This window comes from Amphibalanus amphitrite, unplaced genomic scaffold (genome assembly GCF_019059575.1).
Source record: "Amphibalanus amphitrite isolate SeventyFive unplaced genomic scaffold, NRLGWU_Aamphi_draft 000043F_arrow, whole genome shotgun sequence".
NCBI classification, from domain to species: Eukaryota; Metazoa; Arthropoda; class Thecostraca; order Balanomorpha; family Balanidae; genus Amphibalanus; species Amphibalanus amphitrite.
In genome coordinates this window covers 211,458-470,352 of record NW_024881539.1, presented here as the reverse complement: position 1 = coordinate 470,352, position 258,895 = coordinate 211,458, and the positions used below count along the sequence as shown (strand labels likewise).

At 48.4% G+C, this 258,895-nt stretch overlaps 13 protein-coding genes across 20 annotated transcripts; 7 read left to right on the top strand and 6 right to left on the bottom strand.

Moving 5' to 3' along the window:
* The first annotated feature begins 5,763 nt into the window (after nucleotides 1-5,763).
* LOC122377081 (ER membrane protein complex subunit 4-like) lies at nucleotides 5,764-8,104 on the top strand. The gene is made up of 2 exons (XM_043357035.1): nucleotides 5,764-6,133; nucleotides 7,218-8,104. The coding sequence occupies exons 1-2, from the start codon at nucleotides 5,942-5,944 to the stop codon at nucleotides 7,527-7,529; spliced, it is 504 nt and encodes a 167-aa protein (XP_043212970.1). The 5' UTR covers nucleotides 5,764-5,941; the 3' UTR covers nucleotides 7,530-8,104.
* A 1,293-nt stretch (nucleotides 8,105-9,397) lies between these two features.
* LOC122377048 (major facilitator superfamily domain-containing protein 9-like) lies at nucleotides 9,398-16,121 on the top strand. Of its 4 annotated transcripts, none has more exons than XM_043357020.1 (7): nucleotides 9,398-9,583; nucleotides 11,231-11,305; nucleotides 11,714-11,776; nucleotides 12,936-13,067; nucleotides 13,327-13,456; nucleotides 14,043-14,252; nucleotides 14,594-16,121. In XM_043357020.1, the coding sequence occupies exons 2-7, from the start codon at nucleotides 11,276-11,278 to the stop codon at nucleotides 15,262-15,264; spliced, it is 1,236 nt and encodes a 411-aa protein (XP_043212955.1). In that variant the 5' UTR covers nucleotides 9,398-9,583; nucleotides 11,231-11,275; the 3' UTR covers nucleotides 15,265-16,121. The 4 variants fall into 4 exon arrangements, with proteins under 4 accessions (XP_043212955.1, XP_043212961.1, XP_043212948.1 ...); XM_043357026.1 differs by having other exon boundaries at nucleotides 9,409-9,587; XM_043357013.1 differs by having other exon boundaries at nucleotides 9,447-9,630.
* A 21,245-nt stretch (nucleotides 16,122-37,366) lies between these two features.
* Nucleotides 37,367-54,053, bottom strand: LOC122377032. 2 transcript variants are annotated; one of them, XM_043357001.1, is made up of 8 exons: nucleotides 53,262-53,876; nucleotides 51,169-51,402; nucleotides 50,631-50,798; nucleotides 50,187-50,264; nucleotides 42,960-43,184; nucleotides 41,592-41,708; nucleotides 41,263-41,374; nucleotides 37,367-38,565 (listed from the first exon to the last, which is right to left on the bottom strand). In XM_043357001.1, exons 1-8 carry the CDS (start codon nucleotides 53,311-53,313, stop codon nucleotides 37,641-37,643), a joined length of 1,911 nt encoding a protein of 636 aa, XP_043212936.1. In that variant the 5' UTR covers nucleotides 53,314-53,876; the 3' UTR covers nucleotides 37,367-37,640. The 2 variants fall into 2 exon arrangements, with proteins under 2 accessions (XP_043212936.1, XP_043212943.1); XM_043357008.1 differs by lacking the exon at nucleotides 37,367-38,565 and adding an exon at nucleotides 38,881-39,602 and having other exon boundaries at nucleotides 53,262-54,053.
* Nucleotides 54,054-54,671: 618 nt separating this feature from the next.
* Nucleotides 54,672-63,495, top strand: LOC122377021 (protein SMG7-like). Its single transcript, XM_043356994.1, has 13 exons — nucleotides 54,672-54,807; nucleotides 56,480-56,564; nucleotides 57,052-57,268; nucleotides 57,517-57,641; nucleotides 58,107-58,268; nucleotides 58,658-58,840; nucleotides 59,162-59,345; nucleotides 59,779-59,989; nucleotides 60,252-60,392; nucleotides 60,723-60,999; nucleotides 61,349-61,490; nucleotides 61,699-62,385; nucleotides 62,638-63,495. The coding sequence occupies exons 2-13, from the start codon at nucleotides 56,515-56,517 to the stop codon at nucleotides 62,719-62,721; spliced, it is 2,463 nt and encodes an 820-aa protein (XP_043212929.1). The 5' UTR covers nucleotides 54,672-54,807; nucleotides 56,480-56,514; the 3' UTR covers nucleotides 62,722-63,495.
* A 334-nt stretch (nucleotides 63,496-63,829) lies between these two features.
* Nucleotides 63,830-127,547, top strand: LOC122377010 (anoctamin-8-like). Of its 2 annotated transcripts, XM_043356976.1 has the most exons (18): nucleotides 63,830-63,957; nucleotides 65,006-65,253; nucleotides 88,984-89,069; nucleotides 96,740-96,897; nucleotides 98,253-98,391; nucleotides 101,649-101,745; nucleotides 102,101-102,217; nucleotides 107,733-107,839; nucleotides 108,864-109,052; nucleotides 114,966-115,118; nucleotides 116,851-116,986; nucleotides 118,632-118,687; nucleotides 120,226-120,300; nucleotides 120,879-121,133; nucleotides 121,461-121,658; nucleotides 121,944-122,075; nucleotides 123,308-123,486; nucleotides 125,924-127,547. In XM_043356976.1, exons 2-18 carry the CDS (start codon nucleotides 65,142-65,144, stop codon nucleotides 126,786-126,788), a joined length of 3,054 nt encoding a protein of 1,017 aa, XP_043212911.1. In that variant the 5' UTR covers nucleotides 63,830-63,957; nucleotides 65,006-65,141; the 3' UTR covers nucleotides 126,789-127,547. The 2 variants fall into 2 exon arrangements, with proteins under 2 accessions (XP_043212911.1, XP_043212920.1); XM_043356985.1 differs by lacking the exons at nucleotides 63,830-63,957; nucleotides 65,006-65,253 and adding an exon at nucleotides 74,922-75,015.
* An 815-nt stretch (nucleotides 127,548-128,362) lies between these two features.
* Nucleotides 128,363-141,013, bottom strand: LOC122376857 (protein single-minded-like). The gene is made up of 9 exons (XM_043356829.1): nucleotides 140,839-141,013; nucleotides 138,351-138,424; nucleotides 137,963-138,052; nucleotides 133,529-133,658; nucleotides 133,244-133,329; nucleotides 132,915-133,102; nucleotides 131,539-131,645; nucleotides 131,161-131,308; nucleotides 128,363-130,388 (listed from the first exon to the last, which is right to left on the bottom strand). The coding sequence occupies exons 1-9, from the start codon at nucleotides 141,011-141,013 to the stop codon at nucleotides 129,182-129,184; spliced, it is 2,205 nt and encodes a 734-aa protein (XP_043212764.1). The 3' UTR covers nucleotides 128,363-129,181.
* Nucleotides 133,865-209,691, top strand: LOC122376952 (prostaglandin reductase 1-like). Of its 2 annotated transcripts, none has more exons than XM_043356930.1 (2): nucleotides 133,865-134,118; nucleotides 208,513-209,691. In XM_043356930.1, exons 1-2 carry the CDS (start codon nucleotides 134,044-134,046, stop codon nucleotides 209,527-209,529), a joined length of 1,092 nt encoding a protein of 363 aa, XP_043212865.1. In that variant the 5' UTR covers nucleotides 133,865-134,043; the 3' UTR covers nucleotides 209,530-209,691. The 2 variants fall into 2 exon arrangements, with proteins under 2 accessions (XP_043212865.1, XP_043212873.1); XM_043356938.1 differs by lacking the exon at nucleotides 133,865-134,118 and adding an exon at nucleotides 204,938-205,140.
* Nucleotides 159,266-161,699, bottom strand: LOC122376927 (juvenile hormone esterase-like). Its single transcript, XM_043356916.1, has one exon. It carries the CDS (start codon nucleotides 161,527-161,529, stop codon nucleotides 159,721-159,723), a length of 1,809 nt encoding a protein of 602 aa, XP_043212851.1. The 5' UTR covers nucleotides 161,530-161,699; the 3' UTR covers nucleotides 159,266-159,720.
* Nucleotides 169,914-172,699, bottom strand: LOC122376846 (piggyBac transposable element-derived protein 4-like). The gene is made up of 2 exons (XM_043356819.1): nucleotides 170,943-172,699; nucleotides 169,914-170,091 (listed from the first exon to the last, which is right to left on the bottom strand). The coding sequence occupies exons 1-2, from the start codon at nucleotides 172,697-172,699 to the stop codon at nucleotides 169,914-169,916; spliced, it is 1,935 nt and encodes a 644-aa protein (XP_043212754.1).
* Nucleotides 183,298-185,383, top strand: LOC122376938 (juvenile hormone esterase-like). Its single transcript, XM_043356924.1, has one exon. It carries the CDS (start codon nucleotides 183,410-183,412, stop codon nucleotides 185,198-185,200), a length of 1,791 nt encoding a protein of 596 aa, XP_043212859.1. The 5' UTR covers nucleotides 183,298-183,409; the 3' UTR covers nucleotides 185,201-185,383.
* On the top strand, nucleotides 190,668-193,471 carry LOC122376991 (prostaglandin reductase 1-like). The gene is made up of 2 exons (XM_043356954.1): nucleotides 190,668-190,955; nucleotides 192,299-193,471. Exon 2 carries the CDS (start codon nucleotides 192,305-192,307, stop codon nucleotides 193,313-193,315), a length of 1,011 nt encoding a protein of 336 aa, XP_043212889.1. The 5' UTR covers nucleotides 190,668-190,955; nucleotides 192,299-192,304; the 3' UTR covers nucleotides 193,316-193,471.
* Nucleotides 209,692-223,125: 13,434 nt separating the features above from the next.
* LOC122376971 (prostaglandin reductase 1-like) lies at nucleotides 223,126-228,193 on the bottom strand. Of its 2 annotated transcripts, none has more exons than XM_043356946.1 (2): nucleotides 227,972-228,193; nucleotides 223,126-224,389 (listed from the first exon to the last, which is right to left on the bottom strand). In XM_043356946.1, exon 2 carries the CDS (start codon nucleotides 224,381-224,383, stop codon nucleotides 223,373-223,375), a length of 1,011 nt encoding a protein of 336 aa, XP_043212881.1. In that variant the 5' UTR covers nucleotides 224,384-224,389; nucleotides 227,972-228,193; the 3' UTR covers nucleotides 223,126-223,372. The 2 variants fall into 2 exon arrangements, with proteins under 2 accessions (XP_043212881.1, XP_043212876.1); XM_043356941.1 differs by having other exon boundaries at nucleotides 228,086-228,190.
* Nucleotides 228,194-249,729: 21,536 nt separating this feature from the next.
* On the bottom strand, nucleotides 249,730-254,308 carry LOC122376837. Its single transcript, XM_043356809.1, has 3 exons — nucleotides 254,087-254,308; nucleotides 250,195-250,392; nucleotides 249,730-249,761 (listed from the first exon to the last, which is right to left on the bottom strand). The coding sequence occupies exons 1-3, from the start codon at nucleotides 254,265-254,267 to the stop codon at nucleotides 249,730-249,732; spliced, it is 411 nt and encodes a 136-aa protein (XP_043212744.1). The 5' UTR covers nucleotides 254,268-254,308.
* Between the last annotated feature and the right edge of the window lie 4,587 nt (nucleotides 254,309-258,895).

Genomic DNA, 258,895 nt, shown 5'->3' with positions numbered 1-258,895 from the left:
GATGGTGACATTCATTCTATCATATGTGTACGTGTTTGGCTCAAAAAGTTCAATTTCAGAAATTCATGTATCATGGTCACGAAAAATTGCCAAGATTCAGTTCAAGATTTTGGAAAATGCGGAACGATAATCAATAATTGAAGATAGCCATTTGATTGATCATGGTATTGGCAGTCTAATGGCGTTTACGGCATGTCTGTATGTCTATTCTGTGATTTTATATGATTTTTTGAACATATGCCATTTTTCGTCGAAAAATCAGAAATCATGACGTCACTAAAACCTCGATATCTCAAAAATTTTCCGACCGATTTTTTTGAAACTTTGTCCACGCCGACTCAGTGCGCACGCCGACTCAGTGCGCAGCAGATGCGTTCGCGCTCTGTCAACGCTGAAAGCGGCCTACAGCAGGGGAGTTGACTTGAGACGGATCAGTCATCTCTATCGCTCGCTTGTCCTCTCTCGAATCACCTACGGACTCGAGATCATCAATCCGCTGAAGACAACGATGGACAAGCTCGAGCGGATCCAGAACAGCGCTCTCCGACTCGCCACCGGGTGCCCCAGACAGACGCCGGTCACTGCGCTAAGGTACATGTTTGACCTGCCCTCCATCGTCGACCTACACGAAGTCCTACGAGCCAGAGCGGTGTGCATCGTCGCCTCCGACTGCGGCCATCCCTTGCACGACTTCGTCGACCAAGCCCTGGCACGCGCTCCACTGGCACGTCTGCAGCGCACGGGCTGGCTGCGCGATGGGACCAAAGCTCTGCGCGGTCTCTGCGGTCGGCACAAGATCCGCAGATCTCACCTGTGGTCTGCGACGCCTCCCGCCACCAGATGCCGATGGACCTTCAAGATCGACCTCTTCAGCCGCACCGACCGTGAGCTACCACCACACGTAGTGAACGCCATGTTTGAGGAGGTCCTGGCCGACACCAGCAGTGAGCTCCCACAGCCCCTCGTCGTCCTGGCCACTGACGGTTCTGTCACCACAAGCACCCCAAGATCGGGATGGGGGTGTGTGATGAGGGAGTCAGACGGCAGCCTGCAGACCCACCGTGGAGGCTGTAACCTTCGCCTCTCTAGCATGAGGGCTGAGCTGGAGGCCATCTTCCGCGGTCTGGATCTTGCCAGAAGCGCCCACCCTGATCTAGCCGCGTGCATCATCTGCACCGACTCTCAGTCTCTCCTGCGCAAACTAGAGAGCGGATCGGCTCCTCCGGAGTGGCACGACCTCCCTCAACAAGTCGTCTGGGTATACTGCCCAGGGCACGCCGGAGTCCAACTGAACGACAGAGCCGATCACCTGGCTGGCAGCGGTTCTGCTTCCGACTACCTGGAGCTCGGGACGCAGGACATCCAACTCATCATACGGGATCGACAGCTGAGCAGCCGCGACGACGGGTCGTGGGAGGAGAGGAGGATGAGCGAGAGAGGCCTGCAGCGGGGTTGGGCGGCGAAATCCACCTCCCGTGGCCGCGCTGCCCACACGATGTGCCAGCTGGCCACTGGTACTCTCTCCCGAGCGGCGCTGACCAGGGTGTTCCAGCTGGGAGGAGCAGAGGCTGCTTGGGGCCAACTATTGGGCCTCCGCCGGCTAACGACGCTGCCGCTCGACCAGTAAGACCAGTAAGTAAGTGTCATAATAAACTTCAATTAATTTTCTACAGGTACCCAAAATTTGGCGCGCCTGCGGCGCGCCGTTTTTATGCTATGGCCCGGCGAAAAAAGTGGGGCGTTTAACGCCCCCCCCCCCCCCCAGCAACTCGCGGGATATCGCTAGCTTTCGCGGCTTCACCGCTAAATGCTGCCTAATCAACATTCGTATACTCTGACGGTAGGGGTGGGGTGGGCTATTCTCGCCAAATTCTCGCGGCATTGCTACGTCATCGCGTTATTAGGTATTATTCCCGATTCCATCTCATTCGGTGAGCTAAGGCTTTGCAAAGCGGTCATGTTTTCAGGTTTTTCTCCACGAGAGCCAGTTTTTATTCAATATTCATGTATCAATATAAGTTCATATGTTTACATATAAAACGAATTTATGCAAATTTGATAAAGAGTCCGCGGTGCTTTGCATCTGAATAAAAATAGAGAATTCCCTTTACTTTTGTAGGTATTTCCTTCATTCAGATTTGGAAGCGATAGATGATGCTTTTATGGCGCAGATGGTTCATGGAGTGGCTTATTGCATTTTGCGGACATGCCTAAGAGCTGGACTTTTTGCACGCGTTCCCCGCCAGGGGGCGCCACTGAGGAAGCACCCTCTGACGTCACGATAAAACTGCGCGCACTGTGCGCACGGTTCTGTAAGCAAGTAATATAGTGGTGGTTTCATGGTGGAAATTGGAATAAGTATTTTGACGTTGTAAAATTTCAAGCCGTTTTTGTGAAATTATTTAGTAAATGCATTTCAAAAGCAAAGTGTGAAAGGAGAATGATTAGAAGAACATGGATATTTTTGTTCCAATAGCTTATTATGTGAGACATGATCGGTACTAACGGGTACTTCTAAGAAATAGTGAAGAAGTACCAAACAGCCTGCTCGGCCACGATCGTCAGCTGTCCTTTGGAGCTGGACTTCAACGCTGTAAAAAAAATGTGTGCTGAATTAATTTTTAGTTTCACCAAAATATAAGCAATGTATCATTTCCTTTTCACTTTTGTAATTTTTGTCGAGTGAAGAGACATGTTGCTAGTTCTGACAATATAAATTATTAATTAAAAAAACGAAATGCGACGGTAAGTATCTGCTACTAAATTATCACTTTTACCAAATACATGGAGAATCTTGCTACCATTGCTTATAAAACCTTCTTATCAATACACAAATGTTTTATTTTAGACAAGAAGGATTTATTTGCCTAAAGTCTTGCGTCATGTGCTACTGCTTTGATTCCAAAGACGCTCTCCGGGTCGGGGTAATTTAGTTCTTCATCGATCGATAAGAGATTTTGATTCCATTGATATCCAAATTGATAAGCTCGGCACCATGGAGTAAGGGCGTCCCCACAGGGGTGACGCAGGAAATATGAATGGCGTTTACACCGACAGTAGTTTCCCACAGCCGGCAATGGGAATCTCCTGTCGGTGTAAACGCCACTATAGTCCCATCCAACTCAAACACTGGGGAATATCCCCGCACTTTTGAGGACGGAAATCTATGGACCTGCTCGAAAAATAGTGGATAAAATACGGCGAGCTTTCAGTTTTATGGTTGGGTCTCCCTTCCGAGGCACATATTTACGGGGGATATTGGGTCATATTCCCCCGGCGTCCTGATGATCGGCGCCCAGCTCAACGTCGAAGGCGCCCTGATACGCGGCGCTGCTATCTGTGAAGGTGCCCAGGCTGTTGCCGCTCGAATTTTGGTCGCCTACTTAACAAAACCTCCGTTGGTGCCATCTCAGTTTCCTCGAGGTCAGGCAACCTTCACACGCCGTTGGCTACCTTGGCTGGCCGGCGACTCGTTCCCCTCGTGGCGACGCTCTTGACATCCAGTCAAAAGTTGGAGTGGATGGCGCCCCCAGTGGGGGCCGGGGAAGGGGCAGTGGGCCTCCACGTTGCTCTCTTCCCGAGCCTATGGTGACTTGGCTCAACTCTCCTCAATAGAATCTGGATTCTGCACGCTGTATTAACATGGGCGTAGACACCACTACGGACAATACGGACAGTGGGTGTGACAATCAGTAGTGCCATTCATATAGAGGGTGTCATATATGAGCGGAGAGGCAACAGTACAGCTGAGCGGAGAGACAACATTAAAACAACAGTACAGCTGGCGTTGCATGGAGCTGCAGGCAACCGGACAGCGGAGGCTTGCGAAAAATAAACAATTCGTCACTTCAACGTATAAACAATAGTAAAAGCAACATAAACACATATTCTCATGGTCGAACCCATGCACTAGCGGCTCACGGCGGGCACAGGCACGCAGTGCGGTAGCGGTACCGGATCACACGTCATGGGCGTTGTCTCAGCATAGGTTGTTATGAGCGGAGAGGCAACAGTACAGCTGAGCGGAGAGACAACATTAAAACAACAGTACAGCTGGCGTTGCATGGAGCTGCAGGCAACCGGACAGCGGAGGCTTGCGAAAAATAAACAATTCGTCACTTCAACGTATAAACAATAGTAAAAGCAACATAAACACATATTCTCATGGTCGAACCCATGCACTAGCGGCTCACGGCGGGCACAGGCACGCAGTGCGGTAGCGGTACCGGATCACACGTCATGGGCGTTGTCTCAGCATAGGTTGTTCGCAATCTAGTTGAAGCCTAAGAAGACGGCCAGTGGGGTCTCACTGCTGCTGAGGCGACCTCGGAGACGATGCGTCGCCCCTCCTGTCGGCGACCTGCGGTGAGCAGGACTCCAGATAGCTGGCTGGCACGTTGCCGACACTGCCAGACGCTGTCAGCAGGCCTCACTGCTGCAAGTGATGTGCAGATGGACGCCAGGTGACTTCGTCTGCAGGCGATTCCGGAGACCGCGGCCTCAGCAGGCAGTACCACCTGCATCGCCATGTCGGTGTTTCTAGAAATGGAAAAATAACAGTATTGGTGAAGGACAAGCAATACAATGCATTCTGTTTTCCTCTCTTGCAGGTATACGTAATCTACAATTATCATTGTTCCTATTTCATTCAACTGAACCTGAAAATTCCATATTGGCACATTGTTTGACTAAATTTGTGTAGTTGGGAACAGGGGCGACGCCACGTTGCGACGACTGGAGGGGACATTGACCATTTTGGAGGGGACGAGGACCATTTCAAGTCGATTCTTTCCATGCAACGCCATAGGCGTAATGCTAAAATTTTAAAAAGTGGAGGGGACGAGATCCCCTCCGTCCCCCCACCCTGTGGCGACGCCCTTGGTTGGGAAGCAGATTGTTTGAAATACATGTTTGGCTGAACAGTGCGGAAAACATTTCATTGATCACTATAGCTGCAATAAAAATACTGAGACAGAAAACATTTGCGCTTACCTGACTCCTTAGTCAGCCCCACACATCGGAAGTGGTACCATTTATCGCAGCCGTCGCATCCGACCATCGGTGCTGCACTGATGCTGCTGCACTCCCCACATTCCCAGTAGGTACCTTAGGAGCGTCTTGGCTGTGAAAAGATTACATGAGTCATGGCGCATACATGAATAGTAAGATGTTTTATATGTTTAACATCGCATAGCAAAGACACAACAGCTGGGAGTCAAGTGTAAGCCAAAGTGTAAGCCCTGCCATGTTTTGCAGACTGGATTTTAAGCAAGAAAAGCTTTGCTAAAAATGACGCTTGACGAAGCCTCATCCTACTGGGCTGTCTGACATGTCTCCCTGTAAAAAGCATGTGGCCCTTATATTGTATATATGATGAATATGTTAATAATGCAGAGAAAACACAGTATAAATTATACCCAACGTTTCATCTTAACCGACTTTGTCAAGGGTGTTTGAACAGCTTGAGATGAGTGAAGTGTAAGGGTACCTAGGTACATCTGAAAATAAACTGAATCTGCGTTCAATAAACATTGATTTTGATAATACATTTCACAAATCAACTGCTAATAACAATCATACTAAAATAGCACGACAGATAACTAACAATCGCATGAAGAACTTCTTGATTCGCCTTGACATTGTCGTCCGAACGAATTTGTCTGAAGTTACACATTTGTCTTTTCTGCGCAGCATTTGTGTTTGCCATTTACCGCACCAAATGTTCGCCAGCGGTGGTGACTTTTCCTTACCTGCTCACGAAACGTCACACACGACATGACGTCACCCGAAGACGTCATCAAAAAGTCCAGCTCTTAGGCGTGTCCCATTTTGCATGATACATTTCAATTTCGCAAGCAATTTTGGTCCCAATTTTGCACAATTTATAAGGAACAATTGCTAAAATTCATATTTAAGATATATTAATATTTGTTCATTTACGATGTCTAAGGCTGTGGCCAACAAAGGTTCTCGCTGGGCGCTGGATTTTACTGTAAAAGGAAGGAATTCAGATTTGCCAGCTCCTCCAGGCTACAGCCTGTCTGTGAACCAGTCATCAGAAGTGAACAAGGCAAATGATGCTAGTCTTGTGATAAAAAGAGCATGGGATCTTGCGCTCTCTCCTCTGAAACAGGTACAGAGCCCCGAGCCTGAACTTATTAACTTGCAAATTCTTTGTCAGCATTGATGTTGTGAGCTCTGCTCTTCGACATTCAGTGTCGGTGTCATTGGATAAGTACCTTGTTCCAATTTCCAGGCGGCTGTTAAGGAGCATTTACATCAGCACAATTGTGTTTTCCATTTTTTGAAACTACTTTGCTCATGATACTTGGCCTACCATTCTTGGGCATTACAGTCCTCGTACCTCAACTACAAATGTGGGCATTAGTAGAGCAGACATCACACAAAGGTTTTCCAACCAAGGAGAGGCGCTGTAGGTTGTAGGGTAGGTTTGTAGGTTTATAGGTTGTAGGTTGTAGGTTGTAGGCTGTAGGTTAGGCTAGGTCAGGTTAGGTTAGGTTTGTTTAGGTTTTGTTAGAAAGAAGTACCTCCAGGCATAGCGCCTCTCCTTGGTTGGACAACCTTCGTGTGACGTCTGCTCTACTAATACCCAAATGTGTATGCAATCCAGTCACCCTCATTGTCCTGGCTGCCCATGCCTTTGTGTTAACCATGTCAATTGTCGATATAGTGACAGTGGTTGCTGAGCAGCACTCATGTTTGATGTACACAGACTTAAAAATTTAGCATGCATATGTTTTAAGAGTCTTATAGTATGGATATGGCATCTATCAATGCAAAGCAGAGTTAGAAAAGGTGCTACCTGTCTGATGAAAGGACAGCTTTCAGTTACCTACCTTATTGATATCTCATTTACAATATCACTAAAATTACTAGTTTTCAAATGAGGCTTATATTTTTACCATTATGAAAGGATGGTGTAGATGAATTCATACCCATTTGATTTATTATTCACAAAGGGCATTTTGTCAAACATTGCTCAAAACATGAGCTGGATTGTATTATGTCATTCATCAACCTTGTAGATAGTGCAAATTAAGAGATTCAATGTTCTTGCATACAATTTTTATTTTTCTGCTGTATACCAGATCCTGTCGCGTACACGCAAAAGCAATTTTGTTTCAAATTGTTTGAGGTAGGTGCACCTACATTCCCACAATGTATTTCGGTGACGTCTGTCCATTTTTTTTCGGCAGATCCCGATGAACTTGTTCATCATGTACATGGCCGGCGACTCCATCTCCATCTTCCCGATCATGATGATCGGCATGATGCTGCTGCGCACCGTGAAGGCGCTCTTCTCGATCCAGCAGACATTCAAGATGATCGAGGGCGACCACGCCATTCTGCAGCGACTTGTCTACTTGATCGGCATCCTGGCCGGTATCGCGCTGGCGCTGTACAAGTGCCACTCGATGGGTCTGCTCCCCACCCACGCCTCCGACTGGCTGGCCTTTGTCGAGCCGCAGCAGCGCGTCGAATATGCCTTCGGAGGGGTGCGGATGTGAGACGGACGCGAGGAGTGAGGCGGGGTGTAAGAGTGTCGGGTGCGAAGTTGAATCTGGGGGGGGGGGGGTCAGGCTGGGTAACTATACTGAGGTCGTGACCAGTTTGGTGCATGTGATGTATGGTATGCATGGTATGTGACACGTGTAATTCGTTCGGGCACCAGTGCTGCCCATGGGATGGGATATTATTATTTACATAATGCGAAGAGTGTGCATTGTATCTCGTTTTGTCATTGTTTGTCGTTTCATGTGTTGTGTGGGATCATTGATCGTGGTAACTCTGTCTCTTACCAGATACCATCATGGGCACATTGAAAAAATTAGCGTCACCACAACCAAAGCACGTTCAGTGTGTATGCTTCGCATGAGGCAGTGGAGCAGGGCAATGAGGTGATGGAACTAGATGCCCTGCAATGAAGCCACGTTTGTCCAAGCGGCGTTCTGCCAATAAAAACTAAACGTATACCTACTAATCTTCGGAATCATAATGAATAGCGATTAGTGACGTCGACGCGATGCGACAGAGAACGTTCAAAAGAAAAGAATACAAACAAATGGAAAACTTGTGCGACGCACTCCATATCGTTTTGCCCAGCTGGCGCCAAGTGGATGAAGCTAGGTCACTAGGTCATCGGAGGCTGAAGTAAGCCCCACTTACATTCCCAGCAAACATGCCCACATGGGTCCCATATCGGGTGAACATGGGCCAGATGGGCCCACGTGGGACATGGGCTACAGATGGGCTACCCATATGGGCCCCATATGGGATAAAAATGGGCCAGGTGGGCCAAAGGCATGTGGGCTGGAGATGGGCATCCCATGTGGGTCCCATATGGATCACCCATGTTTGCCCCATTTAAGTTACTCCAAGTGCATAAAAGCAAAAAAGGTGGCTGTTGTTCATGTGTATTTTGGACTCCAAGTAGGTATATCAAAATTCAAATTCATACATGATGCCATATGGGGTCAATGTAGGCTGGCCCATATGGGTTCCATGTGGGTGCCGCGTGGGTCCCATATGGGGCCTACGTGGGCTGGCCCATATGGGTCCCACGTGTCACCCACTGCCATTCCCATGTGGGGCCCATATGGAAGACGTGGGGGGCCCATGTGGGCCCCATATGGGAACCATGTGGGCATGTTTGCTGGGTTGGGGCGCCAACTTGAAGCTCTCGGACAGGGTGAGGCCCTTTAGGCCGATAGGGAAGGAGCTCTCGAGCGTGTACTATTGTATGAAACACGGGTAATGCACGCGGCCCCCAGACCGGCTTGGACTCATGGGCGCGGGAACCGGGGGGGGGGGGGGCAGTGGGGGCAGCTTGCCCCCCCCCCCCCAACTCTAGGGCCGGTGCCCCCACAACTTTGAGACGGAATACCGCGCACTTTTTTTGCCAATGTTTTCTTTTTGGTTGAAAAAGCCAAAGGATGAAAAACAAGTGGCCTAAAACCGACGAGAGAACTAAATTTGGGGGTACCCTAGGTTGATCTCTCATGGTGTGCCTCCCAAGTCTTGAAGTAGTTCCCGCGCCCCTGTGGACTCTCCTCTCTCACATTAACCAGAAGAGTCAAATGATGAGGCGTGAGAACCGAGCAGTTGGTCTGCCATACGCAGTACGCACCAATGTTCCATCGTATCCATCGTGCCACAAATCACAATCAAAATAGACATCTGTCCAGCATGCGACTAAACTAATTCAGCATTTTTATCCGTTATCTGACTTGGTTATTGGCATTGCAAGAGTTCGAGCCGGTGTAAACAACATGTTTCCGTATAGCACTTGAAGTACCAAATGAATACATATTATTTTTAGCAGCTCTGTCCGTCGCACATCAAGATCTATTTTCGACATGTCTGACGCATTAAAGACAAACTATTTGTGATCACTTGCAGGAAAGGCTCGGAACCTTTCCGAAGCAGTCTCAAATACACCAATGAACGAGAAAATTTTGAAAGAAAACGTCATTTTCTATGGCTCATGTTGAATCACCCAAGGCCCTAAATACACCGAATCACCGAAGAGGTTTTTAACGTCAAGGAGTGTGAGCGCCAACTGGTAGGTATGAGAAACATTATTGCTGTGCAGGGTCGGCGGCCACTTAGGTAAATCCGTAATGCTTCAGCCCTATTATTTCTGAAAAGATATATGGTGAGAATCGCTGATCGTGTAATTTAGTCATAAAATGTCTAAATTACGGGTAGTTCAAACTTCAAGTTGTAAAGCAGGCGTCATGCTTGTTTTTTGCAACCAGGGAGAGGCGGTTGTACAACCACTCAACTTGAACTTAAAAAATATTTGATTTACCATTGCCTGCAATCTCCTAAAGCATTGCCTTCGGCACTGCGCTGCTTCACAACAAGCAATTTGACGTTACTTTCTTCACATGAATAGTATCTGAAATATGTATTCACTTGTTTTTGGAGTGCAGTCACGTAGTGCATGGTTGGTGCAATACACAGTCGGTGGAGGGGTATGGCGCTCAGCGGCGACAGCAAATATTATATTGGAGCATTTAGAGTTTAGACTTGTTTTTGGCATGAATAACTATCAGATATGAAATCAGAAATTGTGGGGTGATATGCTTTTTACTATAACATGAGGTTTGCTTGAAAAGGAAAGGCTGTCGGTCTTAAAGTAAATAAATACCTCTGGCCCTAGCACAGTTCAGTGTTATTTTTTATACATCTAATTATGCTACCAGTCTTCTGATATATGAAAATTCATTGCTTAAGTTTCTCGCCTTTTCCTTGGTGAACCACACACCAGGTACCTAAATTTGTTCAATCAGAGGCCAAAAACTCCAGCAAGCTGGCAGCCTGCTGAAAAAGTGGTGAATGGACAAAGCCTCTGACAAGTGACATGGAGCTGTAATTCAGCTACAGTGCAGAGAGAAGAGACAGCTCAATTCTTCCATGCAAAGACAAAAAGGATTACATTAGAAATGTCAAGGTCAGAGGCCATTATGTCAGGCCAGAGGTCATATATAATACTGAACGAGGCCGGTGTAAATAAATTTTCAAGACCGAGGTCCTTACTGAATTTTTGAACGAGGCCGAAGGCCGAGTTCAAAAATCAGTAAGGACTGAGGTCTTGAAAATTTATCACCGGCCGAGTTTGGTATGTATTTTACTGTATGCCAACAATAAATTTATTTTCTGCTGGACCGAAGCTCTTAGCCGACTTAGGAACGAGACCATCCCAAAATGTTGGCTTAAGTGCATTCTGGTAATGCATTTTTGACCGTGGTCAATTTGCTTACACCAGTTATTACCACACCCCTCTGGCTAATGTATTTGAATAGGCCAGGCATACAGTAATTCAAAAAATATCATTGTTGCCTTTGCATGACAGATTTGTGAAGCTCATGCACTTTGCCACCAGGCACCAGAATATTGTCATTTGGCTTATCCACATCCCCTGGTGGTAGCTTGATGAATATATCTTACAAAATCCAGCAGTATTGCATCTCCATTCCTTATTAACCTCTCAAAAGTAGTTAATCTTCACATGCAGTAGACCTGACTTAGAGTTGATAATCCTATTAAGCATGTGAAACTGCTGTGTAATTTTTCTCAAGTGTTCTTTCCCACCAAAGCATTAAAAGTCTCAATTCATACAACTGATATTGTGAAAATGACAATGTTTTGGTTTCAGCACTTGTTACTCACTTACTGACATTGGCTCTGTAACCACACTCTTCAGCAGGTGTATTGGAACTACTGCAGGCTGTCATAGAATCAAACAGACATGGCTGATTCATCAAAGACAAAAGAAAAGGTGAGTAACACACAAAGGTGAGTTACTTTGAAATAATTTATGAGCATAGGTAATGATTGGTATTGTTTACTTGTCAAGCAGCAAGTGGTGTAGGTTTCATAGCATAATATGTGTGTACAATCTAGATAAAGCAACAATACAAAAGTCTTGCTTATCACTTATCTTTGTGCTAGTGTTGTGTTGTATGACTGCTGGCATTGAACATTTGACTACTTTTGGTGGAAAGATTATGGCAATGATCATTGTTATAGCCAGCCATAGTATATAGCCAGGTAGTTGCAAAGGTATTTCCTGAGATGTTGGATAGGCAACTTACTTGTCTTCTTGTCATCTAAAGATTGAATGATCTTTCTCCCCTTCTGCTTATTATAGAGACATAGTTAATTGTAGCATGTGTCTGTTTTGCAGAAAGGAGACATCCCCATGCCACCAATGTCTTGCATTGTGTGCATCTACACTCTGGGCTTCATGGTAAGTAAAATATGTAGTGTGCTTGAATACCTAGATAGTACCTACTTATGTTACCCATAAGATGAACCACTGCCATGTGTGATCGTGAACTGTTTTGACTCATTTAGGTATGCGTTTGGAATGAAATTAACTAAAAAAGAATGGTTATTTGTTTGGAAAAGGTGAGGCAGATTATTTCCAGCTGGTATCTTTTGAATGGCTTACTCTGATGTAGAAATAATTTTTTCTTTATTCATAAGAAAATCATAGATACCTACAAAGACAGATTTATCTGTACCTACTAACTGCCTAGCCGGTACTGTATTGGCGTAGCGTTACCCAGGTGCCCCGATCGTAACACATCGAGACGGTAGCGGGGTGCATTGTCGCGTGCTCTGTAACGGGGTTCCTGAGCCGCGTAAGCGACAAGCGGTAAGCGACGTTCGAAGATCATACAACATAATTTAGGAAGCACAGAGTCTTGCTCAGGACAAATGTCGGGTACCCTGACACCATCGTACGTAAAATGTTACCGATTTGGACGTTTTCGTTGGGACGAATCGCCTCGTAGGTAAAACAAAGTGAGAGGCCGACCATATTGAGGAACAATCTTGAAATGCTCGTATAAGATGTTTCTGGAACAGGTTCTTAGCTTCTCAGATTTGACTTCAGGCCAACGGTTCGTATGTATTGATCCTCAGGACCACAGAGCAATGATACATGTTGATCGAATCGATATTGATTTCAGTGTGTCCATTCAGTGTGTCCAGTTGAAGGAAATGCGATGATGGTAAAAACGAGAATCATAGATAGAAAACGAGAAAACGAAAACGCTATAGTAAAAAGCGACACCTGCTAACTTCGACCTTTTAAGGTACTTTTCTTAGCCTATGTTGGTCAAACGGTTGATCTAGGTCCGATCTGTCAGTTACGTGAAAGCTAAAAAAAACTTCTTCCTTCTAGCCCCTTTAGTTCAAGAATACTGAATAGTGGAATGGTAAGTCGAATATTAGGCCTCAGTCGATAAGTCGCAGAAATCAACCTTTGGTTATCATTGGAAATATAAATTTTTACCTGGTAAAAAGTGGCTTAATTGATCTCAATTGGCCTTCTTTTATATTTGAAAATTGCACGTGGCAGATGTTCTTAACTTCCTAGCTGACAGCCCGCCGTCCCGCAGGACCTGTTTGCCATCAGTCTGATCCTGCCGCTGCTGCTCTCGCACGGGGAGCAGCTGGGCGCCTCGCCGATGATGAACGGCCTGGTGGGGTCCGTGTACGGTGGCCTGCAGCTCATCTCTAGTCCCATCTGCGTGAGTAACGGGAATTGAATATTGTGGAAGGGAATAACACGCTAACTATTTTGTTGAGCAATGATTGGATCGTCGGTAATTTGTTATGATCTTGGATGGCTTCTCATTCAGACATTTTTTCCTACTGACTATTATGTACTCGTACACCGACGTGTCGTGACCTCTTCTAGCTTGCAGTAGCACTGCTATGTTGTGTCGTCGACTGTCATGCCCCTATCGGGTGTTGCCTCTAACTGTCCCACTTCTCAACACACTGCAGGGAAGCTTCAGCGACCAGTATGGCCGGGCTCGTGTGCTCATCATCTCGCTGCTGGCGTGTACGGTCAGCTACCTGACGCTAGCCTTCTCTGAGACCATCCTGCTGCTGGTCATATCGCGGGTTTTAGCAGGTGAGACTGATACTGCCTCTGTCAGCGGTACCGTGGCTTTCTGAACTAAAGCGTTTGCCTATCGTACGGTTACTACTGGTGCCATCTAACGACTCCCCTACCATGGGTGCCGTTAATGTCTATGCTCACAAAAATTTACGATAGTCTCAGTTCGTTTTTGCCTAAATCGGCTGAAATAATTTCAGAAATACTCAGTGTCAGAAATGCTTGGTCCCTTCTATTTTTTTGCGGCTTTTTAGCTTATTTCACTTGTTTGTTTGCTGCTTTTTATAGAAAGCGACATTTATTGAAATTTATCGAGCAAACTGTCTCATTCAAACCGTTGATGAGGATAAGTCATAAAATAAACTATTAGAAGTTGATTGACCTGTTACGCCTGATTATAGATATCTGGACGTTTTTCTTCTTTATGTTTCTCCGACTATCGATTTACCCCCTCCCCCATCTCCCTATCAGGCTAGGTAAAACACAGGTAGACCATGTGTCAGCGTGTCTAACCTCCCCACCTTCCACTCAGGTTCGTTCAACCATACACAAACGCTATATCAGTGTAACCTCTCCTAACCATGTGCCACCTCCCGCCCAGGCTCGTTCAAGCACACGCAGACCATGTGTCGGATGCTGCTGGTCGATCTGGAGCCGCCCTCGGAGCGGCAGCGCGTCATCGGGTGGTTCAACGCCATCTCCAGCATGGGCTTCATCGTGGGCCCGCCGATCGGCGGCCACCTGGCCGGCATGGACGACGGCTTCAGGCTCGTCACCCTCATCTGCGCCGGACTGTTTGCAACCATGTTCGGTGAGCTACGGGAAGTGAGGTGTATGAGCTGTTTTAAGTAACTATGTTTAAGTGTTTTTGCGACGCATTTTCATGTCCTAGCGGTGTTGGTCAGCTTCCTAGGCGTCGCATCATTGGGCATTCGCCGCTCATTTTCATCTCACAGTATTCAAGCGTCCCATGTGCTTGATCTGGCCAGCCTTCGTTTTGTTTAGTCGTAATCTGCGCCTCTTTGTCTCCGTCTAGCCTCAGCAGATCTTGAAAGTCACTACCTGACCCACACCTGACGGCTGACCTTGCTTGACCCGCCCATGTGACCCGCTCAACCCCCTTGTGACGCCATCTGTCCTCTCCCCCGCCAGTGCTGTCGTGTCTGCTGGTACGTGATGGACCGCGCGCGCAGCACCACGCCGCCGCCGCCGCCGTCGGTGAGTCCCTCACCTCATTCACCGATGTCGACTGGCTGCGTATCGGCGACCTGATGGTGGTGCGCTTCTTCTACGCCTTCTCCGTGCTCCTGTTCCGCGCCAACATGCCTTCGACGGCCGCCCGGCTGTTCGGTATGACGCCCGTGCAGTTCGGCTACCTCATGTCGATGCAGGGAGTGGTGAGCGCCGGTGCCGGCTTCCTCACCGGTCCTATAGAGCGGTTCTGCGGGGACCGTCTGACGGAACTGGCGCTCACCTCGGCTGTGTTCACGGCGGCTCTGACTGCAGCCAGCCTGGCGCCGAGTATCACCTGGCTAGCCCTGGCGCTGATACCGCTCTGCGCCTGCACGTCCTCACTGCGCGCGTGCGGCACGGCTCTGACCCTGGACCGCACGCCGGCGGCGCACCATGGCCTGGTAATGGGCGCGGGTCAGAACATCGCCTCCGTGGCGCGGCTGGCGGCGCCGCTGGCCGCTGGTGCCGCGCAGCAGCTGGTCAGTGATCGAGGACCGGGCCTGGTGGCCGCCGCGTGCGCCGCCATCGCGCTGGGAGTGGCCGTCTACATCCGTCAGACAGCACAGTCCAAACGGGAGAAACAGGAGTAGCCGGCTGGATGCGGGTGGTCGCTCGACAAAGGTGAGCTGACTGCCCAATATCACCGTGAAGAGTGGATACTGTGAGAGACGTGATACGATCAAAGGCGGGTATCTTATGCCGTCTTTTTGTCGCTCAGTATTTGGCCAAAGTTGACGGTGAGTCACATCTGATCTCACTGTGTTCGGCTGTGTGGGATGGCTGGTGGCTCGTAGTATTGGAGTTCAGTGTGTGAGAGTGTCGTTAAATTACCTACAAGGAAAAACGCCTATCGGCTATTGGCGCTCGTTCACCTTTATTCGGTACAGGGTTACGGCAAATTGCATTTAACTGCATAGCGCACAACTCCCTTTCGAGGAATGTGAAGGTGGAGATGGTATATTTAGGTATATGTTTTATATCCCATCCAAGGTATCTTGGCCTAGTGTGTGCTATCATTATATTTTTTAACTACTTGCTAAAATTTATACAGGGTAATTTCAGTTGTTCTCCAATCACTCCCTAGGGTGTCTTTTGCCAATGCATCAAATCATTTAAGGTCACATTATGTGCTTGTTATGGCGCCAACGGTCATTAAAGTGATTGGTATATTCTGTTAATTGTTATGTATATCGTTATGCTTTATTCAATGATATAAGTCAAATATTCTGACAGGCGCATCAAGTCATATTTTCCAGCTAAATACCCGCTGACTTTCAAAACTAGCCAGCATCGGTATTGAATCGCGATCTTTGTGAATACGCCTTTGTGGAAGTTCATAGTGGAACCTGCTAGGTGAAAGGCCTGTGTCAGGAATGACAGTTGAAACACATGGGCAGATTTGTTGCTTGTTGGGGATGGGACCATGAATACATTCTATTGCAGTGCATTTATTGTTTGAAGTCCATAGGCGTCGCCAGAGATTTTCGGTTGGGGGGGCAAAATCAACTTTTGTGTCAAAACTTGCCTTTCCCCAGTCTTAAATCACTCGTTTTACATATCATTCGACGCGCAATGGTGCGAGGAATCCCATGGTGACAAAGGTTTCCTTCTAGCTATGACATGTAATTTTTTAAAGAAAAATTCGAAATTTTGAAATTTCATAACAAAACGACTGGTAGAATTATAGTGGCTGCGATTGCCGACGCACTGCAGAGGGCCCCTGTGCAGACGCTCGACGCTCATGATCATTACCTACCGATTTAGAGGTGAAAAACGCTCCATTTGATCGGATCACCCTGCTAAAACCTCCATTCACGCATGCATGCAGAGGTTTTACGTGAAATGCATAGGACTTATCCCAGCCGCCGATCGTAGCTAAGTTGGGCATTCGGCGGAGAGTGAATGTGTGAAGTGTGAATCGGAAGTAATTCATCTTTGCTCCAGTGAGAGGAAGTGTTTTGTTCACTCGAGTGTGAACAAAAGTTTCTCGTTTTTCGTGTGAAGGGAAGCGCTGCAAACGTGAACAAAAACTGTTAAACAGAACCAAAAGTTACGCACGGCATAGCGGCAAGGGATCCCTTAGAGATAGGTTTGTGACTTCCAGGCCATTTCAGGCCACTCAGGGTCGGTGCTGACTCTCAGAAGCCTGCTTAGGATCCCGGAGATCGACGTGGGTCACCTCAAATATTTACGCGTACGTGGTGCTTTAGGGCTTTCCGAGCCCAAGGTGGGGTCCTCAGAAGCCAGTGTGGGCGGCGGGCGCTAAAGACTAGGCCCAGGGTGAGCCTGGAGCCCTTGGATAGCAGTGCGAACCCTCAGGGTCTATGTCGAATCCCTAAGGACCCTACGTAGGGACATAATAAACATGTGTTGCGGACCTCAGAGGGACACGTGAGCTGTGACCCCGCAGATGCCGGCTTGGGGTTGGCAAAGTCTGTCGCCTCAAAAATTTGGCTGAACTATCAGAGGCCAGTTAAGGTTCTCAGAAATGTTCGAAGGCTCAAAGATCCCTGTATGGGCCCTCAGAGAACATGGACACCAGTGGGGCTTTCAGAGGCCGGTTTGGGCCCTCTAAAAGCTTCTTTAGGGCTCAGTGGAGCTCCTTAGGAGCCTTTGTTTAAAGCAAGCTCATGAGCCCTGCGACACTTGTACGGTACTTGAGCCTGTCGCAGACATTTGACGAGAGTTGAGAAAGGCCCCGAAGATTTCGTTTCACGCTTTGAACGAAAATTGTGTCAGCACTCCAAAACTTATGAAAATTAGCTGTAAAATGTAATAAAGAACGAACTAGGAACATGTAATGAATCACATCATTGACATTTCCGAGTCTGGACTTGGAGTCTTGAAGATTTTGGCGACTGCGAGTCAGACTCTGGTTTGAACTGCACGCTCCAACCGAGTCTGACCTCACAGGCATTCTCAGAAAGGTACCGCCATTTTTTCCCGACTCCAAAATCTCATCGGATCTGTATCGATCTCAGGGGGTGCCCGGTCCGAGGTTGGGGGGGGGGGGGGGGCAAGCTGCCCCGCTTGCCCCCCCGTGGCGACGCTAATGGTTGAACTGTGAGGGGGGCTTAGGCCGGTCCTGTAGGCCCTTCGTTACCTCCCCTCCGGATATCTACGTTACTCTACATGACAAGTGGTAGGCCGGGACGTCTCCCAGCCATTACTCCGACTGCCACCCGGGCCACTGTCATCTACACTAATTGTACTAACTATGCATCGTGGTTCAGGTGAATAACTCCGCCATTTTGGGGCACACGCGGTTGGAAGCGTACCCTCATGGGTTTGGAGCTAAGCTCCTGAGCCGTGATGACTAAACTACAGTACCGAATGAATCAGACTCCGCTCAACCTCCGTTCTCCTCCGACTCAACCCGTCTCCAAATGCATCTGGTCAATTCTAAACCCATTTATTGTAAAAGCCGATCGATATAAAGGACTGCGTGAGTCAATATTTGAGACGACGATTATTTCCGTTTCCGCAAGTTTCTACCCTATCACTACCCTAACGGTTACCGACGCGCGAAACTACCTACGAACCTCCACCCCGGTGCTCCTATCCTAACTATGGGATGTGCTTTGAGCCCAGCATCAATCCCTGCGTGACAGGAACCTACCTCGAGCCAGGTGAGCCAGTAGCAGAGAGCAGTCGGGGGCTCGATGTCCGTACCGGACGGCAGTCCGACACCAAGGGCCCCGATCTCCTCTCCCCTGCTTTCGTCTCGTCCCTGGCCCGAGTAGGCCACGCCCACATCAGCCGCCTCGAGGCTAAAGATGGCGGCCGATGTGCCCGTGCGGTTCCCGCCGCGCTTGCCTCCTTCCCGACCCCTGCCTAAATATCCCACGCGTTCAATTTCAACAAAACCAAGGTAGCTAAACTAAAACGAACAATAACTCAACATCTCTAAACCGATACGGACGCTCTCCCACTCCCCTACATATTACCCCCCTCTCCGGCAGGGGGGAAAAATTCCCTTACTTTCCGGGAGAGGGGCGTTTGTGTCCATTCTACCGCGGCTGTGTGCGCCCTCGAGGCGGCGCGCCTCCGGGGTGTCGCGCGTGCCTCCTCAGCATTGCGCGGTATTTCTCGGCGGCTACTTCCACTTCTACTTCTACTTCTCTTTTCTTCTCTTCTCTTCTCTTCTTTCTTTGACGGCGATAGGCGCGCCTTCGCGCGGTGCGTGCTTCGCGGCTACATGTGCGCCTCCGCGGCGTCGCACATGCCTCCGCGGCGTTCCGTGCGCCTCCGCGGCTTCGCACTTGCCTCCGCGGCTTTGCGTGCGCCTCCGCGGCGTTACACGTGCCTCCGCGGCTTGCGTGCGCCTCCGCGGCGTCGCACGTGCCTCCGCGGCTTGCGTCATGCGTGCGCCTCCGCGGCGTGGCACGTGCCTCCGCGGCTTGCGTGTGCCTCCGCGGCGTCACACGTGCCTCCGCGGCTTGCGTGCGCCTCCGCGGCGTGGCACGTGCCTCCGCGGCTTGCGTGTGCCTCCGCGGCGTTACACGTGCCTCCGCGGCTTGCGTGCGCCTCCGCGGCGTCGCACGTGCCTCCGCGGCTTGCGTCATGCGTGCGCCTCCGCGGCGTGGCACGTGCCTCCGCGGCTTGCGTGGGCCTCCGCAGCGTTACACGTGCCTCCGCGGCTTGCGTGCGCCTCCGCGGCGTCGCACGTGCCTCCGCGGCTTGCGTCATGCGTGCGCCTCCGCGGCGTGGCACGTGCCTCCGCGGCTTGCGTGCGCCTCCGCGGCGTCGCACGTGCCTCCGCGGCTTGCGTCATGCGTGCGCCTCCGCGGCGTGGCACGTGCCTCCGCGGCTTGCGTGCGCCTCCGCGGCGGCTACCTCTACTTCTTCTCTTCTCATTTCTCGTTCCCGCGGCGGCTACCTCTACTTCTTCTCCGCGGCGGCTCTGCCCGGCGGAACCTTGGCCCGGCAGTTTGGATGGGCCCCATTTGGTGTCCGACGCAGCGTCGCACGGCGCTCTTCCCCGGCGCGGCTGTGGCAGCGGTGTGGCGGCGGTGTGGTGGCAGTCGGCGGCTCGGCTTCTGGGGCCTTTGCTTGCGATTTGTTCCCGTGCGGCATCCGCCCCGGCAATGTGCTTCTGGCGCCTTCCCTGGGCTTTCAGTGGGACGAACCTGGGGTAAGGCGCTGGGGCCACGGCGGAGGTTCGGACCCCCGTGGGCAGCGTGTGACGGCGGCTCCGAGTCTGACGTCACGGCGTGTGACACAGGCACGAAGGGCCCACAGACCCGACCGGGTGTTGCGGCACACGCCGGCCCTCCGGTGCCGCGCCTCACTTCGTGTTCTTGCCGTAGAACTTGCTGTTGCCGGAGGTAGATGATCAGATTGACGTTGATCCTCACCCTGCCGAACATTGCCATGACGGAGACGCCGCCGTACTGCTGCTGCAGCAGCTCCTGTAGGCTGACCTCCTCCCGCTCCAGCTGCACGCCGAGCAGTTTGGCGTTCGCCTGGAACGAGCCCTCGGCTGCCTGCGGCGAGATCTCGAACTGCACCCCTTCAGCTCTGCCGGTTGCATGCCCTCGATGCCTAGCACGCCCTTCTCCTTGAGCCGGGCGGCCGAGTAGCGGCGCGGCGCGGCCGCCCGCTTGGTGCGCTGGCCGGCCGCCGTTGCCTGCTAACACGTGTTCAGGTACTGGCTGACGTAGGCCGCCCGCTCCTGGTAGAAGGCGCGCTCCTTCTCCACCGAGTAGGCTGTGCGGCGCAACTCGACCAGCTCGTGGCGGCGCTGCTGCCGGTGTCGGTGGTGCGTTGGTCGAAGTGACAGCGCCCGCGCCGGGACTCTCCAGTGTCAGAGCGCCCGCGGCGACCGTCGTGGGGCGAAGGGATGGCGTTGCCTACCGGTCTTGGCGCTTACCGGCTCAGATGGCGCGCCGGTTGATGTTGAACTCGCTAGCCTTTGAGCGGTCACCGCCGAAGTCGTCCAGCGCCGAAGCGCTGTCTCCACGCCGCAGGGGTTCCACGGCGGGCCCGTCATCTGTCTGTGAAGGCACGACCTCATCGGGTGGCCTCCGGCGCCTTATGCCATCGCACGCAGTAGCAGACGCCTGACGTGAATGTCTGTTGGGGCCACTGTGCCGCGGGTAACCGCCGCTCTGCCAGCACACTTAAACGCCCCATCAACATCTCTTCCCATACCCCGTTCCCAACACACAAACACATACATACACAAATACTCGTACATTACACGCAAACCCAAAACACTCCTGCCCATATACACACACATCAAACTACAAGTACCGCATCTAAGTATTTCTTTTGCAAGGTCGGCTGACCGCCGTTGAGGAGCCGGTCACATTCGTCCTGCCTGCCCAATGTCCAGACGAATGTACAATATCAGGCTCCGCATACATACACTCATGCATACACTTACACACACAAACACATCTCACGCCTCTCATTACCCACGGTACACATTACACTAAATATCGTTTCCAGGCATAGCTCCAGTGTAGTCGGCTGACCGCCGAAGAGGAGCCGATCATCCTCGTCATGCCTGCACACTGACATTCAATGGTAAGCAGACATCCAACATCGGGCGCACACATTTACAATCATACACACATACACATCACACACGTTACTGCATCGACATTTAGTCATGACATATCCCTGCATTGTTTGTGTTTCCTTTTCGTCAAAACATCAATCTAGGCCAATATCACATTCGCTTTAGCCTTTGATGCACTCGTGCGTCCCTTTTGATACATAATTGATTATAGCTTGGAGGCAAATGTAGGATAGATGTAAAGGTAAATCCCAATCAGCACCAGCCGTGATGCAAACAATGGGCAGCCTCTGGGTTGACGGGTGGCACTCTGGCATAAGTCAGCCGTACATGATGTATGACATGCCTTCACGGCTGGCGCGACCGATCTGAGCTCCCGAATAGCCATCCCAATTTAAACGTTTTGGCCGTGCCGAACTGTTTCACTTTTATCCCCCTTTGTCTGTTATTTTGAGCCAAAACGTATACTTGCCCGTCGGTTGTAATAGCTTTGGTTTTAGAGACTTGCTATTAGCTGTTTTCACGATGGTGGTACGCATTTGGTGCACATGTGGTGCAGATTAGGTGCGAATTTGCCTAAATCAGGCTCGATCGTTAGATGACCCGTCGTGGAGACAGCCATTACCCACCTGATTCATCATACTTGCCTCTCGGGTGAGTTGAAATAATTTGCAGTTCGCACAACGTCGTGGATTTGCGGTGACAGAGGAAAAGTGCGATAACTAATGTGAGCTGTGCACTAGGGCATGCCAGTGGAGGGTCTAGCGCGCCGCGGTCACGTTTGAGGAAATTTGCCACCGTTCGTGCCTAAGACGGATCGCCTCCGACGATTTACGGGCCGAGCGCCCGGGACGCCGGCCGCTGGGGTATCGGGTGACACGTCACGTGACTCGGGTCCAGCGGGTCCATGAAACATTGATCAGTCTCATCTTTTAAGCCTAATTGTCTGGGTTGATTGAAGGGAACGAAATCTTCGGGTCAAAACTGGCGCCTTTTTATGGGCCTTGATTCAAATGGTGACACTATGCAATTTCATTATACGATTTTGAAAAAATACCTTTTGTAGAATCACATTAATTATAGCTAATTTAGCTCCATGAAGATCAAAGCGGACAATGTTGATAATCGAGATCCAAAATGTTCAAAGGTCTCGTCTATATTACTATTTGAGGAGGGTGCGTCTGTCCGTTACCGAGGTCCCGACTTGGTGGTGCTTTGCGTGGACTGCAGGCCAGACCGTTGCACCTAGCCCGGTGAAATTTGCACAACTCATAGATCAAGGATGCGCGACGTGTCTTTGAGGGGTCTCAGCTCGATCGGGTCGATAGGGAGCGCGTGGTGCGTGCTCAAAAAGTGCAAATTCGCGTCATAGACTTTACATGTATAAATCGGCGTGCGAAATCGGGCGAAAATGGCTAATTTTGGCCGACACGGGTCCAGTTCCCGTGCAATATCTTGGTGACCAGGGATCCGACCGGCACGGGGAAAACAGCATCGTGTACAGAATTGAACGGGCTATTGAATGGTGTGCAATGCAGAGGATAGCACGCGCCACGTGCACCGGAGAGGGCACTTTTATTTGAAAAATTGCGGTTTTTGAGGGATTTTGGAATTAATTTTATTTTTAGGTGACCGTTAAATGGAGCGAGTTGAATCAACGCCTATTTGCAAGAGAAAGGTACCGCCTCTCATATAAAAATTTTGAAAAGCTGATTGATCCAAATCAAGGTGGTGCAAATCACAGGAGAAAATGGTGTTTGTCAATTTTGTGCCACTTTATTAATCACACGGGGTTTGCTGCATAACCTGATACCTTTGGCAATTGAATATGGTACCATTGGATAGAGCATTCAATTCTGTCCAATATTCACTCTTCATTTTTGCATAATTAGCAACAGTATCCTTAAAAATGTAAATGTTCCAAACCATTACATTGTCATTTTTAGCGAAATTCATCGATGGCTCTCAAAAGACTTCACGCCAGTTTTCGAATCATTCTAAAGTAGAACGCATGATAATACGACACGGGCACCTCGATGCGATGTATCTTTTTGTTTTCTTACAAAATGCTTGGCCGTCAAAAAGCAATCGAACGAAATGGATATTTACCAACCAAATCGACACAGACCAACCCACGGGTCAAAAAATCCCCCCTTAGCGTTGCGGAGCACGCGGGTAACCCTAGTAATAAACTATAAATTGGCATCTGGGCTTACCTCGTTGGCATCTTCCTAAATTTCAAGTTAATTTTCATCCAATTTGTCTAACTTTCGGAAATTTTACATCACGTTTAACATCAATGAAGTCGAGCGGCACCTTTTGACAACTCTGAGTCGTAGTTAATATTCAAAATTGGTTAAATTTGGTTTGAAAACTGCCAATCAAATAAAAGTTATTTTATACGTTTTATGCATTGTGCAAATGGAAATGGCACACGCTGCTGTTGTTAACCCGCGCCCTGCTGGGGGGGTGTTTGAACACCCCCCCTTGTGGTTTTTCGCGAATATCTCAAAAACGGCGGCGCGGAGCGCCGCCGTTTTTGGTACACCTTATCATACATCAATTCTACACATGTTGTGAAAATTTCAGACCAAGGTCATTCAAGGTCAGGTCACCAGGTCACTTGAAGTGACCTCACCTCATAAAAAGTTTCAATGTCTGTCATAGCTACACCGAGTGACCGATCGCTTTGAAACTTTCAGCGATTGCTAAGAGCAATAGCATGTACAAAATGTATATCTCAGAATTTTGATATCGATGACCTAAGGTCAGGTCAATTTTGCGACCTCCCCATTGTAAGTCAATGGGAGAAAATTGAAATGCGCCTCTTTTGGACGAAAGACATTATAAACACTCCCAAACACTGAATTACAAGTGGTCTAGACACGCTGAACATGAAAATGGTGTCCGTGACCCCTGTTTATGCCCTGAGGTCATCTTAGGTCACGAATGGTATCTAACAGTTTTTCGCAAATAACTTTTGATAGAGGCATGCTAGAGCGATGAAAACGCCTTAGATGTGTTCAGCTCGACGATACGGATCGACTGATATGCAACATGACCCTTTCCGGTCAGGTCATGACCTTGACCTGAGGTCAAATTTTCAAGTTGACCTTGCAAGGTCAAGTTATAGTTCATTCGATGCGTCTTGACGAGAGGAACACGATGCCGGTAAAAGTAAGCTCGTACAAGGCTTGGGTCAAAAGTTATTGCAGAAAAACTGTTTCCGAAAAAATCGGCTATTTTTGCAGTTTTTGCCCCCTGCAGGCAAAACCGTTGACGTTAGGTCAAATCTGAGAGAATTACTCAGAAAGGGCTTTAATAGGGCTATCGAATGCGCTTTTCCGCCAGGGCATATTTTAAGGATTTTTTACTGCGTCCCAAAGGTGGCATAGGGCACATGCTTCGATCGGAAAGGGCACATACCTTATCCACCTGCATCTCTGCATCTGCTTACTACTTATATCGACCAGTTACTGCAGCCGTTTTGGAGCGGCTCACGGCCGACAACACACCGGGCGTGCGCTAGCCGCCGGTGCTAAGCGCTAACCACTGAGTGCGCGTGGCCGACTGCCGCCCCGATGGCGCTGGCCCCCGACACCGGCGCGGCGCTGCTGACCCATGGAGGGGGGAGGGGGCTGATAATTAGTTGAGCCGGAATTGGGATAGAAGCCGGTATAGGATTGGGATAGAAGCTCAGCGAGACTAATGAATTGTGTGGTGCCTTCGGTGCGCCCCTCAAAATCACCCGTGTAGGGCCCTCAGGGCCGCCGGTTATGAAGCCTTTGGAGGCACTGATGTGGGCCCTCACAGATACCGGTGTGATGCTCTCAGAGGCATTGGTGCGGGCCCCCAGAGGTGCCGCTGTGGGCCCTCAGAGGCGCCGGTGAGGGTCCTCACAGTTGCCGTTGTGGGCCCTCAGAGAGTGGGCCCTCAGAGACACTGCAGTGTGGGGATGTCACAGTCCGGTGTGGGACCCTTAGAGCTGCTGGCTCGAACCCTTTACAGGCCGACAGGGGTTCTCAGAGACCGACAAGGGGCTCTCAAGAGGTCTGCGGTGCCTTCGGGAGCCCTGTGGAGTCCTTAGAGACCAGCAAGGTACACTCAGACGCCAGTGGGGCCCTCAGAGTCGTCGGTGTGGGGCCCTCAAAAGTCACCGGTGAGTGGCCGTCCGATGCGGCTCCGGCGTTGAGCCCCCAGAGCCGCCGATATATGGTCTTAAGAAGCACTGGTTTCGGGACCTCATTTAGGGGTGCCGGTTGCACTCAGAGGTGGCAGTGTTGGGCCCTCAGCTAGGCACCGGTGTGGGGCATTCACAGCCGCCGGTGAGGGCCCTCGCAGGCGCCGTTGTGGGGGCCTTCAACCACTGGTTTAGGGGGTCATCGCAGGCGTGTGTGGAACCCTTAGGCTGGGGGGATCCGTGCTATCGTAAGTTATATCGGACGTGGCTGCGAAACTTCTCTCGGTACGAAACTTCTCTTGATCGGAAGAAAATCGGAGGGATGAAAAAGAAAGAGCGGCAAATCGGAGCTACGTTGTACGTAAGTTGTTTCGCAGCGTTTAAATGCCAGTTTTACTACGATTTAAATGCCAAACAGATCAGCTGATCTCGTAGTACCATGTCGATAAGGTCGAATTCCCCATACGTCTATAGTGTAAAAGTGACACTTATTGCAAATAGGCTGTCAGGGACATCTCCTCCTCTGTAAATTTGGAGGGATCATGTGTCGGCATTCCCATGTTCGTTTCGGAGTCCATCTGTTCCATTTGGAGCCCGTCAGTTGGCGTCAAGAGTTGGCGCAGCGAGCGCCCCGAAGACTGCGTCTGCGCACGAGGCTTCGCGATGCAGGAGTATTTTGACGAAATCGCCCTCGCTGCAGAAGAAATAGAGGGACTTGTTGAGAAAGAGGAGGCCGCAGTGTGCCGACGACTTTAAACTGTACGCCAACGCCAAGACCAAGGCAATCAGGGGGCGCTCAGATGATCGGGAGGTTTCAATTGATCAGGGACCCACCAGGTGACCAGGGAACCCTCTGATAACCAGGGGTCCTTCCAGTAATCAGGGACTCCTTCAATAAACAGGGGCCCCTCAGTAAACGTGGGCCACTCAGGTTACTGCAAGACACAGGAGTCCCTTATAACCAGGGACCGGCAAGGTCTCTCAGGTCCGTTTTTGACAAAGCTGTTATTGACGTCATATGCGAGCCCTTTGCCACCAGCAGAGGGCCCTTTCAAGCCTTTTTAGGGCCGTTTAACGTCTCTTGAGTTTCCTTTGAGGCTAAGGGCCTCTTCAGCAGCCGAGGGGTCTTTGAGGCCTTTTTGAGGGCCTCTTAACGTCAGCTGAGGACCGTTGGACGCCATCTGAGGACCGTTTGGTGCCTTCTGATGGCCAGTAGATGCCAACTGAGGGCTCTCTGACACCAGCTGAGGGCACGCTGACACCAACTGGGGGCCTCCTGACACCAGCTAAGGGCGCTTTTATATTTGACACGAGCTCAGGGCCCTTTGACGCCCTTTGAGACCTTCTGAGGTCCGTTTGACGCCAGCAGAGGACCCTTTGGGGTCATATGAGGGCCCTTTGCTGCCTTCTAAGCGGCCTTTGAGGCTTTTTGAGGGCCGCTTGACGCCACCTGAGGACCGTTGCGGTTGGACTCCAGTTACGGACCGTTTGAGGCCTTCTGATGGCCATTTTGCGCCAACTGAGGACCCTCTAACACTAGCTGGGGGCCCTCTGACACCAGATAAGGGCCCTTTAAGGTCTTCTGAAGTCCGGTTAACGCTAGCGGAGGGCCTTTTGAGGCCAAATGAGGGCCCTTTGAGACCTTATAAGGGCTCCTTGAGACTTTTGAGGGCCGTGACGGCATCTGAGGACCGTTGTACTCCAGCTGACGACCGTTTGAGGCCTTCAGATGGACTTTTGGCGCCAGCTGAGGAGGGCTCACTGACACCAGCTGGGGGCCCTCTGACACAAGCTAAGGACTCTTTAAGGCCTTCGGAGGGTCGTTTGACGCGAGCTCAGGGCCCTCTGACGCAGGTTTAGGGCCCTTTGACGCCCTTTAAGGTCTTCTGAGGTAGGTTTAACGTTGGCTGAGAGCCCTTTGAACCCTTCTGAGGGCCCTTTGAGGCCATCTTGTGGCCCTTCATTTGGCCATCTGAGGGCCCTTTGACACCAGATGAGGGCCATTTGACGTTAACCGAGGGCCCTTCGAGACCATCTGAGGACCCGGTGACCCCATCTGTGGGCCCTTTGAGGTCTTTTGAGGGCCATTACAATTTCACCACAATACCCCTGGCTGCGCTACTGGGCATTTATGGACTCGTATGGGCCTGCTGGGGAACGAGATGGGCCCTCCCGATCTTTTCAATCATTATTTCAGTTCATTTTACATGGTCTTCGGCGGTCTAAAGATTAGGGGCCCCAACTCGAATGGGGGGAGGCCCGTGTGCCCTCTCCTGTGTGCGGCCTTGCCGACACTACACCGCTTCCCCTCCCTCCGCCATAAACGCACCGCTGCACTGTTAGGCGCCGACAAATACGGACCGGCGCCGCAACCGGCTCCCCCGCGGCCTGCCTCGCGTTGACATAGCCCTTCCCGAACACCAGTGTAACCCCCACGCGGCCTAGGTATCGCCGCGCCCACCTGTCCGCGGCGCGGCCTCTGATGGCGTATCGGATCATTGATGGTGCGATACATGTTTTGGTCAGATTTTCGCAATTAACGCGAAAAATTGCCCAAAACACTTTTTAAATTTCAAAATTGAAAAAAGTGATTACAAAAATGACGTGAAAGTGACCGTTTTCAACGTGTAAATTTAAAACGCTCTAGCGCAGCCATTTTTGAAGAAATCGACTTCAAATTTTGCACACGTGTTCATCAACCATATTTGTTTAACATATATTTCGGTTTTGTGAAAATTTTGAAAATTTCTTATATTTTTCTCTTGAGAAAGAGGTAAAGCTTCGCTACGATCGGCCTTCCGATCGACCGAGAAGATTCGTAAAGTTAGTTCGTATCTTCACCATTTGCGATACAACTTGCGTATCTACTTAGCCTACGATGTGATGGATCTACTTAGCCTACGATGTGATGGATCCCTCCGATATCTGTTCCGATTCAACTTACGTTTGATCGCAACTGCGAGGTGCCTTGCGATCACATGGATCCCCCCAGCCTTAGAGCTGCTGGTCCCTGATAGGACGGTAAGGGCCCTCAGAGGCCGGCAAGTAGCCCTCAGAGGTCGCCAATAGGCCCTGAGAAGCCGGCAAGGGGCACTCAAAGGCCGACAAGGGACACTAAAAAGCCGGTGTGGGGCTCTTATGGAGAGAAGTGTGGCTCTTCGGAGCACATAAGGTGTTCTTCCGAGCCCTGTGGGGCCCTTCTGAGTCGAAAGATGCCAGCGTGAACCCTCAGCCGCCAATTGGCGTCGCAAGGCCCCTCTGGCCCGAGAGGCCCCCTGATCCGATGGGGCACGTGCCCCCTGCTTCCCCTCCCCCGGGTGCAGATAGAGAATGCAATCGGCGGTGCGGAACACAACAATTGCAATCGTTCCTCCTCCCGTCGCGAGGTTGCCCATCCGACCCATATCCCATGATTGTCAACCCTGGGGCTCGGGTCGGCAATGTACCGGCAAGGAAATCAGCTTTAGGTGAGTAAAAAAGTTATTAAGAGCCATTAGTTGTCGTTACGTTCGTCGTTCAGTAATAGCAACTATACGGTGCCAAATGTACCCGACGTACAGCTTGGAGCTGGGCGCCGCCCGGTCTCCACCAGTGACGTCACGCTAATGCTTAGCGACCGGTCCATTGGAAATCGCGGGATGATTCTAGTTACCTCTCTTATACGGCCTTGGTTTGGTTTCAATGGCCGGGAATCCCCGGAAGGGCGGGCGCCGATTCCGCCCGGGTCAGCCTAACATCCAGGCTCGCACGTCCGCCTCGGCTCCGACAGGTCCAGCACGGCGACTACGCGAATCACGAATGTGAATCATGAATGGGTGGTGGGCGGCGGATGGTGCCACAGGGGAGGGGGAGCGGAGGGGATTAAAGGTGACACTTATGTTGCTTGTGATAACTCGCCTCGCCTCTCTGGGTTCCGCCCAGGTCCAGGGATGGATAATCTTCTCCAGCTTTAGCTAAAGTCTTACATTTGATTTTTTTATCAATATCAGTATTATTGGATCTGAGGGCAGGGCAAGGAACAGGACTAGATATGCACAATTTTCCCGAAATCCGGACCCAGCCCCGAACCGGCAGCAGCACCGAAGGGGTCCTTAAGACGGGAAGACAACAAGGTATCGGGTTTGAGGGCACTGGGCAGGGCAGAGAGGGTCACAGGGCCTGAATGCAGAGCAGGGCGCAAGGCCTGAAGGAAGGGCAGGACAAGGTACAAGACCTTTGGACAGGGCACTGGGCAGGTCACATATCCTAGGGGTATAGTAGGGCATGGGACATAACAAGGTGTACGACCCTAGGATAGGGCAGGGCACAAGGACTGGAGAGCGCATGTATGTGCTTAGGCCTTAGGTGCATAGTAAATCAGGGCACAAAGCAATCAGAAAGGCAACATCTATTGCATAGTAAAAGACCGAGGCATGCTAATTATTATTGCTTGCACTTTTCCTCTGAAATCGTGACATTTCAGTGTGGGACGCAGTGGTCCAAATTTCGCGAGTGCTACGTCCCAAAGGCAGGGGGCTGCGTCCCAAAATGGGACGCAGTCAGTATGTTAAAATATGCCCTGTTTTCCGCGGCGCTGTAGCTCTATTGGTTCCCGAGTTATGCGTTGGCTTCTTGGAAATTTTCGACATTCGACCTGGAAATCGGCGAAATTTTGCCTTCAATGACCTCTGGTGACCTGACCTTTGACCTGACCAAAAAATTGACCGAAGTAATTTCCTCATTATTTTTGACGCTCTTTCGAACGCCGCCTTCCGCGTATCGCTACGTGGCCCAGGAGCCGAGTTAGAAGGGGGGTGTTCAAACACCCCCCCCCCAGCAGGGCGTGGAAATCCAGGACCCCCAGCCGGGCGCGGGTTAAAGTGACTGGGCTTTAGCCGAAGTGTCGTTATTTTCTTTCATTTTGAATTCGTGTACCACAGACAAAGCCAAGCATCAAGTTCCCATGTGTTTGTAACATTGTGGCCGCCCGTTAGACTCTCGGGACCTTTTTTTTGTCGTTTAAATTTAGCCGACTGCGGACTACCTCCGCTGCCTTCACCGTCCTCCCTGCCTGATTTACGGGCCAGCTGTCTCCAGACCCTGGCTCGTCCGCTGCGGCAGGGGAGGTGGGGACGAGGCTCGCGACTCGAGTGGGGCTGGACGGCCGGCTGGATTTTTTTTTTATACCAACTCGGACGGACACACTTGGGAAAATTTCAACTTCAAGAGTCGCAATGTCTGATGTATGTACATTCGTCTCTCTCTCTCTCTCTCTCTCTCTCTCTCTCTCTCTCTCTCTCTCTCTCTCTCTCTCTCTCTCTCTCTCTCTCTCTCTCTCTCTCTCTCTCTCTCTCTCTCTCTCTCTTTCTTTCTTTCTCCCTCTCACTCTTTCTCTCTCTCCTTTCCCTCTTTCACTCACTCTCTCACTCATTCGCTCACTCATTCTCTCCTAACTTTCATTCTCACTCACTCACGAGATCACTCTCTCACTCTCACATTAGGTACATCGGCCACTGATTAGTTGTTCATCATCAAAACGTTTCGGCGCCTTTCGTCCACGTTGGCTGTAACTTTCATTGCTCCATAGGGTTGCAATCCGATACGATAATTTCAAAGCTATATGAATCTATCCGCCCAAGACATTGCGGCAGCTGGAGACACTCAATTAACGTGAACTTGTGTCCTTTCTAACTTTTATTTTGCTATGAGTTGATGTTCTGCTTTGCTTGGACGACCACTAAACGTAGCAATATCCTTCGGTCTGTAGCTAAAATGCAACGCGTGATCATGAATTTATCTCCTGTAACCTCATTCGTTCATGACTTTTTAACTTTCACGTGTTGCTGACTCCGGTGCTCTTGCAATCATTCCTCTAGAGAATGAGGCAAGAACTGTAGCTTCATCACCGCCTACACGGACTCTTTGGTGGCGTCCATATCTAACTATGTCCTCCACCAAACCCACCTCCTGTTTAAGGGTTTCCCAGGAGACGCGGGTGAGTCCGGCAGCGTGTATTGTTCTTGTGTTCTGGGAAATGACAAAATTTAGAGACACCACCGGTTCATTTAGACATGGCCAATTTTGTTACTTCGTATTGAATTCAGCAGCCTGCGGGTGATTTATGATTCTAAATGACTTGACTTCTGACTTTATACCCCATTGTTGTGGTTACGTGCTGTAGCATACATCACGTCAATTTCGAAACCCTCGCAGCATTGAACCGTATGTCCGTTGCCTCCTTAATCCAACCATTATCGGTATTTTACTTAGCACGCCGACAGCCTCATTTACCTGCACACCCACGCGTTCGAATTTTTTTGTTCTACCCGGCGTGAAAGGAAGTCTCCGGCACCCCGGCATGGGGCATGGGAATTCTTTAATTTACCATGCCAGTCGTTCCCCAGCCAATGCAAATGGATGGCCTCATTATTTACCCCCAAATGTCCTGACGGGATTTCTCCGAACCATTTGTAACTCACGCCTCGCCCTTAGAAATACCAACGTTTCCCGACAGCGTCCTGTGTGTCTGTCCTTGGCCGTTGGTCCCATTTTTCTTGCTCTGCGGCGGGGTGACTGCACCTGGTCCGACGGAATTTGCGGTGCGGGGGACCGACGCTCTCCAGCCGAGAGTCGGCACACAGGGTTTATAAAAAACGGGTCTGTCGCCCGGCGCCGCGGGAGAGACGGTCCCACGCGAGCACAGTGTTCGATGCTGGAATTGGTGGTTCACAGCGTATTCTAACGATATTCATTAATGCATTGATCTTAATTTAAATGGCCCTGGGCACAGGCATACAAAGTTTCAAGTTAATTTATATCGTTATTTAAATTCGCATCTATTTTTTCTTGGTGGTAATGTCAAACATACATCATTTCATAAGTTGGTTTAAATTTGCTAACCATTAATCACCGAAAATAATTACGGGTGGATCTGGTTGAGAGATTTCAGGGACAATCATTTAGTAATGCCAAATAACGGCGTCCCTGACAGTGCACAGACGCTTCTTCATAAAAATTTACGCATGATCCACAAATAATTCCAAATGTCGCTCAGCTGTTTTGGTTGAAAAAACACAAGTTAGCTTCTTACTTTGCATAAATGCTCGAATAGCCCAATCCATCGACATGGGAATGTCACACGCAGAACGACGTGCCATGAACACTTTGGAACGGATTTTAGATAAATGCCAGCTTTAGTAAAAGGTATACTTTTCAAAGTCTCAAGAGTGCATATCAGGTATTTTTACTTAAATGATAGCAATGATGGCAAATACTTCAACCCCCTTGCGGAACCTTTTTCAATGCGGAATTGCGTAGAATAGTAAGCGGTGCAGTCAGTGCAAAGTTTCACCTCAGCAAAGTAATCCTTGTTTTCTTATGGTTGACCACACAAGAACTTTCGTGTCAAAATTAATATCCTCCTCGACAATGACATCCACCTGACAACAAATTAACCCACAAATTTATCAACCGGAGTCGAAGAATATATGATGACTTTATAGTCCCATTTAAAGCTAGCTTTTCAAGATCATATGATGGTCAAACGTGCAAATGTCAGACGCACCTTTTGAGACGTGCACTTTTAACGGTTAGGTTTTACGTACGATCGCATCGATTCGTCGAATGGATAACAGCCACAGCTGTTATTGGTCCAAATCTTTCAGGGATAATAATGCAGTAATGCCGAACAACGGCAGTTGACGACCTCTCTTTTTTATACCAATCTACGCAGGCGATCAACAAATTAATTTGATTTGGTGGACCCCACCTAATCGACTACTCTATTTGTAAAATCCTTTCGAAAGGGCCCACTCCATTGACATTTGAATGTTTCAGTCGATGAGTTTTACAGTAGGAGTCATTTCGCCTGTGAAGTTCTATAATTTGGGGAAGACTTCATTCCCGTAATTGTGAACTTTATCGTATTTCACTGACGGCGCTAAATGCAACGTCAGCTGACCGTTTGACCTGAGCAGTAATTTCAGATATCACGATAAACAATATGATTTGCAATGCGTCGCAGTGAGCAGGCTAATTGAATATTACAATTTACGCATTACAATTGATTCAAACTCCAATGTTAAATGTTACAGACTGATTTTCGTCCAAAATAACGCGAGTTTATTAAAACTTTTATGTGACAAATTAGGGCGACCGAACTACACTCGAACTCCATTAAATATTTGATGTGAAAATTTACTAGCGACCGAAATGCACTCGAAATCCATTAATAGTTAGATATTATAATTTTACTTCCGAACGAAATGCGCACAAAAGGCATTAAACGTCTAATGACAATATTTACTCGCGACCGAAATACATCCCACTTTCATTAAATTCAACATGAATGCAATTGAGCTTACGAAATGTCGACTCTCGCGTCTGGGAGAATGTAAATCAGTGTTAAGCATTCAAGGAGTGTCGGGCTATTTAATTTGAACGCACAAATTAATTAGTCGATTTATTCTGATTTAGTGAAATGCTTTCAACTTTTGTGCAAATTAAATATTAGCATGTGAAGTTGTACGCAAAATTAATTGCAAGCAAAGGAACTCTCGCTCGAAGTGCAGCATATGTCAGAGTTCAGAAATGCCAAGAAGAGGCTCATTCTGCTAGCTAATTATTACAAATTTATTCGATCGAAGCCTAAAATATTCAATGCGAAATTTTATTCATTAAAGAGGTAGCAAGCGTTTAGTTTATAACGATCGGCACTTTGCAACATTTCAATCTTACATTCAAAAGATATAGCAAAAGGCGGTAATCTTTGGGTGATCGGCGTTCATGATAATAATCAGTGGCTAATGTCGTGAGCATCATCAACATCCAACAATGTACGACACACAATGTCATGCACCATCATTCATTCACAAACATTCTGCAACATCCAACAAGTTCATCTTTCACACATGCACACTCGCAACTCGCACACCAGTTTTCTTCTGTTTCTATTTTTATTGCAGTCATAGCAAGCTTTTGCCTAACAATTTTGGCTGCTGGCTTGGCTCGTTTGTTCCCAGAAGTTCGGATATTGAGCGGAGTAAATTAAATAAATTTAGAATGGCTCAATCGACCGTTCTTTCAAGTTCCATCCGGTTGGCGTGTCTAACAGCTTACAGCAGCCCGATTTACACAGTTTAAGATTTACAAAATCAGGTACCGAGCAAGCACACTGGTTTTACAGTAGACCGTCTCGCCGAATGCAGTTTAAGTCTTACGTCAACGTCGTACCTCATACCAGCAAAAATGAAAAACGTTTTTTAGGCTTACTGTTAGCCGTTTGTTTAGATTTACCAAACCCACGTACTAACATGCGATTCCGGCGACTTTACGGGCAGGGCGTTTCAATAGATAATGCAGTTTAAGACTTACGTACCTAAAGGCGTGCCTGACACCTACCGGGAGAAAAACGTTGTTCAGCCGAATTTCACTTGAAAGAACGTTCCCGGCCGAGATGCACCATTATGTGAGGGGGGCTTAGGCCGGTCCTGTAGGCCCTTCGTTACCTCCCCTCCGGATATCTACGTTACTCTACATGACAAGTGGTAGGCCGGGACGTCTCCCAGCCATTACTCCGACTGCCACCCGGGCCACTGTCATCTACACTAATTGTACTAACTATGCATCGTGGTTCAGGTGAATAACTCCGCCATTTTGGGGCACACGCGGTTGGAAGCGTACCCTCATGGGTTTGGAGCTAAGCTCCTGAGCCGTGATGACTAAACTACAGTACCGAATGAATCAGACTCCGCTCAACCTCCGTTCTCCTCCGACTCAACCCGTCTCCAAATGCATCTGGTCAATTCTAAACCCATTTATTGTAAAAGCCGATCGATATAAAGGACTGCGTGAGTCAATATTTGAGACGACGATTATTTCCGTTTCCGCAAGTTTCTACCCTATCACTACCCTAACGGTTACCGACGCGCGAAACTACCTACGAACCTCCACCCCGGTGCTCCTATCCTAACTATGGGATGTGCTTTGAGCCCAGCATCAATCCCTGCGTGACAGGAACCTACCTCGAGCCAGGTGAGCCAGTAGCAGAGAGCAGTCGGGGGCTCGATGTCCGTACCGGACGGCAGTCCGACACCAAGGGCCCCGATCTCCTCTCCCCTGCTTTCGTCTCGTCCCTGGCCCGAGTAGGCCACGCCCACATCAGCCGCCTCGAGGCTAAAGATGGCGGCCGATGTGCCCGTGCGGTTCCCGCCGCGCTTGCCTCCTTCCCGACCCCTGCCTAAATATCCCACGCGTTCAATTTCAACAAAACCAAGGTAGCTAAACTAAAACGAACAATAACTCAATATCTCTAAACCGATACGGACGCTCTCCCACTCCCCTACAGAACCTTAAGATAATTAGAAAATGCTTGGGAGTCGTTCAACTACATTGCTGATTATAATGATAACATATCGAGTCCGTGCAACTCGGTGCGTTTTAAAACTTTAACCCTCGCCGGCCGAGGGGGGGGGGGCGGGTGCCGCCCCCCCCATAGGGTTTTTTTTCGCGATAGCTCCGAACACGCTGGCGATAGAGAGCTGAAACTTGGCATACCTGACCTTTGATCCAAGCCGGATCTTTTGACACCAACCGCATTTTTGGGTCAGGTCAGGTCACTGACCTATGACGTCATAAGTGAACCTCTGCACGGTCTTCAGATGTCGCAACTTCGCAACGCCCTCACTGCCAGAGGAGATGTCACAGGGAAATGAAACTTGCAGGATCTAGTATCCATTATGAGTCCCACAACTTGTATATCTCGGATTTTTCCTAAAGGTCATATGAGGTCAGGTCATTTTCGTGACCTCACCATTATAAGTCAATGGGGAAAAATTCAAACTGCTATTCTGGCGCCGGGAACGATCTCCAGCTATCTCAAGCACACAGAATCGTGATTTGATGCACTCCTTGCAAGGTTAGATGCGTCACTTTTGCAATGTTGACCTTGCGTGACGTCATTTATGACGTCATCGAGGTCAAATTAGTTTTTCGTCAATAACTCTTGATCAAATTGAGCTAGCGAGTCGGGAAAGGCACCAATGGACTCAGGAAGGCCTGCCGAATCGAATGATATGCGACATGACCTCTTTCGACCAACTTCGTGACCTGGGGGTGCTGACCTGACCTTGACCTGAGGTCAACACCCCAAGTTGACCTGACCCGGACAAAAAGTATATCATTCGACGCGCCTGAGCGAGGCGAACACGATGCTGCCAAAATCGGCGCTCTGTGACCGTTTTTTGCGAAGTTATTCACCAAAAACTGAACCGTACCCTGAGGCACTTGACCTGACCTCAGAGGTCACCGGATGACCTAGGACCTTAAAATCGGGTACCAATCTCTGCGTCTCGTAACGGCGCACATGCTCGTTTTTTCCGCGACGCGCTAGCTCCACCAGGGGCGAAACGGCGAGGGGGGGGGGGTCGTACCCGCCCCCCCCCCTCGGCCGGCGCGTATGTAGAAAACCAATAGGTCCGGCGAGGGTTAAGTGTGTGCACTGCATGAATAACGGACACAAGCGCCTCAATGACTGCTTCCTGGATAAAATTATGCAATGTTGGGTATTTTTCACAATATTTCCGTTCATATCAGACTAAACAACTTTTATCCTGAGTCTTTCGTGACTGCAATTACATTTGCGAGTATACGTGTGTGGGGGCATTCAGTTTTCTTAGTTTAGTGGAGCCTATATTGCCATGGACCTGCCTTCAACTTTGAAGTGTTTGCCGTATTGTTTCGTCGTAAGACACATGTAGAAGGTTTGAGTACCCCGTCATATATAGTCCGTTTTGCAGATCTGAACATCACTCCTCAATTGTTCGCCGGCGTCACCCGACAGAGCTCAGCTCTGTCTCGCTCCCGCTCTCTCGTATGCGTCTAAGCTAGTCAGGAACGATTTAATTTAAGAACATCGAATCAAGCACTAGTTTCAACCATCCTCCGTGATTCGCTCGCGACTGCATCACATCCCTTATCGTAACTCTCCAGAAGTTTCACCACAATAAGTTCCATTTTCTATTGTATTGGCAAAGATAATGGCATTTCGAGTGTTATCCCCCTTCCCCCTTGCTGTCCTACAAACCAGACCTACAAACGTATGTAGCGAGCATAACATGCATGAAGAGCGTAACATGCCACACCAATGTTTTGGTATGACAGTTGCTGATTCACGACAGACTAAGCCATGGCTAATAAGTAAACTGACGGCGTTCGGCTCTAACCGCGGCAATCACGTTCTGTTTCCCATCTTTGCATTCCAAGCAGCTCTTATTTCACTGACCGTTTCAATGAAATGGTGAGTGGATGGCGTGCCTTCCGATCGTCGCCAGGTCTTTGCTGAAGGCGTGCTTGGCATGCTCGTCGTGATTGCCTTTGGACATCCCCGGCCAGTGCCCCGTGTGATTGGAGTCCTTGTGAAGACTACCGTCAGTGTAGTGCTCGTGTTGCCTTGTTGGGTGAGAGGAGTGCCCTGTTGGGTGAGAGGGGTGCCCTGTTGGGTGAGAGGAGTGCCCTGTTGGGTGAGAGGAGTGCCCTGTTGGGTGAGAGGGGTGCCCTGTTGGGTGAGAGGAGTGCCCATTTGGGTGAGAGGGGTGGTCCTCAAAAGAGTGGGACGCCGGTCGTCGAGTTATGCGCTGTACTGGAGCCGGGGTCAGTACCCCGCGGCTGGGACGGGTCGCCGGTGTGGGGTGAGCCAGCCAGTAGTGGGCCACGGGGCTCAGTCGCTGGGACCGCTGTGGTAGCCTCGATCGGACGGTGGGGGTTGGAGCTTCGTCACCAGTGCCGGAGAATGGTCTCTGTGTAGTTGGTCCCAGCGGCGGCGTTAGGATGGTCCGTGGTCTTCTGGTGGTCCTAGGAGGACCGTGCTCGTACGGGTGGTGACCGTGAACCCAATGCCCAAATGGTGAGTGTACCTTTCTCGGGTATTTTGTGAGCGACTCCGGAGCGGCTGTGGGAGGCGTCGCAATCGGGTGCAACGAGTGGTGTAACTTAGAAACGACCGGATGCCCATAATCCTTGTGATGCTTACTTCCACATTCTTTCTTGTCTTTGTTGTACTTATAGGTGTGTATGCCTCCGCTGTCGCCTTTTATGCCGTGCTTGCTATATGCTTCGTGATTACGAAGCTGGGTGGTATTGGTATTATTTCCTCGGCGTTTTTGTGCCTCTGCGCCGACCTGCAAGATGCCCGCTGGACCGCCATTCACATTCCTGCAACGAAACAAACACGGATTGCAGGGTAATGGTGTATTTTAGAGAAACGTAGCTGTAACATACACTAAATATTTTTCTGAACGTTTTAACGGTCGGTATTGTATTGATTTTATCGGCCAGGCCTATGGCTGATAACGATCTTACCAGATGCAACAAGAGTATGATATTATATTTTGTATCTTCTATCTCCAGGCGCGTTTCGTCTAAGCATATACAAAGATGACAAAAAACAACAACCATGAAGAAGCAGAAAGGAAAATTAATGCGCGGGCACGAATCGATTGGAAAGTCAGGTGCGAGAAAACGATGGCGCGTTGGTGGACAGTCTGTATTCTTCGATGGCTTACAGCCAGACGTACAAACCAAGCATATGCGATGGGTATCCACTGCTTCTATGACGCATAACGTAGTTCACCAAGTACACGACTCATTCCACGTAAAAACGGGCCCGTATTCGTACAGTATTGCACGCTTATTCCGAAGACGGTCACGACTTTGAGCCGCTTCGGGAGTGTGATTTCGACCAGTGGGTCAGTCCATGCGCTTCTGCACCGTGTCCCGAGCCGGCCGGCTCTCCAGCAGTGTTATGCTGATGTGGGAAGCTGCTCCCCGATCCCAGCTCCGAGCTGATGCCTGCGTGTGTCGCTGGTCTTTTATCGCCTCCTTTTCGTATTATGGAGCTGGGAATGCCGACTTGTTGTAACGGTTCGTCGTCACTGGATTTTACCAGCAGTGTGCCGTGGTGCTGTGGTCTCAGAGAGCTGTCTATGCCTGCCTCCTCAGAAGGCTCCGTTCCCTTTCTTGGCTGTCCGGAATCGCTGAATGGTAGGGTATCTTTCCTCTGAAGGCTTGTTTTATTAAAGTCCGTATGAAGTGAAGAGTTGGACGGTCGCGCCGGTCTGGAGACGATCGGATGTTCCGGCGGTCTGGAGTTGCTGCCTGACCGGGAGGTCGCGGTCTGCTTCAGCTGCTGACCAGATGTGACCAGGAGCGGATGGTCCGTGGTCCCCAGCGGTGGTCCGCCCGCCTCGCGCCTGGCGAAGGACCGGTGGCGTTGGTGGTCGGATTGAGACGGAATACCCACGGCTAGTCGTAGGTCCTTTCGATGCCTTAGCCCTAGTGTGTACTGTCAACTCCGGCAAGCATATTTTAATCTGACCTCTAAACCAGATCTAAGCACATTGCGATTCGAATAGCTGTTTTGAGGACACAAACATGCAGTTCATACTTCACGCAGAAATATTCAATGAGCATAGTTTGTATCCAAGAACCGTTTTTGATCACACTCTCTTTTTTTGCGTGTGTTGTTAAGAAAACCGCGGCACGCTGCAGTTCTGCACCGCAAAACTTGGCAAGTTTATTATAAATCAATTTCAATACAATCAATTTCAATTTCAATATTATAAATCAATTTCAATACAATTTCAATGCTCAGATCATCAATACGGATCGATTGACATGCAACATGGCCTTTTCTGCTCAGATCATGACATTGATCTGAGGTCATGACCTTGACAGGTCAAATTTTACAGTTGACCGTTTTAGGTCAACTTATAGTTTGTCGATACTTCTCGACAAGAGAAACACGATTGTGGCTAGATATGTGTCATTAAATGATTGACGCAGAAGTTATTGCAAAAATGGTTGGAAACATTGTTTTGCCAAAATCCGCCTGTTAAGGTGACTTATACCACATGTGGGCCAAACCGTTGACTTGAAATCAAATCTGAGGCTATGTTGGTGAAAGGGCCTTGAAAGAGCCATCGAGCGCTTTTCCAAGATTCATAGCTCTTTCAGTCACGAGATATACTCTGATTTGTTACAAACTATTAAAATCGAGGAAATTGTAGGTACGTGATAATTTTACCTTTGGTGACCTCCACTGACCTCAGCGGTGATCTGATCGAAAATGTATCTGTGTCATTCTGAAAGATCTTACAGCGAACTATCTATTCCTTTTTCCCTATCTTATCAATCTTATTACATTATCTTAATCATTTATTACTATCTTATTAATTTATTATTTGTTGGTTTATTACTTATTACTTCTTTCGGCTAGTTATATTAGCTTTTAGATAATCGTGCGTGGCCAAACACCCCCCCCCCCCACGCTCCCGCCCACCATGGCGAAGTTGGCCGAGACCCAACGAGTAGGTACGTTCGCCCCGAGTACGTGGGCGAAGACCCTCTTTGCTGTTCCTGGACATGCCCGTTCTTACCGTGCATAAACCCAGCGTTCCTTTTATGTATAGATAAGAAGAGATATGCCATTTTGCTCACACGCCTACTGATCACTGATGAAAGTGCTCACTCAATATGTTGCTTGCGCCTTGCGGTGTTGCTTTGCGAATCCCCAACACTCCATTAATCATCCCCAATGGTGTTTATGTGATAAAGTATGGGTCCGTCCCGATTTTGCGTTTTGTTTTTGGTTTTCTGACAATGGTTTTAGGATATGAAATGTTGCCAATAGCAACAGTTTTTCCCCCTTCAGGTTCAGATGGCTTAGATTTAGATATTATTTCATGTTAAGTATTCAATATCATGCCGTAGAAATGTTATTATTTTAGTTAAATTGTTACTAAAACTGCTACCAAATTAGCATGTACATAAATAGCAATCATCATATAATCCATGCACGTGAAATTAATTCCATGAAATTGAGCTTCATTTTGCGTAAGAATAATTACTTACGGATTGTTTCGTTTGTCGAATGTATAGTTGAACGTCTTGCTGGTCTCCTGCAGACTGACGCTGCCGCGCGATTTACGGAGTCGGCGCTGACTCTCGCTCTCATTTCGGCTCCCTGTACAGAGAAAGTAAGGAAAGTCAATTTCATTTGTAGATCGACTAGGTGTGTTAGCGGTGGCTTCATTCATCATTTCATAAATTTCATTTAATCATGTTTTATACCGAGATTGTCTGTAAATCTCCTGAAAAGTATTGAAGCGCTTAATAATATGCATTTGTCGTTACCAAAGAAAAGGATGCGTTTCCTACCACAAATACGACATGTATCTTACCGTCATTTTTGTATAGCTCGGTATTGTTGGTTTTATCTTGCTGGGTTTCTCTGTTTTGTTTGATGTTTGTGTCTCTTGTAGCATGGCTGGCACCAATTACAATATCTGGGTGATTACCTGTGAAGAAATACTAAAAAGTAAGGGGTTGTCCTTGGTAATTGGCCACAAAAACATTATCTGAAAGCAACGATACGGAGTAACTTAACTGTACACATTTCATATTATTTGAAGAAGGAAATGAATCCTACGAGACGGAATGAATTGCTTTCTTCATTTTCACAACCTTTTTCTCAATACAAAGGAAACAAACTTATGGCTATCCAACAGGTATATGAAGTTCAATGCATAACAGTCAAATGATCGCGCTAGGTTATATAAGGTGTAGGCATTTATGAATAGAGCAATTGCATTGTCCTGTGAACGGGTGAGAGGCACCCATTAATACATCCATCAATATGGCGGCAATCATCACACAACGCACCGCCCGCGTTGAGTGAAGAGACGAGGAAATACGATAACCCGCCATGTGGTAGGCATGACACACTATAGTTTCTGACACAATGTGCGTATACGTGTGCGGTATCCTGTCATGACCGCCCACAGCTAATGACACCTGTTCCGACGGCAGGTGAAGGCCGTTTCCGTCACGCAGAATCGCGGGTGGGCTATGAAGCTGAACCCTGTTAGTAACTAAAACTTGCACCGATGGGAGATAGCTTATTAGCAAAAAAAAAAAAAAAAACGTTAAGTCAGGAAAGTATTCACTTTTTCTGGGGATGAGGTCACCTGGTGAGCTCTTATAGTGACTTGAAACTGCAATTTTCGCATATGCAGAAAGAGGGACGATAAAGATATTTCAAGAAGGCAGTTTTTTTACATTCGGAAAACAAATCTTCGACCTTAGGTTGACGGGTTGCTTAGAATTACAGCAACGCTCTTCCTGCGCCTTGCTTATGACATGAGCATACCCATCGACCAATTTCGACTACTCATTCAATGCATTCACCAACGTAATGCTCTGCTCTGTCGCCATGTCAGATTTTGTGACGTTTGTTTCTGCGATTCGGTTGTTGACTTTCGACCTCATTCTCGCAACCCTTGACATCATCTAAGGTTACTGACCGTTTGACGGCATTGTGACAGGGATTCGGAGCCAGCCACCCAAACCCGCCAACAACACTCATCCGAGCCGAAAAGCGCCCACAAAAAGGAAATCGTGAACTTAATCACCAAAATGAAAAAAGCCTAAATTGACACGGTCAAAACTGCTGACTGAGATGTGATGTAACTGCTACTTGAGTAAAACCGTGAGTCGTAACTCACAAATCCGACGTTAGGAGAACATTTTTTTAGAAGCTCTTCACTCACCAATGGAGACTGTGACGCCGACGCGGCGCTCTGTGCCGGAGGTATTGGTGCTCCTCCGCAGCCTGTCGTCGGTGTCCTGGGTCTCCCTCAGGCGGGCCAGTCTCGGGTCAGAGCCGCCCTGCACCTCTCGCGTGGTGCTCCGATCCAACAGGGTCACGTTGTGGATTCGGTCCACCCGCTCGCGATCTGTGTCGTTCTTCTGCAGAGAGACGTTGATCTCAGGCGCTGAAATTGATCAGGAGAGCACGCGGTCACCGATCGTGGATGGCAGGGACAACAAAACGTTTTGAAGCGCATATGGTATGAATCAACTCTTTAACCCTCGCCCGCACATGGGGGAGGGGGTGCACCCCCCCCCCCCCCAGGAAGTGTTTCTGCTCTGCACTCAATATTTTTAGAGCTAGAAGCCTGATTTTTCGTATAGCTGCTCCTCTATCCTTTCTTGATGTCCGCTGAAAAATTTCAAGTTTCTGTGGTTTTTGGTTTCGGAGATATGACCTTGTTTTTTCAGGTCATGTCATGACCCAAATGACCAATTCTCAACATCTTGCGTTGGCTATGGGCCTTGTGAGCTTTTGACACCTTTATTTCGGCCTTTTTTGCCATTCTTACCTCCCACCTATCATGGAACATGTTGTTCGACGATGTACAGATGTCAAGGTCAGGGTCAAGGTCAACCTAGGTCATCTAAAATAATTGCGTTTTAGGCAGGCTGAATTTATTTTTCGTGAAGTTTTTTGACTGTATTTTTGGTAAAAGCTTCTCAGATCATGGTTTCATGTAATATGGACACATTAACACTCGGTGCATACATCAGTATACACACAGACACACACAGACATACAAAAACATATCATTGACCTTGACCTAACTTGACCTGAAATGACCTCAGCAGCAAAAATCTGGTCGGGTAGTGTGACAAAGAGGTTGTAGCTGGCTTGGCACCAGAAAACGGCATCGTCATCGGTATATGATAAGCAGCGCACTTGATATCCAGCGGTGACCCAAAACAGCAACATTTTTTAGTTTGACCTAACCTGGAAGGTCAATGACTGACCTGAGAAGGTAAAACTGGGTATCATTGGATTTTTCTCATCCCAGAGAATCTTTTTGGTATTTACCTCGAAGCTCTATCTCTAACAGGAACGAAATGGCGCGGGGGGTCACCCCCCCCCCATGTATGTACGTTCTAGGATGGGAAAATGGCATGTGCGGGCGAGGGTTAAAATATTAAGCTGTCATTTCTACGCGAAGGGAGTTGCATTGCAAACACTTCTAAAGTCAATCCAGATTCACCCGACAGATCTGTACCGCCGAGTGCCCGCGGACATGAAATCGATTGATCGATTTAGATTCGCTGCTGATGTGAGCATCGTAATTATGATCGAGCAATTGTTGGCCTACGTATACACTACAATGTTTCCTAAACATAATTACCACTGATTATAGTCGTTGATTCTTGTTATAGTGAGTTTAAGTCATTATGACGATATAACATATTTGACTCTCAATATCAAACGTTTTGCATGCTGTCCCAACCGTATCCATGTGTTGTGTAATTTGCAGATTGGTTGCACTGTGCGCTACCGTTTGTATCATTTGTTATGACCATGGTTGATAATGAGGATGAGTAGGTATCTACCTATGTTTTACCGAACTCACTTGCATGATCTTGCTTGAATACACTTTCAAAAAGCCTGGCAGCTTTTCCTGTGCCTGTGGACCCGAATCAGGAATGTTAGGTCACTAAAGAACGGTTAGGTAATTTAAGGCCAAACCTATCTCTATACCAACTCGTTGAAAGAACTCGAAGGTAACTATAACTGCACCGCTGTATACTCATACATTTTCATGAGTTTTTTTCAAACGCTGTTGAACTAGCTGATCAATTACCAGAACTGCAAGTCTTGGACGAAGAAAACAACTATAGTGGAAACACTGCCGAAGAAATCTTCAGACTCGTGCTAACGTAAGCCCCTCCAATAAACAAAACACAGCTAACAATAAGAAGCCTCATCAACATTGCCTGTGGCTCCATGGTGCGCTGGGAACGGCGTGGTCTGGCTCCAGACGGGACGGAGGAAGAGCGTCGTATGTGACGGGTACCAGGAGAGCGGCCGGCGCCGCCCCGGCATCCCGCCAGGCCACGCCCTCAGCTTGCTGCTCCTTTTGAACGGCTTCGTATTGCGACGCTCCCGGCGGGTTGAAATGGCTCTTGAGGCACGACCGAGCACCCAGCGGGAGCGGCGGCCCGGACGAGCGCTGGGCAGGAGGCTCTTGGTTCTGGTACGTGGCGTGGGTCGCCTCAGATGACGTCTAGGCAGTAGCCTCTTGATACCAGCGCGTGGCGTGGGGTGACTTGGATGAAACTTGGACAGAAGCCTCTTGGTTCTGTCGCCTGACGTTTGTCGGTTTAGATGACCCCGCAGAAGAGAATGCCGCTCCGCCCAGCGGCCGCTGAGCGGTTCCTCTTTCCTCAGCCACAGTAGCCGGTGACGGCTGCGCAGTGCCGGCTGTCGCCCACTCGGTTCGGCGTCACCGGGCGGTGCACAGACCACCACCAGCAGCACCGCTGACCACCAGCTGCACAACCGCATCGCTGCCGCTCCGAGGGAGAATGTCAGCGCCGTCAGCGGCCACCGGCGGCCGCGCTGTCACCCGGACACACTGGGTCAAATACCGCGCCGGCGGAGGGGGTGTCCGTCTAACGACCGGCTCCGCCGCTGCTGCCACTGTCGACGGGGAGGATGTCGTTGGGTACGTCGTGGCAGTCTAGTGTGATTCAGTCGTCTCCACGTGCAAGACTCAGATCGCGATTCCAACCACCCAGCCGTGTGTCACGGAGACGCTGGCACGGCGACACAGTCTTGTTACGTGCAGTCCGAGTCCGACGGTATACAATCGTGTCGCATCATTGCGTTAGACCTCACAACAAAACTTGGACATCGTCATTTTAGGTAGGTATAGAAACGATGGACGGACGATCATTGAAATCGTCTGCCGGCTCTATATAGTTTTCACCATGAAAGGTTACTCGACACAGGCTCGACTTCAGGATCCGGCATGGCACCGCTTATTTTCTGACGTCAAGAGATGAGCCTCACAAAGCCTTACCTGACAGGTGATGACAATGACGCCGGGAACCGACCGACCACGTCACCGTGGGGCAGGAGCTGTGTGGCATTATGGGATGCAGTTGGATTCCAAAACTTTTTACCAAATTCGGATTTAGGAGCTTTGTAAATTGTAACTGTTGACCAGCAACGCAATAATCAGTCATATGTTCGAGTAAGTGCGCAGCATGGGTATCACAACATGTTTTAGAAAGGGAGCGCTTGTATCCGGATACCCGATGAATCCGTGTCGCCGTACTATCAATTAATATTTGCCGAGCATTTCCAGTCCAGCTCTGGTTCCAGAAGCTAGACGTTCTTGTCCGCGGTAGCGAGCACACAATCTCCATTTCTAAGGACATCATATCCCTATCTTCTCATTTGTCCGATTACGCTTATCTTGCCGTCGCCGTGCTGTGCGGAACAGCCTACCTTACGGCGCCATGCTGCACCGGCGGGTCTCCAAGCGTTGCGGGACAGTCTATCTTCCAGTCATGAGACGGGCAGCGCTTCATGACTCCCCGTGCCGGCCTTCCGTTCAACGGAGCAACATTGTATAATTGTTCTCGGCTCTAAGTAGCATGTCGGTTTTAATGCTTCTATTTGCTACCGGTATACGCAAAGGTTATAATTATACAGTAAGCACTCGCCCGTATAGGGTGGGTGCGTGGGGGGGGGGGGGGTCGAACGGGCACCCTCGGCTTTTCACGAATAACTGGCGTAAAAAGCGGCCGATCGCGACGAAAGTTTCAGCACCCTCGAGTTAACCAATTTTACACCTACCCTAAGAATTTCATGACCCTGGCCCAAATGAACAATGACCTGTGACCTATTCCTCGAGACCATAGGGGAGAGTGGGGTAAGATGCCCAGGGTGGGAAAGACGCCCCACCCCCTCTAGCGGCGAAACAAAGAATCGAACCTGGAAATTAACCCGCGAGTTGCTGGGGGGGGGGGGCGTTAAACGCCCCCACTTTTTTCGCCGGGCCATAGCATAAAAACGGCGCGCCGCAGGCGCGCCAAATTTTGGGTACCTGTAGGGAATTGATTGAAGCTCATTGTGACAAAGTTTCAAAAAAATCGGTCGGAAAATTTTTGAGATATCGAGGTTTTAGTGACGTCATGATTTCTGAGTTTTCGACCAAAAACGGCATATGTTCAAAAACTCATATAAAATCACAGAATAGACATACAGACATGCCGTAAACGCCATTAGACTGCCAATACCATGACCAATCAAATGGCTATCTTCGATTGTTGATTATCGTTCCGCATTTTCCAAAATCTTGAAGTGAATCTTGGCAATTTCTCGTGACTACTTCACGACCATGATACATGCATTTCTTAAATTGAACTTTTTTAGCCAAACACGTATACATATGGTAAAATGAATGCCACCATCGTGTTCTACGCCCCAAATTACCCATAAAACATGTGTCACAGGCTGCGAATATCAGTTTTGATTTTCGGGAATATGTGCCTGCCCGGTTGACCTGACCTTGACCCTGACCTATGCTTGACTGACCCCTACATGGAGCTGACACTCTTGTAGGCCTTATATGATGGATTGTGCACCGTTTTGACAGAGTTTATGACGAGAGGCGCCCTTTGCGAAGTCCTGAAGTCCATGCTACTGAAAGCCCGATTTCAGGTGTTTGACCTGACCTTGACCTGACCTGTGACCTCAAAATTCAACTTTTAAGTACTCATCTGAAGCGTCTCGTCGCGTTCTTTCGTTTGCCGCCTCGTGCGTTTCGCTGCGCCTATTGGTTCTCGAGTTATCGGCTGGGGGCGTTTAACGCCCCCCCCCCCCCCAGCAAACGGTGGGTGGCGAAATACCCCAGCAACTGCCGGGTTAATGTTCTTAGCGTAAAGCGGAAGCCTGCCTTGTAAACTGCACAAAAATTTGCGAAGCTCAGTTGGGCAACGGCTGGCTGGTGATTGCATGTTTTTTATTTGCTGCTTTCAAAAAATATTTTGGTGTCAAAACATTGTAAATATCAAAGAAGGTAGATAATTTTTGCGTCTCTTGCTATAGTCGTGATATATTAACATGCGTGTACTGTGTCCCAAACAGTTTGTTTCAGGGTGTAGTTTTATGGCTAAAAAATTGTACTGATTTAATGTTACTTCGGTACCTTGGGGTAAGATGCCCCCTGTCCTGATGGGGAAAGACGCCCTCCTAAATCCGTAGGCTGTCCTTCAAGCAGCCCGTCAAATCATTTATTACACACTTGTGATGAGAGACAAAAGCCGATCTGGGACTATTGAGAGCCCAGTACGGTCGGTGCTCCCCATGCCGGTCTCTCGGCCCACACAGCGACTTTTTGGGCGGCATCTAACTCTGAGAGCCCTCACGACGGCCTCTGTGGGCCCCATTATTGGCTCCAGGGCCCCTCACGACATCCTTTGAGGGCTCCCACGTTGGCTCCACGGGCCGCGCTGGCATCTGAGGTCCCCACGATGGGCTCGAGGGCCCTCAAGCATCAATGAAGACCTATAAGGGCCCCACAGTGGTCTTCGAACGCCACCACGGAGGCTTGTTTGGCCGCGCTGGACTATGATGGCCCTAACGATGATCTCTGAAGCCCCTTACGACTACTTTTGAGGGCCCTTACGATGACGTTTGGTGTCTACTGCAGGCTCGAAGAGACTACTGATTCGTTCAGGTGATTCACGTGCCCATTTATGTCAGTTATAGTGCAGGGGGCATCTTCCCCAACGCCAGGGGGCGTCTTTCCCACCCTGTGGGGTAAGATGCCCCCTTTCACTTCTTCAGGAAAATGCTTAATAGCAAAAAAGTTATCATATTTCAGGCACAAAAGTGTGATATTTTTGGAGACAAATGATGTCGGCTTCCGTTGAAACTCCAAGTTTTTGCTTTCGGATCGTCATTTTCGAATGATATATGACATAGTAAAACCCTGGGCATCTTTCCCCACTCTCCCCTATTTGTCAGGAACCGCGATTCGGTCGGCGTGTTTGCAGTCGTTTTGTGATTTCAAGCGTTTAAATATGTGATATGCTACTGTTCCCATGCATTGAAGTGGATGTCAAGGTCACCAGAAGGTCAGGTCAGGTCATTGACCTTTGATGACCTCGGCTCACTTTTTCGAATTTTACATGTTTCCAGGCTAGTTTTTGGAGCTGAATTCGAATTTAACAACCATTTGAACATTTACGAAGTAGTTTTGGTGCCTTAATAACATTTTACGAAGCTGTCAGAGACGGGTGACACGTGCTACGAATACCCGGCAGGATCCCTACTTGTTGACCTGACCTGACCTGACCCGACCTGGTCCAAATGCATGAGGACATCATCTGTGATCAAAACTAAGATGACCTTCGTGATCAGCACCCCGAAAAACCCCATTGCAGTCACTCTTAACGACGTTCTAAGAGGTCCCGATTTTCCCGACTTTTGGGTACTTTTCCTGACCTGGAAGGTCAACCAATGACCTAGGACCTTAAAATTGGGTATCATCGGCTTCTTCTCGTCACGGGCAAAACTCTCTATTTTTCCGCGAAGCTTTAGCTCGATCAGGAGCCAAATGGCAAGGTTAGACCCCTCCCCCCTCATACGTTCGCAGCTGGCAAAACACCAATACGGGCTAGGGTTAAATTACAACAAGTTCGATTCACCTTCGTTAATTCACTTACCTTCTACCTATTTAAAGTGCGTTCGAATTTCAAGGACGACATTGTTACAAAAGATGCATGCATGCAGTGTTGCCCTCTCCCACATCCTGTTCCAAGAGAGGCCGTACATATTTGGTTCATGCTGGTCACCTTTAAATTTTCGAGTTGGAACACTAAAAACGCTGTGTTGTTGACAGCTGTCATGGCTTCGGTCGTGACACATGGATCTGGTATAAAAATAACGATGTCTTTTGTTCTGTATTGAGCCTCATTATAAATTTTAGTGGTAAATGTATGACGTAAACTGTAAACGTAAGTTGTTTGAACGACCCTGAAATATTTGTATGCAAGATACACGAGTGATTACGATGGCTGCCCACATGCGTGAATATAACAACGGATAAGCATCAAACAACACTTACGTCTGTCTAAACCTCGAGCTTCAGAGCAAGCAAATATCGTATGCCCGTACTCACCTGCTCCCGTCTGGTTCCGTACGATAAGGCAGACTTCGCGACTGTCGTCCGGCTTGCATATTGTCCGATTCTTCGGAGCTGAAAAAAAAATGAGTTCGTCATGTTTATTATTTACTCTGAGCAAATAATTTGTAGTAATCGTAGCATGTCTGTTACAGTGCTATGAGTGGCTAATGGATGAACCTGTTTTTTCGTGTCATGCCTTATGAATAGCATTTGAAAAGAGCAACAATGTGTGAATGGGTGGCAATAAGGTTGATAGTTCTTTTCAAGGAACTTTCTGACTGTACATACTTTGGAAGAACAAAGGTAATATATAACATGAATTCTGATTAGGTATATGAATAGCACGTTTACCGCTGTCTCTTGGACCCTCAACCGCGATACGGTGCACGGGCAATTATTGGTATTCCGCAGCGGCTCGTCCATCGCATACTGACTGACCTGCCTTGTGTGAGATATTTTTGGAGCGGAGGTGCTCGCGCGCTGTGCTGTGAAACTTGTTACTGCTGATGCCGTCCAGGGGCGGGTGAGGAGAGACACCGCAGTCGCCCCCGGCAGTGGCATTCTCTCCGCCGGCGCCCCCAGCCGTTGCGGCCTGCCGAGTGGAGTCTGTAGGGAGAGGTATCTGTCATTCATGACCGTTAGAACCAAGTACATACGTCAAATTAGACAGGCGAGTGTTTTAATGGCTACATTTGCAGAAATTTAGGCTGGGTGTGACACCAGTTATAAGATCAAAGCCGACTGAATATCATTCAGCGAAAGCTTTAGGTATCGAATGTCGATGCTAATTAGAATCTGTGACGGCTCTTTTATAAAGTGCTCCGCCGTTTTATTTTACTTGTCTTTCAAATCAAAGATACGAGTGTTCGCAATTGCACGTATATATAAACCTAAAATAGCCACCCTTTACAAAGGAACATGTCGCTGTAAGATAACCTTGATTCCTTCCCCGTCGACGTGTCGCCGCCAATCTCACCATTCGACGTCGCGTTGCACGCGAGGAAGCTGTGCGCGCTGTGGGTGGCCGGAGGCTTGTCGACCCCGCCGGCCGCTGTGCGCGATAAGACACCGCCGAGAGTGCGCGTGACGTGGTCGTTCCAGCCGATGCGGTCAATGGTCGTCAACTTCCTGGCACGCTCAGTGGTGTGGTGGTCCTCGGTCTGGTTGGAGGGATGGTGGGAGATGCTCGCTGTCGGCGCAGCCTGCGCAGCTGAGACAAACACAAGGCATTGGAGAGGTGCTCAACAAGCTGCATATGTAATATACGTATGTATGTAACACAGCAATCCGGATTCCAAGCGGATGCGGCCGCAACCGATACGCTTTTAGTCTGGCGGGACATTTTCTGGCCGTAGTAAATATTTTATAGGCAGTCGATTGTAACACGACTAGATGACTAGGTGCCTTTAGGTTGATAGGCATGGGAAAGTTCGATTAACTAAATATGTAATATGCATTCAAAACAAGGCGTTATTAACCCTCGCGGGCACTTTGCGCTTTTCGCTACCCCCTGACGAACATTTGCGATAGTTCGCGAGCGCTTAGAGGTTAGAGCACGAAACTTCCAGTACCCCATCCATTTGACAAACATCCAGTGTATGTTGACCTTTTGTGACCTAAAATGACCTTTGGATGACCTTGACACATGAAATGTCTTATCTGATGCATTCGTTATAGCCGCTGATCACAAATATGACATCCAGTTTGCTCGAAGCATTCATTTAGAACCTCGTAGCAAGGGTAGGTAGGTACTCATGCATGACCTTGACCTTGTGATAGCCTTGCAGGCGTTACGTGAACCACAAGTAGGGGTCTGATCAGCTAAAAAGTGCTTCAAAACTTTGTTTGATTCGGTCATAGAGAACATGAATCAGTATAATGATTCGGTATAGATGATATTAAAAAGTGCAAAGTTTGAGGTCAATTTTGAGCATAGCCCTAACCTTGACTTTGATCTTTAAGCATACCTATCATTGGCTGTCTCAGGATGTGGATGTCTCCGCAGGATATCTTTTTTGTTTTTGCTTCCAATCAATTTTGCCCGACGCTATTCATCTTGTCATTTTCCGGAATACACAGCTTGAGATCATCACACATCGACACTTTTTTTTTTAAACCCCACATTTGTTCTCCGGTGAATTTCAGACAAGTTGGTTAGAGACCTTCAAAAAAGGTACAATCACTCGATTTTTCTCAAGTTTGTCTGTCTTGGCAGATAAAGCAATACCAGAACAGGCCTACGAACACACATATTTGATCAGGATCAGACCATTGGACACTTTTAAAAGGAGATCTTTCGTGCCTCCCGGAAATTCACGGGTGAGCAGGTGTGGGGTTTAAAAAAAAGGTGTCGACATGTGCTAGCTTTTGCGTTTTACTTTGACCTCTGACTTTGAAAATTGATTGACAAAATTTTGACTGATGCTTTAGATCGTCTTATGAAAACCTTTCGTTTGTAACAACTTCTGTTTCTGTAGTGTAGCTTCTTTATGTACGGAATTTATTTACGCCTGGTTGGAATTACCCCGCGGGCCCGGCCGGGCTAAATAAGGTAAAATGGCAAAAAAATGATTTTGACAGTCGACGCCGTCATGACGAAGAAAATCGATCCAAACTCAAATGACCATCAGCGGCAAGTGGCTAGATGGTTGACAATTATGAATTATCCCACCCACAAACGGTGCGAAGGGTGTCATTCAAGCGTGTATAAAGTGGTCATCTTTTTTTTACTTTATGTTGTACCTTTTTCTTACGCTTCATTTCATTTGATCCAATTTTAGACTTGACAGCATAAAGCAATAACACTAAAAGACAACATTTAAACAGAATGTGTCATGTTTGGTCACGGTAAACAAGAACGGCGAAAAACTTACGATGAAAGCAAACGTTTATCCCAAACACCAGCCAACTGCCTAATATGACATATTCATTACCCAAAGCGAACAGGCGATCATTTGTAACCGAGTAACCCACTGCCCTTTGTTACGCTAACAGCTTCCGGGTGAGGATGAACAGACGACCCCTGTCTCACCCCCTTCCCTCCCCAGGGATCGTTGAACGCACACTTACCAACGGCTGTGGCGGCGGCAGTGATGGCAATTAGCAGCAGTCGGGCTGTCATGGTCGCTGTAGGCGCCTCGTGTGCTCGGCAGGGACCGCGCCCGGCACCCGACGCTCGGCTGCACCATCGGTTTGACAGCGGCCGACCTTCTGTCGAGCCGGTCAGCCTGGCCGCACCGCCACCGGCCCCAACCCGGTTCGTTCGCAGTGCTTGCCGCTGCACTCCGTTAGCAAGAAATGGTAGGTGTCAGCGCAGCGTGTCCGAGCCCACGGCCCCCACCGGACTCAGCTGACGTGTCGCTGTAGAGCTCATAGGGTCTAGCTGTAGAACTGTTGGCCTGCACGGCCCATGATTGCAGAGTTTAGAGTGCAAACCAAGCCTAGAGCTGTCAGGTGACTTCGGGTTGTTTCAACTTTCAGGGTTGCCAAGCGCAGCTCTCCGGCTAGGTGTGTAAGCATGCATACCTATTACATAAGTGCATAAATTGCACTTATGCACTTCAAAATAATATTTGGGCAAGCCTAAAGCCAACTCTACTAAATCGGCCACTGGACCCGTCTGCAATGAGTTGTCGAAGTGGGCCAGATTGCGGACTTGCCGGGCCACGGCCAGCAAGTCGACCCGGCTGCTCACTGACTTACTGAAGTCCAATGGCTCTGGGACATATCCAACTGCTCGTCGACGAGTGCGGTACGACGAGGTGCAGCATTGATACCGTGACATTTATGCGCCGCCCTTTTATTTAATTGATTTGCCGCTCGTCGTGAATTATATAAAGTAAGTCTGCCATTGGCGACGCGTGATTACCTAAGTCAACTATACAAATAGCAGCAGCGGGAAAATGGTCACGTGAGGATCTCCACTGGCCTCCCGTGCGCAGGCCAGCTCACCGAGCTAATATAAAAGGTCACGTCTGTCACCGTTCACTCGCCCACGGACACTCTACATACGGGTCTCATTGGCCGGCTTAGTGCCACTAGATCGGGAACCCCCGTCTCCAGACGGGACTGACCGTGTTGTTCTACACTCCAGTCCACCATCGCATTGAGCCATGTCGAGTCATTATGCTGACTGAAGTATCATTTGCACTATTGCATCGCATTGCCGGACAGGAGCAAAGGCCGCCTTTCTAGTTAGATACTTGCTGTACCAGTCACATAAATAATGGGTAACGCGTGGTTCTTTGGAGTGCTGCCGTCTTCAATTTCCAATAATATGAATGACATGAAGTTAAAGCTGGACGTAACGCACAAATGGTTAACAACAGACGTAACAACAGGTAGATATATCGGGGCTACAGCAAGCGATAGGGCGAAGGTAAGTCGCACGTAAAAACCTTTCAGGTTGGAAGCTTATTAGATTTGGTAGCACCTAATTTGGGGCGTTTAGTACGCAGATAATACATTCCATAACTCGCGCGCAGCTGGTGATTGTGATTGCGCCGTGAAAATACATGTGTGATGAATCTAAATGCTTTTGTTTCCGGAAATTGCATTGCGAGTTTGATCTGAGAGGATTTGGTGCAGTGTATTATATATCCAAATGGTATTTCAGGTAAGCCTATATGATTTGTGTTCGTTGTTCACAATGAGCTCGCTTGTCAAACATGTTTAGATCAAAAGTTGATGCTTTGAAAAATTAACTGCTTCAAGTTCAGCTTGTTGTATTTTGTGGAAAGAAGAGTTGTACTGTCTGAAGTAGCTATATAATTGACCACTGATTTTTACATTAAAACTTAGCGTGACATGGGCGGGATTATCATTATGTGATGTAACCTGCCGCTTGGTGCTTGCATCTTGCGCCTTTCGACTTGCGATGTGGTTAATTAGCAATAGCTTCAGCAATCAATGTGCTATTGAATGCTGAAGAACATCATTTGGAATGGCCTTAAAACATTCCTGATAGGGTATGTTTATTAAAACTTATAAAATACTTATGAATACACCTGTCCTGTATAACCACGTCTCAAGAGTATCACTGTACTGTCTTTCCTCACTCCTCAGTAAATATAAAAGAAAACAATCTTACCTGAACTAAGCTTACCTACAACCTATCAACCTATCAACCTAAAACCTACAACCTACAACTGATTGTGGGGGGTTGTGATCATTGCTATTTTTGATAATATTGGATTTAAATACAGTAAGGATTAGCTTTTATCCATGACACACTACTAATAAGAAGCTCTTCTATTAGATTTGGTCTATACTATAAGAATGAAATCAATATTGCTGTGGTTATGTCCCTTATTCTGGCCATGATGTGAGTACTATCCACAATATTTTTAGAGATACAGTTGCAAACATGTTGATGTGACTTGGATGTTACTTTGGCCTTCTCAGAGCATCCTTCCATTCAATAAGCTTGACATTAAGGTGCCCTTGTACAAGAATGTGATTTGTTCCTTTAGTTTCCCTGTGTGTCAAAGTTAGGAGTCTTACTCCTGTTTGCAAGGTTAACTGAATTGAATATGAACATGCTTCAACTCATAGTTACAAATCCTCAAAGTGGCCTGTTTGTCTTGTGTGTGTTTTAAACAAGAACATTCAGTTTCTTGAATGATATATGAATGATGGGTACTTTATTGGAATTTGAGAGAAATGTCAGTAGCCATTTATAAATTGAAATCATGCTGAGATAAGTGTACAGAATCCAAGAATGCTTCAAAATTAAGTTACAAACAACAAAGACCCTATAGGTAATGAAGCATTGTGAAACACCATAATAGATATCTCATTTCTCAGACTCATGCCAGTATTTGGACCTGTACCATTTACACTCTTGTGCATCGGCTGATAAATAATTTCCCCATGAGTGTTACCCAGGACCCATTTTTGGAGTCCACCCTGACACTAGTCACTACAGTGAAGCATTTAGTGAAACTCAAGTTTTGTTAAATATATACACTCAGTATTGGTGTTGTATAGCATCTTTACTTTCAAAAATTTAGCACAGAATTAGGATTAGGGGCAGGAGACCCTGTGTCTGTTCTGCTTTCAGTACCGACATGGAAATCCTATCAAATCATTTATTTCTGGTTTAGATAGCTGCTTATGCCCAGCAATTTATAGCCTATGTAATTTTAAGCTCCATGTGATTCTTAGCCTATTTATCGAACTAGCGAGCTACCTACCTACTTCAGTAGGGTTATTTGGTGTCTGTTTGTCTGCTTTTATTTTCCTGCTATGCTTATCTGTCATATGACATGTTTAATTTTATCTTGCAGAGTGAATCATTTCAACAGTCATCCTGGACTTGACAATGAAGGCTGAACTAAATTCAGCATCTTCACACTCTGTCCAGCTGCTCAAGTAAGCTATGTTTGTTTGTAGCATTTGCAATGATGTTCCATTGTGAGCATATTATAGTGTTTAGAGGTGCCATAAGCTAGTACCTAGCAATGCCAAAATGCCATCATTGGGCAGTGGAGCTCAGATCTGTTGACGTAAAAGCTGACATTAATCTGTTGACATTAAAAGAGTCTTGTAATAAGGTGGCGAAGTACTAGAATGAGCAGCATGATTGAATATCGTAGAAGAATAACCGTATGCTCACTATCTTTTAACAATCCAAAATTAGCCTAAAATGAATGAATATATTTCGGAAACGTTCCTTAACGTATAGTTAACTTTTGAACTGAAGAAGGAACGTTTCCGAAATGTATTCATTCATTTTAGGCTAATTTTGGATTATTAAAAGATAGTGAGCATACGGTTATTCTTCTACGATATTAAAAGAGTCTTCCATGCTCTCCATCTCAATGTGAAATGACTCTTAATTTTTTTCGTCTGTCTCCAGAAACATCGAGCAGCTGAAGAGTAAGTTGGGCACATCAAAATGCATACAGGGCGACCGGGACACCACCGTCGCCCACTACGAGATGCAGACCGTGCTCAAGAAGCTGCTGCTCACGGACCTGGAATATGCTCTCGATCACAAGGCAGAACAAGAGCTGTGGAACACCTGCTTCAAGTGCCAGATCACACTGATGCAAACAAATGCAAAGGATAAAAAGGTGTGGTAAAGAGTGAAACCCACTATGTACTGCCAGTATAATGCCCGCTGTGATAGTGAAATGAAATAAACGAAATGAGTGAACCGATTGAAGCCAGATCTGGCTTCAATCGTCCATGGTGATATGTCTGGTTGATTGGAACTGACATCAATATATTTAGCTGTGATAAGCAATTGTCCAATGTGTTTTCATTTTTACATGAATTACGACGCACATCTTTCACTGAAGTTTTCCGCTCGTTCCGTCAGATCGGCGCCAAGCAGAAGGAGTGGCAGGCGACGCTGCACCTGTTCCTGGACTCTGCCCTCGGCTTCTATACCGCCCTGCTGAACCAGCTCTGCCAGATGTACGACATCGATCTACCGTTCAGGAGGTCGGTAGCGATACTGTGGAGTTTGGACTCAGGAGGGTCAGTATATTCCATTCCATGCCCTTCAGGAGAATGGTAGCTGTGCTCCGGGCTTAGGATGTAAGCAGGCATACTTTTGGGCTCGTTGGTTAATGCATGCCACCCAATTATCACTCACTCCCCTGTTATGTATTACATTATGTCAGCAGCTGTGTGCTGACTACGAACTCATCAACTCACCACTCTTTGTGTCACTCTAGGACTCTTGCTGATCACTTATCCTTCCCCGCTCCCGCTGTTAACAAGAAGGGCGCTGTATCGCGCCACTTCTATTCACTAATTCACCCCGGCCTCCGCGGTTCACAAGAAGGACGCAGTAACCGCTGTGTGTACTCACTGATCCATTCCGCCTCAGCCGTTCACAAAAGGTCGTGGTACCGCGCAGCCGTGTTTCTACTCACTGACCCACCCCTCTCCTACCGTTCTCAGGAAGGACGCCGTCCTGTTTGGCTCCTTTGCTGACGAGAACCGACCGCCAGCGTCAGCGCCCAGCCGCAGTTCCTGCTGCTATGTGGTCCAGGACTGTCTGGTGCACATGGGAGACATCGCACGCTACCGAGGCAGGGCCAAGCAGGCCGAGTCATTCTACCGGTGAGGGGATGAGCTTTGGCAGGGATGTTGAACCTTCGGGTACTAGCGATGAGGTGGATAACTACACGGCTGATGCCCCCAAACATTTTTTGCATTTTTTTCGATCCACAATACAGTTCGAAGCTGCAGCTGTATGAATGACATTGACATTGCTCTATTCTATTTATTCGTCTGGCAGGTTCAGTGTTTCAGAGATCCGTAATGTATGTTGACTGTTTTTATGTGGGCCAAATTGTTACGTATCAGTCTAGCTCTCGGCTGCGGTGGAAGCTGGACGCAGTCGATAACTTGAAACTACTGACCGAGCCATACTGTCTACCAGAAGACCTAATCACACCTAACGTCCTCTGGTTGACCGACTGATGTGACCTTACCCACTCCGCCCACAGACACGCGGTGAAGCTGGTGCCCACCAGTGGCCAGCCGTATAACCAACTGGCGCTGCTGGAGGCACATCACGGTGATCGCATCTCGCCTGTGTACTACTACGTACGCAGTCTGGCCGTGCGTACACCGTTCCCGGCGGCTACCACCAACCTGAGCAAACTCTACAGCCGACTGGCCACGCAGGGGTGAGAATGATGGGGGTCTAGGGGAAGTGCAAGGGTGAGGGCGAGGGGACTGTAGAACGTGTCGACTGGTCGAGTGAGGGGGTGGAGTTTAGGTGCGGAAAACGTTTTTGTATGTTTTTGTGTTTGGGGAGGGTTGGAGTTAAATGGATGGCTTTGTATGCTTGATAACTGAGTGAATGAGAGGACGGTGGAAAGCTTCGCAAAGGGGAGTCAGATGCTACACTCCATGCCAAGTGCCAACCCACCATCTGGGTCGCTTTATCACCCGTCTTTCGCCCGTCCCTATTGGACCCATTTGTGACCCTCGCCTGCTCCCGGCAGCCCGGCGCTGGAGGGCCGTCGTCACCTCTCGGCCGCCGACTACACGATGCTGTTTCTGCAGCTACAGGCCCGTTTGCAGCAGCGGTGTGAGCCGCGTGCCCTGCGCCCGCTCCTGATCGCCCTGTCCACCAGCCTGCCGCGTCTGCTGCTCGCCGAGGCGCTCTCGCCGTGGAGACTGCTGCAGGTGCGTAATTAATGTTGTTGATTGGCGTCAGTGATTTTGCCACCACAGGAATGATAGATCGTATAACTGCATTGTGTAACCTCTAATGGGCTGATCGTACGTTTTGGAGGTTATGAGGCTGGGTGTACGCTTTTTGTATGTGTGTAGGGGGACTGGAGAGGTCCGATATCCTGTTAATAACTTGAAGCTGTGTAACGTTCCAATGAAGCCAATTTTAGAGGATTCTTGCTTCTGTTCTGAGACTAGGGATGGAATGAAATTGAATATCATTTCACTTACGATTACAATGTTTTCGGAGATGCTTTGATGAGCAAAAACACTTCATAACCAACGACGCCTACTGTATATTCCCATCACCTGTGCGCGACATTAATTATGCAATTCCATCACACCATCCTGCTGTCTGTCACAACTGACCCTGCCCCGTCCTCAGATGCTGGTAATCAGCGTACAGTCGGCGGCGGCGGCTGCCGGTCGGCCTGACGGCGGAGCACCCCTGGAGCTCACCCGTCTGCCGGAGCCCCAGCAGCGACTGGTGGCGGCCGCCCTGGAGCCGTCGGCCGCCACGCTGGACGCCCTGCTGCGCTGTTCGTACCGTCTGGAGACCACCGAGCAGCGCCGCCGCTGGCCGCTGCTGCCCGTCGGTGAGACTCGGCGAGAGGGATGGGAGCAGGGAGGGCGAGGAGTGAGGGAGGTGAAACTAGTGATTTGGCTGACAGCAGTCTCTCGGGATCGGAACAGGGCGTGTCGGAAAGGGAAGCGTGATGAAATCCTGTCTTTGGGTGTTGTTGATAAAATGAAGAAAATGCGCAGATGGCTGGGTACTATGCATGTGAAATGTGCTTCCCACGCGGCCTAGCCTGCCCCGACACACTGCTGAGATAACACGATGGCCTCTGTTTTCAGTACGTCTGTACGTATGCTGGCTGGCGGACTGGCCGCAGGTTCTGACCACCGAGCCGTTCACCACTCGACCCCAGCTGTGGGCTCATCTCTGTCACCTGGTTAACGGGCTGGAGGTCACCCCGGAGATGGTCACAGAGGCAGGTACGGAACAACAGACAACGTGAGAAGGGTAGATATTGACGAGTGAGTTCTGCCAATAGTTCTGCAGCTGGTGATGGTGCTCGTAAGATGTTTGCTAGCAGCACTGGTGATTCAATGTTGATTGGAGATGCTGTTGGTAAATTATGCTGTGCTTCGAGTTATGTAAAAACAATTTCGAGATGACATGACCTGCGAGCTAAATATGGCGAAATACAACAGCTGAGTGATCACGCCTGTCTTAGGACAAATGGTCAAAATAGCACATATATTTCCGCCAGCAGCCGGTCAGTGACACAGTATGTGACATTCTTTCTTCACCCTCCCCCACAGTGGAGAACAGCCTGCCTCTGCCCGAGGACGTCGACCTGGCGGGTTTCCTGCCCCTCTCCGGCTCCCAGCGCACCCTTCGCCTGGCCCGGCCGCCGGTGCCGGCCGCCGCGCAGGCCACTGTACGCGCCGGTCGTCTGCGGGCCGCCTGCCAGCGCCTGACCGGGTCCGGTGTGGTCTGGGGCGCCGCGCCGGCCGGCAGACTGGAGACGGCCTACCAGACCGAGCCGAGCGTGGTGCTGCAGCAGCTGACACTGGCCGAGAGCGGCGCAGACTCCTGGTGAGGACAGTGATATAGAACGGGTTGTAGGCAGATAGTAAGTGGTTCTGGCCAAAGGAGGGACTAGGGGACTGTCACACTATTGTCTGATGTTTCTCCCCCCCCCCCCCCCCGGAGGTGTCTGGGATTAGAGCAGGGAGAAATAAGCTCTGGTTCCTCCTGAGAGGCCAAGAGCTAAACGGGATTTGGGCTCGCATCGTTGGTGCCACTGACTTCTGTTGTTAAGTGCTCTCGAGATTCTGTAGAAGCGGATTACTCTGGCTGTACATGACTTCAGAATTTAGATGCTCCGAAGGAGTGGATTGGTAACTGTTTGCACCGCCATCTTTCGCGCTTCTCTCGCCCGCAGGCCGCCAACCATCGGCTCGGAGACAGGTCAGGACCCCACCTCTCCATCGGAGCAGCTGACGCCGGGCGCCGGGGACCCGGCACAGACCGGTCGTCCCTCCCACCAGCCGGCAGAGGCCAAGGGAGGCATACTCAAGGCAGAGGTAAGAACGATTTTGAACGACTGAGGTGAAAACTGAGCAGTTGCGTGAGCTCATTGGATTGCTACCCGTCCACACCGTTAACTGTGCTTTACTTGAAAGTTTCGGCTCATACAATTTGAGATGTGGATGCCGCATTATTGGTGGCTAAACTCCACTCCTAAGTTTATGTGTAGTCTGTTAAATCCTGACAACTAAACCCTCGTTTCAGGGCGGTGGCACGGGCCGACGTCGCCAGAACGTGGCTCTGCAGGCTCTGATGCGGTCTGGTCCCCGCCCCGCTCCACCCGGAGACGAGCCGCGCTCCCGGGAGAGCCGACAGGTGACCTTCCGCACACCGTCGCCGCCGACACCGGCACAGACTCCGACCCCGAACGTCCCTCGCCCGGCACCGGTGGACAACCGCCCGCCGCGCCTCTGCGAGCCGCGCCGGCCTCCGCCGGGCCCGGCCGGCCTGTCGGGCGGGCTGGGACCGGCCGGAGGACCAGCGCCGCCCGCCGCCGGAGTCTGGCCGCCGCCCCGACCCCGCCACCCCCTCGAGGACTCACCACCGGCGCACTTCAACCCCAGTGTTCCACCGCCGGGCTGGAGCGGCGCCCAGCCGGCCGCCCAGCCCCAGCCGCCCCCGCCGCCGCCGCCGCCCCAGGAGCCGCTGCGACTGCCGTGGGGCGGCTGGGCGATGGCCGGCCCGAGCGCGCAGCAGCCCAGTCCGCTGGCGGCCATGCTCAGCCAGGTGCGGGTGCCGGCTCCGGCTCAGGGTCCGGGACCCGGTCCGGAGCCGCCCGGACGCCGACCCGACGAGCTCGGCGTCTACTCGCTGTTCCCGAGCGCCCCAGCTCCGGAGATGACCTCTCGCGGCGCTGCTTACTCGCTCTTCCCATCGGCCGGCATGCAACATGTGAGTACGAACACGGCTTTTCATTCACCTTGAGCAATATTTTAGTATGTACCGCTTTCGCGATAGTTTGTTCAGCATGTCTATTTTGTCTAATTATGCTCCCTCTTCTCCGTTACTTGCAGTGTGTTACTTGCAGTGTTCCGTTACTTCTCCGTTACTTGCTTCCGTTAACGGCAGTGTGCACTGTGCGCATATATTCTGTTGCCGATGTGTTTGACACTGACCTCATTCTTTTCCCGTTCGATTACACAGCCGCTGTGGCCGTCGGCGGGACCGTCGCCCCTGGAGCGTCTGATCGAACAGCAGCGACAACAGAGTCGACGCGGTGACCCGTGACCCGACCTGGCGTGACCTGACCTGAGCTGACCTGATGCCTAACATGGCTTGGACCGGACTGAGCCGGCCTGCCGCTGACCGTCACAGCACACCTGATCGCCAAACGGGCTGCCGAGGCGCCCAAAGAACCGGCGCAGCTGCCGAGGGCTGGAGTCACCTGACGAGGCCAGACCCGCTGGCTGGGAAAGCTGCACGGTGTGGGAAGGCGCCCTGCAGCCGCCGCTCCTCTAGCTGAGCAGACGTAGCGCCGACCGAACGCAGACAAGCTGTACACGCACTGCCGACGGGCCTTGAATCTATCTGACCGGCGTCTCAGACCTTCCCGGTTCGGGACCGCGGAGGTGGAGTTTCGCCGGGAGGTGGCGACGGTGGCGCCACCTTTTTCGGCGCCGCTGTTTTGGGGTAGTTTTATCGGCCCGCCGTGTCTGGCGTATTTGATCGGCCCGTTACGTGGAATGGTGCCGTGGTGGGGTAATGTGTGGATCTTGGGCCGAATCTGAGGGCACAGCAAGTCGCTGTTTGACCCCGATCGGTGGCTGGGTGACCGTGAGCTTTTCTGAGGGTGCTATCACAAGCTGTGCTGGCTGATTTGTTGGGAGAAAAATCGAGATGGGACAACCGCAATACTGACTGGCATGGGATTTGCCGAAGATGAAGTGACACCCATTAAAAATCCTACGGCATTTTCATGGACACTGGTTAAATTATGTGTCACTGATTGGTGGCGAGCACAAATTAATGTTGCGAGGCAATAAATCTACGAATTGCTACAGAGTTATTGTTTTACAAATTACATTCATATGGACACCCCATCTGCAGCTCCTGCATCGTTGGCTTGCGTAACTGAGTAAAAAATAAGACGGGAAAATGGAACTGTTGCCGTGTGTCGGACCAGGATGACCACAGAATGGCAGTTCTCAATGAAAGAAAATTTTGGAAAAGCACGTAACTCTTGCAGCCGTTCCTCACGCGCCGGTCCTTCTTCACTCAACTTGAACTATAGCTTTCACAGTTACTCGCTAGGTGCCACTACATGTTTGTTTATTTCCTATCAGCTGCGACCCGCGCCACGCTGCTGCTGTGTGCAAGGCGTGCCTGCGCTGCAGCTCTCTGCAAATTGCAAGTGCCAGAGGCGCGGGTCAGGGTCGACGCCGGTGGTTGGGGCTGGAAGAGCAGTCGGTTCCAGGGTGTTCGGCGCAGAAACTTGAACTCACTTTTCTTCAAGCCTGCGTAACGGTGAGACTAGATAATTACAGTTCAGTTGGACTCTGTTGAGCTCAAACTCTTGCTATTGCAATTGAATCATTTGATCAGCCAATCAGCTTGTATGCCACTTGAAGTTGAATCTATGATTGGGTGTATTTGTTAAATAAATGTATCATTGTCAGTGTGGTGAATGCATGGTAGGCTCAGGACTATTGACAATTTCATTTTGATTTGAAATGGAGTGCATGGATCTCATGTCATGTTGATCCGTTCCTCTTTCAGTTCCAGTTCAGTTTCTTTATGATGGTTTTTGAGATGTTTATTTATGAAGATTAGTGGGCCACCATCCTGAGATCTTAAATTGATCAACCACCATCCTTATGTCTTAAAAATGTAAGCTGCTACAAAATTGATTTGTCACCTACTTGCAGTTGTATTTGACAAGTGATGGACCTTGTGGGATTGATTGATGGAAATTGGATACAATGGTTTCAAAGTTCCAAAATTGGATATTTTCTATAAAGTGTTTGGTGTGTCATGTGATGACCTTTGGTTGTTCATAAAAGGTTCTAGATAACATAACCAGATATGAAGGGTAGCATTGAGTTCAGCCCTTTTTCCTTTAGGTTAGCTGCATTTCAATTTATTTCAATAAAAGGAGCCAACAAAGGATGCTAATTGAGACCAATTGTCTTCACCTGACATAATTTTACATGACAGTCAAGCCCCAATTTTAATGGTTTTGCTTAATTTCTTCTAATTCTGACTCATTTGAACCCTTACAGTGACTGTGAAGTGTGATATGATGAGGAGCTTTGCACTAGACAGATATGTAAATATCTGTCTTTATTTTCAATTTAGCAGATATAACCCCAAATAATGCTGTATTGCAACTTACACTCATGATGATGAGCTCAGACCTTTTCAGTGAAACCCAAGGTATCACTTTCCTCAGATTTCAGAACTTATCTTTCATCAATCAAATGATTATTTGAACCAGCCTAGCTTGTGCTGGTTTTATCGCCCAGTTTATTTTCTTAGACAACTTTTCACTGTATCTGGATTTCCACCTTCCCAGGGTCAGCTGGCCGCTGGGCACTGGCATGCTCCACTCCTGATCCAAAGGAGTTGTCAGTGCACTCCCTGGATTGGACACCAGGCTAGTGACTGCTGCTGAAACATCATCACCAGCAGCATCAGCAGCAGCAGCAGTGATGTACAGCAGTCTGCAGCAGTCTGACGGGCCGGCCGGCGCCGTGCCGACGCCCGTCCGTCGCCGGCGACAGCGCTTCGGCCGTCGTCTCTTCTCACTGTCTCTCTCCTCAGGTGGGTTCATCGGGGAAGCTGAATGCCAGCTCAGCTCAGATACATGGGGCATGCAAAATGCGCAGCTGGGGCATCGACAAACGCTGTTACATCACTATTCAATGCTTAGTTTAACCCGCGCACCGACGGGGGTCTGCGCCAACTTAGTACCGACGGGGGGGGGGGGGGGGGGGGGCGGATGACCGCCCCCCCTGAGATCTCGAGAACGAAGCAAGATAGCGACAAGCGGTAAACGGCATCGGATACGCACGGTCAAGATCTACAATTTTTACAAAGGTCATTTTCAGGTTAGGTCAAAGATGACGTCACAGGGGTCGAAAAAGTCAAAATGGCGGCGCTAAATATGGAGAGAGTTTTGCTCGAATAACTTTCGAATTAGTCAAGATAGGAACAAACTAAGGGCATCATCGTGATCCTCTCGTCAATCCGCGTCGAATGATATATATGTTGACTTCGAAAGGTCAAGGTCAAAGGTTGACCTCAGGTCACGTGACCTCGAGGTCATCATGTATATCATTCGATGCGTCTTGACGAGCTGAACACAATGATACCATCCACGTGTCTGTATCTTGTTCCTGTACGGAGTTATTGGCCAAAAACCTTTGGTGACCTTTGATGACGTCACATGACCTCACAGCTGCCCAACAGCAAAACAGACCTCAAGGTAGTGAAGGTTGATCGTATATGAAGTCATGTATGGTATATGGGGCCATTCCGACCCGTTTTAGTGGTAAAAACAGGGAGTTGATTTTTCCCCCATTGACTTATAATGGGGAGGTCGCGAAATTGACCTGACCTTAGGTCACCGATATCAAAATTCCGAGATATACAAATTGTAGCTACTAATGACCTAATAACATCCTGCGACTTTCAAAGGCCTCCGACATCTACTGTAGCTCTGGCACGGTGACAAAGTTGCAAAAAAGTGACTTGAGGTTGGGTCATTCAAAGTGACCTGGTGACCTGACCTTGAAAGGTAGGAGGTTCAAACTTGCACACCATGTGTAAAATTGATAAGGGAATAGTCATACCAAATTTCGCGGCGCTACGCGCCGCGGTTTTCCCGCTATTCGCGAAAAATCTCAGGGGGGGGGGGCGGATATCCGCCCCCCCGTCGGTGCGCGGGTTAAACACTAAGCCGTGTAACGTTTCGTAATAGGATGGGACCTAGTCTCAGACCCCAGTCAGCATTGGTGGACACAGGCGGCGTTTGAGCAGATTATCCGCTGCCGTGTTATCCGCTGCCGTGTTCCGCCCGGCCGGCTGCGGCAAGCCGCTCAAAACACAACCCATATCTGTCCCTGTCGGGCAACATGTGAAGCCGTACCGGTGTCCAGTACACACCGGTGTCGATACGCTGTAGGTGTGAGTTGAGCCGACAGACGACCGATCCCCGGGGCTATAGCTTTGGTGGCATCGTTGCATCATCAAGTAGGTACCACGATAGTATCATTGCCATGTGGTGTCAGCGGTATCATTTCCCAATGACCTTTCCCGGAGTTGGTATATTTATCGAATCCCGTCACCAAAAGGTCTGCCTTTTATTTGAGGAAATCGATGGGGCTGCTGTTAAGTGTTTACTGTCACCTGTGAGTGTTACCAATACCCCCACGGGCCACGACCACCTCATAACCTGGGTCATGCCGTCAGTATAGCGTGGCCCCGGGGCCCGGCGCCAGTGTCAGCCGCAGCCACAGAACAGGTATATCGGTACGGCGGCCGCTTGATCGATACAGAAACGAACCCAGCTCGCCAGCTGCGTTGTCACCGGCCCGGCCAGGCTGTTGATTCGTCCGCGGACGATGTTTGTGAGGGTCGCTCGGAAAACTATTTTTATGTGATTGATTGCAGTAGGTGACTGATAAATGGACATCGCCACCATTTTCGGATTACGTTTTGTGTGGGCTGATTTATGAGGAAAGCGCTATTGTTATCGGATAATTCATTTTATTTTTATTTTATTTTATTTTATTTACGATCTTAAGCCTCCACATGGTGGGTTTTAAAGCTTGCGTCAATATACATTGAAGCATCATGTATGGTATTGGTACCTACATACAAATTATGATCACATGGTTTCTACATACCTACATATTATTGTCACCGCACAAGAATCACAGCCTAACTATAAAACACTGTACCTCGCGACGCGTTCTACAGATTAATACACAAAGTTGATACAGAGTTAAAATGCAGTCATCACAGTGCAGAAGCTCACTTTGATCGCAGTCTCGCACGACACGTGGCGACAGTTACTGGCTCCCTGACAGCATCAGAGGCATCGTTCCAGCTCATAGCGGCCCGGAAACAAAAGTGCCGCCGGGCCCGCTCAGAGCGCACCTGGGGCAGCTCCAGGTGACCCGCCTCCGTAGCCCGGGTACAGCGGCTTGACACCTCACTGCGCCGTGTTAGCAGCTGTTTCAGTCTGACAGGAGCCAGATGCGAGTGTGTCAGCTTGTGGACGGTAATGATATCTCTCTCGCGTATGAGGGAGTCCACGCTCTGCCAGTCCAGTTGGGCTAGAAGTGGCGTAACGTGCGTCCGACGTGAACATCCCGACACGATCTGCGCGGCATGGTTTAGAATTTTCTGAACCCTATGTCTTTGGGTTTTATTACACCCGCCCCAAACAGTAGCGCAGTACAAAATGTGTGGGAACACCAGGGACTCGACGACTAGTTTTTTGACCGAACTCGGCAGCCGATGGGAGAATTTTGAGAGACCTGATAAGGTGCTGTAGCACCGGCGCACCACTAAGGACACGTGGTCCACCCACTGTAGGCGCGAGTCGAGCACCACTCCCAGCACCTTCACCTTCTCACATGGCTGAATTACTGCACCGGCAAATTGGATAGAAAAATCGGCTCCGTGATTTTTTCCGAACATGATCAGTTCTGTTTTTGACGGGTTTATCCTCAGGCTGTTTTGATTGTACCATGCCTGGACCACCCCGAGCATGACCTCTAGGTCGGCTGCGTGTTCTCCGATACTGGTCTGTTCACAGGTATTAATGAATTGTGTGTCGTCCGCATACATAATCAGTCTGCCGCACGGTACGTGAGACGGAAGGTCGTTGGTAAAAACTGTAAAAAGTATCGGTCCAAGAATACTACCCTGTACCACACCGTGGGAAACCGGGAGGGACTCCGAGCCGCCCCTGACCGTCTGTTTGCGGTCACTGAGCCAGTCGGCAAACCACCAGGGGTCAATACCATACCAGCCCAGCTTCTCCACGAGCCGGCCATGCTCAACGCTGTCAAAAGCTTTAGAGGTGTCAGCAGCTATAAGAGAGACTACCTGCCCCCTGTCAACTTGAGAAGAAATGTAACTGACAGCGTCAAGCATGGCCGACTCCGTGGAGTGGGCCGGCCGGAAACCATGCTGCTCGGGACAGATAATGTCACAGCTCGTAAGATACCACATCAGCTGATCACATATGACACGTTCGGCTAGCTTCGACACGGTAGGTAAAATTGACACAGGCCGGTAGTTGTTCTCGTCTAAAATGTCACCCGATTTAAACAGCGGCGTCACTGTGGCCACCTTCCACTCCGCCGGCACCACACCGCTCACGATAGAGCGGTTAATTACGTGCAGCAGGTGAGGGCCGACGACCGGAAACGTCAGCTTGAGCATGCTGACCGTGATGCCGTCCGGTCCGCTTGCCTTGGAGCAGTTCATCCGCTCTAGCGCACTGGAGAGCTCCGGCAGAGTGGCCGGTCTCACCCTGAATGCGCCGCTGCAGACACGGGGCGGCCGGGATGACAGCTGTGGCCCGGCAGCCGCCACTGTACTCAGGGACGCAGCGATACTGGGGCCAACCGACGAAAAGTGCCGATTGAGCTTCTCTGCCCATTCCCGTGTGCGGTCCGTGACCGGCGCACCACTACTGCCAGCTCCGCCCCTCTTCCCCGAGGCAACGAGAAACTTCCTAATGTCCTTCCAAGTCTGCTTGCGAGAATTTTTCATAGAAGCCTCAAAGAAAGCAGACCGCGCCCTGGCCTGGGCCCCTTTAACGTCATTCCGATACTGCCGGTACTGGCGCTCGGTCTCCCCGCACCGATCACGATCCCTCTCCGCACGCGCCGCGTCCCTCTCCCTCATCATCTCCCTGAGCTCGGGGTTGTCGTCCAGCCAGGGACAGGGAGGGTGGCGAAGCTTCACCGTGACTAGAGGCATATGCGTATCAATGATGGGACTCCAAACATCTAGGAAGCCCCGCCACTTGTCCCCAACTCCTGGGAGAGCGTACACGGAAGACCAATCAGCGGTGAGAAGGTCGTAGCACAGTGCGTCGCGATCAAGACGTCGGGAAGACCTAACGACTACTTCCGTCTGCCTATCTCGCACAACAGGGATCTTTAGGTTCGCGAGCACTAAATCATGATCACTTGAATGAAATGGTATGACACGAGCCGTGGCTTTCACGTCAGATTCTGGGATGACAATATGATCTAAAAGCGAGCCATCTTGATGAGTCTGTTGCCTGATCAGCTGGGACATGTGTAGGTCGCTAAGTAGCTGCGCGTAGCTTGCTACTTAGCGACATTCATGATCCAACTTTTTCTACCTTGGCTGATGCGGCGAGATATCCCGCCACATTTTGTCGGCGCTGAAATGTTCACAGGCTAAATTGCCAGACATATATTGCCTGGAATAAACACACCGAACACCTTTTTTGCGCAACACCTTTTAAATACAAAAAATATGTTAATGATAATCTGCAAACAATGTTATCTTAATGATAATCCCGCCCACGTGAAGTGGACAAGAGTAGGTATCTTGCTTTGCTAAGAAACGCGTTTCTTTTGCCATTTCACAATCTCCGCAGTAAGCCTTTCGGGACCTTTATTGATTTCATAACTATTTCCTCCATCCATGACTCTGTTATCGACCGCCGTCCGGAATCCATTTATTGTGCCATGTCTGCGCTAGTGTGGGGGCGGGGCGCGCTCGGCCGATCGCGTAGGTGCGCTCGCCAGACCCCTAAGAAGGCCAGCACTCTCGGCGATTGGTGATTGAGCAATCATTCGGCCGGGCGCCGGTGACAGGCGCCCCAATTTCGACGCTGGCCCGGCCCGCCGGTCGGTGGTGCGGGCGGAGAGCGGTTCTGTGGGGGATTGCGGGGAAGAAACGTCCGTGATGACCCGTGGGAGGCTGTGGGGACCTTGGGAATCTGTGGGAAGTGGCTTGTGGCTTGAATTAGAATAGCCGTTGGGAGGGGTTCTCTGGTCCTGGATGAGGCTGTGGGAGCGGTCGGATGTTTATGACCTGAGTAGTGAGTATATATATGAGGGGGGGGGGGTGCGTTTTTATATGGGGGGGGGGGGGACTGTGGGGAGCTATGAGAAGCTATAGAGAGCATTGTCTGTAAATGCATGTTGGAGGCTGTAGGAAATGGCGTGTGACGTGGGCATCTGCGGGAAGGGGTCTGACGGGACGGAGACGTTATTCCGGAGACGCCGGCATTATCCCTGCGAATTGGGTGCAACATTAGAAATATAATTTCTTTTACTTGATAAAGCTGGAGCTTAAAGGGACCATCCCACCTTAACATTAGTTTTGAGTTGAGATAGCCAAATTGGTGGCCATGGCCTGAAAATACCGGTTTGGGCACACACAACATCGAAAAATGCTTTAATTCGGAGATATGGAATTTCAAACTTGCAGTTTTCGGATTCTAAGGGGCTAATGCTTTGGTATGCCCCCTTAGAATTTGTGACGTCAGCGGAGATCTAACGATTTTAAATCTTTCACTAAAGCGTTTGGTAGCACGCGGTGGTATATGCTGCTTTGCGCGCAACAAGTGCCGCACTTTCAAATAAAGTCGCTAGGAACAGCGGAGATCCCAAAAAGTAAACAAAAGTAAAAGTCTAATATCTTGAAAACTGGTGAATATTGTTCGATGAAATTTGGTAGATATTCGTTTTCGCTCTTTCTGAACCGAGCGACATCACTTTCATGGCAATTCATTAACTTTTTTGAAGGAGGGAGGGTCCCTTTAAAGGGAGATAATGAGCTTTCTTTTTTCTTAAATAAAAATTACTCGATATCTATACTATTTCTACTGTAGTTTCTATAAAATATGAAAATTTTCTAGCACATTTTCGTATGTGAAAAAGGTTTTTATTTTTGCAAAAAAGAAGCAGTACTTGCAGTACTTGTAACACCTACCAAAATGCGTTGTCCTTCTCTATAAAAAAGTCGCAGTATATGGCGCTTTTGTTTCAAACAACGACGCTTGGGTTTTTGTTTATGTTATCGCCTTGTCGTTGCTTGGTTGTAAGGATTCTAATTTGAATTAGAGTTAATTCGGTTTAGAATTAATTAGATTCTAATTCGGGGGTACATAGTGCCTACTCTTCTTTGTTTCGGCATGCGGCATGCGGCACAAATGAACGGCATGCGCCAGAAACGCAGCCAAATCTTGCGATTGCGACTACGAAATTCATTATTTTGGCGTCAGAGCCTGAAGCGAAAAATACAAGCATATTTATTTCAAAAAGACTTCAGGTTTGTCGAACGGTGTTATGAGAATTTTGATAACAGTACTGCGGCATAAGTTTTTCAGTGATGCCGCAAAAGTGTTGTATCTATCTTCTTTTATTGTGCAGTCGGCGGGACCGATTCAAAATTGAGTCGTTGCTACTAAAATAGCAGCATATGGCGTCAGATGATGAACAGGAAAAATAGTTGCGTAAATTTAGACATAAACCACCCCCAAACCATGAATATCTTTTGAAGGCACTATAGACGACCATTAACTAACTAGATGTGATGAAGATCAAATGTAAGGAATACGCTCATTTTACAAAATTACATGCAAGTACCAAAAAGTGATGTAAGTACTTATTCAACGGTCATTTTCAGCGCTCCCCGCTAACGTGACTTCAAGTTGAGATATTTGCGGCAAGGTACCGAATTGAGCAAAATGGTTTTAATTTACATTATAACTTGTTGTGTAAATGGTCCTAACTCAGATTTTGTGGAAAAAGGTCATTATCTCCCTTTAAAAGCAAAATTCAGATGAATTAGAATAAAGTAAGTAGAGATGTCGTCAACTCTCAGTGATCAGTCTGCTGTCGACAGCAGTGTCGATATTTTTTCAGTCTCCATACCACCTTCATCAGCGTCGTGCCTCTCCGCCCGCCGCTGGGCACTGCCCCGGTCTCCGGACACCCTCGGACCCTCACCGCGGGACACTGTTGCCAGGCACTCCTCAGCGGCCGGGACGCGGAGCGACGGAGACATACTGCTGACCGAGCCTTATCGCCGAGACGGTACGGTCGCATGGCCGCGCGGCGGGGAGGGGAGGGGGGGGGGTGAGACGTTCACGCCGCGTGGCTGATGGTTTGCGAGCCACTGGTGGTGGAGGTTACGGGTGCTGGTGTTGACAGGTTTGAGGATGGTTTTATTTGTTTGGGTTGCAGGGCTTATTTGCTGGGTTACGCCCTTTTGGTCTATTGAGACCATTTCAGGATCCTGTGATGAGAGAATAAGGGGAGACATTAGGTTGAATCGACCACGAGGCGAGCCGAGAGAATAAGGGGAGACATTGGATTGAATTGACCACAGACCGGGTCGCTGAAGCAGCTGTGCCCGTCCCGTTGAGGTTGGAGTTCTCTGGTGATGCAGGTGACCAAGTCGCTCAAACGGTCACCCCGAAGAGTGTAAGGAGTATGCTTCTGTTGGGGCTGCCCTCCACGTTGCCTGATGGCGTGGCCGTCAGTCCGCAACAGGAAGGTGTGGAAGCCAAGGCCCAAGAATGATGATAGGTGGGTCCTGAGGAAAGAGAGAATGTATGTTTGGGGGTGAACGGTGGTGGTGGCCTGGTGGGTGCTGCTGTGTTACGGCATGTTAGTTTGGGTTTCCCTTGATGTAGTTTGGGTATAGTTGTTGAGTCTCTTCCTATTGAGCGTAATGGCCCAGGTGTGGCTGGCGCTCACACAAATGAACAGCGCTTCTAATGTATTTTTGCTTTTCACTTTGGGTTTTCACTTTTTTTTTCTTCTGAAGACTAGGGAGCTGAAAGCTTGTGCAGCCTTTTGACTGATTCTCTCGACGATTTTTCCGTTCTAGTTTTTTTTTCAGTGTCATCTTTTTCTGCCACTTTTTTTTTGTCAGATGATCGTCTGTTATCAGTTGATTCAGCGAGACAGCGCTGAATAATGTGCTTCTTTTTATTCAGTGCACAAAAAGTAGCTGATCTAATTGCAGAGATGAGCGTTATAGGCGCCTCCTGCCGTCTTATATTGATTTTTTTATTATAGCGGTGACGACTACGGTGCAAGTGTGGAGAAGGAAACCACTCCCCGATGGAGGCCATAATTCCCTATCTTGTGTAATATGAAGCCCAAATATTTTATCTGAGATTTCATGAAATCATATTTCGTGGGGTTTAGTACGAAACGAGTTTCTTCTAACCGTGAGAATACACGGGCGAGTTTTTTCATATGTTTGAAGAAGACTGGAAGAAGTCGAATTATATGAAAATCACTTCGGTTTTCATTTAATTAATTCTATAGTATAAAACTGGGCTTGGCTTTTTTTTTGGAGGGGGAGATGAAATATGATTGAAGCGGCTGGCGAAACTGACGGACAATGTAAGTCATAAACAATTGCAATTGCTTCCATACACGACAGCCATATGCAATATTTAGTGAATATGGCAGCCTAATAAACGGGTGGTTAATTTGTGGCATTTTAAATGATCAGCCCTGCGTTGCATCGGGAAAACATGTTTTGGACTGACTGTGCCAAAAAAGTAAAGGCATTCTCGCATTGTTGCCGATTATTAGCAAAATAACTAATCTTGCTGCCGATACCAACCTCGCGCCCGAACTTGACGAGCCCTGGCAAAGAGCACCTCTCTTTCTGAACCCTTCGTCTTATCATCACTTACGTCGCTATGCAGTGCCTTTATTTTCGTAACTACAGCACGTAGGGAAAAACTGCTCACCCCGCTCCGTCAACAGATGGCTCTGCCAGTCGCTGCCTGGCGTGGTATGCTGTACCGCCGGACACCAAGTACAGCGGCACAGTATACCACTGCAGGAATGACTACCAGAGCCATCTCTTGGTAGGTCCGTGAAGTATTTCAGCGCACTGCTCCGCGCATGCTTTGGCGTACCGCCCGATTATGGACGTTGTCGAATATAACCCATTACCTCACATGCCGTGAATATGGCACCATCGGACCATGTTAAATGCCTTGCGTGCAAATTTCCGCCACGTTTGCGGCGGCTATGCTTTACTCAATAGACGGTTAATGACTAACAGAGGCGTTATTCCTCATGTAAAATCTTGTGCCTATTTAATGAATTTAAAGGACTTGATGGCTTGACATCATTTCATTAAAAATAAACCCAGCACGGAGAGGTGCCTTTGATCCAGTAGCTCTCCAGCGGCGCTAGCTTTACCACATCCCGGTGACCACGCAGCATTATAACACCGGCCTCTGAAGCCGCCGAGAGGATCCGTCCCGTTGACCCAGTGCGGGCGGCGGGGCTCGGCGCGCGGTCGGGCGGCGGCCGATATTGATGCGCGCTCGGCCAGTGTTTCCGGACGGTCCGGGGGGCGGCACCGGGTCGACCGGCCGAGCAGTGTGCCGCCCCCGCCCGGAGCGGCCGCCCGCGCCGCCGCCGCCGCCGCCACCACCGCCACCGCTGGCCTGTCTCGGTATGGTGCGGCTCGGAGCTCCGGCAGGCGCCCCCTGATCGCTGCGAGATTCTCGAGCCAGTGACGACAGGCGCCTTCAATCAGGTAAACAGACCGTCCTGGTGCTCTGTTGAACCGAGAATCGCCGGGCTTAGGCGGGCTCTAGAAGGAGCTTTGCTTATTTTATCAAAGGCTGAGTTTAAGTAACATCTGAAGTGTTCTGCGGTTTCCCGCGATGCGTGCATTTACTGAGTCTGGGTTTCGAGATGCCGTTTATTCGATTTTTGTTCTGGGTTGTTGAATGATTGCTTGAGATTAAAGAGGCCCTAAAAATTGCGCAGTTCATTTGTCAATTCATCAAGCATGTCGGTCCTGTCGGAGTTATTGAATATTCAAACAGACCCTCGTTGCACGATACACTTCTTTTTGCACGGATCGTATTTATTTTAGGTTTACTGATAATATTACAACTGTGTTTGCTCATCTTATCTTCACTCTGCCTTTTATCAGTACCGTAAAGTGGGGCTATTTGAGACAGTGGGGCTATTTGAGACAGTATTTAAAATCGCTATAAAATGAAGATCGTTTGATTTTTGTGTGATATTTTTGCTCAGGGAGGTGTGGAATCGAGCAGTAAATCGCCTGAGCAAAAAAGTAAGCATAAATTTTAAGTGGTTTTTATTTTATAGCAATTTTAAATACTGTCTCAAATAGCCCCACTGTCTCAAATAGCCCCACCTTACGGTATGGCTATTTTCATTAATTTCACATATGTTTAGCACTGCATGTATTTTGCGTAATGTATGCTCGATTATGCTATGGTGTGAGTACTGCATTTCAAGAATAGTACAAAGAGTAAAACATGTTTTTTTTATTTTGAAGGTGTAAACAGCAATGTCATAAATGACAATGATATGCATCTCTCATTTATGCTGATCTTTGTAAACTGCTGATCGTTAATTATATGATCCATGAGAATCGAACCCCTTTCGGCTTTCGCTTCTGACCACCTTTTGTCCCGATCCAACTGCTTCGTGTAACGCAACATTACTGTCATGCATAGCCGGTATTATTTGTTTTATGTCCGTTGTTCACTGTTAATGCTATCGATGTTCGTGGCCGCTGGAGCTACTTCGCCTTTGTCACGACGGAGGTTAGAATGGCGCTCCTGCCAATTCACTGCGACTGCCAGGCTACCCTTTGTAATTTCCTAAGGGGCCTGGCGTATTGGACTTCGGCGACCCTCCTCGGTGCTTCAAAACTGTTTGGTCCTCTGATACCACTGCGACTTTGTTTTCTGCAGTCGTGCTGGTCGCTGCTCTAAAAAATGCCGTGATTCAATAAAATTGGATTGTTTGTAACGCAATGTCCAGCGACATTGACCGTAGTTTCTGAATGCTCATTATCTTGACACTGGGCATTTTAACATTATTTTCTGGCGGTAAAGTGCAATTTGGCCGAGAAAGTGTCTGTCTTGTTCGGTGTTTTTGTGGTCACTTTCCTGAAAATGGTCTTAAGCTGGACCATATTCCCGATTCCTATCACCATTGCTGTGGTGCTTGTGTGGTCCATAGTGTCGGATCTATGTGCCCAACTGCCCACACAATGTTACTGAATGTGACGAGATTTTTTTCTGGTGCTATTATCAGCACCTGGCTATCTGGAAGTCTACGTTATCCGATGGCCTGGCATCGTCGTGGTCTCACTCTGCCCTTTCCACGAACTGAGCGTCTCAACCAGTCTGCATATCGTATGAGGCCCTGCGCGCCTTGTGCACAGGGTTGTCCTTCACAGCCCGTACCAGCCACAAACCGGCCCGCCTCCAACCGGCAATGGCTGCTGAGCACGACATCGTGCGACTCCCCTGTAACCATTAGCCCGGGTGATGGAGTGGAGCCGGCCGGATTCACTTAATGGTAGGCTCACGTCAGTTCAATTTGGTCTGTTTGCTCGCACAACACAGACCGTTGTTCCATAATGCTCGCGAGGTTTATTCGGTGCGCGGTTCAGCCGCTCAGGCTGACTGTGTGAGCGAGTCTGGAAATGATGGCTGGTCTGCTGGTCTGTCGTCCGAGCGCTTGTCGTCTCCGTTTGTTTTTCATCTCTGGACACACGGGCTGTGTCGGCCTGTGACAACACGGCCTGAGCAGCGTCTGGGCAGCGTCTGGTGCGGCTATGTCGGCACTGGTGACGCTGCTGGTGCCGGCCCTGGTGCCGCCGGCAGTGACCGAGCTGTCCCGCTGCACCGATCGGTATCGACCGGTCACAGTCGGCCGGGCCACAAGTGGCAGAGCCTCACAGATGGCACGTGTGGTCCCTCACTTGTGTGACCCGCTCAGCAGCTGTGCACGCGTCTGGGCTTGGTGACACTGCCGTGATCACCACCCTATACTCGATACCCTCGCGGCCAACCCCGCCACCGTCTTAAAGTTATTTTCCATCCATTGTTTCCCTTGCTGCTTCAGCAGCTGTTCTTGTAACTTATTATCCCTACTGATTTCGTCTCAGTTCCGGCAACTATTCCCATGACTGCCCTGACTGCCGTCTCCGAACCATTGCATCATAGCTGTCCCCGTGGCTTCGTCTCATAAATTTTATTGCGGCGAAGTTTTTTTCGGATGGCAATTATCCAGCTATAGCAGCTGATCCCTGGCCGAACTTATTCTGTGCCATTCGTGGGCTCCTGATGGTCCCCTCGTGGTCTGGCAGTGGACCACAGGTTGATCTGAAGTGGACCATCAGTGACCACCAGTCCCAAGTCACCGGGTGGTACCGGCCACCCATTCGTTAGTCATCGCTCCATCGGGCGTGTTCCCTAGCCCTGATGGGTCGTGGGACTCCCGGCACCGCTGGAACAAAGACGGTAATTGTGGCCCACTGTCCGGCCCGCCGCCGCTTTCACCGACCGTCGGCGGCCGCCCTTTGTCCCCGTCATATTTAGCTATCACCGAATATAGCCACTGGTAAATGGGGTGCCATGCTGTCGCGCTAGGTCTGTGTTATTTATGCCGCTGTCCCAGCGGCCGAGCGTGGTGGATGGGGACCATGACATAATTTTTATCGGACATGAAATAAATATGCCATGAATTTCAGAGGAGACTGCTGTTGGGAGTTATGACTTGGAGAAGATGCTTCGGGCGGTGGATAGCATATAGATGACTTTGTGCTGTCGTCTCACTTCTGCTATCTTTTGCACTTCAATAAATTATGACCATGTGTTGTAGCTTAATGTCTGGGAATCCATGAGTTTGACGCATGTTTCCAAGGCCCTAAAACAACACGGCTGGCTTCAGTAGAGCAAGACGTAGACAATAGCATTTCACTTCTAAAATATCGAATCGGTTTTCGGTTAAATAACCCGTTGAATAGCTGCAAAGAAACTAAAGTGAATGAGCCCATTGCAAGATTTCAAATATTGTTAAGAGGAATTATTATATAAATGTTTCCTCATCAATGATCTATTTTTAGTTCGGAGCTGTTGTGTAGCTTTTCAGGCCTGGCTGAACTTCTCAGTTTCCTGTTGCAAACATATTCTTTTGTTGGTTTTCTTTGAGTTCGTTATTTTGTCAGGCTTTGATATGGAAAACTTTGATCTGGAAAATGTATTGGCTGTGCTGTACGATAAACCTAGTATGTGAGACAGCCGTAAAATAATATAATTGAATTGGACGACTTTAACACTTCGGGCTTTGGACAGCGTTTGGATACATGATATACATATGTGTGCATACTGTTACTGATTACATTCCTGCTTACTAGCTTTTGCTGTCTTCCCAATGAGAATGGAACAGCCGACGCTTGCAACCCTTGACATTCATAGCACGTCGAACACAAAGCCGACTGTTGAGTGGCCGTGGAGCAAGCCATCCAAACAATGGACATTCTGTGAACAACCAGTGCCTGAGGCAGGTAATCTCGCCAAGTGGGTCTTGTGAGAAGTTTTACGCCGCCTACCGTAGCACCAACACCCACGATATTCGGCGAACCAATACTAGAGGTTCCATTTGAGCGTCTATAAATTGTCACCTCATCGATACGATTCCAGTGGTGCAGAAACCAAACAGCATCACACCCTCGACGGAGCCTGTATTGATGGCACGCGTGATTCGTTTAGCGGAAAATGCGCTGGGTGCTGATGACATTTTGATCGGCGGTTTCCGTCCCATCGGCCATCGGCCTGTTCAGAAATGCAAAGGCAGCACGAAATCGAGATTTGATCTGGGCTCTCAGACATTCATCTCTCATTGCCGTTTCTATTTCGTTCGATTTGTTATTTAGCGGAAACTTCAGACGGGTAAAATAGCCATCGCTTTACCTAAGATTGACGCTGAGGTGGACCGAAATGTGGGTCTATGGCGTATAAATATCTATTATTCTCACTTTGGTTTGACCGATTTCTGCTAATACCGACTTTTGTGACTCGCATGCCGAAAATGGGACTTCCTTGTGTAGAAAAATTCCAGACTATTTATACCTTTTTAAAACTGAATGTTCGCTAAACTTATGACCATGCTAAGCTCCTAACCATATCGACAATTGTTGGGTGGACACTAAACTAAACTACGTCAGACGCTAATATGCCCCTGGTCGCCCCCTGTCGCCCTGATCCGCTCCTCTGCCCTGACTTCCCCTGATTAATGAGTGAGGTTCCACCGCGTGGCTGGCACGGTCCCGCCAGGTGAGCCCGGTGACTGGCCGAAGGACCTGTGGCACCCGCACCTGTTACGGAAACGACCGGCGATCACGCGACGGTGGGGTACCGTGCTCTCACCGGCAAGAGGCTCCACCACGGGCGGGGTCTCTTTGACGGCAGTTCCTAGCCGGCGGAAGGCCGCAGAGAGCCCCGGATAGCGGCTCCATGAGCACCAGCCGGACTCAGCTAATGCAAACGGGCCGTCGCACTGGGCGAGGGCTTTCACAGGGCCATCAATGCCGGCCGCTGAAGGCTGGAGAGGACGTTTTATCGCGAATAACGCGACAAACTGGCCGGTGAAATGGCCCAGAACTGTTGATAAATCGGCCGGGAATCCGTGGCAAGTGGCCCGGTTGCCGCCAATGGCCATCTGGCGCCGGCAGCGTGTCATCGCTCGACTCTGCGTCGGCAGTGGATGGGGCGCGGCCACTCAGCTAATTCGCTCCGCGGACAACTTTGGAGAGGAGTCAGAAGTGCTCGCCGCCGCAACTCCGCCGGTATCAGTGGAGCTAGTTGGATGTCTCTCTGACAGATGGCGTCTGAAAATAGGTCTGATTGACGTCCCGAGTAATAGAGGTTCCGATTCCGAACAATAGCTTCAGCTGTCCTTATTTGTCATAGATCTTGCATAACTGCAAGCGGGGCTTGACTAATGATGGTAATATTTTGAAAATACCTTCTTCGCTCAGGAAAAAATGTTCTTAATGTAACTATTAAACCAATCCTTTTCCAGCATCATAACTGTCGGCTGGTTTTCACGGAGTGTTGATCACGAGGTTCTGGAGACAAAAGATAGTCCGGGCGGCCTTTTCTCGTGGTGCTCGGCCGTCGCCATGTGACAGAGAGCCCCGCTGGCCCACATGTCAGCCGGAATGACCCTCCAGAGTCGGCGCCGGCGGCCCGGCCCCGGCTGGTGTCTGATGGGGACACTGAGGTGGTAGGAAATGTGATGGTGTACGGATGAGTATGCTGGTCCGACGCTCATATCAGTAGACGTGTAGGAGCTAAGAGGAATTCTGCTGATGCAGCTACCTGTCCTCACATCACCTACAGATTTAAGTGATTAGTACTTACAAGCTGTTGTCTGTATAAGCTGTTGCGTGATTTTTTTTTTTGTCAGACTTCCTGGGGCTTACTTCCATCCCCGGTTATTATTCTGCTTTATCGAGCTGACATGCTTTGACATTCCATCTCATTCCCTGGACTGACATTTGCCGGCGGCAATCCCAACTGCAGCTCACATATCAACGCTGCAACCAACCACTTTCTGTTGATCCCTCGCTGGCTCCACCCATTGATCTTGACCCGGTCTGGTATGTGTTATGCCAGTTGGCCAGGCGAGCACGTTGGTTGAGCAGCTGCTTTGGTGCTGCCTTCTTTGTTGTCAGGGGATTTTGAGATTACTGGTGTTTATCATTAGTAATATTTTGCTGAATGGCAGGGACATTTTCTGGGATAGAGCAGATGCAGGGCTGGAAGTAGTAGCTAGAGTGACGAAGTAAGATTGAACAACCCGATGCCGGTTTTATGCCTGGGCGAAGTAAAAGTTTCGAATGTCAAAGGCGGATTTTGCCTGTGAGCTCCAAGCGTTATGTCAACTGCTATTTGTCGACTTCTGCCGTCTGCCCATCAATCGCTGGATCACATTTCAGTCTTAGACCAAACCTATCCAGAGATCAGCCGAGCTGTTCTGGAGAGTAGCCACAAATAGCAGGGGCATTCCACGTCAAATCAAACACCGAAATCCGTCATCCCCTTCGACTTTTCTGAAAATTTATAGGCAGACTGGGCATGGTTCAAAACTGAGTTACGTATAATATTTTCGAAATTTGATAAAGTATCGCTGAGATATAGGTCATTGAATATAGCCAAAAATGCCACACATCAATTTTTTAAATGTCTATAACTCTGGTTCCTTTTCTGATATCAAAATGATATTAACAGGGTCTTGTAGGCAATTGATAAGGCTTTGATTTTTAATTATAAAATCAAATTGAAGTGACCTTGAAATGCATTTGACCTTGAATTAAAACAGAAAAATTTAAATAGCAAAAAACACGTCACCTTCGATTCGGGTAATTTTTACATATTATGTCCGTCACAATGTTCCTAACCATCTGTGAAAAAATTGGAGTGGGCCATTCATAACTCTCGCGGCAAACGCCGTTTTCATGCATCAACATCAGCAACCGTGCGTGACCTTGAAAGACAGAGTCAAGACATGCTTGCTTGTGTACACTTTCTGAAATGAATGATTGCTGATAAGTGATATCCCAAACTCTGCGAGAATGGAAATACATAGTCATCGTAGTCAAGCATTCAAGTTCCATAGTAAAAGTGTCTCAGGCAAACGGTATTTTTCGGTGAATTTTGAGCCGTGTGGAAATGCATCATGAAGCCAAAAATTCAACGAAAACATTATCACACCACGATATCTTCACGTCTTTTTATCTTAACTATACGAAAGAATATACATTTTTGAGTATGTATGGGCATTTCTAGTTAATCCAATAATAAATATGGCAGTTAGAGACCACCTAAGACTTAAGAGTAACATGTCGCCGGCTGAGGCGGGATCGGCCGACGCGGGAAACGCAGCAATCACAATTTTGTGTTTACACGTTCATATTTCAATTGTTTACGAACCGATTTTCAAAATTCTTACACCATAAGATTGCCTGTACATTTCTTAGTCTTCTCACAAAATTTGACGCGAATCGAACGTAATCAGCGGTAAGGAGCGCGATGTAAAGACGGAACCGTTCCGTTCCGTCCCGGCACAGTCTACAATTCAGGCGGCGCGTAGCGGTCGGCGCCGGCTGCCGAGTCGCCGCGTCGCCGCGGCGACAGGATGTTTACTTTACACCGCTATTACTAGACCAGTTGTGAACCGATTTTCTTCTTGCTTGCACGATGAGATGTGCAATTCAATTTTGGACAGGTAGCTATAACTAATTTCGCATTAATACTATGAGATATTGGCGAAAAACAGGAGGGGTGGGGCGAAATTCACTCTTCCCCCTCCACTGCGCGTGCTAACATACGTTTGCATATGTGCCATTTTCTTCAAAACTTATGAATGGCCCACTCTAATTTTTTCACAGGTTGTTAAAAATATGGTAGGCAATAAAATATATAAAAATTAGCCAAATCGAAGGTGACGTGTTTTTTGCTATTTCAATTTTTGTGCTTAAGAACAGAGTTAAGCAATTTCAAGGTCATATATTTAAGTAGGTGCAATTCTAAACAAATGCTTAAGAAATTACCTAAACAGTAAGGTTTATTTCATTCAAATCAAACAAGTACAACCAAAGTTAAGGTTGTTCAAAAATATAAAGATGCAACATTTTGTAAAAATTCGATGCCCTATATTTAGAAGACCTGTGGTCAGAATGTGCAAAAAACATCAATGTAATGTTCGGGGCGACACAGGAACTCGCTCACAAATTTATAATGAAATCGCTGATGGTAAGGTGCAAAACAGCCGATTTTTGTTCGATTTGACGTGGAATGCCCCAGCACGCACACCACACTCTCTAGCCGCGCGCTTTAGTCAATCTCCGTAATGCCTCACTCGTTTCCGATGATCGATTTCCGATTCTCAATTATCGCGCTGTCAGCTGGAATTGATTTCAAATGCTGGTAATGGTCCATTCCCGAACCATTCGCTATGTTTCTTGCCGCAATCTTGTTACCCTGGGGGTCACGTAAACGTTTATCGGGATCGGTGGTGTCTGTGGCACGTGCCTGGATTGTTGCCGCTTCTGTCGGGTCATATGGCGGTAATAGCTGTCTAGTTGGGCCGCAAATGACATTACACAGACACACGCGACACGTGCTGGAAACATGGACAGCTCGTTGATACTATAACAGTAAAAGCACAGCACGTGGGTCCTTATGAAAACAATGAAAATAATACCGATGGTAGCTTAACCTCTGGTTTCCTTTGGGAGTCTAGGACCATATTTTTCGTCCATGCTCCCTCTGGGGCCATAACTTCCCTTCTGTTTTCGGAATAATCTCGCGCAGAGCCTCTGATCTGCCGTGGTGAACTATGTCTGCTGACCCGTGAATTTCTCGCGACTGATGTCTGGACGGTTTTCCCGATGTCGCAGTGTCGTCATGCCGAGATGAGATGTCATGTCAGCGTCTTCAGAGATCCACCAGTCGTCCGTCCGCTGTCCTCCGCTAGCTGTTTTCTGTTGGATGCTGCTGCGCCACCCCAGCCATCCGTTATTTGTTCTCATCTTGTCTTTAACTCTGTAATTTCATAATATAGATTTAAAGTTCTCCTTTATTCGCTTCTAGTCGCTTTTCTTTAAAGATCTCTTCTCTTCTAGTCTTCTAGTCGCTTTTCGCTTTCCTCCTCTCGATATAGCTGTCTCGCCGCATGACCGTAATATCTTGTCCTGTCTCTGTCACCTGTCCTCTGTCCTCTGTCTCTGCCGAGTGTCCACTGTCCAGTGTCCACCCTCCTTCTAACTGCTGTGTCTTCCTATCTGTCTGCTATTATCTGCCCGCTGTCTGCTCGTCGCCTGCTGTCTTTTCCTGCTTGATGCCTCTGTCCCGCCATTTGATCTGTGTCTGGACTATGTTTCTCGTCGTTTCGGTGGCCGTCAGGGCGGCCGTTTTCGGCGATCGTGCCGGCGTCGTTCGCAGTCCGGCGTCCACTGCTGTCATTTCCGTCTGACGATAAATAGCCATTGAGCGGTGGACTGAGAGTAAACGACGGCGGAATGAGACTGGACAGCAGGGGACTGAGGCTGAACAGCGGGGGGACTGAAACTGGCGGCGGACTGAGACTAAACGACGGCGGACTGAGACTGGACGGCAGGACCCTGAGATTGGACCGCAGGAGACTGAGACTGGACGGCGGGGGACTGGGACTGGATAGCGAAGGTGACTGAGACTGAACAGCTGAGGCTGAGACTGAGCGGTAGACGCATACTAAACGACGGCGGACTGAGACGGGAGAGCGGGGTACTGACACTGGACAGCGGGGAACTGAGACTGGACAGCGGAGGACTGAAACTGGACAGCAGGAGTCAGAGAATGGACAGCGGGGTACTGAGACTGGACATCGGGGGGGGGGGGACTTAGACTGAGCAGCGGGGACTGATACTGGGCAGACGGTGGGCAGTTGGACGGAGTTGGACCACGAGCCCCTAGTGGAATGCCGGACTTATGGTGACCAAGTGACCGTGGTCAGTTGAATTGGCTAAATGCAGTCCGATGTGGGGTGGGGTGTAGTGTGGGTTACAGTCACACGCTGGCGTCGAGCTTGTATGGTCTCGCCCGAAATGTGATCTGATCCTGGCAGTAGAAGACCGGGCAGTTACGTCGCGTCTCGCCCTGTCAGCCCGCCGGCTCTTTTCTGTATGGATCTTATTCACTTTCCACGCAGTGTCTGACCTTCAGCGCTGGTCCTGAAGCTGACAGTCAGCCGGGAACTGACGACATGAGCTGTGCTGAATTCTCCGAGAAATGCCAACGTTACTGCGTTACTGGGACATAACCTCACCAGACGTCCAGTGAATGGCTCTCCTGACACACCTCGCTCGGCCTGCCAGACTCATTACGGCGTACCTAAAATGTTTTCCGGACAGGCAGGTCATAGAAATTTATGGCTGATCTGGCGACTCGCAAATGATGTATTGAGCAACAGGTCTCGGTAAAAAAGGAATGAAAAAGAAGACAGCGTAATAAGTGATCGATCAGACAGGACAGAAACTCGACTGATGGACGAAGAACGCTCCCTTCTCCCGGAAAGCGATATTTGGGAGTCCCGAGTTTAAGTAATCTTGGGGAGTCCCACTGTGTTAAATAATGTGTTCTCCAAACCCTACCTATCAACGCGGTGCCACTTAACCCGCGCCCGGCTGGGGGTCCTGGATTTCCACGCCCTGCTGGGGGGGGGGGGTGTTTGAACACCCCCCCTTGTAACTCGGCTCCTGGGCCACGTAGCGATACGCGGAAGGCGGCGCTCGAAAGAGCGTCAAAAATAATGACGAAATCACTTCGGTCAATTTTTTGGTCAGGTCAAAGGTCAGGTCACCAGAGGTCATTGAAGGCAAAATTTCGCCGATTTCCAGGTCGAATGACGGCAATTTCCAAGATGCCACCGCATAACTCGGGAACCAATAGAGCTACAGCGCCGCGGAAAAGCGCATTCGATAGCCCTATTAACGCCCTTTCTGAGTAATTCTCTCAGATTTGACCTAACGTCAACGGTTTTGCCTGCAGGGGGCAAAAACTGCCAAAATAGCCGATTTTTTTGGAAACAGTTTTTTCTGCAATAACTTTTGACCCAAGCCTTGCACGAGCTTACTTTTACCGGCATCGTGTTCCCCTCGTCAAGACGCATCGAATGAACTATAACTTAACTTGACCTTGAAAGGTCAACTTGAAAATTTGACCTCAGGTCAAGGTCATGACCTGACCTGAAAGGGTCATATTGCATATCAGTCGATCCGTATCGTCGAGCTGAACACATCTAATGCGTTTTCATCGCTCTAGCATGCCTCTATCAAAAGTTATTTGCGAAAAACTGTTAGATACCATTCGTGACCTAAGATGACCTCAGGGCATAAACAGGGGTCACGGACACCATTTTCATGTTCAGTGTGTCTAAACCAGTTGTAATTCAGTGTTTGGGAGTATTTATAATGTATTTCGTCCAAAAGAGGCGCATTTCAATTTTCTCTCATTGACTTATAATGGGGCGGTCGCAAAATTGACCTGACCTTAGGTCATCGATATCAAAATTCTGAGATATACATTTTGTACGTGCTATTACTCTTAGCAATCGCTGAAAGTTTCAAAGCGATCGGTCACTCGGTGTAGCTATGACGGACATTGAAACTTTTTATGAGGTGAGGTCACTTCAAGTGACCTGGTGACCTGACCTTGAATGACCTTGGTCTGAAATTTTCACAACATGTGTAGAATTGATGTATGATAAGGTGTACCAAAAACGGCGGCGCGGAGCGCCGCCGTGTTTGAGATATTCGCGAAAAACCACAAGGGGGTGTTCAAACACCCCCCCCCCCCAGCAGGGCGCGGGTTAATGTGTAAGCTGCGACAGCTAAGCGGGTATCAGCATCGCCGGTAATTGGTCCATTGCATGGCGACAGTAAACCGACTAGTTATATTGTTTAGAAGTTTTGTCATTGGACTTCGTGCAGGGCAAAGCCTGTTGTGGTCTCTAGATAAGTCTTAAAAATATAATCAAAAAGTGTAACCGTACTCTCATAATTAAAATAAAAAAATCTTAAAAAAGGCCAGGTAATCTCGAGGAGCCTTCGGCTTACGCCTTCTTCAACTCGCTCTTGAAGAAGGTAAGTTGAAGAAGGCGTAAGCCGAAAGCTCCTCGAGATTATCTGGCCTGATTTTTGATTTTAATTATGAGAGTACGGTTACTTTTTTATTATATTTTTAAGTATTTCTATGTCTCTCAAAACAGTGCTCACAACAATTCTAGATAAGTCTATCTAAAATCCTTGAGTTTAGTGCTGTCTAAGTTTTGTACCAGGTCCAGAGTAAGGTTGTTTCAGTTTAGGCTTCCAAATTAATCTGAAAGTTAAGTTTCACATCATATGTGTTTCAGATGGTTTCAGTTAATTTTGTTCTAACTTGGTCATCAGGTGCTCTGCTTAAAAATACAAAATTAACACCTTCCAAATGCTCATCACTAAACAGCCTGTCTGAAGTGAGCCGGATGCTCATCAGGTCCAACATACATTGCTGTAGTTCCCAGTTCCAACCCCGGCTATATCCAGCTCTGGTCGGCCGTTGTGACTGCAGAAGGGGGAGGGGGGGGGAGCTATTGGCGGTCCCGGGCCGGCCAAGCCAGTCGCATATTGGCCTCGTCGGCCGCCGTGGCTGCACAGAAGCGCCGCCCGATTTAATCTCGGTCCGACTGCCCACTTGCCCGGCTGATTTGGCCTCGGCGGTCAAATGCCACTGCTGTGCCAGACCAGTGCGCTTTGTGAATGTCGCTCCGATCGTCAATGGCCCCGATTTCCGCCATAATTACCATCTGACTGCCAAATAGCGCTCTTGGTGAACTGTGGAGCGTTTGAGCGAAGTTCGAAATTGCGCTGTGTAATCGGGACAGTTTGTTCTCTATAGCCGGCCTGATCGACATGCTAATAATACGCCCGCGTGGGATCGGTTCGTCCGGGTGATGGCATGCTATCGTTCTGAAGTGTCTGCATTTCGGGGTGATCACGCTAGACTGAAGCTGGGTTGTATTGTCTCGGTGATTTGTGATGCAAACTTCTAGTGATGCAATTTGGTTTGTGTGTTGAGCTGAGCATAACTTTCATTGAATCGGTGTTTCTCAGGATCAGTACACATGTGTTTATTCTGCCTGCTCCTTTTGTGGTGTTTAATTGGGGAACAATTTCAGTGCTGATCTTGATTACACGATCAGAACTTTGGCGGCACCACTTATCGTTTGTTTCATCGCTTGACATCTGGCTTTAATTTTGCCACGCAGATGACAAATTGCTGTGATATGTCCTTCTAATGAAACTGCAGTGGAGTTTCATTTCCAGCCTTCTCTAGTAAACGATCGCCCTAGTGCGTGCTTTTCGCATTAGTCCAGTTGCCGTTTTGTTGAATCTTTTGGAGTGTGCCGCCTTGCTAGGTTCGCTTATCCACTTGGTTTTTAGTTGGGCAATCGTCCGAGGAATGCATGTTATAGTACATTTATATTAGGGGGAGCCCTTTAAATTGAATGGAGTTGCACGACGGTCGTAAAGTTGAGCAGCATTGCAACGATTACGGCCATTGTTGAATTGGATACCACGGTTCAATCAAAGGTCTTGGTTGAAAGGAACCCCCTGTTCAGATGGTTAGCCACATGCAGCCGAATGGACAAGGGTGGTTGTATGCTGACGATGTGATATGTCCCTTTTTTGAGAGTGCAATTCGTTTAAACTTGGGACGTTGCACTGTTACGTGTTCCTGGAATATATTTTATGGTATCATTAATCATCATTCGTGTTTTACCTTCAGTGAAATAGTCAGCGAAGTTTGAAAATGATGGTAACTTCATGATAAAAACATTTTTGTTTTTGTTTTTTACACAAAGATCTTGTAATGTCATTCTATGTTGTAAACTTCTGTGTACCACAACGTACTCACCAGTTTCTGTCCTTGAACTGATAGCCGCTGTTACGATACTTCACTGGCACAAGGGAACGGTGCGGCGCTGAAAAACGGAGCATTAGGCCACTGATAGATTGAGACGAGCATCACGTCACTGACTCACTGACTCTGGCAGTATTATTCTGCGCCGGCGTGCTTGTATGCGTGTATTTGACCTTGACCTTATGTGTCTGACAACGTCTTCCTCCCCTCCCCGCTGTTGGCAGCCGGCAAGATGCTGCGTCGACGCATTCCGCAGGCGGGTCACCTGATGACCTCCAAGTCACTGTGGATGACCGAGGTGCCCACAGAGGTAGGTGTCTGCATCTCTGACGTCACTGAAAACATCGCATCGTCCTTGCGGGCTTGCTTCTTACAGCGTCATTTGGTATGTGAAGTATTTATAGTAATTGCTAGATCCAACGCAAAATCCGTGATTCAATACAATTCCATTCAATTATTCGTACATTTCCCAGCACATTGAGAATTTAGAACCTCGACCTACCCCGACTCTCGGCGCGTATGCCGACTGCCCCGACCCAGTCGGCCTGTCGACATGGAACGGGTATCGACTGGCGGCCACTCGGTCACCTCGACATGTCGGTGGTCTGTCTGCGCGAGCGACGGCTCGGGCCTCGTGATGGAGTAGCCGCAGCGATGGGAGGGGGGAGGGCGGAGGGGGGTCTGAATGCCGGCCGACGGTCGTACTGCTCGCCCGCTGACCTTCCAACGCAGGCTCACGCTCACCAGTCAGCCACCAGCACACGAGCCGGTAATGTTTGTTCGAAAGCTCGCCAGGTTGCCATGGCCACACACTGATGGAGTATTGCGCTTTCAATCCTGGGCTCTGGGCCTCCGGTCTGCATTGGACTAATCCGCTGTAGCCGTCCAAAGCAGCCGTTGTGGTGATTGTATGATAACTACGGAGTAATTCGGCGCCATGGAGCGCCCGTCAGTAGCGGGCGGCGTCGAGAGCTGGGGTGGAACCGCTCAATGGCGGCTCGTCTGGGGCTGAGTGTGAGCACGTACCGACCATCAGCCACGCCGATACAGCTCAATAGTCCGATACGACCGCCGCCGCGGCGCCGGCCGGCCGAGCGGGAGCAGGCTGTTTACTCATTTGCCTAATTGGAATTAGTGCTGCTACTCCAGTGCGCTTGTCTGTCGAGAAATACTTGAGTCGGGATAGATTGTGCATACATAGCTATTGATTTGCAATGGTGAGAGAGCAAGCATGTGGCGTAGACCATAATGATGGACAAATATAACCGTTTTTTCTTCATGCCACCAAAGATAGTGTTCCACAAAAGACATTTGGCGTCGCTGATGTGTTTTGCCTGGTGGGCGGTGCCGTGTGACAGCCCTTTCTCCGTCTGTCGATATGGGTGCATTGTGGCGTGGCGGCCGCCCCGGGGACGCACAAAGGCCCGGGGAGCGGCCGGCCGACGGGCATTGTCGACCTGACCGGACGGCCCGCCGCCGGCGCCGACGCCGCGGGGTGCTCACTGCGCTGCTCGGTCGGTCGGGAAACTGGGTCTGCGCCGGAACTGGCTGCGCTGAGACGGTTACTGGCTGTGCTGAGGCGGTTACTGAGGAACCGGGATGGTGGGATGGTAGGATGATGGCAGGCTAGCCGCGACACGCAGGCGTGGTATCCGCAACGGAGTTGAAGTTCGTTTCGCTACTCTGGCTGGGTTATGCTCGCGATGTTGTGATTGAGCCATGCTCACGCAGGTGCACATTGACACTGATCATCCGCCCGATCAATCAGTAGGGGAGAGTGGGGTAATTTGGCCGCTTTTTTTTTAGAAAACGATATAACTTCAAATTGACGACACATTTCTGCATTTTCTCAACGCTGGCAGGTGTCGTATTCATTTTACTTTACTGGACAGTGAACTTGAAATGATAGAGTAATTACTTATATTGAAATTGTGACGTATTACAAAGGTCTGCAAGGCGGCCAAATTGCCCCACTAGCAGGGTTATTTGGCCGGGGGGTGTGGGGCAATTTGGCCGGTGTTAGTTTGCGGTCGGGATTTTCTGTTATATTGCGAGTCGGCTTCAGATTCAGCAATGACGTGTGTCCTATGCCGCATTTGCCGCATTTTGGAGGTTGACTCAGGGGTCACAGGGGTCAAAATAGCCAAATTAACGGCTCTAGATGCGAAGACAGTTTTTTACGAATAACTTTTGAAGTAATCAAGTTAGACCAAAACTTCGAGTACCATCGTAATTCTCTCGTCAGTCCACATCGAAAGATATATGTGTTAACCTTGAGAAGTCAAGGTCAAAGGTTGACCTCAGGTCACGTTGCATATGGTCGCTTGACCTCAAGGTCACGTGATTTCAAGGCCATACAGCATATCATTCGATGCGCCTTGGCGAGCTGAACAGAATGAGACCATTTGTGCGGCTGTACCATTTTTATGTAATGATTTATTAGCAAAAAACGTTTGGTAACCTTTGATGACGTCACATGCTCTTACAGTTGACCAATCGGAAGTAAGGCATCAAAGTAGTCAAAGTTGGTCATGAATCATGTCATTTATGGTACAATTGACCATGAAAACTCGGCCGTCCCAGAATATAGACCATGAGCGCACCGGCCAAGTTGCCCCGCTAGTCCCGGCCAAATTACCCCATATTGTCATTCTGAAAATTTTTGTCTATAAAGTCATCACGGCTATACGGAATTAGATAAAATTGCTCTTGGAACCGCTGAACACCCCCAAGAATGGCGCTATAATGTCTGAATTCGTTTTTAGCCCAAATACTACATGTTATACAACTTTGTAAACAGAAGTAAAAGTTACCATTTTCTAATGAAATTAACGTTTTATTAATTTTGAATAAAACTACGAGGGGCAAAGTTTTGACATTTGTCCTCCAGTTATTTCTACCCATGACAAATGAATAGAGACTAGAGCTATTTCACTCACTTTTATTAGACAGCGTACAGGTGGGGGCGGCCAATTTACACCACCGGCCAAATTACCCCACTCTCCCCTATCTGCGTATAGCCGTCAGTGGCAAAAGGGAGGGGAGATGGTCCGAATACTACAGTCGGTTGGAAGGGGCCGCGCGTAATCGTGGCTTCTGCCTATGCGGCACTTCGTGCCGATAATTTTTTACTGCCTATCATAATTATGGATGATCAGCGAAATTTGCATTTAATGCGTTACTTTAGAGAAACAGCCCGACTTCGTACGTCGCTTGGACGTATTCAGCGCTTTACTACGTTCCCATATCTGAATTTGTCATATTTCCTTCATGCGGGAAGGTCGTGTCGCGGCGCGTGGAACCTGACCTGTCACTCGTCTGTCATCATCGTACATCGATGGGGTGGCGTGTCACACGAACCCGGAGCCGCACGCCAGGTCGTCACGATCAGTGACAGCCTGTCGGTGAAGGGGAGGGGGTGGAGGGGTGACTCTGGAAATCAGAGGCCAAAGCGCCGTGACGACATTTGGCAGCTAATATCGACTGGCGCCCGGTGATCTGTCGATACGACCGGACGCAGTTTTTTCTTGTTTGCTTCGATTAGGTTTAGCCTGAAACTAGCCGGAAGCTAACCAAGAAGCGGCGGGAATGCTGCCATTGTGGTTTTCTAATCTTGACCTTTTGGTCGGTCTGGTGTGTAGCTTGGGTCGGTCGTTAAGTGAGGCTGGAGGAGAACAGTCGCTCTTGCTCTTGACCTCCGTCCCGGGCGGACGTGCCTCCGGTCCCCCGCTGCCGATTGCCAACCCCTAATATCCTACCGCTGTCATTGCTGCCGACGGTCAAATTGAACACGAAATGGTGGGTGGTCAACGGACAAAAAGAAGAGCGGCAAATGCGCCGAGAACGACACAGAATCAAAATGAAAACGTGTCGGAAAAGTCCAAAAAGCAGAAAATTCAAAAAGTTGTGGTTTCTTGTGCCAAGAAGGATCCAGAAAAACTGAGTACAGGTATTTTCAACGACACTGATGATACTGATCATCAGACAGTAAGTGACTCTGATTCTGATGTGAGTGAACATGATGATGATGCCCAATCTTGGTCTAAAGCTGGCAAAAAAGGAAAACGCACCCAAAAGGTAAGCTACACGTGCAAAGGTGGGCGTAAATCGTGTGGCAAATCTATAAAAGGAAATGAGTCTGCCATTCAGTGTGAATCATGCGAGGAATGGTTTCATCCGAGGTGTCAGGAACTGACGGAGAAGGCCTTCAACGCTATAGCCGAGCACGATATCTTCTGGATTTGTCATGAATGCAGAGTGTTCCTCCATGAGAAGACACAGTTTGCGAAGCAGATGAAAATGGAAATTAAAGAAGCAGAACTCACTATCAGCAAGAAGCTGGAGGAAGTCAAAGGTCTTGTAACAAGTGCCATTGACAAAAAAGTAGATGATGGTGTCAAGAAAATGGAACAAAGAATTGGTGAAAGCTCGGATGTACTGAAAAAAGCTGTGCAAGAGCGAGGTATCGACAGATCAATGAATATAATCGTACACAACTTTCCTGAAAGCACCAAACCTGAGACATCTGAGAAGCAGGAAGAGGACATCATCAAAGTCAACGAGATGTTCAAAACCATCTGTGGCAAATCAGACGAGGTGAAAGCAGTGGAGGGTTTCCGCCTACGGAGGAGAGCTGTTGACCCCAACGAAGTGAACAGAAAGCCTGGACTGCTGCTGATCAAAATGAACAATCAACAAGATGCTGAGATGATACTGAAGAAAAGGTTCCTGCTGAGAGAAAAGGGATTCCCTAACATCTTTCTGACAAAGGATCTCTCAAAAGAAGAACGAGAAAAACAATGGAAACTAAGGGAAGAACTCCGGAAGAAAGGTAAGGACACCCACATGATATTTCAAGGGCGTGTCGTACCCAGAGAAGAGAAGTAGTCTGGAACAGAACAGTTCAAAAAATGTAAGAACCAACAAGACTACACAAGTTGTGGATATTTCTGCCCTGAAATGTGTGTATACCAACATTGATGGGATGAATGCAGTCAAGTGTGCTGAATTGTTTGCTGTAATAACCAGAGAAGGCCCACACATAGTATTTATCACTGAAACCAAACTGTCGGATGAGGTGTCACAATTCCAGGGCTGTGATGACTACCGTGTGTTCAGACGAGATAGAGGATTTGGAAAAGGAGGTGTGCTGTTAATGGTCCGTAAAGATCTTACTGCATGGGAGGCGCCTGGCTTAAGGTGGGAAAATGTTGAAACAATCTCATGTGTACTCAAAACTGGGAACAAGACAGCCTTACTGGCATGTGTTTACCGACCCCCAAACGCCTCTCATGACAACAATGACAAGCTGTGTCAGTTCATCACCCAAGTATGTGATTTCAAATCAGACCAGCTCCTGGTATGTGGTGATTTTAATTACAGAGGGATAAATTGGGAAGCAGATTCTGTTGACGGATCTCAGGATAGTGATCAGGCGAGATTCTATGATGCTTGCCAGGATGGTTTCCTGTACCAACATGTGAGGGACTTCACACGGTCAAGGGGCTTGGATGAACCCTCACTCCTAGACTTGATACTAACTAAGCATCCACTTGAAATAGAAGACATTCAGTATCAGGCCCCCATTGGCAAAAGCGATCACTGTGTATTGACATTTAAAATGCTCATCGAGAACGATAGAAGTATGGTTCGACCAAGGAGGAGGAGAGTATTCTTCAGAGGTGACTATGATACTGCCAGACAATTGTTTAGTTCACATCCCTGGAGCCAACAGTTCTCTGGCAAGAACGTTGACGACTCCTGGGCTGTTTTTCTGAGCCATTACAATGAAGTTGTGAGTAAAACAGTCCCTATGCGTCAAGAGGAGAGGTGGAAAAACAAGAAGAAGTGGATGACAAGGGAAGTACTGCATCTAATCGAGAAGAAAGAAACAGCATGGAAAAAGTATAGGAAGAAAAGGACTCAGAAGGCAATGCATTCATACAAACGAGCAAGAAACCTGGTGACAACAGCGGTGCGAAGGGCCAAGTACGAGTTTGAGCACAAACTAGCCAAAGAGGTGCGGGAGAACCCAAGAGCCTTCTACGCCTATGCCAGAAGTCAGACATGTATCAAAGAGGACATCACATATGTTAAGAAGACAAATGGAGAAATGACCAGGACCTTGACCGAGACGTGCGAGGTAATGAACAGAGAATTTGAGAAGATGTTCACCAGGGTGACAGATTGCAGAACTCCCAATGTGACAGGCTCTACTCGTCCCAGTTTGGAGCACATCGAACTGACAGTTGGTGAAGTTGAGGGTGCTTTGGCAGCTCTCAAGACGTCATCTTCTCCTGGTCCGGACGGCGTTCACCCGATGGTCCTTAAGGAATGTGCCAGAGTTCTTTGTGAACCCCTACATCTGCTGTTCATGAAGTCGCTCAGTTCTGGGGTGGTCCCGGAAGACTGGAGGAGGGCAAACATTACCCCGATATTCAAAAAAGGAAGCAAGACAGATCCCACAAACTATCGTCCCATCAGTTTAACTTCAGTGGTTTGCAAACTACTGGAGAGACTGATACAGAAAAGGATAATCGAGCACCTGGAACTGAACAACTTTATCTCTAGTCACCAACACGGATTCAGACGTGGAATGTCCTGTCTTACCCAGCTTCTGGAATATTTTGCAGATGTAGAGGATATCTTGGACGAAGGGCACTGTGCTGACGTCATCTACCTAGACTGTAAGAAGGCGTTCGATACGGTCCCGCATGCTCACTTGTTGGTGAAGGTGGAAGGTGCAGGAATAGTGGGAGGAGTAAAGAGGTGGATAGCCAATTTCCTAGAGAATCGTGAGCAGAGAGTTGTGATACACGACTCCTACTCGACCTGGAGAAGAGTTTGGAGCGGCGTTCCGCAAGGAAGTGTCCTCGGGCCCACGCTATTCCTAATTTATATTAACGACATTCTTGATGGTCTTAACTCTAAAGGGAAACTATTCGCAGATGATGCCAAGATCTACAGCAGAATCAGGAACCAGGATGATAGCAAACTCGTGCAGGAGGATCTGAACACAATCAACGACTGGAGCAACAAATGGCTACTGAAATTCAATGAGAACAAATGTAAAGTGATGCATGTCGGCAACAAGAATCCGTCCAGCCCATATACACTAGGGGACAGTGCCCTCCAGATAACCTGCAGGGAGAAGGATCTGGGTGTCCTGGTGCGGAACGACATGAAGGTGGCAGACCAGGTGGCAGCAGCAGCCACTGCAGCGAACTCGATGCTTGGACGAATTCGCAGGGCATTCACCTGTCTCGATAAGGATACCCTTCCAGCACTGTACAAGGCCCTGGTCCGACCCAAGCTGGAATTTGCTGTGCAAGCCTGGTCCCCCCAACTAAGGAAGGACATCAACAAGCTCGAAAGAGTACAGAGGAGAGCCACAAAGATGATACCTGACTTGTCTCACCTACCATACGAGGAAAGACTAAGAAAACTGGATCTGACGACATTGGAGGAGAGGAGAGCAAGAGGCGATATGATACAAGTGTTCAAAATCCTCAAAGGCTTCGACAAAGTAGATGAGCATCTTCTCGTACTCGACCCTGGAGTCAACGATCCAAGAACGCGAGGACACAAACTCAAGCTGAAGAAATTGCGTCATCGTACCAAGAAAAGGCTGATGTTCTTCTCTGCGCGAGTCACGAGCACTTGGAACTCCCTACCGAACAGCGTGATACAAAGCAAGACGATATCAACATTCAAGACACGCTATGACCAACACATGACTGAGAGGAGGCAGCATCCTAATGAGCCATCCTAGCTCTCTTGCCTCTTCCTATACTTCTAGGTGAGCACTTCTAGGTGAGTCGCTGATCTTTTCCCCAGGACAGCGAGGTATTGAGATTATTTTCCGCAGGATTGTGATGTTCTTGTAACATTCTACTTGATTTTCTCTTCAGGACTGTGATGTTCTGTTGAAATTTCCCTAGGACTGTGACGTGATGGTGACATTCTGTTGAATTTCCCCAGGACTGTGACGTTTTGGTAACATTTCCCGCACGGACCTCTGAGGAGACGGTCGAGTGGTTCATCAGTCGGATACGACAGCGAACCGACCTGATCGTCACCGCCAGGCAGCACCCGGCCGACAACACCTACCGCCTGTATGTGACGGCCACCACCCAGAGGTGAGGCTGAACCCATAACAGTCCCACCAACAACATATCACACTCCCAGACCCGGGCTGACAACACGTACCGACTGTATGTGACGGTACAACGCGGCGGTGAGGCTGAAACCGCCACAGTTTCGTCAAATAATACACCACAGTCCCACCAAACACATCGTAGCCCACCGTAATCCGGCACAGTCCAAGTAACACATCGCAGTCCCACCAGTAATCCAGCACAGTCCCACCAATAACACATAACAGCCTTACCAACAACTGCCAACAACACAACAAGACCAACAATCCTTTCAGACTCCTTACAACGCTCTCAACACGTCCCGGCAGTGCGTTTCTTTCCCCGGCTGAGCCCAGGAACGTCAGCCTTCCCTCCCCGCTGTCTTGGGCCGTGGCTGTCGCGTCGGCTTCGGCGTCGGCCGTCGGCTAGTTCGCGTCGCCACTGTTAAGTGACTCGCTATTTTATTTTCACCATAATTGTGTTTGCTTCGTTCATTACCCCCTCCTTCCCCGGTGCGCTCGTGTCTTGTATTTTTTTCGTGTCACTGTCAGGTTTGTTTTCAACAGCAGGACACTTTGAAGTCCACAGAGCTGCTGGACCGTAGTCGTCGTAAATATAATTACGCCATTTACCCACGCTAGAAAAAGTTTGTGGTAGCTCCAAACGCAACATGATTCCAGCATAATTAAATAAATCTGCACTCCAATTATTATACGCCTTACATGCACGGCGAGACCGACCACAATACCTCTACCCCCCCCCCCCCCTCCCCCCACTTTCCTGCCTGCCCACTGCTCTTTTCTGCCCTCCCAAATTGGAGTGCACCGGCCGAGGTCGCTTTGGCCGATGTCGGTAGCAGCAGTCGTCCATTGTGGTGCGCGGCAGCTGGTCCGATATTTCCTCCGGGCTCAGATTGAGCTCATATCTCACCTGTCTTGCTGACGACGACCGCGGCGTGTGGCCGCTGTGGCTGGCGGCGACGGTCTCTGGCTGTGACGGCGGTGGGCATGATAGAGAGGGTAGGACGGGGAGAGCAATAATCACTGGTCTACTCTGGCTTATTTTTTATCATAAGGGGTTGATGGCACGCTGACTGCTAAGATCATCCTGCGGGGTGCGCCCATATGTTCCACTGACTCTCAGATTATCTATATTTATTTAGAAGTTTGTGACTGACTCATATGTAGATGTGTGTAGTGTGTACTCGTGATGAGAACATTGGTAAAGTCGTCTTCCCAAACGATATGAACGGATTTACCCCAGATAACATCCGTTTTCTGTCGTTAAAAAGAGAGACTGCGACAGTGCGACGCCCTTTGACCTGTCATCTGACTCGCCCTTCCCTCCGCTGCGCGCAGCCTCCTGAAGTGGGCCGAGCTGACGGAGCTGCCGAAGCGGATGACGTCGGAGCACGGCGGCGGATTCAAGGAGTTCACCCTGCAGAACGCCGGCTTCTTCGAGGGGTTCGAGGACAAGGAGTCGTTCCTTACGAACCAGGTGGGCACGACAGCAGCTGTCCAAAACGGTCGCCGGCTAGGCGGCGAAATTAGTTCCGGAAGATGTTAATGGTTGAACTATATTAAGTTGCGCCAGAACTAGTTTGACTCTCCCGCGACACCATGTTTAATTTCGTTTAAACAATTGTTCTTGGTGAGCGTCGAAGTGCTTTCTAATCAGGACGGATGTATGTTTTTATGTAACGGATTTCGTTGAATCTGTGTCAGAGATGCACTGAAAAACGTATTCGTGCGAAACCCTGACACCGTTATTTAGCAGGGTCCTATAATATTTCATTTTGTGTCTTGTTCTTTGCACTTCGCTGTAGGGGAGAGCGGGGCCAGTTGAAACACGGGGTCAGATGAAACATGGCTTTATTTTCAACAATATGCAACATATGGCGTTGCCGACACCACTGCGCATCCGCGCTCGACCACTTCCTTTGTCAACGGCGTTTGGGCGGCAAACGCACGGTAATTTTGATTTGACACTTGTTTTTGTGTTTTTGAGGGGCGTTTGGGAGAAATCGTTTTTATGAATATTTTGTGATATCTCATATACCTTTGTTTGCTGAAAGAAGAACTCCTGGCTCCGGAATAACACCTTATTTGGCCCTTCATTCAGCATGATGCCGTCCCTCCAACTCGTTTGACATATGCTTTACGGCGCGTGCGAGATGGCGGGAGCGGATGGGGTCAATTGAAACGCTTCTCTGAGGGTCAGTTGAAACAGGGCCACAGGCCGTTTCAATGGACCCCGGTGACCTTTGCAATGGTTATTGTTCAGGGGCTGTAAACATTAAAGGAAATAGTTCACCTTTGAAATGAGCTTTTAAACTGAAATAGTAGTTTAATAGAGCTCAATTTTTGACCCCCTTTTCTCCAGCCTTTTGCTTGAAAGCACACTATAGCATGATATATTTCTCATTTTTCTCATCCGCCCATTTTACCATAGTCTATGTACTTTATGTCGCCTATTATGAGGAACTTTGCACTTTTAGCTTTCCAACGACCTATGGAATATAGCATTTGGAAAAGTAAACCGGACAAAATATCTCCTTAAGAAAGTGGCCTTAAAGAGGAAAACATCCCATTGTTAAGGATAGGTGCAATTGACCCCATGGGCTGGTTCAATTGACCCTCGTATCGGGGTCATTTGAAACGGGCGTAGAGCTGTTTTATAAGCATGCGTTTGGCAGCAAAATATGTTTGAAACATAATTTTACATATCTTAAAATAAAGCCAAAAGAGCCTTTTTTTCATGGCATTGTGCATTTTTCGATATGACAACTAGATCTCGCTGTGCATGTCAATATATAAAAAGTGGTTCAACTGGCCCCGCTCTCCCCTATTCGTTGAAAACGTCACACTTTTCAGGTTTACTATGGAAACCCCACAAATGAACATGTCTCAGATTATCTGAGATTTGACATGCCATGAACGAAAGACTAATGTAAAAAAAACTTTGACAAAGCCGCTTGGATGTCGTAACAAATATATCGGCCTTTGATATCAACGTTATTATCTTCAAAGTTTTTATTTTCAAGACGAGAGATGTTTGAGAGGACTGTAGTAATACCCTCGTTTCTATTCTCTGGCGAAATGTCCAGCTTGTTTGCCACTTCTGAGCCAGTGGGGCCCGTTTTCCACCGCCGGGAGTTGACTTGGGTCCGCCCACCCCTTGTTTTGGCTCCGGCCGCTTGGCACAGCTCCAGCCCTATTTCTTATTGGCGGCGCCGCTGCAGAGGGCCCGTTGAGCCGGGCCTTGATAGCCCACTGGCTAGTTTATCGCAACACGCGACTCTCATATATGGCCGCGGCGGACAAATTGGGAAACGCACAGCGTGTGGTTGAGCATACGTCGCTCTGAGCATAAAACAGGGGATATGTCATGTGCGTTCCATGTTTGAAAAGTTTTTGATGTCATTCTCATTTCTTTTTATGCTTTGATGCCAAATAGGCACCGATTGGTTCACGGATTTCTTGGTGAGTCCACCGAACGTAAAAATCAGACTTTTGACCCCGGTCTGGTCTGCGGTGGAATGGAGGGCGACGTGGATCTTCCCCGGGAAGAGCAGAGGGAAACTGATGCGTGTCGGGGCAGCAGATGAGCGCCATTTGTATGTAGAGGCGGCCGCTGCCTCCTCACCAGGCGAGTGGAAGATTTTTGACGGCAACGTGGTGGAGAAAAGCTCCTCCTTCGAGCGGTGCCTCTGCCGCGGCACCGCCTCTGAAGCGGGGTTTATGGGGCTTAGCGTGTCGAGGGACCAATATACTCAGACCCTGGAGCGTGTCTCGACTGCGCGTGGTGCGGCGCTCTCCCGACCAGTGACCGTGCGCGTGTGGACGTGCGTGTCCGTCCGCTCGACCTGCGTTGGCGTGCCCCTGAGACGGCTCCCGGATCGAACCGAATCCGATTACCCGGCGTGCCGGCCGTCTGAGCCCTGGAGAGTTATGGCGGCGACCGGCCCGGGCCGGGCCGTTCCAGAAGGACCGAGGCTAATGTCGGAGCTGTGGTCGCCGCGGGCGCCGCGCGGGCGGACGGATGTAACGGCCGGGGCGACTCAGAAGACGACCCTCAGCCGGTTAAATAGAGCGTGGTGCGGCCGTCGGGCCTGTCCGGGAACCCACGACAGTCTCACAATGGGGCTAGTTAGAGGAATTCTGAAATCCGTTCCAGACATAGCAAATGTTTGTGAAAATTGTAAAACGAAGCAGCAATGATTTTAGCGCTGTTACAACATTGACGGGCGACATTGATCAGGATATCTAATTGCTTGGCTAAGTGCTATTAAATCACCAAATTGTCCATTGCCACAGTGAACAATAACATATTACCCTCACCAATGTCATTTACTGATCACCTTCAGGATTTTTTTTTTGCTTCTGTGCCTTTTCTGCACCACGTCCCGAATCCCTCTCCCCTGTCTTCTTTCGGTCTCCTATCATCTGCGGTGTGAGGGAAGGCGCGCTGGCCGGTGGAGATTGCGTGGGGATTGACGGGCGTGGTCGGATGATAATTGGCTACCTCTCTCCTCTCCTGCTCTCTTCTGTTATTTCCCTCTTCCATTCTTCCTTTCCCTCCTCTCCCCTCTTCCACTCTTCTTCTTTTCTCCTGTCCTCTTCTCGCGTAATCGAGCTTTTCCATCCCTGCAGAGCTTCTCACCTTGTGTGAACCTTGATGTCTAATGGACCTTACATGAACTGTGTATGCCCCTAGAGAGCAGCCGGAGTAACCCATGCCCCTCCCTTTCGCAGGAAAGACAATCTCTGGTATTATGTATGATCAACAACCTGCGGGCAGCGCGCAGTGAGCAGGTGTGCGGCCTGAAGCTGATCGAGGGTCAGGCCATCAGTGAGTACCCACCCGCCGCCACTCCCCGGCCCTTCCATAGGACGTGCGTGTCAGGGTGTCGTGCCCGAGCCGTCGGCTCTCACGCCTGTATTAATAGGCCCGCTCGGCAGTGATTCTCTGGATGGTCAATATTTGCCGGCCGTCTGTGGCGATTATTAGTCACGCGAGAGCCACGTTACTACTCATAATACTACGATATGTGTCTGGCTGTCGGGGAGGCTGGTTGGCGATGGCTGTTTTCACGGCCAGCGCATGGTCATGGCACTGAATTTGTTCCTGCTAATATGCTGTGAAAATGTGCGGCGAATCGTCATGTGCGTTCTGTTTGTGACACCTTACGCTTCTTTGCCGGCAGTTCCAAAGTGTCTGTCGCGGGGTATCGTCTCTCAAATGTTCCCACTACACGACCTGCCCAAGCTGAAGCGACTCAACACGTCCTGGGTGCGAGCCTTCACCAAAACTCAGCCGCTCGGTAAGGAGGGACGGGCCGGGACGCAGTCTGATGAGCGATGTGAGCTGGTCCCTCAGGGCTCTGCCGCTCTCTGCTTTCACAGATAAAGAAGTTACTCAAATGATATCGACCCGTAATTTTTGATGAGCAAAATATTCATGTTCATGCCATAGAGTGTTATAGTTTGGGAGTACAACGTTTTCAAAGAAAATGTTATCTCAAGGCTAGTGTCAGCTGCCCGGTGAAACCGTCAGACCCCGCCGCCGCCCCACCCGCTGTCACAGCCCCCTCCGACCCATATCACCCCCTCCGTCGCCCACGCCCGATCCTCTCGAGAGTTAGGGGTGGGGGGGGGGGGGCTAACCAGCTGAGTCTGGTTATTGGAGGTCAGCTGCCCGCCAGGAGAATGACATTTCCTCCGAGACAAACTTGGCGACCCAAGCCCCGGCCAAAGTTCAATGATTGAAGGCACGCTGTGACCGCGAGACAGCAGTTTCATTGGCAACAAAGTAAGGTCAATGAAGCGGCTCAAAGTTTAAGTTTGCTGACGAGTTGGCGAAGCGTGCCAGCTAGTTGATGTTTGGCAATCTCACCACTGAAAGCGATTTATCGCTCATTTGGTTTTAAATTGGTTGTTGAATCGAGATATCGTGAATCGTGATTCGTGGTATTTGATGTTAGATTTGAATAAGGCTGGCCGTATGATGCCATTCAGTTCACTTCAAAAGTTCAAGCGCGCTTTGCGATTGCTTTCCGTAAACAAATTTCGTAGATCTGAGGAAAGCGCGACGCGGAATAGCTGCATCAAAGACTTCGCTTTGAGCTTGCTATTTGATGAATGCGTTGAACGTGTATTCAACCTGGGACTGGCTATGGACAGAAGAAACTGCGTCAGAGCTCTGGGAAAGGCCAGCCCCCGGCGCAGCCGCCGGGCCGGCCGGGCGGGGCAGCGGGAAATCGAATCATGGAAACGGAATCGGCCGGGCCGCCGTGTGGCGAGCGAGGCCCTCCTCCGAGTTTGTTTGGTGGGAAGCTGCCAGCTGTGCCGCTCTTCTAGCGACGCAGCTCGGGTCGCTGCACCACTGCGCTGAGCGTGGGCCGTGGTGCCATTTTTACTTGAGAGTGTGTCGTTTTTACCACTTCGACGATAAAATACGCGCAAGGGACTCGATGCGAGTCTTAAGATAGAATGTGTCGCCCGGAAAATGCCGACGCATTGATGCGATTGTATTGGTGTTGTGCCAATTTTCCGACTCTCATCGGTCCATATATATGTTACAGACCGTATGAAAACCCAGTCCGTTTGCAAACGGCCTGGCCCAGTCAGGCCGTTTGAAAACGGCCTGAAAAAGCCGGCCGTTTGCAAACCGCCTGAGATATCAGGCCGTATGAAAATGGCCTAGGCAGTTTGAAACGGCCTAGACAGTTTGAAAACGGCCTAGTCAGTTTTCAAACGGTCTGGCGAAGTACAACAGCCTCTGAAGATTGAATTTACTGGATCCAGGATGGTCGATGATCAGGTTGCATCCATGTGAATGCTGGCGCATTCCATGCCGAATGACTCGTCTACATACGTCGAACATTTTCTTACTGTGCTGATGCTCGGCCCGGCCGTTTTTCGACAATATTACATACTTATTATACAAGTTCACGGTCCGCCTGTGTACGGCCATCCAGTTGATGGAGCCTGGTGAAGCTACTATATGGTGAGGTCTGGTGAAACGTATCACTACAAGACTCACCGTTTATATTTTGCGGCATAAAACGCCGGAGCGCGTAATGGACATCAGAGTTCACATCAGTGGCGCGGGAACCGGGCGGGGGGGGGGAGGGGCTAGCGGGGCTGAGCCCCTCCAACTTTTCGGCTGGGGGGGGGGAGCGCTCGTAATGTATTTGAGCCTCCCCCCCCCCCCCAGCTGAAGGAATCGAAATCGGAAATCTACCAACATAATTTCATAGATTCATACATTGGCGCGGGAACCGGGGGAGGGGGCAGTGGGGGAAGCTTGCTCCCACAGCTCTGGGGCCGTGGAGGCGGTGCCCCACAACTTTTCATGAGGTCAGGAATCGTTGGAGCAGCTTGTCCTCCCCAAATTAGGGGTTGTGGATCACAAAGGAAGTAAGCATGTAAGTGAAAAATCCACCTCTTTCACTGGCTCGGCAACTCATTTGGCAGATTAAACCTCGCCGGCACAGGCCATTTTGCGTCCTTCGACGGCACAAGGACCTGTTAGAAAGTCGTTAAGTGTGGCTGCTAGGTGGTTTTCCGGGGTGCTGATCACGAATATCGTGTTAGTTTTGATCACAGATGATGTCGTTAAGCGATTAGACTAGGTCGGGTCAGGTCAGGTCAGGTCAACCGGTAGGGGTCGTGACGGGTATTCGTAGTACCTGTCATCCGCCTCTGACAGCTTCGTAACATGTTACGAAGGCACCAAAACTACTTCGAAAATGTTCAAATGGTTGCTAAATTCGAGTTCAGCTAAAACAAAACAGCCTAGAAACATGTAAAACTCGAAAAGTGAACCGAGATCACCAAAGGTCAATGACATGACCTGACCTTCAGGTGACCTTGACACCCACCCTAATGTATGGGAGCAACATCAAATCACATGTTTGAACGTTTGAAACCACGAAAAGCTTGCAAACGCGCGGCTAATGCGAGCCGACATACGCCGAATCGCGATTCCGGCCAAACATGGTCTCGGAAAAGAGGTCACAGGTCAAAGGTCATTTGGGTCAGGGTCATGAAATTTTCAGGGTAGGTTAAAATTGATCAATGCGAGGGTACTGAAAGTTTGTCGCGATCGGAAGCTTTTTACGCGAGTTATTCGCGAAAAGCCCTAGGGGGTTGCATCAACCCCCCCCCTGCCCCCCTGTGCCGGCGAGGGTTAAAACCTTTATTCCAGGCTGCCAAAACGGTAGTTTCTTCACTCAGCTGAGACGGAATACCTGACTTTTTTGTAAATATTTTCGTTTTTTTGTTGTTGTTGAAAAGGCCAATGTCTGAAATATAAGTGGCCTAAAACCGGTGAGAAAACTAGATTTGGGGGTACCCTAGGTTGATCTCTATTATGGTTCAGCCCCCCCCCCCCCCAGTCTGGAAGAAGTTCCCGCGCCACTGGTTCACATTAGAGTTCTCACTGCGCCCGGTCGACCGCCGGCGGCTGGCCGGTGGCGTATGCCGGCAATACTTGACCATTGCGGTGGAAGGCGAAACTTTAAAGTCCGGGGGAAGCCCGGGTCGACCGGGCGCTATACAGGCGGGGTCTCAGTTCTGCTAATCTCTTCCTGACCAGGCCTGCATTCGTCATCGGGAAAATCAGGGAGAATTTTCCGGAACTAGCGAGAATCATCGGGGACTATCACGAACGGTATCGCGATAACGAGACATGCTGAAGATAGGCGCCCAACAATAATTTTCCGACGGAGAATATCCGAGTGACAATATTTTTCCGGATGCCGAACGCACCTCAGGATTTCATGGTGCCATGTAATGTCATGAAACGGTCGTGCTTCAACAAACTCAACATTGTCCAGCTGTACGTACCTTTTTGCAGGCCAGATTGTTTTTCAAAATGCCTAGACCGTTTGCAAACGGCCTGGTGTCTGGAAAGCTGTCATACGGCCTAGACGGTTTGCAAACGGCCTGAAATTTCAGGCGGTTTGCATACAGCCTGAAATTTCAGCCCGTATTCAAACGGCCTGACTTTTCAGTCCGTTTGCATACTGACTGGGCTGTCCAGGCCGTTTGCAAACGGCCTGAATCGGGCCAGGCCGTTTGCAAACGGACTGAGTTTTCATACGGCCTGTAACATATAGACTGCTTGTGTTGTGTGGCCGATGTTTTTCATATCTACTGGTTTTTAGTGTCTGAACTATTTCGTTCGACGAAATATGACAGTGGCAGCTAGACTCATAAATTCCTGATCGAACATATATCGAGTAATAAACCGGCTTTTGTTGTCCATGGTCTTGGCGAAGTGCCTAGAATATAAAATAGCACTTTGCCGGTGCTTCGATCTTTCGCGCTGAGTGCAGCTGCTGTATCTATGTGGGATAGATGGTCTTGGGCTCATATCTGCTTTTGGAGTTTGTTGTCTGACTCCCTTTTTGCGAGTCCATGGTCGAAGAAGTCTGTTCAAGAGAAACTAAGAGGGACGTGGCTCACAATTTTAGCAGAATTGGTATCTCAAGGATGTGTTCTACAATTGTGCATGTGCTCCCAAAATTTGTCCTAAAAATATGCATGTGACAGACAGTCGTAGTCCTGTGTTTTATCGGCCAATACCCACCAAAGGGACGCTATGTTATCGCCGTATTTTAGCCCGCTCGGCGTGGTCGCCGGCCGGCGCCGGTCAGGTCAGAGCCAGCGCTGATATATGCGCCTAGATTAGCGGCCGACGCCACCATAACGCAGCATGTTGAATGATGGTCGACACCCGTCGAGCGGGTCCGGCTGGGAATATTCACACCGGGTTGTATAACAACCACCCAAGGTGCGTAGAAAAGTTGCGAGGGTGAGGATTCCAGATGGGCTGTTTCCCGAATTTGCGTAAAATGCGGTATTATGGTGGTTACGTTTTGCGTAAACTGACATTTTATCACATACCTACCCTAGTTAGTGTTTCACAAGCTTTTGCTAGTAATGTGATATTTGGTTGATACTTTGCGTGGACAATTTGTCAGCTCGGCGGAATGCACTGATGCTGTCCAAGACGTTGTGGATATTGCTCAAAGTGCCCTCAATTTCAAATGAGTCATTTGGGAACATAAAACTGTCCCGAGAGATATTGCTTGAACAGAGTTTAATATCACGCGACAATTTATGCATCCTATCATCAATAATTCATAGGCTTGGGTCTCCGAGAAAATGTTAAGTCATGCTTTGACATATTTTATTTGACGGCGTAATATTCATTGGACTTTGTGGTATTGCTAGCATACTTATATATGAGCGCGCTGCAGTCGTTTTTACTGATTTTACATGTTCACCATTCGCAAGATACTGGTAAGCAGACGCAATACGGATTCGAAACATTTTCGTGTGTTTAAAGGTTCGGGGACCATCTATCCATTAAAGCATTTAAGTACAAAGACTCGGCTAACTAGTGTAAAAAGCTACCGTGCCTTTGAAAGCTTAACAATGAATAACCAATTTTCCCGGTTACCGCTAGTCATATATCTCCTCCCAGTGACCACCAGCCAGCCGGTCTGGCGGGACCAGACCGTTGGCGTCATGCCCCAATCACAGCCAATCCCAGCAGTGACCGACGAGATCGCTGCATCATACCATCTATCACGGCCGTATCCGACAGCTGCCTGTAACACGGCAGCGCTCTATCGGCGAGACGGTTTTTACTGCTCCCGCCGCCCACGACCGTGGCTTTCTACGACTGTCTGCCGGATTTTTACAGATTCATTTATCTGATTAAGTGGCTGTAGCGATACCCAGTGTGAGGGTCACTTGCCTTCTAGGAGAATTCTCTTCACTAAGACAGATCGTTCGGCGGTGACAGTGCTGCCTCTTCCACAGATGAGATCTCTGACTACTTTGGTGTCAAGATCGGCATCTATTTCGCCTGGCTGGGTCACTACACCCGCTCATTGATTTTGCCGTCACTGATCGGCATCATATACTGGGTGAGTTCACTTCGACGAGCGGACCGTGCCGTCCGCCGCGCATCATTGGTGGGGATGTCATCGGCTGAATAATGGGAGAGGATGCTGAACCAGTAGCTAATTTGAACGATGGGTGAGCCAATATGGCCCTACTTGTTTAGATTTCCGCTTTAGACTGTTGTTTATTGCTGACGTAACTCGTGCAATGCAATGCAATTCGTGTTAAATGGTCACTCGTGTTTCTAGCTTGCTTGATAAGGTCGAGTTTCCGTGACAAATAACCGACAGTTAAGCCCAAGGCCGATGTCAAGATCTGTAATATATGTCACATACATCTGTCGGGGCCTTGTGTAGTGTCTTGGAAATGGTAACATGTGCCTTGTGAGTTTCGTAAATTGTCTACTCCTGAGAACTTGGCGATGACTGATTGTAACCAGTCAGGGCCGCGGCTATACAGTTTCTTTTTACGGGTCAAAGGCGAGTATCATTTGTTACCGGACGAGTTTCACTTGTTATTTTACATACCTATCATTTTGTTACCGTCCATCATGTAATTTTTGTGTCCTGTCAGGGATGCCAAAGTGAGTTTTTTTTCTATCTATAGAAATCTTTGTTTTTTTTTTCTTGACTCATGGCCAGGGGTGAGACTGGGCATTGTGCATTGTGTGCAGCTCTGGCTCTAGCGTTCATTCGTACGCCGCTATACTCGCAGTTGCTTAGGTGGTAGGCTCATTTTCTGTGGGCTGATGGACAGTGGAACTGCGCTGGATCAACGTCTCACCCGATAGCGTCAGCGCGCTAATGAAATGGGACACCGCGGAGTTAATTATTCTTCGCCGGGGGCGATGTCGAAGTTTGCTAAACTCATTACAGGACCGCCAGCCCTTCAGCGGCGAATTGTGTGATGTTCTGGGCTTGTACCGACGGTACAATGTCGGGTCGCTGTGTCTTTTTTAGATCGGCGCTGACGCGAAGTGAAGCCAATTTCCGGACCGGTTGAACTTGTGATTCCTCATGACACCCTTCAATGTCGCTCTCTCCGCAGGGGAAGAGCTTTCGGAAGGAGACACAGGCCGAGGATGACCTGTGGTTCGTGTTGTTCGCCTTCTTCAACGTGTTCTGGTCGACCGTGTATCTGGAGAGCTGGAAGCGGCGCTCGGCGGAGCTGGCTCACAGCTGGGGGACGCTGGACACGAGGGATGAGCTGATCCAGGAGCCGCGGCCCCTCTTCAAGGTGGGTGCTGACAGTGTCGGCCACAGGATCGGGATGGTAGCGATCTTGTGGAAATGGTGGATTGAGTCTGGCTGAAAATGTGGAATACTGCCATCAATGGTGAGAACCTGGCTAGGGAATATTTAGGATTGTGTATTGCTTGTCTTATGTAAGCGTTAATTAATATTTCTGAGTTGATGAAAGTGATCGAAAGCTCAGACATTCAGACAGAAGGGTTGGTCTACAGATGAAATGTATGCTATGTAATTTAATTTAAGCACGTATGTAGCTCAAAACGATGACCGATTAACGGAGCTATAGAGGTCTTACTTGTGTCTCGATTGCAAGCGGTCGATCATCGTTACGCCAATTTTAGCCGTCCCGGTCCACATACATTCCATTTGGGCCTTTATTTGACGTCCGCCGCTGGCTGCTTTGGTCGGAGCTGGGCGGATCAGACAGACGGAACTGATTTCGTTCGAGATCCGAAACTTTGTTTATTCGGATTAGTCTGTTCAGCAGAGGGCCGGTCGAAGATCGCCAGACTGGAGATAGCCGCGACCGAAGCCGGCTCTTTTATTGACCGATGAGGTCGGGAGAAGAAGGGAAGGGGAAGTGGGAGGAGGGCAGGGTTTGGGGCTGTTCCTCCCGTCACTCAGATTGTTAAGAAGTTCTTGTGTCCGGCGCAGCTTTGTCAGCAGTATGGGCTGACGCAATGTAACGAAATCGGACGGGGCACTGAGCGCCGAGGCTCAGAGTATGCTTCACAGGCCGGGGACGGCCGCGCGCTCTGTGATGAATAGCAAACTGGACCAGCTCAACCGGCTCATATGGACGACGTCATGCATAGCATGATTGATGTGGGGTTATAGAGCCGGAGAGGCGACAGCCCCATACTAAACAGGTCGAGCTGCCACCAGACGGTCCGGCATATTTTATCATAGAGCGACTCACAAAACTCAGTCATGATTTATTCATGCAGCGTCTTTAGTTAGGGGCTGCCCTCCTGCATCTGAGAACCATTGATGGTACACCCAATCTCAATACCGCTGTGGGCCTTACTCGACTCAGGTGCGGTCCGTTACTATTTCGGTATCACCATAGGCTCCTCTCCATGTCAGTACCCACCACTGTGTGTCCTTTCTGATCCAGTACCTATACTGGTCCCGTCGCTCTCAATGCGTAGTACTGTAGGTCCCTTTTCCAACAGTACCTTCATTGGTTCCTATCCCTCTCAATACCTACCTCTCCACTGCGTATTCCTCCCATCCAGTACCGCCTTGTGTCCCTGTCCATTGTCCGTCTTTCTGAGAACCCACCGCCGCGGGTGCCCATCCCCCCTCCAGGCGGCTACAGTCGGTCAGATGGGCGCGCCAGTGTCTGAGAAGACGGTCTCGGCCTGATAACGTTCGAGCACATCCCTGTGCGCCAGTGTCGGAGAGGAGACGGTCTCGGCCTGATAACGTCCGCGATCGATGAACCCTCGGGGCGTAGCGAGACGGACGGCAGCGTCCGTCCGTGTGTCTGTCTGTCGATTCGTCAAGGTCTGTTCGACTATGCCTGAACGTTAACGTCTGCGTATCCCCGTGTGCATGTGCGGCCATGTCAGCTCGCCCATATCACACAGGTGTCTATCCTGTCCTTCCGTCAGCCCTCTATTCTCCAGCTACTCTGTCAAACCTTCCGTCCGACCGTCCATGCTCGTTTTTTTATACGTCTGCTCTATCTTCACGTCACTGCATACGTTCTAACGTCCTTCCACCCGTCCGTCGTTTCCCCTGCCCTGTTCTCCACCTCAACGCCTCTGGTGCGTTCGAACGTCCCTGCGTCAATCAGAACAGGCCATAGGCTGGTCAGTCGCCTGTGTGTGACCGTGTCCGACGACCCGCACCGGACCGGACGGGACTGTCCCCGGTGGCAGTGCCGGTAATTGCCCGGGGCACCGACCGCTCCGCTCCGCCGCCGCCGCCGCCGCCGCCGCCGCCGCCACCGACACAATAGCGCGGATAAATGTCCGCTCCCCGCTACCGCCGGCCGGCTCCGCGCGAGTACCGACGGTAGTAAGAGGCTCTCTGCTTCCAATTCTGCCGGCGCCTGGTGTCGTCAGATTTAACGCTGGGAGCAGGGTTGTTTTGTGGAGAACAAAGGACTGTTGACGCCGAACGGTGCGAGGCTGAGACACGACTCCACTTTGTGTCTGGCAGTGACTGAGGAAGCTAGTTTGTAAGATCGTTGGATGTGTGCATGATGAAGCTCATCCCTGTTGATTAAGTTAGCTTACTTGGTTGGTTTACTTTTTTACCTATGCTGAGTATCAACAATTAAGTTATTGCGTAATGCTTCTGCGTGGTAAGGAAAGGAAAAGTTAATGAATGTTGGTCTTCTTTGGTTCTACTATTTTTCTGAGACTTGAAATATGCTTTATTCTTGTTGGAAAGCCTGGAATCGATCTCAATGGTTGGCACGCCAACAACGACAAAATACTACGAACCCCGAACTATGTAAATGAATGCTTGCTCATCTACATAGTTCTGTCTTGCTCTTGAATGTCTTGCTCAAAGTTCTAACTGAACTCCTCGATACCACTATGATATCAGCTAATCGCAACATTTGTGTGACAGACGAGATAATTCCACTGCTAAAAGCGCCATACCGTATCCAGAATGTCAGCCTGCCTTTCCACCATTCAACTCTGATCGGTCTGTCGTCGATATTAGCATTCAGCTTCCGTCCGGAACGGATATCGTCAGAAATCGTCATCATCTCTCAGAATCCCCCGCTGTTATCGCTTCTCGGTACGATGTGGGCCTCTTTCCGTGACTTATGGGCCGGACGGAAAGACTCAGACTCAAACGGGAAGATTTGTCCGAACACTCGTATTTTTTATGTCCTTTTACCGGTATAAACAGGTTGTCGTTTGACATTTCTAAGTAATCGGTAGATGCTCTCCTTTGGTCCTCCTATGACTGATAGGCCACCCTAAGTTCTCCTGCGACCAGTGGACGTCGTTCTCTGGCTCTTTTTGATCAGTACAGAGTACAGACCGACCTTCGTTCCCCCTGTGACCGGCACGGGTCTCTGGTCCTTTTGTGGCCGGTAGAGGCCATTCCCCGACGCAGGACCATGCCACAGGTTCCCTGAGCGGGCGCTCGGCGCCGTTCTGGTAATGGAGAGGCGGCGGCGACCCATCAGTGCCGTCTGATGTATGGAGGGGTCGGCTGATGGTCGGCGGGCGTGCAGTGGCACTGCCGCCCTCTGCCACCGGTGCACTGCTCTCCTCTCTGCCGCAGTCTTACGCTGTCTTTTCCCTCTACCGTCCTCTGTCGCCATCCTCTGCCTTTCTCTGCCTTCCACTACTTACGTCCTCCGTCATCCTCTTCCGTCCACCTCCTCCCGCCCGCCATCCTCTGCCGCTGCCTGTTCTCATGCAATGGTCGGAATGAAAATGCTTTGAAATGATTGTTTGCCATTTCATGGAATAGGTCGTGTTAACGACATTACTGTCGAAATTGCGTCCGGTGCTGCCGTTACTTTCAATGCCTGGTTATTGTGCGCATACTCCGATGATCATTGTCTTTTGAGTCTTTTCGTTTTCCTTGCGCTCCATTTGAAAGAAGACGTCCAACTTAACAAGTTATCCGGCAATCAACACCAAAAGCTGCTCTTAATCTAGGGACGCTCTAATAAATGGGCCCATATATTACACTCTTAATGAGTATGCTCCCATAAACGTCCATTTATTCCGTTTAAAACTTGCACTAAAATCGAGTTAGAAAATATCGTAGCTATCTTTTCTCAATCTTTTGAAATGGATTGGCTTCCGTGTTAGTTACTCGGCCTCACTGCCAAGAGTCACGGTAAGCTATTAACGGCATTTTCCTCTAAATATGAGACGTTGCGGCCAGGCAGCCCAGTACTGAGGCTATTGGGAATTACTTGTCACTCGGTGTTTATCTCTTCACGATGCAAATGAGTCAAATGCGAGTTGGCGCAGTCCTGTGACGTCCAGTCAACCAGAGTGTAAGCGACATAGCACCGCAGCCTTATCTACGCACAGGTATTGTGTGGTCTTAGTCTCAACGCTCTGTTACACAAGTACAGCTACCCAGATCTTCCAGTTTCCACCATCTTGTCCACACCCTTTCCCCTGTCCTTCCTCTGCCTGGGTCCGTTCTGTCTACTGTCCGGCCGTTCTGCACTGTCCGACCGTCTGTCCTGCTCGCTCAGTTGTCTGCCCGGCTGTCGCGACTGAGCGGGCAGCTGAATAGCCGCTCGGCGCTACTGGCGACGTCTCTAATTCTGTGCTGATTGACGTGACAATCGTCTGAAGCTCCGGTCGGTAATGGTCCGCGGAGGCACGGCCCGGCCTGACCCGCAGACAGGCGTCACATGCTGTCCCAGACCGGAGATTCGGTACCCTGATGGAGGCGCGGAATTGGGCTGGTTGTGGACCAGGGCAGCAGCTTCGTGTTCACAATGATGATGGTATGGTGTAGACGAAGATCTTTTAGAAGCGACATTTCTGTTGAATTTAATCGGTAGGATGGGTTCCATTTTACGGCTCATTATCACAATACGAGCACATTTTATTATATTCGACGTAGGATATTTTCTAAAGCAGCAAATCGATAGTAATTGACGCAAGTAACCAAAGCAAAAACATCACCCAATCATTCTGCGTACAAGAGTCTTGGTGAGACTGACGGGTTTTTGGCTCTGCTGAATTACGACTGGCGTATGCCACTATTCCCCCACATATTCCAACTCGAGAGACCCATGCGCTGCGTTCTGCCGGGGGGGGGGGGGGTGAGCTGCGCCTCAGCCGGACTGCCGCCCTGAATTTAAACCTCGCCCACTGGCCCGTCCATCTTCCCAGAGCGTCTGGCAGTGACGGCACAGAAAATGGGCCGGCTGCAAAAATCCACCATCGGCGCCCGTTTAAATAATACATCCGAGACGCCATATCAGCGAGATCGTGCTCCTGGCAAACAAACGCCGCTCGCTAGAATGGTGTTTTTGCTTTGGAAGACAACACCTGCAAGGCGATCCTTGATTTTCGTTGTGATTTATAAGAGAAACCTGTGATAAAGGCTGGCTGGAATTTAGGAAGTATCATGGCTACACTAAGCTACAGCCATTCCTAGACAGTAGACACAATCTAATCACTCAGTGCCACTTCTGCATAATTGACAAAACCCCACATAAGGAATATTTGGAGCCAACAGACAGGTAATTCGATTTAGAAAAAGTTTCATTGAGCACAGTGGTCATTCGTTCTCAGTTCGGCTTGGACGCATCTGCCTCGCATCGGTGCTGCCTTCTCTGGAACATTCCTACGTCGTCCGACATTACATCGAACCTGATGTGACCTCAGCTATTTTAGTAGTATTCTGCCCACGATTAGGAAAACCGATGGTGACTAGCTCTAACACACCATCTATAGGGCCTATTGGAAGACATTGTCGGTTCCTGGTGGTCATTACGTTTGAACTTGATCTGTTGCACCCTCTGTGCCCACTGCGGTTGGAGGATTCGCGACCGAACCGCCTTGCCAAAATGCGACCGTCAATGTCCGACCTGACTTGATAATTGTCTGACACCGCAATCGACAAGCGGCATGTGTGGCTATGCTGTGACCTGATCTGATATGACTTGACCTGATATGACCTGTCACCGAAAGGTGTGCTGCCGGTGTCAGTTTCTGACCTGGCACTCGTCAAACCTGACCTTACCTGACCTGCCAGCACAGGTCGAGCTGCAGGCACTGACAGTGTTCAAAATGGCGCAAAATGACCTTGCAGTCGGCGCGCCCTTAACCCCGAACAAACAAGCAAGACAGTGCTCTAACCTGGCCTGACCTCTCTCACCGTAGGACGACTTTATGACCCAGCGACCTGACCGAACAGCAACCTGACCTGACCTCTCTCTCCACAGGGTGAACTGCAGGTATCAGCGGTAACTGGTAAACTGGAGCTGGGCTGTCCGTGGTGGCGCCAGAGCCTGCGCCGCTACCTGATCGGCTGGCCGCTGACTGCTGGGTGTATCGCTGCCGACGTGTTCGTCATGTGGACCCTGCTCGAACTTCAGGTCAGTTACTGATGAACACGCCCGCACATAAACGCTGCTTCCAGTACTCACGGATAACACGGATGGCAGTGTCCAGTGTCCACTTGGGTTTCAGCATTGTTTATGGATGGAACTTGGGATTTCTTCTAAAAATGATTTCTTTTAAAGTCGTAATTTCTTTCAGAATCTGCAATCTTCAAACGTTGTGCCTTTCCAGCAAACTGTCAACTCGATGTGAAATAATAGCGTTGTTCCGCTGATTGTTATGCTGATTCGTGTGTCATTTCGACTAACGACGCAGCTGCTGGCAGCAGGACCCCTCGGCCCAACACAAATGACTCTCCAAATCATCGTCGAAAATTGAATCAGGCCCTAATGACACCCTTCAGCCTAACAACTGCAAGACACGATCAGCTAGCGCAACACAATTAAGCGTCATTTTGAGCAGGGCTGCGGAGTCGATGGATTTTCGGCGACTCCGACTCCGACTCCGACTCCGGCTTTCAAAAACCAGCTCCGACTCCGACTCCGACTCCGGGCAGAATTGTCGACTCCGACCGACTCCAACTCCCGACTCCGACTCCGCAGACCTAGCAGGGCTGCGGAGTCGACAGATTTTCGGTGACTCCGACTCCGACTCCGGCTCGGGTTTCTAAAATCGACTCCGACTCCGACTACGACTCCGGTCACAACAGTCGACTCCGACCGACTCCGACTCCGACTCCGACTCCGACTCCGCAGCCCTGATTTTGAGTAATGTATTAAAGTTATTAACAATACCTTTGCCACAGCCATTTATTGTGTCTAAATACCGTGGACTAAAATATTAGATTGCATGTTTATTTTTCTCCTGATTTAAGTTCACCTTTACGTCTCGGGGAAACTGTATTTCAATCATTCACATTAGTAGTCTGGTCGTGACGGTGCCCCTTACTGCAGTCCAAGTTGCAATTTCGTCTCGACGTGGCTGGCCGGTCCGGCCATGTCTCCCCAATTGGCGGCAATCGGGCGTCTGTGACGTGGCCATGAGACGGACCTAGCAGACGTTGTCGGGACCGACTGTGATTTACGGCCCGTTTATATGCGGGGATGGGGCGGTTGAGGACCGGAGTGCAGACAGGAGTGCCAGGAGAGCATCCTGTCTGGAAGGGGAGGGGAAGACCCAAGACCGACGCAGGTTGGCGAGGAGCATCTGGTTGGGTTAGAAAGGAGAACGAGACGGACTGAGGCCAGGGCAGTGCGTAGCCCCATTAGATACATACTTTCCTGCCGGCCACAATACTACTTAGCTGCCACTAAAGTGTTATGCGACCTGGCACTGCCTTTTGTCGGTGATTTTCGCCAGTAACTTCACATAAACCCCCATTTAATGTCGTTCGTCGGCTACTCCTCGACGAGAAAACGTAACGGCCCTGTGTTGATGTCTGGTTAATGCTAATTTCATAGCCTCTTACCCGGTTTCCATGGAAACTGAGATCGTAATGACACGTAGGCACAATCCTTTAACATTGTGTCGCTGCTCATGTTTGTGGCTAATGTACCTAATTACCGCTAGCTTTCCATGATTCATCTCATTGACATTGTATTTCGTATTGCTTCTGCTGATCCCTTGTTCCTGTTGTTCATCCCACACCTAAATTTCCCAAATCCCTTAATCCCAACCCTACATTGTTCCAAACCTCCAAGCATGATGTCGTTCGCAGACCTTTTCTTCACTGTGTCTGTTAATTTTAATTTGGCTGTGCTGTTTCAGTTCTGGTGGGAGAAACACACGCAAGAGTGGGGCTACGGGGCGTGGACCAACTACTTCCCCAAGATCCTGATGGCGTTCGTCATTGGCGTAATGGAGAACATCTACAAGAAGGTTGCCGTGTGGCTCAATGAGTTCGGTACGTATCAGCTCTGCACGACCTGTGTGTGACCCTGTTACGGGTTACCACCTCCTTCCCTGCCACTGTTCTTGTTCACGTTCTCGGTCATCATCTCAATTTACGTTTTCCGGTTCTGGTTCCTACCCTCATCCCGTCTTCCTTCCCGACTCCATCCACTTCCGTCATCGCTTTTTCCCGCCCGATCCCGCCACCTTCCATCACCCTGGGTCTCTCTCTCTCTCTCTCTCTCTCTCTCTCTCTCTCTCTCTCTCTCTCTCTCTCTCTCTCTCTCTCTCTCTCTCTCTCTCTCTCTCTCTCTCTCTCTCTCGCTCTCTTTTTTCTCTCTTTCTTCTCTCTGTCATCCCTCTTTCGCTCTTCTCTTCCCTCTGTTCCCACCGTCGTGTTCCGTGCCCTCATTTGCCGATGTAGCAGGAAGGAGGAACTGTTTTCTGACGGAATTCCCGATAACGCGAAAGACGATTTTTTTCTCTCGCCCTGGCCGGTCCATGCACGATTCCCCGTCCACACACAGCCGCTCGCGTGATTAGTTAGTTCTGGACGACCAATTGGCGCAGTTTGATGTTCCCCGTCAGGTATTGTCATTAGTTAGGGTCACGGGCCTGACCTTCACAGTCGGTCGATCTCGAAATGGTCACAGCCCGGGGCATTATTAGAGTCGAGAATAGTCCCGACCGGAACCCACGCTTCCGGGCGTCACTGGCCCAAAATGGAAAACGAGTCGATGTTGGACGTAATAGATGGGTCACCGCGAGAGTTAAGAATAGATTGTTGGTGCTAAATCAGGCCTCCTGCGCACTTTCCTGTCGAGCTTCGTTGCCGTCTCGTTCTCTGTCGCGGAAAGGTGTAATTCCGCAGCTGACAGGTCGGCCATTTCCGTCACAGCTCCTGTCTCCAGACTGCCATCCTGTCCAGACTATGTAGTGTCATCTGCTGGTTGTGACCGCGTGGGGCGTTATCCGTCGTCTGGCGCCTCCATCCGGCCGGTTTAAGGCCGGCTGTAGAGCGGTCTAGGGTAGTGGGAAGTAGAGACGACCGGCTGAGCGAGTCGTTTCTCAGCGTTCATAACACAATAGGCTTCCAACATGGCACTGAACGCCGAGGTGCGACTGTTACCGATCGTTCCGAGGGTTTCTTAGAGTAATTTCTATGGTTAATAAATTGCGGTTAGGAGAAGGAGGTCACTTAAGGGCGTCAAACTGTTCACAGTGTTTGTCCCGCGGTCAAAGGCGTCATGTTGTTGAGTCTACTTATCCAAGACACTAAACAGTAACCCTTTAGATACTCAAAGTTAACTCCCCATAGGCGGGTTGTAGTTCGATGTGTTGTGTTTCGATCGCACCATGTAGCAGGATTACCGACCGATTCTGACCTTTCTGGGCGCCATTGAAACACTCCCTGTAACCTCCTCACTGTTCCGGCCAGCCCTGAATCAGCGATGTGAGCGTCGACTGTCATGTTACTCACTGCCCTCATCCTCTCACCCCATAAACGCTCTCGCTCTCATACCACTGCTCGCGGTTTGTTTACAAGCTCTGTCAACGCCTCCCATCATCGTCTCGATTCATCCTGTCTGCGAGCTCCTATCCTGTCCGTGCTCACTGCAGCTGCCCGGCATTTCAATCTCGCTCTCCGGTGTTCACAGAGAACTATAGGCTCGAGGAAAGCTATCAGAACCATCTGATTGTGAAGCTGGCACTGGTTAGTCGGTTCAACGCTGGCTGGTTCATTAGTTTCGTGTGCCGAAGGCTCGATGTTTTTCGTTAAACGCATGATGTGCTTTCATGTTATGTGTATCTGCTCCAGTCTCATACTTTGATGATATTTGTGTTTGGTTTTGTTTGGTGTAGCATGGTAAGCTGTGATGATTTCTTACGAGCACAGCTTTCATCGTCGGTTTTAAGGCATTACGAACGGTGATATTATTTTAGTTTTGGTCATGTGTTTGTGGTGAACGATGTTATTCGTATGGCGTCTGGTTATTACTTTTAGCATGAACTTTCTAGGGCATGTTTGTGTAGGATCTTTGTCAGTTCTTTTGAAGAGTGACATCAGTAAGTTGATAAATAAATGCCGTTTTTCATTACTTGAAAGCCCGTTGTTGGACCATGCTGACAAAGTTCATAATAGGCAGTCCCAATAATCTAACCAGCGACAAAGATCATATCAATGACCTACGTACGCAGAATTATCCATGCGTCATATTTAACATGAAAAATTTGACCCAGCTGCTCAGCTCCGTAATTTTCTATCACCTGACGTAACAGAGTTCAAAAGAGACGGAAGCGATGTAGAGAACTTCCGATGTCAACTGCTCCCGTATATGTCAAAGTCTAACGTTTGGAGCATGCTTATGTTTGCCGGTCTAGTGTCGTTCCTTTCTCAAAATTATTTCTCTCCATACTGTTTCAGGCTCAGTCTTTACATTGATTGCCCACTTAAAACGTGCAACCGTAATATTGTTGGTCTTTGTAATCACCGTGACCTGCTCGTTAACCCGTCTAAGTTTAGATCGTCTCGATTATCGACATGTGCGAAATCCCTCCCCAAGCGATCAGACCTGAAAAGCCTGGGTCGCCATATTCCGTACGGCCATTTTAGCCTCCCTGCGCCGTTTGTGGCGGATTCGGCTGCGAGCGCCATAACTTGGCTGTCTGACGGCCGTTCGCTGTTTATGTGAAGCCCTGTCGACGCCGGCTCGGCCGTGCTCGCACTATTGGAGCCGTGTCGAGCCGGCGGGAAGGGGTGAGAGGGAGGATTTGGCCACTCGAGGGATTCGAGTCCTGACTTCGCCAGCATTGGATTAGTGGTCCCAGAATAACTCCCGTGTGAGGGGGCAAGCTTAGTAGCAAAAAAAACGTATTATTCCACTTCGCTCCGCACTTCTGCATTTTCATTGTGCGCTTTCCAAGTTTGTGTTGATCTTTGAATTTATTTGCTGAACATGCAGATGTTTTATTGCCGTTCCCTTTTGTTTGAGAGTAACCGAAGGTTTGTTGTCAATAGTTAAAACACTATTCTTTAGAATTGTGTTTGAAAAACAAATCTGAGTTCCCTGACAATTTGGCAAAATAAACGTATTTGTACAATTATTAAAAGTAAAATGAATTTGACATACGTCATTTATTTCAGGAGCAGGCGTCCTAGCCTGTCCGAGTTCATTAGTTTGTTCTAGACCTGTTTGTGTGCGGGCTACTTATAAACGTTCTGAGGTTTTAACATTTTTAATTGTTTTCCAGTTCCAATTTGTCAACTCCTTCGCGTCGCTGTTCTACATCGCCTTCTACCTACAAGACATGGAGCGATTGAAACGGGTTAGTGTCCTCATAGTTTTGACAAGAAAATATAAGACCCTTTTCGATAAATAATTATTCCTTTTATCGATTTTTTTTAAAATAAATTTAGCTCGAATGTTTGGACGGATTGACACAGCCGGAGCCTGCGCTAAGCAGAGCTTGTTGCGTAGACCCCGACCCCTACCGTCCGATCGCGCAATAATATCGGGAGAATTTAGATGCCAAAGTTTAAAGTGCCCTTCAAAGCCGGACACGGCCTGTCCCACTCAACTGACTTCAACTGGCTGCGGCTGCTCCCACCAACCGCAGACCATCCCCGTCAGGAGTCTTTGCTGGGTTATGCCCTTTCGGTCTGACGAGACCATTTCATCAGGGCCGGAAGGATAATAGGAAATAGAGGGAGACATTGGTCTGGGCGAGCACCCTGGTGAGTCCCCGGGGCTGAGCCCGTCCAGAGGACAGGCCCACCAGCCCCCCAAGCACTCACTGCAACCGGCTACTGGCGTGCTCTTGTAAGGTGACCGCTGATGACATCCCTCTTATACCGAAACCATGGTGTTGCTTTTGACAGGCATGTTCTCTTTTTTTTTTTGCAGCAATTGGGAACTTTGCTCATTATCCGTCAAGTCGTGGGCAACGTGAAGGAGTCGCTAATTCCATTCCTGAAGGGTCAAATGAAGCTGGCCCAAATGAGTTTTGCCATGTTCGGCGCAGTTTCGCCATCTATGGAGGAGAAACCGAAGCCAGAGCTGGAGTTCCCGCCGGAAGATGGCAACTCGGCGGCCCCACCGAGCTCCGGCCCAGATGCCAGAAATATCAGCCAGGCGGAGATTGAATCAGCCATGCCGCAGGTGATTTGACATGCATGTCGAGTTAAATTGCCGGGCTAGACCGGCTTTGGCCACCGGCTAGTCATGAATTCATGGTCACGGTCGAAGGAAATCGCTGTTAGGGACTGTGACTATTGAATGATAATATCCAGACCATTACATTTAGCTCTGGTCCTATAGATGGTAAAACGGGCTGACGGATTATCAGCTCTTTACCATACCGAAATGCTATATAAGCCCCAGTCTTGTCTAATGTCTTAACCGCTGAATATTGACCCGTCGATGTCTTCTCCGTCGATGGTCTGCTTCTACCGCACTTCCAACCTCCCCACCTTCGTTCTGCCGCAGTATGACGGCACGTTTGAGGACTACCTGGAGATGTTCATCCAGTTCGGCTACGTCATCCTCTTCTCGTCGGCGTTCCCGCTGGCGGCAGTGTGTGCGCTGCTCAACAACATCATAGAGATCCGCAGCGACGCCTTCAAACTGTGTGCCATCTTCCAGAGACCGTTCGGCCAGCGGGCGAGAAACATCGGCACCTGGCAGGTACGGCAGATGGAGAGGTGGTGGGATGGGGCTGGAGTCAGATGGAGTTGTAACTGAGTTGTGAGGATGAGCTGTGAGCTGCTAATATCAAATATTAATTGGGTTTGGGAGTATGTCCGTCTGAGTATTGGCGATTTCCTGTGTCTCAAAGTGGAAGCTCACATGGCTATTCGAGTTGATGTAGTGAATTTTGACCTTAACTGATGTTCGAAGTTTCAGAGGTCTGTGAGTGATGTATGTGCCGTTTCACAGTGCTCAAATCTAGTGACCTTCAATTCGTTTCAGGACGCGATGGAAGTGATGGGCGTGGTGGGAGTGATGGTCAACTGCGCCCTCATCGGAATGTCCGGTCCCGTGCACCGGCTCTTCCCCAACATATCTACGACACAGACCGTGCTGCTCATCATTGTACTGGAGGTAAGGGTCGGTCCACATCGCACCATGTCCACCGCCCACACCGTGCTGCTCATCATTGTACTGGAGGTAAGGGTCGGTTCATACCGCTCTTCCCCAACATATCCACGGCACAGACCGTGCTGCTCATCATTGTGCTGGAGGTAAGGGTCGGTCCACACCGCACCATGTCCACCGCCCACACCGTGCTGCTCATCATTGTACTGGAGGTAAGGGTCGGTTCATACCGCTCTTTCCCAACATACCTCGGCCCAGACCGTGCTGCTCATCATAGTGCTGGAGGTAAGGGCCGGTTCATACCACACATGTCCACCGCCCAGACCGTGCTGCTCATCATTGTGTTGGAGGTAAGGGTCGGTTCACATCGCTCTTCCCCAACATATCCACGGCCCAGACCGTGCTGCTCATCATTGTGCTGGAGGTAAGGGCCGATGCCTACCGTCTTTTCCCAACATATCTACGGCGCAGAACGTGCTACTCATCATTGTGCTGGAGGTAAGGGTCAGTTCATACCGCTCTTTCCCAACATACCACAGCCCAGACAGTGCTGCTCATCTAGAGGTAAGAGCCAATTCACACTGCTGTTACATTGTATTGGAGGTAAGTTCGGGTTCATTCCGCTCTTCCCCAACATATCCACTGCGCAGACCGTGCTGCTCATCATTGTACAGGAGGTAAGGGTTGGTTCATTCCGATGTTTTGTAGCATTTCCATCTTGGTCCAAGCGATGTGTTCCCATTTACAGCGATATGCGGTAGTTAAGCAAAGCATTTGTGCTGCGATTCGAGGCCCCCATGACAACTGATCTATGTTGGAAGTTGTTCAGCCAACCAGGGCTGCGGAGTCGGAGTCGGAGTCGGAGTCGGTCGGAGTCGACAGTTGTGACCGGAGTCGGAGTCGGAGTCGGAGTCGATTTTAGAAACCCGAGCCGGAGTCGGAGTCGGAGTCACCGAAAATCTGTCGACTCCGCAGCCCTGCTTGGTCTGCGGAGTCGGAGTCGGGAGTTGGAGTCGGTCGGAGTCGACAATTCTGCCCGGAGTCGGAGTCGGAGTCGGAGCTGGTTTTTGAAAGCCGGAGACGGAGTCGGAGTCGGAGTCGGAGTCGCCGAAAATCCATCGACTCCGCAGCCCTGCAGCCAACACTTCTAGCTCTTCCCACATATCTTGTTTTGTGTGTGGACTTACGTCTATTGACGTGTCTGTGCTTGACTGACCGGCGCTGTGTCCCTTCTACAGCACGTTCTGCTGCTGCTGAAGCTGCTGCTGTCGTACGCCATCCCGGATACTCCCGCCTGGCTGCAGACCGAGATAGCCAAGATCGAGTTTAACCGACGAGAGCTGCACAAACGCTCCCTCTCGTTCAGTCGACAGACGAGCTTCTCCTCGTCGGTGGACTCGAGCCCTCAGCATCAGAGGTGGGTGAAGGGAGGGTGAAGGGAGGATTGTGGAAGGGTACAAAAACGTGCAAAGACGGTGATTCTGGGTGCAGCAGAGAGGGTAACGTCGGGTGTAGGGGTTGAGGGTGTTGAGGGATGCAGAAAGGGTGTCGACTTCGAGGGGTGCAGGAAGGTTGTTGAGTGGTGCAACAAGTGTGTGAAGCTGGTAGGGACTCCCTTCCTTTTGCTGGCGGGGGAGGGGACAATGTGTGCTGTAGGTGAAAGTGAAGAGGTGTAGGTGAAAAAGGACATGGTTATCTGTCAGGCTTTGTGCTTCTGAAGTGGGAACAAAATCAGGGTGTGTATGTGGATTTGAGGGGGACTCCTCTGTGATGACGGTGCGAAATGGATGAACGGTGATAGGTACCAATCATAGGGATGGCAAAGCGTACAAGCAAATAATCATGAAGGATATAAACGATACGTTCAGGGTGAATGTCCGCGAGGCACAGATATCCGAGATAGAAGTGTGGGATGTGAAGGGTTTCTGTGTCCTTTTCTGATACTGAACGCCGCCTGTGTGGAACAACCGTCGCAGACACTGTCCTGCGAATCGTTTTCCACTATCCTCATCGTGTTTTCCTATCTTTCTTTTCTGGCTCTCTTTGTGTGTCTGTATGTCCGTATACTCTGGTCTTTCGTCTCCGATTGGGTCACGCCTATTCCACTGACACTCCGCTCCCCTCAGAATTCCATCGGCCCCGGCTCCTCTCGCGCACCAGTAGTGAGTCGCTCTCTCACCTTTCTCTTTCTCTGCTGGTCGGGTGGAGGACGGACGGGCCGCATGGGCTGGACGCGCTCGGACTGACTGGCTTGGCGGGGCCGCATGCGCAGTGTGGGTGTGTTGGTGACGCGCCGTGCCGATGACAGGGGCCGCTGGCAGCGTGCTTCCGTCTACCAGCTTCCCTGGGCGCTGAGGTCATGACGGCACCGCCCTACCGGTCGGGCCGGGCTGTGGGCGTCTCAGGGGGTGCTGTGCCGGGTGAGATGGGAGTGTAAGAGTTGTACCATCGGGCTGGCCGCATGTGGTGGCGTGCCGTGAGTGATTACTAATTGACTTACTAACTGATTGGTTACTGAGAGTCTCAAAGGCGCCAGATGAGCCACCTATCCAGAACGGTGCCAATCAGCTTGTTTGTGGTACAGGGTGACACAAAAAAGCGGTCATCACCAAAATTCGAATAACTTCGGAAGTTATATTCAGATCATCACCAAACTTCGGCCACTTTAGGTCACACCTATGTAGCAGACATCCACCAAGTTTCAAGTCTTCACTACGAATACTTTTAGTACAGTGTGTGTTTTACGGACGCTCCACAATGTGCTCCAGGTGAGCGCCCCGGCGCTGCAGGGCGTAGGCACACCTGCATCCGGCGGGCAAAGTTGCCGATAACCCGATAAGAATAACGTTTCAGAGGGTAGCACACCCCCTGAGCACTGTCTCCAGAGGCCATTGCACTCTGTAAAGTGCACAGCCATCGGGTTATCGACAACTTTGCCCGCCGGATGCAAGTGTGCCCAAGATTACTTTACTACTCTTTACTACTTTACGAGTGTGCGTACGCCCTGCAGCGCCGTGGTGCTCACCTGGAGCACATTGTGGAGCGTCAGTAAAACACACACTGTACTAAAAGTATTCGTAGTGAAGACTTGAAACTTGATGGATGTATGCTACATAGGTGTGACCTAAAGTGGCCGAAGTTTGGTGATGATCTGAATAAAACTTCCGAAGTTATTCGAAATTTGGTGATGACCGTTTTTTTTTTTTTGTGTCACTCTGTAGATCGTCTGACCGTCGGTCGGGAACTGGGATGTGAATAGCTTTGGAGTGATGTGCAACTGTGGATATCACAAGAGTGAGCGTGTGTTCTGGCTGGGAATGACGTGAGCAGTTACGACACTGGTGTTTTTAACATAGGTTGTGAATAACACGCTTGAAATAGTCATACTTACCTGTGGACCGTGGGTCGCGATATATGATGGTGAAGCCATGCTAACTTGTTAGTTAGGTAGTTTGGTGGCCAATAACCGCAGACTCTCTTAGAGTCTGGTTTGTCTGGAAAGATAGTGTGTAGATTTCGCTGCATTTTTTAATGCGCTTAATGCTTATGGAAGGCTTCCTCACAGCTTACTGCTTACTTTTTCACTTCTTACTGTCCTGGCACTGATGAGGCTCCTACCTTGACTTTGGGCAGAACACACCAAATCACTAGGAACATCGAGCGCTTTCCACTCGTTTTTCGGCTGATTTGTTCTTTTCTTTTGCCAGTCACTCCGTCTTTCTGTCTGTTTGTCTCATCCTGTGCCAGCCCTTCTTTCAAACCTTCCACACACAATCGGATGACTGGTATCCGCATTGCAGGTACCCGTCACTTCCCTTGTCGATCTGTCTGATGTTCTGTATCGCTGCTGTCAGGCCGGTGCCGGTACCCGTGACGCCGGTGGCAGCCGCGGACCACGGAGCCGACTCCTCAGACCGCTGCTGTCAGACCGAACCCTACCTGGACCGGCGACCGCGCACCCTCTCCGTGGGCTGCCAGTACGAGCCGCCGCTGATCCGACCGCGCCGTATCAGTGACCGGGGTCCGGACCCGGGCGCCGCCACGCCCAGTCCGGGCAGCACGCCCGGAGCCGGGCCGGCGCCCGTGATCGGCCCGGCGGCCGGCACCAGTCCGGGCCGCGCGCCGCCCGCCCACCGGCTCACCCGGCAATACACGCTCGACGCTGACCAGCTGCGGCAGAGACGGCAAACGCCGCCGGCAGCGCCGCCCAGCGGGCCAGACAGGAGGCTCAGCTTCGACCACTCGCGGGAAGGCGGCGCCACGGTGCGTCCCGAGCGGCCGGAGCTGCCCCGACGGCTGACTGAGGAGCGTGATGACGGCGCTGGAGGTCTGGTGCGGGGCAGCCCGGCTCCCGACACTGCTCCTCCCACTGAGGGAGCACCGGAGCCGGCCAACGGAGCACCCCCGGAGCCGCGGGAGCCGCCGGCGGGAGCGCCGTCCGCGACAACGGAGGAGACCACCGACACCCACCAACCTACCGGCACTAGTCCCCTAAAGAAGCACAAACCCAGACTGGCCTTCCTCAACCGCACCAAATCCCTCTCGCATCTGTTCCACAAGAACGGCAGCAGCGGCGGCAGCAGCCGGAGGCGGGAGGCGCGCAGAGCGGAGGAGGCGGCGGCGCTCACACCGCCTCCGGTGCTGGGTGAACTGAGTGTGCTAGACCCCGACCAGCTGGTGTTACTCTCGGACATTCAGAACAACGACCCTCGGGCCTAGCTGGGTCGCTGGCTGAGCCGAGGCGGGTAGGGTTGTGTCATGTGTGCTGCTGACGTGAGGTGGAACTTGGCGGTGCCCAAGCCGCGCAGGTGTGATGTTGAATTGTGCATTGAACTGTCTGGTCTGAGCTGTGGTGTGTGAGGGTCAGGGTCTGCGTATGTTAATTCAGGGACAGCGGTTGGGTATTCCGTGCGTGTTGCTCGGCCTCTCAGGCTATCAGTGAGCTTCCCTTGGAGTGGCGGCCGGTCTTTGTCCTTCCGCCCCGTGCGGCGTGCCTTCTCATTGAGTTAGCTTTGTCAGCGTGGTGGAGCGAGTGAAAGGCTGGGAAGAGTTGAAGGGCTTTCCATGATAGATGGCGCTGAAGTCGAGGAAGGGAGAAAGGTGTGGGGTGGCTCGGTTGAGGTGATATGACTGGAATCATGGCGCAGTTATTTTGTTATTGTTTTGTTTGCTCTGCTGTGTATAATTTAATGCATTTATACTTTGTTTTTAGAGCTCACAGCAGTGCTCACGTCTTGGTTCAGGGTCCATACTTGCCATGATTTGCGTGCTGTCGCCGCGTCCCGGTGACTCCGGGAGCCTGTGGTATTCGGCCGGCGGGCGACCCTACATACATTCCCGGGTGGGTAGCTAGTGCTGAGCGGCGGCCAGGCTGTTGTGATGTACGCGCCACGCCGCGTCGTGTCATCGTGTCACGTGAGATGTGTTCGTGTCGCTCGGCACACCGTGTATCGGGAAAATATACACCGATAAAGCTCATCGTGGTTGACCTTTCGCGTGGCCCTCATGTAGAGAAAGAAGCATGTGCGCCTTAGCAGCTGAGCTCAATGGCTTTGATCATAGTCACAGATAACACTTGCGTGCCTCATTTGGTCATGCTTACAGCTAACACTGGTGTTCCTAATTTTGAATGGTTCACAGATTCATAAGCATCAGAAGCTATCGCTACGATGAAAGAGTGATCTGCACATAATATCGTTCAAATGAAAGCCATATGCGCCCGGCTAACTGTTGACAGTGGTCCAGACGCCTTGACTTTTTCTCTCAGTTTTTGTCTGCTCCCCGTGCCGTATCTGTTCGGTCACTCTCTGAGCCCCGCAGATAGTGGACCTATGTAGTGGCGATTTGACACGTCCTTCACGTTTCAGCAACTGCCGATCTGGATGGTGAAGATGGACCGTGCTTCTTTAAAGCCCGGTCTAAGCACGTGCTTTGCACTAATATTCAGTGTCTTTTTCAGCATATTGTTCCTACCTCGTTTTCTGACGCAAATGTATGTGTCACTTAACTAGAAAGATAATATTGTAATTGGCATGTTTATCGGTATGCCATGCTCCTGGGGTTTTGCGTACGGTGTAGCTTAGCCTTTTATCTACGAGCCGGTTGGGAGCAGGCTGTCACTTTTGTCTCCGGTTGGGCATGTAGGTAGGTAGACGATCAGCATTACCGGACCTTCGTTGAGCCCAGGTCAGACCCGTGGAGTCACATTCTGGTATTCGTCTGCAGTCTTTCATTTTATCACAGATGTATCGATAGGTTCACCGAGGCACGATGTTTCATGAACATTGAACGTTATTTGTAAAATGTTTGTATTGAAGACATACACAGTCAACGATTTGCGAATAGTGAACACTGCACTGCACTCGTTACACGAAGTGGGAACTGGTTGTCACACGTCAGCATTCATTTCTTAAATCGGCTTCCTCTTAAAGTATGTGTCTTTCAATTCCTCTGTGACCACGTTACTGCGGTCGGCGTCCACCATTTTACATTCGTAGTCCGCGAGGCAAGTTGATAGAAAAACACTCGGCGTTTCACGCATGCTGGAAAAGCCAGTGGATGTTGCGCCGACCGCTTCATTTGGATTTCCTGAGCGACTTCAAATATTACCAAACAATTTTATCAAGACTAGAGCACACCAACCTCGGCACAGTTACAGCTTATAGCGCTACTTACACCGCTAGCGTAGGGGGTCTACAAGCGCGCAGCGGACGTCAAGGCTGACCGGTGCAAACACAAACGGTCCGCGAACAGCTCGGCGGTCCGGAGCCGAAGTGGCAGGCAAGGCACTCTTTCATGACGTCTTTCATTGGATATGTATAACTGATATGTCTCATTTTTTACTGAGTTTGAGCATGCCTACATAGTTACATCTAGCACTCTGTTTATAATGAGTCTGCGTAAACGCTAGTGCGAAGTTCGCCTGCCCAGTCCAGTTATTTCGTAATAACATCTCGCACTCTTTGAGTCCCTGAAACAGACTAGCAATAGCTTCAGCCATCCCCGAAATATCGGTGGACGCACGTTTTAGGCAGGCGCCATGTTCCAGGCGTTCCAGATGTTCCAGGCGCCATGTCACTGGACTCCAGCCAAGCTTTCTCAGCATTGGGTTATCAATGCACGTACTCATTCTGCATGTACTGCTGCATGTCCACGATGACGCTGGTGTGACTGACAGGTGATGTCAGAAGCTCACTTCCCAAGGGAGTCACCTCGGGAGACGGGTGATCGGGTGGGCACAGCGCGTTCGGTGGTGAAAGGTCTTTAGGACTGCTCTCAGAATCGTCATGGAACATAGGTGACGGCTGATGTCTGAGGTGGCAGACTTGTTGAACGTCCTGATGGTGATGTAGATTGTCGGGGGATTGACCCTGGTAGCTGGCAACTTCGTATGCCACGTCGTGATACCTGGTGTCAGGATAAGCTGGATCTGTGCTTTTTAGATCGCTGTATGGCACGCTTTGGTGCTGAGCCGCAGCACGATAGTGCGCACCGTACTGAGCCGGATCGTACCACTCTTTGCAATCCGTCGCTCCTGAGTAAGGACTCTCAGGGTAGCCCGGGACAAAGCGCTCGTCTAGCAGTCCTGAGGTGAAGTGTAAACCGTCGGGGCCGACGAATGTCCGATGTAGGGTTGGGCTCGGCACTTCAGGTGACGGCAGCGGCTGGAGATTGACTTCGCGTGAGATTGGCCTAGTGACCATCGACAAGGCGTCTTCAAGTGGCGCTGAGACTGTGGAAAACGTCTGGTAAAGCTCTGTCGCCATTGTCAACCTTCTGTCCCGGTCCTCATAACGATGGCACGGGAGTATCGGATCAGTTTCGGTCTGACTGAAGGCAGAGAAAGCTCCTCTTCTGGTAAAAAATGACTCACCATTCCCTGCGGCTCCATTCAGGATATTTTCGTCGGTCTGGTCAGGCCGGTACTTGATTACGTCGTTGTAACTCTCACATTCTTCTGTTCCTCCCACACATATTGACGGGTCGTAGAGGTCCCCGCTTCCTGCAGGACTGACCTCCATCGGCAGTCCGTCAGAACCTTCGCCTATCGGTGGTGTCCTTCCAGACCCTGAGACAAGAAATGGAGCTTTAGCACACCCTGCCTCAGCCTTGTACGCGTCTCCCGGGTCCCCAGTCCTTGTCTGTAGCCCGGGACTGACAGTCGCTGCCTGGCGTGGTGACCGGCCCTTGCCGTCGGCAGTCGGGCTGGTGTCGGCAGCCCGATTCCGCTTTGGCGTTACTGTGAAGTCTCTGTAGCTCTGCTCCGGGGGTTCATCCAGCTGATGGATGTCCAAACAGGTCCCGTCTTCCTCCACGCCACTGGCGAAACACGAATAATTGGTTGGCAGTGGCATACATTTAGGACTTGTAGCATGCATTCAGGAATCAACATAACAGATTCGACCTGTAAATAAACACCATGCTCCATAGAAGCTCTATATCCAGCTCATGGTTGTAGATATCCACACTTAGCTGTATGAACCAATGATGTTTATTAACTCCTTAGGCCACGGGTCCGATGACTAGCTCAGTTCGTGACAAAGCGCGACTTTCTGCTTATCTCAGTGGTGATCTGGGACAGGGGAATGGGAGTGTCCGGTAGCGGGCCAGGGGAATAGAGTAGGAAGGGAGGAAGTTGAACGTGTCCGTGGCTTATCGCCGATCAAATGGCGGTGTCTCGCAGCTTGGCCGTTTGAAATGGGTGTGTCCCTGTCTGGGACAGAGTCGGGGTGGACGAGGTCGAGGGATTCGGAACAGCGCCCGAGTGGACGGGGGGTGGAGATTGGCGTGAACTGTAAACGGTCAGGAGTCCGTGTCAGAAGCAAGATAGGGCCTTGAACAAGAATGGGGCTGGGGTCGAAAAGGAGCAGGGCAAGTTTGAGGTATGGTTGGCGATAGACCGACAGAGCTCTTGAGGCGGAGGAGAACCTAATAAAACACATACGAACTTTGTATTTGAACATCCGAGACAAATGCACCGTCAAACCAACCTGCACCAAGTCGTACTTTCGGCCAAGAGCAATGGATTCATGGGGGACTATCACACGCACCGATCATTGCGAACTATCAGCGAACCAACCGATATACCGACCTGAGGACGTGGTTGATGGTGACGATGCAGTGCGGCCGCGACGATCGGCTGTTGTGGACGATGGTGCTGTAACTCTGCAGCCACACCCAGCCGCCGGTCTTCGTCAGCAGTCGGTAGTACCGGGTTCGCGACTGGCCTTTGTACAACACTGCAGGTGGACGGCAAGGGGAGGTCAACCATTCTGAGATTTCTAGATATTATTCTATAGCCATTTGGAGTCGGTATTAATCGGAAATTGATAATTAGGTATGCAATTAGTTGGCAAGATCGGAGGGCTGCATTCGTAAATGTCTATTGCGAACGGTAGCATAGCAGTTTACGACACTAGAATTCCTTAAAAACTTGTCAAAATGTTTAGGAGTAACTGTCAAAACTCACGTGTCCTGTGTGCGTGCACCACACTGTGGACGTCATGTGGATGCACAAACTGGTATAGTGTTTTCTCGATCAGGTCCTGGGGCTCGTAGCCGGTGAGAGCTAGCACCCTGAAACAGTTACAGCCGTCCCATAAAATATGCAAGATATTACAACAAAAATTACCCGTCGTTTCGTTTATTGTAACTTTTTCAAGGATAATCATGAAATCATTCATTACCCTTGAAAAAGTTACAATAAACGAAACATCGCGTAATTTTTGTTGTAATATCTTGCATATTTTATGAAATAATTGTCACATTACAACTCAGTTACAGCCGTGTCACACATAGAGATATAACCGTTATAGGACCGCTTCCAGGGCGGGGCCGGGTGTGGGTAGCCGTTTATAGCGGGTCAGTGTGAGCGGTGTTTGCAGATTCGCCTCCGATTGCTGGAGGTCTGAGGCGGACGGCCTTTTTATATGGCTGAGTTAGGGTGACGTGTATGACTTAAATTTGATTTATACCATCAAAAAATGACCAGTGGTAACACCAACAGGCGTCAACTAACTATGAAGGAATGATAAATTTGCGAATCGCAACATAAGCAATATCATTTAGGTATGTTTAGCAGAGTCATCCCTCTGATACCTTCAATAATTATTCAAATATCAAAAGAAGAACAGATTATGCCCTATAGGACATCACAAGAGCTGTGGAATCATAGGACCAGAGACCTGCGCCGCGCAAGATCGACTCTCATTATGTATCGAGTGGCGCTGCAGGACTCGTCATGCTTAAATTCACTTTCATCGCTAACCGTTAAATATATTGCACTTGGGGCGAAGCAAAAAAACGTCTACCGCTTTCACTATACGAACCACCCTAGTTCATAACGGTAAATGCATGTTCCCTTTGCAAAGCGCCGACCGCGACGGTGCTGGTTACAATAGAGATGGGGGCAATTATATTGCTGGGGTGGACTTCAATGTCAATAAATCTCATCACGGAGTAATACGCAGTCTGGACCGTGCATGCTGAGAACAAAGACATGGCCTGCATCGACTAGGGGACCTGAACGTGTTGACCCATTGTTTGATAGCGTTAGCCGTTAGTTGTTTAGGCATAACCGAAGCACCACTCATATGTGAATATCACATGAGAGGTGAGCTTCGTAAATGTCTGATTTGAATAGCCACGCTGTGCATTCGCCTGTCATATTTCTGGTTGAGTCATTTGAATCTAACGAGCATGAGGCCTGGTCAATAAGTACCTAACTAAACCATCCTGCACAGTGCACAAGGCACATAGTGTCGCCACCAATGTGTGCAGATCAGGGTGACCGTTTCCCTGGCACCCGGCGATACCGATATCTCTTCCCCTCCCGTACCCACTCACCTGCTATCGAGAAAGATGAGCTTCAGGTCGAGGCTGGCGCGGAACATGAACGTGCTACTGTGCAGGCGGACCTCTGTGGCGGCGGACGAGGGCAGAGGGTGTCCGACGGCCACCAGACCCCGGGTCTCTGCCCGGCGGCACCCGGAGGTCGCTGGAGAGTACTTGAGGTAGCCGCTGCAGTGGATGGCCTGCCGGTCAAACGAGCAGCGTTGAAGTTTTCATTGCGTTTCTGTTTCGGCGTGACAAAAATAATCGATTTCTCAAACGTAGTTTTTTTCAGAATAAAAAGACAAACAAATGTAATGAGACAACTCGGTTAAAGCACTTACCTTGTATCCGAGGTTTGTAAGACCTGCGTTCCGTTTTGCCAAAACGCACTTCATACGCACGATAAAGCTTCGTTCCAACTCAAACTCTGCGAAAAGATAAATATCGATCATGATTTGGAAATATGTAAATTGGAAATTCACTCTGGTATAAAATGAAATAAGTGCTGCGCATTATGTTGCTAAGCGCTGCTATAATCGTTCACGTTTAACACACATGCGCACAAAATCACAGCCGACTGTTATCTTTCCTTCACTAGCTCTGACAGTGCCACCCAGACACCCTACCTGTCGCCTGCCCGGCCGGCCGGCTCTGGAGGGGGTCATCGGCGCCGGGCGTGTGACCCAGGACCGCGGCCAGCTCCTCCACATCAGCCTGATGGATGTAGTCGTAGATACTGTTTCCCGTCAGCTCGACCTACGGAAGAAGAGCGGATTGTGTAAGTGTATTGTCTAATTTGTAGTTCAAGACTATCATGAAATGTGAAACGTCATCCTTCGCGCGCAGTCACTAGTTTTGCCGCACGGCCTTAGCGCCTGGGCTGTATGCTATCCCGCATAGTCCAGTGCCGGCGGCTACCACCCGCCCCGCCGGGTGACACCACCGCTGACCGGTCAGTGGCCGCGTCAGGTCGGGTCAGGGCGCGCTGGAGCGGAGTGCGTGCGTGACGTTTGTGTACCGTGTGTTTGTGACGTTTGTGTGTCTGGAGCTGTTTCTCAGACAGCTGTGTTGAGTGTACCAGTGTGAGTAACAGTGGCTTACAGTGGTTAACAGTGGTTTGCAGTGAAAAACTGACGGCGCCATGGGCATCCGACGCAGCAACACCTCCAGCGAGCTGACGTCGCCCGCTCGGTTCCTGGTGGACCGAAACCAGCCGGTGAGTGTTGAATCTTATACTTCTAACCTTTCGTCTCAGCTGTCGATAAAAATTGAGCCATTTTTGATGATATACGTGTGACCGAAGTATAAGCTTTATAATCGAATTTTCTATTGCATTTAGATGATAATCCGTTTGTAATACGTTTTACCCCGTCTGTTTATCTCCAGGGATTGACACAGATAGTGACGTTTGTGTCATAATATCTCCTGTGCACGGTTAAAATAAGTGCTTTGTTTTATTACAATAACTGTATTTAGGTTTAGTCTATCGCTTTAAACCGCTGCTCATATGGGCACGTTAAAAAGGACGACTGTGAAAACAGGGCGCCTGGGGCGATTTGATCAAGGTTCGTGAAATTTACACGTGACGTTTAGCACTTAGAAGTCCCACGAAGGGGGAGAAGCTCTAAATGTCACGTGACTAATATGCCCTCCGGCGCCCTGTTTTCAGCGGCGTCCGTTAAAAACACTAGACATAGCTACTTTGCAGAGAAATAAAACGCAATGTTTGGGTAAAGATATTAAAGTTCGATTTATTTCTGAATTCCTTTGGCAAGGACAAGATATTCCATTGCCCTTGCGTGCGTGATACAGTTCACCGTCATTTCCATCACAGCTTGGAAGACAGAGACTAGCTCATTGCCAAAATATTGGCAGTATATGTAAAGCTATATCAAAATATTGGCCTTTCAATATCTCAGTGATAGCCACCCTTATGGCCGCCATGTCCACCACCGTGGCCATATCCACCACCGTGTCCACCGCCGTGACCGCCCTTTCCATATCCACCATGTCCACCGTGTCCACCATGTCCACCGCCGTATCCACCGTGTCCACCGCCATGTCCGCCATGGCCACCGCCGTGTCCACTGCCATGGCCACCGCCGTGTCCACCTTTGCCGCCGTGAGCGTAGCCCGAGTACGACACCTCGGCATTGAAGCCGTCGTAGCCCCCGGCGTAGTACTTGACGTGCTGGGTACGGCCGTCCGGCAGCTTTACGCTGTAGTAGCCCTGGGCGTTCTTGCCGTCGCCACTCTCACTGTGAGAGTATTTGGGGCCGTAGTGCGGGTCGTCGACGCCGTAGGAGAACTTGTACTTGGTGGGCACGCCGTAACCTCCCTTGTGTCCACCGCCGTGGCCGCCCTTTCCATATCCACCGCCGTGTCCACCGTGTCCACCGTGTCCACCATGTCCACCGCCATATCCACCGGCGAAGCTCTGTCTGGCGGTGACCGCCAACAGACTGGCAAGGAGCAACCACTTCATCTTGTGTTCTGAATTCAACACTGCTTGAGCTGTGTTGAGACCTGCTCTGGCTTCAGTTGAGCCACGTTGTCGTTATATACCTGCCCGCGGGCTGTCCGAGGCTGGTGACCGGTCAGGCTGAACCAACGAAAGGCTGTTGCGCTGGCCCGGGGGCGCGGCTTCACGAGCGCAGAGTGCCCCCTCACGCATTCGGCGCCGTGGTTTGTCTCCCGGGTTAGGGGAGGGGGGGGGCGGCCGTGCGGCGTCCCGGTCAGCTGAACTCACGCCACAGTCACGGACTCACGACAGGACACGGACCGACGCAACCTGACCTTAGACGCCGATTATCGGAAAATATGGTGCTTACACGGTGTGTCGGAAAAGCTGTTTGATTGACAAAGTTATGATCACGACAAAATACGAACATATCGTAATCCCCATTCATGCACCTACTGTTAACGCCAGACCCCTTGAGACCCTAATTTTTCGCGATTACTTTTAAATGCGTGAAGGAATTTCAACCAAGCTCAGGACATGGCCGTTTCAAGACAGGCCGAAACTTTTACAATTTAGATATTTTATCGCCATTTCAATATTTCAGGCACTTGTCATTGACTCGTAATGTTAACTGTTTTTCCATCCTGGATAGAGGCTTTCTACGTCATATGACATTAGGCTCCGCCCACGACTGCGGCATTGACCCGTGCCCATCAGCGACCTCTGTACAAACGACACCCCTGCCATCTGTGAAGGACTATGAATTTCGCTGACGCTTCACGTGCTATGAGTCAATTGCAGCAGACGGTCAAGTAAATGTTAGGCTCTTGTTGACTCTTGTATATAGGACCAAGAGGACCATCACTCCTCAACCTACTACTCAGTCGTGCTTCGAACAAACGTTAACGATTCCTAACAAATACGATTTTCGATGTAGGGTATCTGTTTGAAATACGAGCGAGCCGTATGATGTGAAGCTCAGGCAATTAACTTATTATTGCGTTGTTCGATGGTTGCATAGCGATGTACAAATCGGCAGCTACTTGGTGACATCCGACATCCCATTATCGCATTATCTGCAACGCCATAGGCTTTAAATACAGGTGAATATTTCCTAACCTTATGTCAGTTATATGCCATCTGCCCGTCATATGCAGCTTATACATATAAAAAAAAAATATCAGCGAACATATCAGCATTGTAGAAGCAATGCGCATTGAGCATTTATGACTCCTTAGTCATCATGTCGCTCTCTGGGCACTGTCAGCCAAGACGTTACGCACAACTCCGCCGGCTTTCGGCACCGCTCGACCGTCGCCCGTCCCCGCTCCCCGCCACAGCGAGAGTGACCGCGCGCCGGCCCGAAACCGCCGCAGGCCAAGACCACAGAGGCGGGGCTTAGCTGTGACGTCATAACGTATCACAGACTGACTGGTGATAGCCTCTACACACCGGATGAAAATCTTGCTCGAAATTTAACATTACGAGTCAATGACAAGTGCCTGAAATATTGAAATGGCGATAAAATATCTAAATTGTAAAAGTTTCGGCCTGTCTTGAAACGGCCATGTCCTGAGCTTGGTTGAAATTCCTTCACGCATTTAAAAGTAATCGCGAAAAATTAGGGTCTCAAGGGGTCTGGCGTTAACAGTAATACCTTGGCAAAGAAAGAACAAAGTACGAAATTGAAACATTGTGTTCGAGCCGTTTTTGCGCTTGGATATGAAAATGATCGCATGATTGACATTGTTTGTTATTCATGCAACTTGAAAGCTCTTATTAGATAAGAATTGTATTACGCTATGACGATTATCGAGAAAGGCACCATCTACATCACATCGTGTGCGGTATGGCGTGGGAACACCGCACAGCACAAAGCTCCTTCCCTACAGCTGGTAAACTCAGGCCGATGGTGTTTGAACGGGCGGGGCAGTAACCGGGCCGCCTGGATACACAGACTGGAGACGACCTGTGACTCGATGGCAACGACCCCTGACCCCAGCAAAGTTATTAAGCAGACACAGTGAAGTTGACGGCATGCCACCCAATGGCAATGACCCCTGACTTGAGTAAACATACCATCGCTGACACTATGAGACGCCACATTTCACGGCCGGTCAGTGGCTGAGAGCAGATGGGTTGCTTACCTACGGCGACCGCTGTAGGTGTATTATATAAGGAAATATGAAGCGCACCGAGAAAACCCACTAAGAACAAACAAATAAAATCATATTTAAAAATAATAGGTACACACGGATTTTTTTTTTGTCACAATCAACGATGTGTAAAATTGATGCCCGGGAGGGTACTGAAAGTTTGGTCGATCGGCGCAGCGGTTCTGGAGATATATCTAAAAGTCCGGAGGGGGGGGGGGTGCAAAAAATACCCCCTCCACCTCCACACCAGGGCGCGGGTTAAAATGTGAAGTGTGGTCTGGTCTTTGACCTTTGTATGTATTGTGGACCGATCTGTGATGTGGCCGTTAAAATGTGATTGTGAACTGACCTGTGATGTGACCGTTCTGCTGTAGACTGTAGTGAGTTTGGACTGACCTGTGATGTGACGGTTCTAATGTAGACTGTTGTGAGTTTGGACTGACCTGTGACAAGCCGAGGTGGACGGATGCCGTCTCCGATATGTAAATGACCGTGCCGTCAGAGGACACGATGAAAACAAACCCCTCCAACGTCTGAAACAACACAAACAGATAAATCATCACAAACCCAGCAATTTCTATTGAGCATTATACATATCTTTTGACTATAACATCAAAATGTCACATGACCTCGTTTCATAGAATGCATGATACCTTTGTATAGCTGGCAAAAAATATCGTTATTGTGTGCTTTAGACCATCAAATTACCAGCAGGCAATTCTTCTGTTTCCTCAAAGGCAGACATTCGCAATATCGCGCAGTTCCATCCCGCCATCCAGGCTAACAATTAAAACACTCCCCTTCAACCCCACCTCGGCTTGAAGCCCTCACCTGCAATAGCAGCGAGCCGAGCTCTCTGAAGTCGCCCTGGTCCAACGGAGAGGAGCCCCAGGCGCTCCCCAGCCCTGCCGACACGGGTAGGGAGGGGGAGGGGAGGGAGGGTGACGCCATTGTCACAATGTCACAGTCTGAACAAAAGGCGTCCGGCCGCCGCGCCACTACCTATGACGTCATGGACACAGGATTGTGTTGCGGATTGACACAAGTGGCAGGGGGGGGGGGGGGGAATAGCGAACAACTAAACGAGCGGGGATAGAGGTGGCGTCAAACGGAAATGCACATTGCACATGTATGCATGTCCCTGAGCAGGGACATGCTCATAAGCACCAATTAGCTCAGAGTTCAGAATAATGCATAAAATAGCACTATTTTATGCATTATTCTAAATTCTGAGCTAATTGGTGCTTGTGAGCCACCTACCACCAGATCAACAATTTATAAATCTACCTTCTTGCTAACACTAGGCATGGGTTATAAGGCAAATGTTTAATCCGTAGCACATTAACTTCGTCAACTTGTTTGCTGGTGCTTCGGTCTGGGCATTAACTGCTCCATTTCATAAGGTCATAGTGTCCATGTTTTTTTTCTGACTGCCACGGTAACGCACAAAAATTCGCTTCCTTTGACCGTTGTTGGACATTCCAGACGGTTCAGCTCTTTGGCTGCGGCAGTAAACAGATCGGTTAACAGTGTTAACAAAGCCGGAAACAATATGGCTGTGTGAGGTGAGAGGGCCAGGACTGAATATGCTAAGGTAAAAAGAGAGAGAGAGAGAGAGAGAGAGAGAGAGAGAGAGAGAGAGAGAGAGAGAGAGAGAGAGAGAGAGAGAGAGAGAGAGAGGATGGGGAAGAAACATGGAGTGAAGGAGTAAGGGAGGTAAGAAAGGAGGGAAAGATTAAGTGAAATACTATGACACACAATTTGCGAAATGGCTAGCTCTTTGGTCGATTGTAATATATTTTTAGCGTGCCGGCACCGAACGTTATTCAATAACGTTCGGTGCCGGCACGCTAAAAATCTACGAAAGGTAAAAAAAAAAACGAAGGGTCAAGTTGACCTTTCGTGTGCCCTGGTGCTGTCGACGAGACCTCTTGCACTGCTAAGTACTATTGTTGAATTGATTCGTCAAGCTGTCCTGAGACACCGCCGCTGTTGTTTCACACAACAGATATCTGTCGCGATAGTGTCCAGCTCAGTATTCCACCTCTCCGTGTCCTACCGCGTGGCATTCGGTCCGCGGGACAGCTCGAATGTAATGTCAGACAGGACAAATTCCTGCCGCGGACCGTATCTTGCCCGGCCAGTCGGGCAAGCACCTGTCCAGTCGTTTATTGGCCGATCGCGGCGCCGGCCGTGTGTCTGTGTGTCTGTGTGTCTGTGTGTCTGCCCACCTGCCGCGCGTGCCTCTCCGGCCCGTCCCGCTCTCCGCGGCTCGAGCGGCCCGATATCTGCCGACATCGCAGCACCGACCGCCGGCCCTCGGCGTATCGCGCGGCTATCTCACCCGTGTCAATTTAGATCTCATTATGACGCTGTGCTGGAAGGCGATGTGTCGGAGCTGCTGTCCCACTGTATTTCTCGAGCAGATGTTTGGTGACAAATAATTGTGAGGCTTCCGATGGATGAAAAGATAAACAGGAGATCGGCGGATATCCACAGTAGTGCGTGCTTGTAATAGTGATGACTGAAGTGTTCTGAGTAATGGTCTTTGTTTATGTGTAATTATAGTTCTGTTATTGACCAATAGCTTTACATATACCTAATAATTTGACAGCATCAGGCCACTGAGCGTTGTGCCATCGGCAAATTACCTAAATTTGAAATCAAATGTCCTTCTTTTGCATTCAAAGACCCAAGTGGGGCACTGAATAGTTGAAGCCCAAAGTCAAAGCCAATTGGCGTGCAAGAAATGTTGCTACTGTTGCATCATATCAAGATGAGGGATCTGGAGACGCAGCGGTAGGTCTTCGCGCAATATGTGACCGGGAGATAGCTATGACAATTTTCGTGAATCACTGGACAGATGCATAGTATCGGGCTCCAGGAAAAGCCCTACGGGGCGCGGGTTAACCCTTTGATTGCCTTTGCTGTACAATTTTATTGCTTTGTCCAACAGAACGAGCAAATGGTTCGACCTAAGTAGGTTTTCCATTAAAGAATATCACTCCTTAAAGCATCACTGAAACAATTTTTTAATGCAATAGTAGAAAGTGACGACTGCGTTCAAGCGCCGGTTTCTAAAATAATTTGGTCTGTCTTGGTCGACCACTTATTTTTCAGCCGAGAATGCGAGTATCCAGTGTTTTGTCATTATAATTTTTATGACTTATTTTGCTATTATTCATATTATCGATACACCTTGCTCTCTACGGCCCCTCACCCTTCAATGTTGGAGGAGACACTGTTCGCAGAACGATTTGAAAGTACCAAAGACGGGTCCGATTACAAAACCGCACAGCACAGTACATCCTGTACTCACCAGCCGGATACATGTTGTGCAGACGCAGCAAGCTGATGGTCTGTCGAATTGTGCTGCCCTTGTCCAGCTGACTGCTGACCGCTGAGCTGATAGGTAGCAGTCGGCTCAGCTGCTCAAACGCCGAGTTCTCCTTCTCTCGACGGCTACGCGCCGCGTTCTTACACTTGTCCTTCATAGCTCGTCTGATGGTGATGGACGGCTGAGCCGATCAACGGCCAGTCACCAGTGTCCAGTGGTTACTGCATGCTGACACCATTGGTCACAGACGACCATCACTATTGGTCATCACCATTCATCGCCAATGATAAGCCAAGAGCATTGGACACCGCCCGAAATCAGCCCTGTTCGAATGTAGTGTTTCTTGATGGGCACAATATCTGACCCGACCAAACGGCCTGATATTTAGCAGAGGGATCGAGATGCCTTTGCTCTTGCAGTGGACTTATGTTTCTGAATTGTGGGAAGTCTGCCTCATCCGCTGGTGGAGCTCTTGCCGGCCAAAAGTCGCTCTCAGCACTGATTATCATCCTGAAATGTTCAAGCGGAGTGAGGAATCGTTTGCGATGGTCTTTAAAAACACATATTATTCGTACTTTTTCTAACAATTTTCGATTTGCATGAACTCTTTTACAATATAATGCCGTTTCTTTAGTTGGAAACATTATCAACTAATATGTTTTTTTTTCTATTTGCTTTACTGTCGAATTATGGAAATAGTCAGCTCTCACCAATGGTGATGCGTAACACATGAATAACAAATGTATAACATTCAACTGAACATAGCGGTAGTGAGAAGTGACCTTTCACCAGCATCAGGGACCACCATTCTTCCCTACGCTCGGTAGCCATGAGTCGCGCCCAATCAACGCTCCAAGGCGTTCAGTCGGCTGACGGGCAGGTGTGGCCGGGCGTGTCACCACTCCGTGACCCACATGGAACCACAGCTGTCGACTGGGCCCGGTCAGAAAGGCAGGTGCCAACTCCAGGGCGACCTGGCCCGACCCGACGCGTGTCTCGGGCATTAGAGGACCGCTTTAACATTCGGGGAGAGCTGTGACATCACCCAGCTGCGTAAAACCAGTCATAGTGGTATCTGGAGGGAACAAATGAAAGGACTGGTGGTTTGATGGAGAGCTGAGATTTTGTCGACAGACGATATTTTCTTTGCTAGCCTGTACATTCAACAGCTGTTTTACAATAACATATTTTATTACGCATATCACAAGATATCGGTAGATATGTCTGGGATTACATATTTTCGATATAATACTTATTTAGAATCCAATAAGTAAGGATTATCTTAGCAGCCACAGATCCAAGCCAAGGCCCTATATAGGATCCAAGCAAGTTTTAATACTCGGTGGGCTTGCCGGAGTGATTTGAATTTTTGTTGGTTTGCCCGGGGCGGGCGATCAAACCTGCTACTTTTCTCAGGTCAATGGGTTCCGGATTGCAGCGACGAGCATGGGATCAAATTTTACTATCCGCACCCACCAGTCAGAGGTGCAGTTTAAATGTCCTGTCAGACACATGCCATTAAATGTCCTCTCTGACCAGTTAGAGGTGCAGTTTAAATGTCCAATGTGACCGGTCAGAAACACGACTTTAAATGTCCTCTGTGACCAGTCAGAGGTGCGGTTTAAATATCCGCTGTGACCGGTCAGAGGTGCGGTTTAAATGTCCGATATCGTAATCGTCAGCTCGTGTCACGGGGGCAGGTGGTGTCCTGCTGACACTGTTATCACACCCGTCCATCTCGGGCGGGATCTCGGCGGCACGTGAGCGCCGCCGTGCCGGGCGTACCAAGAGAATCGGCCGAGAGAGAGAGAGAGAGAGAGAGAGAGAGAGAGAGAGAGAGAGGAGAGAGGGAAAGAGAGGGAGAGGTAGAGAGAGAGAGAGAAAGAGAGAGAGAGACCGAGAGAGAGAGAGGGAAAGAGAGAGAGAGAAGAGAGAGATAATGATAGGAGAGAGAGGGAGAGAGAGAGATAAAGATAGGAGAGAGAGGGAGAGGGAGAGAGAAAGATAGGAGAGAGAGAGAGGGAGAGAGAGAGAGAGGGAGAGAGAGAGAGAGGGAGAGAGAAGAGAGAGAGAGAGAGAGAGAGAGAGAGAGAGAGAGAGAGAGAGAGAGAGAGAGAGAGAGAGAGAGAGAGAGAGAGAGAGAGACCAACCCAGCCCAGCCCAGCCCAGGAGCACCGAGCCACCGAGAAGGAAGCCAGGTTCGGCTGATGAGGTGGCTTAGCCCGGGAAGACTGAGAAGGGCAACCCGGCCTAGCCTGACCGAGAATGGCAGCCCGATCCAGACGGGAATGGCAGCTCGATTCGGACGAATACAATGAAGGAACTGCAGCAAATTGCAAGGAACTAGGAGCGGATATGTCGTTTTTTGTATCCGTTACTGTCGGTCGCAATTGGTAGCAGCACAATAATTGAGCAAAGCTATGTCGATAACACAAATGTCGATGAAGGCTATTGCCACCTCCCGTATCGCCATTAGCAACATTGCTACTTTCTTGCCGGATGCTGTTTGCGTGTTAACAGATACAAGTAAAAAGGATATGAACTAGTTTAATTCTACCTCCTATCATTATTCAACAATTATAGTACTTAACCCGGCAGGCGGTGGGCCTCCCGGCCACCTTCCGCGCGGTGGGGAGGAGCATTTTTTTGCCCCCCCCCCCGTATCTCCGAAACTACTGGACGGATCCGGAAAATTCAAACGGCGTTCAATAGCCCTGTCAAATTTGTTGAAGGAAACCAAATTTCATTGACCTCGGGGTCACCGATGACGTCACAGGTCAGGTCAAAGATAAAATGTTTCACCGTTCACGGGGCTTCTAGGGAAAACGCTATATTCTATAACACCGAGAAAAACACATTTTGTCGAAAATCAGCGATAAGGCGTCAGTTGTCTAGTACATATGTTGCTACTAGAGGTCACTGGTCATACCAGGTCAGGTCACCAAAGGTCACCAAGGGTCACCACATGAACCCAACTTTACTAAGGTTGTGCGATGCATGTTTTATGGCCAGTTTTTCATTTTCAACTCAATGGTGTTGGTTATAAGACCATCAGGTACGGTTTAGGTCACTTTCTGGTGGAGGTCAGGTCAAGGTCAGGTCAACAAAGGTCAAATTTCAAAGTTTATATTTTTGCATAAAATCGATGCAGCTCGTCACGGGGAGTCTAATGGTGGTCTTTGTTTTGCGCTATGAGGTCTAGAATGGCTAAAAATTGAGTTTGAAAATTTGACGTCATAAATTTTGAACAGTTTTTTCGCTATAACTTGGCCAGAAAAAGAGGTATTGATCTCAAATTTGGTATGTAGATAAAAGGCGGTAGGGACTATCACATATATTCCGGTTTTTTCGAAATTCAAAAAAAAATTGGATTTTTTGGCTATTATATTCAAAAAATCTATTTTTTATTTTTGGGGGTCAAAGTCCAAAAAATTCGAAAAACTGAAATAGCAGTTTTGTAGCCCTCTTGATTCCACACCTTTTATGTCTGAAACATTTTTCTGTATCTCTAAAGCTGTAGGCCTGACAGCTCTTCCCGCGAAACCTTTTTTTGAGTCGAAAATGGCAGAAATGCCGTCACTCTGACGTCATTAGCGGCCAACCTATCATAGCCTTTGGAAAAATTTTGGTCACTATGTGCGCTAGCTACTCCCGGGAGGGTACTGAAAGTTTGGTGACGATCGGCGCAGCGGTTCTCGAGATATATCGAAAAAACTAAAGGGGGGGGGGCAAAAAAATGCCCCCCCACCACCTGGAAGGTTAACCCGCGCCCCGTAGGGGGGTGAAACGCCCCCCCTGTCCTTTTCCGTCGATATCTCCTAAACGGCTGGAGATATCGCCACCAAACTTTCAGGACCCCTCCGGGCATCAATTTTACACATTGTGATCAAAAATTTTTCAGAGTCTATGATAGGTTGGCCACAAATGACGTCAGAATGACGTCATGTTCTGCCATTTTCGACCGAAAAAAGACCTTCGCGAGAAGAGCTGTCAGGCCTACAGCTTTGAAGATACAGAAAAATGATCAAAACATTAAAGGTGTAGAGTTGACAGGGCTACAAAACTGGTATCTCGGATTTTTGAAATTTTTTAGTTTTGACCCCCAAAAATCGAAAAAGCAATTTTTTTAATATATTTGCCCAAAAATCCAAAAAGTTTTTTGAGTTTCGAAAAAAACGGAATATATGTGATAGTACCTACCGTCTTCTATCTACATACCAAATTTCAGATCAACATCTTGTCTTTGGCCAAGTTATAGCGAAAAAAAAAACTGTTCAAAAATGATGACGTCAAATTTTCAAACTCAATTTTTGGCAATTCTAGACCACGTAGAGCAAAACAAAGACCACCATTAGACTCCCCGTGACGAGCTGCATCGAACTGATACCCATTTAATGCAAAACTATCAACTTTGAAATTTGACCTAATTTGACTTGACCTTGGCCTGACCTTCACCAAAACGTGACCTAAGCTGGCCCCAAAGGCTGCCTGACCCACATAATCGCATTTGTCATGTAAAATGGACCATAAAACATGTATCACACGACACTTTCATATTGTGACCCCCAGTGACCCCCAGTGACCTGACCTCTGTGACCTGACCTGGTATCAGTGACCTCAGATTGCGAAGTATGTGTTTGACGAACAATGTACCATCGATGGTTTTCAATAACTTACCAATCTACTCGATTTCACAACACATTTCTTGAAATGTCTGTGAACGGTGAAAATCCGACCTTTGACCTGACCTGTGACGTCATCAGTTTGACCTAGGTCAATTGACCTAGGACCTAGATCACAAGGTAATTCGCCGGTGGTGCTATCGAACGCCATTTGAATTTTGAAAATCGGCCGGTAAATTTCCGAGATCTTAGGGGGGGCCGAAGCGGCCCCCCCCCCCCCTACGGGTGGTAGGGTCCGCCGATAGCCCTATGGGGCGCGGGTTAAGGCATGTAACAAAATAATGACCACTCTTAGAAGGATTATCCTCACAGTTAATAATGGGTTCAGTTCACTAGCGACCAGGGTAATGCCCATCAGTTAACACTTAACCAGCTACAAAATCCGACCCAAAACAACAAAAACAAGCCAGGTTATACCAACATTTGACAACATGAACGGATGGAAGTGACGTTTCGTTCGGCCTTATGACGCGTTAGTCTACTAGGCTGCGTCAGTGTCCTACCGGCAATCGGCATGCGTTTTCCTTCATAGGCTGCTCCAGCCCGTCCAGCCTGTATCTTTGATATCGGCAATATGTTTTCAATATTTTATTACATTTGATGAGCAAATTAAATACGTCCATCGGGAAACACTTACCGGTCATATTGCACGCATGTTGTAGGTATGTCGCGGCGGATGTGGTAGCCATTCGCTGATGATCTCTGTGCCAGACGGTGGTCACTTGGTGGATCCCTCTGTCACGTCCGACACCTACCACACAGCTAACAGTCTCTCCGTGTCACTTTCCGCCACCCAGCTGTCTTCCGTCACGGCCGGCTCTCCCGTCACGGCCGTCTCCGATGGCATCCCCTGTCTGTCACGCTCCATAGGCCGGAGGTGGAGTCCCGGCGGCTCCCCGTCGTGGGGGCGGGGCCTAACGACTCATCTACAACCAACTCCGCCGCTATTGGCCGAGCTCTGGTGACGTAATCCGCGATGGATGTTTCCGACCAATGGCGATGCGGTTCTCAAAGTGTAACGACCATATTCCCATCGTCCAGGTGCAAGGCAATAGTATTTGTGGATCGCAGAAGCACGCAGAAGCGCAAAAGGTGTAGGGGAGACCCGGGAGGTATGGGCCCCCTGGAGGTATGGGCCATCGCAGTTTTGAAGAAGTGTTGCGTGTTTTTACACATTTGACCGCGTAAACTGGTAGCAGCCATTCCGTTATACAACCCACGTGATTTTCAAAATCTTCCTCAGTCTTCTTTGGCAATGAGCGGTGATAAAGCGTTTTTGCCCTCTTCGAGTAAAATCCTGTACATACAGGAAATTCGTGATAAATTTGAACTAAGCTCGTTTTATGATGTCAGACCAATGCTAACATTATGTTTAAAGCATGCAAATTAAGGCTGGATAGACAATTTGAAGCTTTCTTGCAAGATTATGAGCGGAGATGCTACGCAAATTCTGGCGTCCTAACCGGGAGGTTCGGGCCACCCACCCCCGTTGATCATAAATCAATAAAAAGATGCTTTCATGGAGTGTCATCTTCAATAAGTTTTATTTTTGTCGCGCAAGGTTGAAAATTTAGCTTCAAATTTCATTCGAACAGAAAAATATTATATATTTTATTTCATGGTGCATGATTGAGTTTACCAAAATGCATATGTGCCCAAGTGACCTCCATGAAGTAAGCTGTTCGCCGCTTATGCGGTTCCTGGGCTCTAACTTCTAAGAGAGATCAAGGTAGATACCAGATACAAGTATTGTTCTCATTGTCGAGAAAAGGATATGAAACATGGCACCGGCCTATACCTCCCGGGCCATGGCCCATACCTCCCGGTGTATTTTGATGGATCGAAAAAGCGCATGATTTATTAAAAGTTATCTCGAGACAAAATAGTTGATCCCAGATGCCTAAGATCAGGCACACTTTGCAGGCGAAAGGCAATTTCACGTGCACAGAGTGAAAAACCGGGTGTAGCCACTGCCCACTGGAAGAAAATTGCCTTTTCACAAAACCGGCCCATACCTCCCGGGTCTCCCCTATACAAAAAAAAAAAAAAAATTGGATCAAGGTGGTCGGCTGAGTTGAAAGAAAATCAGCCGTGTCGTTTTCACAATTTTCACAATTTCCTATTTTGCACTCCCCTACCTGGTTCTCCATTCTCAAAAATCAAAGCCTGTTATATTGCTAAAGAAGCTCATTCATTTCATTGTTCATGTCATCACCCATTCATTTTTATCAGCTGAGTGCAAAATACAGTGAATATTCAATGCATATGTGCACTTAAGGAACTCCAATGGGCCTCAACTTCATCTTCGATAGGATCGGCAAGCGACTATTGAAAAAGCTATAAAAGTAAAAACTTTCCATTGTTTATATTTTTAGAGGGTAAAGTAAAATGATGCAATTACACGTTTGCAATTTCCATTTCAACTGACATTGGGGTGTCAGAAGAGTTCATGGGTACCTAAGAGAAAGTTTGAAATACGGGACCTACCTGGGTTTCTTTTTTTCCAGCGTTAACCCTATTCCGGGCGGGCTCTGAAAGGCTCGATTCTGGGCGGGGGGGCTTTCCGGCCCCCCTTCATATCTCAAAAACCACACATCGGAGCGACAAACGGCAAACGGCGTTTGATAGGTCGCTTAAAAATCTACAATTTTTACATAAACATTTTCGGGTCAGGTCAATATTGAGGACACCAGAGGTCATCAACGATAAAATGTTTTGGAATTAGTTGCTTATATAACTTTTGAACTAAGAAACATAGAGACTTAGCCCGCGCACCGACGGGGGGGCGGATATCCACCCCTCCTGAGGTTTTTCGTGGTTAGCGGGAAAACCGCGGCGCGTAGCGCCGCCACATTTGGTACAACTATTCTCTCATCAATTTTACACATGGTGTGCAAGTTTGAACCTCTTATCTTTTGGTCAGTTCACCAGGTTGCTTTGAATGACCCAACCTCAATTGGATATAAGTTGGCGCAGACCCCCGTCGGTGTGCGGGTAAAGAGAGACGAGACAGTCGACGGGGTTAGGACTTAGAGGTAAATAAAAGCAACGCAGATGGTTGGAGGGGTGGGTGGAGGAAAACGTGCTCAGCAGCGACCGCTGCTGGTCCACTCCACTCGCCCGGGCCGCGCTGAGTGAACCTCAGCCGTCCCGCTCACGGCCGGCCCGCCAGACGTCACGAGCCCTCCGGCAAGGTCAGGTCGGGTCACCGCTCGGCAGTGCCGGCAGGCGTGGCTCTAGAGGCCAACCGCGGGTACCTATGCGTTTGAGCAAGGATGCGGCGTTACCGTTAACTGGCACTTAAATCCGTTCGTTCTTGGCCTGTCACACTAAAGCGCTGCTGGTTTCCTCATAGTTTTTAACATTGGCAGCGTAATAAGACTAGAGCAGTGAAAACGATTCTCGAATGTGACGGCTGCTGCTTACACCTATATCAAATGTGCATCAAATTTTCTTCTGACTTATTCATCATCTGTTAAAGGTAGTGTGCCAGCTTTCCTGGACCGTATGGAGTTAATGGCCCAGATAAGGAGAACCGGATTTTTAGAACTTATCCATACCTTCAAAACTCATGGAAACGTCTTAAATTCTTCAAATTTTGAGTACCCCAGTGCGAAATTCGCCCCGACGGGTTGACGGTCGTACCCCAACCACATTTCACACCACTATGAACAATAAATGTACACACTGAAATCGCTATTACCGATAGGCTCATCCCATCAAGTTTCGATAAACCCGTTCATCATCATCTCCTGCGGTTTCGAACACGCCTGTTAGGTGGTGCGGTAGACCGCGCCCAAAGCCAGGGCCCCGGTAACGTGAGGTAGCCGAGTCGGGGCATCGTGCGCTGACCCAAGCCGGGGCCGCGCGTCCTCCCGGTGTCATGTGATCAGGGTTGTATACCAATCAAGTCGATTGAATTGATTGATTTGTTTCAACGCGTATTTTGAGTTGATTGGATTGAGTCGATTGACTTTTCGAGATGGCTGGTTGACTGACTCGTTTGACTTTAGCGACTGGTTGACTGATTTGATTCCCGAAAATTAGAGTGACTCGTATGATTGAGTCGATTGAATGGAAAGTTCAAATAAGTTTTAGTTGACGAAAAATAATGACAATAATTGATGACATCATAGATCACAAAACTACACTGAAAACTGCTTGTCATCACAACTGCAATATGGGGTAGATGGCCAAATAAAGAACAGGGCCTAAACATGAACAGCTAACTTTGACTTTCAACAGCAATAACTGCTCCAATCCAAATCCTGGTGATAGAACCTGGCGATGCACCTACCTACCTGTCTGCACTCAGCAGGAAACGTTTTTTTTTTAATCCAGATGATAAAGTGCAAGGCCCTGTATACTAATAACTAATAAAGTGTGATTGATTAATAATTCACATCTCCACATCTCCTCAGAAACAACCCACTGAACTCTACAAATGTCTGAAACCCATTATAGAGTTCAGTGCTGAAACCCCTACAAAAATAACTGAAACAAAGGCGCCGTTTTTGTCTCGCTAATTATGTTTACGTAACTAATTAATCTAATTTGCTGCATTGTTTAATTTGCAGCAGAACGTTTGTTGATCCTTTTCTCCTGAGAGCCTAAGCATAACATATTTAATATATTTCATTTTCCTTAAAATATTTTACGGAATATTATTAAGTGGTTTTATTTCAAATGAAATAAGAATTAAAACGAAATTGGTGTTGTACAACCGATTTATTTTATGATGATCTACCATACTACATGATAATCAATGACGTCATCTTACCAAAAAATCAAAAGATGTAGAATAAGGATTTATAAAAGCTTAGCCCCATCCCACGTCTCAAATTTTGTGTGGAAAGATTTTTCAGGCTGCCCGTCAGGGGCTCTGGTATTAACTGGATAATTCGCCAGCTGACGCCGTATGGTGGCGCTAGTAGAGCAGCACCATATGACGTCAGCAGAAAACACCGTGAGCAGCTATGAAATGGGAGCGAGCACCACGGAAATATCGAAAGGTGATGGACATGTACTGACTTTGGTCATTCAAGTACCACTAACACCATACAAAAACCATATAATATCATCAAGACTGATTCTGGAATAGATTCGTTCGGATATTTAAAACACATAAAAAATGTTTGTTACTAATTTCTGAAACAGTATAAGGATATTCTTGCTCCTTACTTTTACCTTGTAGAGTACTTTTACAATACCCTTTACTTGCTTTCTAGTGCGCCCATCACTATCTTAAAATCTGGATTGCAACGCTGTAGGAAAACTTTTTTTATTTGTCACTTCTTCCACTTTTGAGCAGTGATAATTTATTTGGTTTTATACATTAAATAATAAAGACGGCTCCAAACTTTTAAGGGATCTGCAATGGCTCAAAGAGCAAAATCAGATATTTCCTAAAGACTTGAGGCCACTATTTTCTTATATGCTAGATACTATGCAAATATTGACATGTAAATAATTATACAATTGTATAGTTCTGCAAAAATATATATTCGAAGTATTAGACATTTTCAAGAACTTCTCAAAAATATTCCATAATGACTTCTTTCAATACATGGTGGAAGCAATTTCAGTTAACAATAAAGCAGCACATGGCAGTACCTTGAGCTGCGACGATCCATAACCAATCGGCATCTGCAGGCGGCAACTGCAATTTGATCTTCAAGATGTACCCTGCCTCTGTTCCCTGACTTTCCCTTTTCGTTGTACCGGGTGAAGTGAATATTCTGTGAATATTCTTCTGGCAGTCAGTTTTTAGTCCTACATTATGAGCTGTCAATCAGACTTAATTGGTTCAAAAACCGTCGTAGTCTGTCTCATTCGCAGCCTACATCTCCACATGCGCACCCATACATGCTCAAAATTTTCACTACGTATGTACCCTGCAGCGAACCCTGATGAAAAATGTTTTGTTGAAATCAGAGACACATCCCAAGGAAGGCCATAGTCCATGGACATTGGCCATATATTTAAGTCAAAACAGATGAAACAAATAAACACAATTCCAATCATCAAGTCAACCAGCATCGACAATCTGCACATAAGTTATAAAGCTATTGCAAGACTACTTTGTATTCAAGCTTTGTATTGCAGAAGGGTGGAAGCTGCATGGAATTATGCGACAATTTCAGCGTGCATCCACGCTCGAAAGAGCAGGGTTAATTGCACCAATAACATAATAATAACGTAATTGTAGGTATTGTGATTCGGTTGTCTCTTGTCTGTGCTGGCCATTGCGCGGGCGGTCCAGCGGCGGAACTCGGCTTCGCCGCCGTGGCGCGCTGGCAGTTGCTCCAGGTGGCGCTCGGCACACCTCGCCAGATGGCGAGCCGGTCTCGAGGTCGCGGGTTGCAGACACTTTGTCAAGGCGGCGGTTCACGGCCCCGAGCTGCAGGGCGCTGCGCTGCCATGCACTGCTCCATTGGTGCGGCGTTTGAGAGGAATTCGTCTCGACGTTCCAGCGTTGCGAATGTGCGAGTTTGTTGATGTTTCCATGGAGACCCAATACACCGCTGCGCGCAGCGCGCTGCAGCGCAGTGCCGTGAAACACCGTCCAGGTGCAGCCACGGTCGGCCGCTGGCGCAAGATGTCCTCTGACAGCTGGCGACGAACGACCTGTGGAGTGAGACGTAGCTGCTTATGACGGACCACACAGAAGAACGCCTCACACTCCCGACAGGACAGTCCCCTGAAGTTCATCATCACCGAGCTGAGGGAGGGACGACTCGTAGTGTCTCAGTCAGGCAGAAGGTATTCCTGCATGTGGGCCGGATGCACCGAGCTTAGGGCCGGAGTCTCCAGTGGCTCCCCTGACCCCTAGCTGGTTTATGAAGTCCAGTTCGGCCACGGCGACTGGAAACAGGTCTGGAGGGACTTGTGGGCCGTGGGCGGCCCCCAGGGCCGCACGTCGCTGCTCAGCACTTCCTCCATGCTGGGGTTGATGGATTCCGGCAGGCAATACCGAGTGTCCATCAGGGACGAGCAGCGCAGGAGGATATGCTACGGGGTGTCCTCCTCCCAACAGACGGGGCAGAATGCAGCTCTGCAGTGATGGTTAACACACTGATTGCACCCAGCTAGCCGAGAGGGCGCCAGCCCAGCCTGACTGTAGTGCTACTGGGTAGAGCCGGTCCAGTTGCTGGCTGATGGCTGATATCTGGTGGACATTCACAGTCGCTGATTGGTTGCCGCAAGTGGGAGTCTGCCACCTGTCAGCAGTCAGAACCAGCTGGCTGGCCAGGCCTGGATGGTGCAGGCACTCGTTGCTGTTGGCAGCTTGGTGGCTTACTGTATGTCAATAAAGACTTGTACTTGGATGAGGTTACTCCCTTCCTTGGCAACAGAGTCCATTCTCCTGTTTCCCTCCAGGCCGCAGGGGTGAGGGTAAGCTGGAGCACGCAAGCAAGCTAGGAGTGCACTCCGAACCTGTAACACAATAGAATTGCAACTGTAACAAAGACCTGCATGGTCAGCCTCAGCACACATCTGCAGTGACTGTCATCCCAAGTTGGTATGAATTGGAACGCTGCAATGCGAGGGTAACTGCTTTCCTACAATCACAATATTTGAATTCATATAGGTAAAAAGTTCATCTGTAAACATGTTCAGAAAATGATACAAAATATGACACAATTAAAGCTGCAACTGGGTAGTGGATACTGGATACCACCCTCAACGAAAAGTTGAAGTTTATGCAGCCTTATAACCTAACACATGACTAAATTGCCAAAATAAATCCCTTAGTACAATAGCTTGATTCTAAAATAACAGAACTTTTGCATGCAGACTCTGGAAACCGGATAGTTCATGAAAAGTAACAAAAATAAACATTCACTAATATCAAATGTTGTTATAAATTTCATATGTAGCATAAGCGCCAATACTGCCTTCATTTACAATTTTGCTACTGTTTTCCACTCACAAACGCTGCCCTCCGTGGACAGCAGCAGCAGCAGTGAAACGTCACCCGTGGTGTGACATCATCACCCATGACGTAATGGAAATCCAGTTGTTACCAAGGCCCCCCGTCAGTCTCTGTCTAACCGAAACCGTCACATGCAGGTAATATATTTATTTCTATTTCCCTATGGTTACTATGTTATTGATGCATATTATCCATTAAAATAGACATAGTGTAGGGTAAATGGCCAAATCACGAACACTGCCAAAGTCCGAGCAGCCAACTTTCAACTGCAATATCTGATATTTAGTGTAAATGGAGTTGGAATATGGCCAAAATTAAATTGACAACTTTTAGGTGAAAGGTGGTGATTTGGGTTAAGGGGCGAGTCAACTACTGGGTTATTTTGCACCCATTAAATGAAACTTCTGCTCCAATTCTACCCATTGAACCTCAATATCATGATCCACCTGTCCATCGCTAGGTATCCTTCCTTATTACATAGAAACTTTGAATGGTATGGCAATTTATAATTTTAAATGAAAATATTTTTATGTTTCTTCTGTAGGTAGGTAGGTTGGTAGGTACACCAGACTGCTATGGACACTTTTCCAAGTTGGTGGGGCAAAAAACCTAATGTAGGTATGTCTTGGTTTGAGTCGTTTGATTGAGTTGATTGATTCCTTTCATTGTCGCGTTTGAGTCGATTGAATCAATTCCCGAAAACTGTTCTGACTTGATTGATTTGATTGGTTTCCCAAATTTGTCGTGATTGAATTGATTGCTATTGATTGAGTCGTATACAACCCTGCATGTGATAGCCCGGGGCTGCCCGGGGATGCGGTAGACCGCGCCCAAAGCCGCGGCCCCGGCTTGGGTCAGCGCACGCTGCCCCGACTCGGCTACCTCACGTTACCGGGGCCCTGGCTTTGGGCGCGGTCTACCGCAGGTGGCTTCTGCTCATACTTTGTGGTGCGGTGGTGGTGCGTCGGGCCGCGCGCTCTGACTTCGGCCAAGAAAAATGCGTCAGCTGATCATTGTCATTTCTGCCACTTTCATGTGGTGAGATGGGGTCATAACTTTAGAGACGGCTGTTTCATATCAATTATTTTACATAAAATAATATTTCAAACCATAAATTAATGTTCGACAGCCAAATTAAAGAAACAATACCAATACAGGCTTACAGTTTAAATTCGACATTGTGTTGTCTACGATTAGACAGCTGATAACTCATTCCCGTACGTCGTAACTCTATAATGACCTTTGCTTATTGTCACATGTGCGCCGCATTCGCGATTGTTGCCGACGCCTGTTTGCAGGTCAGCCCACTACAGTTGTTATACATATCGAAAAACCGATAAACTTCTAGGAGAAAAAAAGCACTATTTTAGGCCCATTTTTGATTTTTGTTGCGATATTAGGTAAAAACAGAAGCTTCTTATCCTAGGAAAAATAAAATGGGAAATCATTGGAAGGTGGCACACTACCTTTAATGTTATTTGGGAAGGCTGTCTGAGCAGGCATCGAGAGCTCACGCCTCAATGTCAGCTGTAGCCTGTGTAAGGCGCATGCCATGAGCACGGAGAGTACAAGTGCCGGCAACAACCATGACTATTCTATCTATCACAAATCTGTCAACACAGATTCTGCCGGTGGTCGTTCTAGTGGATGCCAGGCACTAACTACATATGGAGCCGCCTCCACATACATAGTTACATAAAAGGGACGGGCTGCTGCTACAACGTGAATGATAAACATCCAGCTATTGACCTGCGACCAGAGTTTACATACATAAAACTAGCCATCAATGCGGGAGGCAAGTCATGGCCTCTCAAGGCTAGACGCCATTCTGTGTTTATATTAACCCTAGAACGCCTAGGGGGGGGGGGGTTGTATCAACCCCCCCCCCCCCTGAGGTTTTTTCGAAGTGCACGCTAAACGGCTTGTCGTAGCGGGCTGAAATTTTCCATACCCTCTGGGGCAACCTTTGCGCATCTTTTGCCGAAAAAAAATTGATCGGGTCATGTCAGGTCACGGAGTTATGACGTCATAAGAGGTACAGCCTCCGGCCGACAGTTACCAAACGTGTGCGCCGAATCCCTAGGTTTTCTGCCGGTGATACCCACATTGTTTGATGGATCATGATGAAACTTCCCATGCATGTTGGGGCAAGCATTGGCTATCGTGTGGTGCAAGAAAATTGACCGGGTCAGGTCAGGTCACGGAGTTATGACGTCACAAGAGGAACAGCGTCCGGTACTATTTTTGAAAAGCGCCCGAACCACTATTTTGTTAATTCTTGTCACCTCAATGGGAATATGCAGCAAAATTAGCTTCTATAGGGAGCAAATGGACCTCCCAAATCCAAAAATACAATCAGATTTCAAAAATTTAAATTTTGATTTTTCGAATTTCTGCCGCCGACTGTGACCTTGCCGACTTCCGGCGCTCCCAACGCGCCATTTTTAGAGCTAGGGAAACGAAATACATACCAAACGATAGAGAATTGATCAAGGAACACGATAATGAAGGTTTCAAGTCGATATCTCCCACCGTTTTGCCGCAATCGCCGCCGAAAGTTGAAAAAAGTCTATTTTTCCGAAAATTTGACCTTTGACCGGTCAAAAGTAGGTCAAATGTTGACCTAGGACCAAAAAATATACCACCAATCGCGAGATCTCGTTGAGAGCAATCCGTTGGTTTTTTCCGCTAAGCTCTACGACCTTCCGTTTCGAAACGCCAGGGGGGGGGGGGTCGTAACAACCCCCCCCCTGGTCGTTCGTGTTATGAGAAATGGCCTGGTCGTGCGAGGGTTAACCCGCGCGGGGCTGGGGTCTCCAGCCGAACGCGCGGGCTGGGGGGGGGGGGGGGGTGCAAATTTTACCCCCCTGTTATCTCCCGAACTAATGGTCCGATTTGGAAAATTCAAACGCCAATCGAAAGATCTCATCACGAACAACTAAAAACATGTACTTAATTTAAAGTTTGAGGTCAAGGTCAAGGTCAGGTCAAGGGTACAAATTGCAAGTTCCTACAGTATCGGCCTTGCACCGTAGTTGCCGAAGAATGGAGTCATGGACTGAGACTGATTGCCCAAAACGTGTTCTTAGGCTACCAAGACAATATTCGTTGCATACAATATCATTCAGAGGTCAAGGTCAAGGTCAGGTCAGGTCAGGTCAGGTCACCAAAAACAAAATATAGAAAAGGGCATGTGCGACGCATGTTTTATGGGTAATTTTACTCATAGAATTCAATAGGCACACTCAATAAGTGATATGGACCACCTCTGAATAAATTTCAGGTCGAGGTCAGGTCAAGGTCAGGTCAAGTGAGGTCAATTTTTAAAGTTGGTTGTTAAGGCTTAAAAAGGTGTCTATCTGATGCAGTTTTTCACGGCAAATCGAATGGTGCTATTTTTGTTTCCGTACGAGGTCTAGAACTTCCAAAAAAAAACATTTTTCAAATTTTGTGTGTGTCGTGACGTCATAAAATGTTAAATAACTCCAACATTTTTGAACCGATTCTTCTAAAAATTGGTAGGTAGGTGCACATAGACCACTTCTATGACATATATTCCGGTTTTTTCGATACACTCAAAATTTTGGATTTTATAATTATTTTCCCAAAAAAGTCAGTTTTTTGGAAAAATTTGGGCCAAAATCCTAAATTTTCAAAAAACCGAGATAGCCATTTGATAGACAAAGTAGAATTACGTATAACCTTATTTGTTACGCCTTGATTCCTTTTAAAATGAAGTTGTTAGCGGCGTTTGAAATTTTGCCGTTTTTGAGACGAAAATGGCGAACATGACGTCACTAAAACGTCAATTTCTCAAAAAATTTCCGACGGATTTCGCTCAAATTTTCAAAGAACGTGTCAAATTGATGTCCGAAAAGGTACTGAAAGTTTGGCGGCGCTGCGCGCCGCCGTTTTTGAGATATTGCAAAAGTTCGCGAGGGGGGGTAAAATTTACCCCCCCAGCCCCGCGCGGGTTTAGTTTGAATTGTCATTGTTTTCATTGCCTAGCCCGTATACCTGCCCACTTGTTTTTATTATCCGCCCCCTCCCTTAGATTATTCGCACATAGCGCGGAAAACCTCGGCGTGTAGCGACGCCAAGTTTGGCATCATTATCTATTTATCAGTTTCACACCTGGTTTGCAACTTATAGGTCTCTACTTTTCAAGGTCAGGTCACCAGGTCACTTTGAATGCCCCGACCTCAAATCACTTATTTGCAACTTTGCTTCCGTGTCAGAGCCGATGACCGAACCTTTTGAAAGTTGCAGGATGTAATAAGGACATACATACCCCCAACTTGGAAATCTTGGATACAGAACATTGGGTGACACTATGATAATGAATCTTTCCTCCCCCGTCCTCCCCCCTCCCCGTGAGATGGGGAATGTCTACAATGGTTGCGGAAAGGTGAGCGCAGAGTATTCAGCTAGACAAGTATACATTACACACACGTCACTCTCATATAAACAAAATGATATGGCTAGACCGTCACCATAGCGCAAGCAGATGCCTAAACATTTGACGAAGGCTCACTCAAAGTTCACACATACTTTCGGGCTTACCGATCACATATCCTCGCCCAGCAACAGACAGATACACGGAGCGACTCGCATGTCGGTAATTCGTATACTGTTTGTGGCTTTCCTCGATCAACATGAATCATCAGATATCCTAGGTCGGCTGTCGTTCTGTACAATCACGGTAAAAACAAAATACATTCCACTGAAACAAAGCGATTGTACAGATGCCTTACCAACTGGTGTATATGTCCTACATCCATTATAATTTGTTAATTTTATCTCGCATTTCCTTTGTAAATGCTTTTGAATGCAATGCTTCCGACAGGCTCCACTAAACAGCCGTTGAAGAGCAACATGTATGAGTTCACCAAGCAAGCTCACCTATACTTACATCCTCGAAGCTTTCACTCATATGATGTCCATCCGATGAACAAATATTGCTTCACCGTTCACCCATGAAAATGAAAGCGCAATGAAGTGGTAGCCATGCACGGCAGGTCATCGCAAATACGAGTACATAAATACTTAACCGTCATCCCCTCCTGTCCTGCAGACTATTATGCCTTAGCTAGCAGGAACGATAAATCTATCAGTAGCCCTTGACAATGTATAGGTAGGTACGTACATACTTGGCAAGTGATAAATCTATCGGTGGTGGGAAGTTGCTTGTTACGTTTAGATACGACTGAAGTGACATGCGCCGTATACGATGTTGAGTCGGTTGGTCAAGGGTAGCGTAAGTTACCTACTTGCTGACCTGACCAGTTTCCCTAACTGATATTGGCCCGAGTCAGCACCCATGCAAACTGTTCTCAAACTAAGGATAGCATCCGAACGTAGCGAAACTGATGGTGTCAAGAAACCTAACATATCGCTGTTCTCCGGTATTTTCCCGAAGTTGTCTATCAAAACCCGGACCCCAACGATGGATCTTTGCTTGACTTTATTTCAGAGTTCATAGACATCGCCTGGGTCGAGACCATGTGTCATGTGAAACCAATAGGTTCTGCAAGGGTTAGCACGATACTATTTACTGTTGCAGCAGTATACTTATCGGGTCGAACATTCCAATGGAAGCGTCGCTCATAAATCGCCTTTTATTGTAGTAGCGGACAATGCCCTCGAGCGGATAAGTGGCATCAGATGCACATAGCTTTATTACCTGCAGAGAGCATGCACTCTAAATTAAATTACGGGTCGAAGTCAATTTCAATTTCAATAAACAAACATAACCGAATACACCAACCAACGCCATAAGCAAATACCGAGATTCACGCCAAATTTATTTATTTGTTTATTCATTTAGGAAAATCACCAACAGGGACAAGCTCCACTGACCGGCGAAGTCAGAGATTAAATAATCAAACAGTATACGCATCGCAAATCAAATGGCAAAAATGAAGGAAAACCAACGTAGAACATTTTTTTGAAATTTCAATTATGTTGTTTTGCTTTTTTGAAATTGCAATTTTCATGTTGTTTTGTTCTCAGATGGTTTCAACAACTAGACAATTGGTACCCACTTAACATATGTATACATATCTAAACATTAGCGATGCATTTATTCAAGAAAATGAAGATTCAGAGTCTGACTGCATTGACAATGCATTCGAGTGGCAACATGCATACATATCCTTCCACTTTGTGAGTTGTTTTGATATCCGTTTCATGGCTGAGCGTTATTTAGCTTTACCAAAAACATCTAGACAGACGAGTTTTCCACATTCACATGTCGCCATCCGTCTGTTCTCTATCCTCTGACACCGAGTCATCCAGGCACGTGGTATCCACCGGGTGTCTCCACGGCTCATTGATGGGCACCGTCTTCCAGAAGTCGACACGCTCCTGGAAGAGCCTCTCGCCGACCGAGGGCGCCGTGTTCAGCCGCATGTGTCGCTGGTGCAGCTCCGTGAACACGGGCCAGTCGGGCATGGGCAGCAAGTCCGATCCAGGTCGGCCGGTGCGCGCGAACGTCGTCCACACGTTGACCATGAAGCGGACCATGGTGTGGGTCGGCGAGCCGCGCTGCACCAACGGCAGCTTGTCGTTGCTGAACAGGTACGGGATGTCGTCTCCGTGCGTCGTGCCATAGTCGGGTACACCTGGCCAGAATAAATCGACGTGGGCCAGGCTGAGTCGTCCCGGCCCGCTGTAGTCGAGGAGATATTTGTACACAGGCGCGTGCTGCGAGGCCAGTGTCATCTCAGCCACCATGGGCGACACCAAGTGCCGGTCAGCCCAGCCCTGCACCAGCGGTAGAAGGTCCGAAGCGTTGGCGCCCCTGTCTCCGACGTAGAAGTCGTACACTCTCTTCGCTTCTTTCATTGGATCGGCACCACAGTCCAGTTTGTTAACACCAGACGCAGTAATCAGGTCGGCTGCTTGAACCCATTCTGATAGGTTTCCTTTGGATAGGGCCTCCACGACCTGCTTGTTTGAGAACAGCAGTGGCACGAAGAGAGCGCCCTCCTCTTGGGTCAGGCCGCTCATCCACGGCACCAGATTAAACTCACCGCGCGCCAGCAGCAGGTGCGGGTCTTCCGGAATAAGTGGGTTTTCCGCCTCGCGATCCACACGCAACTGATACTGAAATCCCGGCTTCAGTGTCTTGGTGTGCTCGGCGATTTTCTCCCAGGGCTGTTCCCTGATGCACTCGACCATTGCGGCGACGTCTTCCATGGGACATTCGAGCAGGTCAGCCAGGTTCTCGGCGGCGCTGTTCTTTCGGCTACCCAGCGCCCAACTGGCCAGGGCCGAGCCGGACTGGGTGATGGCATGGTGGAACAGGCCCTTGGCCAGCGGGCTCAGCACCAGTAGCGACACGCTGGCTCCACCGGCCGACACGCCGAAGATGGTCACCGCGTGCGGGTCGCCGCCGAACGCGGCAATGTTGTCCTGCACCCACTGCAGCAGCAGCACCTGGTCCAGCAGGCCGTAGTTGCCGGTAGCTGCCGCGTCGTGCGTCGTGAAGAAGCCGAACGTGTTGAGTCGGTAGTTGAACGTCACCAGCACCACGTCCTCGTCCATAAAGTAGCTCGGTCCGTAGATATCATCATCCCCGCTGCCGGTGCTGAACCCCCCTCCGTGGATGAACACCATAACGGGCAAACCGGCGGTGGCGGGTCGGGACAGCTCCGGAAGGTGCGGCGTGTACACGTTGGCAAACAGGCAGTCCTCGTCACCCTTCAGAGTGTTATTGGCTAACATGTCGAACTGTGGACACACATTGCCGTGCGACAGACCGTCCGCCACACCTCTCCAGGCGAGTTGTCGCTGAGGTGGCTGGAACCGCAGGCTGCCAACCGGAGGCTTTGCGTACCGGATTCCCTTGAAGCTGTAGAAGAGTCTGCCGGCAACGCTTCTGCCTATGGCACCCCTGATCAGACCTTCTCTCGTGGCGACAAGAGGTCTTCCGTTATCTTGTCCAGAGCAGCCAGTGGCAGACGTAACCAACAGCACAGCGATGCAGAGCAGGCTCACCATCCTCAGAAAATTAAGCATTTTCGGCTTCATGTTTCCTCTACACAAAGGCATAGAGTTCTCACCGGCTCGATGCCGTTCTCCGCGGGCCGGTCCCTGCACTTCGCCGCTCCAGCCTGCTCGCACCGAGCTCCCACACTGTACTGCCCTCCCCTCCTGTGTTGACCGTCCCTAACACGCCAGATAAACAGCCCGGCTGTGATCTCAGGTATGCTCCACCCTCTGTGACGTCACTAGCAGCCGGCCAGCCATGGCGAGTTATTAGCCGATGGTGCCCTCAGGCCAGCTGGAGCTCACCATCACTGGCCAGTCCAAGGCCAACGGTGCCAGCCGCCAGGTGGTAGTTTGCATTATGCATGACGGGAGTTGGTCTATGTGCGCTGCAGGATTGGTCTTGTCCGGGAGAAACGTATTTCGCCGAGTCAATTCATTCATCGACTTATTTGTATAGTTACAAGGTCCCTTACACAGTAAATCTGTAACGCAGAATATCGCTATCAATGCAGGTCTAATATATCTGGAGTAAGTATCACCTTGCATTCATGGGTGTGGATTTCTGCTGAGATAGTTAGAGGTAGCCGGACCAGGACGCAGCAAATCCGCTGCCATCCTATAACCTTCTGCCGAGTCGGCTGCTAGTTCCTAACACCCATTAGTCTCTTCATGTCACTGTCAGCACGTAATCCCGTCACCGCCGGTCTTTCTCCACTACCCGTCTCCCGTGACATCACCTGTCACCCTCATTGTCGGGAGGTGAGTTCCTTGGTGGATCCCCGCTGTGCGCGCGGGGCGTTACGACTGATCTACAGCGCTCTCCCTGCTATTGGTCGAACTCCTGTCATCATTAGACGTCATCTGCGACAGATATTCCGACTAATGGCCAGGCGATTTCTCAAGGTGTACTCGTAACAACCATATGCCCAACGTTCAGGTGTGAACCAATAATTGCTTTGGGATTGCGTCAGCACCCAAGCATCGCAAAAAGCGTTCATAAGTTACTTGATTTCACGTCTGGCTCGATTTTGCACAAAATTTGCAGGAAAACCAGTTGGACGTTCTCTCAGCTGTCTCTTTTTACATTTGCATGTGAACCTTAGAGGTAGACTGTCACCTTTTTTCACTAACCGGTTTTCGTAAGAGGTACCCCAGCTCTCACCCCAGATGTCCAGTCCATTTTCCGATATACTCACCCTCATAGGTAAAACTTCGTGCCGAGCTGGGGGGGGGGGGGGGAGCTCTCCAAATTCGACGCCGGCTTGGCTTTGGAGCCGCAACAGACCGCAGAGGTCAAGGTCACCGCTAGGACGGCGGTGGATTTGCTGCGCCCGGGCCCTCCCAGCTCCGCACAAAGTTCCACCCGTGCCCGCCCTGTAACGCGGAATCGCCTTCCAAAGTTCCATTTGATGCCGTCTTTTCGGCGTTGAAGATGCTCATCCCTAAGTGGATATCGATAGTATGTCAAATGTATTTCATTACATTTTTTTGGAGAATAGAGATTTAACGTAAATTTTCATGAAAACTGCGACTAATTTCGTAAGATCAATATTACTTCAATAACAAAGACGTACATTTTGCAAATTAATATTCATGCTTTCTTAACCCGCGCATGACTTGGGAGTCTCTACAGAGCCCCCTTCTGGTTTGTCTGCAATATCTTCTAAACCGCTTGACATACTCGTATCAACACGAAACCTACGGTACCTTCAGCAGCATTCTACACCTAATGGCTCAATTACGACTTTCTAGCTAACATAGGTCGGCCGGAAATGACGTCAGAGTTACGTCATGCCGGATGATTTTCATGAAAAATATTGAAAAGGATAATCGCTCTCAAGAGCTCAATTTTTTAGCTTTATCCAATTTCATTGCATGAGTGGACTTAGAATACAAGTGGCAATCAAACTGCCCTTTCGGATTTTTGCAACTTACCTAAGTGATTTTGAAAAATATGCGTATACTATTACCTACAAACCATAATTGTCGATTAAAAAATTCTGACTTTTCGGAAAAAAAAACGGAATATATGTGCTATAGTTCGTTTTTTCTAAGTTCGACCCTCACTGTAAACGCCTTTTTGAACACAGCACGAGAATTGCGGGCTGAATTACTGAGAAAACTGGTTGGTGCACATTGATTACGGAGCGAGCGAAGCGAGCGTAGTCTTTCCTTAGATTAACGGAAATTTCTGAGTATGAGCGGCCGGCCGGCCATGCGGACGCTTTTGCGAGGCTTATATCTCAGCAACCACTTGACCGATTTACATGCGGTAATTTTTGTAGGGTAGCTTCATTCCTTCTACCAAGTATTGGACTATTGCCGATGCATGTGGGTGACCCCTTATGCACGTGCCACGTGCAAAACGAAGAGGTGTCAGTTTTGCAATTGTTGCAATATCTCGGTAACTGCTTGGCCGATTGCGCTGAAAGTTGGCATGTAGGTAGGCACCCACTAGGCCCTGCATATCCATGTGCCAGAGTTGGGGTGCTGCTGCACGTGCGCACGTGCAGGGGTCGTTTCCAGATCTCGAGAACGGCTCGACCGATTGCGCTCAAATTTGGTACACGGTTAGGGACCAGTTAGTAGGGTGCCGTGCACAAGTCAGTTGGGACCCATTTTGCACGTGCGCACGTGCAGGGTGCCGCTTCCAGATCTCGAGAACGGCTGGGCCGATTGTGCTCAAATTTGGCACATCGCTAGAGACCGGTTAGTAGGGTGCCGTGCACAAGTCAGTTGGAGGTACCCCCTCGAAATTTCGCACGTGCAAGGCCCACCCTCTCGCTCGCTCCGTTAGTCGCCCCATAAGGCGTTATACTGGTTTCACAGACGATCAAATTCATCAAAATTATTTCTACCTGGTATGTATTGTCCCAGACTTGCGGCTCGTATTTGCCTATGCTTACAAAACCACAGGGATAGACATGTCCGTCAAGACAGCCCATATTCAGCCCAGATTCAGCCCGGATTCAGCCCAGATTCGAGACACCTCCGATCAAGCTGAAACTCGCACACAATGTAGGTCCTGACCGGTCCTGACTAGAGATGTCAATCGGATACCAACTTTTTGGTATACCGATACCAAACCGATACCAACTTGGTATTTGGTATTTCAAGGCCAATGTTTTTTGGTACTTTGTCGGTATTGTGAATCGTCGCTAATGTAAAAGAGGCTGTGAATTTGGTAAAAAGTTGGCATTTCCCTCATTTTCCCCAAGTCGGTTCGGTTTTGGCATTTTCTTGTGGTTATTGTTGGTATTTGGTTTGGTATCGGTATTACAATTTTCCGTCATTGACATCACTAGTCCTGACATGCCCAATCCACAGTCCGAGTCATTCGGCGGCACTCCCAGCCGTTTGACCTACAGAGGTCAGCAAAGGTCACGTGGCCAAAATTTGCACAGCAGATTGTGGCCCACCCAGTAGAGCTAAAGCGCTAAAAAAGGCACCAATCGACTCGCCAGCATCTAATCTTACTCTTCCAAAACCCATTTGACCTCTCAAGGTCATGCGATGACCTAAGGTCATTTGTGGGCTATGTCAAAAATACATTTGCACAGCAGTTTTCGAGTAGAGGGATTGACCGAATTCCAAATCAAAGCACATCATCGGGTAGCCCATAGGCCGTAGTAGCTTTCCTTAAAAACCGCTTCTCGATATGTGACCCCGTTTGACCTCGGCAGGGCAAAATGTACCAATAAACGATACTCCATGCGTCGCAGCCCGGATTCAGCCCAGATTCGGGACACCTCCGATCAAGCTGAAAGTGTGTTTTCGACATAGCCCACAAACGACCTTAGGTCATCGCATGACCCTGAGAGGCTAAATGGGTGTTGGGAAAGTAAGATTAGATGCTGGCGAGTCGATTGGTGCCATTTTTAGCGCTCTAGCTCTACTGGGTGGGCCACAATCTGCTGTGCAAATTTGGGCCACGTGACTTTTGCTGACCTCTGTAGGTCAAACGGCTGGCAGTGCCGCCGAATGACTCGGACTGTGGATTGGGCATGTCAGGACCTACATTGTGTGCGAGTTTCAGCTTGATCGGAGGTGTCCCGAATCTGGGCTGAATCTGTGCTGCGACGTGTGGAGCGTCGTTTATTTGTACATTTTGCCCTGCCGAGGTCAAACGGGTCACATATCGAGAAGCAGTTTTTAAGGAAAGTTACTACGGCCTATGGGCTACCCGATGATGTGCTTTGAGTTGGAATTCAGTCAATCCCTATACTCGAAAACTGCTGTGCAAATGTATTTTCGACGTGGCCCACAAATGACCTTAGGTCATCGCATGACCTTGAGAGGTCAAATGGGTATTGGGAAAGTAAGATTAGATACTGGCGAGTCGATTGGTGCCATTTTTAGTGCTCTAGCTCTACTGGGTGGGCCACAATCTGCTGTGCAAATTTTGGCCACGTGACCTTTGCTGACCTCTCTAGGTCAAATGGCTGGAAGTGCCGCCGAATGACTCGGACTGTGGAATGGGCATGTCAGGACCTACATTGTGTGCGAGTTTCAGCTTGATCGGAGATGTCCCGAATCTGGGCTGAATCCGGGCTGCGACGTATAGAGTGTCGTTTATTTGTACATTTTGACCTGCCGAGGTCAAACAGGGTCACATATCGAGAAGCGGTTTTTAACACGCGCAGTGGAAGGGTTGCGAGTACTACGCCCAGTGGAAGGGGGGGGCGGATGTCGCCCCCCCCCTAAGATCTCAGCTCCCACTGGAGCTAGAAAGACAAAATTTGGAGGATAGGTGGGGGCCACGGGGAACTCTGTTGTATGTGAATTTCATGACCCTAGGTCAATATCTTCAAGGTCAAATGAGGTCAAATGTGGTCAAATCTGCCATATTAGCGAATTGTTTTTCGTTTACACGCCGATAACTCAAAAAGTTACCGGCCGATTTTTTTAAACTTTCACTATACAAAATAGCAAACATTTGTGAGTATGTATGGTGAATTTCTAGATAATCCAACAATAAATATGGCAGTTAGAAGCCTGCTAAGGGTAAGATGTCGCCGGCTGAAGCGGCATCGGCCGACGCGGGAAACGCGGCAATCACAATTTTGTGTTTACACACTTATAACTCAAGTTGTTACCGACCGATATTCAAAATTCTTTGACCATATGATTGCCTGTACATTTCTCAGTCTTCTCACCGAATTTGACGCGAATCTAATATAATCAGCGGTAAGGAGCGCGATGTAAAGACGGAACCGTCCCGCCCCGGCACAGTCTACAATTCAGGCGGCGCGTAACGGCTAGCGCCGGCCGCCGCGCCGCCGCGCCGCCGCGGCGGCAGGATGTTTGACTTTACACCGCTATTACTAGAAAAGTTGTGAACCGATTTTCTTACTTCCTGCACGAGAAGATCCTCAATTCAATTCTGGACAGGTAGCCGAAATTTCACATTGATATTATGCTTGCGGCGCGAGTTATTGGCGAAAAACAGGAGGGGTGGGCGAAATCCGCCCCCCCCCCCTTCCACTGCGCGTGTTAAGGAAAGTTACTACGGCCTATGGGCTACCCGATGATGTGCTTTGATTTGGAATTGGGTCAATCCTTCTACACGAAAACTGCTGTGCAAATGTATTTTCGACATAGCCCACAAATGACCTTAGGTCATCGCATGACCTTGAGAGGTCAAATGAGTGTTGGGAAAGTAAGATTAGATGCTGGCGAGTCGATTGGTGCCATTTTTAGCGCTCTAGCTCTACTGGGTGGGCCACAATCTGCTGTGCAAATTTGGGCCACGTGACCTTTGCTGACCTCTGTAGGTCACACGGCTGGGAGTGCCGTCAAATGACTCAGACTGTGGATTGGGCATGTCAGGACCTACATTGTGTGCGAGTTTCAGCTTGATCGGAGGTGACCCGAATCTGGGCTGAATCGGGGCTGCGACGTATGGAGTGTCGTTTATTGACACATTTTGACTTGCCAAGGTCAAACGGGGTCACATATCGAGAAGCGGTTTTTAAGGAAAGTTACTACGGCCTATGGGCTACCCGATAAGGTGCTTTGATTTGGAATTCGGTCAATTCCTCTACTCGAAAACTGCTGTGCAATTGTATTTTCGACATAGCCTACAAATGACCTTAGGTCATCGCATGACCTTGAGAGGTCAAATGGGTGTTGGGAAAGTAAGATTTGATGCTGGCGAGTAGATTGGTGCCATTTTTAGCGCTCTAGCGCTACTGGTTGGGCCACAATCTGCTGTGCAATTTTGGGCCACGTGACCTTTGCTGACCTCTGTAGGTCAAACGGCTGGGAGTGCCACCGAATGACTCGGACTGTGGATTGGGCATGTCAGGTCCTAAATTGTGTGCGAGTTTCAGCTTGATCGGAGATGTCCCGAATCTGGGCTGAATCCGGGCTGAATCTAGGCTGAATATGGGCTGTCTTGATGGACATGGGATAAACGACTTGCCAGGAATGATAGCTAACCTTATCAGTAAATTGCAGGGCGTCTAACATGACGGTAGGTATATTATCGGCGTTTAACCCGCGCCCCGCTGGGGGGGGGGGGCAGAATCTGCCCCCTCCCGTTTTTCGCCAATAACTTCTAAACGAGTTACGCCAGCGACGTCGAACTTTCAGTACCTTATAATACATCAATTGGACACGTTTCCTGAAAATTTGAGCGACATCCGTCGGAAAATTTTTGAGAAAATGCCGTTTTAGTGACGTCATGTTCGCCGTTTTCGCCTCAAAAACGGCAAAATTTCAAACGCCGCTAACATCTTCGTTTTTAAAGGAATCAAGACGTAACAAAAAAGGCTATACGTAACTCTACTTTGTCTATCAAATGGCTAACTCGGTTTTTTGAAAATTTCGGATTTTGGCCCAAATTTTTCGAAAACTAATTTTTTGGGAAAATAATTATAAAATCCAAAATTTTGAGTGTATCGAAAGAACCGGAATATATGTCAGAGAAGTGGTCTATGTGCACCTACATACCAATTTTTAGAAGAAGAATCGGTTCAAAAATGTTGGAGTTATTCAAAATTTTATGACGTCACGACACACAAATTTTTTTTAAAAAAATAATTTTTTGAAAGTTCTAGACCTCGTACGGAAACAAAAATAGCACCATTCGATTCGCCGTGACAAACTGCATCAGATAGACACCTTTTTAGGCCTTAACAACCAACTTCAAAATTTGACCTCACTTGACCTGACCTTGACCTGACCTCGACCTGAAATTCATCCAGATGTGGTCCATATCAATTATTGAGTGTGCCTATTGAATTCTATGAATAAAGTGGCCCATAAAACATGTGTCGCACATGTCCTTTTCTATATTTTGTTTTTGGTGACCTGACCTGACCTGACCTGACCTTGACCTTGACCTTCGAATGATATTGTATGCAACGAATATTGTCTTGGTAGCCTAAGAACACGTTTTGGGCAATCAGTCTCAGTCCATTCTTCGGCAACTGACCTAACCTTGACCTGACCTCTGACCTACTTAAGCAAAAAAATTTGGGCTCGTAAGATCCGCCTTGTTGAGAGCTTTCGATTGCCGTTTTCCCTGTCTTTCTACGACCATCGGTTCGGAAGTTAGACAGGGGGGGGCAGAATCTCCCCCCCCCCAGCAGGGCGCGTATGGCTGAATAGCCCAGCGGGGCGCGGGTTAAAAGTTATTTGGAAATTATTTTTCATTACTCCAATACAATGTGCGCTAACCAGTTTTCTCAGCAATTCAGCTAGCAATTCTCGTGCTGTGTTCAAAGAGATAATTACAGTGAGGGTCAAACTTTAAAAAAACGAGCTATAGTACCTATGCCTACCGATGACCTTCTCTAGAAGGTATAGGTAAGCCCAATATCTTTAACCCTCGCACGACCAGGCCATTTCTCATAACACGAACGACCAGGGGGGGGGGGGGTTGTTACGACCCCCCCCCCTGGCGTTTCGAAACGGAAGGTCGTAGAGCTTAGCGGAAAAAACCAACGGATTGCTCTCAACGAGATCTCGCGATTGGTGGTATATTTTTTGGTCCTAGGTCAACATTTGACCTACTTATGACCGGTCAAAGGTCAAATTTTCCGAAAAAATCAAACTTTTTCAACTTTGCGCAACGATTGCGGCAAAACGGTGAGAGATATTAACTTCAAACCTTCAACAACGTATTCCCCACTCAATTCTGCATCATATATGGTGTTTTTGGTGTATTTACCCTATTAAAGTAAGAGGCCTATTGCTGATGAGTGATATGGTGTCACATCACCCTCCGGTGTTTGTCCCGACTCGTCGGCTGTTGACCACTGCTCCGCTATAAATACTGTAGGTAACGACTCAGAAAAGTGTATTTCCAACTTCCAACAATCAATCCACAGCAAACGATGTATCACATATCATCACATATGAAAGACACATCATGAAAGACACATCATCACAAGTGACCTCACAACACGTGTGACTCGTCACCTGCCAGCCACTGCCGCTCACTCCACGCCGGACGGGCCAGCGTCACAGCTGTTGCAGAGAGGAAGGCTCCGCTTGCTGTGCTTGCTGCACACCGGCATGGTGCACTTGCAGCACCGCGACTTCACCTTGTTCACGTTGGTGTGCCGACTGCGCTTGTAGCCGGCACCCTGCTGGTCTGCCACGCAGGTGGCACACCTGGCGCGTGCGGTGGTGGGCTCAGGGCTGGTAAAGTGTTATGTCCTATTGGCGTCGTCGGGGACACAGTACCAGTAAAAGTTCAAGTACCCGGGGTCAAAATACCACATTTAGTAAACTTTTACAGTAATAAATAACTTTCAAATAAAGCAGAAACTAAACGCAAGTAAAAGATATCATTGAATCCACAACGTATATCCCCTTTAACAAGGACATAAAAAGCCCCTATACCTAATACATACCTACAACATGGTTATGAACAATTAGTAGCCACAACTCACTTCCGTTAACAGCAAAACTACCGTCGACAGTTGCTAACGAAAACTAGATCAAACTAGATGATCAAGCACATACTAACAGACGCTTAGACACCGACCCCGCTGTCGGCTGTGCTATTTCAAGCGGGGTTGATTGACGACCAGTTGTAGCCAGCTATACGACTAGACAAACGACTAGATTCGGAACCGGGGTCGGACCGGTTGGACATGGTAAATTCATGCGGGGTCGATAGTTTCTAGCCGTCGTCGTTGTGAGCTACCGATACAATAGCGACACCTATTGCATCTGTTCGACGATCGTAGCGCCCCCTACCCTTTCCGGGTTCTTCGTCTGTTACGCTACCCGCTCACCGAGTGATGCCGTGACATTTAATTAACAAACTGGGAATTTCGAAGCGCGAGTCTGATAAGCAATTTAGTACATATGACTGCTCGTAAAAAAAAATAATATAGAAATGAAACCTAAGGAAACGCGCATCGTAGTTGCATGCAGCCTGCATACATGAATCGTAAAAAGGTCGGGGTCATTTTTCGCTCTCATTTTTTGGTCGGGGACGCAATTTGCTTTTTTACCAGCCCTGGGTGGGCTCTCGGCGTGGCTGCGGCTGGGCCGGTAGACGGCTGCCCAGGACGTTCTCGATGGCTGCTCTTGTCTTCATGGTGAGCCCTTCAGCAGGTCGAAGCAGGATCAGCGGCTTCACCAGGGAGAGGCCGAGCTCCCTCAGGAACAGCTTCCTGTCGCCGTGCTTGGTGTCCGAGAAGGACCCGGATGCCGCGCAGATGACCCAGCCGTTGAGAGCCGCCACGTCCAGCATCAGCAGGAAGACAGCCAAGGGCCAGCGCCGCGTCGCCACCCGGCAGGTGTAGGTGCCGATCATCTGGTCGACCGTGTCGACTCCGCCCTTGGTCTCGTTGTAGAACAACATAACCTCGGGCTTCTTCTTGCCGTCAGCGGCGACCAGCGGCTCGGCGTGCTGGGTCGACAGCAGCAGCACGTTCTTGTTGGTCTTCTTGTTGTAGGACGTCACCATGATGTTCTCGGACCAGAAGAACTTCGATGAGTTTACTTCTCTCCCTTCGGTCTTCTTTGCGTCCTCCGGCAGGTGTCGACGGTTTGCCATGACCGTGCCGACGTAGGTGAGGCCCTCTGCGAGAAGCTCCTCACAGAGGTCCACCGAGCTGTAGAAGCGGTCGGCGGTCACGTTCCGGCCGGTGCGATAGAACGGCCGGACCAGATGATGGACCACGTTGGACGCTCCGGTGATGTGGAGCTCAGGGTCAGGATCTTCAGCCTTGCCGGCGTACGGCATGATGTTCAGCATGTAGCGTGATCGGGCGTCTGCTACGTCCCGGAACAGCAGGCCGTACTTGTCCGGCTTGTTCGGCATGTAGATCACGAAGCCGCACCGACCACGGTAGGCTCGCAGCGTCTCGTCGACGGTGATACAGTCTGACGGCGTGTAGAACTTGGCCAGACGGCTGTTGAAATCCGAGAAGACATCTCGGATTGCCGCAAACTTGTCCCTCTTGCGCCGTTCTTCTCGGTCGGCTCGATTATCGAACCGGAGGATCCGCTTTATGTAGACAAAGCGGTTCTTCGTCATCGTCGCCCTGTAGAATGGCCTTGAGAAAGGCCCGTAGAACAGGTCGTCGATTTTGCAGCGGCGGTCGCCCTCACAACCCCGCAGGAGAACGAGACCAATGAAGGCCCGTAGCTCCATCAGCGTCACGGGGATGTGGGTGCGGTTGCTTGCTGCTGCGAGGCGCTCTCCTTCTTCATTCGACCTTTCCAGAATCTGCGTTAGCAGGCTATCTGGAAGGAAGAGGCCGAACGCGTCCTTCGGTATGTTGACGTCCTTCGCCGCTCCCTTTGGGCCCGGGCTGCCGCGCATGATGTTGCCTGGGCGGGCACGGACACGGTGATTGGGCGGCACCGTGGTCCACACCCGCCCTGTTCTTGACAGCTCTTGGCCACCAGCCTGCTCCACCCGGGTGAAGTTGGCCGCCGGGCGGTCAGCAGCTTCGTCTTCCGATGCCTCGCTGTCTGAGCTGGGAGCCACGGCATGGCCATCGCCGCTGGGACCGGGAGTCCCTGCAGCAGCAGCGGCAGCTTGATGCGGCTCGCCGTCCACTTCTGTGAAGTCGGTGACAGCTTCCGGCTCTTCATCCCAGTCGCTGTCATCGTCCGATTCTGACCGGACCTCAGGATCGCTGTCGTCTTCCTGCAGCAAGAGCTGGATCTCTTCTGCTGTCAGAGGCTGGCCTGGACGGCGGCGTGACCCACTAGTGCTAGGCTCAGCCGCCCGCTTCCTGCCTCTTGAGCGTGGCATCTTGAGCCGCCCGCGCAGGAACCCTTGAAATCTTGAACTGATTGCATTTGCCGAGCGCACCCCTTTTATACTACATTGCAAAATTTATCTACTTACATCTAGATCAATCATGCAATATCTACAAAAAATACGATCGCTGCTAGCCGTCAGCCAGTCAGCGCCCGAGGGTGCCGCCCACCCGCGGGGCGCAGCCAATCACCGCCCGCCGGCATGATTTTCCCGAATGTTCCCGAATGTTCCATGTTCCCAAATGTTCTGGAATGCCCAAGACTGCCGCCCACTCGCGGGAAGCAGCCAATCACCGCCCGGCGGCATGACCTTCTCGAATGTTCCCGAATATTCCCGAATGTTCTGGAAACCTCTGTCCTGAATTTTTTTTTGCGAATCGTGTCTTCTCAAGATAAAAACTCGTCACCGTTCTCGATTCGTCATCGAGCTACTAGATGTTTCGAGAATGTTCCAATCACAAAGTGCCGGCCAAAGTTAGGTCAACCCAGGTCATTGACCTTCGATGGCCTCTGAAAGTTCGAGCCACAATACAAAAGCTCAAAGTAATTATGACTAGCGCTAGCCATGGATAAATATACCGACATTGCTCATATAATCGTTGTAAAACAAATAATTTACGGCTGCACATAACCGTACGGGATGTTGGACCACTCATGACGTCATACCTCTCTAATCTGACATGACCCGGCTATTTTGTTTATTTCAAAAGTTAGTCAATAGATGTCCCAACATGTCTGGAAAGTTCTATTAGCATACATGCACTACTCCACATGCAATCGTAAAAAAGCTGGGGGCGCATTTATCAGACACTCACTTCTCAGAAATGGCGGCGTACGCTGTACCACATATGACGTCATAACTCCGTGACCTGACCTGACCCGGTCAAGTTTCTTGCACCACACGATGGCCAATACTTGCCCCAACATGCATGGGAAGTTTCATGACGATCCATCAAACAATGTGGATAGCATCAGCAGAAAACCTCGGGACTCGGTACACACTTCGTGAAAATCCGGCCGGAGGCTGTACCTCTTATGACGTCATAACTCCGTGACCTGACCTGACCCGGTCAATTTTCTTGCACCACACGATAGCCAATGCTTGCCCCAACATGCATGGGAAGTTTCATCATGATCCATCAAACAATGTGGGTATCACCGGCAGAAAACCTAGGGATTCGGCGCACACGTTTGGTAACTGTCGGCCGGAGGCTGTACCTCTTATGACGTCATAACTCCGTGACCTGACATGACCCGATCAATTTTTTTCGGCAAAAGATGCGCAAAGGTTGCCCCAGAGGGTATTGAAAATTTCAGCCCGCTACGACAAGCCGTTTAGCGTGCACTTCGAAAAAACCTCAGGGGGGGGTTGATACAACCCCCCCCCCCCTAGGCGTTCTAGGGTTAAAAATGGCCAAGTTATACGCATTTGTCAAAATTTCAAAATTATATATTTTTTCAAATCCATTTTTTAGTATGATTTTGACATTGTACAGCAATATAAATACCATTATCGTGTTTCTGACCTCATCTAATAGCTACCTGATAGCTACCGTTTTGTTGAAAAAAATCATTTTTTTTTCAAAATTTGACCTTTTTTGACCTGAAAGTGACCTGACTTTAGGTAAATTCAGCTAAACATGACCTCAAATGACATAGACGACATTGTTTTTGAAATCTTTGAGTAGAATGGACCATAACACATGCGTCACGTGACCGGTACCTACATGATATCAAATTTCCATGACCTAGGATAACCTGGCTTTGACCTTAAAAATTATAAATACAAGTTCGGTACCCTCAGGGTATCTAGGGCATATATCAAGGAGTGCGTAAACTAAAAATTAGCCTGATCGGAATTGTTAGCCGGCGGCCAGAGCCTAAATTGTGAACAAGCCAAAATGCTGATAATTTTTACTTTGACATGGCCTCAGACGTCATTGGTGACCCTGAGGTCAATAAAATTAGGAATCTTTTGACAGTTATTCCAGGTCTATCAGCCGCCGTTTGAATTTTGACGATCAACTCAGTCCCCCCCCCCCTCAGTCACTCGCGTTATGGAAAATACCCCGTCATGTGCGGGTTAATAAACCAAACTCCGACTCAGGAAGAACAATCGACTCAACCGACTCGGACTCCGACTCTGACTCTGACTATACTCCAAAGCCCTGATATTTAATGACACGGCGAAATACGTTTCGCTTGGTCAAAGGCCGCACACAAAGAGGGATTGCCGTCATGTGTAATGCTAACTAGCACCCGACCGTCCCATTGGCCTTGAACCTGCCAGTGATGGTTGGCTCCAGTTAGCCTGAGGGGACCGTGAGCTACCAGTTCACCATGACTTGCCGATTGCCGAAGACGTCACAGAGCGTGCGGAATGTTTGAGATCACAGCCGGGTTGTTTACCAGCCGCGTGTGGACGGTGCGCAGAGGTCAACGCAGGAGGAAAGGGCAGTACAGCGCGGGAGATCGGTGCGAGCGGGCTGGAGCGGAGGGAGTGAGGAGTCGGCCCGCGGAGAACGCCGCCATCGGTGATAACTCTCCGCCTGTGTGTGGAGGAAATATGAAGTCGAAAATGCTTAATTTTCTGAGTATGTTGAGCCTGCTCTGCATCGCTGTGCTGTCGGTTGCGTCTGCCGCTGGCTGCTCTGGACAAGATGACGTGAGACCTCTTGTCGCCACAAGAGAAGGTCTGATCAGGGGTGCCATAGGCAGAAGCGTTGCCGGCAGACTCTTCTACAGCTTCAAGGGAATCCGGTACGCGAAGCCTCCGGTTGGCAGCCTGCGGTTCCAGCCACCTCAACGACATCTTGCCTGGAGAGGTGTGGCGGACGGTCTGTCGCACGGCCATGTGTGTCCACAGTTCGACATGTTAGCCAATAACACTCTGAAGGGTGACGAGGACTGCCTGTTTGCCAACGTGTACACACCGCACCTTCCGGAGCTGTCCCGACCCGCCACCACCGGTTTGCCCGTTATGGTGTTCATCCACGGAGGGGGGTTCGTCACCGGCAGCGGCGATGATGATATTCACGGACCGAGCTACTTTATGGACGAGGACGTGGTGCTAGTGACGTTCAACTACCGACTCAACACGTTCGGCTTCTTCACGACGCATGACGCGGCAGCTCCTGGAAACTACGGCCTGCTGGACCAGGTGCTGCTGCTGCAGTGGGTGCAGGACAACATCGCCGCGTTCGGCGGCGACCCGCACGCGGTGACCATCTTCGGCGTGTCGGCCGGTGGAGCCAGCGTGTCGCTACTGGTGCTGAGCCCGCTGGCGAAGGGTCTGTTCCACCATGCCATCACCCAGTCTGGCACGGCGCTGGCCAGCTGGGTGCTGGGTAGCCGAGAGAACAACGCCGCCGAGAAGCTGGCTGGCCTGCTCGACTGTTCCACAGAGAACGTGGCCGCAATGGTCGAGTGCATCAGGGAACAGCCCTGGGAGAAAATCGCCGAGCACACAAAGACACTGAAGTCGGGATTCCAGGATCAGTTGCGAGTGGATCGCGAGGCGGAGAACCCACTTATTCCGGAAGACCCGCACCTGCTGCTGGCGCGCGGTGAGTTTAATCTGGTGCCGTGGATGAGCGGCCTGACCCAAGAGGAGGGTGCTCTCTTCGTTCCGCTGATCCTCGGAAACAGGCGAGTCGTGGCGGCACTGTCCACAGGAAATCTGTCGGCCTGGGCTCGGACAGCTGAAGTAGTCACTGCGGATGGAGTCAGCAAGCTGGACTGTGGTGGCGATCCCATCAAAGAGGCCAGGAAGGTGTACAACTTCTACGTCGGAGACCGTGGCATCAACTCTTCAGGTCTGCTGCCGTTGGTGCAGGCCTGGACTGACCGGCACTTTGTGTCCCCGATGGCGGCCGAGACGACTCTGGCCTCGCACCACGCGCCTGTGTACAAATATCTCCTCGACTACGACGGACCGGGGCGGCTCAGCCTAGCCCACGTTGATTTGTTCTTGCCAGGTGTACCCGACTACGGCACGACGCACGGAGACGACATCCTGTACCTGTTCAGCAACGACAAGCTGCCGTTGGTGCAGCGCGGCTCGCCGACCCACACCATGGTCCGCTTCATGGTCAACGTGTGGACGACGTTCGCGCGCACCGGCCGGCCCGGATCGGACGTGCTGCCGATGCCCGATTGGCCCGTGTTCACGGAGCGGCACCAGCGACACATGCGGCTGAACACGGCGCCCTCGGTCGGCGAGAGGCTCTTCCAGGAGCGTATCGACTTCTGGAAGACGGTGCCCATCAATGAGCCGTGGAGACACCCGGTGGAGGATGGGCTGTGTCTGAAAGGACCGAACCCAGAGGGTGGCGAGCAACCAGACGGTGACCAGTGAAGATGGAGAAGTTCTGTCTAGTTAGTAATGTTTGTTCTCATGTTCCATGACAACGGGAGCGGATGAAGTGAAACACAAAGGTTAGGTGAGTGCTTATTCTAATGTTGTCACTAGGAGGGATTATCTGTACGGGTTCTGTGTATCTATGCTGCTGAATAAACGTTACGCTAGTGTGCAGACACAATTCAAATCACGCTTTTGAGTAGGAGTCTGATTCTGAGTCGATATCGGCAAGCCTGTCCGGAGTTGGAGTTGTAGGCGCCAAAAATATTACCGACTAAGACTATGGAGTGGGAGTTAACACGACATGGCTCAAAGTCATCCACTACATCCGTTTGCCAGGCAATATTACGCTCGTCGGCTTGCTTTATCAGATATTGTCGAAGCTCTGGCCCTTCTCCTGACGAGCGATTTGAGCGAAAAAGTAGGCGCAGCTTCTACTCCAGCGCCTATTTGTTGTTCTGCATGCTATTTACCAAGTGTTTTTGCAAGGGAAGGCCATGGAACGCGCAAAAGATCGTTTCAGGGGCAAAAATATCGATGTCAGCTTTACTACCATGTTATGGACAGAGGAATCAATCTCCGGAGTGTGAAATGGAATTGGAGTCAAATTGTAAGCGAAAGTTGGAGCCGGAGTCGGAGTCACCAAGAAATCCACGGATCTCTTTTAACCCTCGCCGGACCTATTGGTTTTCTACATACGCGCCGGCCGAGGGGGGGGGGGGTCGTACCTCGCCGTTTCGCCCCTGGTGGAGCTAGCGCGTCACGAAAAAAACGAGCGTGTGCGCCGTTACGAGACGCAGAGATTGGTACCCGATTTTAAGGTCCTAGGTCAACCGGTGACCTCTGAGGTCAGGTCAAGTGCCCCAAGGTACGGTTCAGTTTTTGGTGAATAACTTCGCAAAAAATGGCCGCAGAGCCGCGATTTTGGCAGCATGGTGTTCGCCTCGCTCAGGCGCGTCGAATGATATACTTTTTGTTCGGGTCAGGTCAATTTAGGGTTTTGACCTCAGGTCAAGGTCAGGTCAGCACCCCCAGGTCACGAAGTTGGTCGAAAGAGGTCATGTCGCATATCATTCGATTCGACAGGTCTTCCTGAGTCCATTGGTGGCTTTCCCGACTCGCTAGCTCAATTTGATCAAGAGTTATTGACAAAAAACGAATATGACCTTGATGACGTCATAAATGACGTCACGCAAGGTCAACATTGCAAAAGTGACGCATCTAACCTTGCAAGGAGTGCATCAAATCACGATTCTGTGTGCTTGAGATAGTTGGAGATCGTTCCCGGCGCCAGAATAGCAGTTTTCATTTTTCCCCATTGACTTATAATGGTGAGGTCACGAAAATGACCTGACCTCATATGACCTTTAGGAAAAATCCGAGATATACATGTTGTGAGGCTCATAATGGATACTAGATCCTGCAAGTTTCATTTCCCTGTGACATCTCCTCTGGCAGTGAGGGCGTTGCGAAGTTGCGACATCTGAAGACCGTGCAGAGGTTCACTTATGACGTCTTAGGTCAGTGACCTGACCTGACCCAAAAATGCGGTTGGTGTCAAAAGATCCGGCTTGAATCGAAGGTCAGGTATGCCAAGTTTCAGCTCTCTATCGCCAGCGTGTTCGGAGCTATCGCGAAAAAAACCCTATTGGGGGGGGGCGGCACCCGCCCCCCCCCCTCGGCCGGCGAGGGTTAAAAATCAATGGGGAAAATGAAAACTACTAGTTTTGCGCCGGGAACGATCTCGAACTATCTCAGGCACACGGAATCTGGATTTCATGCACTTTTTGCAAGGTCCAATGCTTCATTTTTGCATTATTGACCTTGTGTGACGTCATTTATGGCGACACTAGGGTCATATTAGTTTTTGTCAAAAACTCCCGATCGAATTGAGCTAGCGAGTAGGAAAAGACAGTAGACACCAATGGAATTAGGAAGACTTGCCAAATCGAAAGATATGCGACATGACCTCTTTCGACCAGCTTTGTGACCTGGGGGCTCTGGCCTGACGCCACCTGACCGTGAACCGAGGTTAGCACCTTAAGTTGAACTCATCCGAACGAAAAGTAGGTATACCATTTTCGACGCGCCTGAGCGAGGCGAACATGATGATGCCAGAATTGCGGCCCTGCGGCCATTTTGCGAAGTATTTATAAAAAACGAACAAGTGCATTGGGCCATTTAATCTGACCTCAAAGGCCACCGGTTGACCTGAGAACTTAAAATTGGTTACCTGTCGCTGCGCCTCGTACGGCGGACACGCTCGGTTTTTCCCCGAGGCTCTAGCTTCAGCAGGGGCGAAACGACGAGGGTGCTTTTAACTGCTTCAACCATTTCTCATTATTTAGTAAATAGTAGCCACCCGCTATTGACTATTGAGCATATTCATGCAACAAAGACCTTTTGTAATTCGTTACTCCAGTATCGTCATGAAATCCTTAATCGTTAATCGCTAATCGTGAACCCTCGCCGGCAGAGGCCATTTTGCGTCCTTCGACGGCACAAGGGGAGGGGGATGGGGGGGGGGGGGGTACGACCCCCATCGCGTTTGCCCCTGATCGAGCTAGAGCTTCGCGAAAAAAAACGTGTTCCCCGTGACGGGAGCAAGCCGATGATATCCAATTTTAAGGTCCTAGGTCATCGGTTGACCTTCCAGGTCAGAAAGTCGGAAAATCGGGAACTGTTAGAACGTCGTTAAGTGTGGCTGGTGTGGGATTTTCGGGTTGATGATCACGAGTATCATGTTAGTTTCGATCACAGATGATGTCTTTATGCATTTAGGCCAGGTCGGGTCAGGTCAGGTCAGGTCAAACATTAGGGGTCCTGCCTCGTAGCACGTGTCAACCGCCTCTGAGAGCTTCGTAACATGTCACGAAGGCACCAAAGCTACTTCATAAATGTTCAAATGGTTACTAAATTCGAATTCAGTTCCAAAAACTAGCCTAGAAGCATGTAAAACTCAAAAAGTGGACCGAGGTCATCAAAGGTCAATGACCTAACCTGACCTTCAGGTGGCCTTGACATCCACCCTAATGCATGTGAGCAACATCAACTCACATGTTGGAACGCTGGAAACCACGAAAAGACCGCAAACGCGCGGCTAATGAGAGCCGACATACGCCGAATCGCGATTCCGGCCAAACATGGTCTCGAAAACTAGGTCACAGGTCAAAGGTCGTTTGAGTCAGGGTCATGAAATTTTCAGAATAGGTGTAAAATTGATTAATGGGAAGGTAATGAAAGTTTTGTCGCGATCGGCCGCTTTTTTACGCGAGTCGTTTGCGAAAAACCTTAGGGGAGTTACATCAACATGTACAGGTCTCGCGGGTTTTAGCGGTAGGTTTTGCACCTAGAAAATTTAGTGTACTTCAGGCTATATCTTCGTCGTCTTAAGCTTTTAAGTGTTGAAGATGCGATCGACTTGTTGGGTAACAAGCCGGCCATGATCGTGTAAAATGGCTTCATCGTAGATCGATTAGTTTCTGAGATATAACCGGAAATGTAAAAGTGCAAAACCTACTGCTTAATCTCGCGAGACCTGTACATCCTTATCTGTACTTCACCCTGTACCGGCGAGAGTTAATAAGTTAATATATTGCCAGACGCTTGGCTGTATTAGCTGTCTCAAGGGCTACAAACATGAAAAGGATGGCAGAATTTGTATTATTTATCTGTCTACTTTTAGCATCACCCATTATTGTTTGAACCAAATTCCCAATAAAAGGCGGTTAAAAGGCTTCCAAGTTGGAGGCATTCGGTCGGTAATTCGGCCGACATAGAGACTTGCGCGAAAAAATTGCAACTGGAACGGCCAAATGAAGCGGCCAAATGGATGGTTTTCGGTGGACTTGGCTGGTACTATCGGTGTACTACACACAACCCAGCCAAGGGGGGAATGTAGGCAAGAGTAACCTGAAAGAGTGGACGTCTTTCAATTTACTGAAAGTTACTGAAAGTAAACTGAAAGATGTTTTTCACGTCACCGGTGAGTCTCGTGAAGCGTCTGTGAAGTTTGCTACCCGTATGCATAAAAAAGAATAACTCGCCAGCGAAGTAAAAGAGTAGGAAAGTTTTCAGCGTGGAGGTCTCTAGCGTCGACCACTCTATGGCGTCGATCGAATACATACGCAAGTTAATATGCATCACGTTCTCACATTCGCTTACTTAGCTTCGCAATCCGTTTGTGATGCGGATTTACTCTGAGCATGTATCCCCGGTAAATGTCACCTTGATCCTGCATCAGACGTGTGTAACTGTGTGTAGTGTGTATGGCGAGTACACGAGCGACTGTGCGCAGCAATGTGTGAAAAACCCTTTCACCAATTCTGTCGATGGTTTTAGTGGGTGCGAGGGAGGTACAGCCCACCGCTAAAGTAATGTGTGGTTTTACCAATCTCAACGGATGGCTTTGACTGTCGATTTTTTAACCCGCGCACCAATGGGGGTCTGCGCCAACTTAGAACCGACGGGGGGGCGGATGACCGCCCCCCCTGAGATCTCGAGAACGAAGCAAGATAGCGACAAGCGGTAAATGGCATCGGATATGCACGGACAAGGTCTGCAATTTTTACTCAGGTCATTTTCAGGTCAGGTCAAAGATGACGTCACAGGGGTAAAAAAGTCAAAATGGCGGCACTAGATATGGATAGTTTTTCTCGAATAACTTTCGAATTAGTGAAGATAGGAAAACTAAGGGCATCCTCGTAATTCTCTCGTCAATCCGCATCGAATGATATATATGTTGACCTCGAAAGGTCAAGGTCAAAGGTTGACCTCAGGTTACGTGACCTCGAGGTCATCATGTATATCATACGATGCGTCTTGACGAGCTGAACACAATGAGACCATCCGCGCGGCTGTATCTTGTTTCTGTACGGAGTTATTGGCAAAAAAAAACTTTGGTGATCTTTGATGACGTCGCATAACCTTACAACTGCTCAACAGCAAAACAGACCTCAAGGTAGTGAAGGTTGATCGTATATGAAGTCATGTATGGTATATTGGGCCATTCCGACCCGTTTAGTGGTAAAAACAGGGAGTTGATTTTTCCCCCATTGACTTATAATGGGGAGGTCGAGAAATTGACCTGACCTTAGGTCATCGATATCAAAATTCTGAGATTAAAAAAAATTGTAGCTACTAATGACCAAATAACATCCTGCGACTTTCAAAGACCTCCGACATCTACTGTAGCTCTGGCACGGTGACAAAGTTGCAAAAAAGTGACTTGAGGTTGGGTCATTCAAAAAGACCTGGTGAGCTGACCTTAAAAGTTTGGAGGTTCAAACTTGCACACCATGTGAAAAATTAATGAGAAAATAGTCGTTCGTGCCAAATTTCGCGGCGCTACGCGTCGCGGTTTTCCCGGTGTTCGCGAAAAACCTCAGTGGGGGGGGGGGCGGATATCCGCCCCCCCCGTCGGTGCGCGGGTTAATGCCTTTCATTGTAGTCTGGCTAATCGTTCCCAAGCTTCAGAAGCAGAACATACCCATGACTAAAACCGCACATTACTTCTGCTGTGGACTGTACGCACTATGTAGCACGCCATTTGGAAGTTACATAAGAAGGACGAACTGGCGCCCAGACCGGAGTCCATGTAAGTACAAAATACGGCTGTGTCATGGTTAGTGGGAACACGACCAGACGCCGGCGCTCTGTTTATACATTATATTGGATTTGAGATGCCATTGTTTTTATTATTTAATGCACAATAACGTTGGCAGTAATTGCGCCTCTACATTGGCAATATACTTTGTAGAAAACGGCGAGCTAAAAGCAGGTTCTGGCAAAGCGGCTGTTTTCTGCTCTCTAATTTCAAGACGCTCGTCAACAGCATATTTTTTAAAAATAAATTTAGTCCGAATGGTTGAATGGACGGATTTGAGGAATCAGAGCCCGCACTAAGCATGGATTGTTGTGCTGACCATGACCCCACCACCCGATCGCGCAATTCCAGTTGTAAGGCAGAATTTTGCCCGAACGTTTAACGTGCCCTCACGACTGGACACTGGACACTGTACATAGAACTTGACCGACCATTCCTTTGGCCTTGAACCTGCCAGTGATGGTTGACTCCAGTTAGCCTGAGAGAACCATCAGCTACTAGCTCACCTTGACTGGCCGACTGGCAGTGACGTCATAGAGGGTGCGGGTGGCCTGAGATCACAGCCGAGTTGTTTTGTAGCCGCGTGCAGACGGTGGGCGAAGGTCTTAACGCAGGAGGGGAGGGCAGTGCAGCGCAGGAACTCTGTGTGAGCGGGCTGGAGTGGAGGGAGTGCGGGGTCTGACTGCTGCGAACGGCATCGAGCCGGTGAGAACTCTGTGTCTGTGTGCGGAGGAAATATGAAACCGAAAACGCTTAATTTTCTGAGGATGGTGAGCCTGCTCTGCACCGCTGCCTTGTTGGTTACATCTGCCGCTGGCTGCTCTGGACAAGATGATGGAAGACCACTCATCGCCACGAGAGAAGGTCTGATCAGGGGTGCCATAGGCAGGAGCGTTGCCGGCAGACTCTTCTACAGCTTCAAGGGAATCCGGTACGCGGAGCCTCCGGTTGGAAGCCTGCGGTTCCAGCCACCTCAGCGACATCTTGCCTGGAGAGGCGTGGCGGACGGTCTGTCGCACGGCAAAGTGTGTCCCCAGTTCGACAAGCTGGCCAACAACACTCTGAAGGGTGACGAGGACTGCCTGTTTGCCAACGTGTACACGCCGCGTCTCCCGGATCCGTCCCGACCCGCCACCGCCGGTTTGCCCGTTATGGTGTACATCCACGGAGGGGGGTTGGTCACCGGCAGCGGTGATGATGATATCTACGGACCGAGCTACTTTATGGACGAGGACGTGGTGCTGGTGACATTCAACTACCGACTCAACACGTTCGGCTTCTTCACGACGCACGACGCGGCAGCTACCGGCAACTACGGCCTGCTAGACCAGGTGCTGCTGCTGCAATGGGTGCAGGACAACATCGCCGCGTTCGGCGGCGACCCGCACGCGGTGACAATATTCGGCGAGTCGGCCGGCGGAGCCAGCGTGTCGCTACTGATGCTGAGCCCGCTGGCGAAGGGTCTGTTCCACCATGCCATCACCCAGTCCGGCACGGCCCTGGCCAGATGGGGGCTGGGTAGCCGAAAGGAAAATGCCGCTGAAAAGCTGGCTGCCCTGCTTGGATGTCCCACGGAAGACGTCACCGCAATGGTCGAGTGCATCAGGAAACAACCCTGGAAGAAAATCGCCGAGCACACCAAGACACTGAAGCCGGGATTTCAGGAGCAGTTGCGGGTGGACCGTGACGCGGAGAACCCACTTATTCCGGACGACCCGCACCTGCTGCTGGCGCGCGGTGAGTTTAATCTGGTGCCGTGGATGAGCGGCCTGACCCAAGAGGAGGGCGCTTTCTTCGCGCCATCGCTGTTCGCAAACAAGCGAGCCGTGGAAGCGCTATCCGAAGGAAACCTGTCAGCATGGGCTCAAACAGCCGGTCTGGTTACTGCGTCTGGTGTTAACAAACTGGACTGTGGTGCCGATCCAATGAAAGAGGCGAAGAGAGTGTACGACTTCTACGTCGGCGACAGGGACGTCGACACATCCAGTCTTCTACCGCTGACGCAGAGCTGGGCTGACCGGCACTTGGTGTCGCCCATGGCGGCTGAGATGACATTGGCTTCGCAGTATGCTCCAGTGTACAAATATCTGCTCGACCACATCGGACCGGGACGGCTCAGCCAAGCCGACGTGAATCTCTTCAGGCCGGGTGTGCCCGACTTTGGCACCACACACGCGGATGACATCCTGTACCTGTTCAGCAACGACAAACTTCCCCCGGCACGGCGCGGCACACCGACCCACACCATGGTCCGCTTCATGGTCAACGTGTGGACGATGTTCGCGCGCACCGGTCGGCCTGGATCGGACGTGCTGCCTATGCCCGATTGGCCCGTCTTCACGGAGCTGCACCAGCGACACATGCGGCTGAACACGGCGCCCTCGGTCGGCGAGAGGCTCTTCCAGGAGCGTATCGACTTCTGGAAGACGGTGCCCATCAATGAGCCGTGGAGACACCCGGTGGAGGATGGGCTGTGTCTGGGTGAACCGAACCCAGAGGGTGGCGAACAGCGGGACGGTGATAAGTGAATATGCAGAAGTGTTCTGTCGGGTGATTTTGGTTCTCATGGTCTTTAATCATGGGAGCGGATTAAGAAAATCACAAAGCTTAAGTGGATGCTGGTGCTTATGCCCTAACTTAGACCCACTGTCTGTGCGGGCTCTGCGAGTTTGTGCTGTTGAATAAACGTAACGCTAGTATGCAGCCAGAAATGGCACTTGACAATTGAGACTTGGGCACCAACTTTTTGGCACTACAATCCATATACATCTTTTTTACCACATGCCGAGATATCCCTTTAACATTAGCACGTGCATTTGGGAAATGGCTTCGGCCCGCCTCGGCTAATGTTGAAGGTATTTGGGAAACGATTCGGCCCTAGGGCTTTTTGATTTTCCCAGACAAAGTTTTACTGAATATTCTGAGCGGAAGAACCAATTCCAAAGAAGATATTTACGGATTGTGTGTTCACTAACAGCAACAGCAAAAGTGAGCAAAATTAAGTGACTGCGTGTTCACTTACTTTTGCTGTCAACGTAATTAAACTAAACAAGGGTAGATATCGTTCCAATGCCAATGTATTTATTGCTGCAGAACATGGTCAGAGTACTCATTATTACTACATAATGCACGCAAAAAACGAACATTTTAAATGCACGAAGCATCTTAACGAGCCACAATGAAACATTTGATATTGTTCCAGCTGCGATCCAAGACGCGTTTGATTCAGCGTTTCACCCAATTTTCAGTTTTCCTCACGGATTCTTCACTCCTGGGCCCGATTTCACCAAGTGAATATATTCCATTACGGCGGCGTACATATTCACTTTTGGCATATTATGACATATTCAGTTTCACCAAACTCCGTACAGGGATACTTATTCAAGACAAAGACAAAGTATGACTGCAGAAGTCCGTCGTTTTTTGGCATACTTTTACGTTTGAGGTACTTCTGGTACGCCGATCTGCTTTTTCAACAGCTGTTTGCCGAGTTTGCTGGCATTGAAAGTATGCTACTTTTTGTGGCATACTTTGAGAAACAGCTTGGCATACATCAATTTTTTTGTATGATAATGTTACAAATTTAATGACTTCATCGATGCAACGTATGATAAAAACATGCCACTGGCTACGCAAAAAGTTTTAGAGGTCATAATGGTTATTTCTTGCTGGCTATATAGGGTATCGTGTGTCAGGGCTTATATTGAAATTAAACCCCAGAACAGCTATTTTTATAAGGCTTATCTCATCGTGGCATCACTGCGATTAAAATCACCCCATCATGCAGAAACACAACAAGGAATTCCCTTTTTCATTCGCATTCACGATTACATTATTGAGTTTTCCACTTCCAAAAAAAAAAACGACAGTTCACTCACATTGTATTTTGATAACACAAAAGGCCAAAAGCGTTTCAAATCATTCTCACCGTGATTATTACACCGTGCTCTTTTGAGTCTTTATACAGCGTTTTACCGAAGAGAAAGTAAATAGCTGGCGAGGGCGAGAGGATGAACTGAAGTCCAGTCTAGCAACGCCTTGATTGACATGCCCAGCATGTTGCATCACAAGTCACAACGCTTCATTACATTCGTTTTCATCGCCCACTTTTACTATTTCTTTGCAGTATCCATATGCTGTCCAATGTCCATATTTCTCTTGTGTTGTGGCCAAATGATTCAATTTATCACCGGCTTCCCGCTTCCGTTTAGGTTCAGAGAATGATTCCGAAATATTCTCCATATTTGAAGTCGTCGGTAGACCCTTCGATTACTTAAAAACTTGATTCAGGTAATATTTCAGATAACTTGTCGGCTAGTCGGCCGTGCTCCTTGCTACCATCAGTGATCGGTACCTAGTTAGATAGGTGCCTCAAGTAATGCCATTTCTTGTTCGGCTTTATCTATATTTGCTCTAAACCACTCCAGAATTGCGTAGAAGATGTGAACAAATATTAAAGCAATATTTAATGAGAAGTAACTTGGAAGAAAAAATTAATATTAATTCAAAGTCCAATAAAACCCACACACGCCAGTAACTTCAACTGTGCTGCGCGGCTTGCTGCCGATTGTTTACATTTTGGCTTTGGAATGTCATGCTCCGAGCAAAAATCAAGGGCATTATTAGCAATATTTCCTTAGGCACTTCCTCTTGTATGATCAGCAAATTTAATTCTTATTAGGGTAGCCAGAATTTTTTTTCATAATATTGTATATCTGAGCATTTAAGCTCGTCGACTTTAAATACGGAAAAATATACATAGTGAATGCATGTCCCCGACAAGATGTATGCATGCGCGCCGGTGGCTCTCAAACTACGTAAAGCGGGCGTAGTGAATATATTCCTGTGGTGAAACAGAATAGTATTGTCGTCGTACTTTGTCGGTGTACTTTTCCAAAGTACACCAAGAATATATTCACTTGGTGAAATCGGGCCCTGCTGGACTTCATATCTTTATTCTAACTTCTGGCGCTTCATCATCTTCATCCTCAGCTTTTTCAAACCCTAAATAAGGGGGACGTAGGGAATTTTATCTTTCATACTCAACGCAGCCCAATAATAAAAAAAAAAAATAACCACGGTGACTATAAATATAAACATAATATTAATAAAATATTAACACAATATTAAGAATATAACATATAATATCAAATGAATAGCTATGATATTAACTGTTGCGTCGGTACGGCATGTGGTAAATCTCTTCCCAACCTTGGGCTGTGAAAATGCAGTTTTATTCACCTCGGTTTTTGCTACGGACCTTGTGCCTACCGGCACTCGGTCCTCCGCACAAAAACCTCGGTGAATAAAACGCATTTTCCCAGCCCCGGGCCCGATTTCACCAAGTGAATATATTCCTGGCGTACTTTGGAAAAGTACACCGACAAAGTACGACGATAATACTATTCTGTTTCACCACAGGAATATATTCACTACGCCCGCTTTACGTAGTTTGAGAGCCACTGGCGCGCATGCATACATCTTGTCGGGGACATGCAGTCACTATATTTTTCCGTATTTAAAGTCGACGAGCTTAAATGCTCAGATATACAATATTATGAAAAAATTTCTAGCTACGCTAATAAGAATTAAATTTGCTGATCATGCAAGAGGAAGTACCTACACAAATATTGCTAATAATGCTCTTGATTTTTGCTTGGAGCATGACATTCCAAAGCCAAAAATGTAAACAATCGGCAGCAAGCCGCGCAGCACAGTTGAAGTTACTGGCGTGTGTGGGTTTTATTGGATTTTGAATTGATATTAATTTTTTCTTCCAAGTTACTTCTCAGTAAATATTGCTTTAATATTTGTTCACATCTTCTACGCAATTCTGAAGTGGTTCAGAGCAAATATAAATAAAGCCGAACAAGAAATGGCATTACTTGAGGCACCTATCTAACTACCGATCACTGATGATAGCAAGGAGCACGGCCGACTAGCCGACAAGTTATCTGAAATATTACTTGAATCAAGTTTTTAAATAATCGAAGGGTCTACCGACGACTTCAAATATGGAGAATATTTCGGAATCATTCTCTGAACCTGAACGGAAGCGGGAAGCCGGTGATAAATTAAATCATTTAGCCACAACACAAGAGAAATATGGACATTAGACAGCATATGGGTACTGCAAAGAAATAGTAAAAGTGGGCGATGAAAGCGAATGTAATGAAGCGTTGTGACTTGTGATTCAACATGCTGGGCATGTCAATCAAGGCGTTGCTGGACTGGACTTCAGTTCTTCCTCTCGCCCTCGCCAGCTATTTAAGTCGGTAGAACGCTGCATAAAGAGCACGGTGTAATAATCACGGTGAGAAAGATTTGAAACGCTTTTGGGCTTTCATGTGTTATCAAAATACAATGTGAACTGTCGTTTTTTTTTAAGTGGAAAACTCGATGTAATCGGGAATGCGAATGAAAAAAGGAATTCCCTGTTGTGTTTCTGCATGACGGGGTGATTTTAATCGCGGTGATGCCACGATGATATGAGCCTTATAAAAATAGCTGCTCTGGGGTTTAATTTCAATATAAGCCCTGACACACGATACCCGATATATCCAGCAACAAATAACCATTATGACCTCTAAAACTTTTTGCGTAGCCAATGGCATGTTTTTATCATACGTTGCATCGACGAAATCATTAAATTTGTAACATTATCATACAAAAAAATTGATGTATGCCAAGCTGTTTCTCAAAGTATGCCACAAAAAGTAGCATACTTTCAATGCCAGCAAACTCGGCAAACAGCTGTTGAAAAGGCAGATCGGCGTACCAGAGGTACCTGAAATGTAATAGTATGCCAAAAAAACGACGGACTTATGCAGTCATACTTTGTCTTGAATAAGTATCCCTGTACGGAGTTTGGTGAAACTGAATATGCCATAATATGCCAAAAGTGAATATGTACGCCGCCGTAATGGAATATATTCACTTTGTGAAATCGGGCCCCGGTCGGGAATATATAATACCTACATGAAGACTACATGCGCTTTAAACCATGGGAGGCTAATTGTACAGGGACCCGCAGTTGATTCTGTACACACTAGTATTTCAGAGTATTATTGGTCTGTGACGCCGATAAAGACGAATTGAGACATGGTTGTATGCTTATTCAAACCGCCATTTGAATGGTTTGAAACTGATGTGGTGTTCTAATTACATCAGCTTAGGGACATATAAGTGCATGTATGGCCTAAACTTTTGAGTTCATTTTAACAGAGATTAAATCGCACTGTAACACCCATGACTAAGCAATAAATGCGAAACGTGTAATTTCTTGCGTTTTTTATCCCTTTTAAAATGAATTCAAAAGTTTAGTCCATGCATGCACTTATATGTTCCATCTGTCATTTGATAATCATCTACATCAGCTTACCTGTGCAGTGTTAAAGCATTCACTGATGTCCACCCAATGAGCTAATATTGCTCACTTCACCCATGAAAGCCCCATGAAGTGCAAGCTACCATTGTAGTTTGTACGGAAGCCATCGTAAGCGCATACATATCTGTTAGCTGTTATCCGCTCCTATCCTGTGTGTACATAACTACATTGACATGCTTGAGCTAACAGAGGCGATATGTCTCAGTTTTGCAAGTCACTCGTTCACTTTCAGATACGGGAAAGGCGCCATGCACTTTATGGTGTGCTGAGCCGGTCGGTGGGATAAAGTGCACTGTGACCAGTTCATCAAGGTAGTCAGCTTTCATCTACAAAATGCTTACATATCTACCAGTGAGAGCAGTGCTCATTCGAACTAACAATTACAAGTCGATAGCCGATTCAAATCTATCGATTGTTTCTATATCTATATCTGCTTTGTGTATCGTTATCTCTATCTATTTCTATCTATATCAATATTGATATCGATATTTACATATTTTTCCTATATCTGTTCAACAGAGTTAATAGCTCGAATGCCCCCAACACCACCATTCTACCCTCCACTAGGCTTTAAACCTTATAGCAGCCACCTTTGGCCAGCTCAGTACGGTCGAACCTGTCCGTCCCCCTGAGCCGTTTCCACACACAACTCAGCCTCGTGGTGTGTGCTATCGTCTCGGATAACCGTGCTGCGGAGTTTGTTCGACGCTCCCGGTCGGACCACATCATCATGACCGGGCACCTTATCGGCAGCGCAGTCGGTATCGTATCGGTTAGTGGGGATCAGTAGGAGCTCAGCCGTGACCCCGGTACCTGCGTGCTCGCCACTCAAAGCTCCGCAACACAGATCGTCAAGATCGACAGAACGTGTTGTTGCACATTGATCCAGCATCGAGGTGAGAAACTTTGGATCAGCCTTCTCTACGCTCATTGTCGTAGAGAAGGCTGAGAATCGTAGAGAATTAGGTCGTTCAATAAGTAACGAACAATCGGTCATAACTTCTTTATTTCTTTATTTAACACTTTAAAACTTTCACCGATTATAGATCAAATGTTTCTGAATGTAGCCTTTGCCTCAAACCAGTCGCCGCCCGCCTGCACACACTTCTCCCAGCGTTCCGGCCAACGCCGGAATTCCGCCCGGAAAAACGCGTTTTCCGTCTTTTTCACCCAGTTCTTGACAGCGCACCTGACTTCAGCGTCGGTCTCGAAGTGTTCACCACGGAGGCCATCCTTCAGGGGACCAAAGAGGTGAAAATCTGAAGGAGCCAGGTTCGGACTGTAGGGCGGCTGGGACATGATATTCAGCCCTGTCTCGCGATCTCCTCGCGTGTGGCGTGAGACATGTGCGGACGAGCGTTGTCATGGTGTCATCCTGGTGGGCTTTCTTGAACCTGGGCGGACTATGGACAGCGGGCCGCTACATCACAGTCCTGCAGGAGACTGAGAAAAGCAATCCTGAAGAAGAGGCGCGGCTCGGATGTCAACAACATCACCATACACCATGACAACGCCCGACCGCACTTGTCTGACGCCACGCGCGAGGAGATCGCGTGACAGGGCTGAATATTATGCCCCAGCCGCCCTACAGTCCGGACCTGGCTCCTTCAGATTTTCACCTCTTTGGTCCCCTAAAGGATGGCCTCCATGGTGAACACTCCGAGACCGACGCTGAAGTCGTGTGCGCTGTCATGAACTGGGTGAAAAAGACGGAAAACACGTTTTTCCGGGCGGAATTCCGGCGTTGGCCGGAACGCTGGGAGAAGTGTGTGCAGGCGGGCGGCGACTGGTTTGAGGCATAGGCTGCATTCAGAAATGTCTGATCTATAATCTGTGAAAGTTTGAAAGTGTTAAATAAAGAAATAAAGAAGTTATGACCGATTGTTCGTTACTTATTGAACAACCTAATAATAGCAGCAATTTTGACTACCTTACGCATGTAATTTTGGCCTTATGCTAGCATTTATTTCTCTAAGAGGATTGAGCTATTCATTACTGTGCTTATAGTGCTATATCAAAGGGAAATGCAGTTGATGTTTGTTTACTGCGGTTAGCGCTAGTGATAATGCAATTAACCGAAAAACTAGGCACTGATTACGCTCTCCGCAGATGTTTAGATTTTTCTCGTCACGTGCATATTACATACCTAGCCAATTGATTTAAACGACCACCGCTGCAAAAAAAAAAGATGCTATACCTACTTTCCACTTTGGCTGAAAGGTTTGTCTCTCTTCAACAGGTCATCATGAAGGCGGACAAATTCACCCTGCTGCGTCACTTTGACGGCTTCCCAAAGTCAAACGACTTTCGTCTGGAGTCTGAGGAGCTGGGCGGTCTGAAGCCGGGCCAGATCCTTTGCCAGGCCGAGTACTTGAGCGTCGATCCGTACATGCGGCCCTACACGAGGCGCTTCACTCCGCCGTTCACCATGATCGGCGCTCAAGTGGCCAAGGTGCTGGAGAGCAAGAACGACAAGTATCCGGCCGGCTCCTACGTTGTGGCCGGTAACTTGGGCTGGCGGACGCTGAGCGTGGCCAAAGACCAGCCGGAGGACGGAAAGGCGCCCACCGGCCTCGAACCGCTACCTGAGCTTGGAGACTTGCCGCGCTCCTACGCGCTGGGCGTCATCGGCATGCCGGGAGTCACCGCCTACTTCGGCTTCCTGGAGCTGTGCCAGCCCAAGGAGGGCGAGACGGTGGTGGTGACGGGCGCGGCCGGCGCCGTCGGCAGCCTGGTCGGACAGATCGCCAAGATCAAGGGTTGCCGCGTGATCGGCTTCGCGGGTACGGACGACAAGTGTGCCTGGATCCGCCAGCTCGGATTCGACGTGGCCATCAACTACAAGACGTGTGCCGACATCGACGCTGCTCTGAAAGAGGCTGCACCCAAGGGGATCGACTGTTACTTCGACAACGTGGGCGGCATGCTCAGCCACCGGATTCGGCAGCAAATGAACCTGTTTGGCCGGGTGTCCGTGTGCGGCGCCATCTCCAGCTACAACGACAAGACGGGTCAGGAGGCGCAGGTGCCCGTACCTGAGATGGCTATCGTCAGCAAACAGCTGAGGATCGAGGGCTTCGTCATTCACCGGTGGTGGCACCGGCGTGAAGAGGCCTTCAAAGACATGGTCGCCTGGGTACGCGAGGGGAAGATCAAGGTTCAGGAGACTGTTACGACCGGCTTCGAGAAGATGCCCCAGGCATTTATAGGCATGCTCAAAGGCCAAAACACGGGCAAGGCTATTGTAAAGGTGTGAAAGGAAGAATGAAAGGATGTAAGAGAGGAGAGAGGTCTTGCGAAAGACTTGAAACGTTTGTAGAATTGTGAAAACCTTGACACGATAGATTATACCTATGTAGCTGTCTTTGATAAATGTGTTGCTGAGATGTGTAAATATACCAATCGTCGATGAGCGCAGTCTGACATTTTATCCATAAAACAATATCTGCTGCAACAAACATGGGTCTGCAGTCATTTTGCATGTTTTTGTTCCTCCAACACGACATGGCACCATACTGCAGAAGGGTTCAATTTCCTTCTGTCTAAGCCGCGGCATTTGCGAGAGCTTGATGGCATAGCTGATGACTACCTGATAGTTTCGTCCCCATTCGTAAGATCCTGGGACACTGAAAGCGCTTTCAAGTTGAAGTGTTCGAAGCTGACCGTTCAGAGGTTCATTTACCACAATGCCATTCGTAAGTGACCTGAAATAAAATGCAAATGTGGTTGGTGTCACAAGATCTCGCTTGGGTAGAGCATAAGGGATGCAGACATTCAGCATTTTATGGCCTATTCGTCCCGACATAGGCGTCGCCAGAGATTTTCGGTTGGGGGGGGGGGGGGAATCAACTTTTGTGTTAGAACTTGCCTTTTTCCAGTCTTTACTAACTTGTTTTACATATCATTCGACGCGCAATGGTGCGAAGAGTCCGATGGTGACAAAGGTTTCCTTCTAGCTATGACATGTAATTTTTTTTAATAGAAAAATTCGAAATTGTGAAATTTCATGACAAAAACGACTGGTAGAATTATAGTGGCTGCGATTGCCGACGCACTGCAGAGGGCCCCTGTGCAGACGCTCGACGCTCATGATCATTGCCCAAAAAAGTTGAAAAACGCTCCATTTAATCGGATCACCCTGCTAAAACCTCCATTCACGCATGCATGCAGAGGTTTTACTTGAAATGCGTAGGACTTATCCCAGCCGCCGGACGTAGCTAAGTTGGGCATTCGGCGGAGAGTGAATGTCGGAAGTGTGAATCGGAAGTAATTCATCTTTGCTCCAGTGAGAGGAAGTGTTTTGTTCACTCGAGTGTGAACAAAAGTTTCTCGTTTTTCATGTGAAGGGAAGCGCTGCAAACGCGAACAAAAACTGTTAAGCGGAACCAAAAGCTACGCACGGCATAGCGGCAAGGGATCCCTTAGAGATAGGTTTGGGACTTCCAGGCCATTTTAGGCCACTCAGGGTCAGTGCTGACTCTCAGAAGCATGCTTAGGATCCCGGAGATCGGCGTGGGTCACCTCAAATATTTACGTGTACGTGGTGCTTTAGGGCTTTCCGAGCCCAAGGTGGGGCCCTCAGAAGCCAGTGTGGGCGGCGGGCGCTAAGAGACTAGGCCCAGGGTGAGCCTGGAGCCCTCGGATAACAGTGTGAACCCTCGGGGTCTGTGTCGAATCCCTAAGGACCCTACGTAGGGACATAATAAACATGTGTTGCGGACCTCAGAGGGACACGTGAGCTGTGACCCCTCAGATGCCGGCTTGGGGTTAGCAAAGTCTGTCGCCTCAAGAGTTTGGCTGAACTATCAGAGGCCAGTTAAGGTTCTCAGAAATGTTCGAGGGCTCAAAAATCCCTGTATGGGCCCTCAGAGAACACGGACACCAGTGGGACTTCCAGAGGCCGGTTTGGGCCCTCTGAAAGCTTCTTTAGGGCTCAGTTGAGCTCCTTAGGAGACTTTGTTTAACACGCGCACCGACGGGGGGGGGGCGGATATTCGCCACCCCTGAGGTTTTTCGCGAATAGCGGGAAAACCGCGGCGCGTAGCGCCGCGAAATTTGGTACGACTATTTTCTCATCAATTTTACACATGGTGTGCAAGTTTGAACCTCCTATCTTTTAAGGTCAGGTCACCAGGTCACTTTGAATGACCCAACCTCAAGTCACTTTTTTGCAACTTTGTCACCGTGCCAGAGCTACAGTAGATGTCGGATGCCTTTGAAAGTCGCAGGATGTGATAAGGTCACTAGTAGCTACAATTTGTATATCTCGGAATTTTGATATCGATGACCTAAGGTCAGGTCAATTTCGCGACCTCCCCATTATAAGTCAATGGGGGAAAATCAACTCCCTGTTTTTACCACTAAAACAGGTCGGAATGGCCCCAAAAACCATACATGACCTCATATACGATCAACCTTCACTAACTTGAGGTCTGTTTTGCTGTTGGGCAGCTGTAAGGTCATGTGACGTCATCAAAGGTTACCAGCGGTTTTTTGACAATAACTCCGTACAGCAACAAGATACAGCCGCGCGGATGGTCTCATTGTGTTCAGCTCGTCAAGGCGCATCGAATGATATGCATGATGACCTCGAGGTCACGTGACCTGAGGTCAACCTTTGACCTTGACCTTTCGAGGTCAACATATAAATCATTCGATGCGGATTGACAAGAGGATCACGATGCTGCCCTTAGTTTGTTCCTACATTGACTAGTTCAAAAGTTATTCGAGAAAAACTCTCCATACCTAGCGCCGCCATTTTGACTTTTTTGACCCCTGTGACGTCATCTTTGACCTGACCTGAAAATGACATTTGTAAAAATTGTAGACCTTGTCCGTGCGTATCTCTTGCCGTTTACCGCTTGTCGCTATCTTGCTTCGTTCTCGAGATCTCAGGGGGGGGGGCGGTCATCCGCCCCCCCCCCCCGTCGGTACGAAGTTGGCGCAGACCCCCGTCGGTGCGCGGGTTAAAGCAAGCTCATGAGCCCTGCGACACTTGTACGGTACTTGAGCCTTTCGCAGACATTTGACGAGAGTTGAGGAAGGCCCCGAAGATTTCGTTTCACGCTTTGAACGAAAATTGTGTCAGCACTCTAAAACTTATGAAAATCATCTGTAAAATGTAAAAAGAACGAACTAGGAACATGGAATGAATCACAGCATTGACATTTCCGAGTCTGGACTCGGAGTCTTGAAGATTTTGGCGACTGCAAGTCAGACTCTGGTTTGAACTGCACGCTCCAACCGAGTCTGACCTCACAGGCATTCTCAGCAAGGTACTCCCATTTTTTCCCGACTCCAAAATCTCATCGGATCTGTATCGATCTCAGGGGGTGCCCGGTCCGAGGTTGGGGGGGGGGCAAGCTGCCCCGCTTGCCCCCCCCCCCGTGGCGACGCTAATGCGTCCCGACATAAACCACTATATATCATAGACAGTGGCGTATTCAGGGGGGGGGGGGGCATGGGGGCCATGACCCCCCCTTTCCGCCCAGCCGCCCAGATGGCGCCCCAATTAGCGCCGACTAAGCTGATGCTGTTTTACAGAGGGAACATAAATTAAAAAGTGATGTGCAGGCAGGGATCGAACTCATTATCTCTTTGGGGGTGTCTGGACACCCCTACGTCCTCCAGGGCACCCCCAAATAGGACCTGAGCCCCCCAATGTTGAAGGGCGCCCCTCCGGAAACCAGAATATTCCGAACCCCCAGGGTCGATGGCGGCCCTGAAGAGCCGCTGGCACCCACCTGAACGGAACAGTCGCCCCATGAAAGGTTGATGGCGCCCCTCTGAAGTTCACAGTTGCCCCATTCGGCCCCATCCAAGATCGATGGCGCCCCCTGAAACCACTGGCGCCCTCTAAAGCACCTGCATTCTTCTCAAGATCACAGTCGCCCTATCCAAGATCAACAGCGCCCTCAAGAGAGCCACTAGCCCCCCCCCCCTTGAGACTGAAGTCACCCCATTCAAGCCCAATGACGCCCCTCCAGAGCGTCCGGTGCGCTTCTGAAGATCACAGTCGTCCTCATCCGAGGTCGCTGGCGCCCCTCAAAAGTCACTGGCGCCCATCTTAACGGAGATCACATGGCTGCCCCATCTTAAGATCGATGGCAACCCTCTGAAACAAATGGCGTCCTTCGTACCCGGCGCCCCTCTGAAAATCATATTCGCCCCACCCGAGACAACGCCCCTATACCGGGGTTACATGAGCGATCCGTTCCAAATACGCACTACGCTAATGCGCATCAGCTCCCCACAAACGTATCTACGGCACCGGTTACATGAGACTAATTCGTTTTATCTACGTCAAACGGATCTTGTTTGGCTCACCCGGGCTGACTCCTCGACGGCCGGTAATTCGCATCACAAACGGAATAGGATTAGCGTACAGTCATGGCGCAGTTGCGGCATTTACAGGGACGACAGAACTAGATTTTAATTATTGAACGATATAACATCATTTGATATGCTCAAAAACATTAAAAATAAACATGAAATCAAAAATTGAAAACAAAGTTTTCGTGTTTTAAATCACTGAGCACCTATTAGCCATGCAGCGATAGCAGGATGGTCAGAATAAATTTATCCATCAAAATATTTCTTTCATTTTATTTTTGCTATTTACCAAATTCACCTTCAAAGACTAAATAAAAATATCAACATTTTTTTTTGCTATTTTCTACGAAGCATTTAATACAAAATGCTTATTATTTTGCATTTTGACGCTTCCATTCAGCAAAGAATAGTTCTTGTGAAATACGTCCAGTTCCGGTCAGAGTCGTGCACCTCGGCTACATGAGCGATCCGTTCGTTCCAAATACGTACTACGCTTATTCGCATCAGCTCCCCTAGGGCTTATTCACGGCACCGACTACATGAGCAAATTCGTTTTAGTGACGTCAAACGGATCTAGTTTGGCTCTCGGCCCGATGCGCATTACAAACGGAATAGCATACAAATGTGGCGCATTTCCGTAGCAATAGAGGTGACTGAATTGATAATTTAATATGTTATGTCTTTTTTTTGCATTTCATCTGCCCATAACATTCTAAGTTAACTAGAGAAAAAAGTTGAAAATAAAGTTGTATTGTTTTGACTTATTGCTCACTTGCCTCTCTCGATTCGTCTGTAGTGCTGTCAGAAAAATGTTTCCACTGAAAGTTCTTAGGTATTTTCTTTTTTTGTTTTCATCATATTTATTTTGAAAACTTGACAAAATACCTAAATATTTTTTAACTTTTGATTTCAAAAGCAACAAATGACAAAATACCTTGTATATTTCATTTTAACCCTCGCCCGCACATGGGGGGGGGGGGGGGGTGGTTGCCACAGATACAGATACAGATACAGATAGTTTATTCGGATCCTCCATGAGATGGATTTTCTGGTACCCACGTCAGTTACATAATATGCAAAAGTACACCACAATGCTACAATAAAACAGTTAAAATAGATCATACCTATTACATCATAAAATGTCGACTCCGTACGCTACCAATGTATCACATGAAACTGAGTCACATGTGGCTATTCCAAGTGCTAGCTGCACGGTAGAAAAAGCCACGTCGGGCAAACGCTGTCCGGACCTTGGGCAGGTGAAGCTGACCACCTGCCGTCGCCCGGGTGCACCGGGCCGACACATCAGACCGGCGGACGACCCGCTCACGCAGCAGCTCCGACGCTGCCGGAGCAGTGATCAGGTGGCGCATGGCAGCAATATCACGCTCGACAATCAGTTCGTCAACACTGGACCACCCCAGTTCGCGACGCAAAGGCGTGACATGATCGCGACGGTTGAGACCAGCAACAATGCGAACACCAAAGTTTATGACTTTTTGGACGCGCCTTTTCTGGGATGAATTACAGTTGGCCCAGACAGTAATGCAATACTGCAGATGTGGGAAGACGAGAGCTTCTACTAGTAGCCGTTTGGTACATTTCGGCAGTTTCTGACGCGCTCTTGCTAAACCCACTAAGACACAGTAGCAGCGACGAACGATAGACGAGACGTGGTCCTCCCATGACAAGTACGAGTCGATGACGACACCAAGCACCTTGACGGAATGAGATGGCGAAATCATATCATCACCGAAGTTGATCGACAGATCCATGTCTACGTTTTGACGTCTGGACCTCAGTAATATAAACTCAGTGTTAGATGGGTTGATTTTAAGACGATTTTGAGTGAACCATTTTAGGGCCACGGAAAGAGATCGTTCAATGCGATTTTTCAAAGCCTGAATGTTCGAAGAAAAATCTGAATCAAGAAACTGCGAGTCGTCAGCGTACATAACTAGCTTTCCAAATGGTATATGCTGGGGCAGGTCGTTTGTTAGCAGCAAAAATAAGACAGGGCCCAAGATGGACCCCTGTATTACGCCGTGCGTCACAGGCTGCACATCGGTCCCTCCACGCACGATCTGAGTACGGTCACACAGCCACGCAGAAAACCATTCCGGACAAATACCGTACCACCCCAGCTTGTCCAGGAGGCGGCCATGCTCAACGCTGTCAAAAGCTTTGGAGGTGTCCGCGGTGACAAGTGACGTCACCATCCCTTTGTCTATCTGATCGGTTGCGAACGTGACAGCGTCAAGCAGGGCCGCCTCAGTGGACAAGCCGGGTCGAAATCCATACTGTTGTGGACATAGAATATGATGATCTGACAGGTAAGACATCAATTGAGTGCATACAACTCTTTCACAAAGTTTGGCCACAGTGGGGAGAACAGAAATTGGGCGGTAATTGTTCGGATCGCCAATATCACCCTTTTTATGCAGTGCGGTTATAGTGACAGATTTCCATTGCATGGGCAGGTCGCAGCTCACAATAGAACAGTTTACAAGCTTGAGCAGCTGGGGACCGATCACAGGGAAAGTGAGCCGTAACATGTGGACGGTGATGCCATCTTCACCGCTCGCACGCGATGCTCCCATCCGTTGCAGTGCTGCGGAGGACTCGGGAAGCGTGACGGGGTGGGGCTTGAACGAGCCACTACACACGCGAGGCGGGCGCGGTGACAGCGTCTCTCCCACGTCCATGTTGGTCATGGCGTCAGCCACATTTGGTCGGACCGATGCAAAAAATCGGTTTTGGCGGTCCGCCACCCCAGGTAGTCTTTCTGCTCTGCACTCAACATTTTTAGAGCTAGAAGGCTGATTTTTCGTATAGCTGCTTCTCTATCCTTTCTTGATGTCCACTGAAAATTTCAAGTTTCTGTGGTTATTGGTTTCGGAGATATGACCTTGTTTTTCAGGTCATGTCATGACCCAAATGGTCAATTCTCAACATCTTGCGTTGGCTATGGGCCTTGTGAGCTTTTGACACCTTGATTTCGGCCTTTTTTGCCAGTGTTACCTCCCACCTATCATGGAACATGTTGTTCGACGATGTACAGATGTCAAGGTCAGGGTCAAGGTCAACCTAGGTCATCTAAGATAATTGCGTTTTAGGCAAGCGGAATTTACTTTTTGTGAAGTTTTTTGACTGCATTTTTTGTAAAAGCTTCTCAGAGCATGATTTCATGTAATATGGACACATAAACAATCGGTGCACACATCAGTATACACACAGACACACACAGACATACAAACACATATAATTGACCTTGACCTAACTTGACCTGAAATGACCTCAGCAGCAAAAATCTGGTCGGGTAGTGTGACAAAGAGGTTCTAGCTGGCTTGGCACCAGAAAACGGCATCGTCATCGGTTTATGATAAGCAGCGCACTTGATATCCAACGGTGACCCAAAACAGCAACATTTTTTAGTTTGACCTGACCTGGAAGGTCAATGACTGACCTGAGAAGGTAAAACTGGGTATCATTGGATTCGTCTCTTCCCAAAGAATCTTTTTGGTCTTTACCGCTAAGCTCTATCTCCAACAGGAACGAAATGGCGCGGGGGTGGGGGTGGCAACCACCCCCCCCCCCCATGTGCGTTCTAGGATGGGAAAATGGCATGTGCGGGCGAGGGTTAAGGCTTCTTTTTGGGAGGTAATAGTTCCTGTAATACGTATCTTTGTCCTATTCGCTCCTAAGCCTGCTTTCTCAGCGGATTTTGTTCGGACCGCCGATTCGTATTAGCAGGTGGATACATGAGTCGGTAGTACGTTCCTGATTCGCATTAGCGGTGAATCCGATCGTGATACGTATTTGCTTTGCTCATGTAACCGCGGTTCGGATCGCCGATTCGTACTAGCAGGTGGCTACATGAGTCGGTAATGCGTTCCTAATTCGCATTAGCGGCTAAATACGTATTTACTGTTCTCATGTAACCCCGATACTAGAGACTACAGTCGCACCACCCAAGCTCAAGGCGCCCCTCTAGAGCGTCCGTCGTCCTGCTGAAGGCAACAGCGGCCCCATCCATGCCCAATGGCGCCCCTCAACGCTCTTCTAAAGATCACAGTCGCCCCATCAATCCAAGGTCGCTGGCGCCCCTCAAGAGCCACTGGCGCCCACCGGAACCGGGACTTCATTCGCCCCATCCTAGATCAATGGCGCCCCTCTGAAACCACTGGTGTCCCTCTGAAAATAACAGTCGGACCATCCGAGATCAATGGCGCCCCTTCAGAGCGTCCGACTCCCTACTGAAGGCAGCAGTGACCCCATCCAAGCATTACACCCCTCTAGATCACCCGGTGGCCTTCTGAAGATCACATTCGCCCTATCCGAGTTCGTTGACGCCCTCCAGTAGTCACTGACGCCCATCTGAATGGAGACTTCAGTCACCCCGCCCCATTCAAGATCTTAGCGCTCCCCCCCCCCCCCCTCAGAAACTACTGACGCTAGGTAATTATTTGACAGTGGGGCTCTCTCATCGACACCAAGGGCCCTTTTGAAGATGCAGCAGCCAGGCGGCGCCGAGCTGGGCTAGGATGTGCCAAGCGTTTCTTATAAGGCAGCCTCGTTAGTGCCACCCCTCTTTGCGATACCGCCCCTCAATGCGACGCCGTCCCTTCACCGTACAATGCCACCCCTCAATGCAAGTGGTGCGTCTCACCACAGTGCCGCCTATTATTGCGATACCACCCCCGCCTAGCAGTGCGGTGCCGCCTCCAGCGTATGCGTTTTTTTTTTTATTGAACCTGCTGGGGGTGTTTGAACACCCACTTCTAACTCAGCTTGTGGGCCACGTTGAGACCCGCAATAGGCGGCGTTCGAAAGAGCGTCAAACACTTTTGCTAAACTACTTAAACCATTTTTAAGGTTAAGTCGAACTGGTCGAAGGTCAGGTCACCAGAGACAACCGAAAATCAAATATCGCCGATTTTGACATTTTTCGACAAAGCGGCGCGTAAGTCAGGATTCAGAAAGAGATTGAGCTACAGCCCCGCAGCAAAGCGCATTCGATAGCTCTTTTTTATTAATTATCTCAGATTTGACCTAAGGTAAACGTTTTAGCCTCAAAATATACGTTTTCGCGGAGGACGTTTATCTGTAATACCTTTTGACTCAGGCCTGCACGAGATTAGTTTAACCGGCATCGTGTTCCATTTTTCGACACGAATCAAATGAATTAGTATTTGACATTAAAAGGGCATTTTGAGAATTTGACCAAAGCTGAAGGTCATCACCTAACCGGGAATGGTCATATTGCATATTAGTCGATCCGTATTGTTGAGAAGGAAAATAATTATATAATGTGTTTCATTGCTCTTCCATATCTCTATCAAAAGTTATTGTCCAAAAACTACTGAAGACCTTTCATGGCCTGATATAATCCAGTAACATAAAAGGGGTCACATCACGAGTGAAATTTTATGATTACATGTGTCATATTTACCTGTACCCACATGTTTGAGGGTGTTTTCGTTCAAAAGAAGAGCATTTCAATTTTCTCCCATTAACCTGCGCCATGCTGGAGGAGGGGGGCGTTTTTACGCCCCCCCCCTTAGGTTTTTTGCGAATATCTCCAAAACGGCGTCGCGCAGCGCCGCCGTTTTTGGTACACCTGTTAATACATATTTTCCACACATCTTGTGAAAATTTCAGACCCGGGTCGTTCAAGGTCAGGTCACGTCAAGTGACCTTACCTCAGAAAAAGTTTAAAGGCTCGCTATAGCTAAACCGATTGAACGATCACTTTTCAAACTTTCAGAGATTGATAAGAACAAAAATATGTATAAAATGTTTATCTTGGACTTTTGATATCTATGACCTAAGGTCAGGTCAATTTTGCAACCTCTCCATCATGTCAATTGGAGAAAATTGAAATGCGCCTCTTTTGAACGAATGTGGTTCAAAACCCTCTCAAACATCGGTTCATAGGTATTAGGTAAACACAACACACTTAATCGTAAAAATGCACCTGTGACCCTTCTGTGTGCCTCTGAGGTCATCTCAGGTCATGAACGGTCACCAGCAGTTCTTTGGCTATAACTTTTGATAGAGACGTGCTAGAGCGGTGAAAACACGACAGATGTGTTCAGTTCGACGATACGGATCGACTGATATACAGCATGACCGTTTCCGGTCAGATCATGACCTTGGCCTTAGGTCAACTTTTCAAAATGACCTTTCAAGGTCAACGAATAGTTCATTCGACGCGTTTCGACGAGAGGAAGACGATGCTGGCAAAATAAATGTCGTCACTGTCTTGAGTCAAAAGTTATTGCAGAAAAATACTTTTAATTAAAACTGCAATTTTTGGAGTTTTTGCCCTCTGGAGGCTAGTGACAGTCAGTCACTGGAGGCAGTCATGCATGTCCACAAATAGGGGCTGCACGCACTAGACATCGAATTGTAAAGGTGATTTGTGGAGAAAAAATCCAGGAACGTATGTCAGCGTTCGGTCGCCTCTGACTGCAGTCGCTGCTGGTATGACAATGAGTTGGGATCTCATGGTGGATCTCATGGTCTTAAATGTTCAAGTCTTTCCTTGATCCCAATTTAGGCAATGAGTCGCAGCGTGAATCCTACATACGTGCGGTTTGAGATTCTAAGCACGGCCACCCCGGTCGACCACAGGCTGCAGCCCACAGGTCACTTTGGATCAGTGAGTAAGCCTGTTTTTTTTTTTGTGCAAAGAATATAGATTGTGCCTATCGATCAACGTATGTTTTACCGTTTCGAATTCGCATGGATGCGTATTTTGAGAAGAAAATGTCTGTAGCCTGAGCTCGCTTCCTATATCATGCTTAAAATTTATCAAGATTACGTTTTTTTGATAAAAAAAAACACCGGGCTGCAAATTGCATTAATTGGATTTTATGAAAAATCGGCGAAAGCTGGTCCTTATACTCGCATTTTGCAACACCTAATAAATCATGCATGAACATGACGTTACATTTTAGACTGACGCCCCTGTCACTAGCTGACAATGGCGCCCCTCTCAAGGGAAAAAGTCGCCCCCTCGAGCACCATGGCCCCCCTTTCGCTGATCTCTGGCTACGCCACTGATCATAGACCAGTGACCACTACATAGACCACTATAGATATGTGACGCCCTATCGCTGATTTTCGATAAAATGCTTTTCTATCGATGTTATGGCGAGTGAAACGCTATAACATAGAAGACCCGTGACCGGAAAAACATTTTACCTTTGACCTGACCTGTGACGTCATCGGTGACCCCGGGGGTTAACGACGCGTGAAATCTATATCTGTTTTAGATATCTTCATCTTTATCTCTTGCTATCAAAATCAATAACAATATCTATATGTATATTTCCTATAGGTATCTGTTAAACAGAGTTAATAACTCGAATGCCCCCCCCCCCCCAACACCACCATTCTACCTTTCACTAGGCAGTGAACCTTATAACAGCCACCTTTGGCCAGCTCAGTACGGTCGAACCTGTCCGTCCCCCTGAGCCGTTGCCACACACACACTTAGCCTCGTGGTTTGTGCCGCTATGAGCTCAGATAACCGTGCTACGGAGTTTGTCCGACGTTCCCGGCCGGACCACATCATCATGATCGGGCATCAGCCGTCTTATCGGCAGCGCAGTCGGTATCGTATCGGTCTGTGGGGGTCAGTGGGAGTTCGGCCCTGACCGCGGTACATGCGTGCGCGCGTCCTTAGTGCAGATCGTCAAGATCGGCAGAACGTGTTGTTACAGATTGATCTAACATAACGAGGTGAGAAACTTTGGATCACTCTTTTCTACGCTCATCGTAATAGCAGCAATTTTTACTACCTTATGCATGTAACTTTGACCTTATGCTAGCATTTATTTCTCTAAGAGGATGAAGCCATTCATTATTATGCTTATAGTGCTACTGGCTACATCGAAGGTAAACGCAGGTGATGTTTGTTTACGACGGTTAGCGCTAGTGTTTACGGAATCAACCGAAAAACTAGGCATCTGATTACGCTCTCCGCAGATGTTTAGATTTTTTTTTTCGTCACGTGCATATTACAGAACTAGCCAATTGATTTAAACGACAGCCACTGCAAAAAAGATGTTATACTTTCTACTTTGGCTCAAGGGCGCACACAAGGGGGGGGGCACACGGGCCCGTGCCCCCCCATTCGAGTTGGGGGGCCCAGCTCGAAGGAATAGGGGCCCATTTGAGGCGGCCGAAGGCCGCCTCAAATGGGCCTCTAACTAATCCTTAGACCACCGAAGACCGTGTACAAAGGGCCCTCAAATGGCCTTAAAGGGCCCTCAGATGGTCTCAAAAGGCCCTCAGGTGGCCTCGAAGGGCCCTCAGATGACCTCAAAGGGCCCTCAGTTAGCGTCATAGGGCCCTCATCTGGTGTCAAAGGGCCCTCAGATGGCCTCGAAGGGCCCCAGATGGCCTTAAGGGGCCCTCAGATGACCTCAAAGGGCTCTCAGATGACCTCAAAGGGCTCTCAGATGGCCTTAAAGGGCCCTCAGATGGTCTCAAAAGGCCCTCAGATGGCCTGGAAGGGCCCTCAGTTAGCGTCATAGGGCCCTCATCTGGTGTCAAAGGGCCCTTATATGGTGTCAAAGGGCCCTCAGATGGCCTCGTAGTGCCCCAGATGGCCTTAAGGGGCCCTCAGATGACCTCAAAGGGCTCTCAGATGGCCTTAAAGGGCCCTCAGATGGCCTCAAAGGGCCCTCAGCTAACGTCAAACGCCAGCTGGTGCCAGATGGCCCTCAGCTGGTGCCAAATGGCCATCAGAAGGCCTCAAACGGTCCTCAGCTGGAGTCCAGCGGTCCTCAGTTGGCGTCAAGCGGCCCTCAAAAAGCCTCCAGGGGCCCTTAGAAAGCCTTAAAGAGCGTCAAAGGGTCTTGAGCTAGCGTCAGAGGGCCCTCAGCTGATGTCAGAGGGCGCTGAGCTAGCGTCAAACTTAAAGGGCCCTTAGCTGGTGTCAGAGGGCCCAAGTTGGTGTTAGAGGGTCATCCATTGGCGTCTAATGGCCATCAGAAGGCCCAAAAACGGTCCTCAGCTGGCGTCCAACGGTCCTCAGCTGACGTCAAGAGACCCTCAAAAAGCCTCAAAGGCCCCTCGACTGCTTAAAGGGCCCTTAGAAGGCCTCAATGGGAACTCAAGAGACTTTAAACGGCCCTCAAAAGGCTTGAAAGGGCCCTCTGCTGGTAGCAAAGGGCTCGCACCTGAGTCAATAACAGCCTTGTCAAAAACGGACCTGAGAAACCTTGCCGCCCCCTGATTATCTGCGGGACTCCTGCAGTTACCTGAGTGGCCCCCGTTTACTGAGGGGCCCTGGTTATTGATGGGATCCCTGGTTACTTGAGACCATCTGAGGGCCCTTTAAGGCCATCTGAGAGCCCTTTGAGGTCATCTGAGGGCCCCTTAAGGCCTGGTTACCAGAGGGGCCCATGGTCACCTGGTGGGCCCCTGATCAATTGAAAACCCCTGGTCATCCGAAACGCCCCTGATTACCTAAAGGGTCCCTGATCACTTGGATTCAGTGACATAGCAAGGGAGCGAGGGGGTACGTGCCCGTTCTCGGGTTTAGGGTTTCTTCGAAACCGAGGGGCCCTGCGGCGCCAGTTGGTATAGCAGAGGGTTCGCGCTGGCCGCACTTCAACTCGGAAGGACACCACAGGGCTTGTGGGGGCACGTTATTGGCTCCTATGTAGCCACAATTATCTTCATAAAGGCCCAATGCCATTTTCTGAGAGACCTCGCCGGTCGCTAAGGGCCCTAGTAACGGCCAACGAGGGATTGGCTGCTATGGCTCCACATCCGTCTGTGATAGACACACGGCCCACACCAGTGTTTCTAAAGGCACCCACAACGGCAACTGCGAGGCCCCTCGCGTCACCTCCAAGGGACCCCCCACCAGCGCATCTTAAGGACCTACATCGGCGGCTCTGAGAGTCCCCACACCGGCGCCTCTGAGGGCCACGTACCAGTGACTCTGAGGGTCTCTTACTAGCCTCTGAGTGTCCTTGCCAGCCTATGAAGGGCCACTTTCCACTTGCAGGCCATTTTGCCGGGCCACACACATGCCAATGATGGCCCCACCAGTGTCTCTAAGCCCTAAGACCCCGCAACGGCGCCTGTGAGGACCCAACACCAGCGCATCTGACGGCCTTTCACTGGCACCTCTGAGCGCGCCACACACCGGTGACTCTGAGGAGCTCACTCGCTTCGCTCGCTCGTAAAATATACCATGTACATTAGGCATTAGTGTACATTAGGCACACTCCTCGGGCATAAATCATACTTTTACTTGCCAATTTTCCACATTTTCTCATGCAAAGACCGTTTTAAAAGAGACCTGTCTGCCAGTGAGACTGGACCCACCGTGCCTCCCTCCTCCCATCGAAAGGTCCTGGATACATCCTTGCCTGCAAGCTGACCCCGGGCCCCCGGGTGACTCGCGGGCCCGGGGTCAGGTGACCAGCAGGTGACCCCCTCTTGGGCGAAATTCTGGGTACGTGTCCGACATGCATCGTACATAGTCCTGTTGATTTGATTCATCGGTTAAACATTAAATATAAGTTATAAGCTGGATCTCAGTCTAGTCTGTGATCCCGCATCGTATCAGATATAATGACATTTCATGTCGTGACATTCATGTGCCTAAAAAAATATGCGAATATACGTGAAAAAGGAGTGCTGCTCCCGCTCCTACACATCCGGGCCAAACAGTGACCGACCCCTGCTTCCAGCCACCCGGGGCCGGTCGGCCTGCCGGCAGTCAGTCGCTGCCCGGGGCTGATTTCTGAGGGACTTGCAAAAATGCTTATTCATGAAATATTTTACGTAATAAATTAGATGATTAGGTATATGTACCGGCTCTGAGTCGCATTTGAGAAAAAAAAAACATGCTAGCGTAAAAATATAAATGTTTTGAAAATTAAGCTGGTTCCGAAATAATTGTATTACCATGCATTGACAAAAGCTAAAGCTTCAAACCAACCAAAATATAACCCCGTGGGCCGTATTTTTTTTGGGGGGGGGGGCCTTCGACATGGGGGGCCCAGTTCGAAGGTCGTGCCCCCCCCCCCCTCATTCAAAAATCCTGTGTGCGCGCCTGCTTTGGCTGAAAGGTTTGTCTTTCTCCAACAGGTCATCATGAAGGCGGACAAATTCACCCTGCTACGTCACTTTGACGGCTTTCCAAAGTCAAACGACTTCCGTCTGGAGTCTGAGGAGCTGGGTGGTCTGAAGCCGGGCCAGTTCCTTTGTCAGGCCGAGTACTTGAGCGTCGATCCGTACATGCGGCCCTACACGAGGCGCATCACTCCGCCGTTCACCATGATCGGCGCTCAGGTGGCCAAAGTGCTGGAGAGCAAGAACGACAAGTACCCGGCCGGCTCCTACGTTGTGGCCGGTAACTTGGGCTGGCGGACGCTGAGCGTGGCTGAAGATCAGCCGGAGGATGGGCGATCGTTCACCGGCCTCGAGCCGCTGCCTGAGCTTGGAGGCCTGCCGCGCTCCTACGCGCTGGGCGTCATCGGCATGCCGGGAGTCACCGCCTACTTTGGCTTCCTGGAGCTGTGCCAGCCCAAGGAGGGCGAGACGGTGGTGGTGACGGGCGCGGCCGGCGCCGTCGGCAGCCTGGTCGGACAGATCGCAAAGATCAAGTGCTGCCGCGTGATCGGCTTCGCGGGTACGGACGACAAGTGTGCCTGGATCCGCCAGCTCGGATTCGACGTGGCCATCAACTACAAGACGTGTGCCGACATCGACGCTGCTCTGAAAGAGGCTGCACCCAAGGGGATCGACTGTTACTTCGACAACGTGGGCGGCATGCTCAGCCACCGGATTCGGCAGCAAATGAACCTGTTTGGCCGGGTGTCCGTGTGCGGCGCCATCTCCAGCTACAACGACAAGACGGGTCAGGAGGCGCAGGTGCCCGTACCTGAGATGGCTATCGTCAGCAAACAGCTGAGGATCGAGGGCTTCGTCATTCACCGGTGGTGGCACCGGCGTGAAGAGGCCTTCAAAGACATGGTCGCCTGGGTACGCGAGGGGAAGATCAAGGTTCAGGAGACGGTTACGACCGGCTTCGAGAAGATGCCCCAGGCATTTATAGGCATGCTCAAAGGCCAAAACACGGGCAAGGCTATTGTAAAGGTGTGAAAGGAAGAATGGAAGGATGTAAGAGAGGAGAGAGGTCTTGCGAAAGACTTGAAACGTTTGTAGAATTGTGAAAACCTTGACACGATAGATTATACCTATGTAGCTGTCTTTGATAAATGTGTTGCTGAGATGTGTAAATATACCAATCGTCGATGAGCGCAGTCTGACATTTTATCCATAAAACAATATCTGCGGCAACAAACATGGGTCTGCAGTCATTTTGCATGTTTTTGTTCCTCCAACACGACATGGCACCATACTGCAGAAGGGTTCAATTTCCTTCTGTCTAAGCCGCGGCATTTGCGAGAGCTTGATGGCATAGCTCATGACTACCTGATAGTTTCGTCCCCATTCGTAAGAACCTTGGACACTGAAAGCGCTTTCAAGTTGAAGTGTTCGATGCTGACCGTTTAGAGGCTCATTTACCACAATATCATTCGTAAGTGGCCTGAAATGAAATGCAAATGTGGTTGGTGTCACCAGATCTCGCTTGAGTAGAGCATAAGGGATGCAGACATTCAGTATTTTATGGCCTTTTCGTCCCGACAAAAATCACTATATACCAGTAAAACGCCTTTTGAGGCGATTAATGGAGCGAGCGGGAGGGTGAGCCTTGCACGTGCGAAATTTCGAGGGGGTACCTCCAACTGACTTATGCACGGCACCCTACTAACCGGTCTCTAGCGATGTGCCAAATTTGAGCACAATCGGCCCAGCCGTTCTTGAGATCTGGGAGCGGCACCCTGCACGTGCGCACGTGCAAAATAGGTCCCAACTGACTTGTGCACGGCACCCTACTAACTGGTCCCTAACTGTGTACCAAATTTAATGCAATCGGTCCAGCCGTTCTCACGATCTGGAATCGACCCCTGCACGTGCTGCACGTGCGCACGTGCAGCAGCACCCAATTCTGGCACATGGATATGCATTGCCTAGTGGGTGCCTACCTACATGTCAACTTTCAGCGCAATCGGCGCAGTAGTTACCGAGATATTGCAACTATTACAAAACTAACACCTCTTCGTTTGCACGTTTCATAAGGGGTCACCCATATGCATCAGGAATAGTTCAATACTTGGTAGAAGGAATGAAGCTACCCTACAAAAATTACCGCATGTAAATCGGTCAGGTGATTGCTGAGATATAAGCATTGGCCGGCCGGCCGCTCATCCTCGGAAATTTCCGTTAATCTTAACCCGCGCCGGGCCGGTGCTCCGCGACTTCCGCGCCGGGCCGGGGGGGGGGGGGGATGTCTGAACACTCCCCGTCTAACTCGGCTCCTGGGCCACGTAGCGACACGCAGTAAGCGGCATTCGAAAGAAAGTAAAAAAAATAATGACGGAAACGCCTCGGTTATTTTTCTAGTCAGAGGCCAGCTCTACCAACAGAAAATAGCCGCCTGCCGGAATTTTTGGCCTAATAACCGCTTCACATACGGAGCATAAACGCGATGGGCACGTAAGCGGATAGGGCTTTACTGTTTCACTCTGTATGTGAAGCGGTCTTTAAGCAAAAAATTCCGGCAGGCGGCTATTTTTATGTTGGTAAAACCGGCCTCTGGTCAAAGGTCAGGTCGCCAGAGGTCATCAAAGGTCAAATGTAGTCCATTTCAACAATTTTGGAAACTGCCAGCGGCTAACTCGGGAACCAATAGAGCTACAGCGCCGCGGAAAAGTGCATTCGATAGCCCTTTTACAGACCTTTCTGAGCATTGTTCTCAGATTTGACCTCAGGTCAACGGCTTAGCCTCCAGAGGGAAAAAAGTGTAAAAATAGCAGTTTTCACGAAAATGGTTTTTCGTCAATAACTTTTGACACAAGAGAGCCACGACATTATTTTTGGCAGCATCGTGTTCCTCTCGTCGAGACGCGTCGAATAAACTATTTGTTGACCTTGAAAGGTCATTTTGAAAATTTGACCTCGGGTCAAGGTCATGACCTGACCGGAAAGGGTCATGTTGCGTATCAGTCGATCCATGTCGTCGAGCTGAATACATTTGACGTGTTTTCATCGCTCTAGCACGTCTTTATAAAAAGTTATAGCCAAAAAACTGCTGGTAACCGTTCATGACCTGAGATGACCTCAGGGGCACACTGACACAGAGGGGTCACAGGTGCATTTTTCCGATTCAGTGTGTCATGTTTACCTAAGAACCGATATTTGTGAGGGTTTTGAACATCATTCGTCCAAAAGGGGCGCATTTCAATTTTATCCCATTGACTTTTAATGGAGAGGTCGCAAATTGACCTGACCTTAGGTCACCGATATCAAAATTCCGAGATATGCATTTTGTGCATACTGTTACTCTTATCAATCGCTGACAGTTTCAAGGCAATCGTTCAGTCGGTGTAGCTATGACGAGGATTGAAACTTTTTTCGAGGTGAGGTCACTTGACCTGACCTGGTGACCTGACCTTGAGAGCCATGGGTCTGAAATCTTCACAACAGGTGTGGAAAAGATGCATGAACAGGTGTGCCGGAAACCTGTTCAGTTTTTGAGATATCTGCGAAAAAACCGCACGGAGGGGTGTTCAAACCCCCCCCCCCGGCCCGGCGCGGGCCGCGGGTTAACCCGCTATGCTTGAATAAGAAGGAAAATAAGTTGTAACTTGACCTAATTCAGTTCATGTACTATTGAGCGCAGAATCCGCGCTCATACCGGGACCGAGGCTGGGCCACGGCGGGGCAGGCCTGGTGTGTCAGAGAGTGTACCGATTAGTGTGATGCGGCACAGTATCCTATGAGGGTCACGAAATGACATGACCTGGCTGTTTCTGTTCCGAGTGGGGCGGAAAGCCGGGGAAGGAGAGCCGCAGTATGCGGCCGCAGCCCGCGTGGAGTGTGTGCGGCTAGACGTCAACGTGAGCGTGATGGCACACCTCAGTGGTCTTGACAAGGGCAGGCTCATCTTGCTTTTCGATCAAGGTCACTCTGTCAAGCAGGCGGCAGAGATTCTCGGTGTAGCTCTAACTACTCCCAGACGGTGGAAACACCGTTATGAGCAGGAAGGGGAAAGGGGTTTGAAAGCGCGCTATGATAAGTGTGGAAGAAAACGGAAGACGACGGAGGAGGAAGACAGGCGCATGGTGGAGGTTCGTACTTTTCTTTTATTATTTGTTGCTGTTGTCTTTGCATTTCTAGGTCAAGACGAGCGTGTAGTATCAGATGACTAATCGGGCCAGCATAATGATAATATCGGGCCATAATGACTAATCGGGCCGGCATATAATGATAATATGTCGATTAAACAGCATGTCTAATTGATTAAACGTGTCGAACTATTTAATGAGGTTAGTGCTTGTACGAGGAACATATTTATAAATAGTAGAAAATGTAAACACCTGACCTCTTTTCCTCGATAATTACCAAAACTAATGCTGTACAAATATATACTTTACTTGACAGAATGTAATATTTATTTATTTCGCGTTTCTTTAGTCCATGAAAAGACACCGGGGCGGCTTGGCCAGGCGGGCCACACCACGTCGCGTGGTGGTGGCGAGCTATATTTTTATAGCTCGGCCGCCGCCCAGTCAAAATGCAGTTGAAATGTGGCGTCCGATTTGTGTATATTGCCAACATTGCCAGCGTGTACGCTTGCCAAATATTACTCGCACGTTGTGGGGGTTTTGAAAGCCCTATTGTGTCGGTGCATATCAGGCGTTTGCGGGTTTAAACGTCTCAACCTGGGGCGCTCGTTAGCATATAGACGGGAAACCGGCTGTTTCGTGTCAGAAGCCATGACAGAGACTGTTCTTGTTGGGCTTGAGAGCCCTCGATTATTATTATACTTGTGTCATATATGTATGGATTGTCAATAAATGTTGGGAAAAAAAGTAATATTTATTTCGACCACAGGTCTTTTCAAACATTTTCAAATTAGAAAAGTGTCAAACTATTTACTTCAAGATAGGATTGATAATAATAGCGAGTAATTTTTTTTCGGATCTCGCTTAATGTCGAAAGAGCCACAGCTCAAACATTTTATGTTCATGTTGAATGCTTGTAAAGTTTGTGAGACAAAATCAGAGCACTTAAAAAAATTGAACCAACTGAACAATGGTTGGCGGTTTCCTGCCCTCTGGGTGTCTAAAGAGACAAAACCTAAGATAAACGTTTTATGGTCTTAGTGTAACAGGTCAAAAGCCAGTAAACGTTCGATTGCACAAGTCATATCCAGGTAGATATCGTTTTTGCCCAGCACGCCGTCTTCCCCGCACTCTTGCAAACGGTTCCATGTCAATTCCACCAGTGGCATTTCAAACAGGTCATACCAGTGACAACTACTCAACCAGTGACAACTCAACCAGTGACATCTGAACCAGTGACAACTGAACCAGTGACAACTGAACCAGTGACAACTCAACCATTGACAACTCAACCAGTGATAACTCAACCAGCGACATTTCAACCAGTGACAACCAGTGACAACCAGTGACAACTCAACCAGTGTGCTAAATGCATTGGCTCTATTGTCACAAACCACGTTGGTTAAGTTGTCACTGGTTGAGTTGACTGTATACCCTTGTGAACATGTGCATTTTTTTCATTGTTGTTAAATATGTCTTCACTACTTCGGCAGGTGTTTTTGCCCTCCGTGGAGGAAATGCACCCCGACGAGGAGCGACCCTGGACTCTAATGCAAGACAACGCCCCATATCCACACAGCGAGGGCAGTCAAGCAGTGGTTCGAAGACCACGCAGACTCAGTAAGTGGCATCATAAACCTATCATGGCTGCTAACTCTAAAGGCTGCCCCACACTGGACCTCGCATGCGGGTTGCGAGTTTTTGGGTTTTCGGGTTTCTTCAAAATCAAATAATACAATCTAGCTGAGCGACCCACACTACTATCTAACAAGCGAGTCTGCATGTTTTTAGCTTCCGAGCTACCTTGCATCGCATTCCAAAAGTTGATTTTGAGTCAACTTTCGATTTTCCTCGCTGCGAGGTCTGCAATGCAAGCTCTACGAGGTTTGCGGGTTTTTCGTTGGAGTCGAATTTTGGTTCGTTCATGCTGGTATTGCGACTATATGTAGTTTTCTGAAGGTGTACCGGCTTCACAGCATTCATGAAGTGACCATGAGGGTACGGTCTAATTACTCTATGAGTTAGTATTATGCCCGCAAACTCAAAACCCGCATGCGAGGTCCAGTGTGGGGCGGCCTTAAGTTGTGGTATGGTTTAGCTAGGTGACCGGTGACCTGATGGCATTATTTAAAAAAATCTTGAGATGCTGTTTATTTATTTATCTGTTTATTCATTTTCACCCCAACAGCAATGCATCCCAATTAGAGGAGGCGAGGCCTACGGCTATGTGCGGGAGGCCGCTTTGCCCCTGGTCGCCTCGTCCCCGCCTGTTATAAACTTATTGAGATAACTTAAACAATTATTTAAAAAAGTTCTTAAGATGCCTTACAAAATTGCTCAGTAATGATCAAACACTTTCCAACAGGTGTTATTTGTTGCACCATACAGCTTCATAGTCATGACCGATGTGTCAACCTATATCACGTTACAGTGAGTAACAAACATGGTTTTGTTCGCAGGTTCGTGCCATCCCCTGGCCCTCAATGAGCCCAGACCTGAACCCTATCGAAAATGTGTGGTCTCTAATGGTTCATGAGCTGGAGGAGGAGCTGCGCCAGCCGGCCGGCAGCTCAACCAGGACGAGCTCTGGGCCGCCGTCTTGGCGAAATGGGAGGAGCTCCGCCGCCGCCCCGGCTACTTCCGGAGCCTGGTGGCCTCGATGAGGCAGCGGCTGGAGCAGTGCTCCGAGGCAGCGGGCGGCCACACCTCCTACTAAACCGTTCTGTTTTTTGTCATCTTATGTTAACCCGCGCCCGGCTGGGGGTCCTGGATTTCCACGCCCTGCCTGGGGGGGGGGGGTGTCTGAACACCCCCCCTTCTAACTCGGCTCCTGGGCCACGTAGCGATACGCGGAAGGCGGCGTTCGAAAGAGCGCCAAAAATAATGACGAAATCACTTCGGTCAATTTTTTGGTCAGGTCAAAGGTCAGGTCACCATAGGTCATTGAAGGCAAAATTTCGCCGATTTCCAGGTCGAATGTCGACAATTTCCAAGAAGCCAACGCATAACTCGGGAACCAATAGAGCTACAGCGCCGCGGAAAAGTGCATTTGATAGCCCTATTAACGCCCTTTCTGAATAATTCTCTCAGATTTGACCTAACGTCAACGGTTTTGCCTGCAGGGGGCAAAAACTGCAAAAATAGCCGATTTTTTCGAAAACAGTTTTTCTGCAATAACTTTTGACCCAAGCCTTGTACGAGCTTACTTTTACCGGCATCGTGTTCCTCTCGTCAAGACGCATCGAATGAACTATAACTTGACCTTGAAAGGTCAACTTGAAAATTTGACCTCAGGTCAAGGTCATGACCTGACCGGAAAGGGTCATGTTGCATATCAGTCGATCCGTATCGTCAAGCTGAACACATCTAAGGCGTTTTCATCGCTCTAGCATGCCTCTATCAAAAGTTATTTGCGAAAAACTGTTAGATACCATTCGTGACCTAAGATGACCTCAGGGCATAAACAGGGGTCACAGACATCATTTTCATGTTCAGTAAGTCTAAACCACTTGTAATCCAGTGTTTGGGAGTGTTTATAATATCTTTTGTCCAAAAGAAGCGCATTTCAATTTTCTCCCATTGACTTATAATGGGGAGGTCGCAAAATTGACCTGACCTTAGGTCATCGATATCAAAATTCTGAGATATACATTTTGTACATGCTATTGCTCTTAGCAATCGCTTAAAGTTTCAAAGCGATCGGTCACTCGGTGTAGCTATGGCAGACATTGAAACTTTTTATGAGGTGAGGTCACTTCAAGTGACCTGGTGACCTGACCTTGAATGACCTTGGTCTGAAATTTTCACAACATGTGTAGAATTGATGTATGATAAGTTGTACCAAAAACGGCGGCGCTCCGCGCCGCCGTTTTTGAGATATTCGCGAAAAACCACAAGGGGGGGTGTTCAAACACCCCCCCCCCCCAGCAGGGCGCGGGTTAAAGAACAATGTTTTGTTTATAAATTTTACTTATGTTACCTACATGTGATTAAGATGTATATTAGTACAAATGTGACTCAGTGACAAGAGGCTGATGCCTGATTTTTTTCTTTCGTGATGTGATATTCAGGGGGCTTGAAACGTCTCAATTATTAGTGCGAGCTAGGAGTGCTGTGATCAGCAGCACTTGTATATAGCATCGCTGGATTATGTGCAGTGAGAATAGACTTGATTACTGAACCTTTTATCCGACAAACCCCAGGACTTCACTTGAAGAAATATATAGCTGACACTCCTGGCATGTCTTGTTTTATTATTTAAAAAACTGTTAAGCTTCGTTTTTAGACGTAGGTGCTACTAGCATGCAGTCATTCCTCTATTGCAGTCATTTCCTCTAACAATGAATTGTCAACTCTAATTCATTGACAGCGAGAGTTTTATCGGCACCCAGGGCTTCGACAAATTTTGAATGACTCCGACTACTAATAAAACTGTTCACTCCGACCGACTACGGTTCCGGCTTCGACATCTTTTGCATTGAGGATTCCTAAAACGGTTGTGCAAAAGATGAAAAGGAAGATTGGTGCACTATGTGATATTTATTTTAATTGCCGCCCGTGGAAAGGGCCGCACCCTCCTGAGGTTTTTCACGAATAGCGAAAAAAGGCGGCACGTAGTGCCGCCAGGTTTCCGGCTACCTTATGGACCATCCCTTGCGCAACTTTTGGCGAAAAAATGACCGGGTCAGGTCAGGTAACAGAGCTATGACGTCACAAAGGTAACAAGGTCAGGCCGATTTTGCACGAAATCGTACTTTTTCGTGCTTTTAACGATGATATCGGTTACACTTTGGCATTGTTTGGGTCAAAAGTGACTGACACTGACATCCCCCCCCCCCATTGAGCTATGTAGGGTCAAGGTCAGGTCAGGTCTAGTTCAGGTCAGTGGCCTCTGGTGACCTCTTGAAGTTTGACTTTCCGGCGGTAGTTTTTGGCCCTGAATTCGAATCTGACGGCCAAAAAAAGCTCGGGCACTTGGTTTATTGAGCGTCTCAGGGTCAAGGAGAAGTCACCGACAGGGTAGATCACATTTCCGACCCCAATTGTCAGACGGCATTTTCGACCACCCGGGGCGCGAACGCGACCCCACCGGCTTCCGGGCGCTCTCTCTCTGCCCCGGAAGTTATCGCGTAAAATGTGACAAACTATACACCAAAATGCACCAAATTCATCCAGAAAACGATGGTGAAAATTCCATGACGATATCTGCCATAGCGGCGACGCTACAGGCGCGCAAAGTTAAAAAATGCCGATTTTCCCGAACTTTGATCTTTAACCTGCCAAACCTAGGTCAAATATTGACCTATGGTCAAAAGTAATATGCGCAATCGCGAGCTCTCGTCGAGAGCAATACGCTGTTTTTCCGCTAAGCTCTACGACGACGCGTTTAGAAACGGCAGAAGGGGTCGTACCCCCCTCCCCCCTCCACTGGAAAGGATGGCGAAATGCCGTCCACGGGCGAGGGTTAAATTTTTAAATTGCAAAGTTCTTAAGCGCCGATTCGGGCAACTTTCATAACGGTAATACCGAGGGGCACGCATTCGTGACACATGCCCAATAAATGTGAATTGTTATGTCACATTGACGTTATGTTACCATATAGTTTGGATAAAAAAAAGTCTAGTTCAGACAGAATGGCGGTGGCAATAGGGAAGTTGTGGCATTTCGCTTATAGTTCGGCTCAGACTTCCGGTGAGATTTGTGCTTCCGGTGCTTATTTGATAGGAACGGATTTTTTTATTAACCCGCGCCCTGCTGGGGGGGTGTTTGAACACCCCCCCTTGTGGTTTTTCGCGAATATCTCAAAAACGGCGGCGCGGAGCGCCGCCGTTTTTGGCACACCTTATCATACATCAATTCTACACATGTTGTGAAAATTTCAGACCAAGGTCATTCAAGGTCAGGTCACCAGGTTACTTGAAGTGACCTCACCTCATAAAAAGTTTCAATGTCTGTCATAGCTACACCGAGTGACCGATCGCTTTGAAACTTTCAGCGATTGCTAAGAGCAATAGCATGTACAAAATGTATATCTCAGAATTTTGATATCGATGACCTAAGGTCAGGTCAATTTTGCGACCTCCCCATTATAAGTCAATGGGAGAAAATTGAAATGCGCCTCTTTTGGACGAAAGACATTATAAACACTCCCAAACACCGAATTACAAGTGGTTTAGACACACTGAACATGAAAATGGTGTCCGTGACCCCTGCTTATGCCCTGAGGTCATCTAAGGTCACGAATGGTATCTAACAGTTTTTCGCAAATAACTTTTGATAGAGGCATGCTAGAGCGGTGAAAACGCCTTAGATGTGTTCAGCTCGACGATACGGATCGACTGATATGCAACATGACCCTTTCCGGTCAGGTCATGACCTTGACCTGAGGTCAAATTTTCAAGTTGACCTTTCAAGGTCAAGTTATAGTTCATTCGATGCGTCTTGACGAGAGGAACACGATGCCGGTAAAAGTAAGCTCGTACAGTGCTTGGGTCAAAAGTTATTGCAGAAAAACTGTTTCCGAAAAAATCGGCTATTTTTGCAGTTTTTGCCCCCTGCAGCCAAAACCGTTGACGTTAGGTCAAATCTGAGAGAATTACTCAGAAAGGGCGTTAATAGGGCTATCGAATGCGATTTTCCGCGGCGCTGTAGCTCTATTGGTTCCCGAGTTATGCGTTGGCTTCTTGGAAACTGTCGACATTCGACCTGGAAATCGGCGAAATTTTGCCTTCAATGACCTCTGGTGACCTGACCTTTGACCTGACCAAAAAATTGACCGAAGTAATTTCGTCATTATTTTTGACGCTCTTTCGAACGCCGCCTTCCGCGTATCGCTACGTGGCCCAGGAGCCGAGTTACAAGGGGGGGGTGTTCAAACACCCCCCCCCCCCAGCAGGGCGTGGAAATCCAGGACCCCCAGCCGGGCGCGGGTTAAGGTGAGATGAACATTTTTGAGAACATGGCAAACTTCCTTTATAGTAAATAAAAAGTGTGCTCATGGTCTGGAAGAGCAAGGTTAAGAGCAAGGAGCAAGGCCAAAAACATCAGGAGTTTTTCTATAAAACGTTGCGGTGAGAGCAAAGAGGGCGAAGAATTTAAGGACGATCCGAAACTACGTAACGGCACACCTTAAAACACGGAAGCCTCTTTAATCGCATTCCTACAGAAAGGGGTCTTTCCCCGGCTGGTCGGCCATATAATACACCGTTTCACCATGTCTGTGGCCTGCCTGTGTAGGGGAACAGCTATCTGCTGACACCGCCCGGGGTGTGCCCGCTCCCCGCGAACAGTCACCGTGATCAGTGGACTTCAAGCAAACCCAAAACTTTGCTGGAGAAATAATCCCAACATACACAGTACACACTGCCGCACTAACTCCGCGCGGGCTGCGACTGCATGAATCGCTCCCCTTCCCCGGCCTCCCTCCCCCACTCGGGGGGGGGGGAGGGAGGCCGGGGCGGCTGCCTTCCGTGCGGCGGCTGACCCAAGTTCACCAGACAGCAGCCGCCTGGATGGGATACTGTTCCGCAGCGCACTATCGGTACACTCTCTGATACACCAGACCTGTCCCGCTTCGGTCCCGGTATGAGCGCGGATTCTGCGCTCAATAGTACGTAATCTTCGAATTTTAGTAGCTTTATCTTAAAGAAGGAAAATTTCAAGAGCTTATGACAAGAAGGAAAATAAGCTATATCTTGAATTGATCCAGGTAATGTACCTACGTATCCTGATGCTCAAATTGTAGGAGCTTCATTGTCAACGGCATTACTTCAATTACTGAAACAGTTGCCGAGCTATAATTAAATGATTATTTAAATAATTCTTTAACAAATTTATTGCAATGCCTTAACAGCAAATAAATGCAAATGATAAGTAGAAGAAACACTTTATTCACTCGATTTTCTGAGCGCGAGAATGCCCTCGCTGAAATTTATTTGGTCGGCAATCCACTTTTCAGGAGAACTCTTCAAGCATGTTGGTGTTTTCCATAGTTTGCTATCACGTTTTCCATAAATAATTTATTCATTACACATATGTGTGTCTCTAAAAGAAATAAATGCCCCATGAAAATTAAAACACATAACTTTTGCTGTTCGCAAACAGTACGCATAATTTCCAATAGCGACGGCCACAAGACATTAACCAATCACGTTGCATGTTTCCTGCTGGCGTTGATTTGTACTGTGGGCAAAATGGCGTGAATAGAATTACCATACTATTCTCTTTATAAGATTGCGTGAATAGGGTGCCGTAAATAGAGTGGGGTGGAATGATAGTACGCCATTTGGTAGCACAACCTTTATAAGATTGGGCCATGGGGGGGATGGTTGCCACCCCCCCCCCCCAGGTAGTCTTTCTGCTCTGCACTCAACATTTTTAGAGCTAGAAGGCTGATTTTTCGTATAACTGCTCCTCTATCCTTTCTTGATGTCCACTGAAAATTTCAAGTTTCTGTGGTTTTTGGTTTCGGAGATATGACCTTGTTTTTCAGGTCATGTCATGACCCAAATGGCCAATTCTCAACATCTTGCGTTGGCTATGGGCCTTGTGAGCTTTTAACACCTTGATTTCGGCCTTTTATGCCAATCCTACCTCCCACCTATCATGAAACGTGTTGTTCGACGATGTACAGAGGTCAAGGTCAGGGTCAAGGTCAACTTAGGTCATCTAAGATAATTGCGTTTTAGGCAAGCTGAATTTACTTTTTTTTGAAATTTTTTGACTACATTTTTGGTAAAAGCTTCTCAGATCATGATTTCATGTAATATGGACACATAAACAATCGGTGCACACATCAGTATGTACACAGACACACACAGACATACAAACACATATTATTGACCTTGACCTAACTTGACCTGAGATGACCTCAGCAGCAAAAACCTGGTCGGGTAGTGTGACAAAGAGGTTCTAGCTGGCTTGGCACCAGAAAACGGCATCGTCATCGGTATATGACAAGCAGCGCGCTTGATATCCAACGGTGACCTAAAACAGCAACATTTTTTAGTTTGACCTGACCTGGAAGGTCAATGACTGACCTAAGAAGGTAAAACTGGGTATCATTGGATTCGTCTTTTCCCAAAAAAATCTTTTTGGTCTTTACCGCTAAGCTCTATCTCCAACAGGAACGAAATGGCGCGGGGGGGGGTGGCAACCCCCCCATTTGCGTTCTAGGATGGGAAAATGGCATGTGCGGGCGAGGGTTAAAGCGGAGTTACTGAAAAGAAGACACCAATAGATAAAGTTGCAGCTGCAAGGGTGACGATACATGTAAGCTACATTCAAATTTTCATTGTAGTCTGGCTAATCGTTCCTAAGCTTCAGAAGCAAAACATACCCATGACTGAAACCGCACATTACTTCTGCTGTGGACTGTACCTACCATCTTCTATCTACATACCACATTTCAGATCGATATCTCGTTTTTTGGCCAAGCTATAGCGAAAAAACGGTTGAAAAATGATGACGTCAAATTTTCAAACTCAATTTTTGGCAATTGTAGACCACGTAGGCCAAAACAAAGACCACTATTGGACTCCCCGTGACGAGCTGCATCGAATCAATACCCATTTTAAGCAAAAATATCAACTTTGAAATTTGACCTAACATGACCTGACCTTGACATGACCTTCACCAAAACGTGATCTAGGCTGGCCCCAAAGGCTGCCTGACCCACATAATCGCATTTGTCATGTAAAATGGACCATAAAACATGTATCACACGACACTTTCATATTGTGACGCCCCAGTGACCTGACCTCTGTGACCTGACCTGGTATCAGTGAACTCAGGTAGCGAAGTATGTGTTTGACGAACAATGTACCATCGATGGTTTTCAATAACTTCCCAATTTACTCGATTTCACAACACATTCCTTGAAATGCCTGTGAACGGTGAAAATCCGACCTTTGACTTAACCTGTGACGTCATCGGTTTGACCTAGGTCCATGAAATTTGGTCACAAGGTAGTTCCCGGGTGGAGCTATCGAACGTTGTTTGAATTGTGAAAATCGGCCGGTAAATTTCTGAGATCTTAGGGGGGCTGAAACGCCCCCCCCCCTACGGGTGGTAGGGTCCGCCGGTAGACCTACGGGGCGCGGGTTAAGGAAAGACTACGCTCGCTTCGCTCGATCCGTAATCATAGGCCACTACATAGACCACTATATGTAGATATGTAGTGGTCTATGGTCCCGAGCAATGGCGAAAAGGCTGCCAGGGGCAATTCGCAACAAGCACCAACCCTCCTTCTATCCTTCCTATCGGCTGGAAAGAGGTCTCGGGATTATGTTCGTTGTTTTTACTTGAAGCTTTGGCGGCGTGAGAACAATTAACGGCGCGTGATGGTGCTGCGAATCAAAGGGCGATTTGCTATAAAATTTTCTAAACTTCAAAGAAAGTAATCGAAATGATGTTTCCAAATGTTCTTGAGTTGTAAGGTCCATGTCAATTTACTAGTTAACGTCAGGTGCGGCGCGAAATATCGCATTCGCGGTGAAAATCAGACCTGTAAGATGTACGTATCGTACGAATCTAGATGTATTCAAGCGAAGACAGCGACCAGCATGACCCCAAAGCCAAGCGTTTCGAACACAGTGTGCCTATAACAGAGGGACGTGAAAGAAATATACGAAAGATATTAGTATCTCAAAACAGATTACTTCACTGCAATTTGACCATTCGCTGATCAAATAACACCACGAGACACGAGGTTTCATGTGATTCTTGCCTTTCATTTCATCTTCTCATGCTTCTTTTCACACCTTCACAACTGCTTTGCCCGTGTTCTGGCCTTTCAGCATGCCAATAAATGCCTGAGGCATCTTCTCGAAGCCTGTCGTAACCGTCTCCTGAACCTTGATCTTCCCCTCGCGTACCCAGGCGACCATGTCTTTGAAGGCCTCTTCACGCCGGTGCCACCACCGATCGTTGACGAAACCCTCGACTCGCAACTGCTTAAAGACGATGTCCATCTCAGGCGCGGGCACCTGCGCCCCCTGGCCCGTCTTGTCGTTGTAGCTGGAGATGGCGCCGCACACGGAGGAACGGCCGAACAGGTTCATTTGCTGCCGAATCCGGTGGCTGAGCATGCCGCCCACGTTGTCGAAGTAACAGTCGATCCCCTTGGGTGCAGCCTCCTTCAGGGCAGCGTCGATGTCGGCACACGTCTTATAGTTGATGGCCACGTCGAATCCGAGCTGGCGGATCCAGGCACACTTGTCGTCCGTACCCGCGAAGCCGATCACGCGGCAGCCCTTGATCTTGGCGATCTGTCCGACCAGGCTGCCGACGGCGCCGGCCGCGCCCGTCACCACCACCGTCTCGCCCTCCTTGGGCTGGCACAGCTCCAGGAAGCCGAAGTAGGCGGTGACTCCCGGCATGCCGATGACGCCTAGCGCGTAGGAGCGCGGCAGGCCTCCAAGATCAGGCAGCGGCTCGAGGCCGGTGAACGATCGCCCATCCTCCGGCTGATCTTCAGCTACGCTCAGCGTCCGCCAGCCCAAGTTACCGGCCACAACGTAAGAGCCGGCCGGGTACTTGTCGTTCTTGCTCTCCAGCACCTTGGCCACCTGAGCGCCGATCATGGTGGACGGCGGATTCAAACGCTTCGAGAAGGGCCGCAAGTACGGGTCGACGCTCAGATACTCGGCCTGACAGAGGAACTGGCCCGTCTTCAGACCACCCAGCTCCTCAGACTCCAGACGGAAGTCGTTTGTTTTTGGGAAGCCTTCGAAGTGATGCAGCAGGGTGAATTTGTCAGCCTTCATGATGACCTGACGAGGAAGAAACAAGTGTGATAACAATTGGCCGAGGAGCATAGGCGTGGAAACAGGGGAGGGGGGGGCATGCCCCCACTTCTTAGCCATTTTCAAAGTAAAATCTTTATTTTTGATTTAAATACAAAACTAAGAGCAGGAAATGGTTCAGCAAGGCGAGAGACGATATCCTGCTGCGAGAATTTATTCATAGGGGTATTGGGGCTCCCAAAAAGTGACATTGAAGTTTCACTGCCCCCCCCCCCCTACTTTTCGTGAGGTTCCTTTGCCCATGCAGAGGGGAACCTTCCACTTTATTTGAATTAAGTGAATTATTTGAAGAAAAAAATTGAATTATTTCCACTTTATTTGAATTATATGATGTTGATTTTGTTGAACCCAGACAATACCATATCATCTGAAGGCATATTGTGGTGGCAAACAATGTTAATAAACTTCTTTCAATCGTTGTTACGGTCTATTACATGAACCCGCGCGTGGCTAGGGCATTTTCCATAACGCGAGTGACAGGGGGTTCTACAGAGCGCCCCCCCCCCATCCTATCTCCAAACTACTGGGCTGATCGTCAAAATTCAAACGGCGTCTGATAGCCCTGGAAAAACTGTCGAAAGAAACCTCATTTCATTGACCTTGAGGTCACCGATGACGTTTTAGGGCAGGTCAAATTAAAAATTATCAGCATTTTGGCTTGTTCACAATTTAGCCTCTGGGCGCTGGCTAACAAGTCTGATCCGGTTTCTGCACTCCTTGATATATGCCGTAGATACCCTGACGGTACTGAGCTTGTATAGAGAATGATGTTCCACTTTTCACAGGCAATTATGTGCCTGGAGTGGTAGGCTGTGCCGCATCATACGGGCTGAGTTCACAAATTATAGCTTTGTCCCAATGCTGACAATCGACTCGCTTAATTGCGCGATAAACGGCACAACTTTGCGCTCCGGTCAACTGATAGCTTCTGAGGAGTGGAACATCATTCTGTAGTCGACTATACTTCATTTTTTTAGGTCAAGACCAGGTCATCCTAGGTTACGAAAATTTTATATCATGCATCGGTCACGTGGCGCGTGTTTTATGGTCCATTTCACTCTTAGATTTCGAAAACATTATCGTCTGACCGGTCTGAGTTATTTGAGGTCATTTTCAGCTGCATTAAGCTGAGGTCAGGTCATTTTCAGGTCAAAAAGCTTTAATCTTGAATGATTTTTTTTTTCAAGAAAAAAAGCTTTTCAGATGCAGTGTGAGCTCAGAAACACGATAGTGCCATTTATTGTACTGTACGATGTCACAAACGTACTGAAAAATGGATTTGAAAAATCTAAAAATTGTGAAATTTTTACTATAATGCGGATAACTCAGCCATTTTTGAAGATTTTGGGCTACAACTTCTAGAGTAGTTCATCGGTAGGTGTATTACCACATTGTTCCGATTTTCTCGAAAAGTCAATTTAAAAAAACTTTTTTGTTATTGTGTGTGTATATTTTCTTAAATTTTCAAAATTTTGAAAATCCGAGATAGCAGTTTGGTAGCCACGTGTATTCTCAGTCCACTCATGCAGATGCAAGGAAATCCTATCTAGCTTAAAGGTAGTGTGCCACCTTCCAATGATTTCCCATTTTATTTTTCCTAGGATAAGAAGCTTCTGTTTTTACCTAATATCGCAAAAAAAATCAAAAATGGGCCTGGAATAGTGCCTTTTTTTCCCTAAAAGCTTATCGGTTTTTCGATATCAATATGTATAACAACTGTAGTGGGCTGACCTGCATGAACTCTTCTTTTGATAAGGTCATTATCAAAATTGACCTCAGGTCAACGGTTTAGCCTCCAGAGGGCAAAAACTAAAAAAATAGCTGTTTTTACGAAATGTGTTTTTCGACAATAACTTTTGACTAAAACCAGCTAGGACATTTCTATTGCCAGAATCGTGTTCCTCTCGACGAGACGCGTCGAATGAACTATAATTTGACCTTGAAAGGTCAACTTGAAAATTTGACCTCAGGTCAAGGTCATGACCTGACCGGAAAAGGTCATGTTGCATATCATTCGATGCGTCTCAACAAGATAAACACAATGAGACCATCCCCAGCGTCCTATCTCTTTCCAATCGAGAGTTATTGGCAAAAATCTGTTTGTAGCCTCAAATGACCTCGGATGACCTTTCTAGAGGCTATCAGCAAAAAAACACACCTTGGCCGTCACGGGTGGTCAAAATCATTGTGATTCTGAAATATTTGGACTGTTCATATACATACACACGGATTTAGAGGCATTTTCATTTTTCTCCATTGCCTTATAATGGTAAGGTCACGCCACTGACCTGACCTTAGGTCACGGATATAAAAAATCCGAGATATACAAATTGTAGGCGCCTATAACATCATGCAATCCACCAAGTTTGAAACCTTTCTGACAAACACTGCAGGCTGGGCATGATCGCAAACTTTTTTTTAGGGTTGGTCAGTTAACTTGGCCTGGTGACCTGACCTGACGTGACCTGGGGTCAAAAATTTCACACATTGTCCAAAATTGATGTACAAAAAGCTACCCCAAGCGGCGCGGCGCTGCGCGCCGCGGTTTTTTATTTACACGCAAAAAACACGACAGGGTGGTAACATATGCCCCCCCCCCACTGGGGCGAAGGTTAATTTGGCTGTCGAACATTAATTTATGGTTTGAAATATGATTTTATGTAAAATAATTGATATGAAAGAGCCGTCTCTTAAGTTATGACCCCATTTCACCACACGCAAGTGGCAGAAATGACAATGTTCAGCTGACGCATTTTTCTTGGCCGAAGTCAGAGCGCGCGGCCCGACGCACCACCACCGCACCACAAAGTAAGTATGAGTAGCGTATTTGGAAATCCCGACCTCGACGAGCATCTGAAGCCACCTAACAGGCGTGTTCGAAACCGCAGGAGATGATGATGAACGGGTTTATCGAAACTTGATTGGATGAGCCTATCGGTAATAGCGATTTTAGTGTGTGCATTTATTGTTCATAGTGGTGTGAAATGTGGTTGGGGCATGACCGACAACCCGTCGGGGCGAACTTCGCACTGGGGTACTCAAAATTTGAAGAATTTAAGACGTTTCCATGAGTTTTGAAGGTATGGATAAGTTCTAAAAATCCGGTTCTCCTTATCCGGGTCATTAACTCCATATGGTCCAGGAAAGCTGGCACACTACCTTTAACAACTTAGGTTTTGAGAGCGATTACCGTAGTTAAATGTTTTGCATCAAAATCGGCTGACATGACGTCACTCTGACGTCATTTCCGGCCGACCTATGGTAGCTAGAAAATTGTTATTTGAACTCAACGTGTCAAATTGATGCCTCTCAAATCGTGCTGTCAAATCGTGTGGATGCGTCAAGTGGTGTAGAAGATATTGCAGAAAAACAGAGGGTGGCTCTGTACATAGAGCGGCCCCCCCTGCCATGCGCAGGTTAAGCTAAAGCATTTTTATCTGCTTAAATGGTCATTACTTATCGCTTAATATTTTTGATCACAAAATTGTTTGCATGCCATATTGCGCCTAAAAATGAAAGAATAAAGGAAGCTTGTCAAAAATTTCTCACCTCAATGTCAGATCAACGTAAGACGCCAATAATTCTGCCGATCCCGGCGTTCTGTGTTGCAGAGCTTTGACACACAAAAGCAGGTACCGTAATCAAGGCAGAGCTCTTACTGACCCCGCCGGCCACCAGCCACTCTGGTAGCATTTATACCGGCCACAAGACGCCCGGTCATGCTGATCAGTCGGTTTGGTGTTGTCCACTCGAGAGCGTAGTGCAGACTGCAGACTCAGCGGTTTGGCTACCCAAGCCCAGTGGCGGTGGAAACCTTCAATTAAGGGGGGGGGGGAGCACTGCCGACTTTTGGTCCCATTCTTTCCATGCAATGCCCATAGGGCTAATGTTAAAATGCCAAAATCAAAGGGGGGCACGGTGCCCCAGTGCCCCTCCCCCCTCGTTCCACCGCCTATGCCCAAGCCGTCAGAGCGGATTATCAGATCATGGTTATCATGGAGCGCTGCACCACAGGATTGTTTGAAGGAGGTGGGGAGGGGCGACAGTGTTGAGCTGGCCAGAGCCTAAGGTAAGATTGTAACACGATTTATTGCAAGGTGGATGATGAAATGGCCAAGAGGCTTGCTAAATTCAGTAGCTACCTACTCACGATGAGTTTGTCAGGTGTAGGTATGACGTGGTTTGGTGACTAAGTGGGAGATGTGTTTGCTCTGAGAAGAAAGGAGTAGAGAGATAGAGAGAAAGAGAGAGATAGAGACAGAGAGAAGAGAGAGAAAGGGAGAGAGAGAAAGAGAGAAAGAGAGAAAGAGGGAAAGAGGGAAAGAGGGAAAGAGGGAAAGAGGGAAAGAGGGAAAGAGGGAAAGAGGGAAAGAGGGAAAGAGGGAAAGAGGGAAAGAGGGAAAGAGGGAAAGAGGGAAAGAGGGAAAGAGGGAAAGAGGGAAAGAGGGAAAGAGAGAGTGAGAGAGAGTGAGAGAGAGTGAGAGAGAGTGAGAGAGAGTAAGAGAGAGTAAGAGAGAGTGAGAGAGAGTGAGAGAGAGTGAGAGAGAGTGAGAGAAGTGAGAGAGAGTGAGAGAGAGTGAGAGAGAGTGAGAGAGAGAGTGAGAGAGAGTGAGAGAGAGAGAGAGAGAGAGAGAGAAAGAGAGAGAGAGGCTTAGTCTTGGCGATAGAGAGAGAGAGCGCCGATAGAGAGAAAGAGCGCGAGAGAGCGAGAGAGAGAGAGAGCGATAGAGAGAGAGTGAGAGCGAGAGAGAGAGCGATAGAGAGAGAGAGAGAGCGATAGAGAGAGAGAGCGATAGAGAGAGAGCACGATAGAGAGAGAGCGATATATATATATAGAGAGAGAGAGGGAGCGGTAGGGAGAGAGCGGTAGAGAGAGAGCGGTAGAGAGAGCGGTAGAGAGAGCGGTAGAGAGAGCGGTAGAGAGAGCGGTAGAGAGAGCGGTAGAGAGAGAGAGAGAGAGAGGCGCGCGAGAGAGAGAGAGAGGGGGAGAGAGAGAGAGAGAGAGAGAGAGAGAGAGAGAGAGAGAGGAGAGAGAGAGAGAGAGAGAGAGAGAGAGAGAGAGAGAGAGAGAGAGAGAGACAGTGAGCGTCTGTTGATCGTCATGAGACGCAGCAAATGGCACCAAAGGTCAATATGAAAGATCAGCCGGTAACCTAATGTCAATTACCCAAGGGTCGGATCTTGTTATCATCAATTTCTCTAAAAATGATTGGCATTGCCATTGGTTGTTACCTTCTCGCTTGTCATGGCATGCACTGTTCTCAGCTGCATGATATGCCTTTGTGAAAAAGGTCAAAGTAGTGTTTAAATAAGACCAAGGCCAAGCCCAATTAAAGTAGGTATGTATAAATCCTGGCTTAGGAAGAAACTGCGGTATACAATTTAATTCCGTATGTCGTTCCGAGCTCATTTGATTTTTTTTCACTTGCTACGCTATATCCATTTTTTAACCCTCGCCGGCCGAGGGGAGGGGGCGGGTGCCGCCCCCCCCATAGGGTTTTTTCACAATAGCTCCAAACACGCTGGGGATAGAGAGCTCAAACTTGGCATACCTGACCTTTGATTCAAGCCGGATCTTTTGACACCAATCGCATTTTTGGGTCAGGTCAGGTCACTGACCTATGACGTCATAAGTGAACCTCTGCATGGTCTTCAGATGTCGCAACTTCGCAACGCCCTCACTGCCAGAGGAGATGTCACAGGGAAATGAAACTTGCAGGATCTAGTATCCATTATGTGTCTCAAAACTTGTATATCTCGGATTTTTCCTAAAGGTTATATGAGGTCAGGTCATTTTCGTGACCTCACCATTATAAGTCAATGGGGAAAAATGAAAACTGCTATTCTGGCGCCGGGAACGATCTCCAACTATCTCAAGCACACAGAATCGTGATTTGATGCACTCCATGCAAGGTTAGATGCGTCCTTTTTGCAATGTTGACCTTGCGTGACGTCATTTATGACGACATCAAGGTCATATTAGTTTTTCTAACTCTTGATCAAATTGAGCTAGCGAGTCGGGAAAGCCACCAATGGACTCAGGAAGACCTGCCGAATCGAATGATATGCAACATGACCTCTTTTGACCAACTTCGTGACCTGGGGGTGCTGACATGACCTTGACCTGAGGTCAACACCCCAAGTTGACCTGACCCGGACAAAAACTATATCATTCGACGCGCCTGAGCAAGGCGAACACGATGCTGCCAAAATCGCGGCTCTGCGGCCGTTTTTTGCGAAGTTATTCACCAAAAACTGAACCGTACCTTGGGGCACTTGACCTGACCTCAGAGGTCACCGGTTGACCTAGGACCTTAAAATCGGGTACCAATCTCTGCGTCTCGTAACGGCGCACACGCTCGTTTTTTCCGTGACGCGCTAGCTCCACCAGGGGCGAAACGGCGAGGGGGGGGGTCGTACCCGCCCCCCCCCCTCGGCCGGCGCGTATGTAGAAAACCAATAGGTCCGGCGAGGGTTAAGTCAGGACAAAGCTCTGGCGTTATAATGAGCGTTTTTAAATTGCCATATCTCTCCGTCAGTATTAAGTCTAAAGTATTTTGTTTCAAGCGTGTAATTTTCAGTGCATACTTAGGGTGTGGGGTGCTGCTATTTTGCTCTTTGTCATAAATCTTCAAAAATGAAAAGTTCGTTTAATCACTCCCAGCATCGCACAACTGAGAAATACTTCGCTGTTTGGTTTCGTGAATTTAATGCCACATCTTCAGCAAGGTACACAATAAATAACAGCAAAGATAACAATATGTCCTTATTTTTTTAAGCGGCTATTCAGTATTCATTTGACACATTGCGCACCGCATGAAAAACAACTTAAGGTATCATATTGTGTATTGTGAATGCACATTACACAGTGCGGAGCAATCTCTCTAAGGCTCAAGATGGTCAGCTGGACAAAGTTATATTCGCAAGGCCAGATAAACTTGTATATTCTTCATTAAGAGGAGAAAGGATGAGGTGAGACTTACTTGCCTTAACTTCTGTTTTGCTTCTGTCATGATGACTAAAAAAAAAATCAAAATGTTGTTAGGTGTGCACGCCTTTTGACAGCTCCAATATGTCACAGAAGGCCAGGGCCCAGATCCGTGGTCATCACACAGTTGAAAAAGAAATAGCGATGACCTGTCCAGTGTCTAAAATGTCTCCGACGCTAACATACATACAACGCTTTGGCAGGACAATACCTATAGAGCACTCTGGTAGTTGTAAGAAGTGACTTCAATAAAAACGTTTTTTTCTGACGTCAAGCCCGTATCACCCGTGATGTTATTGTAATGCCCCCAACTTACGCCTGTTTCCTTGTCGGATGATAAAGTAATCTCTCCACCAATCGAGCGAAGGTGCTTCAAAGACGCACGATTGGTCCATCGTACCTACTTTTAACACTCGCTCCGCTGGGGGAGGGGCAATTTGCTCCCCCCTGTGGTTTTTCCTGAATAGCAAGAAAACGTCGGCGCGCAGCGCCACCAATTTTTCAGTAGCTTTCCGGGCATTAATTTGACACCTTTACACCCAATTTCAAGTCTAAGATCACCTTAGGTCAGGAGTTATTGAGGTCAAACTGAGGTCATGTTTGAGCAAAAATGAGCAAAAAACATGACATTTTGAAACGCTCACAAAAGCTACAGTTACCAAACAATTTCAAAGTTCTGTATATGGTCATGTAAACAAAAGAAAGCACTACAAAACTGTTATCTCGGATTTTCAAAATTTTGGGATTTTGATCCCCCAAAATTCAAAAAATATTTTTTTTTTTCAAAATAATCCCAAAATTTTCCCGAATTTCGAAAAAACAGGAATATATGTGATAGTCCCTGCGGTCATCTATATACATACCAAATTTTAGATCAATACCTCCTTTTTTGGCCAAGTTATAGCGAAAAAACTGTTCAAAATTGATGACGTCATATTTTTAAACTCAATTGTTAGCAATTCTAGACCACGTAGCGCAAAACCAAAAGCACCATTGAACTCCCCGTGACGAGCTGCATCGAATCGATACCCATTTTATGCAAAAATATCAACTTTGAAATTTGACCTAATTTGACCTGACCTTGACCTGACCTTGACCTGACCTTCACCGGAACATAATCTAAACTGACCCCAAAGGCTGCCTGACCCACATAATCGTATTTGGCGTATAAAATGGACCATAACCCTCGCGGGCCCGGGGGGGGGGGCGTTTTTCGCCCCCCCTGGCGAATATTTGCGATAACTCCCGAACGCTTAGGGATAGGAAGGCGAAACTTTCAGTACCTTTTTCCCATCAATTTGACATCTTCTGAAGTAAAAAATTTGGACCTAGCCCCCTTGATGACGTCACAAGGTCCATTTTTCTAGACCCCTGCACGGCAAACTTCGGCGTCACAGACGCAAACTTCAAATAGCTGCTAAAAATAGAGTTTTAGAGATAAAGACAAATTACGAGCATGGCTGTGTAGCGTTTGACCTAGAGAAAAATAGAAAAATAGTTTTGGTGACCTGAGGTCAGAGGTCAGGTCAACGACCCCGAAATGTGGTTTTAGTTTTTCGCAAATAACTTCGACAAAAATGGTCCTAGAGCTACGGCAGTGGTACCATCGCATTCGCCTTGTCAAGCCGCGTCGAATGATATATATTTTGTTCGGAAAAGGTCAAGTTTCATGTTGACCTCATGTGACCTCGAATAACCTCTGGTTGACCTTGACACATGAAAGGTCGTTTATGATGGATTTGTACCCGCTGATCACGAATCTGGCATCTATTTTCCTCTAAGCCTTCATTTAGAGCTTCCGGATGGCAAAATTGTCTTATTTATTATTACTAACTTAATAAGTGAAATAGCCTCTAGCAGGGATACTCTTCTGTGACCTTGACCTTTGAGCAGCCTTGTATCGTAAGATGAACCACAAATAGGGAACTGATAAGCCTCAAAACATTTCAAAACATCTTGGAAGTTAGCACGCAAGATGTGCGAAAAAGTGCCAAGTTTGAGGTCGATTTTGAGCGTGACCTTGACCTTGACCTTTGATTTAGAGCACATTTTCAGAATCCTCAGATTCTCTTCTTTCGTTTGACACCCAATTTTGCCGGTTTGATGCAGCCTGCCGTCCTCTAGAAGGCTTACTTTGAGATCACTACACATGTGCCGGTTTTGGCCTTTGACCTTGACCTCTGACCTTGAAAATTGACCTGAGGTCAAAAATTTTAGGTGCATTAGAATCGTCTCGTAAGGACCTTTCGTTTGGTATCGCTTTTGTTTCCGTAGCTCTCTTATTTACGGAGTTAGACAGGGGGGGGGGCGAAAAACGCCCCCCCCCCCGGGCTGCGGTGGTTGGGATTACCCCCCGGGCCCGGCCGGGATAAAACATGCATTACATGATATTTTCATATTGTGACCCTCAGTATCCTGACCTCTGTGACCTGACCTGGTATCAGTGACTTCAAATAGCAAAATATGTGTTTGACGAACATTAATCCATCGATGATTTTCAATGAAATGCATTTTACTCGATTTTACAAAGCATTTCTTGAAATGCCTGTAATAAGTGAAAATTCGACATTTGACTTGACCTGTGACGTCATCTGTTTGACCTAGGTCAACGAAATGGGGTCACAAGGTAGTTCCCTGATGGGGCTATCCAACACCGTTTGCCGCTTGTCGCTATGTTGCGTGGTTCTCGAGATCTTGGGGGGGGCAAATTGCCCCCCCCCCAGCAGGGCGTGTTGGTCGCCAGCGGGGCGCGGGTTAACCAGCTGCACTAGCGGCCACCGTTTCAATAACCACCGGGCAACATTTCATCGATTCAAAGGTCTCATCATCATAGGCAATGCCCACTACGGCGTGCCGCTCTGCGCAATAGGTCTTCTTGTCCTTCTCGATTGGGTGCGCTTGTTCTGAGGTCGCACAGTCCATGCGATAGCCGCCGGCGACGGGCACGCACACCAGTCTGTCCACGCTGTGCGCCTTGTCGTCATCGTCCAGAAAGCCCACCACGACGCTGTTGGAGGCACAGCGGTTCTGTACAAACACAAGGGGATGTAGGACTGGATCGTCAACTTTGCGGGAGCGTGACAGTACTATATTACTCTTACCTGGATACAAGATCAACATGTTGTACGGTAACATATGAATGATTTGGATGCTTGGAGCAAAGAGTGTGAGCAAACGCCGATAGAGCTGCCTATCATACCGGCTGATGGTTGGTGGGGTTAGTGTTATGCTTTTTGTGTGATTACATTTTCAAAGGGCTTATCGAAACTCACCTCTCCAGACTGAACGTCAAGGTAGGTCTTCTTCCCTGTGTGGTCCAGGGCGAACCCTTTGAGGCTGGAGAAGTCGGCACAAGCCCATCCGTGGACATGCTGAAAGTGAATCCATCTTAACAGGGCAATTTATGCAGTGCAGTGGATAACAACTGCAAGTGGGTTCACATTCCAGGTAATATAATACACTTTAAATCCAGTCATTAATGTTGACTCTTCAGCTTTCTAAATGGCTTTAACAGAATATTGAAGCTGCTTGTAATCGACGAAGATACCGGAAATTGAATGCAGAGAATCAGGTTGTTACTGCTATACATAGAATGCAAATATTGACAATGCATGATGTCACTCATAGCTATAGATGCTTGGAGGCTAAAAAGTTTTCAATCATCCCTCGTAAAGGCTTAACGTGAATATTGAACCTGAATAATCTAATCTGTGTCACGAAGCTTGCTTACATCGACGTCCTTTCCTCCGATATCAAGTCCGACCAGCGCCGAGGCTCTGGTGGAGTCAGTGTTGCAGCTCCAAGTGTACTTAAACTGCGACTGAAGCTTGCCTTCCGTGGCCGTTTGGGTATCTCCCGGCTTTTGCATGGCCGTTATTGTCGGAGGAGCTGTAACATAAGACAGATGATAAACGTCAAACTGAGCGTAATTGCAGAAAACCCTGCTAATGAATCCACGCTGCTATGTATTTTTTAAGGCAAGGCACGATTTGTGATTACGTCTTACTACGATATCGATCACCTGTTCACATACCTATCTCGAAGACAGGGGCGCCGCCACGGATTTTTGACTGGGGGGACGGACTGACCGACTGAAAACCCAAAAGTAGGCATTCTTACCGTGGCTTTTTCGGTCCGATGCATTCAAAGTTTAAAGCAAATATACCACTTTTAACATTGGGTTTTGAACTGAAGTAACAGTTTTGTAGCCTGAGCTGAGACGAGAACAAATCAGGAGCTTTTATGGCTCCACGATCACCCTCGGTATCGATTTTAGGTTTGAATACTGAAGTCATTCCCATAATTACACTTTATCATTCCCTTACCGAGGAATCCATTCCCTTACGGAAAAATGCCAGCCAATCAGCATTCAGCTGGTTTGAACTACGTAATCTGATTGGTCAACGCGTAATCAGCTTCCGCTGCAATATAGGTAAGGCCTCTACGAAAGACGGAAATTGGTTCTTATGTAAAAATAAATAAAAAATCATTTTGCAAATATTCGTTATGTTATTTCCTGACCATTTTAAGCATAAAAACTCATAAACCTGTGGCAAAACAACTGGTTTGAGGAAAGTAGTTTAGGTATTTCCTTTAAGTAATGGCTGTAGACCGAATTCCCACCGAGTACCTACCTATATACACATCTGATGTCCGATTCAATGTTGACATGGCAAAGCCTCTGGTGCCTCATCATCAGGGTATAATTGCTGATGTATGCCACTAATCTGATCGGTAATGCATATTGCATAGGTAATGCATATTGCATACCCGCGTGGGGGAGGAGGTGTTGTAGTTAGTTAGTTAGTTAGTTTATTGACACTGCACTCTTGATAAAATACACACAATACATAAAATACAAAAATCTATACATAATGCAATACACTAAAAATATACATAAAAAGGATAAAACTCGAGTGAAAAACGTGTCCATTAAAATAACAAAATACAATATGAGCACCGCGGACATGGCGAAACACAATTTAAATACATATTTTGAGTCATACTTTTCGAGAATGTTCTTACATAGTCTTGCGAGATCTGAAGGGTGTGCATCCATAAGAACAGTTAGACCGGAAAAATTTAATCTGGGGAAATGTTCTCGAAGTGAATTTGATTCCGGGCAGTCTAAAAGTACATGTTTCTCTGTTTGCACTGACCCGCACGTGCACAGCCTTTCTGTCTCTGGTATGCGCGACCACCTCCCCGTTTCTATTTTTAACCTGTGTGAACCTAAACGGATTCTTGTAAAAGCGATGCGCTCATTTTCAGGTACATTTGCCTCATACATACGGTGTCGCGCGACATTCTGATTAAACTCTCGGTATGTTGTCATTCGCGTCGACACTGATTCTAAAATTTTACAGCGTAAGGTTTCCATGCTTTTTTTTCTAAGTGACCCGATTGCTTCGGTTTGTAGGGAGTTGATATAACGGCCAGCTTGTGAGCCCGACTGCCACAGCAGTGGCTAACAGTCTGCAGGCTAGCAAAAATGCCTTAGGGCAAGGTCTATTTACGTCTTCGGTTGGGGTAAAACAAGGCGCAGCAAACAGCTGTTCTCTTTTCACTTTCTATATCAACAGTACGGTCAGAGCCATAAAGACGTTTGGACCTGACGGTTTTCTCAGTAACACCCATTCGCTGCTATTCATGGACGATACAGTTGTCCTAGCCACATCCAGAGATGCCATGAAACAAAAGCTAGCACTATTGCACCGCGAAGTTGGCACCATTAGAATGGAAATACACCCGCAGAAGTCAAAGTTTATGGCGATTAACGCAGGGGACACTGTTCCTTTTGTTTTCGATAACGTATCCATCAGTCACACAGATGAGTACATTTACCTTGGAACACCAATCAGCAATGCAACTTTGCGTAATCAAGTCAAAGCCCACATAGATTTTAAGCGCAGTCATTTAGTGAAATTTTCAGCGTTTTTAAAGAAAAACAAAGACGCGCCATTTCCTGTAAAGGAGATGGTATTCAAAAGTGCTCTCTGTAGTGCAATACTGTATGGCTGTGAAAGCTGGCTTTGCAACGATTTTAAGCATGCCTCGACGGCGGTATTGTCCGCGGACAAACAGCTATTGTCAGTCAGGAATCAGACAAGCAGTAACCTTGTTCACGCAGAGTTGGGATACCCAGACTTAAAGACAGTGATTAAAGAGAACCAAATTAAATTTCTAGGAAAGCTGACATCACGAGATGATTTCGAGGGCAGTCCCGCCCAGCTAGCCATGCATTTATCGGTGCAGTTCAGTGCAGTTGGTGCAGTGGTGTATAGTTACAATCTCTCTGCCTGGCTTGTGCACGAATCGGCGCGAAGCGCCGCGAAAATTGGCAAAAAACATCAGGCAAAACTGCTCTAAAATGCGAATTTTGCAGCCCGTTTAAAAAGCTTGATACCAGAAAACCTTAGGTCAGGTCACCAAGTCAAGTAGTCAAGTCGCCTCAAAGTTTTGTGGTCCTGTCAACGGTATAGCTTATTTCTTAGAAGCTGAAAATTTAGTGTAGTTAGTGTGACTGCAGAACTGTGGGGTCGGAGCCGGAATCAGTCGGAGTTGACAGTTTTGGCCAGAGTCGGAGTTGAAGTCTTCGAAATTGTTCAGATTTTGACTCTGAGGTCGGATTGGTTTAAAGTCATGCTCTTGGCTGGTTAGACGAAATATATTATGCCCGTTTTCGGCCAGTCGTGTTATACGACACACGTTGATCACGATATCAAAAATCGGCAGTTCCGCGATAACAGGTCGGATACTGAGCTGGAGATATTGTTGGCCGAGGTGGCAGGGGTCAGACCAATGCATGTAGGCCCATACCCCACATACTGAGTATCTAAACCTCCTGGACCCTCTCAGATTCGGCACCGCTCCATCTCTTCCATCCTCAGGACAGTCAAATCCTTCTCCTCCACGCCGCGATCCCCTGCTCCGGGCTGGACGGGCAACTCTATCCCATGCGGGAATGACTCCACTGGAGCTAGAGTCCGTTGCCGGGTACAGTGAGTGCCAGTAGGCTGGGCTGCCTGTTCAATTGGTCGAGTTCAGCCCAAGTGGCTCACTAGGGTGGCTGCCCAGACCAATTTCTCCCACTAATTATTTCATCCTTCCGGCTCTGAAATGGTCTCATTGGACCGAAGGGCCTAATCAAATTTCGAGTAGGAAAACAACCAGTTAAACGCCTTTTGGGGCGACCAACGGAGCGAGCGAGGGGGTTGGTCTTGCACGTACGAAATTGCGAGGGGGTACCTCCAACCAACTTGTGCACTGCACCCTACTGACCGGTTTCTAACGATGTGCCAAATTTGAGCGCAATCGGCCTAGCCGTTCTCGAGATCTGTAAGCGGCACCCTGCACGTGCGCACGTGCAAAATGGGTCCCAACTGACTTTTGCACGGCACCCTAATAACCGGTCCCTAACCATGTGTCAACTTTCAGCACAATCGGTTCAGCCGTTCTCGAGATCTGGAATCGACCCCTGCACGTGCGCACGTGCAGCAGCACCCCAACTGTGGCACATGGTCATGGATATGCATTGCCTGGTGGGTGCCTACCTACCTACATGCCAACTTTCAGCCCAATTGGCCCAGTATGTTACCGAGATACCTATTGCAATTGTTACAAAACTGACACCTCTTCGTTTTTCACGTGGCGGGTGCATAATGGGTCACCCACATGCATCGAGAATAGTTCAATACTTGTTAGAAGGAATGAAGTTACCCTACAAAAATTACCGCATGTGAATCAGTCAAGTGGATCCTGAGACATAAGTCTCGCAAAAGCGTGACCACGGCCCGTTCATACTCAGAAATTTCCCGAAAGACTACGCTCGCTTCGCTCGCTCCGTAATGGGTTTGGGGGAGGACGTCCCCCTTCCATTCTGAGAGTGGGGGGACGCGTCCCCCCCCCGTCCCCCCCCCCCCGGTGGCGGCGCCCATGCTCGAAGAGATCTATAACTGCGCTCGACAAAAATTGGCTGTCGCTACATGCACTTCTCATCACATTAATTCTAAATGGCTGAGATAGTATGTTCAGACTGTTGCCATCAGTCCAAGGACCTTGAAATCCCACCGGACTGCTTGCGCTGCACTGGTGTAGGGAGGAACGGTCACTAAATTGACCTGTTCTGTTCAGTCTAAGCTGAACTTTCGCGTGTGACTACATTCCACGTCACGTCGCCAGCTCATGACCAGGCTGGAATAGTGACAAATACCCTCCTTATCTGCTTGTTTTCAACTCTGTTACTTTCATTACATGTATGTGTGTTTGCAAAAGTTTGTTGTGCTGTCAATGCATCGCCATGTTAACTGGGCTCGTAATAGCCACCTGTGGAGAGTTTCCAGTATAAATACAATACAATACAATACAGTAAATATGCACTGCGGCATGCAGGTCGTCCTATCCGGACCATGAATGCAAAATTTGATTTACAAATATTCTGCCTACCTGCTATACGAGGGCTAATTTGGAAAAACAGCCTGTCAAAATTCGGCTAAGCAAAAACAGCCCTTCATTGTGTTCGTAAATGTCCAGCCTTCAACGTGGTTCATTGCAACAAATAGCAGCCTTGAACTGAGTTGAACGACTGCCAAATAAATGTAGTAGGTAGGTGAATGGCTTTCACATGTCTCATTTAGTCCCAATTCAAGCGCTTGAAAACATTCGATGTTATGAAACTGCGTTTTTTTTTTTAGAAAAACTGTTGTCCTTTTTTAGCGTGAGCGTCAAACAAAGGCAAACCTGCTGAGGTTGTAGTGGTGGTCGAGTTGGTGGTAGATGTCGTCAGTCTCGTCGTCGCCGCCGCCGTCGTTGTCGTCGTCGTCGTCGTTCTCGTCGTCATCGTCGTTGTCGCCGTCGTCGTTGTCGTCTTCGTCGTCCCCGCTGTTGTCGTTCCTGCTGTTGACAACGCTGTCGGAGCGAGCGTTGTCGAAGTTGAGGCCGTCGTTGCTGAAGAGCCAATGGTTGCCGCACTAGATGAGCTGGAGGACGCGGCGCCTGCTCCTGTCGTTGACGATGGTTCTTTTGTGGTGCCTACTGTTGACGTTGTAATTTTGGAGGCTGAAATGCAGCACGCTGAGGTTAGAGTCGTTGCTACCGGACGAAGATATCAGACACAAATTGCCAAGTCCACGAAACGGCAATTTTTTATCTATGTAAGTTATACAACAAAATAACCTTGCAGCTACGATGCTTTGGATAATAATTAAGGAATTTCTTGAGGAGAATAAAAAAACGACAGTTAGTGTTGGCTGCTAAATTAGGCTTGGGCTCGGACAGCGCAACTTCTCTTGCTGGGAAATACAAAGCTCAAATGGAGTCGAGTAAGCACAAATGATTAATGAAGATCCTAAGGAGGTGCAATTTAACTCTCGCGGGCCCGGGGGGGGGGGCGTTTTTTGCCCCCCCCCCCTCCCCCGGCGAATATTTGCGATAGCTCCCGAACGCTTAGGGATAGGAAAGCAAAACTTTTAGTACCTTTTCTCCCATCAATTTGACATCTTCCCTGAACTAAACAAAATTGGCCCTAGCCCCCTTAATGACGTTACTGGGTCGATTTTTCTAGACCCCTGCACGGCAAACTTCGGCGTCAGAGACGCGAACTTCAAATAGCTGCTAGAATAGAGTTTTTAAGATAAAGTCAAATTACGAGCACGGTTGTGTAGCGTTTGACCCAAAGAAAAATAGAAAAATAGTTTTGGTGACCTGAGGTCAGAGGTCAGGTCAACGACCCCAAACTGTGGTTTTAGTTTTTCGCCAATAACTTCGACAAAGATGGTCCTAGTGGTACCCACACATTCACCTTGCCAAGCGTCGAAGGATATACATTTTGTTTGGAAAAGGTCAAGTTTTATGTTGACCTCATGTGACCTCGAATGACCTTTGGTTGGCCTCTGCACATGAAAGGATGTTTATGATGGATTCGTACCCGCTGATCACGAATCTGACATCTATTTTCCTCTAAGCCCTCATTTAGAGCCTCCGGTTGGCAAAATTGTCTTATTTTTATTACTAACTTGAATAAGTGAAATAGCCTCTAGCAACGATACTTTTCTGTGACCTTGATCTTTGAGCAGCCCTGTATTGTAAGATGAACCACAAATAGGGACATGATAAGCCTCAAAACATTCCAAAACATCTTGGAAGTTGGCATGCCGGATGGACGAAAAAGTACAAAGTTTGAGGTCAATTTTGAGCATGACTTTGACCTTGATTTTCGATTCTAAGCACATTTTCGGAATTTTCAGATTCTCTTCCTTCGTTTGGCACCCATTTTGACCTTTTTTTGCATCCTGCCGTCCTCTAGAACGCTTACTTTGAGATCACTACACATGTGCCGGATTTTTGCCTTTGACCTTGACTTCTGACCTTGAAAATTGACCTGAGGTCAAAAGGTTAGGTGCTTTAAAATCGTCCTGTAAAGGCCTTCCGCTTGGTATCGCTTTTGTTTCCGTAGCTCCCTTATTTACGGAGTAAGACAGGGGGACCCCCCCCCCCCCGGGGGGCTGCGGTGGTTGGGATAGTTTTGGAGGCGGCTTGGACTGCCGCGTGCGTTAGGCTCCGCCCATAGCTCCGCCCCCTCTGGCCCGGTCAGGTTAAGTCACCGCTGCAACACTGTGCAACTGAATGCTCAGTCAAAACATTGGATAAGTCCGTAAGCTCACTATAAATTAAAAGGTGAGCTCACTGAACCACTCAGCATTTATTGGTGAGTTCAGTTTCATCAGAACGATACTACCTAGAACAGTGAACTAAGTAATAGTCGATAAACTCACCAAACTGCTGGTCGGTTAACTCACCACGCTGTTTATCGGTTACCTCACTGACAACCGGTGAACTCACCACACTGCTGGCCGCTGGAACAGCGACAGGCGCTCTCCACGCACTCTGCTGGACCGGTGGTGAGCAGGGTGCAGTCCGAGTCCCGTTCGCACCAGTCATCCAACACCGCTGTAAGAAGGGTGGTAAGTCAACCGTCGGCCATCGCAGCAGTAACGGCGGTTCATAATTCATATGTACTCGTACATTCAGACAGTCAAATTTCATCTTAGCCATGATTGGATTACAGCGGGGCATTTTAGAGGGAAGACATCCATCTTGCAGTGTTCATTCATCTGTCACGATTGCAATGCAATCAGAAGATACAGTCCATAAACTACCGATATTGAAAAGATATATAAAAGGTACATGAAAAGTAATGCGTGGTTCACACCGGATCCGTAATGACCGTTACGTGCCGTAATGAATACGTCGGCGATTAGATAATATCTTGAAAATGGAAGGCACAATGCAACGCGCATGCGTAGTTCGATTTTTTGGCGACGTAACGCCGTATTCGTTACGGATTCGGTGTGCATCGGGAATTGCCATGTTGAGCGCCGTCCTTCGAATCAAGTGCGCCAAAACTACACTGTAAAAAATATTGACGAGCTATGTGTCAAAACAAGGGTCTCGAAACAGTCACCAGGTTGTCAATGCTTCCGGTACCTACCACTTGACTAGTTACCGCTTAGTTAGCTTACAGGCTGAGAACTATCCAGATCGTTATGATCCGGTATTGTAATGATACCCTAGGTGTACCTTTGTTTTGAAGTGCTGAATTAACTATCAAGGTTGTTTGACATTTGTTTTCGCCTAAATCCGAAACGAGGAAGACCCTCATCAAATTATTAGGTGAAAGCCAGCCTCAGGATGATCAAAATACTAGGGGTAGTTTTGTCATAGTAATCTGTGAAGGGTGAGGAACAAGCCGTAGCAATGCACTCGTCACTAAACCAGCCTGAGGTTATTCGCCAGGTAGCTGCTGCGTTTCCTTACTTGCTGAATCATGTTTGCAACTTTCCATTTCCAGACACTTTTTACGGCAAATAAATTGTTGGGTTATTTGGAAGGTGAATGACAATTTTATTTCTATAAGTCAATACATTTGTATTTCCGATTGCCCTAAAACTTTTTTTTAATCGTTTGCGGTAGGTTTTTATTGTTCGCAATAAAGTTGCGCACCTGTGAATCCTTCGCGTTCCCGGCTTCCCGGCGCCAGTTGCGCTGTGCCGTGCCGCGTTCGGTCGGGGTGCGCGCGTCTGTGAAGTGCGAGTGTTTATCACTGGGCAAACCTGTATCGTTTCCATTTGTGCAGTGTCTAGTTGTGAAGAATTGCTTGCCGATATATGACCTGCAGTGATCGACGTTCTGATTCAATAACTTGCCATAAGCCATTATTCTCAACCAAATCGCGCAGAGACGTTTGCAAAGTTGTCGAGGGGGGGGGGAACAAGAGCGATTTTAAATGAATTGCTCTCCATGCAGTGCAATAGGACTTAGGTTTAATTTTTCGAAAGTTGTGAAGCCGCCCCCGGTGTCCGACCTGGCCAACTCTCTCAAGAACCGACAGCTAACGGAACATTGAAGTTTCACTACGACGATTTCCGCCAAAGTTATGAAGAAAAGGCAAGTGCAAGAAGTACAAAACTTCTCTTGGTAATCAAAACTTAGGTTTGGCAAATTCCAAACCCTAAGTCACTACAACTGTGGATATAAATAAGCTGGTTATTGACGGCCAAGCTCTGGCCAATCTGAGGTTCAGTTCAGACCTATCATCAAGTTCATGAGGCAGCTGCGGTTGGGCGGCTCATGCACTGTAAACCAAATTAACAAGTCTTGTGTAATATAACCAATCATCTCTTGGTATGTTTACCAACTGATACTTTTTAAACAAGCCGTTGTCTGGTGCATTGCTTGTCAGGTGACAATTACGAGTCAATAGTTACTATGCACACCAACTTCTCAGTATCCAGACCAACTCTACATTTGTTTCAACGTTTGTTTCTTAACCAGTTTTGGAAACTTGTTGCCGCATGGTTATTTAACCGGCGCCTAACTTGTACTGGTCAGCTGGTCAGCATACACATGGTCAGCTGCGCCCATGACGTCAGACTTGGCGGACCAATCAGCGGTCGCCGCCAGCCGTTAGCGGGCCCCGGCGCGGCGGTTTCGAACCAGCAGTTGTCGCGCGGCCGCCGTGCAGCCTGGAGCAGCGACGAGGGCTGTTCCAGCATTTGTGCAGTAAAAAGTGAAATCTGTGAACTGTGGTGTTCGTGCTGTGAGTGAGGCCCCCTCTGGCCTGCGGGACGCACTAATCGTGCCTATACCCGCGGTCGAGTCGCCTCCCTTCCCCTGCGCGCGCAATGTAAGTGGACCAGACCTGTGCATGCACATGTGAGCAGATGTTTTGCGGTCGGTGTTTTTTATATATAAGTACATTTATTTGCCTTTAATTCAACTCTTTGTATTTTTAACTTAACTGATGGACATATATGGGCTGTAAAAGCTAATCTGGTTGGCGATCATGATTTATTCGAATTATCTGCGTCATCGTGCAACTGCCATGATTGTTATGCTTAATGTTAAGGAAATATTCGTCGTACGGGCATGTTATACTTCTGGCTTGATGCGGTGCACAAAACCATGTTCTTCCACATACGCAGCAGTTCTTGCTTCAAAGACTTATATGCTGACGGTGCACGATAGGTATACCTACTGGGTATACCTACCTCATGCATTTACCACATCCATTCGGAAATATGCACTCGGAATTGTCTCCAGTCAATAGTATTAATTACGTGACCGTAATAAATACTAATGATTCCAGAAACTTCCGAATGGATGTGGTGTATGCATTCATTGATTATATAACCCATCAGTATTTCGTTTCTTGTCAGCGCAAGCCTTTGAGCATGAGCAATAACTGATGCCAGTCATGGTTTTGTGCACCACTTCCAGCCAAAAAATAACCTGTCCGTATAGAAAATATTTCCTGAATCAGTATCGTGGCAATTGAAAACGAACGCGAATCGTAAGTTCTTAAGGTTATCAAGTATCAACGCAAACAAAGCGATTGTAAGGAAGAGCAAGTTCGAACAGAGCGTTAGTACACTTACGTTAGACAATTTGTAAGCTAGCAATGCCCAGTCAAAAGCTAGGCTAGTTCATCAACAAACCAGGGATTGGTGAACCGACAAGGGAACGACTATGCCTATCCAGAAGTTGGTAGGTCCACAAGGCCCAGGCTAGTACTCAACAAGGTGACGCCTATGCGAATTGGAACCAAACTTGTAGACAAATTGTTAGTTTGTTGGCCAACAAGCCTGGGGTTGGTGAATCGACAAGGTATCGACAAGGTGACGCCTATGCGAATTGGAACCAAACTTGTAGACAAACTGTTAGTTTGGTGGCCAACAAGCCTGGGGTTGGTGAATCGACAAGGTGACGCCTATGCGAATTGGAACCAAACTTGTAACAAGGAGCCAACTTGTAGATTTGGTTTACAGTGTGGGCTCCACTGCATAGGCTCAGACAGGTACTCTACAAAATGTCTTCTGTGTTCTTAGGTTCAGATCTATCGATAGGTATGTGCATGCTTCTGATTCGATTGATAACTGTAAACGGGCACTGGAAGTGAAAGGTTCGCTTGATATACGAAAGGTGCATTGCAAGAAAGCACATTATTTCAGAAATACACTTTCATTTTATCTTGAGGGTTTTTGGAATGGGCCGGATGAATTCGTCATCAAACTGGTAAGGGATTTCGTTTGAAGACCACCGATATTTAATAATATGATGGTCTTCAAACGAATTCGCTGGCAAATTCGATGACTGGATTGGGCGGCGTAGGATCTGCTGGTCATCTGACTATGGGTTGATTAGGGCCTAGTTGGGCCCCTAGTTTTGACCTAGTTTGAGCTTCATTCGTTAAGTAGGAACAAGACGATGCTTCTTTTGAACATCGTCACTAAACAAGCCGCCCTCGTTTTGACATTGTTTTTCGTTATTATTGTTACTAGGTACTTTGTTATCATACACAGCATTAACGAGGACCTGCTTCCAAATTAAGGCAGAAACGCTCCAGCTATTTTTGGGACGTGGTAAAAACTAACCGACACCTGGTAACTGTCATCTGACGAACACAAAACAAGCCAGGGGCTCGCAGCGTGTGTCAAAAGTAGGATGCAAAACTAGTCTGTACCCCCGACATTTAGCGTTGAGAATCATTTGACGAGGGGCTAGTCAATATTTTTTACAGTGTATTTTGCTTAAACAATCGAAAAATGGGCTAAAGCTAAGAGCTGTTTCTTAATATCGGTGCGTCAGAATTTTAATTACAATTGTGGGCATGATACTATACAGAGAATCTTTTATTCTTTTTTGGCATAAACAAGAAAACGTGCCTATGCTGGTCAACGCTGAAGTTCATTTTCTACACTCGTGAATCGCTGCTATCCATGGGCAAGATGAACGTACGCATCGTACAGTTTGCTCAATTGGCTTGCGAAGAGGCGGTGCAGTGTCAGTCCAAGCATCAAGTCTAGCAGGGGCAATATGGGCAGCGAAGTTGACTCAGAACTGCATAAAAGACGTGGCACGAGAATCTATGCATTGGAATTTATCTTGTGGACTTTGAACTTGACCTGTAACATACCTACATGATTAGGGCTAGGCTAGGCCTACGAAGGAAATGTTATCTTTAAATAAACGAGTGAAATGTAATTACGGAACATGAATTTTATGTACGTCACTCAAGAGATACAAAGTAGGTTGTGACATACTGAAGGCATACCTACATGAAATAATGCCTAAAAATCAGTCGGCGAGTTGATACGATTTTTTTTTTCAAGTAGAAAGGTCCGCACTTGCACACGAGCAGACCGCTACCCGCTACCCAGACCAGCCCAATCAATCGCAACATGTGAGAAGGGGTGGGCACGTGCGCATGTGCCGACCAATACTCTCGCTGACCTTTGCCATCTGCATACTTTATATGCGTGGTGTCATTCAGCATACCAAAGTCCAAATGTGAGCGCTATCGGCCCAGCCGATCCCGAGATATGAAAAAGGGGTGCGCACGTGCGCACGTGCCGATCAATACCTTTGCCGACTTGTGAATTCTACATATAAGCATGTTATCATTCAGCATACTTGATATAAGCACTTTCGGCCCAGCCGATCCCCAGATATGAAAAAGGGGTGCGCACGTGCGCACGTGTAGATCAATGCTTTTGCTGACCTGTGCAATCTGCAAATAAACTTGGTGTCATTCAGCATACTTAACCCGCGCCCCGCTGGGGGGGGCAGAATCTGCCCCCCCCCTCCCGTTTTTCGCCAATAACTTCTAAGCGCGTTACGCCAGCAACGTCAAACTTTCAGTACCTTATTATACATCAATTTGACACGTTCCCTGAAAATTTGAGCGAAATCCGTCGGAAAAGTTTTGAGAAATTGACGTTTTAGTGACGTCATGTTCGCCATTTTCGCCTAAAAACGGCAAAATTTCAAACGCCGCTAACATCTTCATTTTTAAAGGAATCAAGACGTAACAAAAAAAGGTTATACGTGATTCTACTTTGTCTATCAAATGGCTATCTCGGTGTTTTGGATTTTTTGGATTTTGGCCCAAAGTTTTTCAAAAAACTGACTTTTTTGGGAAAATATTGATAAAATCCAAAATTTTGAGTGTATCGAAAAAAAACGGACTATGTGTCAGAGAAGTGGTCTATGTGCACCTACATACCAATTTTTAGAAGAATCGGTTCAAAAATGTGGGAGTTATTAAACATTTTATGACGTCACGACACACAAAAAAAATGAAAAATGATTTTTTTTGGAAGTTCTAGACCTCGTACGGAAACAAAAATAGCACCATTCGATTTGCCGTGAAAAACTGCATCAGATAGACACCTTTTTAGGCCTTAACGACCAACTTCAAAATTTGACCTCACTTGACCTGACCTTGACCTGACCTCGACCTGAAATTCATCCAGAGGTGGTCCATATCACTTATTGAGTGTGCCTATTGAATTCTATGAGTAAAATGACCCATAAAACATGTGTCGCACATGCCCTTTTCTATATTTTGTTTTTGGTGACCTGACCTGACCTGACCTGACCTTGACCTTGACCTTTGAATGACATTGTATGCAACGAATATTGTCTTGGTAGTCTAAGAACACGTTTTGGGCAATCAGTCTCAGTCCATTCTTCGGCAACTACGGTGCAAGGCCGATACTGTAGAAACTTGCATTTTGTACCCTTGACCTGACCTTGACCTGACCTCTGACCTACTTTAGCAAAAAAATGGGCTCTTAAGATCCGCCTTGTTGATAGCTTTCGATTGCCGTTTTCTCCGTCTTTCTACGACCATCGGTTCGGAAGTTAGACAGGGGGGCAGAATCTGCCCCCCCCCCCCCCAGCAGGGCGCGTATGGCTGAATAGCCCAGCGGGGTGCGGGTTAATATGAGCGCTATCGGCCCAGCCGATCCCAAGATGCCAAAAAGGGGTACGCACGCGCGCACGTGCAGACCAATGCCTTTGCCGATCTGTTCAATCTTCATATGTACGTACATGGTGTCATTCAGCACACCAAATATGAACGCGATCGGGCCAGCCGATCCCCAGATATGAAAAAGGGGCACGCACGTGCGCACGTGCAGATCAATGCTTTTGTCAACCTGTGCAATTTGCATATAAACATGATGTCATTCAGCATACCAAATATGGGCGCGATTGGCACAGCCAATCCCGAGATGTGAAAAAGGGGTGCGCACGTGCGCACGCGCTGAGGCAATTCGAAATCGTCCTAAGGTCACGGGATGTGTAGTGTGCACCCAGCCAAAACAACAAATAAATATTGAACCGTTTCCATTCAGCCGTTCCCGAGTTATGGTATGACGAGCTCTTTTGGAACCTCTTTCGTCGCACGTGGCACGTGCTGTAACAGGCACTCATGAGTGATATCAATAGCACAGTTCAGGGTAGAAAGGATGCAGCCCCTCCCCAAAGAAGACCGCTCATCAAACAGTCAAACCGTTTTGGAGATACATGTCGATAAAAGTCATTCGCGTTAAGGTTGCTAAGTGAGTCCGGGCTAAGCTATTACGTTCGGTGTTTTGGCATTGGCTGGCCTCGACCCCTGACCCCTTCCTGGGCGCTTCTGAAAGACGCCCTAGAAAGAACAGAGGGAGACAAAAAAATCGCTGCGCGCACTCCGTCGCTCGGCGTCCTAACGGAAAAGGCCGCTTGGGCAGCGTTGCCTCCAGTCCAACATAAGTCGTATGTCGGACTTACGTGCAGTTGTGGAGTTGTGGTAGCCGTTGTGGTTCCAGTGCCTGCGCCCACGCTGTAAGTTGCTAAAATACATTCATGGTAGAAATCAACGCTGTTACAATATATCGCCCACGTTCTAAATTCCATATATCTGCGCCTGTCGTGTGTGCGCGACATCTGGTGGCACTATGCGACCCGTAGTTCTCCCCGGCGCACCTAGGTGGCACTACCTGTCCCGTGATGAGGCACGACCTGGCGCTGGCGGAGGTGGGAGGTGACTAGGGATGGCGCAACTTCCCGCTAATATAATTTGCACGGTTCCATCGTGAAATGACCATTACGGCGGCCGGTCGAGCCGAAAAGTTCAATTTTCCCAACTTCTGTTACGTTCCGTAACGAGTACGGTGGACGCTGCCAGTTTACGGCGACTGGTTGCCACATTTCAACTTCGTCTACAAAAGTCACAATGTTTGGGGAATATTGAGAAATCTCTAGCTCATTACGTCCGTAACGGTTACGGCGTCATTACGGATCCGGTGTGAACCACGCATAAATGTAGTTATGCATTTAGTGAAGCAGTGTAGATGATTGCACACGGCCCCAAAGACTGCTCTGGCTGCCTTTGTTGATTGTTCTCAAAAGAGAAGACAATTCTAACAAGTTTGGCCTGTCTAATTAAATAGCAACCTGCCTTTATGCAATAATTTGTACGCAAGTTCCAAGTCAAACCCACCAAGACGGGGCCGGATCCTGTGAGCCATTCCTTCATCGAACCGGGTGTTGTGGGGGCCGCCACGCACAGAGTTCAGCAGACACAGGCCGGTCGAGTTGGTGGCGAAGCTCAGACTTACACAGCCGACGTCCACCAAACACTGGGTCATGCAGTCACCTGCAATAATGCACAGAATCGTAAATGCACTCACACAAATGCATCAATGGCCATCCACCTTAGTGATCATTGCCTTATTGCAAGCACGATAGGAAATCGTTCGTTCTTTACAGGGCGAAAGGATTGTTGCTGAAATGCTTATTGTTTAAGCATATGTCGAGAACTAACCCGCGCCGTTAGCGTATGTACCTATGCCTCTGAAAGTCACATGGTCATGCCCCGTCTCGGAGTCCGTTTCTGCAGGGCGGAGCTTCGATGCTACACGCCCTTCTGGGCTAGTTCTCAACTCAGTAGTAGAAGATTTGAAATATAAGTCACGTGATAGTGATGCGAGTGCTGTTGATCCACTGCTGTGCCGATTTTGGAAGGCATAAGTGTTTTACGTTGGTGCCGTCTCTTCCATTAACCCGCGCCCCACTGGGGTCTGTGTATAACACGCCCCACTGGGGGGGGGGGGCTATTCATAGCCCCCCTCCTAACACCAAAACTGCTGGGCCGATCGTCAAAATTCAAACGGCATCTGATAGCCCCGGAAAAACTGTCGAACGAAACCTAATTTCATTGACCTCGAGGTCAGCGATGACGTCACAGGTCAGGTCAAAGTAAAAATTATCGATATTTGGCTTGTTCACATTTTGGGCTCTGGCCGCCGTCTTACAAGTCAGATCAGGCTGACTTTTGGTTTACAAACTCGTGAACAGATGCTTTAAACATCCTGAGGGTACCAAACTTGTACTTTGATTTTCAGGTCAGGGTAAGGTCTCATAGGTCACGGAAATCTTATGTCATAAGTCGGTCACGTGACACATGTTTTATGGTCCATTTAGGCCATAGATTTCGAATTCGGTGTCGCCTGTGTCATTTGAGGCCATTTTCATCTGAATATAGCTGAGGTCAGGTCACTTTCAGGTAAAAAAAGTCAAATTTCAAAGTTGAAATTTTTTCAACAAAAAACATGTCTATCGGATGCAGTTTGAGCTCAGGAACACAATGGTGCTATTTTTATTGGTGCACGATGTCAAATTCGTACAGAAAATTGATTTTAAAACTTAAGAATTTTGAATTTTTTGCTATAATGCGTATAACTTGGCCATTTTTAAAGATATCTGGCTAAAACTTGCTAGAGTAAGTCATTAGCATGTGTTCTATCATGGTATGATCCGTTTTTTTTCTTCAAAAAATCAAAAAGTTTTTGAAAAAGTATAAAAATAGAAATTTTGAATTTTAATATTAATAATTTTCAAAATTTTCGAAATTTTGAACATTCGAGATAGCAGTTTGATAGCGCAGTCTATTCTAAGTCCTGTCATGCAAATCTTAGGGGGGCAAAATGCCCCCCCCCCCCCCCCATCAGACCGCGTTGCTCTGCAGACCCCATCAGGGCGCGGGTTAAATGAATGTGCCTTTGTGATCAATAATCTGCGCTTGACTAGTAAAAGCTACTTTTAATTTTTTCATAAGGCAATCCCCTTTTAGAAGCCGTGCATGAATGTACCTCTCAAACTACAGGTCCGATCCACAAAATTGAAACGGCTCTGGATGGCCCGGGAAAAAATTATCAAGCAGAAACTAATTTGGCTACTTCGAGGTCTCTTAGAACGTTAAAGATAAGTGTAGCTAGAATTTCAAATGACCCTTTCCTCAATAATTAGACAGAAAAAGTAGTTGAAATTGTAAACGTAGTTGATAATTAATTTGAAATGCAATAAAAAGTAAATATTATATTGTTTGGAAAATTTTAGAAACACAGATCATTCTCAAGCCACATGAAAATTGACGTTTTAATGTGGCTTGAGAATGAACTGTGGTTCGACAATTTGCCATACAATAAGTTTTATGACATTGTAAGGTCAAATATTTACTTTTATTCCATCTCCAATTAATTATCGAGGAAAAAGACATTTGAAATTCGAACTACATAGTACATATATCAAGATGTTCCTCGCTGGAGCACTGCATACTATTTCTTCGTTAAAGATAAGGTCAAAATAAAACCACATCAACATTTAGGTTATGCACACCTCGGGCTCTGCAAGCCACTAAACTCTTCAATAATTCAACCCAATGACATTGTAAGGTCACAGGCCACACTCATCACAGAAACAAGTAGGCAAGTACATGGTGCAAAAAAAGCTTTGAATAGTTTTGACGCAGGTGTCCAGCCTATGTACAGTCTGTCTTAAAAGTACCGCGCAAAGTGACGGTGGATCCATCAAGCCTGACCGAGAAAGGGCATGCTTTAGTTTGAAAGTCACCGACCAATTGACCTAGGGAATGGACGAGGATGTCAATTGCTTCGATGACCCAAATTTAGCAGGTCCTTCCTCAGTCAGGCTCGATGGATCCACCGTCACTTTGCGCGGTACTTTTAAGACAGGCTGTACACTCTCGCTTCGATTGCATTGAACCCATAGATGGCGGAACAGGGGGGGGGGGGGCACCGGGGAACCGTTCCCCCCCTTTGGGCGGGCATGGAAAGAATGGAACCAAAAGTTGATCCCCCCCCTTTAATTGAAGGTGTTCCACCGCCACTGATTGAAACTTTTAGGTGTTGCTGAGACTTGAGAGCGCCGGTGTTTAAAACATATAAGTAATCCAGTTTCTTGTTATTCCCTTATCCCATATTCCCATATTCCCATGACTCTTTAGTGCCCTGATTCCCATATTCTATAATCCAGCTTCTTACTATATTACATGTTATTGATCTAAGGCCAACTTGCTCCGTCAACTAAGGTCAGCTGTAGTCAAATGGCGTTTTTGCTAAAAACTTGCATATAACGTGATAAGGAAAGAGGTAAAAAAACAAACAAAGTAATTCTGTTCCTAATGATCAACCGAGTCCAATGATATGCAAAATCAACCCTCGCCAGGCCAGGGCCTTTTTCATAACGCGGACGGCCAGGGGGTGGGGGCCCCCCGCTAGGGGGGTACGACCCCCCCTAGCGATTGGCTCTTATGGCACTTAGAAACGCCAATTTACAGGGTAGGTGGGCCCATAAAAGATCTCGCCCCTGTGCAACATGGCTGCTCTAGGTCAATATTTGAGGGGGCTTTGGGGGTATAAATGTAAGAATTTCGCTAAAACAGGAAAAAAAGTTTTTTCGCTTCTAACTTTTGATCTAATTAAGATAGAGCAAAAATAAAAGCCCCAGTGAACTCAGCACGTCCGTGCGCATCAAATGGTTTACTTTGTTACAAGTTAAGATAAACTTAAAATTTCCCTAATTTTCAAGTAAACTTAAATGAGTTATAATTAAGTTCAAGCAGTTCAAGTTAACCAAATTGCATCTATCACATATCATTCGATTCGGCTGACCACATGGACCACAATAACACCATTTTTGAAGCTCTAGCTCTAGCTCTAGCCTTTGGTGACCTGGTGACCTGGCCTGAAATGACAGAGACCTGAAATTTTAAGGTAGGTAAGGTGCCAAAAGGCTGCCCCAGAGGCTATGCTAAATTTGGCGGCGTTACACGCCGTCGTTTTTACGTTATTTGCGAAAAACCTTAAGGAGGCTGCATCAAACCCTCTGACCCGGCGAGGGTTAAGCACCTCAGCGGGCTTTAGAGCTAAAAATAACTGTCGACTGTATGCAGAACATTCAGTGAACTTAATTGGAGGTTGGGCCAGGAGCCTAGCCGTGCGCGGGTGTAGGTGCAGTTGCTCCATCTCCGGCTGACCCCTGATACCTACAGAGCGAGTCCGCGGTCAGGCGCCTGTAGACGGCGCCGCTCTCGGTGACGAAGCCGCGGCTGCCATTCAGCCACGGGGCAGAACGCAGCTGGAAACTCTCCGACGGCAGCCCGGCGACGCTGGTGTGTAGGGCCGCTGACAGCGGCGCCCACAGGACGAGCACCAGTGGCACCAGCGACATGGTGCACCACCGAGCGAGCGCTGCGGAGTGGTGTAGCAACACCGGGCCGAGCCGGGGCCTCTGACCTGGCGGCACGCGCCGGCCCCCGACTCGCCGACCCGCCGCGCGTGCGTCAAACACCTGGCCGTCACCATAACTATGCCGAGTAACTCGGGTTGGAGTGAGGGCATCGGCCATGCGGACATCCGAGTGCCAAAATAAGGCGACATGCCAGTTCAGGTGTGGTGTAACCTTGAACTTGCGTAAGAGTATTACATATTTCCCACGCAAACGGTATAAGACAAAAGTTAAAACTGAGCATTCACGCGATGCATGTGTTGATTGTGTCTGTTTCACTCGTTTGTAGTCGAATGAGGTGGTTCAAGGCAAATTAAAAAATGGGAATATTTCGTCATTTGTTTAGCTCTCTAGATCATTGATATCATATTCAACTGAGCCTTAAATGGAACAAAATTTTTATTTTTAACTCCATACTCATGATTTAAGAAAAATTAAGAGCAAATTTCAATATTAAAAACAGTAACATATTTATTTTCAACTGCAACCAGTCACCAGAAATGCGCTGCATCTGAGCAATGCAACCAATGTGTATTTCCTTTTGAAGGTGAAAATGATCAATATCGACAAACCGCCTAAAAATGTCAATTGCTTAGTGTTTTTTCTCAAATGAGATTTCACATCGGCTGTATATTGCTGCTCATTTGACACTCATTACATCCAAGGCCATTACATCTACCCCGCAGTTTAATCGCTTATCATCCCACACTTCTCGCCGCAACTCCCTTTTCCCCATTTTTTCTGCATTTGTTTTGTTGTTAGACTCGTGAGAGTTCTCCCATATGCACTTTCCACGCGACACTTTTACTCGATGAAACTTACTCAGTGTGGTTTTCAAAAGCATTTTGCAGCTACGGTTGTGAAAAGCGCATGTATGTACGGACCTATACCTGACACTATCGGCGTAATGTCGGTAGAATGTTGATAGGTACAATTGATCGGTCACTTCAAAATGTCAAAAGACTTATCTTTCAAAATCCAGCTAATGCTTTCTTTCATTTGACGATTTTTTCTGTTACGATCTTTACTTTATAAATTCACCATGACTACCGCAGTAAATGTCGGCTGCACCGTAACACCGTTTGAATTCATGTAATATAAAAACAGCATGAGTTTGGGGCTGCCCGGCTTAATGGACCGCACGACGTGTTGATTTCAACAACAGGCTTTATTGCAGTCGTGCACAATGACGAAACTCTATGGTAACCATGGTTACTGAAAACAGACATGATGGCGCGTTACGTGCACGCTGTATGGTACGAAATACGTTTGATCTGGCACTGATAAATGTAGTGCACATTAATTTGTTAGAAAGCATGCGCATGTTGCAATATCTATTTTATTATGAATAGTCATTTCGCCTTTTATGTCAGCACATTTTAGGCGGTCGATAGAAGGAATGAACCACAATACACGAATGCCTGAACTGCATATTGTAGAATAAGCTCCTCCACTATTGTTAACCTTTACATTATACTATGCACTTAATTAGACACACTTAACATTACACACACTTAACATTACATCGAATTCGTGCTTCGGTGTTTTCATTATGCATTAGCTCCTTTTCCCTAACTGGAAGTTCACCTAACGAAGGAACAGCTATGTCTAATGGAAACGGCGTCACCGATCTTCCACCACTGCCCATGGTTCAGATATACCGCCCGGGGCACGAGTCCGGCCGCCCGCCCGGCTGTTGGTTCCACCTTACACATTTCCATCGAATATTGACGGTCGACCAGAGCCAGGGTGGCACAAGTCCGGGCTGAGACGCAATATGTCTGTCGTCTGATAACGCCGCAGGTCAGAATGACCGGGAAAGGAGCAGAAGAGAGTAGAATGTAACAAAGGGATCCCAGCGCACCTTCAAGATTCAATTGCCGTATAGGTGGATAGGGACGCCTGAAGAGGAAATCAATGAAGAGTAAGACTCTAGAGGCAAATCCACGGCAAGTTCCTCATTTGTATCCTTATTTTCAGCCATCGTGGGCATGAAACCTCGGAGAATACTCCAGTCCATCACGACCAAACACATGCCACTTTTTGTGCAGCCATGACGTCCATACTTGCTTGCTTATATGCGTGGTTACCACGGCTCGAGTGCGGTACTGTCGTAATACCGACAAAGAACGAACGCACGCATATGCTTTATAAGCGTCGGCATTTTCAGTTTTCACAACATTTATTGTATTGCAATTGTGTTGTTGTATTGTATCACTATCATGGATAATCCACAAATCAGGCGTAACCACTTAGTACAGGGTGCTCAAAAAAAGTGAGCTCCCTAATTAATATTGCTTGTGTTTACAAAACCGTATGTCCTACGATAATGAGAGACCCCTTGTTGGAAAGAACCGTCAAGTTCGGTTCTAAGAGCCTACCTGGTGTGGCTCTAAATCAATACATATTACACCGAGAACGACCAGAACAAAATGTGTTGAGAGACCGGATGAAACACGGTGACGGTGGTAAACGTGTATTGCTGAAGGCACAACATTTTATTTTGTATTGGAGTGGTCTGAGATATTGGTTGGACTAGCTCACCCATTCAGTTTTCAATAAAATTCACGTGCGATGAATGAATCACACGTGAATTGAAATATGCAGTCTGAGGCCTGTTTCACTAAAAACTTGCGATTACAAGTGTTTGAACTTTACAATTCATAAGTATTTTTGCAAACTATGTAAAATCGGATTTCACTAAACTTCATCACCAGCGGCACCACCGATAAAAAGAGTTGGTAAATAAACTTGTAAACAGTAAAATTGTTTTTAATCAAGAACTATAACATGTTACAGATATTGCTTCTTTTTATCAAACTATGTCTAGTATTGATGTCAGAAATTGCAGGAATAAATTAAAAATAATGATGCTGTTTCTGAATGGTATAAATGATAGTTCACAATATCTTATTATTGAAAGAAAATAACACGTAAAACATTTGACAGCAGAAGACTGTTGAATGCAATTATGGCGCGCGAATGACAAAACATGACGATATTTATTTATTGCTCGTAGCTGGTTCGTAGGGAATGTGCTAAGTGAAAAAGAGCATATAATGACTCAGCATATCATATTTGTTTTAAATAATTGATTGCTTTGCATCATTGCACAAAAAGTAATAAAATTCCAAACGTAAGGGCCACTGGAATTTCGGGTTTGTAAGTACAACGTTTTCTTTCAAGTTTTTGGTCTTCGTGAAACAGAAAGTTTGCGATTTCGATGTTTCTTACAAACTTTTTTCTTGTAAAAAAGTTGGTAAATTTTAAACTCAAAATTCATGCCCGAAGGTTTCGTGAAATCGAAATTTCAAATGTTGGTAATTATTTCTTTTAAACTCAAGTTTTTTCTTTGTAATTACACACTTTATTTGTTAGTGAAACAGGCCTCATGTGTTCGACCATATCCGATACCGCTAAATGTTTCACCAAGAATTTGGTGTTGAATTGTACTTTTGACCATGCAGGCCGTGTTGTGCAAGATTTGTAACGGAATTACGACCTATCTGGATGGAATTTAATTGCTTTTATAATGAGTGGCTTCCCAAAGCTGTAAGATGCACGGTTGCAGAGATAAAGTCGATCTTAGTTGGGGGCTCACTTTTTTGGAACACTCTGTACTACCAGTGTAACCAGTAACCACTAATACTATAATTACATGGCCACACCTTTCCAATAATTAAGTCCAAATGTTTATATCATGGTAGGTGTCCATCTACGTAACAAACTATGACACTTTATTGTCATAACATACGCGCAATGTCATGTGACGTCAAAACTACAGCTGAAAACTACAGTTTCAAAAAGACGCAAGACCTTTAATAGAGACAGCATGAAAACCTTTCACTGCAGCATAGTGGTGTACCTCAGATTAAATAACCTATACTGTTTTTAGGCTATTTGACGTTGAAGTACGTATGTACATAACCGGCCAATTGGATACGAATGCAAATCATTCTTCTAGTGTTCCATTATTGTTTGAAGGTCACAGAGTAAGGCCTCAGAGTGATTGTAAATAGACGACCGTGTGCATCGTAATGTAACACCAGTGACACAGCTAATACCCCGTCTCCGACTCGTCCAAAGTTGACTGTTGATCTGTCCTAAAAGGTCAACAAACGACCTATTATATAAGCAGCAGTTGATTACCAATAGCCGTTTTCACGACGGCCATCTGGTACACATTTGGTGCACATCTGGTACAGATTAGGTGCATATTTGGTCCAATCAGATCAGGTTCAGTGTGTCTCTTAGCAGCTATCTGCCAGGGTTGCACTAATTACGAGCGAGCGAGCGCAGCGAGCGAGCGAGTTCATACTGAATTAAGGGAAAATCCTGAGTATGAGCGGCCGGCCGGCCGGCCGGCCGTGGGGACGCTTTTCAAACGCTAATATCTTAGGAACGGGACATCCAATTGACAAGCGGTCTTCTTTACTGAATGTCAATTGGACGTAAAAGTTCTGTGGTGTGATGGCCACCATGCGTTCTTGCCAACCACCGCACGTGGCGCGTGGTAAAGTTGGACATTTTTTAAGAACCCCCAAAATTGCAACCTCAATAACGGCACAACG

Excerpts from the sequence above, each read along its gene's own strand:
- LOC122376927 (XM_043356916.1), bottom strand. The coding sequence starts at position 161,529 with ATGCCTTTGTGTAGAGGAAACATGAAGCCGAAAATGCTTAATTTTCTG.
- LOC122377081 (XM_043357035.1), top strand. The coding sequence starts at position 5,942 with ATGTCTAAGGCTGTGGCCAACAAAGGTTCTCGCTGGGCGCTGGATTTT. Across the intron at positions 6,134-7,217 it reads CGCTCTCTCCTCTGAAACAG|ATCCCGATGAACTTGTTCAT; the intron begins GTACAGAGCCCC and ends TTTTTTCGGCAG.
- LOC122376952 (XM_043356930.1), top strand. The coding sequence starts at position 134,044 with ATGGGCATCCGACGCAGCAACACCTCCAGCGAGCTGACGTCGCCCGCT. Across the intron at positions 134,119-208,512 it reads TGGTGGACCGAAACCAGCCG|GTCATCATGAAGGCGGACAA; the intron begins GTGAGTGTTGAA and ends TTTCTCCAACAG.
- LOC122376938 (XM_043356924.1), top strand. The coding sequence starts at position 183,410 with ATGAAACCGAAAACGCTTAATTTTCTGAGGATGGTGAGCCTGCTCTGC.
- LOC122376971 (XM_043356941.1), bottom strand. The coding sequence starts at position 228,115 with ATGCTACCAGAGTGGCTGGTGGCCGGCGGG. Across the intron at positions 224,390-228,085 it reads AGTGGCTGGTGGCCGGCGGG|GTCATCATGAAGGCTGACAA; the intron begins GTCAGTAAGAGC and ends CTTCCTCGTCAG.
- LOC122376991 (XM_043356954.1), top strand. The coding sequence starts at position 192,305 with ATGAAGGCGGACAAATTCACCCTGCTGCGTCACTTTGACGGCTTCCCA.
- LOC122376846 (XM_043356819.1), bottom strand. The coding sequence starts at position 172,699 with ATGCCACGCTCAAGAGGCAGGAAGCGGGCGGCTGAGCCTAGCACTAGT. Across the intron at positions 170,092-170,942 it reads CGAGAGCCCACCCAGGGCTG|GTGTGCCACCTGCGTGGCAG; the intron begins GTAAAAAAGCAA and ends CGCACGCGCCAG.
- LOC122376857 (XM_043356829.1), bottom strand. The coding sequence starts at position 141,013 with ATGAAGGACAAGTGTAAGAACGCGGCGCGTAGCCGTCGAGAGAAGGAG. Across the intron at positions 131,646-132,914 it reads CTCATCTTTCTCGATAGCAG|GGTGCTAGCTCTCACCGGCT; the intron begins GTGAGTGGGTAC and ends TAACTGTTTCAG. Across the intron at positions 130,389-131,160 it reads ACCATCAACCACGTCCTCAG|TGGCGTGGAGGAAGACGGGA; the intron begins GTCGGTATATCG and ends GTGTTTCGCCAG.
- LOC122377032 (XM_043357001.1), bottom strand. The coding sequence starts at position 53,313 with ATGACAGCCCGACTGCTGCTAATTGCCATCACTGCCGCCGCCACAGCC. Across the intron at positions 51,403-53,261 it reads TGCCGCCGCCACAGCCGTTG|CTGCGCAGGCTGCGCCGACA; the intron begins GTAAGTGTGCGT and ends TGTTTGTCTCAG. Across the intron at positions 50,265-50,630 it reads AAATATCTCACACAAGGCAG|CTCCGAAGAATCGGACAATA; the intron begins GTCAGTCAGTAT and ends TTTTTTTTTCAG.
- LOC122377021 (XM_043356994.1), top strand. The coding sequence starts at position 56,515 with ATGAAGGCTGAACTAAATTCAGCATCTTCACACTCTGTCCAGCTGCTC. Across the intron at positions 59,346-59,778 it reads CGCCGTGGAGACTGCTGCAG|ATGCTGGTAATCAGCGTACA; the intron begins GTGCGTAATTAA and ends CCCCGTCCTCAG. Across the intron at positions 59,990-60,251 it reads CTGGCCGCTGCTGCCCGTCG|TACGTCTGTACGTATGCTGG; the intron begins GTGAGACTCGGC and ends CTCTGTTTTCAG.
- LOC122377048 (XM_043357020.1), top strand. The coding sequence starts at position 11,276 with ATGGCTGATTCATCAAAGACAAAAGAAAAG. Across the intron at positions 11,777-12,935 it reads TCTACACTCTGGGCTTCATG|GACCTGTTTGCCATCAGTCT; the intron begins GTAAGTAAAATA and ends GCCGTCCCGCAG. Across the intron at positions 14,253-14,593 it reads ACTGTTTGCAACCATGTTCG|TGCTGTCGTGTCTGCTGGTA; the intron begins GTGAGCTACGGG and ends CTCCCCCGCCAG.
- LOC122376837 (XM_043356809.1), bottom strand. The coding sequence starts at position 254,267 with ATGTCGCTGGTGCCACTGGTGCTCGTCCTGTGGGCGCCGCTGTCAGCG. Across the intron at positions 250,393-254,086 it reads CCTGACCGCGGACTCGCTCT|GTGACTGCATGACCCAGTGT; the intron begins GTAGGTATCAGG and ends GCATTATTGCAG. Across the intron at positions 249,762-250,194 it reads GTACAAATTATTGCATAAAG|CGCCAGGTCGTGCCTCATCA; the intron begins GCAGGTTGCTAT and ends CACCTCCGCCAG.
- LOC122377010 (XM_043356976.1), top strand. The coding sequence starts at position 65,142 with ATGTACAGCAGTCTGCAGCAGTCTGACGGGCCGGCCGGCGCCGTGCCG. Across the intron at positions 101,746-102,100 it reads GATCGAGGGTCAGGCCATCA|TTCCAAAGTGTCTGTCGCGG; the intron begins GTGAGTACCCAC and ends CTTTGCCGGCAG. Across the intron at positions 123,487-125,923 it reads TCGAGCCCTCAGCATCAGAG|GCCGGTGCCGGTACCCGTGA; the intron begins GTGGGTGAAGGG and ends CGCTGCTGTCAG.